Raw genomic sequence first — 258,407 nt, forward strand, 5'->3', positions numbered from 1 at the left:
CAAAAGGAAACAGACCCTTATGAAGGAGACGACGAATGGGCAAGCGAGAGAGGCGTCACTTCGTGGGCAGTCCCTGCAGTCGAACTGTCAGAGCTGTGTTTCCTCTCCGGGACGTTGTACTGTTGCAGTTGTAATTTTGGATGCTGGTGGAGTCTCCATAAGGGATTGTCTCTCCCGTTTGCTCCTTCCCCTCCCTTCTGCTAACACCTAACCTCTTCTTCCCAAATCTGCGGTTCTTGCTCATCTGAACTAGCTGAGTATGCCTAAGAATTCGGCAGTGTTAAACATGAAGCGACCTTGATTCATGTGAGCTGCAAAGCTAGCCTGTCATTTGGAGAGAAAATAATATTAGCTCAGGGAATTGACAACAAAAAGTGCTCAGAGTATTTCTCTTCAAAGCTTGCCCTGAGTATTTATTTCTGTATTACGTGCCTTGCCTGCAAATGGCACTTAAATGTAACATTTGATAAACCTGAGCTGTGTTCGCATGGCACACCGGATCCTACTGTCTCCTCTGTGAGTAAATTTTTTGTCTGCGTGGGTTTCTGACCGTAGATACAGGATCCAGTTCCTGTCCCACTCTGCGCATGTGTGTACCTGTGTATATTGAAATGTATTAATCTGCTTGGATTGCTCTGCGATGTTTTCTTTCGTATTTTACTCTGATTTAAGATAGCATAATCCGGTCTTTGGTGTGGGATTCAGAGATGCAATTTCTTTTAGTCTGTACAGCCAAATTGTCTCCTTACTGCAGAAGACTGTTAAACTCTGAAGTGTGCCAATAAATCACTGTTGTGTAGCATAAGAATAAAAATATGCATTTGGCAAAACAACCCTTCCCCCCTTCTGGAAAGATGCGGAGGTCTGATGCTTTCTGCCTTCTGGTGTGCTTTGGGCACTTGTAAACAGCGGTCGAATGTGGACTGTGATGTTGACAGCTTCACTCTTGCTCTGCTGGCAACAGTTCCCTGTGGCACAGAGCAATGGAGGACTGGTTTTGCTTGTGATTTGGCCATGGCCCGTCACCGCTTGGGACCGCAGCCGTGCACGCACAAGAGCACAGACAAAGAAAGAGAAAGCAGGTTTCGAGCTGGTGCCAATTCAGCTTGGTGTGCAGTGGGCTTAGCAGTGTGTGTAAGAGTACTTATTGGTGTGTTTAAAAGCAGGGCCAGTCCAGTGAGTAACTGCTACTCCCAGAGACGTGGGCATGGCCGTGGCCACCAGCTGACGATGCAGTAGGAAGGCGGCATCGAGCTTTCCCGTTGTGCTTTCAGCAGGATCTGCCAAGGGGAAGGTGAGCTATGGCAAGGTGTTTTGTTCCTAGAGCAACTGGCGCCAACTCTACAGGGCTTTTTGCAGTTGTTATGCTCTGTGTCTTTTTGTTTCACTTTTTGTGAAGGCTGATCACCCTAAGGTCCTTGAGACAGCTGTGATTGGGTATGCACACAAGATCAAAGGAGAAGGTATGTGAAAAGCAGTGTTCTGACATGACACCTACGTACACTTCCCTTAATTTCTGAGCTAGGTTTTGTGTTCGGAGGTGCCTAGGGAACGGGAGGACAGTTATCCTTAGGTTGACTGGTGTTGCAGCCCCAAGAGGCAGACACAGCCGTGAAAATAACTGCATGTTCCTAAGCTGGGGGCAGGTATTCCTCCCTAAGCTGTTTTCGCACATAGTATTTATGTATGTGGTAGAGCTTCCTTAAAAAGGATTGTGCTCAGAGATGCCACAACCTTCAGTGTCACTGAGGGGCAGAGTGGCACTTTCCACTGCCCAGCCATTTTGCATTGACAATTAGCATCAACGCCAGATCCCAGAGCACTGGCTGTTTCTGTTGCGTAACTCTGAGAGCTGTTCAGCCTGACCCTGGGAACACTGATGAACTCCAGGCTCTGTTTCAAGCCTGCTCACCTTTCAGCAGCTCCCTTTGCACAAAGCTGCCCCTTAGCTGCCCCCCAAGGCCCGTCTGCATCCATTCCACTCTCTGCTTGGAGGCAGTGACCAGGCCGCTTCTTTGAGGGGCTCTGCTTTAGTCCCATGCTGGAAAGGTGGACACCAAGACACAGGTTACAGAGTACAACAGGAGCAGGCAAGGGTGGCTCAGTCAACTTGGAAGAGCCCAGGACATCCTCAGTGGATTGGAGCAGCTCCCAGAACTTGCAGGTTTGCAAGGAAGCACCTCTGTTTCCCTGTGTTTGGGGGTCTTTGCTTGCTTGTTTGTTAATGCTTTGGAGTTTTGTAGCCTGCTGGCCTGATCATGTAGCAAAATGTGAGACCTGCTAGCGTCTCTGTTCAGTGCCTGAGAACTCTTTACCAGGCTCAAGTTTATGCTAAAGGCTTTGAATCTGCTACTAAGTCCTTTGCAGGAAGCGTAGCCAAGACATTTCACATTCTTCTGGATATGAAGGCAGGCATGTAGTCTGCCAGCTATAATCAGGCAGAGAGAAACATCAGCAGACAGGAGTTATCCCTTGAGTAGGAGACCCTGTCGCTGGCGTGCAGTATTGTGTGCTTTATATTCCTGCCCTGTAAAGGGGAATATGAATGTCTGTTCCGGTAATGTGTTGAGATCTGTGTCATCATCAGTGCCTGAGTTTTCAAGTGTTACTAGCTTTCTAGTGCAATAGTGAACAGCTTATTCAGGACCTGATTCTCCAAAGAGCTGTGCGTCCTGCAGAACCCAGCCTGGACATACACAGCAATGAGTAAATGGGGAACAAAGTCCACTTAGATAAGAATAAAATTTGTAGCACAGGGAACTGATGCTAGTAACACTCCTTTCCTTGGACATAAACTAATGTGCTCAATGGTCTGGTATTTCCCAGGAGCCTCAAAGGAGCTGTGGCCATGAGATAGTGTGCCAGCTTAGGACAGTTCAGCCAAATTTCCTTGTGTTTTCCAGCAGGACCCGGGTTCTAATATAGGTGCATCTTTCCCTTCTCTGCAGGTGGTGAAACATCTTCCTAAAACCCGATCAGAGATCCTCATGAGAAGGCTGCTGAGGAAGGTAGTCACTGAACAATCAAACAACATGGGAGATGTCACCACACATGATGGTCCAAGTGTTGTCAAGGAGATATTGGATGCTTAGCAGAAATACATGGAGAAGAGTTCCTCTAGCAGATGGCTCTGGAATCTCTCTCCTCTGGAAATGCGGAAGGTCTCAAATAACCAGCCAAACGACATAGTTCTCTCTTGGTGTTTTTTAAAAATCTCTCTGTTCCCTGCTAGGGGAACAAGATTTTCCGCTCCACAGCGTATTTTGAGATGCACAGAGCTAGGAGCAATCTGCAGTTCTGCACAGTCAGTGAGCTCCCTTTCCTTCCTTTTAGGGCTGATGTAGAGCAGCCATTGGTGGTTTCCATTAGCTATGATGCAATTTAATACTAGCTGAAGCAAGATGCAGACGTTAATGTTTCTCATTGTAATGTTACTGTACAGGGAAATGTCTTTATACAATACCTCTGCTGTTTTAAAAGAAGCCCTGGAATACACTTCCCCAATTTTTCCTTCAGCTTGGGTATCCAAGTTCAAGTAGCTGTATTTCACTGCAACTGTGGTGCCTTTTCAGCAATGCTGGGTATTCTAGTAGTTGTTTCACATGTGTTATTAGGGAAATAAGAAGGACATTGCTAGTCTGCTAATTCTTTCTTGTGTTTACCTAGTCGTAAACACTTGTGTTTACCTCCTTCGGGTTTCCTCGTAAGGATTGTGCTGGGACTTGCCAGAGAGGGTGGGCTTGTGTCCCTTCATGTCCACCTAGGCAACCCAGCACTAGCACTTCCGGCCGCAAAACTGAGCTACAAAGCCTACCGCTGGGCTCCCTTCCATGTCCTCAGTGCATTGCCAGTTGCGTACAAGGGGTCTAGTCCCATGTGTTTTTATTCTGCTTTGAGAAACTGAGATCACCAACTGGGTTTGTGAAATAACTGTCCTCTTCCTTATCAGTGATGACAACTGGATCAGCTGTAGGAATGGACTTCACCACTTCCTTGGTCTTCAAGTTTTTTCTCTTTATAAACCACCTGTGCAAACACTGCGCTGCCCAGGAGAGGGTGAGAGAATGTGTGGATGATGCTAACGAGACCTGCAGTGAAATAAATGAGATTCCTCTTTCTTCTTCCAGAGGACTTGCTTGGAACATCTATTTGAAAAGGGAAGGTGTTAGCATTATGTTCAGCCTGAGTCCTTCATGAATGCTGCTGATCTCAAGTGGCTTAGTATTTCTCCTGTGTTCATAAACAAATGCTTCCTGGCTATTCTGCCTTGTTAACTTAGGTGAAGCGCATGTGAGAGAAGGAGGAATGTCTGGAGAATGAAACCAAGATGAATATGTATTTGTCTTCACTCAGAAACATCCAAAATGCTTTCTTGTTAGCCTGCTTGAATATGACACAGTAACAAAAGAACTGAAAGTCTGAATGGTGGGGCTGAGGTTTCCCAATGGTGTCCAGCTCTCTCCTGCAGAAGACTTTGTCCTGGTGCAGGAGACAACCCTGGCTAGTATCAGGAGGTGAGTATGACTTAGCTGAAATTATTGGTACTCTCTGTTTAGAGATTGTGTGAATAAATGAGTTGAATGACAAAAGAAATCCTACACTCTCTTCGTGCCTAGTTAGCAACGGCAAAGAAGGTGGCCTTCCTCAATACTTAATTTTTTTCTTTCACTGTAAACATCTGGACTGCATAATCTTTCCATCATGGGCTCCTTGAGCATAGTGAGTAAGCTGACTTTTTCTGGGGAGAGGAATGCGGCTCTGCTGCATTTCCCTGTACCAAAACAAGGAAAAAAATAAATTCTTTTTATTTTTGAAAGTGAATTCCTTTTGGGACTTTTATTTATTACTTAGACTGCTTGAGTTAAGATGTCCTAATCCTACTATCTGTAACTTTCAGGTATTATGTGTCTAGTCTAATGAAAGGTGGAGCAGATATGTTTGTTGAGAATATGCCTGGTCTTCCAGATAATATCAGGTTAAGCAGCTCTGGAGGACATTGGGTAGCTATGTTAGCTGTCCGGCCCAATCCTGGATTTTCTTTGTTGGACTTCTTGTCTGAACAACCATGGATTAAAAGGATGATATTTAAGGCAAAAAAAAAAAAAAAAACAACCATTTAAAAAATCACCTTTAGTATAGGAATGGAAGTGATAAATACTCGTTTACTTGTTTGTCCAGTTTCTTCCTCTTCACAGGAAGATTTTTAATTTTTTGTAGTGCCGTGGTTAAAACTGTTGTGGTTGTGCCCAGGTAGAACGGTCCTTATATATTCATAGGCAGTAAAACTAACATTTGCTTCTCTGAGTAGCAGGTACACATCTCTTAAGTTGCCTTCCATCCTGATCTCAGGAAAGAAAAAGGGATTGTCTCTGCCCTAGCCGTGCAGCAACACAGAATCTACATTTGGATATGTGAAGATTCCACCTTTGTACCCAAAGTGCCTGAACTACTTATTGCCAGGTGTCTGGAGAGCATTTGGGAAGTCTGACCTGTTCTAATGACTACCCTAGGCATCCTAGGAGGCAGTGTGTATGTTATGTATGCTGCTAGGTGACACTTTGTTCTGACTCAGTATGCCTGTTGTTATGTCACACCCCCCTTTAGGATGAAGATGAGCAAGAATAATGTATTTTGTAAGGGATATCTGATGCTAAAGAAAGGGCATGGTGCTTTTTAAACAATACAGAGACTTGAAAATACTTCCGTTCTCAAAAAAAAAAAAAAAAATCAACAAGCAGTGTTTAGGATGGAAGTGCCATTTCAGCTAAACAAACTCTGTGCTGTCCCTGTAAAACCTGTTGTCTCTCCTGGTGCAGTGCAGGAGCCTTAACAAACTGATGCTATGGGGAGCAGAGCATGATGTCTGCTGCTTGACATCAGCTGCACCAGAACAAGCTGATGTCTCCTGCATGGACATCCTTTCAGCCTAGTGCTGAAGTAGAGTACGCTTCTGCTGGTCTTTTTTTTTTTTTTTTTTTTTAAAGTTGGCTTTTCAGATGTTAATGTGTTAAGCCTGTGTAATAGTGTTTACTCACAATGTGTGCTTATGTTCCTAGCTGCTTCTTCCAAGGAGTGTGGAATGGTCTTTGACTGTCTAAGTGTCTGAGATCTAATTGTGGAGAACAAAATCTTTTATTGTTAATTTTCTTTTTTTTCTTTTCTTTTAGTTGCTGAGTCAGGAAAGTGTGGCAAAGTTTGTGCCCAAATATAGCCTTGTTGTTGAACTTAGTGAGACAGGATCCTACAGAAGAAGCTTTCGTGATCCCAATGGTGTGACGGTAGCTTATGTTAGCGAGGCACATGAGCACAATGGATATCTTTACCTGGGCTCCTTCCGGTCTCCATTTATTTGCAGACTTAGTCTTCAGCATGTTTAACTGTCCATCCATGATAAAGTGCCACTGTCCTCTAATATTCCAGAGGTACGAAGGAAGCACGTGCTTGAGGCAGTGTGTGACCAAGGCCAAAAAGTGAAAGACAGTCTGTTAACGTGCAGTAGTACTGTTCTGTTGCCCTAGGAAAAGGTACAACTTGCTGTACCTGACCTCTTCTTTGGTTTGACTGCTCTTGCTTTGGAGTTGACATGCATAATTATTAATATCTGAGGAGCATGGTGGGGTATTTTCATACGGTTATATGCCCCTTAAAGAAAATCCATTGCTTTTCCACACCCAGCCCTGTTTGGAGTCATCTTCGACATCATCTGTCACCTGTAATGCAACTGTATGTCTGAAGATGAATGTGGCCTGGAAGGGCCCCTGTAAAATCTAGTGACAGTGGCCATGGAAGGCTTTGGTGGAGAATCTTGGAATGCAGTAGTAGCTCATGGATGCTTTCTGGCATCTCCAGAGGAAATGGTTTACTTCATCTGTTAACAGATACTCCGCTTGGTAAATCCAGAGAATGCTTTTCTGTCAACTCCTACAAAGGAAAGACTGTTCTGTTCCATTTTAAATAAGAAGTTTTGCATCTTGAAGAAGGGGTTACTTCAGCTGCTCTGTGATTTGGTGGATTGATTCCTGCTCTGGGATTGAAGACTTTGTTGCTCTCTCTTCTTCTGCCCCTGGGTGATAGTCAAACAGAAACTTACGTTATTGCTCCATTTCCTCCCGTTTGAAAAGGCAATGATCAAGATTTGCTTGATATAGAATGAAAAGCACCAGAGAAGGGGAAGATGATGTTAAAAATGTCATCTGCTTTCACTGGCCTTCTGCGCTTGTCTTTATTAATGGAGGGGTATGCAAATGGCAGTGATTCTTTTCTGTCCGTGCTTCTGTCCCCTTGTTCTGTGTTACTAGCAGGCTGCAGCAGTCCTGTGGTAAGTAGCTGATGGTTGCTGGGTGAGGCTGACTTGTTCCTGTCCAGGCCAGGGGCTGCAAGCCCTTTTGCTTAACCTGGTGGTTCCTGGATTCGGGAGGGAGCTCAGTAAGCGGCAAAAGAAGCCTAGTAGCTGAGTTGCTGCAGGCTCTGACCTGTGGTCCAGCTGAGCTCTACCTTAATAGTTTGTGGACAGAGATGGAGTGATACTGTGGTAAGTTGGAAAGGCTGGAGAGGTGTGACCTGCCTGAGCGGGGACAGACTTGTTGCTGTGTGAGCTCTGAGGAAGGGCTGAGAGGCAGGGGGCGGGATGAGAGGCAGGGGGCGGGACACAGAGGCAGGGGGCGGGATGAGAGGTGGGGGGAGGGACAGAGAGGCAGGGGGCGGGATGAGAGGCGGGGGGAGGGACAGAGAGGCAGGGGGCGGGATGAGAGGCGGGGGGGGGGGGGGGGGGGGGGGGGGGGGGGGGATGAGAGGCGGGGGGGCGGGACAGAGAGGCAGGGGGCGGGATGAGAGGTGGGGGGAGGGACAGAGAGGCAGGGGGCGGGATGAGAGGGGGGGGGGGGGGGGGGGGGGGGGGGGGGGGGGGGGGGGGGGGGGGGGGGGACAGAGAGGCAGGGGGCGGGATGAGAGGCAGGGGGCGGGATGAGAGGTGGGGGGCGGGACAGAGAGGCAGGGGGCGGGACAGAGAGGCAGTGTTGTCCCAAAAATCAGGATTCTTTCACCCGGTGTGCAAAAAAGCCGATTAACACACAGAGTCGAGATATTTGTTTATTTCATGTCTGCGCAGAGATGGGCGCTAGGTGGTAACTCCACAAAGCCAGCACGCCTGGTTAACACGCGGTAAAGCATTTTATACCTTTCGAGCAACAGTTATCAGTATTTTTACAGTTTTGCTTAGTTACTCTCGTTCCTATTGGTTCTCGCAAGTCTCATCTCCACTTAAAGTCGCAGTGTCCTCCTTTTTTACTGCGCATGTTCTGTGAGGAAGGGGCTTCTGTTGGTAGGGGGCTCTCCCTACCCAAGGGTGGGTTTTCTAGTATGTGAATTAGGACAGTTCACTCACAGTTCAAGTAGCTCTTTGATTGCCCCTGTGCTTATCTTGGTATTTCTTTACCCACTGACTTACTTATGGTGTCATCTTGTTTCTCTTCTCAAGGTCACGCCTCGTTAACTAAATAGGATCCTTTGTTTTTGTTTCTCGCATATCTCCAACAATTCCCCCCTTTGAGACTTAGATAAATCGTTCTTATTTAAAATAAGTCTCATTTAGATATTTTCATTCTAAAACTTCAGTCTCTGGGAGATTTCAAAATTTTCCAAAACTGCTCATAGGTTCCTTCCCATTGACATATGTCTCGCTGGAATTTTTCCCTGTCCTTTATAGGGAAGTTTTCAAGTTTGAGGGATTTATCTCCCTCTGTCGTGAGCGTGCATACCCTGGGTGACTGCATTAGAGCAATTTGCTTCATCTTGTGCCAAACCTTAAAATACAGTATGATTATAAGCAGTAAACATAAACATGTTAGTGATAACAAGATCACAACAGGGTGCAGCATGAGATTAAGAATGCCTGTTGTCTTGGGTGACCATCCAAGGAAGGCTTCCCACCACCTATGTTCTCCATCTTTCTTCACCCGGTCCAAAACACGATGTATCTCTTCTGTGTCATGGTGAACGGTGATTAAAGTCCTTTGTCCCTCTTCTCGGGCACGTTCCAGCCACTGGCGTAGATCATCATGTTGTAAAAATTTTTTTCACCAGTGTGAGATCCCTCCCAATGGAAGTAAGCAATAGATCCTTAACTAAAGTATAATTGGATTGTATTAGCTGATAAGTCGTAACCGGAGCTGAGTAGTTGAAATCACATCCTCTAATGTTAGTAAAGTTACAAATGCAAGTATTTGAGTGATTTTTTATCCCGACAGTAATGTTATCTACAACTATAAAATTACATAGAGTTCTTATGCACACACATCCTTTCCCAATATATAAGTACAGTTCCAGGGATTTCTTTTGGATGTATCTCGAAGTGACAAACATTGTGCTCAGTGTCAAGACAAATGTCTTGAGCTTTGATGGTATTACTTTCGCAAATAAATCCCTGTTGTTCCCGTACCGTACATGCATCAACTTCAACAGTCTGCCATTTGTTATTGTCTCGTTGTGCCCATACTCTGTGCTCTAGTGGATAAAGTACAGTCCCGTTGTGATTTAAGCCTAACGCAACGATCGGGTAGGTGGTTTTTACCGATGCATTCTGTATGGTTACAACAAAGGCCGTGGCTTTGTTATCGATAGGATTGTGAGTGAAATTGCCCAGATACCACCATGACTGGAATTCTCTTTCAAATGCAGTTGCCTTTTCCCAGATTATTTTCCGAATTTCGGTAGGTAAGGTGCCATCTTCACCTTCTCTTACAATTGCTGCTATTGTATATTGCACCCACAGTTGAGCTTGGATGCAACTAAGAGCTAGAGAAATATTGTTTTGGGCTATACCAAGTGCATCTATGATTAATTGGTGGTCCTTTTCATTAACCCTTTCCCAGTGAGGCAATATATCAGACAACAGCCATTGATGAGTTCCTAAAGCTGACAGGGAGGATTGCAATGGATGTTCTAGTTTTTTTAGATCATGTGTGGCTGTACTGAGTTTGTCTGCAAATACTTCAGCATCTATGCTGTTTAAGACTCCCAATCCTGTCCCTAGGATACCAGTTACATCTCTTTTTACTCGATTTGGAAGGGTAAGAGACCGCCCATGTAACCACGCTAACCATCCCGTATAGGACGTACTTATGAATGGTGAACAGGCTGGTTTAACTGCAGAGATATTAATCTGCATTGATAGTTCTACCCGTTTGAGGGACCATGATGGATTAAACAAAAGTCGTTGTTGTCCAACCCTTTTAACGACATATGGTCCAACTCTAGCTATCTGGGGGGTTATTTCCTTTAGTAATATCCTAATTACTTCCCTAGCCCCATTGTTGCGACAAGGGAAAGTCTCAGGCCATCCGGAAAACGTATCCACTAGAACAAGTAGATACTTACGTTGTCCACATTTTGGTAATTCAGAGAAATCTATTTGCCAGTATTCCCTAGGGGTTATTCCTCTTTTTACGTCACCTGCTGGCAGCTTTCTTTGTGTTTTGGGATTATTTACACAAGTTTCATCTCTTTGCTATTATATCTGCATTTGTCTGCATTTTTGGCCCTACAGCGTATCTCTCAACACTGCTTATCCTAGCATTGGCTCCCATGTGAGTTTCTTCATGTAGTTTCTTGAGGAGAGCTTCCATCATTTTCTTTTAATTTCATCAAAACTACTCCGACACTCTGGAGTCCATTCTAACAACTCCCCACAAGGCCCTTTGTGGCTGCGTATAAGGGCTTGGATGTAAGTCCGAAATTGGGGACCCGTATCCATATCGACTTCCCACCTCTGATCTGTCTGGACTCGTCAACCAGTGCCTGTGGGAACTGGGGGTGGAAGGATGGGATACGGTTCTGGGAAGTGGGGACAGGGAGGGACATGACCCAGGCCTTGGGAGAGAGGGAGGGATATGGCCCAAGGCTCTGGGGAGAGGGAGGGATTTGGCTGTGGGAACTGGGGGACAGGGAGCCAAGTTGCCTGTGGACCTGGGGAGAGGGAGGGCTACGGCTGTGGGAACTAAAGGGAGAGAGACGGACATTGCGGGTGGAAATTCAGAGTTGCTTGATTTTATGGGTTATCCAAATCTCTTTTCACTTCACAGCCAGCGTCAAAACAACGGCTTTACTTTGCAGAGGTGGTAACCTCTCAACAGACTCCCACAGAGGCTGAAACCGCTTGCCTAAGTGGTCATGTAAGGCAAAACGCCACTAGAAGGCATTCCTGCTGCAGAGGGAAGCACCGGGGAAGGGGATGGCAAAGAGCAGGGCTGCTCGCGCAAGCTTCGCTGGGCTCCCGCGCGGGAGCGCGACTGCGGTCTAAAACCCAGCCTGCACTGTAAGAACCGGCCTGTGCGGTGCAAGGGTTTTTCACAGTAAACTGGGCAAGCTCTCGTGCCTGTTGTCAATTCTATAGTTCAGCTCAAACGTACAAGGAGTTTTGCTTCTCTCCAGTTATGGACTGATCGGTCTGTTAAAAGCCTTGGTGCCGGGGGCTACTATCAGCCTGGGTGGCTACTGTAGCATTTGCTTACATGAGTTAGCAAAAATGGCAAGTTTCTTTGGGAAATGGTATTCCAAATGCTCGTGCTCTCGTCTGTGTTCCGCCTCCCCCTCCTCAACTTGGCAAAATCTTAAAACAAGCATGCATACCATTTTACTGTTTGCTTTTCCCCAGGTTTGCCATCCCAGGAATTCAAAGCGCACCATCATTAGGCCTCCTAACGGTGAAAAGCTGATTGATTGTGGCAAGTTACGGATCTGAGAGGAGTCAAAGAAGCATTTTCCCTGTTGCTGCAGAGCAGGGATAACTATTTTCAGGACAGGAAACCTTGACCACAGGCAGAAAACGGTGCCATGCCGCCAGCCCGTGATCGCCTCCGTCGTGAATAATTACCTGGTACTGCCTGCTTAGGAAAGAAGGCTGTTTATTTTCCTCCCGCTGGGTCCAACACAAAGCAGTTTGCATGCTGTACCACGTCAGCCAGTACATCCTCCTGTCCCACAGCACAAAATGTTGTCGTCATACTGCCCGCTGAAGGTGCCCCGGGGCGATGTCGTGAGCCTGGGACAGCTGTGCTCTTAAGGAAAGCGACTGAGTTGAGCACCAGGGTTACTGTCACTACACGTGGCTACGTACTAAGGGAGATGGGAAAGATCTTTATTTGAGCAGGAGATTGGCAGGCATGAATGTAGACAATTCTGCTAAATGAACCAAGTGATCTGACGAATTACTGGGATGGGAACACCTCTCAGCATGCAATTTTTCAGTGAAAACGTAGGAGCTTCGGGAAGGAGTTGAGCTGGATTTGAGCATCTTTGCTGCTGAAGTGGAGGAGTCTATGCAGTCAGTACGATGAACTCAACTGAGAACAAGTTCCTCGCTGAATCTAGGCGATGCTCTTGCTGTCAAGTGGCAAGAATTAGTGCAGTTCTATTAAGACCTCTGAGAATCTCATCTTGAATACGGTGTACGAGTTTTGGTCACCTGTTTGCAAGAGCTGAAGTCGAATAAGAATAAATGAGGAGAAGAGCTGTACCCCATAAGAGTGTTATGGGGAACAGTGATCCAATTAATGAAGAAAAGGTAGTCTTGCTTGTTGGAATGTTTAGCTTAGTGAAATGAATGTGGGATTGCGGACCGTCGACCACTAGGGATAACTGAGGATGGAAGAGGCGCAGCGAAAGGAACTGGTAAGAGGGCACCCAAGAGTGTGCAGGTGCAAACAAGTGGGAAGACACATCTGTCGGCAAGGTAGAAGGCTCCTACCTAACGGTTGGTTGACTTTGGAACAATTTTTTCCTGTGACGTGGCACAAAACCAGCTGGTTGCAGCGTGGAACTTGGTTTAGAGAAGCAGTTCTGTTGCACGGTTGCCTGGAACAAGGGGACTCGTGATGCAGGAGGCCCTCATAGGACAGCTTCCCTCAGCAGCAGCTCTTAGCTATGAGCTTTATTACAATAGGTTACCGATTGTAGCTGTCTGTTGCCTGGACTACACTTAGTTTTGTCCTGCAAGCAGTAAACTAGAGAATAGTTTAGTGTATCTTCTAGCAAGCATCCCATTGAAGACATAGGAGGACTGTCACCCTCTTGGGGGCAGAGTTCAGAAATCTCTCCAATCCTGCCGAAAAAGCGACTTGGGCAGTTCCACTGTAGTGACTCTCCTTCTTGTAGAAGGAAGAGCTTACCAGGTTGTTCTGTTCCCTTAACTTCTTCCCAGTGTAAGGGAAGCCAAGGAGAGGGGGAGCTTCTCTACCTGCTGCTTTCTCTCTCTCCTTCATCGACTTTCAAGACGGAAGTAAGGACCAGGGAAGAGCGGGCCCTTGCTGAGACACTGGTCTGACATGGGTATTAGACACTTGCCTGCTGTTCTAGCGATCTGGTTTTGTGAGCAAGAGGAACTTGAAGCCCAGCGGAATGCCAGTTCAGGCAGCAGCTTCTCCTCCTCGTCCTGTAGAGCCTGCCAGATCCCTGGGCTGTGTTGATGCACTAAGAAAAAAGGGACTTTGAAGAGACTACGAATGCTGGGGAAACAGGAAAGTTGCAAACGATTTTATTCTTGTCCAGCTTTAACGCCAGCGTAGACTGTGTCGGGGTGGGGGGGGTTGTATGGCCTCAGCGGCCTCCAGTACTAATGACATGGGGCTGGTGCTTACAATGGGGTGTTATTTTCACCTTCCTTTTGCTAAGACTTGGCGCCAACTTTGTCTTCCTCTCTGTTCTAACAGATTTTTGGACATAAGCCATTTTTACACAGTAGTTCAAAAGGGAGGAAGTAGATGACTGAAAAATGGTTGTAACGTCTATCGTTTCAACAAACAAACTGAAGGCCATGAGGTAGAAGGCTGAAGTTGATTTCTTTTTCCCCTCTTTGAGAATCCAATTAAGATGCAACTGCCTGTGAGTAGGTAATTGGGAAAAGAACACAGCTGGAGGGATGACTCAGTGATGTTACTGTAGATCAGGTAAAGTTTATCCCGGTCAGGCGAGTTGATGGGTATTCTGTGGCGATGCAGAGTTGTGCAGTTGCAGCTGCACAGAAGAGCACTGGACTGGGCGTTTTTTGGGCGGATGGCCAGGAGCATGTTTCCTTAGTCTGCCTTGGTTCACCTCTGTTGATTTTTTTTCCCCCGTTTCGTGGGGGGACTGATTAGCGATATGTGGTTTTGAGAGAGATCTCACATCTCACATTTCCAGGGCGCTTTGATCACAGTGCACAACTGCATGAATCAACTGACTTTTAACTAGCAATTGATTTTTCTTCCCTTTGATTTTTAAGACGGTGTGCCTCAGCCGTGCTGAGTGATGTCTGGCACTCCCTCAGTGAAGAAAGCGGGCGCGTGGCTGTAAGTTTCTTGTTGAAGACAAATTCTTGAGATGTTTCTCTGCCACACAGTGTGTCTCTGCTGGATAATATACAGTCTGAGGCACTCCAGTATCTCTTCAGTATATCAGCTTTTTTTTCCTCTCGTAATTGTACGTCCAATCTGCCTTGTTGCTGCAGGGAAAGGAGCACTTAACTTCAGGGTGATGATGACCTACTGAGCAGCCACCTCTGTGATTTGAGGGGTTACCTGGGAAGAGGGTGACGCTAAGAAGAATGTCCCCTTTCTCTCCACATTATATAACGTACTCTTAAACCCATCTGTTGTTTTGGTTGCGCTTGTGTTTCTGTGTTTCAAGCGGAAGGTAAAGACGTATTGAACAAAAAGCATCCTAGACATTCCTTAGCAGTTGTGTTATTGACACGAGAGAGACCTCCAAAGAGAGCAGGAAAAACTCCAAGTTTTTCACTGCATAGCTGAGTCTTTAATGACAGGGTGCAAAACAGCAGCGGTTCAACCATGGAGGCTTTATGTAGCATATTCACCTAAATCCCATTTTCTGCTTTTGTGTGCTTCGAGTGCTGTGTCCAGCGCTGGGCTCTGGGTGGCCCTCCTTCAGCAGGGGCTTGGACCAGATGACCTCCGGAGGTCCCTGCCAACGCCAGCCGCTCTGGTGGGGGTGTGATGCTGGCACACCAACCAACAACAACAGGGACTGCCGGAAAGGGGCCTGAGCAACCGTGGAGGTGTGAAGCACACGCCCCGATGGGCTTTGCATCCCAGGGTCTGTCTCTGAGGCTGGGGGAGCTCCTGGGCGGGTGCCCGGGTACGCCCCCGAGAGCCCTGTGATGTCACCAGAGAGTCACAGTCACCCCATGACGTCACTCGTGGTGGGCAACAATACATGCCAGCGTCACGTACTGCCAGTGGCACACGAGACGACGAGTCCTGTGGGCAGCACCCGAGCCATCGAGTCCTGCCAACAGCACGCCAGACGTTGTGACCTGCCAGCGGCCGAGAGCCACCGAGTCCCGCCAGCGGAACCCAAGCCTTTGAGTCCCGCCAGCGGCACCCATCAAGTCCTGCCAGCAGCAGACGAGACATCAAGTCCCGCCAGCACCTGACAGGACACCGAGTCCCGGCAGCAGCACTGGAGGCGTCCAGGCACGAGCCGGCAGCGCCGGGAGCCGCCAGGAGCTCCCGGCGGGGGGACACCTGCCCCATCTGCTTGGGTCCCCTCGAACACCCCGCTGGCGTGGACCCGTGCTGGCATGCCTTCTGCCATGCCTGCATCCAGCGCTGGGCTGCCACCGCCGTCGCTGCCACCTGCCCGCTCTGCCGGCAGCCCATCAGGGCCATCCGCCGCCTGCGGGTAGAGGAGGACCACGCTGGGGTGGCCCGCCGTCACCAGGGCCACTTCCATCCCTACGTGGGGCCAGGGCCGGGGCCGGGGCTGGGGCTGGGGCGGCAGGGGCAGCGGCAGCAGCAGCGGGGCCCCGGAGGTCCCCGGCGCCGGAGATTCAGACACAACAGCATGAAAAGGAATCAAGCTTTTTAGGATCCCTCAGCAAGACAAAAGATTCTCTTCACTAGAAATTTGACCATCACGTGCTGTAGGCACTCCAAACTGCGTGTTCCCCCGCTACTAACTGCGCGGGGAAAAGACGGGGGCGTGGGGAAAAGACGGGGGCGCGGGGAAAGACGGGGGCGTGGGAAAAGACGGGGCGTGGGAAGCGACGGGGGCGTGGGAAAAGACGGGGCGTGGGAACCGACGGGGCGCGGGAACAGACGGGGGCATGGGAACAGACAGGGGTGCGGGAACAGACGGGGCGCGGGAAAAGACGGGGGCGCGGGAACAGACAGGAGTGCGGGAACCGAGGGGGGCGCAGGAACAGACAGGGGCGCGGGAACCGATGGGGGCGTGGGAACCGATGGGGCACGGGAACCGAGGGGGCGTGGGAACCGAGGGGGCGCGGGAACCGGGGGGGCGTGGGAACCGGAGGGTGGCACGGGAACCGACGGGGGCGTGGGAACCGACGGGGCGCGGGAACAGACTGGAGCGCGGGAAGAGACGGGAGCGCGGGAAGAGACTGGGGCACGGGAAGAGACACTGGCGTGGATACCCCTTTGGTTGGGGTAGAAGTCGTCTCCGGCCTTGTTCAAGGCGAAGCAGTGGCACGAGCTACCGGGGAAAATACGGTAAAAGTGTTAAAGCGATGGTTCAGTTACCTACCCAAACCTAAATCTATCCAATCTGACAATGGCAGCCACTTTACTGCCGGGGTGGTTCAAGAATGGGCAAAGGATGAAGGAGTTCAATGGACATTCCATACCCCTTACTATCCCCAGGCTAACGGGATAGTAGAAAGAACGAATGGGTTATTAAAACATGCTCTCAAGCTGCACAGTGCTGGGTGGCCCGCACGGCTCCCGGACGCTGTGGCAAAGGTTAACAACAGGTGGGGAAAGAACGGATGTCCCAAACTCACTGCTTTCTGTCCGAAACCCCCCTCTTCACTGCCGGGAAAAAGGGAAGATGAAGACCCAGAAAAACCCCTCCATTATCCGGGACAGCCAGTTTTGGCTGATCTGCCAACTATAGGGGAAGTACCCCTCACTCTAAAAACCCCACTGAATCTTTACACATGGGTGGCTACTGACGCCCACGGGAAAGACCATCGCATTCACACCCGATGGATAATCCCGTCTTTCTAATATATGTATTACAGGTTGACAGAAGCCCGTCGTGGGACTTAGGGTTTCAGTTGTTCAGCGGGTCATTCTTTGCATTGTTTGCCTGATCCTGTTAGGCCCGTTGCTGTTCTTTATTAGGGAATAGATGGTGTGGGGAAAGTTTATATTCTTACTTTGTGAATGTATAATCTTGTCTCAATCAACGGGGAATCTGAATAACCAACCCAACCTGGCATGGGAATTGATTACTGGTTTCGTCCGAATCTGGAATCGAACAGACCAAGGGTTTTGCGTGGACCTCCCTACGTCCGCGTCAGAGGGTTTCAAATTTGCCGTTATTTGGTTAAATCTCTCACGAGTGTTAAATTCAAAATTAGAAATGTTAAACCAAAAGTGTATTCAGAATACTCTCTGGAAGGAACAATGTTTGTGGGGAATTGACTACGCACCTTCTCTGGGGTGGGAAGCTGACTACATACCCTCTCCGGTAGCCTATAAGTTTCCAGTTAACATGACCTGGAGGGATATGTGGAAGGCTACATGCTGGAAGCAACAGCTCTGCATAGGAACTATGAGCGCTACCCTTGCAGCCCGAGAGGGTTGGACAGCATGTCCCCAGGAAGTGCAACTCCCTTGCATGTCTGTACTGAATTCGAAGTGGTGTCCCCGGGAGGAGGAGATCCCTTGTAATCTGGTACGTTGGTGGGACCCTCCCCCTCACGGTGAACCCCTACAACATGAATATAATGTTCCGCTATCCCCAGGTTGGTGTATTCAAATTCCTCGCAGATGGGGTGGCTATGCCCACCAGAATCGTTCTCGTTATGAATATGCTTGGTCCCTTAAGCATGCTTTACGTGATAATTGATGCACGGGAAATAGATCCCCTACCCTATAAGAACACCCCCTTAATGACCTGTTCACGGACCATTGATTGTAAATCGTTAACATGGGACCCTATAGAAACATGGTGTGTCTCAGAATTGCGAACTTTCATTCGGGATACGTGTACTTGCTGGGGTTTTCTGGTACCAGGATTTAAACGTAGAGACCCCAGGTGTAAAGGGCCCATTACCAGTCAAAAAACTGCGTTAAAATGTGGAGTCACACTTACCCATGAAACCAAGTGGAACCTTGTGTGGAAAGGAGGAATCGGAATAACTAAATCCTATGACCCATTAACGTGCTCCACTATGAGATATCCATCCCCTCAGGGCACCTTTTGGGCATGTTCGAATGGGAAAATGTACTCACACCTGCATGTACATGAAATGGCAGGTTTACGCTGCACCATCGGCGTTCCAACAATGTGCCCTTCTAAAGTGTTCAATTTCTCAGTGCCCCATCATAACAGAAGGCGCCGGGAAAGTGATGGACCCGAGACGCGACCTGAGTGGGCAGTGCATGGAGTTCAGGTGCCTGATTATTAACCTGGGGCATGACAACATCTCTGATGTTGGAGAATATATTTACCCCATATGTGACCCTTAAAAGGCACCAATTCGTTTTAGAAAATCTGACCTGGCAAGTACACGTCCTAAGCAATTGGACCCGTTATGCTTTCGGGGAAACAAATTTACAGATTCAACAAGTGTCTAAAATGACTTTGCAAAACAGATTAGCTTTAGATATGTTATTGTTAAAGGAGCAAGGTGTATGTGGAATGTTAAATCTCACTGATGGAGAATGCTGTCTCACCATACACAATGCAACTACCACCATAGAAGAAGCGCGAGAGAAGATGAGAGAGGTAACAGAGAAAACCGGAGAACTTTTTCAAGCGATGCAGCCCAAGGATCGGTTTAACGCTGGGATCCGAAAACTTGGCTCACCTCTCTTGTAGGCTCACTGGGACTTACAGGTTGGGGAAAATGGCTTGTAAACATTGGTCTCATGATACTGTGTGGATTTTTATTTTTGATGATGGGCCTTGCAATAGGCAGATGTATGATCTCTCGTTTGCTATCCTCCATTACATCTATTCGTCATGTACGGATCACAACGGTCGAAGAAGACCTTAGGGAAAGTAACTTTTGAATATTGTTGTAATGTTAGGGCTGTGGGTTCCTGTTTCACCTATTCTTGTTACTCTTACTTTGTGTTTCCTCTTTTCTGCTGTCTGTGAAGTCACCACCCTGGATGAGGATTATATGGACAATGTTTGAGCCACGGGGTGGTGTGAAGGACTGAAAGTCTGTCAATGTCTCAAACATTGTAGCAACCAAGGTAAGGTCTGCATAACAAAGAGGGAGGGCCATCAGCAAGAAGTTGGTTGGCATGGACACAGGGGGCATGCCAGAAGGTATGCAGTCCTGTGTTCTGGCAGACCCAGCCTGGTAACCCACCACATATGGCCAGAGGTCACACAAAGTTTATCTGAGGAGGGGGCTTGTAGCTCCTTGGAAAGTCCCTAAGACCACCACCCCAATAAGCCTGTATTGGGTCTAGCTGAGATGGAGTTAATTTTCCCCACAGCAGCCCTCATAGTGCTGTGCTCTGTATTGGTAGCTAGAAAGGTGTTGATAACACACCAGTGTTTTGGCTACTGCTGAGCAGTGCTCCCACAGCATCAAGGCTGTCTCTCCAACATTGCCCCCCCTCACCACTAGGCTGGGGGTGGGCAAGATCTTGGGAGGGGACAGAGCCAGGACAGCTGACCCAAACTGACCAAAGGGATATTCCATACCATATGACGTCTGCTCAGCAATAAAAGCTAGGAGAAGGAGGAGGAAGTGGGGGGCATTTGTTTTACGTTTGTCTTCCGGAGCAACCACTACGCGTACTGAAACCCTGCTTCCTGGGAAGTGGCCGAACATCACCTGCTGATGGGAAGTAGAGAATAAAATCTTTTGTTTTCCTTTGCTTTCGCACGCGACCTTTGCTTCTGCTTTATTAAACTGCCCTTATCTCGACCTACAAGCCTTTTGTTTTATTTTCTCCCCCCCGTCCAGTTGTGGAGGGGGAGTGATAGAGCAGCTTTGGTGGGCACCTGGCATCCGGCCAGGGTCAACCCACTACAAAGCCGCACATGCTCAGTAGATAAAGAACCCTCTGGAACACTACCATATATGCTGAGAACTGTCTAGAATGAACCCATATAAGTCTTCAAGAGGCGTGACTGTGGACAGAGATTTAGACTATAAAAGATACAACTGCAAAGAGCCACGTGGCACGCACGCCCATCACCGGAGGATTGCCGCGCTCGTCGCCGACACCGCGGGATCCAAGGGTGGTGACTGTCTCTTTTCTTTTCCCCCTCTTTCTTTTTTTTTCCCTCTCTTTTCTCTCTTCTTGTGAACGTTTTGCTGCAACCCACGCTGCCCACCCTTACGCCTTCCACAGTTTGGATTGTTCGAATAAAGCGTTCAAAGTGATCGTTTGGTGTCGTTTCACCTTAATTTAGCCCGGGGGGATCCCAGAACCTCTACGACCCTCTGGTCTGTCCGGTCTGGGTCTCTGGGTCATAACAGTAACAAAACCTGGAGGACTGCAGCCTTTTTCCCTTGCAGGTTTTGAAATCAGGGACTAGCAGATCATCCCCGTGATTTGAGCAGCTCAGTGGGGCTCTCAAAGCAGACACGGCGCAGGAGGCTTTAAAGCTTCCTGTTCAAGAGCCCAACTGCTCTCCCAGCACAACCGAAGGTTTGCCCCCAAGAGCCAGGCTAAAGCCTCAAGCAAAAATGCCGGCTACGAAGGAGCAGAGGGCTTTAAAGACACTGCCACATCCAACACTGCCCAGGCTCATCACAGATTTCAGCAAGACCAGAAGCAACAGAGCATTATCACCGATATCCACCTCTTCAAAGACAGGCAGGAGGAAAAAAAACCCACGCCACAACCAAACCCACCCTGAAGGCAAGTTAAGCACAGCAGAACAGGAGTAAGGGAGTGGAAAATCTCCTTGTCCCCAGCAGAAGCTGTGATGCCTCCATGTATACAAGACCCCTGGAGCCAGGCACTGACCAAGGAGGGTTCAAGACCCTCACGCCATGGCTCTCCTGCATGCTGCCTGTGAGCCCAGTGTTCAGGTTGACGATCAGAGGGTTGTTTTTCCAATCAAAGGTTGCCAGCAGGTCAAGGAAGCGCAGGAATCCCACCTGGGGAGAGCTGCAGGTGAGACAAACAGTTCAACACCAGCATTTGCTCCCCTGGCAGCAAGAGGGGCTCAGGGGTGACTTAGCGATGTCCAGCCCACATGCAGCCCAAGAAGGGATGTCCGTGGTGGGAGAGGGAAGTACAGAACAAGCATGAGGCGCTTCCCCTTTTCCAAATCCCCGGGTAGTCTTTCCCCCTTGTTCCTCCCTCCCCAAGTAAAAGAAACCAGCAGAAAGTGAAACATTGCCCCCAGTCACCCCATCTCCCACTGCTCCCCCCCCACTCAGACTCCCGGGGTTGGAACAAGGGGGAAGTTGAGAGAGGGCTGGTCCCATCTCCAGTGCAGCTCTGAACAACGCCGGCTAAGCTCCCACTGTGCCTCTTCCCCTGCGACACAACACGTACACGAAGCCAGACAGCTGGGAAGATGGAGCTCCTGTTAGCAGGGTATTTTAGGAGACATGAAAACATTCCAGGCATCAGGCTGTTACTCCTGCTACTTTGGGGAAGGAAACCAGACCCCAAGTGCAGGGCAGAGTAACCTTTTGGCTCCACACAGAGCAAAAACACTTCATTTCACTCCCTCTGGGCTGCATCCCATCCACCTGCCAGGGGCCAGCAAGCAATTGTTTACCAACACACCGCTCCATTCAGCTTTCAGCGGCCAACCTCTCGCCCTTCCCTCGGGAGTCTTCTCCAGGAGGAAGGGAGGCTGCAGCCACCAGCACCACCGTAACATCCCTCCCGGGGAACCCAGGAGCCCCAGCGCACTAGTAGCCACAACGCAGTCCTCGCCCCTGCTTCTCCCGGCCATCACCCCCAGGACGAGGGGCCCCACCAGTCCTCAAGAAGGCACAGGACACCCTGCGGTTGTGCTGCCAGCACCCAGAGGCCACGAGGATGCTTGCTCCCATCCTTACCTGCTTCCCCCCTCGCTCTGCGGCGCACTGGGCAGGGGAAGCCGCAGCACCAAGCATCTCCATCTCCTCTGGCCAGCTGCTCCCAACAGGGCTTGGGACAGTGTTTTGGCAGCACAGGGGCCTCACGCTCACTGCTATGCACCCTCCCAGCACCTCCTGCCCTAGCAGCATCTCATCCCTCCTCTATCCCAGTGTGTTGGGTTTGTGTAGCAGGGGAGGGGCTACAGGGGTGGCTCCTGTGAGAAGCTGCTAGAAGCTTCCCTGGCTCCAAGTCGGACCTGCCTCTGGCCAAGGCCGAGCCAATCAATCAGTGATGGTGGTACCGCCTCTGTGATAGCATATTTAAGAAGGGGAAAAGACTGCTGAAAAACAAAAAATCTGCAGTGGAGAGAGGAGTGGGATGTGAGAGAAACAATCATGCAGACACTGAGGTCAATGAAGAAGGAAAGGGAGGAGGTGTGCTGGAGCAGAGATTCCCCTGCAGCCTGTGGTGAGATGGCAGGCTGTCCCCCTGCAGCCCATGGAGGGTTAACAGTGGAGCAGAGATTCCCCTGCAGCCAGTGGAGGACCCCACACTGGAGCAGGTGGCTGGGCCCAGAGAAGGCCATGACTGTGGGAAAGCCCACGCTGGAGCAGTTCATGGAGGACTGCAGTGCGTGGGAAGGACTTGCGTTGGAGAAGCTCATGGAGGGCTGACCCCTGTGAGAGGGACCCCACGCTAGAGCAGGGGAAGAGTGTGAGGAGTCCTCCCCCCCGAGGAGGAAGGAGCGGCAGAAACAGCATGTGATGAACTGACCACAACCCCCATTCCCGCCCCCCTGCACTGCTGGCAGGGGGAGGAGGTAGAGGAATCAGGAGCAGATCTGAGCCCAGGAAGAAGGGAGGGGTGGGGGGAAGGTGTGTTTCTAAGATATGGTTCTATTTCTCATTATCCTACTCTGATTTGATTGGTAACAAATTAAATTGATTTCTTTTTCCCCAAGTCGAGTCTGTTTTGCCTGACCATAATTGGTGAGTGATCCCTCCCTGTCCTTGTCTGACTCAGGAGCCTTTTGTTATATTTTCTCCTCCCCATCGCACGGGGGGGGGGGGGGGGGGGGGGGGGGGGGAGGGGGGGGAGGAGGAGGAGGAGGAGGAGGAGGAGGAGGAGTGAGCGAGCGAGCGACCAACCAACCACGTGGTGCTTTGTTGCCGGCTGGGCCTAAATCACCACACCCAGGTAAGGAAAAAGGCACTAAATCCCCATCAGGCCAGCCCGGGCTCCTCATCCTCACCTGGGCAGCATGAAAGGGGCTGAGTGGAGGAAGAGAAACACCACGAGGAGGTCCACACACTCCTCAGAGATGTTGTCGCTCAGGAGCTGGGCGCTGACTCAGCACTTGGCCAGCCGGCAAGTGCTGCCGAAGACAGGGTGCTGCTGCTGGAGCCTGCAAGGAGGGAGACAAGCCACTGCTCAACCAACACATCCCAGGACCCAAAACGCCCTTTTGGCATTCGGCAGGAGAGAGGGGTAAATGTCTGCCAGGAACATGTGTGCAGCATTGTGAGCACAAGGTGTTGAGATTTTGGGGGAACAAAGGGGAAATGCTGCCACATGCTCCTCTCTAACCATGCAACTCTTTGGTACTTGTCTCCCCATACCAGTGACCTCGGATGTGACAACAGGGACAACCAGTGCCGCCCCCACCCACATTTATCCCTCCATCCTCCCGCAGAGCCTCTCACAAGGTGGGCTGAAGGGCCACTTCCCACGGTGAGCTCCTCTGCCCACCATCACCCTCCAACATCTAAGGGCACCTCCACACTGGCTTCCAGCCACGTCCCATGTCCTGGACCCCCAGGCATCCCCCGCCTCACCTACCCATGCAGGGAGCTGGTTAGAAAGGGCAGATGCAACGTCTTCAGCTCCAGCTGATGAGATTCCTCTGTGTCCTGGTACTTCAGCATCCCTTCCAGGGTGACCACTTCCTTCAACATCAGGGGCTCCCAATGGTAGGCTACTTGGAGATGGAAAACGTAGCCGTCCTGAGATGGGAGCAGAAGGTGAAGTCAGGCTTGGTGGTAACATAAGCAGGCTGGTGTGCTATGCTGCACCTCAGGGACGCAACAGCAGCATCCTGGCATCAGCATGGTCTCCCCATGCTCTTTCCTGGGCCCACCATCCAAATCCCAGTTTTGTCCAGTGGGACCACCCCCACAGCCCCCTGCCTGCCTTCTTGGTAACAAGTCAAGTCTAGAGAAGGTCCCTATCACCTCCCTACCTTGTACACATTGGTGTGGGTGACCGCAGGTCTGCAAACCAGCTGGTGCTGCTGCTGGAGGAGTTCAGCTAGCTGGAGGTGGAAAGCTGTCTTGATGCGCTTGATGGCTTCTTTGTCCTGCGGCCACTGGCCGCTGCCTTCCATGTGGCAGATGACTGGGGGGCAAAGGGACAGCAGGAGGCCAGTGAGCTCCACACAGAAATGAGGTGTTGGATGGGGGTGGCTGGGACTAGAGGTTACAGCAGGAGAGCAGGAGGAGCCGGGGCTCTGCTCCCGCCTGCGGCACACCAACGCAGCAGTAATGGAGCCAGCATCACCACCTGCCTCCGCTTCCCCCCACCAAGTCATCTCCCCTCACATCTCTCCCCACTTACTCTTCAAAGGGGCTATGTAGGCCAGGCAGGGCTTCTCTTCCGAGGGAAGCAGCAAGTGCTTGGTCCTGATTTGGGTATGGAAGGAATAAATCGGCTTCATGGGAATGGGAGGGAAGACCTGGGAGAGAGCAGCCACCCGGGGACTGAGAACAGGGAGCAGAAACCCCACGGCACTATGCACCCCCTCACCCCAAACCTCCCACCCCAGCAAAGCCCCCTGGCATGGAGGGCTTAGCCAACTTGTGCACAGCCAGCCCCAAGGACGGGACAGCAAAGAAGAGGCACCACATTGCCCCGAGGGCTCTCAGGAGCCACAAAAGCAGAGAGTGACTAATTCTCTCTGTCCCCCCTCACCCAAGAGCATCCCCTCAGCTCCTTGCAGACCCCCATGCGCGGGCTGTGCCCAGGGACACTCATGTCCGTGTACCGGAGGGCTGGATGGATGCCCTGCATGGCTGTCAGCGGCAGCCCCTTCAGGTTCCAAAGCTTGCGGCTCAGGTCATCATAGGAGCAGACGACGCTGACCATGGCCTCCTCGCCCGTCCCCAACGCCTGTGGACACACAGGGAGCCTCTCCGTTCACCTCTCCCGCTCCTGCACGGGTGCCCACCTCGTCTCCCTCTTGGGCTGGCATCACAGCCAAGCTCCGAGGAGCCAGGACTGCCACCCCAGGGAGCAGCTTCTGGCAAGAGCACTCAGCAAAACAGGGAGGTAAGAGAGAGAAGGAAAACAAGGGCAAGACTGTCTGCGGCTCCCCAGCAGCCACAGGCATCCTAGAGGCTGTGTTTCAAGCGGCAAGTGAAATTATTTCCTGTGCAAGACACTAAGGCAGCACCAAGAGCTGTACTGCCAGCGTTCTCCCTAGGAAGGGAGAAGCTAAGAGCAATTTGGGGGTAAAGAGATCACATACTGGCAAGGTGAGAGCTCTGCTGCTGCCTCCCCACCAGTTACTGCAATGCCAACAGAGACAGCAGTTAACAGAAAACTGCTCTGACTATATCCTTAGCCAAGGCAGAGCTGTGAAGCATGGCAAAAGCAAAGACAGAAAATATCCAGAGCATTGCAGGAGCCCTGGGGAGGGCGGATGAGAAGCACCAAAAGGAGAATTGCTGCTGCCCTTGCTGCTTCCGTCTCCCCAAAGCACAGCAGAGGAGCCTGAACGAGGAGGAGGAGACATCACTGACACCAAACCACCCAGCTCAGATGCAGCTGAATCGAGCCGCACGCATCTGGCCAGCCTGGGCTTTACGGCAGAGCAGCAGCACCCTCTGCGGGGCGCACCACGAACGACAAATCCCCGTCCTGCCTGTCTAGAGCTGGCTGCACCGTCTATCTTCCCTCGTCCCCCATGTCCCTCGATCACCGCAGGCTCCCCGGGCTGCCTGCACACAAGCGGCTGGAGGAGCAGAGACAGACACCCCTACCCACCACCCCATGCACAAGAGCGAGTTTCTCCTTCATTCCTCAAGGACTGGCAACAATTGGACTCCTAAACACCCCTCGGGCTCTGGGAAAGTGCATCCCCTCTCAGCATGGGGTTTATCAGCCTTGCTCTCCCAAGGCTAGCTTGCAGGGACACAGCATGCACAGATTTTGCTGCCTCACCACACAGCAGGCTGTACAAACTAGCATCTCATCCCATATCTGACATGCAGCTCTGCCCAGACTGCAACTGGTCCTGGCACAGAAGACTCTTTCGATCAGATTTGTTCCCCTTTGCTCTTAAAAGGGGGAAAGGAAACAATTTCCTCCTCCATCCAACAACCAGGTAAAAAGCAGCTTTTACCGAAGACCAGCAAAGTGGTGCCAAAGTGCTCAGGGCTCATCTCCAGGCTTTAATTTCACAAGCTAGAGAGCAGAAGTAGGGAGGGGGACATTTCCCAGCCTCCAAGATGCATCTTTTCTGTCTCAAAGTGACGTTTCTTTGTTTCAGCTGCACATTCAGCTGCAGCACTAAGGAAGGCTTGGTAGGCACAATCTAGCACTTTGCACCATGACAGGAAAGATCCTTCTCCTGGGTTTCCCAGCTGGACCTATGGGATGAAGGCACAGGAGCGTCTGGCCCATGTCCTGAAGGACGCAGGACCTGAAAGGTGCAGCCAGAGGAGCACAGTGGGACAGTGATATATCCTCAGACAATGTGGACATAGCGGACACAAGCAGAGAGAGGCCAGTAGGATGTTTGCAGGGGAGAATGAGGTTTAGGGGCTGCGAGAGCAAGAGGACTTCAGCAGCTATGCCTTGGTTGGCACAAAAGGCTCGGCAGATCCAAGGAGAGCACCACGCTGCCCATCCAAGCACCCACAGGCAGGCATTTTCCTTAGCATTGCTACCTTCTCTTGGGAACCACCCAGCTGCCTCAGGGCCACAAAGCTAAAATGACCTCCCTATAGCCCTCCCCACAACGCCCTTCCCTGAGAAACCCACAGCCCCACTGGGGGAGCAGCCGTACCTCTTGCCCAGTCCTGATCACAGACTCCAGCAGGGCTCCCGTGTAGCAGATGGAGGATTCGGGAATGTCTGCATGGCTACATGGAGAAGACAACAGAGCATCAGAGCTACGACATCAACTCATCCATCCTGACGCTGTGAGCTGTGCCCACAGGCAAGGGTCAGTCCAAGGCCAAGGAATCCCTCCATACAGGAAGGTCATGGTGAGGAGAAGACCAAGATCTCTGCGTGTTCCTCCCATGCCCAAGTTATCCACCCAAAGCAGCACAGCAACTCGTGCAGCTTCACAGGATTCAAAGCCAAAGTCGCCAACGCGCAGCCTTTCCTCACAAGACCCCTCCTCAAGACGGGATAAAGAGACCCAGGCAACTCCTTTGTTCTGTGCAAGAGGGTCTCATTTTTGGCAGAAGGTCTAAACTGCTACAGGGAGGCTTTCCAATGCTGTAGGGAGACCCAACTTTGTGAACCACTACAGGGTCTCAGAGGATTTCATGAAACATCCTGCAAGGTCCAGACAGCTTCTCTTCCAGCTCTGCCAACGAGTGTCCCAACATCCCATCTACATGTAAGGGCATGACCACGCTGCCTCCTTGCCCTTAGCATTACCACCAGCAGAAGCTACAGCACCACATGCTTGCCCTCCCCACTTTCTCTCAGGAAGCAGCTCGCAGCATCAGGACCACAACTGAAATGACTTCCAGATTTCACAAAGCCGAAACGACCCACAACATCCCCCAAAGCGAGAAGCTGACAACCGGGTTACCAGGGACATGGCACAAGCCAGGAGAGCAGCAGTGACCCCACGCAGCTGCAGGTCCCCCAGCCCCGGCTGCTGCTCAAGCGCAACTTACAGCTTCAGTAGGTGCCTGACAATCTGCTCAGGAATGAGGCGTTTCTGGCAGATGGTGCTGGCCTCCCACACCACTGCCTCGCAGGTGTAGCTCCAATTTCTCCCCCTAGAAGGTCCAGAAGTCCAGGGCCTGTGAGGGGGCATTGGCCAAGCCAGGCCAGGGACACAGGTCACCACTGGGGCCAGCTGAACTGCTCTCATGACCATCAGCCAGCCCCGCAGCCATCCACAACCACAGCACGGCACCAGCTCTGCTCCATCCCACTCAGCACAAGCAGGGCTCCCCTCACCTCGGGGCGATCGGCCTGCAGTCCCTTCTCCAGTGTGCTGGCAGCAAACTCGGGGACAAACAGGAGCCCAAATGTCAGGGGCCCAACATCCTTGTGTTTCAGGGGCTCAGCGTCAATCGGCCACTGCGGGAAAATAGGGAACATGAAGCGCAAGGAGAGATGAGGTTGCTGGAGCAGTGGCTGCCGGGATATCAGGCTGCTAGATGAACCTCCTGCTATGTGCTCTCGGGTGCCCAGATGAGCACGGACAGGGAAAGCCTCATTTAATAGGTCTCCCCAATGAGAAAACCAGTTGTCTTCACCCTGCCCCATTGCTGGGCCAGGAATTCTGCCCAGACCAAGCCTCCCAGCTGCACCCCACACCCCAGTGCAGGGCCTCAGGTCCTGTATTCCCCACAAAGGGGACAGGCCTGTCTCCTCCCCCAGTGAGCAAAGATCCCCTCCCCGTGCCCAGCAATGCCACGAGGGACACGCAAGACCCCACGTGCTGCGAAGGATGCAGCGTCATTGCCGAGCTGCATTACCTCGGGGATCTGGGGCAAGGAGTGAGCCATGAGCAGCGCTCTCCTGGCCAGCCCACGGGACAGCAGCGAGACGACGAAGGGAAGGGCCGTGGCCACGTAGTTCCCACCCCAATCCATCAGCTCGTTCAGCAGCTGCATCTTCTTGCAGGCACCCTGCAGCTTGGAGACATGCTTCAGGCTACAGGAGGAGGAGAGAAGCTGGTCACCCACCTCTGCCACCAAATCCTTTCTGAGAGAGAGAGATGCTAGAGGATGGATAAAGTGGGGAGCAGAGGGTCCTGGCCCAGGATGGGGGCTACAAGAAGAAGCACTGCACTTTGGCATCTCAGGATGCACCACAGGACATGCTGGTCCTTGAGACAGTCACCATTCCCAAAGGCCAAAGCATTGCCCTCCTCCTCCTGGGAGGCTATCTAGACAGTAAAAGCAGAATGGCCAAATGCAAGAGGCACCAGTGTCTATCTCAGAGCTAGCAGGGCCACCTCCCACCAGGCAGGTCCAAATCCACCCCAGTCCAAAGCCAGAAGCAGCCCACTCCTCTCTGAACAGGCTCTCTCAGCATCACCCCACCAGCACAGCAAGACTCACTGGAAGACATGGTCAAAGGCTCTGAGCATGAGCTTCGCGGTCATGAGCAGCGCCTGAAAGCCATCCACTGTCCGATAATCCAAAATTTCCATGGAGTGCTTGGCTTCGAACTGGACCTGAGCAAGGAGACAAGACAGAGCAAGAGCATGAATGGGAGGGGAGAAGGAAAGCAAATCCCTCTAGCAGTGGTCACCAATGCTCCCCCATCAACCACAGCCACCCCAGCTCCATGGTCACCAGCAGACCCTGATCCCAGACAGCCTCTGTCCTCAGCGTGAAGCCAAGTAACCAACAGCTGTCGCTGCTGGCCAGACAGTCCCTCCTTGATATCCCTGCCATCAAGGTGGTTTTTTTGTGCTCCAAAACAGTTATTTCTGCTAAACAGCTGCTTGGCTTCACCCAAAGGTGCCCACAAAGGAAAACAAATTTCCTCCATCATTCAAGCGAGACAGGTAAGGCAGCACTACATCCAAGTCTTAAAATTCACTTCTAAGCTTCAGAGCTGGAGATGGATGTTAAAAGCTTAAAAAGCAACACTGAACCCCCTCCCCACGTCCAACATCCTCCTCCAAGACATCTAACCACCCTCTGCCTGCCTCAGCTCGCTCCTAAGACAGCATCTCAGGATGCTATCACAACCTGCCCGGTACCTGGTGGTATTTGCTGGCAGTCATATCAGCGCAGAGGTTCACCAGCCCAGAGGGATCCACAAAGATCACTTCAAACACCTGGTGGAAATCGTCCAGGACAGGCTGGAAAAGCAAACACGGTCCTTAGTGCCACGGCGCAGCACAGACACCAGGGCACCACCACCTCGTCACCTTCCCACGTCCCTATAACAGGCACGTCCCTGCCCGGGGAGCGCTGGCAGCACAGCCAGACACAGGCACAAGACCCCCCCCAGAGGGTTGCTTACCAGGGAGACATCTGCATCCTTTGCTAGGCTGATCCCTGTCACACTCAGGTCAGTGGTGGCTGTGGGCAGACAGGAAGGAACAAGTCATGCCGCCATCCACATCTCCCCCACCGGTGAGGGTGGTACAGCTATGTGCCAATACCACCGTGGTCTTGCAACATTAACAGTGCTACAACACAATGCTGGCCTCCACCCTGTGATGGGACCTACCCACCCCTCTGCAAGCTGCTCCATCCAGCCCTGCTCTGCTGCTTCATCCCCTTCTGTCCATCCCACCCACAGGGTCTCAGCATCAGAGAGAGAAAAGCCATAATTCCCCTTTCCCCACCAGTGTTCAGGCTTCATGCAGAGACTCTGCTGACACCAGCCTTTCTCTGCCCAGAGAGGCCCCTGGAAACTCACCCAGGAACTGCAGGGTGCTCCTCAGTACCTGGTACCCACTCATCATCTTGACAATTTTGCCTTTCATCAGCAGGTAGGCAACCAGCATGGAGACCAAGAAGCCGCTGAAGCACCCCAAGCCCTGTGAAAACAGAGGGCTGAGTCAACAAGAGCTCAATGAGGCACCATGAGCCCCAGAGCCCACCCCACATGACTGCTTCTGGCCTCTGTCATCACCAGCAGGGCAGCCCCCAAGCCTCAACCCCGCCAGGAAGACATTGAGGCAAAGCCCTGTACAACGAGCAGAGATATGGATCCCCTTGCAGGAAGGCAACACCTCAAAGTTCTTTGGGAAATGGGATGAATTCTCCCCCCAAAAAAAACCACCCCAAAACCCACTACATCATTCCAGGGATCTCAAAGAAGCACGATTGTCCAGTTCACACAGACTCATTGCAACCCACGGGGTAGGATGGAGCTCCTTGAAACCTAACACAGCTCAAATCAGAGTCACGAGCCCACCACCCCACCCACCAGGACCAAACCACCACCTTTCCACCCCTAGGAAGGGAGAGCAGGCCAAAGACAGGTTAGCCAGGCGAGCAGAGCATGCCCTGTCCCCTGGCACAGGACATACCTTGCTGAGCTGCCGCTGGTTCAGCCAAACTTTGAGAAGGGCCAGGCCATCCTTCATGCCCAGGAAGTCGGTGACTGCGCTAGACAAGACGTGCAGGCAGGACAGCAGCACCGTGTCGCAGAGGATGGAGCTGTTGTAGTGCAGGGTCGGGGGCTCGGTGGCTCCTGTGTGGGGAGACAGCACGTTGGACCCAACCACAAACCTCCTGTTCACAGAAAAGGGCTGCAGCGAACCCACCTCCGGGCACTGGGTGCAGTCTCTGGCTGAACCGAGCAGCCTCGTGTTCCCCCAGGCCCTACCTTCTTTGGAGGTGCTCTGCTCTATGAACCAGGCTGTCCGGACATTGTTCTTGCTGGGATAGAAGCGGCTGGGTTTGAAGAGACCTGGGGCAGGACACACATGGAGTGTGACCATCTTCTCATCCTTGCCTGTAAGCACCAGGGGATAGATGTGCAGGAGGAAGAGATGTCAGAGACCCAGAGACTAACTTGAGAAAACAGGGAGCATCCCCAGCTTGGGGAAAGGAAAAAGCTCCTTCCCAGCAAAGCTCAGCAGCAGCGGACATCATTTCAGAGCAGAGAGTGACCACATCCCAGAGCCAACAATAACCCAGAGGTCGTGCTGCTTGTGTCCAAGCCCCGTCTTCATCCCTGCTGGCCAGTCTGGTACCCCAGCACCCTCCTGTCCACCCTGGCCTTGCTGTGCCATTGCCTGTCCCAGATCCAAACCCACTATCGCCTTGGGTCTGCAGAAATAAGCAGCATCCAGCAGCCTGTGCATCCCACGTCATCTCAGAGAAGAGCCAGACTGTGCACAGCTGCCTGGGGAAGGCAAGAGGATGGCAGGGAGCAGGGGTGGGGAGAACAGGAAGGACAGTGCTAGACGTCGCCATGTTTTTGTAGGGTCTGCTTTACTCCCCAAAGTACCTACAGGGTGGGCCAGCCAGCAAGGCCAAGGCTGGGGAGCCCAGCCAAGCTGCAGAGGCAGATTGGGAGGGGAAGAGACCTTGAGGACTAGGGCCTGTGTGGATGAAGAGGACAACTGGGAGCATTGAAGCTCCAAAATTTATCACCAATTGCAACAACAGCCCCAAACTGACTCCTCTCCTAAGGGCCTGTTACATGGTATGAGACCACCACCATCCGCCGGTACCCACTCATGCACCCCACCAGAGCAAGGCTCAAGTACTACCTTGTGGCCTCAGGAGCAGGATGGGCTTGAGATGGTTGCTGTTCATGTAGGCAAACTTCACGCTGCCAAAGAGCTTCTCCTTGGAGAAGTGCTGGGCGATGTGGGCCAGGTACAGAGCTCTCTTACGGTGGTAGCGCTGGTTCAGGTTGTATTTGTCCTGGAAGATTTCCTGGGAAGAGAGGGATGGGGCAATCCCACCTCACCTGCCTGCAGAGCCCAGTTCAGCCCGAGGCACTACGCCACCCACCGCTCTCCCCGGCCCACAGGCAGCCCTATCTCAGACATGCGGCTACAGCCCCAAGGAGCTCCAAGTTGGTCAGGAGCACTACCTTGCTGCTGGCTCACCAGGCTCTAGGATCACAGGAGACAGAGCAGAGCCATGCAGCCAAACAGGGCATTGCTTCATTTCAAACCCCGTTAGAGTAAGTCTGGGCAGCAAGGGGAGGGAGCTCTAGAGGTGTAACAGCCTGCAAACATCACCCTCCCTGTAACACAGACTTGGGTGTTGAGGCAGAAGTGCAATGGGGTACAAAGCTGGACAGCATCCTGTATCTCTAGCAATGTGGAAGAGGTTCAGCCCAGGCAGAGAGAAGGAAGATCCTCATGAGGAACTAAAATCAAAGCAGCTGAAAGCTCTGATAGAGCGAGTGGTGAGACCACACTCCCCAGCTCCTCGTGGGAGTCAACACACTGCATGTCCAGATGCCGCAACCTCAATCAGGAATGGAGAGGACAGGGCAGGGGCCACAGGGGACATGAGGGGACAGAGCTCAGCCGGGCCCCAGGCCACTTGGGAGCAGGCATGGCCAGATTCACCCATGGCATGGTCACTGCCACGTCCACGTTGATCTCTGGCTTAATGCAGGTGCCCAGCAGGTAGCTGCCCACCACCTTCAGCTCGGCCAGGGACAGAAAGCGGAACCTCCCCTTCATGCTGAACGGCACCTGCAGGAACTGGACCTTCATGCCCTTGGGGAGCCAGGCCTGGTTGGTGAGCTGGGAACAGACGGGACATGCAAAATGCTCTAAGCATCACCAACAGCAGATGTGCAGAGACCAGGACCCCTCTCCCCACACAACTGCAGGTGCCTGCACCCAGGGCTTAAAGATGGAGCATCCCCCTCTCCCCTCCAACATAAAGTAAAGTAATATTTTTTCAGCCCCTAAAGGAGATACTCCATGAGGAACTCTGCTTGCACAGCAACAGCAGAGCCTGCTCCATACAGGGATCTTGCCGCCTCCTCCATCCCTCTGGAACGTACTTCAGTTTCTGGGGTCTCTGGGATGGCATTCAGCAGACTGTTAATTTCATGGAGGAAGGCATCAATCTTCTTCTTCTTCGTCTCCTTCAATGTCACCTCCTTCAGAAGCTCTTTGATCTATAGGGGAAAGGGGACCATGAAAGGCAGCTACAACACTGGAATTGCTCCTGCCCTTTACCTTGTCCTCCAGCACCAACCACGAGCCTGGTGAGGAAGGCAGCAGGTGAGCTGGGGAACACACCTGAGCCTCTCCACAAACCCTGCCTGGAGCTGGGAGTCCGGTCAGCCCATGGGCAGAAGGATAATGAAGCTCCTGCCATCTCCTGTGAAGTGCTGGATGGCAATCAACTCCATCCCACCGGCTTCTGTGTGAGGTCCAGCCACAAAAAAACTGGCGTGATTCACGTAGGCATAGCTCTCAGAAAGGTTTTTTGTATGACAGAGTATCAGCTCCAGGAAACAACCCTGCAGGTTCACACCATGAACCAGGCCCTAGAGATCCTACAACCAACAGCAGCAGGTAGCCAGGAGATCAAAGCCACTCCTCATAAAATCACCAACATTACAACCACAAGGAGCTATCTAGTCACTAGCCTGACCTCCCCTTAACACAGACAGCTTGCTTTTCCAGGACATAAATAAACTCTCCTGTCCCATCCAGAAGCTGGTCAAAGACAGGAGCCGGGTGCACCTGGTGATGTTACTTCCTCACCCCGGTAAGCAATAAATCACGGCAGTGAGGGATGCAATGGTTGCGCTTCCATCATACTGCAGTTATGTGCTGAAGGGGTTCAATTTTAGTGGTGTAAAAGAAGCAAAGAGCCTGGTGTGGGATGGTAATAAGAATTACGGTGGAAATATCAGTAATATACCGGGTGCCTTGTAAAGCCGGTGCCTTCTGTCCCTGCCCCCATGCCCAGGTTTACCGGGTCAGGAGGGCTCAGGGGCCTGCCAGCGGCCCGGGGTCTCTTCCCCAGGCGGTTCCTGGAAAGCTCCGGGTCCGGGATCCCGCTGCTCCCCGGCCTCCCCCCCCACAGCTTAGCCCCCAGAGGGGCAGAGCGCGGCCAACGGCGGCTCCCCGGGCCGGCGGGCCTCCCGGCTGACCTGCAGGCGGAGCAGGCTGGGGTGGAAGAGATCCTCCGTCTCCTTCAGCTGGCTCAGCTCCTCGCTGGTCGGCGGCTTGTAGAGCTCGGCCCGGCTCAGCTTCGCCGGCTGCAGGGCTCCGGCCCCGGCCGGGACGGCCCTCTTCCCGCCCCGCGCCCCCGGCGGGGGAGTCCCGGCCCTGCGCCGCCGCCTCCGGAGAACCCTGCGAGGAGAACACAGCACGGCTCGCCCCAGAGTCCCACGGGCCCTCGGGGCGCCGATCCTCCCACCCCGGAGCACCCGCCCCCTCGCCGCCATGGCCGCCGCCACACACGCGCGCGGGCACTGTCACCGCGGGCACTGTCACCACGTGCAGTGCCACGCACCCTGCTGACCGCGGAGCGCCGCTCCCCATTGGCCGCGCGTACCAGCGCAAGGCTCCTATTGGCCGCGCCGGCTGCGCCCCGCCTTCCCGCCCCGCCCACGGAGCCGCCCACGGAGCCGCCCACGGAGCCGAGCTCGCTTGAGCGGGCGAGGGGGGGTGTTTCCTCGCTTTGCGGCAGGTCGTGCTGGGAGCGGTGTGCTTTGCAGCGGTTGCGGGTGCTTGATGGCAGCATGGCTCCCGCCCCGCACGGCTGTGGGGAGGGGGTCCCGCCGGGGCGGGGGTTGCGGCCCCTTGGGCCCATCACGGGGCATGGCCCTAGGGTCGCCCCGCTGAGGTGTCCCTTCCAGCCCCAAGCCCCGCAGGCTTCCGGCTGCCCCCCCCCCCCCCGACCCCCTCGGGCCTCCCCCTCCCATGGCTGGGATGGAGCCCAGAGCTGCCCCCGCCGGCTTCCCTTGGCCAGACGGGCTGTAACCCAAATTCACGACCTTTAACCTCCAAAACGCAGTTCTCGAGGCAGCCCGGTGTGGTTTTGCGTTCAGGCCGACTGTGTGTGGGTGCCACAAGCCAGCTCACCCCGCAGGATGAACTTGGCCTGGGACTGGCATTACCCCACTGACCAGGGCCTACCTGCGGTGCCTCTTGGAGACCCCGATTTAAGCAGCGCCGCATTTTTCACATCGTGTTCAAAAAGGACCTTAAAATAATTGGGGAGGGGGAGATGAAGTATATCGGGGTGTAATAAACATACTGGACTCCAGTTTTCAGTCTAGTGTGACTTTGTACTCTAGACACAGGGAAAATTTGGGGCTGTTTGGGTGTAGGGGTTAGGTGGGTAACCAGTGCATCAGCTGGACTCAGAGCAGCTGATGCCGAAGTCACGAGCTGCCAGCTGTAAATAAACACATAGTAAAATAAGCTGCAGTTTGCACAATATGCACGATTCTGGGAAACAGCTGAACCGGGTCTGGAAAATCATCCCTCTCTGGTTTTGAGCCTCAGGTGGCTCAGCAATAGAGCTGCGTGTGCCTTTTGGCGTGAGGATTTTTGAACAACCTTGAGTTACTCGAAGCCTTTGAGACACAGTGAAGACAGAGAACCATTTCCTACACCCAGAAAACAGCTTTATTTTCCAAAGCAGCCAAGCTGCAGGCAGCACAGCTGGGTTGATCCTGGGTAGGGTGAGTGCAGAGCTGCCTGTAAGCCTTGGAGCCGGGCTCTGGTACTTCATGATTCATCAGGGTGGACATCCCCTATGTGACCTGCAGAGAGCACAAGGCAAAGTCACGGCAGCCTGACCCAGCTTAGCCAACTCCCACAGGGGCTGGAACAGGCACCGGGAGCGGGGCTGGGGCAGCAGCAACCTACATGCGGATTACTGGAGCGGGAGAAATATCCCCTTTATATATGCCTTTACATATATATGCCTTTACAGAAGCAACTCCGAACCCCAGGTCTGACCAGATTTGGGTTGCCAGGGTATTTAAAAGCCTACCCCATGTGTGTCCCTGAATGGGAGGTCACAGATTTGGGACTCAGATAATTTTAGTTCTGTTTCCAGCTCTTCAACTGGCTTTTGCATAACTGTAGACAGTTTAATTCATTTCTCCGCGCCATGCCATGCACCACTGTGAAGCAGGGATGTTGTGACTCCAGTGAGACTGACCTTCTTCATAAGGATTCTGCTCTGGGATAGCATCCCAGCCTGGAGTGTGTCATCTCCACATCGGGTCCAAATTCTTCTCCCTGAACCCTGGCCACCCTCAGTTCAGGTTTTTTCCTGCGCTGTGGGAACACTATAAGCAGGATCTCTTCAAGAGCAAATGTGTAGGCATGTTAAGACAGAGGGTAGAAGATAACATATCCATCCTGAAAGTAAATGTAGGTGTTCAGAGAACTCCCCAGTGAATTGGGCTGAGCTCTGTCCCCAACACAGGACCCCTAAGCCAAATCAGCCCACTCCGCTCGTGGGCTGTGCTCACGGGAAACACAAGCAGGTTGGGGAAAAATAAGCAGGTTGGGTGTTGGAGGGAAAAAAAACCAAGCTGGGTGTTCAGAAGATGTTTGCAACCAATTTTCTGTCTGCCCTGCAGGTCTTTGCTGCATCTGGCTTGCGACAGAGCAGGGCAGGCTCTCACCCTTACCTCTGCTAGGGAAAGCAGAGTAACGCTGTATCTGCCAGCGCCCACGGCTGCCCAGCTTTCACCCTGCAGAGCTCATTTCCACACACTGCCGCTGCACAGCATCTCTGCCTGGGAAATCCCGGTACTGAGCTCCTGCTTGGGGACAGGCATCATTTCCATTCCCAAAAAAGGCTGGCATCAGCCCATGTGTTGCCTGACCTGCTGCCTAGCTGGGCGCAGTTGCCAGCGTCATTGCCAAGAGCCCCCACAAGCCTCACATCCCCAATATTTAACAACTTCCATGCAAGAAAACCTGCTGAAAGCCAGGTCTGAGCCTTGTGTCAACCAGGGGACCGGGACTCCTGCAGGTGGGCGTTTGGCTCCTGCTTTCAAGGAAAGTCTCCCAAGAGCCGAGTTAACCTGTTGTATTTGGGGACCACCTCCTGCATGCAAACGCTTGCAGCGGGGATGCAGGTGATGGCTGTAGGTATGAGATGAGGCTTCTGGTCCCTGTTACTGCTCATTGCAGCTCCTGCCCAGTCGCTGCATCACGGCCTCTCTCAATCCCAGCCACCAGCAGCAATATCCCCAACCCTCTCCAGAGCATCCCAGGAGAGGATTTTTGCCCATTGTAACCTCTGAATCACTTCTTCCTCCATCTCGGCGGCCTGGGTTGGGTCCCGCAGGCTTACCCCTGCCCCCTGAGCTGGGGAGACGAACCCCCTTCATCCATCTGCGCCTGTGCACATGCTCCCCCGCACTCCCTTGCATCCCGAGGTCGCCTCCAAAATTGACTTCCAGTTAGCGTAGATGTTTAACTCCCATCTGGTTTTGCAAGTAATTCTTGTGCACAGCCCCAGTGACTCCGCTGAGTATGAATTACAGCATCAGCTCCTAACTCGGGAGGAATTTATCCTCTGTGTTCCCAAAAGAAATAGCTCCTTGGCCGGAGGAGCTCCCGTTCCTCCCCCTTCCCTCCCGCCCCTGATGGAGCCAGGACCCCTGTGCTCCAGCTTCGCTCCTCTCCCCCATTCCCGGTTTGTTGCACCCTGTCCCCACTGTGCCACGCTGCTCCCCAAGACGTGATTCACTGCCCGACACCTGCGGGTGCTGTGGGCATACCTGCAGCGTCGGGCTCCCGTCTGATTTAAGGCGAGGGTAATTACAGCCCTGTGCAGGATTGTTAGGAAGGCTGGGAAAACCAGTTTGGTCATCCCTGGCCCCAAGGTCATGTCCCTGCGCTGCTTGAGAGCAACAAGGAAGGAGGGACTTGGTCACTCGGGGAATAAACGGCAGGTCCAGGGTGGGTCACTGGGGTGCCCATTGTGCAAACCCCTCAGCATCCCCCCTTAGCTCCTGCTGTCCCTGGGACGGGGTGTAATGCCCAGCTGGGGTGGCAGAAGGGGCTCAGGGTCTGGCCCCGGGGGGCTGGATAACAGGGCAGTGCCTGGAGTGTCCCTGGCCTCCTGCCACCCCCCAGCACCCTGCATCCCCCCGCTTCCAGGCGAAAGCCCTTGCCCCGTAGCCTCCAGGATGGGGCACGTGCACATACATACACACACACACAGATACATACACATATGCACACATATGCACATGCAAACACTTAACATATATACAAATACAACTGCACAAACCCATGCACGCACACAAACACATATTTATATACACACACCCCCTACTCACACATATACCTCAATGCACATGCACACACATGCACGCATACACATGTGTACACATAAACACACACACAGATACACACATACACATACACATATATATACACATGCACACACATATGCACACACACCTCCTACACACCCCTACACATACATATGCACACATACACATATGCACACATACACACACATATGCATGCATACACATGCACACACATACATATGTACACAAACACACATATGCACACACACATATGCACACATACACACACATTTGCACGCACATATACACACATACATATGCACACACAAATACAAACATACACACACACACATGCACATACACACGAACCTACATACACACACCTACAGACACATGCACTCACACACACAGAGCCACAGCAAGAAGCTGCCAGCTCTGCTGGAGCCAGGGGGGCCTGGGGACCTGGGGGTGCCAGGAGGGGGGAGGGTTAGGGGGGCCGGGGAGACTGGGGCAGGTCAGCTCCTGGACGTGCCACCTTGGGGCAGCCAGGCAGTCCGGCCAGCCCTGCAGCAGGAAACAGGGCCAGTGACACCTTTCCCAGAACAGGTTTATTAAATAAAGTATTTCAGCACCTAGTGAGTCATTAATTACGCCCCATCCTACAATGCTAATACTACTACTAATAATAAAAAAATATTTTACAGCATTCCACACCCCGCGCCCGCCCTCGCAGGCGTCACGCACCTCCCACCATCCCACCTTGCCCAAAGAGCCGCAGCGTGGCCCCACCTACCCACCCACTGCCGGGCTCCCTCTTCCAGACGTGCTTCATCCTCGCCGCCTGGAAACCCCTGGGGAATCAGAGGAATCCTTCCCCTGATTCCGTCCCCAGGAATCTGGTGTTTCCCAGTCCAGGTGAAGCCATTCCCGGGTGATTTCTCACCGAGGGTGAACATCCCCAAGCTCTGTGTGCCAGCATCTTCTCAGCATGGCATCCCAGAGCTCCTGCTTTCCTGAGAGGCACAGATGGACGGCAAGCTGGCATCAACGTACCCCTGGGGAAATCCCGCATCAACACCAGCTATACAGACACCACTGTCAAAATACTACAGTGGCATCTTAAAAATGTCAAAACTCCCCAAAATAACATGCATACTTCCTTTAAAACATCTACATTGCACTACAGAAGCCACGACACAGCCTCTGGCTGCCATCACATAGATGGCCAAGCCACTCAAATACCTGATGCTGTGTCCTACACAGTCAACCCCAAACCCCTGAAGATCTGTGGCCACCAACCCCAGGGCAACAGCCACAACTCATCCCTTCGCTCCACACAAAGGGAAACCACGCGGGGGCACACAGCCTGCCACCCCACACAGGGATGAGCCGGTGTAGAATCAGCCGATGTAGAATCATAGAATGGTTTGGATTGGAAGGGACCTTTAAAGGTCATCTAGTCCAACACCCCTGCAATGAGCAGGGACATCTTCAACTAGATCAGGTTGCTCAGAGCCTCATCCAACTTGACCTTGAATGTTTCCAGGGATGGGGCATCTACAACCTCTCTGGGCAACCTGTTCCAGTGTTTCACCACCCTCATTGTAAAAAATGTCTTCCTTATATCTAGTGTGAATCTACCCTCTTTTACTTTAAAACCATTACCCCTTATCCTATTGCTACAGGCCCTATTAAAAAGTCTGTCCCCATCTTTCTTGTAAGCCCCCTTTAAGTATTGAAGGGCCACAATAAGGTCTCTCTTCTCCAGGCTAAAGAACCCCAACTTTCTCAGCCTTTCCTCATAGGAGAGGTGTTCCAGCCTTCTGATCATTTTTGTGGCCCTCCTCTGGACCCACTCCAACAGGTCCATGTCCTTCTTGTACTGGGGACCCCAGAGCTGGACGCAGTACTCCAGGTGGGGTCTCACCAAAGCGGAGTAGAGGGGCAGAATCACCTCCCTCGACCTGCTGGCCAAGCTTCTTTTGATGCAGCCCAAGATACGGTTGGCTTTCTGGGCTGCAAGCGCACGTTGCCGGCTCATGTGCAGTTTTTCATCCACCAGTATCCCCAAGTCCTTCTCTGCAGGGCTGCTCTCAATCCCTGCATCCCCCAGCCTGTATCGATACCAGAAATACCTCCCATGAGATAACAGCACTGGTGGGACCAACAGGCTGGGGCTGAGTTTTTTCCCTGTCCCCATTGGGTTATTTCTGTTTCCATCTGTTCCTCACTTGGTTCATCCATGCTGGTGGAGCAGGACTGTCCCATGCTGCGGTGGGTTGACCCTGGCTAAATGCCAGGTGCCCACCAAAGCCGCTCTATCACTCCCCCTCCTCAACTGGACAGGGGAGAAAACAAAATAAAACGAAAGGCTCGTGGGTTGAGATAAGGACAGGGAGATCACTCACCAATTACCGTCACAGGCAAAACAGACTCGACTTGGGGAAAAATTAGTTTAATTTTTTACTAGTCAAATCAGAGCAGGATAATGAGAAATAAAACCAAATCTTAAAACACCTTCCCCCCACCCCTCCCTTCTTCCCAGGCTTAACTTTACTCCTTATTTTCTCTACCTCCTCCCCCCCCCGAGCGGTGCAGGGGGACGGGGAAAGGGGGTTTGGGTCAGTTCATCACATGTTGTTTCTGCCGCTCCTTCCTCCTCAGGGGGAGGACTCCTCACATTCTTTCCCTGCTCCAGCGTGGGGTCCCTCCCACGGGAGACAGTCCTTCACGAACTTCTCCAACATGAGTCCTTCCCATGGGCTACAGTTCTTCACGAACTGCTCCAGCATGGGTCCCATCCACGGGGTGCAGTCCTTCAGGAACAGACTGCTCCAGCGTGGGTCCCCCACAGGGTCACAAGTTCTGCCAGCAAACCTGCTCCAGCGTGGGCTCCTCTCTCCACGGGGCCATGGGTCCGCAGGTCCTGCCAGGAGCCTGCTCCAGCATGGGCTTCCCACAGGGTCACAGCGTCCTTCAGGCATCCACCTGCTCCGGCATGGGGTCCTCCATGGGCTGCAGGTGGATATCTGCTCCACTGTGGACCTCCATGGGCTGCAGGGGGACAGCCTGCCTCACCATGGTCTTCACCACGGGCTGCAGGGGAATCTCTGCTCCGGCGCCTGGAGCACCTCCTCCCCCTCCTTCTTCCCTGACCTTGGTGTCTGCAGGGTTGTTTCTCTCACATCTTCTCATTCCGCTCTCTCTGGCTGCAACTGCTACTCCCCTGTAACTTTTTTTTCCCTTTCTTAAATATGTTATCACAGAGGCGCTACCACTGTTGCTGATTGGCTCGGCCTTGGCCAGCGGCGGGTCCGTCTTGGAACCCGCTGGCATTAACTTTATCGGAGATAGGGGAAGCTTCTAGCAGCTTCTCACAGAAGCCACCCCTATAGCCCCCCCGCTATCAAAACCTTGCCACGCAAACCCAATACACATGGGATACAAGGAGAGCCATTGGTGGTATTGAACCACCGGTGGGGATCTCTGGTGTCCCAAAAAGGGGGAGTTGCAGAAGAAAAAGGGGGTTGCTACTCCCCACCATCCCTTTACACTTGGCAAAACAAAAAGCCTGCTGGTGATTTGCAGACATGATTCCCGCATTTTTTTTTCGAGGGGACCCAAGTGCCTTCAGCCTGCCAAAGCCGTTTGCAAACAGGGTGCTAGATCCCAGCCTGGCAACCTCCTGCCCGCAGCCTTTGAACCCGCTGAGCTGGTGGAGGGGCCGTCAGGAGCATGGGGAGGCATATGGCTGCTCAGCACTGCCTTTCCTGGGAGCATCTCTCAAAAATCTGAGCACCTCCAAACCTCAGCCCACCGCGGTGCTGATGCCCTCGACCACGCGGCTCAAACTGCTGTGCACAAGTGCACACCCGTGCACACACCCACATGCACACACATCCTTGCTCCCTCTGCTCCCACCCTGGGAATGCCGCTGGCATCACGCACAGCCGGCGGGAAGGGGCTATGGTTGGATGGGGCTGCTGAGCAGGTTTAGTCATCACGTTGACCCCAGCTCGTGCTGCGTCCGCCCTCCCTCTGCACTGCCTCATCCCACCCCGGGGCCTTTCTGCAAACACTGCTGCTGCAGAAATGCTCCAGTCCCATGGTGGCTGTGGGGAGCTAAACCTCAAGCTAAAACCTCGGCACGTCCCCGAGGTCAGCACCACCCGTGGATGTCTCATGCTTCCCCGCGGGCAAAGCCAGCTCCTGCCTAGCGCTCTCCCCACCAGACCTTTGCATCCATCTCTAACCCCCCTTGGCCACCCCATGGCCACAGCTGGTTTTTTTCCAAGCCCCCCAAAACCTGATCTCAGCAATAGTGTCTAGAGTGAGGCAGAAAGCCACGGTCCAGCCATGCAGAGATGTGGCACTTCTCATTGCCCAGCCAATCCCTCCCAGCAGCTTTACCCAGATTTGATGGGGTTTCTTGCTTCTCCTGGGGAGAGGCGGTTCTGTCCCACCCCAGCAGAATCTGCATTTCATTGTAGGATTAAATAGTTCCTCCCTTTGGTTTCTAAAGTACTTTCAAGTGCTTCAAATTCTCAAGTATTAACGCATGATAGAGTCATTTGTAACTCCCAGACAAAAATAATCTGGCACACAGGGTAATGACACAAGAAAGCACTCCTGTGATGTTTGACTGTCCATCCCAAGTATGGCCATATCACAGAAACATGTAGCTAACGAGCAATCTTCATGATGGCCAAGAAGTGGGGGACTTCATCAGGGCAAAGAAATAGGGTAAAGGAGATGTTTGTAGCCATTGAAGCTTTAAACAAAACCCCAAGGGCTTCACCCCCAGATTCAGGCAGGCACCCAGCACATTCCTGGCAGCCACTGAAATAAAAAATGTCCCAGGAGAGCTGGAGCCCAGCTCCTGGCTTGGACACTGCCAGCTCCTCGCCCATGGGATGGGGTCAGAGGGATGCCAAGGTCCCTCCTGGCGCTTGGGGACCACCCAGGCAATACAGCGCCACGTTGATTAAAACGAGCCTCAATCATCACTCGTTGCTTGGATGGATGATGGTTCGTTAAGTCGCACCTGGTTCATTAAGCCTCAACTGTCTGCATGGGGATGGAGCAGCCACTTTGCATCCCCCCACCAGCAGCAGCAGTGGCTCCAAGGCTTTACGAGGGTAAAGCCAGGGTTCACAGGATGGTACGACAGCTGGAGCCCTCCTCAGTGGGTCATACGCTGGGAGGGTGTGTTATACACTCATCCTTAGGCAAAAAAAAAAGCCTAAAAGGTCAAAAATTCAAAGAGGACTAAACCAATCCATACATATAGGTCAGGGGTGGAGAGGGAGAGACTGATTTTGATTGTCCAAAGTCAGTGGCTCTGGCAGCTTTATCTCAAAACTGTGGTGACTTGAATTACACAAAGAGAACTAATGGGAAGTTGATATGTTTCGTAACATGCTAGCAATATTTTGCCTCCTTTTAAATCGCCAATTTGCTTTTTGCATAGATTGTTTTGTTTACCTTGGTTTTATTTTCTGGTTGCTTTTGTTTGCTTTCTGCGACAGGCTAGAGAGTGAATTTATCTGATTTCTCGGCTGTTGCTGTGGGCTTTACGCATATCAACAAGGAGGAGAAATTCTTTTCTTTTTTTTCTGATAGTAAGAAACAACCTGCAGCCTCCAAAAATCACATTGGAGACACTGAGGGAGGGGAAAAGCTCTGCCCCCTTTCCTCTTGCAGTCGTGCCATGTTTTATCAGCGATGGTTGGTTTGCCTTGTCTGTCCCACCAAAGCAGCCCTTGGCAATCTCCCTGCAGCAGAATAGTGCTGTTTTCCCCCCAAAAAATAAAAATTCAATCTCCAGGGCAGCTCCTGAAACTAGATGGAGTGGAGAGAGCCAGGAACATGCAAATGCAGTGTTTATTTATTCATGGCTTAAACCTCCGAGTGCCAAACCGCCTGGCAGTGTGAGTGCCCTCTGTTTCAGCCAAACCCAACCCACGTGGCACTGGGCAAACGTCAGCAGAGGTGATGATGATGATGATGACTTGATTAATTGAAATCTTCAAGCACACCTGGCTCAGATTTAACAGCTCTGACCCTTTTTTTCTTTGTCCCAGCTCCCCCATCCCAATGACTCTTCAAGACAGGTATGGTCCATCCTCATTTGCCTGATGGGGAAACTGAGGCAGGGCAGCAGCGGGGTTTGCTGGGGTGCAGGAAAGCTGAATCAGAGCTGACATGGGCATTCAGGAAACTCCCTCACAGTTCTCCACTTTGCTCTCGCTTCCCACGGAAACAGAGATTATGCAACTGTGTTGTCTGTCTCTGTCAGATCCCTCCTCGTTCGTGGTTTTGAACCCAGGGGGGCAGCTTCACCCCCAGATGTGGGTGTTTCAGAGATGTTTTGTGGAATTAGGCAGCTCAGCTGGGAGGAGGAGAAAGACCAAAGTCTTCCTCCACTGGGAGGAAGATAGCGAGGTGCGCTGAACCACATTACTAGCCACCCAAGACTCCACACGAGAGGGTGCTACCAGCAACGAGCTTCAAAGCTCTGCCACTCCAGGAACATCTTGCAAAAGTCTTACCCTGTGGGTGTTAAGGCTGTTCTCCTGGGCCTCCTTCTCCGCAGGGATGAGTCCCAAGCATGTGGCCTCACCCACGGGGTGCTTTGGGGCTGGAAGGACAGAGAGGAACACCCTGGCTTTGGGCTGGGATGAACCCCTCTTCCCCGGCCCCTACAACCCCTGCAAGGCTGCTCTGTGAGCCAGAGCTGTCATCTGCTGAGGTTAGAGATGGCTTCCCCATCAGGGAAGACCCCTTTGAGGTCTACATTAGGGTCCTTCCACCAAAACAAAAACTGGGCACCAGTTTTGGGGAATCTGGGCAAATCTGCTTTGCTGCCCTTTAGCCTGGTTTGAGCTCAAAGGGTAGGAGTTACCTGCCCTTACTTACACACCCGGGAGAGACATGCCCTGAGATGAGTCAGGGGAACACGGGGTGAGGCCAGCTGCCTCCTGAAGGCCCTGAAGGCTGCAGAAGGAGCTGAGGGCTTTGTGCTGTCTAACCTCCAGGTGGATCTGAAAATCCCAAATGCCCAGACCCAGGGGTGACAGGCATGCTTGAAACTCCCAGCTGGATGCTCTCGCTTGGATACCCCATCCTGCCCTGCTGTGGGTTACCAAGCCATGAGCAGAAGGCTTCCTTGCCCCCCGAGTGATGAGCCTCTGTCCTGAAACAGGCTGGTTACTGCACCCAAGTTTTATGCTGGAGAGGAATGACTCTGCTGTCATTTGGGGTTTCCTTTGCCTGCCCTGTGCCTGATGTAGGAGGAAACACAAAGAGACAGATCCCCCAGGCAGCAGGTCTTGCAGTCTGGGTGAGGACAGCAGCAGCACCCAGGGGAGAAAATACGGGCATGGGACAATTTGAAGTCACCTGGGAGATGGTGGACATCTTGCTTTGGGGCATTTTCCTTTGATTTGTCTTTTAAATAATCTGGGGGGGTGTACCTAAGACTCATGGTGCTTATTATGAAAGGGATGGAGACAAAAGGGAAACCATCTTCAGGTGATCATAACACCATAAGGTCTCTGTGTCCATAGGAGGAACAGCTGCACAGGCTGGGACTCTTCTGTCCCCAAAAGACATCCATGGGAAAGGTTATGGTAGAGCCTGTAAAATTACAAGGGGCAGAGTGTGGTTGGATAGAAAAGGACCACCCATCGTCTTCTCCACCGTGAGGATGAGGGCATCAAAAAAACGAGCAGGTGGCAGGATCAAAACAAACCAAAGGAAATGATTCTGCACCCAAACAGGTCATTAGATTGGACACCTGTTTGCCACAGGATGTTGCAAACGCTTAAAATTTACCCGGCTTCAAAAATAACTAAACAAATTCACAGGAGAAAAATCTACTGAAGACCATTAAATACAAGGACACCTCTGACTCAGGGAGTCTGAGTCACAAAAAAATGTCGGAGGTCAAGGAAATATTCTGGGGAAGTATCACTTGTCCTTATGCACTTCCAAGGGTGGACTTCCACGAAGAGAGGTGCTGGACTAGACAGGCCATTGGGGGCCATTTCTATATTTAAGAATATAGAAGTGCCCAGCGCTGAAATGCGGCGTCGGTCGTGATAAATTTGTTATCCACCTGCGTGAATCTGCCCCAAGATCTTGCTGCCGTGCTCTGCAAAGCATCTCCTGGAGACATGAGGTCCGGGGGGGGACACGTGGCACCCAGCAGGTGGGGAAAGGAGATAGCGCCCAGCGGGACCCATGCAGGCAGGTCCCTGGAGATAGGGCGACGGCGGGGGAATTGCTCGGTGCAGCGCTTTGATAGAGCACCAGCTGCTGGCTCTCAAGCCGAGAAACCAAGCCTGAAGGCCATGAGATAAGGCGAGGGCAGAAGGAATCCAGCCCGTGACCTGGTGGTGAGAATTTCCAAATCTTTTTCGTTCCTGTGGCGCAGGAAAACAAGATCAAAAAGGAAAATGTTCAGAGTGATTAATACATACCCCGAGCAGGCACAGCCCAGCCTGGCTGCTTCAGACCCAGCTGCAGGGTCGGGCTCTGAAGGGGTGAGCAGGGCACGGCATGTGCAATATCTTCAGGGTCTTCATGACCAAGATGCCCTAAGAGTTGGACGGTGAAAGCACCAGTAGGAGCTGGATTCAGAGTCATCCCAATGGATGGTAGCACCTTTCCATCTTTTGGGCTGCTCTCATGTCTGTGTCTTAGAGACAAGTCCATTGCCCCCCAAAACAGCCTCCAAGTCTTCAAGCCCTCCATTACCCCCATATTAGTGTACAACCACCGAATGGAAAGAATACCATCTTCACACCAAGGGTTTTGCAAAGCGTTACCATCCCTCTCTCTGTGTGCAAAGTATCTCTTGTGAAGCCAGTGTCAGTGCCAGCAGAGAGTCCTCGAAGTCTTGGGTCTCGCTCTGCAGCCACCTCCAATGTCAATAAAATGCTGCCGGCCACATTGCCAACCTGATGCCCAAGAAACACAGTCAGGGACAGGATGCCATTCAGAGGGACCTGGACAAGCTAGAGAAGTGGGCTCATGTGAACCTCATGAGGTTCAACAAGGCCAAGTGCAAGGTCCTGCACCTGGGTCGGGGCAACCCCTGGTATCAATACAGGCTGGGGGATGCAGGGATTGAGAGCAGCCCTGCAGAGAAGGACTTGGGGATACTGGTGGATGAAAAACTGCACATGAGCCGGCAACGTGCGCTTGCAGCCCAGAAAGCCAACCGTATCTTGGGCTGCATCAAAAGAAGCTTGGCCAGCAGGTCGAGGGAGGTGATTCTGCCCCTCTACTCCGCTTTGGTGAGACCCCACCTGGAGTACTGCGTCCAGCTCTGGGGTCCCCAGTACAAGAAGGACATGGACCTGTTGGAGTGGGTCCAGAGGAGGGCCACAAAAATGATCAGAAGGCTGGAACACCTCTCCTATGAGGAAAGGCTGAGAAAGTTGGGGTTCTTTAGCCTGGAGAAGAGAGACCTTATTGTGGCCCTTCAATACTTAAAGGGGGCTTACAAGAAAGATGGGGACAGACTTTTTAATAGGGCCTGTAGCAATAGGATAAGGGGTAATGGTTTTAAAGTAAAAGAGGGTAGATTCACACTAGATATAAGGAAGACATTTTTTACAATGAGGGTGGTGAAACACTGGAACAGGTTGCCCAGTGTCGTGGTTTAACCCCAGCCAGCAGCTAAGCACCACACAGCCGCTCCCTCACTCCCCCTCCCCGCTCCCAGTGGGATGGGGAGGAGAACTGGGAAAGAAGGCAGAACTCGTGGGTTGAGATAAGAATGGTTTAATAACTAAAGTAAAATATAATACTAACAATAATAATAATGAAATATTATAATAATAATAATAATAATAATAATGAAAAGAAATATAACAAAAAAAGAAGGCGGGGGGAAGAAAAAACCCCAGTGATGCACAATGCAATTGCTCACCACCCGCTGACCAATGCCCGAGCAGCGATCCGCCCCTCCCAGCCAACTCCCCCCTGTTTATATACTGGGCATGATGTTCCATGGTATGGAATATCCCTTTGGCTAGTTCAGGTCAACTGTCCTGGCTGTGCTCCCTCCCAGCTTCTTGCACACCTGCTTGCTGGCAGAGCATGGGAAACTGAAAAAAATCCTTAAGATAAGCCCTACTTAGCAACAACTAAAACATCAGCGTGTTATCAACATCATTCTCACACTAAATCCAAAACACAGCACTGTACCAGCTACTAGGAAGAAAATTAACTCTATCCCAGCTGAAACCAGGACACCCAGAGAGGCGGTAGATGCCCCATCCCTGGAAACATTCAAGGTCAAGTTGGATGGGGCTCTGAGCAACCTGATCTAGTTGAAGATGTCCCTGCTCATTGCAGGGGTGTTGGACTAGATGACCTTTAAAGGTCCCTTCCAATCCAAACCATTCTATGATTCTATGATTCAGTAAGTGAGAAGCCTCTTGTTTTCTCCTGCTTTGCCAAGCCTTTGGAAATACCTCCAAGGATGAGAATGGCTGGGAGCCTCACAGGTTATATATATTCCATGTCCTGTTTTCTGAGAGCCCCAGATAAAATATTACTTGAATGTTTTTTATTATTTATTAATCATCAGAATATTAAGAGTAACAGCAGGGTATTTTCATTGTGCTCTTTTTTCAGATCCTTCGACAGCTTTCACGAATTTTTAGACAGCAAGTAGATGTGAAAGAAACATATATGTATATATATTTCATATATATGTGAAAGATGTGATGTTGATGAGTGTAAACAAAAAGGAGAATAGGGCAGCAGAATGAATGGGACAGTATTTTCACATATATGAAAACTAAACCAGAAAAATGCCCTATGAACAAGTCAAGCTGAACTGGAGACAGCTCTGGAAGGAACAGCTTTATACTGTTAGAGGACAAGCTAGGCATGATGTTACTAAACCCTCCCTTCTAACTTCTTTTGCTCATAAGTGATCAGGTAAATGAAAATATGTCTCACTCTAGTGAAAAACTCTGCATTTCTGAATGTCGTGGTTTAACCCCAGCCGGCAGCTAAGCACCACGCAGCCGCTCGCTCACTGCCCCCCCACCCCTGGGATGGGGGAGAGAATCAGGAAAAAAAAAACCTCGTGAGTTGAGATAAAGACAGTTTAATAGGACAGAAAGGAATGAAAAACAATGATAATGATAATAATAATATGACAATAGTAATACTAAAAGAATTAAACTATACAAAGCAAGTGGTGCACAATGCAATTGCTCACCACTCGTTGACCGATGCCCAGTTAGTTCCCGAGCCGCGATCCCCCTCCCAGTTAACTCCCCCCAGTTTATATACTGGGCATGATGTCATATGGTATGGAATAGCTCTTTGGCCAGTTTGGGTCAGCTGTCCTGGCTGTGTCCCCTCCCAGCTTCTTGTGCCCCTCCAGCCTTCTTGCTGGCTGGGCAGGAGAAGCTGAAAAATCCTTGACTTAGTATAAAAACTACTTAGCAACAACTAAAAACATCAGTGTGTTATCAACATTATTTTCCTACAAAATCCAAAACACAGCACTATACCAGCTACTAGGAAGAAAATTAACTCTGTCCTAGCCGAAACCAGGACAGTATCCACCCCTTATTCTATACCATCTGCATCATGTCCAGGTCCCACACTTCCCAATGCATTTTCAATTAATCACCACCACTTTTGCTGCCTTTTAATACATATACACACAGATATCATTCCCTTAATGTATAAGCCTTTAACATGTCCATTTAAAATGTTCGTTGAGTTCATTCAGTCCATGACTTTGGGCTCCATCTATCATAACAGTCTGTCTGGGCAGGAGGGATGGTGTGAAGTCCGCTCAGTCGGCAGAGCAGGATCCAGCTTTGGTGCAGTGCAGCGGGCAGGTGACATTGGGCGCAGCAGGAGGATGGTGTGTGGTGTTGGATTGTTGCATGCTGCAGTCAGTCCTGGTTCCATCACTACTGCACTTCGCTTGGTTTTATCAAAGTTCATTCTTCATTAATCTAGATAATTCTTACTGTAATACTATTGATATAGCATATAACAACTATAGTAATGATGACATACAGTGGCAGGGTTATATAGCAATTAACATCATACAATTTAATTCACTGGCTGTTCTCACCTAAAATCAAATCCCCTTGAGGCACACATCGGACTTCCCCATCCTTCCGCATCACCTACCAAGTGCACCCAGGTCCTTGAGCAAAAGCAATCCCACGAATGGGTTTGCCTTTGCCTGAGGCAGGAGTAACCCAGACTGTCTTCCCTAGCATATTTTTTATGTGCACTACAGGGACCTTATCCCCTTCTACAGTACGTAAAAGTTCTGATTGGGCAGGGCCAGCTCGATTGACAGATCCTCTAGTGTTGACTAACCAGGTGGCCTTTGCTAGATGTGTATCCCAATGTTTGAAGGTCCCACCACCCATTGCTCTCAATGTCGTCTTTAACAATCCATTGTATCGCTCGATTTTCCCAGAGGCTGGTGCATGATAGGGGATGTGATACACCCACTCAATGCCGTGCTCTTTGGCCCAGGTGTCTATGAGATTGTTTCGGAAATGAGTCCCGTTGTCTGACTCAATTCTTTCTGGGGTGCCATGTTGCCATAAGATTTGCTTCTCAAGGCCCAGGATAGTGTTCCGGGCAGTGGCATGGGGCACGGGATATGTTTCCAGCCATCCAGTGGTTGCTTCCACCATTGTAAGCACATGGCGCTTGCCTTGGCGGGTTTGTGGGAGTGTGATATAGTCAATCTGCCAGGCCTCTCCATATTGATATTTCAGCCATCGTCCTCCATACCACAGAGGCTTTAACCGCTTGGCTTGCTTGATTGCAGCGCATGTTTCACATTCATGGATAACCTGTGCGATAGTGTCCATGGTCAAATCCACCCCTCGATCACGAGCCCATCTATATGTTGCATCTCTTCCCTGATGGCCTGAGGTGTCATGGGCCCACCGAGCTAAAAATAATTCACCCTTATGCTGCCAATCCAGATCTACCTGAGCTACTTCAATCCTAGCAGCCTTGTCTACCTGTTGATTGTTTTGATGTTCTTCAGTGGCCCGGCTCTTGGGTACGTGGGCATCTACATGACGTACTTTCACAACCAGGTTCTCTAGCCGGGCAGCAATATCTTGCCACAGTGGGGCAGCCCAGATGGGTTTACCTCTGCGTTGCCAGTTACTCTGCTTCCATTGCTGCAACCACCCCCACAGAGCATTTGCCACCATCCATGAGTCAGTATAGAGATAAAGTATTGGCCATTTTCCTCGTTCAGCAATGTCTAAAGCCAGCTGGATGGCTTTCACCTCTGCAAACTGACTCGATTCACCTTCTCCTTCTGCAGTTTCTGCAACTTGTCGCATAGGACTCCATACAGCCGCCTTCCACCTCCAATGCTTTCCCACAATGCGACAGGACCCATCAGTGAACAGGGCATATTGCCTCTCATTTTCTGGCAGTTTATTATACAGTGGGGCCTCTTCAGCACGCGTTACCTCCTCCTCTGGAGATATTCCAACATCTTTGCCTTCTGGCCAGTCTGTGATCACTTCCAGAATTCCTGGGCGACTGGGGTTTCCTATTCGACTTCATTGTGTGATCAGTGCAACCCACTTACTCCATGTAGCATCAGTTGCATGATGTGTAGAAGGGACCTTCCCTTTGAACATCCAGCCCAGCACCGGCAGTCGGGGTGCTAATAGGAGCTGTGTTTCAGTACCAACCACTTCTGAAGTGGCTTGAACTCCTTCATATGCTGCTAATATCTCCTTTTCAGTTGGAATATAGCAGGCCTCAGATCCTCGATATCCCTGACTCCAAAACCCTAGAGGACGACCTCGGGTCTCCCCTGGTGCTTTCTGCCAGAGACTCCATGTAGGGCCATTCTCCCCGGCTGCGGTGTAGAGCACATTTTGAACATCTGGTCCTGCCCGGACTGGCCCAAGGGCTACTGCATGAACTATCTCCCGTTTAATCTGTTCAAAGGCTTGTTGTTGCTCAGGGCCCCATTTAAAATCGTTCCTCTTCCGGGTCACTTGATAGAGAGGGCTTACAATCAGACTGTAATTTGGAATAGGCATTCTCCAAAAACCTACAACACCTAAGAAAGCTTGTGTTTCCTGTTTACTAGTGAGTGGAGACATAGCTGCTATTTTGTTGATCACATCCATTGGGATGTGACGACGTCCATCTTGCCATTTTATTCCTAAAAACTGAATCTCCTGTGCGGGTCCCTTCACCTTACTCTGTTTTATGGCAAAACCAGCTTCCAGAAGGATTTGGATTATTTTCTCCCCTTTCTCAAAAACTTCTTCTGCTGTGTTGCCCCATACGATGATGTCATCAATGTATTGCAGGTGTTCTGGAGCTCCACCTTTTTCCAGTGCATTCTGGATTGGTCCATGCCAAATGGTGGGGCTGTGTTTCCACCCCTGGGGCAGTCGATTCCAGGTGTACTGGACGCCCCTCCAAGTGAAAGCAAACTGTGGCCGGCACTCTGCTGCCAAAGGGATTGAGAAAAATGCATTAGCGATATCGGTTGTGGCGTACCACTTGGCTGCCTTTGACTCCAGTTCATATTGAAGTTCTAGCATGTCTAGTACGGCTACACTCAGCGGTGGCATGACTTCATTCAGGCCACGATAGTCTACTGTTAGTCTCCATTAGACTTTCGCACTGGCCAAATGGGGCTGTTAAAGGGTGAGCGAGTCCTGCTGATCACTCCTTGGCTCTCCAGTCGACGAATCAGCGTATGGATGGGAATCAGGGAGTCTCGGTTGGTGCGATATTGCTGCCAGTGCACCCTTGTGGTAGCGATTGGCACCTGTTGTTCTTCGACCCTCAGCAACCCCACAACCGAAGGGTCCTCAGAGAGACCAGGTAAGGTGGACAACTGTTCAATTCCCTCTGTCTCCAAGGCAGCTATACCAAAGGCCCACCGGTACCCCTTTGGGTCCTTGAAATACCCTCTCCTGAGATAATCTATGCCAAGGATGCATGGGGCCTCTGGGCCAGTCACAATGGGGTGTTTCTGCCACTCATTCCCAGTTAGGCTTACTTCAGCCTCCAATACAGTTAGCTGTTGGGATCCCCCTGTCACCCCAGAAATACAAATGGGTTCTGCCCCTTTATAGCTTGATGGCATTAGAGTACACTGTGCACCGGTATCCACTAGAGCCTTATACTCCTGTGGGTGTGATGTGCCAGGCCATCGAATCCACACAGTCCAATAAACCCGGTTGTCCCTTTCCTCCACCTGGCTGGAGGCAGGGCCCCTCTAATCCTGGTCAGAGTATTTGTTACTCACTTCTTGTAAAAATGACTTAGAGGTCCCTTCAAGAGGGTCAGAAGCCCTTCTACTTTGTCTGGCAACCGGAGCGGCATCTTTCCTGGAAGAATCCCCTTTTCTGGTTGTTTTTCCTTTCAATTCACGTACCCGTGCATCTAGGGTCGAGGTAGGTTTTCTATCCCACTTCCTCATGTCCTCTCCGTGGTCACGCAGGTAAAACCACAGGGTACCCCGTGGTATATACCTTCTATATTCTCTCTCTTGATCAGAGGAATGCTCACTCCTAATAGCTGAGATATTGGTCTGTACAGGTGGGGAGTAGGACTTTTTGATCAGTTCGATCAGTTTTTCGGACTTTTCGGACAGTTTTTCCACAGCCGAGACACAGGCTCGTAGGGAGGAAGAGAGATTTTCTTCATATTGCCAGAGTTGGCGAGCCATTTCATCCACTGTCGGTGCCTCTTCGTCTTTCCAAGTTAGTACTGCCAATGGGTTGGCATACGATGATGGTGCGCTCCGTACAAACTTCCGCCACATGGGTCGTGTGCATTGAACTTCATCTGGATCTCTGGGTAATTGTGAACTGTCCGGGTCATAATAAATCATCTCCCACACGGCTAATTCCCTCAGGTACTGAATACCTCTTTCCATGGTGGTCCACTTGCCTGGGTGACATACAACATCTTCCTTGAAGGGGTACCTTTCCCTCATGCCCGATAGAAGTCGCCTCCAGAGGCTGAGGGCTTGTGTCCCTTTTCCACTCGCCTTATCAATGCCACCTTCCCTAGCAAGTGATCCCAGCTGCTTGGCTTCCCTACCCTCTAATTCCAGGCTACTAGCCCCATTGTCCCAGCATCGGAGCAGCCAGGTGATAATGTGCTCGCCTGGACGACGGCTGAAATCTTTTCGCATATCCCGCAGCTCACTCAGGGATAGGGACCGGGTGATTACTTCTGGTTCTGCCTCTTCCTCCTGTTCTCGTGATGACCCTGGTTCATCTTCATTCTTCGTTAAACGAACTGATTTTTTTGTATATTTCTTCTTCTGTACAGGGGCGACTGATACTGGCACAGGTTGGTTCTCTGGTTCAGCCGCAGCGCCTGTCGCAGGGGTTGGAGTAGCCGCAGTGCCTGTTGGTCTGTTTTCCCTCCCTTCCCCCTGAGGGTGCTGCACAGTATCGAGCAGTGTTTGGTAGATACTAGCCAGGGCCCAGCACAGTGCGATAAGTTGTGCCTCTTTGGAATCGCCACAGCATTTTCCTTTCAGATAGTCTATCACTTTATCAGGGTCCTGTAGTTGTTCGGGAGTGAAGTTCCAAACCATTGGAGGTGAGAAGTTCTCTAGATACCTGCCCATTTTCTCCCACGTGCCATGCCACCCATGGCTATTAAGCCTCGGGGCAGATTTCCAAAAGGTATTCTTAAATAGTTGTTTAACCTTAAACAAGACCTGGAACACATTCAGGAGACATAGCAATAGGAACATGCTGGTTTGAACATCCCAAGGATATTCAAAATTCTCAAGAGCTACTGTAATTTGCCTGGAGGAGAAGGGGAAGCTGAAGAAATGTGTCTCCCCCGTGGCTTGGCTCTCCGAGGAGAAAAGGTACAAGGTGTAATTATTAATAGTTTCTGATAGACGGCTCCCGAAGTACGGAGGTGACGGCAATGCTGAGTACAAATACCAGATTAGTTTCACGACCAGCAATTCTATCGTATCATAAGCCACTGTTACAAAGTACAACAACATGATAACCCTGGCCCAGTTCCCACGGGTGATAAACAGCACAACAGGGAGCATATACTGCAAGTAAGGTATTACATAACGCACCTTTAAGAACAAGCGCACCAACTTTGAGAGCAAATACATCAACATTGTGACCAGCAACTATTGAACTAATATAATGAATGTTTATAACAAATTTGTTCTAACACATTCCAGTCAGATTTGTTGTTATCTCAACCCGTCGTGCCCCATGTTGGGCGCCAAAAAAGGACTGTCGTGATTTAACCCCAGCCGGCAACTAAGCACCACGCAGCCGCTCGCTCACTCCGCCCCACCCAGTGGGATGGGGGAGAGAATCAGGAAAAAAAAACCTCGTGAGTTGAGATAAAGACAGTTTAATAGGACAGAAAGGAATGAAAAACAATGATAATGATAATAATAATATGACAATAGTAATACTAAAAGAATTAAACTATACAAAGCAAGTGGTGCACAATGCAATTGCTCACCACTCATTGACCGATGCCCAGTTAGTTCCCGAGCCGCGATCCCCCTCCCAGCCAGCTCCCCCCAGTTTATATACTGGGCATGATGTCATATGGTATGGAATAGCTCTTTGGCCAGTTTGGGTCAGCTGTCCTGGCTGTGTCCCCTCCCAGCTTCTTGTGCCCCTCCAGCCTTCTTGCTGGCTGGGCAGGAGAAGCTGAAAAATCCTTGACTTAGTCTAAACACTACTTAGCAACAACTAAAAACATCAGTGTGTTATCAACATTCTTTTCCTACAAAATCCAAAACACAGCACTATACCAGCTACTAGGAAGAAAATTAACTCTATCCCAGCCGAAACCAGGACACTGAAGCTGAGTATGTGTTCTGCTGCCGAGGGAAGGATCTGAGTGCCCTGGCAATGCTCACCAGCGCTGCACTTAAAGAAAAAAAAAGAGAGAAATACATTAAAAATGGATGCTGAGAGAAGAACACGCTTGAGATGGAGGAAAGCTTTTATCCAAGTTGTGTGGCCTTCACGGTATTTTGGCTTCTTCTTTGCAAAGGGAAGGATTTGCTCCCTGTAAGGTGCTTGCTGGTTCCCATTTTGCAGGCCCTACTCCATATGTTTTCCCTGTGGAGGGAGATGCTTTCAGGCCTCCACCCCACGGGGCTTCCCTGCTTTGCCCCACTCACCCCCCTCTCACACCAGGGGGGCAGCAGGAAGAGGGAAATAGCTAAAACTTGCCCTTTTTGGTCCTTCCCACCAGCCAGCAAGTATATTCAGCTTTTTTTTTTCCTTCCCCGGGGCAAGAGCAAGGAAAGGTCCTTTGATTATCTCATGAAATAAGAAGAGTGAAGACCAGACAGGACAGGGCTGCAGCCAGCTCACCAGCTGAACGCCTCCCCTGCAGCACCAGTGAATGCATCGCCCTCTCCCACCCATTTCCCACCCTGTACCAGAGACAAGAACAAGAGCATTTTAATTCAAAGCACTGTGCAAATGAGGGTCCGGATGCAAAGGCTTGAGTTGGCTCTTAAACTCCTTCCCTCCTACTCTTCTAGACCCTTGGGATGTCCATGTGAAGACAAAACAAACCCATTTGAGATAAAATCCACAGCTGATAGTTTGGGCAGCATCAGAGCCTTCTCCACCTTTAAAATTGGGATGCTCCTGCAGAGGGGACTGGCCCTGATGCACACCCAGATGCAAGCGTGCCTGGTGCTGGCTCCCTTTGCGCTCTGCCAGCCCTTGAATCGACAGCCAAGGTTCAGAGAAGAGGAATAACCCATCCTACAGGCCAGGCAGAGGATGCTGAGATATGCTAGATGGCACAAGGACATGGGATGTGCCAAACCCACCATGCATTGAGAGCTTCAAGTTGGTGCGGCCAAGGGGTTTCCTGCAGGATGGAGAAGCATGCGGGTAATTAATGGAAATCTCCCAGCAGGTAAACGAGTCTGGAGGAGACTTACCTGGCCCTGCGGGCAGCTGTAGATGGGGATTGAGATGGTGGCACAGCAAAGCATTGAGGCACAGCACCTACAGGGCACAGCCACCCTCTGTCCACAGCTCCCCCAGGGACCCTCTTGCAGGGCTGAGCCCTCCAGCCACAGCCACAAAAAAAAGGGCAGGGACATAACTGGGATTGCCCCAAGGTCTGCAACAGGGTGCCAATGGAGCAAGGGGGACCAGCAAGGGGTGGCTGGAGGGGACATGGGTGCAGGGGAGCTGGTGGGGCTGAGGGGCAGACGTTCAACCTCCAGCTATTGCCTCCTGAGCCCTCGTCCCTGCAAGCTGGTGTTGAGGCTCCCATCCCTCCATGGGCCTCCCTTCTCCAGGAGGATGCATGAGCACCACTCTCCCACACGGACAATGCTGGAGGGTTTCGGCCTTATGAGACCAGACCATTGGTTTTCTGGTTGTTTTTTCCCAGACCCCTTAGAAGCTCTTTCCAAATTTCCACGGGACGGCAAGCCCCGGGGTGGAGATGACTGCACCGCTCAGCGCATTCGGGCCAGGCAGCGTGGCTTCTCCAGACTTGTTTGCCTGTCTGGGAAATTTGCATTAATTACCCTCCTGGTGATTCAGGCTCCAGCAGGAAAGTTCAGCCTCCTCCTCGCCACACACGGGCACACAGAGCAGTTTGCAGGGCCAGTGCAACGGTCTTCCCCTTCCCAATGCTGCTGAGCAGGGCTTCACACCCACCACAGTGTGATTTCCAGAGCTCATAGCCTACCCATGCATACAGAGGAGTGAGACATTGCATCTGCCACATGAGCCCTGCAAGCATTTTTGCAGAGGAATATCTCATTTTTATAGGAAGCTGGAGGCTCTAAGGGAACATCTCCTGCCCCAACCCCTCTCTGGACCTTCTCGCCCAAAGGAGTCTCTCTACCGTTCAGCCACCCAAGCCTGTTGCCTGTGCCTGGGGCTTGGCGCTTACACTTCAGTTTGGTTTCCTTCCTCTGAATCTGTTCATATTTGTTGTGGGAAGGATCATGAAAAGGCCAAATTCAGCCTCGGCAAAACAAGGTCCAGCTCAACTCACTTGGCCCTCCCTCTGTTTCCTAATGGAAACTCTTCTTTGTGATCAGTTTTCAAGTCCCTGGGCAGGACCTGAGCTGTGCATCTTCAGCTAAGCCTAGCTGGCCATGCATTTTAATGGAGCTACTGGCAGAAGATGACTGCATTGCTGCTGGAGACCAGCCCATGGAGACCACCGGAGGTATGGCAGCGAGTGAGAGCACTCATAAGCTCAGCTGATAGCAGCCGATAATGTGCTGGAAGTGAAAGGTCTCAGCCCAGCACGGATCATGGTGTTGATGTGCACCCAGCCCCTGAACCAGGAGCGATGTGAGACCCAGAAGAGCTTCCTCCTCCCCCTCGCTTGCCTTCTGCAAAATGCTGTCCCTTCGCACCGTGGCTTCTGCCCAAATACAAGGAGCTGGCTGCTTTGAAGGTAAAACCAGGGTCTGACGGACCCACTCAGGAGTCCACCAAGCAGCTGCTCCACGGGCTACGGCTCCTTCACCCTGCTGCCAGCGCCTGCCTAACCCAGATGGCTCATCCCCAGGAATGGGGACAGCCGGGAGTCCCTGCTTGATGGTCACCCACTCTCAAGGGAAGGACCTGCAGAGCTGACACTGCAGCAGAGGTGAAGGTGAAGCACCGGGGATGTTGGCTTAGGCTGGTGCCTCTCCCAGAGCACACCCAGGGTCCTACGCCAGCTCGTGCCAGTGATGCTGATAGCCATGCCGTCTCAGCCACACCGTAATGCTTGAGACAGGGATGTCTTGTGCAGCAAGAATAACCTAAAACGCCAGTCCCCAACACAGAAACTATTGCTGGGACCAAACCATATGGATATCTCAGTTACATCCCCATCAATAAAGCGAGATGTCCCCCAGATTGCTGCTTTGGAGGATGACAATGGTCACTTCAGGCTTCAACAGAAATCAGATCACTGTGTGCAGCTGGAGGACTGTCCCTGTAGCTGGCAGGTTGAACAGGCTCAGATATTTCTGCACACTAAGCCCAGAATGGGAGGTGTAAGATGACCTGAACAGTCGGTTACACAAACTCTTTGGAAATGCAAACCAATGTCTGACAGGCATAAGGTCACAGCCGTCACCATCCCCAGGCCCTGGAATCACAGCTGAAATAGCATTGTAATGCACTTATAATTTATTCATCAGCTGAATGAGAGCAGCAGCAGGCATTTTGATGGCACTCTTTTATCAAACCCCTGTGATGGACTTCATTCATTTTAAAGAAGTAAACTAGAGTAGAAAGGCAAAAAAAAAAAAAAAGACAACTTTATTCCATTCAAATTTAAACAAGCAGGAAAAAGGGCAAATCAAAATAAGGTTTAAAAAAAACCACTAAAGAACTTTTTTTTTCTCTTAATTTTTCTTCTGAATCTTCCAAACTTTGCATTTCTCTGCTGGTGGCTACTTTGATGCAGGAGGCTCCCATTAACCCAGATGCTGCCGACTGATGCTCAAAAGCATCTTTTCATCCCTGTGATGAGTTCTGCCTGAGGATCGACTTGCCCCATTTTTAGGTGAAAGAGAGCCAAAAGGTGAATTTCAGACAGATCTTTATCCTCAAAGATTCTCAGTCGCTTCCCTTGAGTACTCAGATGCTCTGCTCCCCAAATATAGGAACCTATATAGGTGCCAATGTGAAGGTGAGGACTCTTGTACACCCGTTCTCTTTTTCGGGAGATGAGGATCAGCCTGTGCAATAATGCTGCATTGCTCACTTGGGCAGCAGAGCAGAGAATTACACTTTGATTTCCCTTGTTAAATGCTCAGGGAGTTTTTTGGGGGAAATCTTTCCTTGGCAACAGGGCAATAGTGCCTGGGCTGAGATCCATCACCATGGTGCTTGTCTGCCCTCCGGTCTGGGACCGAGGTATCTAGTGTAAATAAAAGAAGCAACCCCAGATTCCTCTGTCACCAATTCCTCTGGGGCTGAGAAACCAGCCTGCAAAGCCCCAAGTGGTGTTTCCCCTCAGCCCACGGGCAGCATGTGCTGCTGCGGTGGGAACGATACACTGCCAACACCGGTATGGCCTTGGCTGGAGATTTGCATCCAGCCTAGGCAACAGCACTCCAGGAAGGAGATAGAGGAAATAATCCTGGCCCCTCTCTCTATCTTCCATATCCCCATAATAGTCTGGACAAGAAGAAACAGGATGAGATTCAGGGTGAGGGGGACCTAACAGCGCTCTAACAGGGAGGTGAGCTGAGCCCAGGGACACGTTGACCTAGGAGCAAGTGAATCTCCACTTTGGGCAGTTTGAAGGACAAATATTAAAGAACTGGTTGGGCAAATATGTCTTGGGCTGCTTAGGACAAGCTGATACTGCCTTGGGGCAGGAGGGTGATGAGGTGGACCTCCAGATGTCCTGCTCTGCTTCAGTACAGCCCAAGGAATAGCTGTTGGTGGTTTGAGTTACAAGGGGCTCTGGGGGGGGCTGTAAGCAGTTCGTAGGGGAGCTGAGCAGAGCTCCTACCCCCTGCCTGATCTTTTCCATCACAGGAGCATCCATCTGACGTGCCAGGGGTGAGACGGTGTTAAAGTCCAGCCCAGGGTCACTGGGATCCCTGCTGATGCCTCAACAGAGCAGAGGAGCAGGGAGGAGGCAGCAGGAGAGGAGATGGTGTCATCTTTTAGCCCAGGCAAGTCTGGTTTCCTAGAGGAAGGAGCAGATGTCTCATCCTTTGAGCCACTCAGGAAAGAAATTGGATAAAGCGCCAAAGAATATCGCATGAGATGATCCTGCCCCAAGAACGGAGTCGCGTAGGCAGGACCTGCCCCATCTTCCCACCTCTTGTCCCCTCTCTCTGCCAGCTCACGGGGCAGTAACCCTCTAATGTGACACTGAGATGGCTTTGCATTTTCAAAGCTTCTGCTGTTGCTAAGCAGAGGAGTTAACTCTCAGTTTGTCATCCTTCATGAACGCGGCTTGCAGGAAGGAGGAAAGAGAAGAGGAAGAGAGATATTAAAAATAGATGAGAACAAAGCAAAAGGACTTGAAGAGAAGTTTTCATCTCAGATTTACATAAGGCGCCGGTGGCATCTTGAGGTCCAGTTTACAGTGACAAGTTCTGCTGCCGGGGGCTGGATTAATGGCACGTGTAGCCTTCTCCTCTCCTGGTGAGACTTCTTCCTGGAACCACGTGTTCCTACACCAGACCCTATTTCTTGTTCTCTGAGCCCAAAGAACAAACCGATTCCTTCAGGTGAAAAAAAAATGGAGATGAAGAGAGAACAACTCTACGGTTTGTGGCAGAGCACACTCCATGGAGAGCTCTGCTTGCAGGTGGGCAGTGACCATCTGCGGGAGAGCAGCTAAAGGAGGAGGAGGAGAAGGCTTCATCCTTTCATTGAGATATATCAGAGCTGATTAGGAGGGGGAAATGCCATATGATAAGTCAAAAAGTTACGTCAGCTGCAGGGCAGCCTGGTCTAGGGGAAGGGGACACCAGGCAGAGCAGCTGAGCCTCCCCAGGAGTGCAGGCAGAAATGCAGGCAGGAGCCTCGGAGGGGGCTGCCCAGGCTTCAAAGTGCTCTGTTGTTTCAACAGTTTCTATTTTCTGTGAGCAGTGGATGTTTTTGTAGGAGAGGGGAAAAAAAAGTTGGGGGGAAAAAGACCAATATTCTCTCTAAAAGCAGGCCTGATGGAAAATTTTCAGCCTGCCCTATTGAATACACCAGGGCTTGCTTTACTTTCTGCCTTGCATGATTACCTCTTTCGTTAACATTCGAGACAGGCAGCAGGTGGAGATAAATCCTGAATAGCTCCAAACTTTGCTTTTCCCATCTCTCCCAGCGTTAGGCTGGTTCAGACAAAGCCTGCGCTGGAGGCTGGCTGCAAGGAAAGGTGTTTCGATTACCATAGAAATAGGGGCAGCGCAATCCCAAAAGGGCTCGGCTCCCACCTGTTGAATCAACCCAACATTTTCCTCCAAGCCTGAGCAAAGCCGTGTTTGACCGGTGAGCTGGGATGCTGCATTAATGGAGCAGGTCCTTGCTGGCTGGCATCAACTGGGGAAGGTCACAGCGTGGCCCTCCGAGTTGGATGCATTATTAGACTCATTAGCAATGGAAACGGGGCATGTGGAGGGGCAGCTGTAAGTGGGTGCTGGGGTTGGGGCATTTGGGAATGATGGTGGCCGTGACGTTAAACTTGGGCATTTGGGAGGTGGTGATGGAGGTGTGAATGGGGCTGATAGGATTTGGGGAGCAGGGAGCAGTAATGAAGCATGGGCAGCTGGGACCAAGCTGTTGAGATTGGGAAGAACAGGAATGAAGCCAAAGACTCATTGCTGACCCCCGTCATGGGGCTGGGTGGGACGTGGCGGGCAGAGGTGAAGTGCTTTTTCTCTCCTGGAGAGAGCACTGCTGAGAGCATTGTGTCTGCAGCCCTCCCAGATGTGGCCCAGATGAGATGGTTGGCCAAACCCAACAGTGATGGAAGTACCTACCACCCAGGAAGCCTGGCACCAAAGCGAGAGCGCAGCTCCCAGCCCACGTGTCCTGCCAGTCAACCTGATCCCGTACTGACAAAACATTATGTCCATCAACCCAAGACAATTTAAGAAGGATGTTAAGGTACTTGAATGTGTCCAGAGGAGAGCAACAAGGCTGGTGAAAGGGCTGGAAGACATGTCCTATGAGGAGCAGCTGAGGACTCTGGGTTTGTCTAGTTTGGAGAAAAGGAGGCTGAGGGGCAACCTCATTGCTCTCTACAGCTTCCTGAGGAGGGGAAGTGGAGAGGGAGGTGCTGATCTCTTCTCCCTGGTACCCAGCAATAGAACGCATGGGAATGGTTCAAAGCTGCATCAGGGGAGGTTCAGACTTGACATTAGGAAGCATTTCTTTACTAAGAGGGTGGTCAAACCCTGGAACAGGCTTCCTAGAGAGGTGGTCGATGCCCCAAGCCTGTCAGTGTTTAAGAGGCATTTGGACAATGCCCTTAATAATATGCTTGAACTTTTGATCAGCCCTGAAGTGGTCAGGCAGTTGGACTAGATGATTGTTGGAGGTCCCTTCCAACTGAACTATTCTATTCTATTCTATTCTATGACATAAATAAGAAGAACATGGGTCTGAGCTCCTACCAGAAAACACCCAGCATGGTACATACCGGCCACCGAGGAGCTCCTCCAACAAACAGCATTTCGACCATGCAAGCATTTGTGATCCAGCCCTCCAGCCCCCAGGCTGAGGATGTGAGAGCAGAATTAAGCAGCTTTCTGTAAATCTGAGCTCACTCCAGGGTGGTAATCTCTAAAGTAAACACTCCTCAATCCCTCTCTATACAGCAGCATCTCAGGGTCTTTTACCATTTCATCCCTGGACTCCATGTAATCCAATGCCACAGATTTATATTAAAGCATTACACGATTTTCACTTTTATTCATCCCCAATTTTTATTTGACTGCAAGTCCACAGACAACAGAGATTTCCTTCAAATAACTCTGACATTTTGGGGGACATTACAATTAATTTAGAACTCATCACAGCCTATTAGTTATTTAAATTATTCCTGCTAGAACCACATTAATTCTTTATCAAGAAATAGGCATCAGCTTTTCTCTGTCAGGGCTGTTACGTCCTTATTACTTCTCCTGTCCTGGCTGAGATAAGATGTCCAGCTTGCAACTATGTCTCCATGCCAGATATTTCTTACGCAGCTGGGTGGTCCTTTGTGCTGACGGGCAGGTGCATGCATTAACATTTCCAGAAGTGAAACCCAGATTTGCACCATCTGGGGTTGTGCTACGCTGTTTGTCCTCCTCCTGGATAATCGCTTTGTTATTTTCATTTATTTATTTTTACAATGAATAATATTTATATTATTCGTTAAAGGCTGGATAAGGAATAGGAGCTCGCAAGCACTGTCTGAGGCGCTTGCTCGCGTTCACAGGTCGATGTACCTTGCCACCTCTGCAAACGTTTTTCTCCCTTAACCGTGTCGGGGAACGGGAGGAAGGATCGAAACTGCATTTTCTGCCTGTAGCACCTCACACATCCGTGGAGCCACGTGAAAATAACACCCGTGGGAGGGGGTAACTGCCTATTCCTCTCCTACTGCTGCTTGGGGGTTGCTGCAGGATTTTTAGGGGATGTTGGGTCATGCAAGGTCGCTCCTCAAAAACTATCCTTTGTACAAAAACTGCTCTTTTTTGACCGTGTCTGTCAGCGCAGCAGCGTGGGCCGGCCGTGCCGTGCCGTGCCCCGCCGTACTCACCCGTGACCCCCGCGCAGCACCGCCCCCTCCGTCCCACTCCCGGCCCAGCACATGGCTTCTCCCCCGCCCCATGGCCCCCGCACCAGGCACCGTGGGGCCGGACCTCGCCGGAGGGGACATGCAGGCCTGGCCCATGAGAGGTGATACAGCGCCAGGAACCATTCGCCCACACACCCCACAGGCGCTGTGGCGGGGAGCGCTGCCCCTTTAAGCGCGCCGGTAGGGGCGGGGCGCGCGGCGGGGCGCGGCTTGGCGTGCGGCGGGGCGGGGCGCGGCGCGGCGCGCTGAGGTCAGCGGCGAGCGGGCGCCGTCACAAAAGGAAGTGGCGGCGGTGGCGGCCGTCAGCGTGGGGAGGGGCGGGGGTCCGCGGGGCAGCGCAGTGGGGTAGTGGGAGCGTGTGGGCGGCGGGGGCCGCGCCGCGCCGCGCCGCGCCATGGCCCAGCAGCAGATGAGCAGCTCGCAGAAGGCGCTGATGCTGGAGCTGAAGTCGCTGCAGGAGGAGCCGGTGGAGGGCTTCCGCATCACCCTGGTCGACGAGTCCGACCTCTACAACTGGGAGGTGGCGATCTTCGGGCCCCCCAACACCCTCTACGAGGGTGGGTACTTCAAGGTACGGCCTTCCTCCCGCCCCGCCGATGGACCGGGCCTCCCGCCGCCGCAGTGGTCCCGGGGAGCCGCCGTCAAGGCCTGCACCACCCCCCTCGCCGCCTGCCGGGCCTCTTTGTCGGACTCGGTGGAGTGGCCGGGGCTCCGGTGGGGCGGCGGGCCTGCGGCCGCTGTCAGCCCCTCCGCTCCCCGCGGGAGGGGGTCGGGGCCTGCGGGTGGAGGGAGGGCAGGGAGGCTCGGCGCCCGTAGGTGGTGCCCTGCGAGCTGCACTTCCCCTCCCGCTGCCGGCGACGGGGAGGCTGGGACGGTCTGCAGGGTAGGCTGGCTGGGGCCTGCGGGACTTCTCCTCCCCTCTCCCTCGGGATGCCCTCTGGGGAGAGGGGGCTGTGTCACAGCTGTTTCTATTCTGTTATTTCCCTATTTTAACCCAAAAGAAAGGCAGGTACCTCATGGCAGGGTGCAAATTCTTCCCTTCCACCCCCAAGTTGCCCTCTTGGCTCTGGTCTGTGTACATTTATTTCAAAGGGACTTTGCTTGTCATGCAGGAGCATCCTGTGTAGGATGACTAATTCAGGATAAAGGCTGTGTCTTCCTCAAAACTTCATGGGCTTCAGGAGTGTTTTTCATGATTATTTTTTCCCCCTGTTTTCCTTTTCTTCCTCCCCAAACTTCTAGAGGGCAGCCTTCAAAGGGCTATGGCAACATGTAATTGGTGAAGGTAGATAAATGCTTTCAATTCCTCTCTCAATCTTCCTGTTAATCCAAAAAAACTTTTGTGGTTGTTATTTCCTCTCTTGTAAATACAGTAAGCAAGAAATCTGATGTTGCTGTCCCAGAAAGGGAGCAGACTTAAATTTTTCAAAACAACTAGAGGAGGAATTGCATGTTTTTCTTAAAAGAAGCAATTAAAAAACCTTGGTGCCTGCAGAAGATATGTTGCATTGGGCATGCCCCTTTGCACTTGATGTCTGCTTGGTCTCTAGCAAAATATTGTCCCCTTCAGCTCGCTTCTCCCAGGAGTTATTGTTTTAGTAGTGGCCCCTGTGTCTCCCATTTTATGCCCTTTGACTTCTGTCAAACTGAAAAAATTTTTGGATGATCTCTTTGCTTGGCTAACATGCATCTTGGCCTCTCTGGGTCAAGGTTTAAGAGCTTTGTTCCACAAAACCAAAATAACCTGTAGCTTGGGGAATAATATGAGTCATGTTCAGTTTGGCCTCCATTGTTTTGAAGGAAGGGAAGACTTTGGTACAAGACTTGCCTTTTGTAATGAGTTGGCTAGCTTACTCATGTAGGTGTGATAGGTATATTCTTAGACTCACCTCCATTATTACTTACTCAGGAAGTTGCTCTAGTCTTGGGTTGGTAACTGGGTCATTTTTACATCTGAATGGTTTGGCAACCTCTTCCTGCACTTACATTACTCATCCATTTTTTTCAAAGAAATCACAATGGGTCAAAATATTTTTGTTTGGTTGGGGAGCTCTCTGGACTGTATGTTTGTAATTGTTCCTGGAAAGAAGCTGAAGCAGCCTGTGAAATAATCTGGGGATGTGCATTAACAAGTGTAGATTTAGGCAAGGTTGCCAGTTGCCTTACCTCATGTCCTGGTTTTGGCTGGGACAGAGTTAACTCTCTTCTCAGTAGCTGGTACAGTGCTGGGTTTTGGATTTAGTGTGGGAATACTGTTGATAACATGCTGATGTTTCAGTTGTTGCTAAGTAGGGCTTATCTTAAGCTAAGGACTTTTCAGTTTCCCATGCTCTGCCAGCAAGCAGGTGTGCAAGAAGCTGGGAGGGAGCAGAGCCAGGGCAGCTGACCCGAACTAGCCAAAGGGGTATTCCATACCATGGAATGTCATGCCCAGTATATAAACAGGGAGGAGTTGGCTGGGAGGGGTGGATTGCTGCTCAGGCATCAGTCAGCGGGTGGTGAGCAATTGCCTTGTGCATCACTGGTTTCTTTTCTCTTTTCTCTTTTTTTTGTTGTATTCTCTTTCATTACAATTATTATTCTTAGTTAGTAGTGTATTTTTATTTTTACTTTAGTTATTAAACTGTTCTTATCTCAACCCATGAGTCTTACCTTTTTTCCCCTGATCCTCCTCCTCACCCCACTGGGAGGGGGAAGGGGGAAGCGGCTGCATGGTGCTTAGTTGCTGTCTGGGGTTAAACCATGACACCTCAATATTATAGATGTGATTATCTTTTTTTTTTTTTTTTGTATTTTATGTCCTTGAACTGTTGTGCCTTTCTTCTAAATTCTTCTGACCGATCCTGTGATGCTTATTTTGAGTGGGAGACTAAGGTCTCATGATGACTTCACCCTTCCACAGCAGAGGGATTCCCTTCAAGCGATGTGGCTGGAGTCTGTCATATGTCATTTCTGTCTCATCTTTCCTATGTGAGGAGCCATGCATGGTGGTTTTTTTTGTTTTGGTAGTGTTTGATCTTTGGTTATGCATCCTAAGTTCTGAGCCACTGAAAAAGTGGTCTTAGACTCTCCTTCTGTCCCTAGGGAGAAGGAGTCCTGTTGTCCTGAGAAGTTATGTTCTTGACTTTCTTTGTATTAGGCCTTCAGGCAAACCTTTAGATGTGTTAGACTTGGCTTACTGAATTGTTTAGAGATAAGATTAATACCCTAAACTTTATTTGGTGGGGTGACTTCTATGATATATTCATAGTATATGCAAGGTGAGCACTAGTTCAGATCACATCTGATTTATTTTTCAGGTTTCTTGGCTTGATGAAATATCTAGCTTCATCTTGTTTTGTCTTTTTAGTTTCCTAAGATTAGGTAAGCAGGATTAGAAATATGCAATTACAGGATGTAACTTTTTAAACTTTTTGGTGATGAGCGTTTGGAAATCTTCTTCCACTTGAGGTGTGGTTTGAGGGTAGGAACTGGAGGGAAAGTACAAAGGCTTCTAGTTAAGCTCAAGTGTAAATATTTTGAGGAAAACCTGTGTTTAATGTGACCTTAATAAAGTGTTAGTGATAGTTGATTGGGAATACAAATGCTTGATTTGTGCTCATGGAGCTCTTGGAGCTGGTAGCATCAGCTTTTGGTACCTTGTTTATTCTTGGAGAAATAGGACCTTTCTCTCTGGGTTGTTGAACTAGCTGAATAAACTGAAATGAGGAAAGTGCTCTCTTTGCACCTCCTTGACAGGAGCTACTGCTGTTAAAAGCTGGTTCAACATTTCAACAGATTCTGGTCTCAGTTGCTAATCCTGTAACTCTAGCATTTGATAAATTGAAGCAGAAAACATGTCCCCCTGAATGTTTGTTTAAATGGTAGGTTATCAATACCTTAGTGCTGGCTATAATAGTCAGGGACTTCTTAAAAATTCAAGCACAGTATCTAAGCATATTTTATCACCTAATATAGCATGCTCAGATCTGTTGCAGTACTTCATAGTTTAGGACCTCACAGCTAGATGGAAAGGGCAGCAGCCTTCAGAAGCAACCACTTTGTGAAGAGCAGCTTGTGTCAGCGAGGGATAGGAGCAGTCCTGAACTGCAAGCCCCCCCTATGCGATCAGCTGAAGGTGCACATCTGCAGTGGAGGTTGTCACAAGTCCAGGTGTTTCTGCATGGCTGTCCTTATCCCTGTCAATCTTTGCCTTATCTAGTGACTTTATGTAGTTATTCAGTATGACTGGGAATAATGTTTTGGGCAACCCTTTGCTTAAGTTCCAGATTACCACCCTCAAGGAAGGAGTTGAGCTATTTCATGCACTGGTTACCTCTCATTCCTTGCTGGCAAGGCAAAAGTAGCTCAGGATCAGTGATGTTAAGTCCTCCAAAGAGGTCCAGCGATAAGAGCAAATGTCTGTCCCTCAGCTGCTGTCAGCAAGAAATTGCCAATTTGACTAAAGTTTCTGGCAGAATCAGTTGTGTTGGGCTACAGGTATTTGATTACAATAGGTGAACTTGATTTTTGGTCCCTGACTCATTCAGAGTTTGCTTAAGGGTGAAAGGTGGGTAGACCTTGTGTGTCCAAGATGTTGATTTGCTCACGGCTGATTCAGTTATTGAGGCTTTTTTTGAGTGACAAAGGGAAGATTTTTCTCAGAATGAAATGCTTCATGTCCAGGTCATAGTGCCAGTTGCTTCTTTCTTAGGTCAGCTGGGAAGGACATAGTGTGATAAGATAGGTCTTTAGATCAGACTCCACTGGGCTATGTGGTAGTTCTGAATTGCTCTGGAAATGATGGGAATGTGTTTTTTCTGGTCTTGCAAGCAATGCCTGAGCAGTAGAGAACCAAATTGTGCTGTAGTCTGCAGAACTATGTGTGAGCAGTTCATTGATGCCACCTTTATGCCATAGGCATCTTCCATTCAGCTGAGAGGGTTCCTTGCTACATGGCAGGAGAACTTCTTCACCTTTTAATTTTGGCAGCTGATACTTAAATGGGGACCACAACAACAAAGGTTATTAAGCTGTAATCTGGTGATGATAGGTGCTAGTTGGGATAGATTTCAATGACTGAGGGTTGTGCATGGTGAAACTTTTACCATCTCAGTTGACCATTGATCGGTCTCTCTGTCCGCCTTGAAATCCAGTGTCTGTCTTTAATGATTGGGCCTTCAGAGCCTGGAGGCTGATAAACCTCTGCCCAATGCTTTGATCAAGCGATGTTTTCAGGATACTTGTAGTACTATTAGAAGGTGCTTCCTGATGGCTTACTCAAAGCTGTGTGTTTGGTGCAATTGCACCTTAGCATCACAGCTTTTGATTGTTTTTAAAAAAAGGAAATTCTTCTCATTTTTATAGTTGAATGGTATTCTTGTGCTGGGAGCCAACCTTTCAGAGAAGGTGCAAGTGAGAAATTGTACAAATAGAAACTTCATTATTAAATGCATAGTGCTGCCCAGAAGCATGGTTTGACCAAGTATGCTGTGTCAAGAAGCATGTTTAATGTAGAGCAAGAGTCAATATTAAAAGCTTCTTTGATTTAGGCTGGATAGATGAAAATGAATATACCTAACATGAAAGGAAGCAAGAAAAATTATCAAATAGCAACTCTAACAATGCAGTTAGTTCTTAAGGCAATTTATTTCATAAGGTATTTTTGCTACTTGAAGGAGCAAGTCTTGACACAAGTTGGAGGGGGGGAAAAACCCAAGCTTTATGCTTAGTTTTCTCAAGTAATTTGGGGGCTAAATACTTGTCAAGGCATTGTTTTCCTTGCTTTCTGTAACTCATTAACTGTGTGCTGTTTAGAGTTCTGTGTTGTTGGATCTCAACTTCTTCCAAGTGATTTGTTTTGATTTCAAAGCAATTTGCAATATGTGGGAATAATTCAGAGCAGTGAATTGATATGCAACTTACAGATAACTGATGGCAAGTATAAGCACCATGTTTAAAATTTTGATATTGTAGGCTACTTCCCAGAAAGCTTAAAACTAAGCAAATAGAAGTTGTAACTGGCTATGTAACTGGTAGAACATTTAACTCCACAAAAATATTCCTTGGTGCCAAGGAGAAAATGTGTGGTACACTCGGCACAAAAGCTGCCTTCTGCAGGCCTCTGCATTGCAAGGTGCTACAGAGCTTCTCTCTGTGTACTTAATCTTCTATTTTTGTTGCCTTAGGTATCACTGATGCTGATAAGCAGAGGTTTGCAGCAAAGGGATATGGAACTGCAGGTGAATAGAGCCTGGAGTTGCTTGTTCCAGGTCTGAAGAGCTCCTGTTCAGAGCAGGCTATCTCCAAAGTGAAAGAGCTGCTAAGCTGTCTGCAGGCAGGGAGGCAGAAACTTCTTCTGATGTTGGTTCACTGATCATAAGCACAGTTATCTCTAACTCTCAGGCCTGGGGAATACCTGATTGACCCTCACTCTGCTGTTGCATATAGTTTTTTGTATGGTTACATCTGTGGGCACCACAGAACCCCCCAGACAACTCACCCAGCCTGTGGCCTGTTTTGGACAGCTGCCTAGCCTCAGGAGGCAATGGGCAAGGTACTGATGGTAGCCAGCTCCCAGTCCTTTCCCTAGGGCTCCTCTGAGCCAAGTAGGGTTATTGTGTATGCTAAGAAGCACAGATAGCAATTTCCAGTTCTAATACTGCCTGAAAACACAAGATCATGTGCAATTAGGTCCTGTTGTATGGCAAGAGAGCTGTAGCACAGCCCACCTCTGCAATTAGAATAAAAATGGAAAGCTTTCCATTTGGAAAGATTGAGCACTGTCAGTTTGCATAATTTTTCCATTGTTTGGTTCTATTTCCATGATTTTGCACAGAATGATTCTTGGATAAGGTAAAATACATGAATTTTTTTCTTGGATGACAATGCAAAGAACTGTGCCTCTTAATTTCTTGCTGGTCTGTTCAAGAGATAGTAACTAAAAGCATGTAGATAGCTTTAGATCTGGTTCATATTATGGGAATTAGCAGAAGTGTTTGACTCTATAGTGTTAGAAGGGTGATGTTCTTAATTTTTTTGTTCACCTGGTAAATCCTTAAGATCTCCAATATTGCAGTGATGTTATGCCAGTGTCTGAGTATGGGACCACATCTGTAACTTCTCAAAAGCTCAAACATGGTTTTGCCTTAATGTTTCTGAAGTCATGCTTATGCTGCCTGCTATTTTACATAGTGATATATTCACACTGAGTATCTTCTTTTTAATAGCACTTTAGGTCTACTGCATGGTGCTCATTTTGCATCTAGAGGGTAGGAAATGCCAGAAAAAAATGCTTGCAGAACCTTAACTCTGATCTTTGACATGCAGTTTGGCTGTGTAGTTTATGGCCATCATCAGGTATTCATAGTAATAAATTGTATAGACTAAATGGTGGAGATTTTATGTTGAACTTAAGTGTAACTGAGTTAAAGTTGGAAATGTAGCAGAATTACAGATGGACTGCGGTGTGGATGGACTAGAGGTTATGTGACTCATAATAAGCAGGCCCTCTTATAATTTGGGCTGCACGTGATCAGATGTGTGCATACACATATGCACGTGCACAAAATTAGCTTGCTATTTCCAGAGTGCTACTTCATTTTTAAAACCTTAGTGTTTTATCCAGCATTTTGAGTTAGAAGAATTGCAGTTAATCTTACTAAGCTTTTGTGGTAGCGACTTACTGAGAATGTTTCATCTCACCAGACCAGTTTAATAGTAATAACTTTGGCATTGTGTACCCTCCCCTGAAGCACTAGTAGCCAAGATGAGCCAAATTGATTGATTGCCTATCTCCACATTTTCTGAAATATTTAAAATGCATAAATATTGGCCCAAAGTGGCCTACAAATAGGAGAAAAATGCTAAAGCTACTGAATTGGGGTGCATGTAGGATATTTTGGAATCTTGCTTGACTTGAAGAAATGTGACCTTAAGACTTCCTGGATGTTTGGTTTTTAATTGAGGCTATCACATGGAGAACAATGGCAATGTAAAGGGGCTGTCTTAAGTAGGTAACACTTTCAGATATCATAGTATTTGTGATTAACAGAGAGAAGGCTGCCTGGCAGGCAGGTTGTGTCTTACTCCTTAAGGTTTTAGTAGTAAAAGCATGACATGTTCCCATTGGTCTGTTTTGTTCTCTTAAATTACTTGTATAATTTTAGAAATTCAGGTAAAGGACTCTTGCTCGGGAGATGAAACTTAAGTTCATAGCAGTAGGGACATGCTTGCAATAGCTATGTCACTCTTCCCCAAGTTAAGATATGTATCCTATTTAAAGTATTTAAAACATATGTTTTAATGTTCATTGTAGCAAAATATTTGGAGGGGTTAAGATGCAAAACCCTTTGTCAGAGTATTGGAACAGTGTAAGGACCAATGTTTAGCCAGTTGTGCCACTTGGGTCAAATCTTGTGCGATAGACACTTGTCCATTGTGCAAAAATCCTTAGACTTCTTTGCAGCTAGAAACCTTTCGCTGTCAGACCTAGGCAAAGGCTGAAATAATATTTTCTTTTGCAGCACCCTCTTTGGCCTTGTCAAAACAAAAGCCATGCGATGGAGTAGCTTTGACTTACAATACATTTTGTGAAGATGCATTTGTTCTTGCATAAAGTCTGCTTGTATAAGCCTCTAATTCATGGATGTTGTTGTGGTTTAACCCCAGCCAGCAACTAAGCACCACACAGCTGCTTCCCCCTCCCAGTGGGGTGGGGAGGAGGAAAGGGGGAAAAAAAAGTAAAACTCATGGGTTGAGATAAGAACAGTTTAACTAAAGTAAAAATAAAAATATACTACTAACTAATAATAATTGTAATGAAAAAATACAACAGAAAAAAAGAAATAAGAAAAGAAACCAGTGATGCACAATGCAATTGCTCACCACCCGCTGACCAATGCCCGAGCAGCGATCCGCCCCTCCCGGCCAACTCCCCCCTGTTTATATACTGGGCATGACATTCTATGGTATGGAATATCCCTTTGGCTAGTTCAGGTCAGCTGTCCTGGCTATGCTCCCTCCCAGCTTCTTGCACACCTGCTTGCTGGCAGAGCATGGGAAACTGAAAAGTCCTTGGCTTAAGATAAGTGCTACTTAGCAACAACTAAAGCATCAGCGTGTTATCAACAGTATTCCCACACTAAATCCAAAACACAGCACTGTACCAGCTACTGAGAAGAGAGTTAACTCTGTCCCAGCTGAAACCAGGACAGATGTAAACTACACTGGTGTGCAAATGTTTGCTTATCTTGGCTAGAATAACTATCTCTAAAAGCACTTGCCTTTATTAAAAGAATGGGCTTCTTATAACATATTGAAGAAAACTGAATTTCATCTCAGTGCTTGTGGTTACTTCTCTTGCAAAATGGTAACTGTACCCACACTTAGTAGCTGAATACCTTTCAGTGATGCATTAAGCAGTATAACTTGAGAGGTTAAAGTCTCTTTAGTACCTTTTAAGTGTCTTGTAGCTATTATTGAAATCCCTTGTAATTTGTCATTCATGTGGTAACAAAATGCCCATACCCAAATGTTTCACATGAAGGTGCGTGACACTTTTCGGTTAAGGTGGAAAGAGGAGGCCTTGTCTGTTCTTGATGATGTTGCCACTTCAGTGAGATCTCTGCCTAACCTCATTTTTTTGTTGTGACCATAAGTTATTCAAAATGCTAAGCAAAAAAGGCATTGAAGCTCAACTCTTGTTGAAAACTTAGTGTTCAAATTCAGTGGATGATGGTAATGTTTCTTCTCTTGTATAATTCTGTAAGTGTCAAGTGGCTGTTTCTTGAGGCAACCACAGTCATGTTTAAACAATTCTCTATAGAGGACCTGTTGTCACTTCTAAAAGAAGTTCACTGGTCTTTCAAAAATGAAACTAGGCATTTTATATTGCTGTATGATCTCCATTGGAGCATATAAAAATGAAAGTTTTGAGACCAACATATGGAATGATTTCCATTTATCAGTGTCTGCCAGAAACCTGAAGGCTTATGTGCTTCAAAATTTGACTAATATGCTTTCTGTGAAATTTAACTTTTTTTTTTTCCCCTGCTGATAGCAGTCTTTCACTTGTGTGGAAGAAGCTTGGCTGCCTTTGGCCTGAAATACAGCAATAGTGGCGCTACTAGGGGAAGTTGGATAGGTGGGATAGACTTCACTGAGGCTGTGAACATTTGGGCTTTTACATTTTGGAATCAGCTGGATTATTTTTGAAAATTTGTTAATACTGAAGTTTTTGACCCTCGGAGGATTATGGGCAGACTCATCAGGAGCTAAAGACCAGCCTCAGCACAGTCATTGTGGCATGTCACTCTGTTGGAGCTCTATTTTAAATGGCAATAATAGCACAGTTCACTGTCTTGAACCCATATCATCTATGGCCGTTTTCCAGTTGGAAAGAGATCGTAGTTGTATTGGCTGCTACTAAGGAGGGATGGGGTAAGAAGGCTGCTGGTCTTGGCCACTTTCTTCTGGATGTTATGGAATAAGTCTGGCTTCTAGTGCTATTAGAGGTGATACTTGGGTTTCACTGATTTGAAGTAGCCCCCTTAATGTTCAACTTGGACAAATCATTGTTAACTTTCATCCAAGTTGTAGACTTATCCTATACTTGCTATGTATTTAGTTGTTCACTTTGGTTCATGTCTCTAGTGTGAGTGATATGCTTATGCTTGGGCTCTTCAACCAGGGACCATATTTTGCCTGCAAGGGGCAATTAAGTAACATGCTGGCAATCAAAAAAAGCTGTGAAAAGCCATGCTGCTTAATGGTAATCTCCATGGAGACCACAGCTAGGCTGGCTGCTGTAGGTATGTGCTGCCTACCTTAGCCAGGGAGTTTCCTGCTGGGAGTTGTAGGCATGTTGCTAAGTGGTGGATCAGGTCAGGTTGAGGTAAGGGTAGTGAGTAACCATCCCAAAGCATGGCATTGCCTGTTCCCAGGCCTCATGGGGGTGCAATGAAATGTCACATAGGGATATATTCAGCAGTCTTTGGCACATGCACAATACTTGATCTTGCCTGCTGTCCAAGTAGGTAATGCCACATGCTGTGGGGTCAGCTCTCTGCAATGGCAGAGGCATGGAGGAAGGCTCTAGTATGCTTGGCCACGAAAGACCTGTCATTGTGATGCTACCAGGCCTCTTCATCTGTCTTGGGGTCTCTGGGAATCCAAGCCCATCTCAGGTGTCTCCCTCTTCCTTCATCTCTTTTCCTATACTGGACTGACCGTACTTTGGGGCATGACTGAGGGCTGACATAAAGTCACCATGTGTGACCTGATTAGAGCTCCTGGTGTCTCAGCCTTGTTCTGTTTCATCTTCCCCTCTGCAGCTATCAGCTTTGAGCATGCGGATGACTTTCACCTATTTCCAAGAGAACAGTGAAGTATTTTTGACCTGCCTACTCCTAACCAACACTTCTAAAATGGCTAGTTTCTGCTATTAAAACAAAAGTAAGCTTGCTGGTGATGCTAGGGAGAGCCTGTGAGTTATACTTCAGCAAATCTAGCAAAGCTCTGGATGGAGGTTAGTGGATAGAAAGAAACTCTTGAGGTGTTGGAAGGCTGCATCAGTTCTGTATCTTTGACTCTTGTATGCACCAACTTATTTATGATCTCCTAGCTGTTTTGTTCAGCATGCATTAGTTCATAGCTGGGGGTATGAGTAAGTTTTGGGGTTTTTCTTCCCTTTTCTTGTTAAGTATAGAGCAGTGACTTCTGTAATCTAGAAAGAAGAATAGATGCAGTATGTTTCCTGGAACAAACTCTGTATGAATAGTGGTTTTTTGCATTGTTGTAATCTAAACTCTATTCTAAATCTTTTTATTAAAAAAATATATTATGAAGGAGGTGTGCTATGGCAGAAGAACATGATGATGACACTAGGAAGGAGAGTTCCTATGCTCAGAAGGGACTTCTGTTTTGTTAGACTACTTTTATGTGATGTGTAACTTCTGCAACTGTAGTAATGCAGGAAAACTGAGGATGACAAAATTTAGGCTGAGCCTAAAGCCTACTATTAACACTTGGCACGTTGAATTTGGATCTTAATTTGTAGATTAATAACTAGATGATGTCAACTTGAAATAAGAGGATTATAGGAAATCAGCTTCTTCCTTCCAAGAAAGGCTTGTGTCTGTTGCTAGATGCTCATATGGTCAACCAAATATTGTCTTCTGCTAGGTAGCAGCCAACAAGCTTTCTTTGGTACATGTTTAGTTGAGCTTTGTTTGGTAAAGCTATTAAATATTGCTGTGTCATATTTACTCTGGATGTGATTTGCTACGATCTGATGTTAGCCTGGGTGAAAGGAATGCACAATCCAGAATTCATCATCTGTTAGGCCCTTCGTGTGGGTGAAGTGTGGCACTTGTTGAGAATAGTCTGCGGATGCTACACAAACAGGATGAGAGAGGCAATGTGTTGTTCTAGATCTGTTGGTGACTAAGAAGTGCTCATCTGAAGGACACAGGGCTCAGATTGGAAGAGTCATGTAGAGGTATGGGGGCTTTGTACAGCTTTTGAATGTAAGGTAGGGCCAAAATGTTCTTTGACAACAGTAAGAGGCAGTATAACTTAGTGAACAGGATAGGGACTAAAAGTCTTCTATCTGTAATGGATTTGTATGCATGACCCTGGATAAACTAACATTTTTATGTGAAATGGGTATATCTTATAATAGTATAGTTGACTAAATCTGTAGGTAGAAAGTGGTTTGTGTGGTGTTTTTTTTTATAAATAGCACATGGGAAAGCTTTCTTCCAAAATGAATTCAACTTGTATGTTTACAAGTACAGTATTTAAATTTGGAATAGCTGAAGAAATTATCAAGTGAATAGTTTTCAGGCTGCTTAAGCACAAAAGCAAAGAGATTTTTGGAATAAGAACTTCTGCTTATTCCTGGTTTTTAAAAATAAAAACCTGAGCAGTTTCCTGAAGTGCCCCAGCACAGATCCTGATATACTGACAAGTCACACTTCTCCGCACAGACTTTGTCCATGAGGCAGCTGCAGCAATTCTCTAAGAGCAAAAAATAAAGCTGGGGTTGTATAACTTAACCTGGGGGAGGAAGGGGACATTCCTGGTGTTGAAGAGAAAGCTGTCAAGGCCTGGGTATGTAGGCTTGCTGGGGGAGACGTATGCTATGCAGGCTTCACAAATAATTCTGAGTATTGGAGAATCTGGGTGAACTTCTTGTTGGAGGAGGCAAAGCTATGCCTTGGCTGCCTAACTGAAATGTCAGAGGGATCTGCACTGATTTCAGAGCTACCCAGCTTTTTTTACCTCCTACCTCTGGGATTTTTCTTGTACAGTCTTAATTGTTCCAGCTCCTGTGCTCTTCTACTACAGCCACCCCAGGTCTTATCTCCTGTGCTTTGAAGATTAGGTTCAAAATGAAGCCTCTCAGTGTAGCAAAACTAGCACGTGGGATTTCATGTCAAGTGTGGAAGTGTGAAATGGCTTGCAGCTTTGTAGCACAGCCAGGGAAACAGCCTGGCATGGCGCTTTGTGGAGCCGGTGCCTTCGCAGAGCAAGATTTAGTTCTAGTAAGTTAAGATGAGGTTTAAAGTATATTATTGATGTGCTTCTGAGTTCTGTTGTGCTTGTCACCTGAAGTGCAATTACCCAGGCTATGCCACAACACTGAGCTTAAAACACATGGGCAGAAAGCCAAATTCTACACTTAGCGAGCACTTTAAATAGAAAACTACAGCACAACTGACCTGCAGGTACCTTTCCCTTTATAAGGAAAGCTGATGTTTCTAACTGCCAGAGGCTTCTTTGCTTTAATTATGAATGCATTGATAAATGTTGTTGTATAATACTTATTTGCTAAAATGTTTGGTCACAGCTTAATGTGATTGCTATGTAGAGTTTGAGTTTCAGACAGAATATAGTCTTTTTCTGCTCTAGTTTTGTTAACCTTGTATTAATAGGTATGGTGAAAAGGCTACTCAGGGCTTTCTCCAATGACACTGTCAACCATGGCAAACCACCAAGGTTCACAGTACTAAACAGCTGAGATCATTTTATAGTGTTTAAGTATGTCTGCATTGCAGCAATGGCACATTCGACCTGTCTCAAGCACAGCAGTGGTCTGGTAGCAACAGCATGATATTTAGTACCAGTTGTGAATTGACCCAGTTTATGAGTTGGTTTTGCAGCCCATGCTTAATCCCATGTTGCCATGGTTAGACCACTACCAGCATCTGTGCTAACAGATGCAAAGCTAGTACAGTTGCAGCTGTAAATCTGTGTGTAAGTTACAGCAGCAAGGGCCATGTAGACATAAACTTGGGAAGCTGCTCTCAAGTGGCTTCAAATGCTGATGGTACAAAGATGCTGGTAGCTTTGGTGGTAGAACTTAACCAAACCTAGCTTAACTGTTTCTGTTGGCTTATCCCATATTTTATAAGGTGTAAATTCTGATCAAAGCTCTTGTTGTGATTGAAGTTGTGATGTCTTCTTTTTTTGGATCTAACATAGATGGACTGGTGGAAGGGAAGTGCTATGCAGGGTCTTATTTCCCTACTTTTACTGTTGTGAAACTCCTAGAAACTGTTTTGTATCTTCTGAGGACTTAATTGCTTGCAGAGCTCAGCTGAGTTGGCCACCAGGTTTCATGGCTGCCACAGCAGGAGAGTCTGACAGCTTAAGCCTCGCTTAGTTAAAACATGCATATAGCTATGGGGATTATCCACTTATTAATTTCTTTGTGGAAGTTCTGTGATCTCTCTTTTAAAAAGACACCTATATGGGCGTGCATTTTTGAGGCCTAGCTGAGTTTAAGTATTATAACAAATAGTCACTCTCTGCTTCTCTTGGTAACAGAAAACAAAACAGGAGACTTCAGTGAGCTATTGAAAGCGACAGCATAGGTGTGCATAAACCTGGTTTGGATGTACATATCTGTGACTGCATCTTCCCCTTCATTGCCTTAGTGCCCTGGAATTTAAACTATCAGACTTCTTCCAGCTTTACAGGAAACCTCACTTCTGAGGGTATAATTAAAACAAATCTGTTCCTATGAAAGGAACTTGAGATTCTTAGGACAGAATATCTCAAAGGCTACTAAAAGTTTAAAAAAAGAAAAAGCCAGATGTCAAAATGACTGTTTCTGGTAGCTGATTTCCTAGAAGTCATGGTGAACTGAAGGGAAGTCCAAGATAGACAAGCTGAGGTGCTGGTGTTAATGAAGCAGTTGTCTTGGCAACTGCATTCACTTAAATATCTCTAGGAAAATAAATAGCAAATGTTAAGATTGAGAAATGGCAATGGGTTGACAGAAGAACCCGGAGCAATGAGCAGCTTGAGGTTTATACAAGGAATTGATTTGACTACAATAGGAAGTTGCTGTTTTCAGTGGTGGGATCCTTGAGTGATGCAACCTTGATGGTTCGCCTCTTGTAATGATAGTGTGTCTGGCTGCCCTCTTCTTGCATGAAGCAAGATCCTTGGGGAGAAATGCTGACCTCCCAGGGTATATTCATTCCCAAAAAGTGGCAGATGAATGTGGTGTGAATTCAGGTACTACTGGAGTGCTTCATTTTGTAGCCCCACTGTTCAATGTAGTCATACAAATATTGCAGCAAAACCCAGTGCAAAATAAACCCCACATGCAAGCAGATATATGTATGAGAATTGTATTCCATGTCAGAGCTAAATTGCAGAAGCTGCAACTGTCAGGGATTGGTTTAGGTCCTTGTAGTGCTTACTGTGGTAAGAAATTGAGACTGTGTTTGCTAGTCATGATTGCATATGCTGTTTTGTGGTTCTGTAGGTAAAACTATAAGTTTAATCTTTTCCTTTCCTTATGGAGCACTTAATTCTTTCACGTTTGCACAAAAAGCAAACCCCAGAGAAAGCCTGACTGAATAAAACAAGCAGAGTTTGAGCCAATTGTTTCCTGCTGCTACAAGGATATTTGTAACTGCCAACTACAACAGGTATTTCTACAGGCACTGAATCTTAAGCAGAACACCAGGTGCTTGGAGAAGTTACAGAAGACTAAGTGTACACTTTTTGCTTCTCATCTAATAACTGGTTTCTGAGCTTCTCTATGTAGCAACTTGTGAAAAGTTGTGGTCAAAAGCTTTGTTCAAATGGAAGTGGAAAACTCATAAGCTGCTACTAGCTGCAAAGGGTGGAAGTGGACAAAACTGGTGATAGGATCAATTTTCTATCACCTTTTTTCTAGGAAAAATCTAGAAATAGGAACAGTACCTATATTTAGATTTTTTTTTTTACCTGCATGTTTAAAAGCTACCTGGCTCTACTGGTCATGTTCAAGATACTAGGCAGGTTTGATGTTCCTGTGGTGCAGATCCAGTTGGTGCTGTGGTTAATTCACTCAAAGCTTCCATCATTTGACCAGCTATTTCTACTTTGCCTGTGCTAAAAAATGTGGCTAAATATCTTCTTTCTCTACTAGCAATGTAAGCCAGTGTTACAATTAATAGTTAATTGGACTTCTGAAGCCTTGCCAAATTAGAGGGAAGTTTTCCTCGACAAGTGACATCAGCTTCTGCAGTATTGAAATGTTAAAGTAAAAAAAGTTGCAGTCCCTGGTGTAATGCAGATACTGATGTGTTGTGATTTAACCCCAGTCAGCACCCAAGCACCACGCAGCTGCTCCCTCACTTCCCCCCTGCCCTGCTCCCAGTGGGATGGGGAGGAGAATCGGGAAAGAAGGTAAAACTTGTGGGTTGAGATAAGAACAGTTTAATAACTAAAGTAAAATATAATACTAACAATAATAATAATAATGAAATATAATAGTAATGAAAAGGAATACTCCATACAGCCCCCTTCCACCTCCAATGCTTTCCCACAATGCGACAGGACCCATCAGTGAACAGGGCGTATTGCCTCTCATTTTCTGGCAGTTTATTATACAGTGGGGCCTCTTCAGCACGCGTTACCTCCTCCTCTGGAGATATTCTAACATCTTTGCCTTCTGGCCAGTCTGTGATCACTTCCAGAATTCCTGGGCGACTGGGGTTTCCTATTCGACTTCATTGTGTGATCAGTGCAACCCACTTACTCCATGTAGCATCAGTTGCATGATGTGTAGAAGGGACCTTCCCTTTGAACATCCAGCCCAGCACATGCAGTCGGGGTGCTAATAGGAGCTGTGTTTCAGTACCAACCACTTCTGAAGCGGCTTAAACTCCTTCATATGCTGCTAATATCTCCTTTTCAGTTGGAGTATAGCGGGCCTCAGATCCCCGATATCCCTGACTCCAAAACCCTAGGGGTCGACCTCGGGTCTCCCCGGGTGCCATCGAATCCACACAGTCCAGTAAACCCGGTTGTCCCTCTCCTCTGCCTGGCTGGAGGCAGGGCCACTCTAGTCCCAGTCATAGGATTCTCCACTCACTTTTTGTAAAGATGGATTAGAATTCCTTTTCATAGGATCAGGAGTAAGATCAGCCCTTCCACTCTGTCGGCCACACTGCTTGCAGTGCTCACCGGAGGCTGAAGCAGCAATTTTCCTGGAAGAACCCTCATGTGTGATTGTTTTTCCTTGCAATTCACGTACCCGTGCATCTAGGACCGAGGTAGGTTTTCCATCCCACTTCCTCATATCCTTTCCGTGCTCACGCAGGTAAAACCACAGGGTACCCCGTGGTGTGTACCTTCTATCCCCTCTCTCTTGAGTAGAGGGATGCTTATTCCTAAGAGCTGAGATATTGGTCCATGTAGGTGGGAGGCAGAACTTATCCTCAAATCGCTGGAACTCTTGGGACAGTTTCTTGGCTAGTATGTCTGGCAGTTTCTCCACAGCCGAGACGAGGGGGGAAGTGAGACTTTCTTCGTATTGCCGAAGTCAGTGAGCCAATTCATCTACTGTTGGTCCCTCCTCGTCTTTCCAGTCCATTACTGCCAATGCATTGGCATATGACGATGGTGCGCTTCGTACAAACTTCTGCCACATGGGTCATGTTCATTGGACTTCATCTGGATCTGTGGGTAACTGCCCATCATCTGGGTCATAATAAACCATCTCCTGCACAGCTAATTAATTCCCTCAGGTACTGGATACCTCTCTCCATGGTGGTCCACTTGCCTGGGTGACATACAACATCTTCCTTGAAGGGATACCTTTCCCTCATGCCTGATAGAAGTCGCCTCCAGAGGCTGAGGGCTTGTGTCTTTTTTCCAATCGCTTTGTCAATGCCCTCTTCCCTAGCAAGTGATCCCAATTGTTTGGTCTCCTTACCCTCTAATTCCAAGCTACTAGCCCCATTATCCCAGCATCGGAGCAGCCAGGTGATAATGTGCTCGCCTGGATGACGGCTGAAGTCTTTTCGCATATCTCGCGGCTCACTCGGGGATAGGGATCGGGTGATTATCTCCAGTTCTGCCTCTTCCTCCTGTTCTCGTGATGACCCTGCTTCACCTTCATCCTTCGCTAAGCGAACTGATTTTTTTTTTGAGTATTTCTTCTGTACAGGGGCAACTGATACCAGCACCATGCAGCTGCTCCCTCACTCCCCATCCCCCTGCCCCCAGTGGGATGGGGAGGAGGATTGGGAAAGAAGGCAGAACTCATGGGTTGAGATAAGAACAGTTTAATAACTAAAGTAAAATATAATACTAACAATAGTAATAATGAAATATAATAATAGTAATGAAAAGGAATATAACAAAAAGAGAAGGGGGGAGGGAAAGAAAAAACAACCCCAGTGATGCACAATGCAATTGCTCACCACCCGCTGACTGATGCCAGAGCCGCGATCCGCCCCTCCCGGCCAACTCCCCCCTGTTTATATACTGGGCATGACGTTCCATGGTATGGAATACCCCTTTGGCTAGTTCAGGTCAGCTGCCCCGGCTCTGCTCCCTCCCAGCTTCTTGCACACCTGCTTGCTGGCAGAGCATGGGAAACTGAAAAGTCCTTGGCTTAAGATAAGCCCTACTTAGCAACAACTAAAACATCAGAGTGTTATCAACAGTATTCTCACACTAAATCCAAAACCCAGCACTGTACCAGCTACTAAGAAGAGAGTTAACTCTGTCCCAGCCAAAACCAGGACACAATGGTAGGGTTTTTTTATTTGTGAGTAGCTTTTGCTGAAGGAGCAATGGCAAAAATACCTATTTAGGTCTGTCTCCCCCCCCCCTTTCTGGTTTATAAGCTTTTAACCTGTCTCACATTTCCCTCTTGACCCTTCAAGGTGTTCTTACATTGAAAATGCTAGTCTCGGATACAGGACTTCAGACTTCTTCTGAAGGCTTCTGAAACTTCATCTGACACTGATCAACAGATTAAGGTTCACAAATCACCTCTGAAAATAGTGGTACATTTTCCCAAATATTTCCTATCATGGGCAAAGAATATTTAATAAGAAAAGTGAGGGATTATGGGATGAAACCTGGATCACCTGATGTGAACTCTTTGAATTCTGTACTAATAGTGGGCTGCTCTGCTGTTTGGATCTGCTATTCTTTCTTTACTGTCTACTTTCACTATTTTAACAGCTAAAAGTTCCAAAAAGGCCTGGTACAATGAAAACCACCCTCTTGTCAAAACAAAGCTTGATATAGAGAGCTTTATAAACTAGGCACATGAGTAGTCTGGGTTTTCTGAAGAGAGCATATGGTAGCTGACACTTCAGCTGGATATAACCTGATAATTATAGTTCCTTTGTCTGAATCCCTCTGCCATTTTATGGGGCTAATGGCAAATTAAGCTGCTCTTTGTGGATGCAAGGAGGGCAGGCAGCTAAAAATATTTGGTTTCTACACATTTTTAATTATTCTATCTAGAGTTGCACTGGGCTGAAAGCTTGGAGTCCAAGGTATGAGGTCAAAGTGGTTAAACTCTTCTAAAATGAGTGAGTAGTCCTACCACTGGTGACAAACCTTCTGAATGGAGAAGGATTTTGATTCTCTGGCTGATCTATTTTAAGACAGGACAAGGCAAACCTGTTGTTAGAGACCTTTGGTTTTCTCTCTAGCTTCAGGTAGTAGCTGCTTACTCAAATCAGCAGAGAATTGCTTACTTAGTGTTTCACTGTGATGGTCTGGGTGTTTTGTGATGATCTGGCTTTGAGGGTGAGTCACACCAACTTCTGTGACTTAAATGTCTCAATTCTAGTTTAATGTGTTGCAAGTGTTCGTGAACAGAAATCAACTAAATTTGGCCTGAGTTGCTTTTATTCCAAGATAAATGTAATACACAGTTGAACAAGCTCATTAGAGAAGCTTGAGTCTGAGCAAGTGAAATCTAGTTTGATTTTTGGTTTTTGTAGGCTGATCCTTAGTGCAATTTAGCTAACAGTTGCTAGAACAATGGGCATGGTTTCTACTGCTCTATGCTAAGCAAAACAATCAGAAAGAACAATTTATCTATGATATAGTGGCTGACTCATGCCACAAGGCTTGGTATTCCTTTAATCCTTTTATAAACTGTTTTATCCTAGCTAATGTAATTGTGAATGTTCTTATTACCTATATAATGCCTAATCCCTTTTGAGTTCTGCTAAACTGTTGGCCTTAATATTGCTTAGTGATAACTAGCAAAATATAGGTGGCTTGTGTATTGTTTAATTCTTGATCAAAACCCTTGAAATTTTGTTTGTGCTGACCTGTTATGCTTTTATGTTGGTAATACTTCCATTGCTGAATGGTGAATGGGAACCTGTTCAGACTGATGCTTGTATCAGCCTGATTGCCAGCCCTGAGCTCAGATCCTTTCTTAAGCTTGTCTTCAAAGCTCTTGTGTTCCCACTTGACATGGCAGGCTTTTAAGAGTACTTGATAGCCTCCTTCCCAAAGTATGGAGTATTTTGTAGGAAGCTTCGCATTCACAAAGAAAACAAAGCATCTGTGTTCCTTTTTATGCAAATTTGTGAGCTGCATTGCTGGATCCCATTCTGTTACTTTCAGTTTAACCATGCTCTTCTTACACATAGCTATGATAAAAAAGGAATGGTTGTTGGTGTTCAGACATTTTGGATGTCTGATCTGGAGGTTGTTTAGCTCTGCTAGGATAATGGAGAGGCCTTCACGTCATGATTTTGATTCCTTGTTCTTCCTTTCTCGGGTGCATTTGTTCTAGGCAAGTTTGGTTGTTAAGGTCAAAGTTTAATTAAAGTTAAGGAATAATACAGGCTTATTAAATAATACCTGCTATGCTTTTGTTGCAATATTTTTATCTCATATGATCTTGTCTTGTAACTCTATAACAGTTTTAGAGCAATCTGTGGTAAGTAGGGTAAAGAACTAAAATTGTGCAGAGGTGCCTGAAGTGTCAACAACTTCAGTACAGAAGAGTGATGTTAAGGGCCACCCCACTTATTTTAAGTGCCCAGCTCTGTAGTGGGACTTGGAGGGGTTCTGCCATCTCTTGTCTGGGGACAACTGTGCCCTCAGGGCTCTGGCTTGTGCAGGAAATTTAATATGTGGTGCTCAGCCAAAAGTACTGGCTAGCCTTGACTTATTGCTTGGAGATGGGTTCAGTTCCCTCTTCATCTTGAAGAGACTAAGCCCATATTTTCTGGCTTTTTTTGGGGTAACATAGTTATCGGGCTGTGAGTTTATACTGGGGAATCCTTCCTTCCACTCGTTGAAACTTTTGCCTCCTGGGTTCTTGGCCGCATAGTGTGGTAGGGCCAAAACCCAGCCAGCAGTGAGGGGAATGTGCCTCTGGTAGCCTAAGGTGCTTAGCTGGAAGGAGGGATCGCTCCTGTTTATCAGCTCACTTTCTAGTGTGAAATATTTATAATCCTGGCAGCTTTTTCCAAGCTCTGAGCAGTCAGACTCCTTTTGTCTTCCGGCTTGGGCTTTTGCATTCCTGTCTAGGCAGCGGCCTGATGGCAAGGGGAAAGCTGAAGAGAGCTGTGCTTAATGCCCTCTAGGATAGGGCATCCACCCAGAAGGTGGAGGATGCAAGTTAAAGTGCCTTTGGGCCAAATGCCCCAGTGCCAGCTGAATAAGGTGTCCCAATTTAGCTTTTTTTTGAGGAAAATAGGACAATCATCTGAACCAAATGTGTGGTAAAGGTGGTCATGTACAGGATTTTGGGCTCCAAGTCAGCCTCTTACAGATACCTGCTTGTAACCTTGAGTTCAGTATTAAATTCAGAGTTCAGTGTTCAGGACATGTTAAGGCACTTCCTTCCTTGTCACTTCTTTTGGGCAGCTCACCAAACATTACTGAGAAGGGATATATGGAGAATTCTGGGTTTAGACCTGGAGTTTCCCGGGGTGGGTCCCTAGGTCAGCACTGGCTCCTGAGATGCACTTCACAAGCACTAGACTTGTAATGTTCACCCATGCAATGCGTATCGTGTCATTCCTGTTCTACCAGTGTCCAGAAAATCAAAGGATGAGCTATTTGTAGATAGCTATTAATTAAGTTTCTTCTGGAGAGCACAGGATCCTTTTTACCTGGTTAAACTTCTGTGCTTATCTTTTTGGAGGACACTTCTATTACATATGGGATAAGGAGGTAGCCTCAACCAGTTCCTGTTCTGTGCTATGTATTTATGGGGGAAATATGGGAGAAAATCTTTCAGTGTAAAAGGATGATGACTTTAAAATCCATCCTTATAAATACTTTGTCATTGGCTGACTTTTTTTTTGCATATTCTTAGGTTTTTCTGGTGAGACTTTCTCATTAGTTTGCTGTAGTCAGTTGTCTTTTGGATGAAGCTGTGATTTTTAAAGACATCATTTCACATTGGAAGCAACTTTAATGTCCTATGATACCATGTACAAGAATGCCAGATTGGTCAGTGTTTAATTTGCGAATTAAGAATCTTGCTGTTGTTGCTTTTTGTGTTAAACTACTGAACTGTAAGGATAATGAACTAGTGATGCAGACTTCCATGATCATTAATCTGATATTGCACTAGCTGTATTTAAAGCTAACTGTTCACAGTAAAAAAAGCAAATGAGCTATGTGTTACCTTAGATATAATTAGATATGCTGCCTTGTATGTTTATTTTGGAGATTAGAGCAGAAGCATTAAAAAAAAACCCCTACGATATAGGCTGCAAAGCCCAGTGCAGAAGTGATTGTACAGTGGATGTGAGCTCTGCAGCACATACAGCTTAGTGCACAGTATGGGTTACCCTACTTTGGATTTGCTGGGGAAAACTTTTTTTTCCTGCTGATAGGAGAATGACAGCATCTTAATCCTGATGGCTGCAGCCAGTAAAATGGCCCTACATGAAATGTGAAATTTGGTGTCCACAGACATACTACCCTGTGAAAGATTGGACAGCGGTTGCAGCAAACACAAAGGAGCTTGTGCTGTGTATGTTATTGCTTGGATATTCTAGAGGCCACTTCCCCAGCATCTGACTCCTTGATTTTTTTCCCCTCTGAGGAAGATCAGGACTGAGCCTGAAATGCTGTCTCACTTGCTGTTAATATGGGCTGTAAACAGCCACTGTGTTCAACCTTTGTATCTCTGCAGACCTTTTATCTTGAAAAGATGACATGACTTTGAGCAACACTAAACAATAATTATGTAGATGTCTTCCAGATATTTGTTTTGAGAAACACTTTGAAGCCATAAAATATACTGGATCTGCAGCAAGGCTGCCAGTGTTGGAGATATGTGAGAAACAAAACCAAAGGATGCTACTTAGTTAACGAGGCGTAACCTTGAGAAGAGAAACAAGATGACACCATAAGTCAGTGGGTAAAGAAATACCAAGATAAGCACAGGGGCAACCAAAGAGCTACTTGAACTTTGAGTGAACTATCCTAATTAACATACTAGAAAACCCGCCCTCAGGCAGGGAGAGCCCCCTACCAACAGAAGCCCCTTCCTCACAGAACATGCGCAGTAAAAAAGCAGGACGCTGCGACTTTAAGTGGAGATGAGACTTGCGAGAACCAATAGGAACGAGGGTAACTAAGCGAAACTGTAAAAATACTGATAACTGTTGCTCGAAAGGTATAAAATGCTTTACCGTGTGTTAACCAGGGGTGCTAGCTTTGTGGAGTTACCACCTAGCACCCATCTCTGTGCAGACATGAAATAAACAAATATCTCGGCTCTGTGTGTTAATCGGCTTTTTTGCACACCGGGTGAAAGAATCCTGATTTTTGGGACAACATTTTGGCGACCCAGATGGGACAGCCATAAGGCCTTGCCCGGATCATCTTGCCGTCCCCGACAGCGGACCAGACTGGACCGAGCTCCAGCATGCACCGACCTATTGATCGGGGACTCCTCCGGATTCCCTCTGAAGTCGGGGAGACAAGCGACTCAAAGGTGCAACGCCGACCAGAGATATTTGTGTCAGGGTGAAAGGGGAATGAATCCTTGGATTGGTGAGTATAAAATTTAATTACAAATTCAATGACTCCCATGGAAGGTTAAAGGGTAAAGTCGCACCTAGATGCTCAGCAAAGGGTGCCGTAATTGACCAGGGGGGTCAGAGCCGAGTGCGCATCAAGTCGCCGGTGGGGCGTATCAAGTCGCACATAGACGTTCAGCAAGGGTTGCCTTAATTGACCAGGGGGGTCAGAACTGAGTGCGCATACTGACCAAGGGGGGTCAGAGTGGTAATTACTGACCAAGGGAGTCAAAGCTGGCAAATAGGTAAATTCGGTTAAAATGGGATCAAGCCAATCCATGATTCCTCCCTGTAGCCCTTTGGGGTGTATTTTGAAAAATTGGAATAAGTTTGGGGGAAATCTGATGACTAAAGATAAAATGAAAAGATACTGTAATCAATGGTGGCTGAATTATAAAATTGGGTGACGATGAGGTCTGGCCAGAAAATGGATCGGTAAACTATAATGCTATATGACAATTGATGTCGTTTTGCCGTTGGATGGGGAAATGGGACGAAGTACCTTATGTTGATGCCTTTATGACTTTGTACAGAAAACCTGATATGCGGGGAAAATGCAAGCTAAAGACTGACCTAGTGATGTATACAGCTTCCGAGGGAAAAAAAAAAAGGAGAGTGCTTGTTGCATAGGCTGTGATGATAGAAAGACTGCAGGGGGAGAAGAGCAGGAGGATGTGCAACTGTTAGTCCCGACAGCCCCACCTCTATACAAAAGTAGTGCTGGACAATCGCCAATCGATCCTAATTTACAATCGGGCAATGAGAATTTTAGCCCCATTTCTAGTCAGACTAGAGGGCACGCTCAACCAGTTGTACAGGCTCCCCTGAGACAGGCGGTGGGAGCGTAAGGACTGCTGGTTTTTGTACATGTTCCGTTCACTACCTCCGACCTGTTAAATTGGAAACAATCTGTTGGATCCTATAAGGGAAACCCTGAGGGAGTACATCAACTATTAGAAGCTATAATGTTAACACATAATCCCAACTGGGGAGATATACAGGCTCTGCTAAATACGTTCTTTATGGCAGAGGAAAACAGAACAGTGATCGAAAGGGCCAGGGAAGAAGGGGGAAGGAGAAACAGGCAAGAAGATTCTGAGGAGTTCCTACCTACTAAAAGGGACCCAGAATGGAATCCTAATAGGGGGGGAAACGAGGGCTCAACTCAAGCAGTATCAGCAGCTGATACTATATGGGGTTCAGCATGGAGTGCCTAAACCAAAGAATGTGTCTAAGCTTTATGAGGTAAGGCAGGGTCCAGAGGAAAATCCATCAGCCTTTTACGAAAGGCTATGTGAGGTAGCTAGAAAATGGACGGACTTGAATCCGGATGATGAGGCAAATCAGAGGATGTTCAATATATGTTGTTTATTGGGTAGTCGACTCAGGATATAAGGAGAGAGTTGCAGAAAGTTGATGGAGCTGGGGGAATGTCAATCTCACAATTGATAGAGATAGCATATAAGGTTTATAACAATCGAGATGAGAGGGAAAGAAAAGAAAAACAGAACAGAATGAAGCTGCAAGCATCTTTGCTGGCAGCGGCAATAAATGGAAATGATGTTGAAGGGAAGGGTAGAGGAAGAGGTAAAGGAAGAGGAGGATGCGGTGGAATAATGCAGGGAAGAGGTCCGCAAAACTGAACCCCTTTAGGGCTAAATCAGTGTGCGATCTGTAAACAGGAGGGACACTGGAAGAATGAATGCCTGAAACGAAAGGGGCCAAAGGAACGGGATCATGCAGAAAATGCTAATCTTATTATGTTAGAAGATTCAGACAATGAATGAAGGGGACCAGGGGAGAACATTAAAATCTCCCCAGCTGATCCCCTGGTTCCAGTTAAGCTGGGGAACAAGACCATAGATTTTTTTTTTTTTTTAATTGACAGTGGGGCTACTCATTCAGTAGTCACCAGTTGTAAAGGACCTCTAAGTAAATTAACTATACCTATTGTTGGGGCAACAGGAAAAAGAACATTAAGGCCATTTTTACAACCAATGGAATGCACAATTGGGGGAGCTAAATCAATTCATGAGTTTCTATACATGCCAGAATGCCCCCTACCTTTGTTGGGATGAGATTTACTATGCAAACTAAATGCACAAGTAACCTTTTCTAAGAATGCTGTACAGCTCCATACAGCTCCATACAGCTTGAAACTGCCTGGAGAGCTCAGATCTGCTTGCTGACAGAGGAAACATCGGAAGAAATTGAAGAGAATATTCCAGATGCTGTATTAAATGTGGTAATTCCCCTGGTATCGGCTTCAAAAAACCCAGGTAAAGCAAAAAAGTGAGTCTGATTAAAGTAGAACTAAAAGAGGGGGCCAAACCAGTAAGGGTGCATCAACATCCTATTAGGCTGGAAGCTCACGAGGGCCTCGAAGCCCTAATAAATACCTCTATTCAATATGGACTGCTCAGAGAATGTCAATCTGAATACAATACACTGATTTTACTGGTGAGAAAGCCTCACTCCCAGGATTACCGATTAGTGCAGGACTTGAGAGCTATAAATCAGATAACCAAAGCCATACATCCTACGGTGTCTAACCCTTATACTTTGTTAGTGTCTGTACCTGAAAACAATGCCTATTTTACAGTGTTGGACCTAAAAGACGCCTTCTTCTGCATTCCAGTGGATGAACAGAGTCAAACACTCTTTGCTTTTGAATGGGAGAATCCGACTACTGGAAGGAAAGGACAACTGTGTTGGACTGTTCTTCCCCAGGGATTTAAAAATAGTCCCACTTTGTTCGGTGAAGTATTGGCCAAAGAATTAGAACAATGGCGAACTAATAATGATAATGTTACTCTCTTACAGTATGTGGATGATATCTTAATTGGAGCAGATACAGAACAGACTTGTACGGAAGCCACAGTAAGCCTGCTAAACTTTCTGGGAATAGCCAGATTCTGCTGGATATGGATCCCCAATTTCAGACTTACAACCAAACCCTTATACGCAGCCACAAAGGGCCTTGTGGGGAGTTGTTAGAATGGACTCCAGAGTGTCGGAGTAGTTTTGATGAAATTAAAAGAAAATGATGGAAGCTCTCCTCAAGAAACTACATGAAGAAACTCACATGGGAGCCGATGCTATGATAAGCAGCGTTAAGAGATACTCTGTAGGGCCAAAAATGCAGACAAATGCAGATATAATAGTAAAGAGATGAAACTTGTGTAAATAATCCCAAAACACAAAGAAAGCCGCCAGCAGGTGATGTAAAAAGAGGAATAACCCCTGGGGAATACTGGCAAATAGATTTCTCTGAATTACCAAAATGCGGACAGTATAAGTATCTACTTGTTCTACTGGATACGTTTTCTGGATGGCCTGAGGCTTTCCCTTGTCGCAACAATGGGGCTAGGGAAGTAATTAGGATATTACTAAAGGAAATAACCCCCCAGATAACTAGAGTTGGGCCATATGTCATTAAAAGGGTTGGACAACAACGACTCTTGTTTAATCCATCATGGTCCCTCAAACGGGTAGAACTTTCAAAGCAGATTAATATCTCTGCAGTTAAACCAGCCTGTTCACCATTCATAAGTACGTCCTATACAGGATGGTTAGCATGGTTACATGGGCAGTCTCTTACCCTTCCAAATCGAGTAAAAAGAAATGTTAACTGGTATCCTAGGGATAGGATTGGGAGTCTTAAACAGCATAGATGCTGAAGTACTTGCAAACAAACTTAGTACAGCCACACATGATCTAAAAATATTAGAACATCCTTTGCGATCCTCCCTGTCAGCTTTAGGAACTCATCAATGGCTGTTATCTGATATATTGCCTCAGCGGGAAAGGGTTAATGAAAAGGACCACCAATTAATCATAGATGCACTTGGTATAGCCCCAAATAATATTTCTCTAGCTCTTAGTTGTATCCAGGCTCAACTGTGGGTGCAATATACAATAGCAGCAATTGTAAGAGAAGGTGAAGATGGCACCTTACCTACTGAAATTCAGGAAATAATCTGGGAAAAGGCAACTGCATTTGAAAGAGAATTCCAATCATGGTGGTATCTGGGCAATTTCACTCACAATCCTATCCATAACAAAGCCACGGCCTTTGTCATAACCATACAGAATGCATCAGTAAAAACCATCTACCCGATCATCGCGTTAGGATTAAATCACAACAGGACTGTACTCTATCCATTAGAGCACAGAGTATGGGCCCAACGAGACAATAACAGATGGCAGACTGCTGAAGTTGATGCATGTGTGGTACGGGGACAACAGGGATTTATTTGCGAAAGTAATACCATCAAACCTCAAGACATTTGTCTTGACACTGGGCAAAATGTTTGTCACTTTGAGATACATCCGAAAGAAATCCCTGGAACTGTGCTTATATATATAATGGGAAAGGATGTGTGTGTATAAGAACTCTATGTAATTTTATAGTTGTAGATAATATTACAGTCGGGATAAATAATCACTCAAATACTTGCATTTGTAACTTTACTAACATTATAGGATGTGATTTCAACTATTCAGCTCCGGTTACGACTTATCAGCTGTTACAATCCAATTATACTTTAGTTAAAGATCTATTGCTTATTCCCATTGGGATGAATCTCACGCTGGTGAAAAAATTTTTACAACATAATGATCTACACCGGTTGCTGGAACGTGCCCGAGAAGAGGGACAAAGGACTTTAATCACCGTTCACCATGACACAGAAGAGATACATCATGTTTTGGACCGGGTGAAGAAAGATGGAGAACATAGGTGGTGGGAAGCCCTCCTCGGATGGTCACCCAAGGCAACAGGCATTCTTAATCTCATGCTACACCCTGTTGTGATCTTGTTATTGCTAACATGTTTATGTTTACTGCTTATAATCATACTATATTTTAAGGTTTGGCTCATGATGAAGCAAATTGCTCTAATGCAATCGCCCAGGGTATGCACGCTCACAACAGAGGGAGATAAATCCCTCAAACTTGAAAACTTCCCTATAAAGGACAGGGAAAAATTCCAATAAGACATATGTCAATGGGAAGGAACCTATGAGCAGTTTTGGAAAATTTTGAAATCTCCCAGAGACTGAAGTTTTAGAATGAAAATATCTAAGTGAGACTTATTTTAAATACAAACTATTTATCTAAGTCTCAAAGGGGGGATTTGTTGGAGATATGCAAGGGGGGGGGGAAAAAAACCAACAAAGGATGCTACTTAGTTAACAAGGCGCGACCTTGAGAAGAGAAACAAGATGACACCATGTCAGCCGCATAAAGAAATACTAAGATAAGCACAGGGGCAACCAAAGAGCTACTTGAACTGTGAGTGAACTATCCTAATTAACATACTAGAAAACCTGCCCTCAGGCAGGGAGAGCCCCCTACCAACAGAAGCCCCTTCCTCACAGAACATGCGCAGTAAAAAAGGAGGACGCTGTGACTTTAAGTGGAGATGAGACTTGCGAGAACCAATAGGAACGAGGGTAACTAAGCAAAACTGTAAAAATACTGATAACTGTTGCTCGAAAGGTATAAAATGCTTTACCGTGTGTTAACCAGGGGTGCTAGCTTTGTGGAGTTACCACCTAGCACCCATCTCTGCGCAGACATGAAATAAACAAATATCTCGGCTCTGTGTGTTAATCGGCTTTTTTGCACACCGGGTGAAAGAATCCTGATTTTTGGGACAACACCAGTATATTTGCTTTTAGCACAAGAGCCATCTTGCCAGCAGGAGAAAGTACTTTTTCCTATAAAGCCCAGATTGACTCAAAGGGTTGGGTTTTTTTTGGGGGGGGGGGGGTTGGGGTGTTTGGTTTTTAAAGCAACTGGAACTGACTTTAACTAGTGCTCCTGTGTTAGTTTTGTAATACGTAAGCTGTCACATGTAAAGTAATCTTATCTTGTATGTATATAGAGGATTACAAAAGGACGACTGATCACTTCAGGATGTTCTGGAGGCCGGTATATCTGGTGCATCTTGAAGGAGAATACAAACAGACAGTAGTTAACCAACATTACTTAGATAACTTTGAAACAGACTCAGCAGTATTGTGGAGTTAAGTTACCCTTTAACGAACTGTCTCATTAGAATACTTAGAATCACACCCACGAACCTAGAAGCCCCTTACTCACAGAAGCCCCTTCCTCTCTGAGCATGCATGGTAGAAAAAGGAAACTCTGTACCTTTAAATGAAACCGAGGACTACCGGGACCAATAAGAATCTTGAAAGATTACATGTAAACAGTATTGTCCTGATAACGAATGGTCAAACAGTATAAAAATGTCCACCGTGTGTTAACCAGGTGTGCTAGCTTTGTGGAATTGCCACCTAGCACCCATCTTTGCGCAAACATGAAATAAATATCTCGGCTCTGTGTGTGAGATTGGATTATTGCACACCGGGTAAAAGAACCCCGATTTTGGGACAACGGTAAGCGTCTGATGACCTAGCCAAAACATTTCTGAGATGGGAGTGCCCTGACTCCCCAGTCATACTATGCTTTTGCATATGCAGTTCATGCTCCAGATTCTATAGAGGAGCTGCAGCTCTGCTTTATAAACACTAGTTAGCAGTTGTAGAAATGCTGGTTATTAGAGCTGGATTGCAGATATTTTTGCCATAGTACACGACTTGAACCAAGCAGCTGCAGCTGGTTTCCTGGGATACCAGAGCAGAAGCCAGAACGATTAGATGTTGTTCCCTTTTTGCTCTTGGACTCGTTGACTAGGTTGTCAGTGTTGTCTAATCCACTTACATTGCAGGTTTGTTTGAAGTGTACAATATTTGGAAAGGATTAGCAAAATCAATATGATGTAACTTACTTTATAGCACATGAAGTTGAAAACTGGTGATGCAGTCAAAGGCAGGCATCTTCATTTGCTCTGGTTTCTATGGTAGATGCAGGACATCTACTTGTGTAACTCCCAAGTATCCTGTTAGGAAGGTTAAGGATTCCTCACAATGCTGTATATTAGTGTAAATGTATGTCTTAAAATGGGACACAGAGGATAACTTGTCAAGCACTCTGTTTTTTGTTTGATACCCAGATGAGTTGTATGCTGTTCTTTAATACTGATGCTGAAATTTAGCAAGCTTTGACCTGAGCACTTCAAATGTTGGGAATATCAAAAGGTCCCTTGAAGAAAAGTGATTATTTTTTAGAGCTTCTCTTCACATAGCGAATACTGAAAAGTAACCTTCAGAACAAAACTTGCATACTTCCTGTAACAGGAATCTGTAGGAAATCTCTTGCCATTTGTGGTGGTAATTGGGGGGGGTGGAGGGGACAAGTTTTCCAAACTTCAAAGCATAGCATGCTAATTTGGAGCTGTATTGTGTCTTGAATTGCAGACTGTTTAAGAAACAGATCCTTACCCTACTGCTAAAACCTATATTGGTTTGAATGTATATATCTAATGTTTGTGATGATGATAATGAACTAAAAGTTAATACACTTTAAAGTCCTTCAGCAGTGGTGTGACCAAGAGATGAGGAGACTGAGCATCAAGAAATCTGTAGGGTACCCTGTTTGGGAGGGGGAAATCCTTGTTGAGCAGTTTTTTTTCACTTCTGATTCTAAATCTGACTAATTCTAATCTGACTAGATTCTAAATCTGAAACAAAAGTATATATAATTGATGTCGTAGATACTATATGTGGATTCTGCTATTTCCTGGGATAGTAATGGCTTTGACTTTTCCCTTCCTAAATTCACATGACAGTGGTAAGTGAGTTGTCTTGCTCTCCAGCAGATTTCAGAAAGCACCAACTTCTGCTGACCTAATTGATGCCAAAGGTGATAATGAAGCTTTCTAAAGCTCTGAAGGCAGTCCTATTAGAGTAGATATTCATGACTCTACTAATGGATGGGTGCAAAGTGGGAGTTAAAAGGGATTCTCTTATCTTTGTGTGATTGCTTAGCTATTGCCATGCAGGGAAGGAGAGCTCCTCTGTTACTGCAAAGCATCTTTGTAGTAAGGAGATGTTAATGTTAAAATATAAGCATTGTGTCTGGGTGTGTTCAAGCGCACTAAAGTGTTTAAAAAAAAAAGTGGAGGATTGCATTTTTATTTTTGTACTTCCAAGAAATTTGTCTATTTATAAAAGCAGTGTGAGAATTTTCTTTAAAATTAACAAGTTCAAGATGGTAGTGCTTGTGTGAACATTAAAATGAATGCTAGTGATGTTACTTGTCTATGGGTTTGGTGCATAGGAAAAGATGTTGCCATTTTGTTGAACCACTTTGTCCTTTAAAGTCTGATAGAGTTGTTGAGTTCGAGGTGTTTGGCATTAAAAAAAGCAAGCTTGTTGGCCTTCAGCTTTGAGTAGCATGGTGTAAACTTCTACTTGGCCTTTAAGTGTCCCACTGGAAGCAGTTTTGGACATCTGCAGGATAATTCTGTATTGCACCAGAACTAACAATGTTGGATATAAATCAGTATAATGATGAGCAGGTATGAGTAATTTTAAGGGTCAGATATGCAGTGGTCTTTAGAGGCAGTTGTGCTGCTTGGTTGAACTGTTCATGTGCTTGAAGCAGAAAATGAGCATGGTGGCATGGCCAAGGTCACTGGCTGTTGATCCTTCTTTGCAATGGGCATGTAAGCGTATCTTGCACTGATCACCCAAAATCCTGCTTTGGTGTACTTTATAGGCATTGATGGGGCTGTTCCTAAGAGATGCATAATCTTTGTTTCACAGGGTCAGTTTAAGGTTGGAGGGATGTGGAGGCAAATTGTACTGATCTGTGAAATGCATAACCCTTTTGGTACAGCAAGGGAGGCTCTTGGATCTGATACTCAACTTCACAGACTGCCTTCGGTGCCAGTGAAGGTTACTGCTGTTGCGGTCTCTGATGGAGACCATTTTGCTTGGCTGAAAACGCTTTTCCTTAGAGGCTATGAAAACTGGGACAAGGTGGAATAGGAGGGACTGAGCAGTGGTTCTAGTGAATAATGCTGAATGTCTAAGAATGGGAACAAAGGGAGTTTTGTGGTTTGGGGTGGTTTTTTTTTTTTTTCTGGGAAAAGTGCTTGGAATCAGTTCCTGCAGTTGTCCCCCATGCCACCACCCTTGTAGTGCAGGTACTTCCTCCACGTGTTACTTGAAACTCTTTGCAATATGACAGGATGCATAACCTGAGATGGTTTTTGTGAGCTGTTATGTTCCATTATTGTCCCTTGTATGGCTAGATACTCATAAAACCGAAAATATATGTATAGCATAAGGCTTTTCTTAGACTAAAACTTCCAGCATGTAGCTGCTCCTGTACAGAAACACAACTGAGAGAAGCGCAGAATAAAGCAGCTAGAGGAAAACAGTTGACTACTGTTGGTCACCTTGCAGCATTCTCCCATTCCAGTCAATAGTGTGCTGATCTCCCCCAAAATCTGCCAAGACATATAGAGCTCTTAAATGCACATTGTTGCGTGTCATTGCATGCTTGCTCCACAATAGCATCTAGATAATTCATTTCCAAAAAAAAAGTTTCATGCAGGAACATAATTGTAACCAGGTAAAACTATAGCTTTGTAGGCTACATAGGGAGGGAAGAAATTGTATTTGACTTCCAGTCAATTTGCGGTGTAGTTTTCATCCAGAGATCTAACACAGCAGCATGGTTTTTATATTTATAATTTAAATAATTAAATAATATATGATGATGCTTAGCTTTTATATATTTATTAGGCAGAGAATGCCTCGAGGGCTATACTTTATATTTTATTATATCCAGGTCTTCTAAAGCAAACCCTGACAAGTGGCAATTACTGTAAATGTACTGATCACGTGTAGATGGCTGTTAAGTTAGTCTGCAAACAGCTGTATAATTTTTGGTAGTATTTGAAAAAAAATTTGACATCAATTGTTAATGATTTGATTTTTGGGAAACTTTACTCTGCATATCAGATGGAGTCATAAGGAAGAGACACCTATAGCTGTCAGACAAATCTTTCAGCTGCTAAAAAACAAACCTCTGAAGTACTTTGACAGTGTCTAGTCTGCAATTGTAGTTGCAAAGTGCTGAAACAGCATTAACTTTTTCACTGTCTGAACCTTTTAACTACCAACAAAAGTTGGCTGTTTTGTTCAGTACCTGATGCCAGATGAGCCTTTAAGTCCTCCAGTTCTTTAAGGGCTCTTACTGGAACCTAAATGGTATGTGAGTGGATGCAAGCAAATCACCAAATGTGTTTTTGGTTTTTTTTTTTTCTTTTTTGTGCTAGACTAAAGAAAGCGTTACATCAGTATTAATGCTTATCAAAAAATGTAATGTTTCAGGGCTTCCTGAAAGAGTGAAACTAGCTTTCTAGCTTTTATGTGCCACATCAGTATGGCTGCTTCATACACAGGTTGCAAGACTGGAGAAACTGCATAGTTAGATACCTGCTCTCAGGCTTGCCAAATGGAGTGCAAACAGAACTGCTTCCAGTTGATACTGTCAAACAAAGTTCATGCTCTGGAAAAGTCCTTTTCCAGCAGCAAAACGTTCTTCAGTCTTGGTACCTATGGAAGACACTGCTCTAATGTCTATGTAAAATTGCTTAAAGGATGTGTTTCTGCAGTGCAAATCTTAAACATCCTTACTTTCTGTGTGCATAGACACAATTTATTTAAAAATAGTGGTCTACCTGTGTCAGTATGTAACTTGGTGCATAAATCAGGTAGAACACTGCTCCCTGTTCTAGGAAGCTTTCAGAACTCTTTATTCGATTTATGTACTAAATGTTATCTACAAGCAGAAGAGGACAAGAAGCAAGCTGATTTGTTCCCTTATTTGAATCAAGGCAAGGTAAAACTTGTAGGTAGAGCACTATTTAAATCATCCCACTTGGTACCAAGCATGTGTGTGGCTTTCAGATGCTGATCGCTGGTAACCTGACTAGGAGTAATGCATCTGTAGGCTAGTGTGAATACCAGCAAGGCTGTTAGCTTATACTTGAGCATCTGTTAATTCATAATCACATCTACTTTATCACCACTAGAGGCTCTTCCAAGTCATGCTTTGGATATGTTTCTGTGTCAGGAAGCAGCTCATGCTTTAAGTAGCATGCAGATGTCTGAATCTGTCAGTGTAACACCTCTTTACAAGCAATGAATTTTTTTAATCAAAATAATCAGTCATCTTCTTGATGGTATGGTTGAACCTGAATCATCAATTTGAAATAGTTACTGATCATTAACTACTGATGAACTTTAAAGTGATGTTGAGTAGAAGCTTGTAGTGTTGCTTGTTAGTAACTGGAAAAAACAAGCATGAAAATATTTGTAATGATGAGTGGGTAAACAATTTTCTTTTAACATCAACATATTTTATCCCAGTATAGATAAGGCTATAATTACCAACACAGATTATTTTAGGGTTCAGACACTTCCATGTATGTCTGGGGTAGGTTTCCCATGACAGGGCTGTACTTACACTTGTATTCTCAAAACACTGTCAACTTTTGCTGCAAACTGATTATTACTGCATTGTAATTTGATAGGGTGTAGGCATCTTACATCAGGTGCAGCGTGTCTGAGATACAGCCTAACAACATTAAGACTAAGTTTTCAAGAATTAATCTTATAAGATGGGAAAGAATATCATCATGGGATCATGGCTAGCATACAAATAAGGATGAATTTTCTGTTCTCTGCCATTCCTGGGTTTTGGTAGCCTCAGCTTATTCCATATACAAGCAAGTCCTGTGCTCAGGTCTTAGGTTTTTGCAGATGTGTGGGTATCACTTTTCTCTGAATGGAGTAAGAGATAATCCAGTTCCCAAACTGACCATGTGGATGCTACAATTTTTGAGCGTGGTGGCATGCTGGAGCACCATACTAGAGCTATTGGAGACACGGCATGCATTTTTGTAGATTAAGCATCAGTGATCTCTGTAGTCAGATACTTACATGTGATGATCCTATTATTTAGAAAGTGGAGGAGCTTTTAGATGAGCCTTTGCAGGAAAGCAACATGACTTGTTTCTGTGGAGGCTTCAAAATAAGAAGGTGCTGTGTGGCTACTGGTGTACACATGAGGACCTATTGGAAGATTATTTTTTATTATCTGTTTCTCTAGCATTCAGTTAGTGTTCTTAAACTTCAAGACCTCAAAAAGGAAGGGCAAAGCTGAAAAATAAGTTATCCAAAATTCACCAGAAGGTAGATACCAGAAGGGTCTAAGTAGAAAGTGATGTCTCAGTAGAAAAATTGCTCTGTCTTGAAGTTCTCTACTTTTTTTTCTTGAGGTATCTTCATCCATGCTCCAGTTCTCACTAAAAGCAGACTGTTGATCTACTGTAGATCTTGTCTTCTCTTTTCTGGTATGCCACTTATGGGTGGTCGCTTATCTGTCACACAAATTTCTTCTAAAGTTAAGTCAGATCTGCCACTTCAAATCAAGAATAATATCTATGACGTGCTTAAATACAGGAAGAAAAATTAAATGAGTTTTAATTTCCTCCAGTTCCTTTCTTGGTACTGGTAGGCAATACTGCATAGTGTTAGAGCTATTTAAGGGTTGCTTTTAGTCGCACAATTGTACAAGTTTCCTCTGACTTTCCTACAAGATCCAGCTTTCTCTGTCCAAATGATCAGATCCCTTGCCTGTATTCTCATCTTACATCTGTCTCATTAAATTTCTGTCTTGACCTTGAAATCCTCTTGACCTGTGGTAGGCTGAAGTGGTTCTTCCTGACTGCTACTCTTACCCTGTAGGCCTTCAAACTTAATGTAAATGGTTACAATTAATTAGATACAAGCTTGAATTTCAAGGATGTTTGTTCATGTACTGAGCTTACCTTGATTGCACTGGTTCTGCTTTTATCAGAAGTATAAAGGGTACCTTAAATATCTGTGCTGCACTGCAGACGAATCAACCTGCTTTGCACCCTTTTGCTGGCTCTTTCAGGAGATATTTCAGCAAACTGAGGATTCTGGCTTTATCTAGATGTCATATTAGTCATCGACATGGCAACTAGTTGGAACATAGGTAGAAATATCAATGCTAGCTTTCACCTCAGTGTTGTGCTTTCTCTTGTATATCCATCTGGCCTGAAAGATGTCTTTTTAAGCATCTGTGTATTAACGATCAAGAACAACCATTTTGTAGATGGTTCTTGTCTAGCTATGTGTAATTAGCTTTTTAAATGGAGCATGGTTGTTATAGCAGGGAGGTGACTTCCTGGTGATCTGCAGGAGATGAGGACTCTATGTGAAGGGACATGTTCTTCAGTAGCTGTTTCCTTAGGTCTATGTTGGGAGCATAAGCTCTATATGGTACCTAACACAAGGCAACCTGAGATGAGGTTCAAACAGTAGTACTTTGGAGCCACTGAAGGCCAAAGCAGTTGAACATCTTGTCCCTGTGACTACAGCAGCAGTGCTGTCTGATCTGCTTTTTTTTAAGCAGACGTTTAGTGTAAGAGTCTTCTGCCTGGTATAATGCAGCTGTTACACATATATTTGCAGGAGCTGGTACTGTGGCAGATTCGGGCTGGTGGGTGTTGCTTTTACCCCCTAGCCCAGGCAAGAGTACTTTGTAGTGTGAGAGGTAGCAGCTTAATGCTCTGTGGGCCTCAGTGATCTACCTCTGTTTTGATTTTTGACTTAAGGTGGGTGTCTGTGTTTTGAAGTCATTAAATGAGTTAAACATATCATTTGAACTGGACTCCCTTTCCTTAGCAGGCCAAAGTTCTAATTGAGACTCTAACAGTTCAATAATATTGTGCAATTTGGGCTTTTGTCTTGTTTTGAAAAAATAAATCTGAGATCTGAGCTAGGATTCATCTTTCTTTAATTCTCATCACTTGCAGTGCAGTTTGCTGGCAACCAAGTCGTTGCTGCTCATGAGTAAAGCTACACTGATTGTAATGCTGTGAGCTCCAAATCATCTAAAGTATAAGGTGGGGTGAAAAGAGGTAGAGAATGACAGAATGCTGAATGCCTCTTGGATTTGGCTCCTCGCTAGCAAAAAAACACCCAAAACCTGTTACTGTAGAAACAATAGCCTGAGGAGCAAGGATGGGTATGTATCAGCTAATGCACTTATTTAAGCTTAAACTTGATCTGTTTGAAGCAGCCTATGATAATGGAGCTGACAGGTGCATCATTATGCAATAATGTGAAAATATGCTTTTGTGTCTCAAATGTAGGCTTCTCACTAGGAAATACCTTCTGACATAGTGCTGGTTCCTGCAGTGAACTAGAGGATGCTGGGCAGGGAGGCAGCTTGCATAGGTGTATCAGACCTCACTGGCTCATACAGGATTATAGACACTTTGCAGATGGGTTGCACACTAGGGCTATGCATAATACAGTTGTATCAGTAAGTATTACCTGTGTCTCCCTAGATTTACTGCCTGTGACCAGCTCCAAACAGGAGGGTTCATGATCAGTAATGCAGTAGCTGAAAAATAAGTAGCATGGCTGCGTAAGTGCTTAGTTGACTTGTGTGGCAGACAACATAGATAAGTTTTCAACTGCAATTCCTAGGTATTGCTTTTCAGTTTCTAGAAACCTATATTCCTTGTTTAAATAAATGCTGGTATGCCAGCTTGAGAAATCTTGTTAGAAGAACTGCTGCCTGCTGTGCTGAGAAAGGCGAAGTTGTGTAACACTGCAGCACAGTGCTATGGTTTACACTTACAATGCTATAAATATTCCTTTCCCCTTGCTGCTTATGAAAGAGGTGACTGCATCAAGACCTGCCCTGTGCTTTTAGCAGAACATGTGACTGGCTGTCCCTTGAGGAGAGCTTTCCTCTTGCATCCAGACTGGCTTGCATATGAAGAGAATCAAGGCAATTAGTCATTCACTGACTCATGAATGGTGCTTGTTTAAAGAATTGTCTAAAAATAGTTAAAACAGGCTGAAGGAAAGGGTGTTTGTATATTGAGCTAGCTTGGATGTCTCATCACTCAGCAGATGCAAACAGTATGGCTGGCTTTACTGAACAATAAAGCAATCTGCTGTGTTTTGGTGAGTATGCAAATGGAGGAATGAATAGGTGAGTTCACTCAGTCAAGCCTGATGCAAAATGCTGTGAAACTGGGATATGCTTTGGTTGTAATTACTTGAATTTGAGCAAACTAAACTAGAGAAATGACCAGGATAAGTCCAAAGTATATCATACTGTCTCATGCTCAACCATTCCATAGACATGTCTGTATATAAATCTGCTTCAAGAAAGTAAATTTCTTACCCAGGTCATGAAAGTTCAAAATATAATCATGCCTGACAAATTTGGTGGCATTCTACAACAGGGTTACAGCATTGGTGGATAAGGGAAGAGCAACTGATGTCATCTACCTGGACTTGTGCAAAGCATTTGGCACTGTCCTGCACGACATCCTTCTCTCTAAAGTGGAGAGACATGGATTTGACGGATGGGCCACTCGGTGGATAAGGAATTGGCTGGATGGTTGCACTCAGAGTTGCAGTCAATGGCTTGATGTCCAAGTGGAGACCAGTGATGAGTGGCGTTCCTCAGGGGTCGGTATTGGGACCGGTGTTTAATATCTTTGTCAGCGACATGGACAGTGGGATTGAGTGCACCCTCAGCAAGTTTGTCGACGACACCAAGCTGTGTGGTGCGGTCGACACACTGGAGGGAAGGGATGCCATCCAGAGGGACCTTGACAGGCTTGAGAGGTGGGCCCGTGCGAACCTCATGAAGTTCAACAAGGCCAAGTGCAAGGTCCTGCACCTGGGTTGGGGCAATCCCAAACATGGATACAGGCTGGGTGATGAGTGGATTCAGAACAGCCCTGAGAAGGACTTGGGGGTGTTGGTTGATGAGAAGCTCAACGTGACCCGGCAATGTGCACTCGCAGCCCAGAAAGCCAACCGTATTCTGGGCTGCATCAAAAGAAGTGTGGCCAGCAGGTCGAGGGAAGTGAGTCTCCCCCTCTGCTCCTCTCTCGGGAGACCCTACCTGGAGTATTGTGTTCAGCTCTGGGGCTCCCAACGTAAGGAGGACATGGACCTGTTGGAGCGAGTCCAGAGGAGGGCCACAAAGATGATCAGAGGGCTGGAACACCTCTCCCATGAAGACAGGCTGAGAGAGTTGGGGTTGTTCAGCCTGGAGAAGAGAAGGCTCTGGGGAGACCTTATTGAGGCCTTTTGATATATAAAGGGGACTTATAAGAAAGATGGAGAGATTTTTTTACCAGGGCCTGTAGTGACAGGACAAGGGGCAATGGTTTTAAACTGAAAGAGGGTAGATTTAGATTAGGTATAAGGAAGAAATTTTTTACGATGAGGGTGGTGAGGCACTGGAACGGGTTGCCCAGACAAGTTGTGGATGCCCCATCATTGGAAGTGTTCAAAGTCAGGTTGGATGGGGCTTTGAGCAACCTGCTCTAGTGGAAGGTGTCCCTGCCCATGGCAGGGGGGTTGGAACTAGATGATCTTTAAAGGTCCCTTCCAACCCAAACCATTCTATGATAAGGTTGAACAGGATGCTGAAGATGATGTAGGTGTCCTGGTTTCAGCTAGGACAGAGTTAATTTTCTTCCTAGTAGCTGGTATAGTGCTGTGTTTTGGATTTAGTAGGAAAATAATGTTGATAGCAACAACTAAACACATCAGTGTGTTAAGCAGTGTTTATACTAAGTCAAGGATTTTTCAGCTTCTCGTGCCCAGCCAGCAAGAAGGCTGGAGGGGCACAAGAAGCTGGGAGGGGACACCATCAGGACAGCTGACCCAAACTGGCCAAAGAGCTATTCCATACCATATGACATCATGCCCAGTATATAAACTGGGGGGAGTTGGCTGGGAGGGGCGGATCGCGGCTCAGAAACTAACTGGGCATCAGTCAACGAGTGGTGAGCAATTGCATTGTGCACCACTTGCTTTGTATAGTTTAATTCTTTTAGTATTACTATTGTCATATTATTATTATCATTATCATTGTTTTTCATTCCTTTCTGTCCTATTAAACTGTCTTTATCTCAACTCACGAGGTTTTTTTTCCTGATTCTCTCCCCCATCCCAGGGGTGGGGGGGGCAGTGAGCGAGCGGCTGCGTGGTGCTTAGCTGCTGGCTGGGGTTAAACCATGACAGTAGGCTAATGCAGTTCTTAATAAAAGAGACAATCTTCTGGACCCTGAAGCCTGGTAAGTGGAGGCAGGTGCACAGGATATCAACCCTGTACACATGTAACTGGAGGACTTTCATATATGCTGCCAGAGATGCCAGTAATGTAGCATGATACTTTGAATAAGCAGCCTCAAATATTCCTGCCACTGCTCCAGCAAAACTCTATTATTTTTGCAAATAGAAAGAGTTAGAAAATTGCTTTTTCTGAAGTGGACACAAACAGTTTCTAGAACAGCTGCACTAGTGTTAGAGCTTTACCGGTTCAGGTACCAGCATCCTCAGCTATACCTGCAGTAGGACTATTTCAAGTGCCAGCTTCTCCTCTAAAGTAGAGACCTAAGAGGAGATGTGTGATTTGGAGTAAACTCTAGGTGCAGTATTGCCAAGTATCTTTGGCTCCTTCATTAAGTATTAGATACTATAGGGAGACTTGTTTCACACATTTGAAGTTATTCTTCCTGTTTTGTCCAAATGGGGAAGTCAGTGTGTTTGTACAGATATAAAAATGGAGTAATCTGTTTCTGCCTGGAAAATAGTCATACAGACTAGCCTCTCTGCATAACACACACCTAGTGAGCCTGATTTCAAGCCATACAACTCATGTACAGTCTGCGGGCAACCAGAAGGCATCAGACCCAAGAGCACAATCTCAACACGAGGCCTTCAGTGATGGCAGAAGTCTCCTCACATCTGGCCTGCCACAATCTCTAATATATTCAATCTTAATTTTTTTTCTCTTAATCAGGCCTGATCCTGGAGTGAAGGTTGAATTGGGGGCAGAATCTAGTAATATTTCAGCATGGGAATTCCCAGGAAAGTACAGAAACATCAGTATGATGTCAGTTTTCTCACGTGGGAATCTGAAATTGCTTTAGTGCTTGGCTCCTGTGGTTGAAGCTCAGCAAAGCTGTTGGGCTGGCAGCTTGCCCTACAGAAGAGGACCAAGTAGTTCTGTTTGGTGTTAGGTCTTATATAGCTGGTGGTAGTTGCCTTTTCTGTGATGAGGTGGCAGAAAAATGCAAAAACTGAGTGAAAATGGACAGGTTATAAAAGAAATACTTGGACAACTCAATATCTCTTGCTGGATGCTACATCTCCTGCAGCTGCTGCAATGATAGTATTTTCTGTAGCATCGTGTGAAGTCAAACTGACAATAAAAGTAATGGAAGTGAACCTGGCAGTTGTTAGCTTAATGTAGATGAGTGCTCCTGTAATCTGTTTGTTTGCCTGAGCTCTGAGAGCACTGACCTGCAGTTTTGGGAAAAAATTGTCAAACACAGCTGTGTCTTAGGGGTTTATACTAAGGAGTTCAGAAGTCTGGCCCTGTCTGGAAATGCTCTTGCTTTGCCATTATCAGCTTGGGACATAGAGCTGAGGCAGGAAAAACCTCTCTGTCAAACCATGGGCACTGCAGTACTGACCTGTGCACAGCTGGAGATGGGCACCTGCTGGCCCTGTGCTGGTGGGGCTGTGCTCGGTTGTGCGACCGGGGAGGGAAACAGCTTCAGGAGTGTGCAGGTGGCCTCTGGCCAAGGGAAACTTCTTATTCAGCTTCTAGCTGTCCTTAACAGCTGCCTTGTCTGAAGCTGGATGCTCCCTAGCTCAAGAGCACTGACAATAAGTGTTTCTAGCCAGAGCCAAAGTGGTTGTTGCATGGTTCAGACTGAACGGCACAATTAACTGGGCAATACCACGGACTGTCCCTGCAGTAAAACCCACTGCAAGAAAGAAATATCTTCTCTAACTGCTGAACTGCTTGAGATCCTAAACACAGTTGACTTGTGCAGGCTAATTCAGTCTCTAGATGAGTAGAAGCTGCCATGAGCAGTTATTGTCATGAAGGCTAGAACCTCCAGACTGAACTTCTAGGTTATCAAAGGGAGAAAATATTTAAAAAAAAAATAAATAAAAAAAAAATCCTTTTGTTTCTTTTGAGTAATGTTAGAAGAAAATGGTTTGGTTTCCAGGCACTACTTGTTCTAATGTCACTGTTCAGAGCAGTTTTATTTACTCAGATCCCTTGAGAGATGGCCCAGGCAACAGGAATGTGAACGTATGAGATTGCAGGAGCTTGGATGCAAACCAGCTTAACAGGGCTGTAGTGAATCTCCCCCTCTTACCATTCAGCTCAACCCTGGTTTCATGTCTATTGTTAGTCCTGATTTCAGATCTAAGGAGCAAAAGACTAATATGTGGGTGAAAGCCCTTTCTTTAAAGGTGTAATTGTAACTTTGACTTTTGTATCACAGGCTTGCTGCTTTGGTCCAGGTTGGGTGACTTAACAACAGTCCCAGCTTTATGAATATAGCTACATGGACAGAGAAATATTTAACAATTTATTGTTCAAAGAAGTTTTGGTAAAAGGAAACCTAGTTTATACCAGAGGAGTCTTCCATTGGAAATGACAGCTTTTAGTAATGCCTTATATCTTGTATACACTTCCTAATTTAGTGTGAAACAAGAATGGCCTCCTTCCTGTCAAACCAGTCTCTGATTTTGTAAGTTAACCTTACTTCTTGACTCATCTTTGCCCTACTGACTTGTGGCTCTATTTTCTTTCTTGTTTAGAAGCTTCATGTCCTTTTTATGAGATCTAGTTCACTCCTCACATTCAGGTATTTGATTTAAATTCCTTATGAAACAGTGCAGGTGTTGTGGTTTAAGCCTAGCTGGCAACTAAGCACCATGTGGCTGCTGGCTCACTCCTCCTCCTCCTCCCCCTCCTCCTCCCCCCGCTGGGATGGGGAGGAGAATTGGAAGAAAAAGGTAAAATCTTGTGGATTGAGATAAGGACAGTTTAATAGGACAACAGAAGGAGAGAAGTAATAACAATAATATTAATAAAAGAATGTATAAAGTGAGTGATGCATAATGCAGTTGCTCACCACCTGGAACCCAATGCTCAGCCTGTTCCTGAGCCACAATCCCTTCCCCTTCCCCTTCCCCTTCCCCTTCCCCTTCCCCTTCCCCTTCCCCTTCCCCTTCCCCTTCCCCTTCCCCTTCCCCTTCCCCTTCCCCTTCCCCTTCCCCTTCCCCTTCCCCTTCCCCTTCCCCTTCCCCTTCCCCTTCCCCTTCGTGTTCTCCCTCTCCCCAACTCCCCCAGTTATATACTGAGCATGACATCATATGGTATTGAATATCCCCTTGGCTAGTTTGGGTCAGCTGTCCTGGCTGTGTCCCCTCCCAGTTTCTTGTAAAAATTAACTCTATCCCAGCTGAGCCCAGGACAGCAGGTAATATAGAATATAAGGGGTTTGCTGCTGTTAGTGTTCATGTGGCCAGTGCAGCAGCAAGGTAGTTTCTGGGACTCACAAGATTTAATTCACCTGGTCACTCATCTTCTAACTTGAATCAGAGATGTGGTCCTAATTCTCTAAAAGCACAACGAATGTCAATAAATACTGTTATGGTGCTGCTGGGAAATGAAGCCAGAACTGGGACTAAATTACCAGGCTAGTGCCCAGCTCTGACACAAGAAATTACTTTGGTCCTAATTCATAATATCTGGAGCTGAAATAGCAATGTTGGTCCTACGTTCATTTTTACCTTATCAAATAGTTGACAATGCAGTGTGGCTAGCGTTAATGTTGCTTTACAGGTTCTGAAGCTGGACGATATCAAGGTGCTTTAAACCACAGTGATGTGCAAAACAGGCTGCTAGTACTTACTGCTGACCTTTACTGAACATGTTTTCTGGCATATAGTATTTAATACTGCATATGCTAATCCAGGCTTAATGTGGAAGAGGAGAATCCATTAGATGAATTGTATAAATACTTGATGCACTAGAAGCAGTAAAGGGCATTTTGTGGGATTAGATATTAACACTTAACCCGGTAATGGTCTGTAGTTCCAGTTCTTGTTGGCTTTCTTGTATGTTAAACGTACGGTGTAGTTAGCAGCATGCTGGCAGGAGCCATTCATTAGGCGTGCAGCTATGGAAAGTGATGATGTGCCAGCGAGGAGCCTGGTTATGCCTGTTACAAAGAAAAATGAGGAGGCCTTGTGCTGTTTGCAAGTGCTGTAACTCTTACTGGGGCAGGGTGGCTGATCTGTAGGAGACCTTGGTACCTGCACACAGAGTCAGTAGGAGGCTTGTCTGTGAGCTGGCTGTAGCAGATAATTACAAAAAAGCACAAAATACTTTAAAAACTCAAATACTTCCTTCGTATCTGAACTTAAATACAGTTTTCAAAGGATGCTCAGTTTCACTGGTGCTGCATTTTCATAGGGCTTGCATTAAGCTTGTGATGTTTTAAAATAAAAATTATCTTTAACTGATACTTCCAGAAACACCAAGCAGCTGCAGTTTCCATTGGCCACTGTAAAAGCTGCTGGTGCTCCTGATTTCCCCAAATCAGGTCAGTTGTGATGCTGGTGGCTTTCCAGGAAATGTGTGCTCTTCCCCCCCATGGCCTTTCTGCAGTGGGCAGGTAGGATGGATTTACCATTCTTACCCTTGCTGCCTAAAAATCGGGGATCTAGATTTTGTCAGCTTGAGAAGAGTAGAAGAAATCAGTGTCAGACTATAGAAGTGTCATATACAGCTAGGCTGGAATAAATACTGAATTTCTAGACAGCTGAAGCTAGGAGGGAGTCCTGTCTGCATTAGTGCTCCCCACTGAGAGGGAGATGATATTAATATGTAAGTGTCAAGTGCATGGCAAGATCTCCAGAAACAAAGTCACTGTAGTAGTTATTCATAGCAACTGAATCAGGACTTAATTCAGCGGTTGGTAGAAACATTAAGTTTGTATTTTCAGTCAAATAACATGGTATCTAGTAAGACTTTATTTTTCTAGCATACATAGATTTCACTATGGCTGTGCACTATCCAAATAGAAGAAAAATAACAAACCTGAAGTGCAGGCACTAATGAGGATGCCAGGGAGCAAGGCAGTAAAATAGGAAACAAAGTGTGCTGGTAGCAATATTCTTAAAATATGTGTCGTGGTGTAACTTGGAGGTTGAAGTTCTTGTGCAGTAGCTGTAAATGCCTATGAAGGGCTGACTCTTCTGCCAGGCTGGTCTATTGAGTGTAACATCAGGGGAGTTTATTCTTTTTTCTAGGGACTATAAGCATGACTAGTTATAAATTGGGGAAGGGGGGAATGGGTTGATGACTGTCGTCTCCACCTTCCTGGCTATTGAGTATGTTCACTGGTGTCAAAGAGCCATGACGAGCAGGCGGCTAAAATCAGGACACTGAAATAGGATTATTTCTGTTCAGTTTAAGCTCAGCTAGAGGAGTCAAACACATGGTGAATGTAGTAATGGTTGGGTACTTGTAGGTGGGGGACTGAGTTGCATCTTTAGTCCTCCTAAACTAGTTTGGCTGTAACTGAGCTAACAACAAACTGCCCTAAAACTCTGCCACTCTCTAGTACCTAGCAGCGCCTGGCTGAACTTACCAGAAATAAGCTCAGATAGCTGATTTGCCTTACATTAGTGAAATTGTAGGGGGGAAACCTTTCTGTGAGCTACTGCTTTATTTAAAAAATAAGTTTATTGCCTAATTTGGTCTTTTTGTCTCAGCATGTTTAGAATTGGGCTTCTAGTGAAAAAACTGACCTGTAATTGTGGCTGTTGCTGCATCTTTTTTGGTCGCCTAGAAACTATACCTGTGTAGAAGACATATAGGTTCTGCCAAGAAATCTTGTAGATAGCTCAACCCTGAGTTTTGTTGTCTCTTGCATTTTTAATCTCAGTCCTTGGGCTGTTTTATGTCTTAGATCTCACGAAACTGCACATAAGCACAGGAATGGGCTTTCTTGGGAAAACCCCGGTGGTCCAGAGGAGTCTGCAGCTATATGATACAAGCGCTTGAGCTGAAGTGAATATGCTCTGCCCTGGGTAAATCCCTGCTCTGCTCCCAGTGCAGGGTGGCATGTTGTAGAGCCAGGCATCTCCTTGCTGCAGCAGCCGCTCTCTTCTGCGGTGGTGTGGTGACAAGGCATTCGCTTGCTGCTCTTGGAGCAATGCCATTCATGTAACTGACTTTAAACTGTGGGCTAGGATTGTTTAAGTGGATCATAAATCTTTTGGTTGTGAGCATGCTGTGGCAAATGACTGTGAGGTGAGGACTCGGTGCTGCTGTAACATCCCCACATACAGTCAGTATTATGAGAGGGCACGTGCAGAACGTAAAGCCATGTGAGCTGCTGAATTTGTTTCATAAAGGTGAACAGAAAACCTTCTTTTCCTGGCTACCTGGTGCTCTGGCCTCATAAAACCTGGGTTACAAGGCAAAAGCATATGCTAATCTAAGTAAAACTGTAGCCAGGTACTCAATGGCTTGGTAATCCAATTTGTTTGTCTGCTTATGTTTCTGGAATAAAACTTCCCATAGCTTGTCCTGTTGAACAAGTCAGCACCCCACATCCAAGTTGCATGGTTAGATGCTCAAGCAGAAGAGGGTGACCCAGGATTCTGCTCTCACCATATGTGACCTGTTTTTTGGGGTCTCTTCTTGCATTCTCAGTTGCACGTTAGCCTGGCTGTGGTGCAGGTGCCAGGAGATGCTTCTCTGGAGATGCCACACTAGACTGGTGGGACTTTCTTGGTGGGTTGAGCAGTGCCAAGGGAAGGGTCTGTGCTCCACAGTGCAGAAAGTGGTGCGCAAGTCCTCCTTTCAGAGGGGAGTGTTTTTGGCACTTAATCAGTCCAGATTCAGCCCTCTTTCCTACTGGCTGGCTTTTCTGATTGCTGTGAATGGCAGGACAGCACCGAGAAGTTAATATCCAGTGCTGGGATCTCTGCAGTCTTCCCACAACTGACTCAGCTCTGAGAGTCTTGCCCCACAGCTGGCTGCTGACCTCGGAGGCACTGGAAGGTAATGTTTGCTGTCATTGCCCATCAATATTTGGTTCATCAAGTTGCATTGATTTATTAAACAGATACAGATGGTATTCAGACTTGGGAAATGCTTGTGGTGGCAAGGAATGTAGTATTAGGACCACAGGTAGATGGACCAGTTTAACTCTCACACAAGAAAGGCAAAAAAAACTTTGGATCTCAATTGAGCAAGTATTTAACAAATTTTTTTCCCTGCACAGAAAGAGTACTTAAAAAAAATCTTTGCACTGGCAAATGTAAAACAGGTCTTTTCACCTTAGCAAATGTTTTTAGCCTGCATCTGAACCTAGCAGGACAGCAATGATATCTTGAGTTCTAGCTTTTCAAATTTATTTTACCCTGTTGAACAACAATTGTTGGATAGTACTGCTTGAATTAGGACTTGGTAAATGCCTTTTGGCTTGTTTTCTGAGCATTACTAGCCCAGGTAAGGCCTGGTGTTTAGATTTTTCTTGTTCAGTTAGTGTTTTGCTCATAAGAAACTGTGTAGTTATACTGTGGGTCCACATGGGCATTGATATATAAAATGAACTATTTAATGGACTTAATGGAAATTGGTTTTTTTTCCAGGTTTTCATTGCAATGGTTGCTTGTTGATCTCTCTTCATTCTGTTTCATAACTAAAATATTTTGCTTTCTTCCAGGCTCACATTAAATTTCCTATCGACTATCCATATTCACCACCTACCTTCAGATTCCTGACCAAAATGTGGCACCCCAACATTTATGAGGTAAGGTGTTTTTTAAACTAATTAATTTTTTTCTCAAGTATGTGAGAAGGTTTTGTGTGTCCTTAAACTTCTGGAAGTATTGAAGGTACTAAATGTCTCTAGCCATAACTAAAGTGGTTAGCTGTTTGTGTTTAAATGTCAGCTTCGTGGTTGCAGAGTTAAATCTAAATGTTGTAGAAATGCTGTTCCTGTAGGCAGGAATGGAGCCTTTCTCATTCCTGCAAGTGCAGCAGGCAGCCCCAGCTGAAGCACTGTGCCATGAGTGTTGGCAATTTTAGGGGATTCTTGGATCAAGGCTGGTGCGTGGGGTCTTGCCCTACTGTGATACTTAAGCAACTAGTTGTTGTTTGTACACCTTTCCAGTACATTTTTAATTTGAGTATATCCTACAAAATTGTGCGATGAGACAAGAAAGTGGGAAACAGTCTTCTGCAGCAGTCAGCCTATGATGAAGGGGTTTGGACTTGGGGTGCTCTGACTGCAGAAAGAACCGGAGCTGGAGTCCAGCTTCAGGAGGAGTCATGCACAGCCTGGTCACCCTGGGACCAGAGTGAACAGATACTTTTGGGCTTAATGTCTGCTAGCCAATTTGAAGTGGCCCTTAGTTCAGTGCATGTATGGGTCACATTCAGAGCGTAACACTGGGCTATCAAGTCCATGATTGGATCATGGTACAACTACATAGCAGGTCCAGAAGGGGAATGATTTTTATATAAATGCTTTTTAGAAAGCAGCACTCCCTAGCTTGAAAGCATTGTCCTCCTGATGCTGAGCGCAGGCTGCTTGGAGAGATTTAAGGTAAAGTCTTCATGGACCAAAGTACTGGGGGAAGTGCTGCAATGAGGATATCTCTGGTGCATCTCAGCATGGCGTGGTGCTCTGCTGATGGACTAGCTCAGGGGCTGATGGTGGCCCAGCTGTGTTAATATGGCAGCGCTCAGGCTAACCTCTGCTGTTGCTGGGGCATAGCATACATTGCCCTGCATCTGGTGTGGATGGACTATGTTGTGTTTCTTGCTGGGCTTTCATCTATCAAGTGAACTTTAAGGTTTATACTGGAGCCTGGTTGAGTTGAGCTGTTGTGTTAGAGCTCATGTGAGCAGCAGCTTGAGACGGAGTTTAATAGTGCTGCTGCAAAGACTGTGAGAAGCTGCATTTCATTTCATACAATTGGTTCAAAATTACCAAATTTCATAGAGCTGTATTTGAAAGTTGAAGGCCTGTTTTGGCTCAAAACTTGACTTAAGCTTTTAGTGGAGGCCAGTCAAATCCCTGCTAAACTTTTGGATATCCTAGCCAAGTGTCAGCCTGCTAGGACTACTGCTTGAATAGTTTGAGGAGCTAAAGGCCTTTCAAAAATGTTCCTGTTGGTGCAGCTCTGTCACCTTATCACAGATCTTCCTATGAGAGGTTCTGCAGGCTTTCTTTGGGTCCACTTCAAAACAGGAGTGTCACTTCTCTTCCTTGCTGCAAACAAATGATGGCTTCAGTTGATGCCTTGGGCTTGGAAGGCCCTTTTCTAACAAGTTGCTGCTGCTAAATGCCCAGCCTGGAATGAGCGTGCTTCAAATGTCATGGTGAAAACAGCACTGATGGCTTAGTAATAAAGGGCCAAAAGCCTCTCCAAACTTCAGTGCAAAACAAGATAGTAATCAGCTTTAATTATTGGATGCTCAGGAGGATTGCCCTAAGCCCAGGGACATCCTGAAATCAGTCATCTGACAGTCTTCTGACTTGAGTTTTGGACTGGGTGCTGAATCTTGCATGTAGCCAAGGATGATGTTTCTCTTTAAGGCTCTATTTCAGTTACATGGGAGTTTGATCTATAAATAAAGACATGTCGTGGTTTAACCCCAGCCGGCAGCTAAGCACCACGCAGCCGCTCACTCACTGCCCCCCACCCCTGGGATGGGGGAGAGAATCAGGAAAAAAACCTCATGAGTTGAGATAAAGACAGTTTAATAGGACAGAAAGGAATGAAAAACAATGATAATGATAATAATAATATGACAATAGTAATACTAAAAGAATTAAACTATACAAAGCAAGTGATGCACAATGCAATTGCTCACCACTCGTTGACTGATGCCCAGTTACTTCCCGAGCCGTGATCCCCTCTCCCAGCCAACTCCCCCCAGTTTATATACTGGGCATGATGTCATATGGTATGGAATATCCCTTTGGCCAGTTTGGGTCAGCTGTCCTGATGGTGTCCCCTCCCAGCTTCTTGTGCCCCTCCAGCCTTCTTGCTGGCTGGGCAGGAGAAGCTGAAAAATCCTTGACTTAGTCTAAACACTACTTAGCAACAACTAAAAACATCAGTGTGTTATCAACATTATTTTCCTACTAAATCCAAAACACAGCACTATACCAGCTACTAGGAAGAAACTTAACTCTGATCTAGCCGAAACCAGGATAGTATCCACCCCTTATTCTATACCATCTACATCATGTCCAGGTCCCACACTTCCCAATGCATTTTCAATTAATCACCACCACTTTTGCTGCCTTTTAATACATATACACACAGATATCATTCCCTTAATGTATAAGCCTTTAACATGTCCATTTAAAATGTTCGTTGAGTTCATTCAGTCCATGACTTTGGGCTCCATCTATCATAACAGTCTGTCTGGGCAGGAGGGATGGTGTGAAGTCCGCTCAGTCGGCAGAGCAGGATCCAGCTTTGGTGCAGTGCAGCGGGCAGGTGACATTGGGCGCAGCAGGAGGATGGTGTGTGGTGTTGGATTGTTGCATGCTGCAGTCAGTCCTGGTTCCATCACTACTGCACTTCACTTGGTTTTATCAAAGTTCATTCTTCATTAATCTAGATAATTCTTACTGTAATATTGTTGATATAGCATATAACAACTATAGTAATGATAACATACAGTGGCAGGATTATATAGCAATTAACATCATACAATTTAATCTATTGGCTGTTCTCACCTAAAATCAAATCCCCTTGAGGCACACATCGGACTTCCCCATCCTTCCACATCACCCACCAAGTGCACCCAGGTCCTTGAGCAAAAGCAATCCCATGAATGGGTTTGCCTTTGCCTGAGGCAGGAGTAACCCAGACTGTCTTCCCTAGCATATTTTTTATGTGCACTACAGGGACCTTATCCCCTTCTACAGTATGTAAAAGTTCTGATTGGGCAGGGCCAGCCCGATTGGCAGATCCTCTAGTGTTGACTAACCAGGTGGCCTTTGCTAAATGTGTATCCCAATGTTTAAAGGTCCCACCACCCATTGCTTTCAATGTAGTCTTTAACAACCCATTGTATCGCTTGATTTTCCCGGAGGCTGGTGCATGATAGGGGATGTGATACACCCACTCAATGCCATGCTCTTTGGCCCAGGTGTCTATGAGATTGTTCCGGAAATGAGTCCCATTGTCTGACTCAATTCTTTCTGGGGTTCCATGTCACCATAAGATTTGCTTCTCAAGGCCCAGGATAGTGTTCCGGGCGGTGGCATGGGGCACGGGATATGTTTCCAGCCAGCCGGTGGTTGCTTCCACCATTGTAAGCACATAGCGCTTGCCTTGACGGGTTTGTGGGAGTGTGATATAGTCAATCTGCCAGGCCTCCCCATATTGATATTTCAGCCATGGTCCCCCATACCAAAGAGGCTTTAACCGCTTGGCTTGCTTGATTGCAGCGCATGTTTCACATTCATGGATAACCTGTGCGATAGTGTCCATGGTCAGGTCCACCCCTCGATCACGAGCCCATCTATATGTTGCATCTCTTCCCTGATGGCCTGAGGTGTCATGGGCCCACCAAGCAATAAATAATTCACCCTTATGCTGCCAATCCAGATCCACCTGAGCTACTTCAATCCTAGCAGCCTTGTCTACCTGTTGATTGTTTTGATGTTCTTCAGTGGCCCGGCTCTTGGGTACGTGGGCATCTACATGACGTACTTTCACAACCAGGTTCTCTAGCCGGGCAGCAATATCTTGCCACAGTGTGGCAGCCCAGATGGGTTTACCTCTGCGTTGCCAGTTACTCTGCTTCCATTGCTGCAACCACCCCCACAGAGCATTTGCCACCATCCATGAGTCAGTATAGAGATAAAGTATTGGCCATTTTCCTCGTTCAGCAATGTCTAAAGCCAGCTGGATGGCTTTCACCTCTGCAAACTGACTCGATTCACCTTCTCCTTCTGCAGTTTCTGCAACTTGTCGCATAGGACTCCATACAGCCGCCTTCCACCTCCGATGCTTTCCTACAATGCGACAGGACCCATCAGTGAACAGGGCATATTGCCTCTCATTTTCTGTGTCCTGGTTTCAGCTAGGACAGAGTTAAGTTTCTTCCTAGTAGCTGGTATAGTGCTGTGTTTTGGATTTTGTAGGAAAATAATGTTGATAACACACTGATGTTTTTAGTTGTTGCTAAGTAGTGTTTAGACTAAGTCAAGGATTTTTCAGCTTCTCCTGCCCAGCCAGCAAGAAGGCTGGAGGGGCACAAGAAGCTGGGAGGGGACACCATCAGGACAGCTGACCCAAACTGGCCAAAGAGCTATTCCATACCATATGACATCATGTCCGGTATATAAACTGGGGGGAGTTGGCTGGGAGGGGCGGATCGCAGCTCGGGAAGTAACTGGGCATCAGTCAACGAGTGGTGAGCAATTGCATTGTGCATCACTTGCTTTGTATAGTTTAATTCTTTTAGTATTACTATTGTCATATTATTATTATCATTATCATTGTTTTTTCATTCCTTTCTGTCCTATTAAACTGTCTTTATCTCAACTCACGAGGTTTTTTTCCTGATTCTCTCCCCCATCCCAGGGGTGGGGGGGCAGTGAGCGAGCGGCTGCGTGGTGCTTAGCTGCCGGCTGGGGTTAAACCATGACATTCTGGCAGTTTATTATACAGTGGGGCCTCTTCAGCACGCGTTACCTCCTCCTCTGGTGATATTCCAACATCTTTGCCTTCTGGCCAGTCCGTGATCACTTCCAAAATACCTGGGCGACTGGGGTTTCCTATTCGACTTCATTGTGTGATCAGTGCAACCCACTTACTCCATGTAGCATCAGTTGCATGATGTGTAGAAGGGACCTTCCCTTTGAACATCCAGCCCAGCACATGCAGTCGGGGTGCTAATAGGAGCTGTGTTTCAGTACCAACCACTTCTGAAGCAGCTTGAACTCCTTCATATGCTGCCAATATCTCTTTTTCAGTTGGAATATAGTGGGCCTCGGATCCCAATATCCCCGACTCCAAAACCCTAGAGGACGACCTCGGGTCTCCCCTGGTGCTTTCTGCCAGAGACTCCAGGTAGGGCCATTCTCCCCGGCTGCGGTGTAGAGCACATTTTTAACATCTGGTCCTGCCCGGACTGGCCCAAGGGCTACTGCATGAACTATCTCCCGTTTAATCTGTTCAAAGGCTTGTTGTTGCTCAGGGCCCCATTTAAAATCGTTCCTCTTCTGGGTCACTTGATAGAGAGGGCTTACAATCAGACTGTAATTTGGAATATGCATTCTCCAAAAACCTACAACACCTAAGAAAGCTTGTGTTTCCTGTTTACTAGTCGGTGGAGACATAGCTGCTATTTTGTTGATCACATCCATTGGGATGTGACGACGTCCATCTTGCCGTTTTATTCCTAAAAACTGAATCTCCTGTGTGGGTCCCTTCACCTTACTCTGTTTTATGGCAAAACCAGCTTTCAGAAGGATTTGGATTATTTTCTCCCCTTTCTCAAAAACTTCTGCTGCTGTCTTGCCCCATACGATGATGTCATCAATGTATTGCAGGTGTTCTGGAGCTCCACCTTTTTCCAGTGCATTCTGGATCAGTCCATGGCAAATGGTGGGGCTGTGTTTCCACCCCTGGGGCAGTCGATTCCAGGTGTACTGGACGCCCCTCCAAGTGAAAGCAAACTGTGGCCGGCACTCTGCTGCCAAAGGGATTGAGAAAAATGCATTAGCGATATCAATTGTGGCGTACCACTTGGCTGCTTTTGACTCCAGTTCATATTGAAGTTCTAGCATGTCTGGCACGGCAGCACTCAGCGGTGGTGTGACTTCATTCAGGCCACGATAGTCTACTGTTAGTCTCCATTCTCCATTAGACTTTTGCACTGGCCAAATGGGGCTGTTAAAGGGTGAGCGAGTCCTGCTGATCACTCCTTGGCTCTCCAGTCGACGAATCAGCGTATGGATGGGAATCAGGGAGTCTCGGTTGGTGCGATATTGCCGCCGGTGCACCCTTGTGGTAGCGATTGGCACCTGTTGTTCTTCAACCCTCAGCAACCCCACAACCGAAGAGTCCTCAGAGAGACCGGGCAAGGTGGACAACTGTTCAATTCCCTCTGTCTCCAAGGCAGCTATACCAAAAGCCCACCGATACCCCTTTGGGTCTTTAAAATACCCCCTCCTGAGATAGTCTATGCCAAGGATGCATGGGGCCTCTGGGCCAGTCACAATGGGGTGGTTTTGCCACTCATTCCCAGTTAGGCTTATTTCAGCCTCCAATACAGTTAGCTGTTGGGATCCCCCTGTCACCCCAGAGATACAAATGGGTTCTGCCCCTTTATAGCTTGATGGCATTAGAGTACACTGTGCACTGGTGTCTACTAGAGCCTTATACTCCTGTGGGTCTGATGTGCCAGGCCATCGAATCCACACAGTCCAATAAACCCGGTTGTCCCTTTCCTCCACCTGGCTGGAGGCAGGGCCCCTCTAATCCTGGTCAGAGTATTTGTTACTCACTTCTTGTAAAAATGACTTAGAGGTCCCTTCAAGAGGGTCAGAAGCCCTTCTACTTTGTCTGGGGAATTGCTTGCTGGAAACCGGAGCGGCATCTTTCCTGGAAGAATCCCCTTTTCTGGTTGTTTTTCCTTTCAATTCACGTACCCGTGCATCTAGGGTCGAGGTAGGTTTTCCATCCCACTTCCTCATGTCCTCTCCGTGGTCACGCAGGTAAAACCACAGGGTACCCCGTGGTGTATACCTTCTATGTTCTCTCTCTTGATCAGAGGAACGCTCACTCCTAATAGCTGAGATATTGGTCTGTACAGGTGGGGAGTAGGACTTTTCGATCAGTTCGATCAGTTTTTCGGACTTTTCGGACAGTTTTTCCACAGCCGAGACACAGGCTCGTAGGGATGAAGAGAGATTTTCTTCATATTGCCAGAGTTGGCGAGCCATTTCATCCACTGTCGGTGCCTCTTCGTCTTTCCAAGTTAGTACTGCCAATGGGTTGGCATACGATGATGGTGCGCTCCGTACAAACTTCCGCCACATGGGTCGTGTGCATTGAACTTCATCTGGATCTTTGGGTAATTGTGAACTGTCCGGGTCATAATAAATCATCTCTAGCACAGCTAATTCCCTCAGGTACTGAATACCTCTTTCCATGGTGGTCCACTTGCCTGGTTGACATATAACATCTTCCTTGAAGGGGTACCTTTCCTTCACACTTGACAGGAGTTGCCTCCAGAGGCTGAGGGCTTGTGTCCCTTTTCCAATTGCCTTATCAATGCCACCTTCCCTAGCAAGTGATCCCAGCTGCTTGGCTTCCCTACCCTCTAATTCCAGGCTACTAGCCCCATTGTCCCAGCATCGGAGCAGCCAGGTGATAATGTGCTCGCCTGGACGACGGCTGAAATCTTTTCGCATATCCCGCAGCTCACTCAGGGATAGGGACCGGGTGATTACTTCTGGTTCTGCCTCTTCCTCCTGTTCTCGTGATGACCCTGGTTCATCTTCATCCTTCGTTAAACGAACTGATTTTTTTGTATATTTCTTCTTCTGTACAGGGGCGACTGATACTGGCACAGGTTGGTTCTCTGGTTCAGCCGCAGCGCCTGTCGCAGGGGTTGGAGTAGCCGCAGTGTCTGTCGTGGGGGTTGGAGTAGCCGCTGCGCCTGTCGCAGGGGTCAGAGTAGCCGCAGTATCTGTCGGTCTGTTTTCCCTCCCTTCCCCCTGAGGGTGCTGCACAGTATCGAGCAGTGTTTGGTAGATACTAGCCAGGGCCCAGCACAGTGCGATAAGTTGTGCCTCTTTGGAATCGCCACAGCATTTTCCTTTCAGATAGTCTATCACTTTATCAGGGTCCTGTAGTTGTTTGGGAGTGAAGTTCCAAAGCATTGGAGGTGAGAAGTTCTCTAGATACCTGCCCATTTTCTCCCACGTGCCATGCCACCCATGACTATTAAGCCTCGGGGCAGATTTCCGAGGGGTATTCTTAAATAGTTGTTTAACCTTAAACAAGGCCTGGAACACATTCAGGAGACATAACAATAGGAACATGCTGGTTTGAACATCCCAAGGATATTCAAAATTCTCAAGAGCTACTGTAATTTGCCTGGAGGAGAAGGGGAAGCTGAAGAAATGTGTCTCCCCCGTGGCTTGGCTCTCCGAGGAGAAAAGGTACAAGGTGTAATTATTAATAGTTTCTGATAGACGGCTCCCAAAGTACAGAGGTGACGGCAATGCTGAGTACAAATACCAGATTAGTTTCACGACCAGCAATTCTATCGTATCATAAGCCAGTGTTACAAAGTACAACAACATGATAACTCTGGCCCAGTTCCCACGGGTGATAAACAGCACAACAGGGAGCATATACTGCAAGTAAGGTATTACATAACGCACCTTTAAGAACAAGCGCACCAACTTTGAGAGCGAATACATCAACATTGTGACCAGCGACTATTGAATTAATATAATGAATGTTTATAACAAATTTGTTCTAACACATTCCAGTCAGATTTGTCGTTATCTCAACCCGTGGTGCCCCACGTTGGGCGCCAAAGGACTGTCGTGGTTTAACCCCAGCTGGCAGCTAAGCACCACGCAGCCGCTCGCTCGCTCCCCCTCCCACCCAGTGGGATGGGGGAGAGAATCAGGAAAAAAACCTCGTGAGTTGAGATAAAGACAGTTTAATAGGACAGAAAGGAATGAAAAACAATGATAATGATAATAATAATATGACAATAGTAATACTAAAAGAATTAAACTATACAAAGCAAGTGGTGCACAATGCAATTGCTCACCACTCGTTGACTGATGCCCAGTTACTTCCCGAGCCGCGATCCGCCCCTCCCAGCCAACTCCCCCCAGTTTATATACTGGGCATGATGTCATATGGTATGGAATAGCTCTTTGGCCAGTTTGGGTCAGCTGTCCTGGCGGTGTCCCCTCCCAGCTTCTTGTGCCCCTCCAGCCTTCTTGCTGGCAGGGCAGGAGAAGCTGAAAAATCCTTGACTTAGTCTAAACACTACTTAGCAACAACTAAAAACATCAGTGTGTTATCAACATTATTTTCCTACAAAATCCAAAACACAGCACTATACCAGCTACTAGGAAGAAACTTAACTCTGTCCTAGCTGAAACCAGGACAAGACAACTTTGAGACCTGCAGATTACTGCAGATCCATACTGTGGATGTTGATTCTGAATCCAGAAATTCTCATGCAGGAGGTGAGTGGGAAACGGTTACCAAAATGGTACGTACAAAACGAGTCTTGGAAAGGACCTCTCCCAGTCCTGGTGGGAAAGATGAAAAATTGGCTCTAGAAATAACTGAAGGTAGGAGGAGAAACTAACCCAAAACTTGATGGGTGTATTTTGGGGTTACTCTTCAAATACTCCAGCTCTCAGCTTTGTACTTTGTGTTCATAGCAGTATTTCTTGGAGCTGAGGGAATCTGAAGCAGCTTGCAGGCTGTTTTGGAAACAACATTTAAGCAATGAAGATGAGGCACTGGGATAACTCGAAATGAAACTGAGAATAAATCAGCAAAGGGTTTGTCGGGGCGGGGGGGGGAGGGGAGATGTTTCAGTGTAAGGAAGATGAAAGAAAGTAGCAGTTTACAGAATCTGCTGGTGGGACCAGATGGAGAGGTTGGGGCTGACGTTCCAGTTCCGAGCAATGAGACTTGAGTAACTTGTGTGTCTTCCCCATCTCCAGTTTACTTGGGTCATCTAGTTGAATTTTGGTAAAACTGCATTCAAGATTTGGTTTTTATTTTTATGACAAGTTCTCAGTCCTAATAGAAGCATAGGCTATTTCCCATTGGCAGATGAATACCCCATCCTCCTTGTTTATATCTTTCAAAAATGTATGTTGGGAAAGGCTCTCCCATTGACTACAGTGATCCCTAAAACCTTGTGCTGATCTCATCAGGCCCCATGACACCTTTACCCTTCCAGACTCTGTAATGCAGTGCTGCCCTGCTTGAATTCCCAAACATGTAACATTGGTTGTTGCAAGAGGGGAACTTGTCACATTCTTGCTTCCCTCTATATCTTCATATTGTCAAATATCTGCTTGTCCACGTGCTGCTTACCTGATCACATAAGGAAATTCCCCTGAGTGCAGCGATGGCTTCTCCTGGCCACCAGCACTGCATTCTCCTAGGAGATGGTTAAAGGAGAAACTGGGTAAACTCATGGAAATTATGAATAAAACCAGAATAGGCTGTGAATATAATCTAACATTAGTAAGGTTAACTTCACCTTAAAATGATATTAAAAGATATCTTCTAGATTGCACAAGCCTGTTGGAGTCCTAAAAAGGAAACTGCCTTGTTTCTAGCAAGCTGTTCCAGCAACATAAGTGGGTGCTTGGGTATTCAGCAGCTCTAGATGCTACGTTGCTGTTTTTCATTGTGTTCTTGACAAAAACTGCTTCAAAATGATGAGGGCTTGCTAAATTAGCATACCTGGCAGGGTTAGTGAGCTGCTGAAATCTGGATACTGATCACAAGCCTCCAATGTTGAAGCAGGATCTTGTTTGGCTATAAACAAATGCCCTTCAGGTGAGCTGTTGCTATCTGTAGCTGTGATCACTGGTTTGGGCTCAAAGGCGCAGATGCTATTGCTGTGAGCAGTGCTACTTTGTGTTTTGGCTGCTGTGTGTTGAGCAGTATTGGAGGGTCCTCAGGACGTAGCTGAGACCAGGTTCATGGGGAACTACCAGCCTGCGGTCTTGAACAGAACTGATCTGCAGCTTCTCTCTTGTTCCTATCATCAACCTGTGCCTTGGATCAGGGTGGCAAGGGGCAGTGTGAGTGCTGCCCATCAGCTGAGGCTGTGCCACCTGAAGGTGTGGGGCTGCCTCTGGGAACTCATAAGTCATCCCAGCAGCCAGCTGTAAGAGGCAGCAAGCCAGTGGGGCCTGGAGAGGCCAACATCTGCTGGATGGCCTTGGGCCCCATCTGCATCTTCACCTCATCCTGCAGTAAGGCATTGGGACCCCACGAGCCCCTGGAGTTAACTTCAGTGGAGAATATCAGCTGTGGTGAATACTGCTACAGTACTCCTGCAAAGTAATCATGTCAGAGTGCTGTTACTGATGGAGAACTGGTTTTACAGGCTTCTTAAAGTGTTTATAAATGGTAGGCATTATGGAGCTTTAAATCTATATTCAGGCTATAACACTGGTGAATAGAACACAGATTGAGGATTATGTGGCTGTATGGTTTCCATATGCTGCCAAAATATTCTTCCTCTTGCGTGCTGGAAGGGATTTTCAGTGAAACCTTCAGAGAGCATCTCCTGCTTTTTCACCTGATATTTCAAACAGCTGTGTCCTAGGGGAGCAGTGTAAGCCTGCCCCGTGCCATCTGTTCGACCTCCTTGTGTCCTGGGAGAAGCATTGTTTTGATACCTGAGCTAGTAGAGTGCTAAACCCTTCAATTCAAAAATTCCTGTAGCTAACTCTGCTACCACTGGGAACAAAACTTTTTTTTAACCCTACTTTGGGTCTCCTGTGACTAAAGCTCGCTTCTATCACTGTGACAGTACTTGCTATCTGGAGACTAATTTAGTTTTATATGACTTTATTTCTATTTTTGCTTGCTTTGCTACGTTCTTTAAACCTCTTGACTTGAGATTGTTTTGTACCAATTTGCAGACTAATCCTGTTTAGCAAGGGAGACTTTCGAACATATAAATACAGTAGACCCAGGAAGAATTGAGAAGTGTTTCCAGTTCTTGCACATATTTTTACTGGTACTTGGGGTGTCCATATCAACAAGGTTAAACTGCTCAGAACATAATGTTGGAGTTGAGTCATCAGATCTCTGCCTCAAGCCAGGCTATTCTCAACTTCCGTTTCTGTCTTGCAGAATGGAGATGTATGTATTTCAATTCTTCACCCACCTGTAGATGACCCACAAAGTGGAGAGCTGCCATCCGAGAGGTGGAACCCTACCCAAAATGTCAGGTAACAGTGTGAATCTGTGATGTACAGTGGTGACCTCAAAGGCCTGTTGTCTCTCTCCAAGACTAAGGCCTGTGTTAGGAAAGGTTTGGAAGGGAATTTAAGACTTTGGGGGCTTTAGGTCTTGAATTGGGTGAGAACCAGACTTATCAAGCTGTCTGAAGTGCTGTGTGTCCTGATGCTGGGCTAACAATGTGGAGACTTCTGTCCTGTTCACAGGATTTCATGCTCTTAAAGCAAATTATCTCAAATGTTCTAGCCTTTCCCAGTCCATGTTATCCTACACGTAGGTTTTTCAAACTCCTCCAAGATACCACTAGTGGAAAAGAACATTTTTGGGTATTCAGGCCCAGTAGGAGTAACTTTGTGCATAATCCTACCTACTGTTTGCCTTCCAGTATTTGTCTCTGTCTCCTGTCCTGCAGCATGGTATCTTGAGCAGTTAGCCAGATAGTTTTCTTCCTGCCAAAAAAATGAAGGATCACTAAGTACCAGAGGCATTCAAGGCTAACCTGTCCATTTTTTTGAAACACCAGCTGAATTTCATTCTCATTACAAGACACTGCCAATAAAGAACTGATAAAATTCATATCAAATAGCAGCTCACTGACCTGTGCAGCTGGAGTAGTAAGTGATGTAGTAGAAAAACCTTGAAGTAAGGTACTTCCTGTTCTAACTTTTTAATCTGATTTATTATCCAAATAAGGCTAAAATAATTGCCTCTAGATTTTTAGTATATCATATGAGAATTATGCTTGCTTTCAGAGTGATTTATTAGATGTTGGTTCCCCAACTTGAAATCTGTTATTTATTGGTAAATCCAGCTAGGGATCTCAGCACACCTGAGGGAGTGCAGTGATTTGAAAAGGGTTGTCTGATAGTTTGACTCAGCTTTCATCTAACTTGGCTTCATGAAATTCATTTGAAAAGAGCCTTTGTCAAAGCAAAGATCTAGCAAGGGGGGGGATTTATTGGATTCTTGACCCTTGGAATATGATTGTAACACACACACTCTGCAAAGTACTGAACTAGAGCTAATGTGGCAGGAGACTAGGAATTGTAGCAGTAAGCAAATTATAACAACTGATGTTCCTCCTGGAGCATGCTACTTCAAGGTTAAAAAGGCTCAAGAGAAATGGTGTGTTAGCTGTGTGAAGTCATGAAGGGTTGGGAATCTGACCTTCAGAGCTTGAGGTAAACATTATCCAATCCATCTGTACCAAGTACAAGTGAGTATGAAGCAACCTCTCAAAGTTCTAGTTCAGATTTTTAAAAAATGAAAAAAAAAGCTTAAATACTATTTTAAGCTATATATTGCTAAGTTATGTTCACCTGTCCCCTCTGCTCACATGGCTATTAAACTGTTTTTTCATACATCCGATATGGTTAGGACTAGGTGACAAGCCTCAACTCATAGTGCCCAAAGCTGTTTCCTAACTAATTACTTATATTGTACATGCATTTTGAGTATTTCATTATATACAACCCTAAAGATTGACATGAAACTTCTCATGGTGCTATTTCTCTGATTTCTGCTCTTCCTTACCATGGTGCAGTTTTTGGTGCTTACTCTCTTGGAACATGTTGGGCTTAAGGGTGACATTTGGGTAGAAAACATTCCTCAGCTGTATCAGCAAGCAGAAATAAAACTTGTCCTTAACTGTTAGCCTGCTGCCAGCATCACCTGTTGGGCTAAGTGCTGATAGAAACGCATCCTGCTGGGGTCCCATCTGGCTTTTCAAGGCTCTGGAGTGTCAGACAGGAGGCAGCAGGGCTGAAGATGTGGGAGGGGAGCATGCTTGTTGTAATGAGTGGCCTGTGTAACCTTGGGCTTCTCTTCAGCTGCTGAATTTTGTAAATCCTGCTGAGTATTGACTGTTTACTACAGATGACTGTGGTTGAAGTGTCTGGAGGGGGGAATGTCATTCTTCAACTTTGAGAGCACCTGTGCTTCCACCTCTAATGGTGTCAAGCATGCTTATTAATTTTTTTTAAACACAGTCAATATGGACTTTCCCATCACTCGGAGCTAGATGAGGCAGGCATAAGTAAATATGGCAAACATCCAGCAAGATGTGAAGGAATGCAGCTGTGATCTGTGTGGCAGAGAATACTGCTTTTCTCATGTCCCATAAAGCTGAGGAAGTGGTGGCAGGGCTTAGGGGTTGAGGCTCTTCAATCATTTTAGCTGCCCTTCTCCATATCTCCCCTGGCCTCACTCTGTCCTTTGAGGTGCTCAGGCCAGAACTGAACACAATATTCAAGATGTTGGTACATCTGTATCTTGTGAAGATAGTTGATGCCCTGTCTTACTATTGCTTTGTTTCCTGAGGATGCCCATTTTTGTTGGCTTTTTTGGCTGCTTTAGTGCATTGAGCTGGTTGCAGAAACTGTCCAGATCTAACATTTACTGTCAGTACAGCCTAAGCCAAAACCTCTTACTTTATACTGGAGAGTAAAAATGTGCTAGGACAAATCTATAAGTACCTCTAAAGGTGGCTCTGAGAAGCTACAGTGTAGATAGTAGCTGGAACAAAAAAAAAAAAAATCCTTTTCAACAAGATATATAACAGGATGTGCTGGTTGGGAGCCCCAGCCACTCTGCGTAATGTCTGTTTTCGTTTAGATTAAATTCATCCATGTCTGAGCCTTCTGTTGATACATGGAAAGAAAAAGGCACTTAACAGGTCTGATTCCTTGATCCTCTACTGGCTTCTCTCCTCTGCTGATAAAGGGATGTAGAGGGACTCACTCTGAAGACAACAGCACTGTAAACACTTAAAGTGGCATGGCAGCTGATGAGCACACTGTTCCCCAGAATGGTGTGGGGGGATGTAAGAAAGCAGAAGGTGGGCTTGAAATCCCCACTCTTCATGCAAACAACTTGCATGAAACAACATGCTAGAACAACCTCACCTGAGAGAGAAACAGATCCATGACAATACTGGAGAGGGTCAGTCTGTATCCAGTCCGGTGCAGTTCGTATCTGATGCTGAGGATGTTTTCAGTCACACATGGTTGAACTTTTTTGTGGTTTTGGTCCTGTCAGATCCCATGTGCTGGGATCCCTTCCTGTTACTGTACCTTGTTCACCTTGCTTACCCACAGCAGCAGGGTTTAAGTTGGAGGAGACTGTCCAGCTCTTAAGGTATCAGCAGTGATGGAGCTGATCTAATGTGCTGGTCGGGAATGAAGAGTGCAGAGAGCCTCACCTCTAATAGACAGTTGCCTTGATGTATTTAAGTAGCTTTGTACAGACTTTGGAGTCTGGGGGCACCACAGTGGAAACCGGCTTCTCCTTACTTTGTTGATGGAAGTGTGGTAGAGCAGATGCTAAATCCAGACATGAATTCCTGTCCTTGGCCTTCCCTAGACTTTACTTGCTCTACAGTAAAGCTGCTGCAATGATGCTGGAGCTGACATGCTGGCTTTACAGCCTGTTTGCTGAGAAACAAAGGCTTTTAAATGAATCCTTGAGATGAAGTAGAAGATGGTCTCTCTTCTGTTCATCATTCCAGTCTGACCAGACAGTTTTTTCCAGAGCTGCTGTTCTTTTTCCTACTGAATTATATCATTTGGAAAGTAAATTGTACACGACACTCCTGATAGCTGTGCTGAACAGTCTGGCCAGACACAAGTGTTTAGTTTCAAAACCTTTCAAGAAACTGCATCCAAATGACCAAGCATTTCCTGGAATTGTATCCCAGATATATGATGTGGTAGATGTGCTCAGCACAGGCTGCTCTGAATGTGCCCCTAAATCAATGCAAGTACAGCTGGGGCTGTGGTCTCCTTTAATCAAGTTCTGCAAAGCAGTTGCTATGTACTGCTGTATTTCAAGACTTATTCCTTGTATCTTGTTCTTCCCTTCCATTTAAACCGAAAGCTGTTGCCAGCAGGACCACCTCAGACATGTGAAGCTATTGCAGTGGTAGCTACAGCCAGGTGGCTGGATGTGTAGAGCTGGCTGATGGGACTTGCTGTTGAGTTTTGTGCTGGTTGTGGCACTGTGAGCAGCGAAGGGCTGAATCTCTGAAGTGCAAAGGCTTGTAGGAAATGCAGGAGAAGGGTCTGGGTGAGGGAGGTGGTGTTTGCCCCTGGTAAATGCCAGCAGGGCAGCTAGCAGCTCTGCACTGCTGCTAGAAATCCAGGAAGGCTGTCTGTCTGCCAGGGGTTACACGACTGGCTCATGCTGGCTTTGAGTACCAGCAGCCAAATCCTGCTGGGCCCTTGGTGGCTTGCCTGGGTATTGAAAAACATCTGCACTGTCTTCCCCTTGCTGTGCTCGAGTGCTGCTACAGCAGCCTTAGCAATGCACGAGCTGAAGAGAGGTGAGACCTGTCCACAGCTTCAACCTCTTAACACCTGGTGGGGCAGGGAAAGCAGTGCAGCCTTATCTGATGGCCTTGGGTCATAGCGGTCCTTCTCCCTACACAGGGCAGGCAAAGAGCCTGGCTTTCTGCTGGGAGGCTGAATGTCACCAGGAACAGGCTCACCAAGCAGGTTTCCAGCCCTGCACCATCCATGGGTGGTGTGGACAAGCTGAATTCTGGTCTGATCTGAGCTTTGCCTGCTGCCCCGTCACAAGCACGTGCACAGACATGATGGTCTGTAGTCAGATGAGATCCTTGAGGTTTGTATTGTGTCACCTTCCCTACGCCAATAGCCAGGGTCTGAAGTTCATAAATATCTGCTCTCACTTCAAGTATTATCCTTGGTTATCCTTAACTTAAGTTTTGACTTTAAACAAGTTTCTGATGCATCACCTAAGAAGTCGTTGGCATCCAGAATCTGTGAATGCGTTAGTTCTGACTCTGCTGTTGTGGTTACCTTTTTCAGGACTATCTTACTGAGTGTAATCTCTTTGCTTAATGAGCCCAACACATTCTCTCCTGCCAACGTGGATGCATCAGTCATGTTCAGGAAATGGAGGGACAGTAAAGGAAAAGACAAGGAGTACGCTGAAATCATAAGGTAAGCTTTGCTATGTGTGATGCTGTGCTACTGGCCTCCTGCTCTGAATCCTATGAAACAGGCTGTTTGCAGAATTTGCTGAAACCAGCTTCTTGCTGTGGTTGCTCCTTTGGAAATGAATTTTACAGTCTTATTCCAAGTCCATGGTTCTGGTCCCTCTAGGATTTTCAGCACACAAGTGGTGCAAACTTCTGGAGCAGGAGGACTGGGTTGATCTGTCTTTGAATTGTTCTTTTTTAGACTAATCTGGCATGATGCTCTGCAAAACCTATTGGCTGCTAGTAAATCCCAGTCAAAGTCCCCACTTGCCTTTGAGCGCTGCTTGCATTGCTTGGGATGTGATTCAAACTGATTGCATCCTACTAATTCTGTGCTTAATGCACTCATGAATCATAATCTTGTCCCTCCAATTCGAAGGAATATCAGCAGGATTTGGCAACCGCTTGCAAAGCTGGGTTTGATTAGCTGGAAGCACTGTTCAGTCTTGACTGTCCTTTGCTGAGAAGTTCATGGTTCATCAGGTGCTGTAGGGAGATGATGTAAACTTGAGCCAGGGTTGCTGTGGAGTGGCAGATGGGCAACCCATACTGCAGTGGGACCACTGTCATGCTTGCCTGGGGCAAGACCACATCTGCATTGACTCCGCTAGCTGGGCGTTCAGGATATACCCCTGGTTGGAGCTACGTAGGGCAGTCAGTTGCTGGCCTGAGCTGTGCAAAGAGCCTTGCTGGGAGGTTATCTTAGTCCCCTCCAGCTCCCTTGGCTTCAGCAGAGCTGGATGTACTCCATAAACAGAGTATGGCAGGCTGATGAGCAGGTGGGTGGAGGTGAAGGGACAGGCTGCCATCTGCTCCTCTCCCTGCTGGGAGGCAGCATAGGCCAGCAACAGTTCACAGCCTGAGTGCTGCTAGGAGGCAGCAGCCAGAGCCTGTCCTGGGGTGATGGGAAACACTTGTCTTCTGCCATCTCCAGGCAGTGCTGGGGTTATGGCTGCATATTGAGGTGCAGCTATGTGCTTTGACTGCTCTTACCCTCCAGTGGGAGCTCAGAGCTGCCAAATGCTTGTGGGAATTGCAGTCTTGAGCATGCTGGGGGTAGTCATCAGTGGTGGAGGGTGGCTGTGGATGGTATCTCTGAACCTACCTCAATAAGTAATCTTAAGAAATCCCTGACCATCCCTTCTGTAACAAATTTAATGAAATTTGCTCTGAGCTCTGGCAGGTCTCTAATGTGGAGTCCTGTAGAATAACTGATTTCATATGTTGCTGAGAGCATGTGTGCTGCAAACACCCTTGGAGTGCTCCCAAGCCTGGGGCTGCAGGAACTAAATCTGTTTCTAGTGCTGCTTGTGGTGCTTCAGCCAAACATCAGCTCTCCTGACTCTGAGCTGCCAGGGGGGCTGGGCTGGGGCTAGCTGGGAGGTGGGGAGTTGAGCCACGCTGCTGCTGGCACAAGGCCCTGCTCACGTTGCTGTGTCCTCCTCCCTGCAGGAAACAGGTTTTGGCTACCAAAGCTGAGGCAGAGAAGGATGGTGTGAAGGTCCCCACTACGCTGGCAGAGTACTGCATCAAAACTAAAGTGCCTTCCAATGACAACAGTTCAGATTTGCTTTATGACGACTTGTATGATGACGACATTGACGACGAAGATGAGGAGGAGGAGGATGCCGACTGTTACGATGATGATGATTCTGGCAACGAGGAGTCGTGACCTGCTCCCTCTATGCCCCTGTACTGCCCTGCCGACTCAGGCCAGAAGGGAGCAGCGGTAACCTAGCAGCAGTCCAGCAAAAAAGTGTGTGTGGGGGGGGGTTGTCAAAAAAACTTTGTCTCCTGCTGTCTCCTGTTGTATGGATCTGTTTGCTCCTTTTTTATGGACCTCTTAGACCCTCCACAGAATGTATGAATTCTTGCATTCTTAACCCTTTCATCACTGTATTATGATTGATTTCTTTTTAAAAAAGAAACTCCCTTTTTCACTTCTCTACAAAATGCTCACAGCAAAACAGGTTTGCTCATGTTTAGATTCTTGAATTAAATACAGTCTTGCATTGAGATGTTTAATGTATTTAAAGCTGGAACAAACCCATTGGAAGCTGGGTTTTCAGGAGCTCAAGTGCTGCATTTACTGGGAAGAAAAAAAAATCCACACAAAGCAAATTGCCAAGGTTTAGCTGCTCCATTTACAAGAATAGCGTGTGTACATTCGTTTAGCCTTGTGGTGGTGGCTTTTCCTTTAGAAGGTATGGGGCGGAGAGTGTAAAGCTACTGTGTGTTGAGCTTGATGGGATGTTACTGAAAGGTACAGTATTCCTTTTCAGCCTGCTCAAGTTAGGAAATAGCTGGCCCCTGGAGCCCCAGAGGGCACAATCAGCTTTGTCTCTGAAAAAGGCTTGTGATATGAACCCTAAAATAAACACTTAACACTTCATGTCTGTACAGCTGAGCCCTGAGTTGCTATTTATTTTTATTTTTTTAGACTAGGTTGGGGTTGAAAAAGTTCAGTTTAGCTGTGCTGCTGAGATCTGCTGCCAGCTGCCCCTCTCCTGAGGGAGGAAAACAGAAGTGCATCCTGCTGCCTAGTGGGCCAGTGTTCATCCCGAACTTGTTTTTTGGCAGTGGGAGAGATGGATAGCCTCCTGCCCCAGTGCTTGCTAGCAGCCCTTGCTTCCTGCAGCCCAAGTCCAGTGCTGGCCTGAGCCTGCTTTCTGTTGCTTATGTAGGTCACATGTTGGTAAATGCAGCCCTGCTGTAGCTCTGCAGGGTTGGCAGAAGTCAAAGCTGCCTTTGGTGCCTACCTAGGGTGGCCACGCTGTCCCTGTGTCTGCAGTGGCTGCTGGGGCATGGGACAGAGGGAATAGATGTGTGCTGGGCTCTCCCCTGCCTGGCTGGCTGGCGCATGGGTGAGTGTGTGCAGCCCCACAGGTGGGGGGGCTGTAGAGCTTTCAGGCTGGAAGAGAAGGCCAGTGGCAGGGTTTGACAGGCTATTTAGCAGCATGCTTCAGCCGGTGCACTGAGCTCGGCCTCCTGCATGTTTTTGGGAGCTCTTGGCAGAGTTTAGGGCCCTCCCTTGCAGGCAGGGGGGATCTTGCATGCTTGTGTCTGCAGAACCCTCTTCCTCAGTCCCTCAGCACCCTCACCCTGTTGCAGCGTGCTGCTCTTGTTCGGCTGTGGTGCAGTGGCCTGAATTCACCTTTTGCATGATCTCTTGATCAGCAGCCAGTCCTGTCCTCCTGAGCTGAGCCCTGGCACCTCCAGGAGCAGATCTGAGGTGCTGGCCCTGCTTGGGCGAGACCCTCCATTCCCACAGGTATAGAGGTAGTTACCCTGATAAGAGCTGCAGGCTTGGGCATTTGTTTATGCCTCCCCTTTGTATATCTCGGGATTTTCAATGGTATGTCACCAGCTGCAGTCCCTTGAGGGGTGCTTTGGTGGGAGTAAACTTTGTTCTGCGATCAACTTGGGGGCTGTGTCCTGGGATGAGGAGCAGGATGAGAGTGAGCAAGCTCAAAGTGTGCTGCCTGGAGGGAGAGGAGGAAGACTGGTGGGGCTCTGTTTGAAGTGAGCAAGGGTGTTCAAGATGTGTTTTCAGAATGTTGTTTGGCTGGGATTTGCTGCAGCAGGGACAGTCCCTGCTCCTCTGCCCCAGGGTGTGCTGGTGGTGCATCCCTCTGCCCCCTGTGGAGTAAAGGCAGCCCAAGTGGTGATACCTTGTCCCCCAGTGCTCCTTGCGATGGTCTGCCCTCCTGCTTGTATGTTACCTGGGGAGGCAGCTGGACCCCTCTGAAGTGAAGCAGCACATGGGCTGCTTCAGCTCGTCCTTCCAGCAAGGACTGACTCAGCCCCTGGTGCTTTTTGGAACTGGCAGTGGGGCTCCTGTGCATCTAGTGATGGTGTGGGGCACCCCCCAGCTTCACTCCAGCCCTGCGAGGGCAGTGCCAGTGTTGGCAAATGGGCCCCTGGCACTCCTGGCTGCAGGACTGGTCTGGGGGCTGCACTGGGACAGTGACACCAGCCTCCAGCTTTTTGGGGAGCTGTTGGGGAGTGAAGGAGCAGAGTATGGCAATGCTGGCTGTGCTGATGACTTGGTTTGAAATGATACTGCATCTTTCAGGATTTCCCTTGTACTTTTGACCATCTTCACTGTGTACTCTCCAGTGACTTGTATTTTCAAGCTTGATGTTGTAAGAAAGATGCATTATCATGACTCTTCTGTTACCCTTTTTTAAAGACAAAAAGCAACCTATTGTGGGAGCTTCTACATTAACCAGACTAATTTCTCTTCCCCACTGTCCTGTGCAGTGTCATTGCTTGTTGACTTGCTGGTTTCCTTTTTTGAGATACAAACTGAAGTATGAGGTTTTTTTGAAACTATTTAAGAAATTGTGGAAAAATGTTTACCTGATCTGTGTATTCTGTTTTTTTTCTTAACCTTTTTCTCCTGTCTCAGCCAATATTAGCGTTTACATTTGCAACTACAAGCCCCTTCAAATGTGGTTTTCAACCATTCTGAAACCAGCAGGGTACACTAGATTTCTTAGTAGTTTTATTAGCTGAAATCCCAGATGTTTTCCTTTTTTTTCTAATATAATTTACCAGAAAGAATTAACTGATGCATTTTTGTTGTCTTCACCTTCAGTAGTTATATTTTGTCTTTTCTGCACATCTGTCTACTAATAAAAATGTGAAATGAAAATATCCCTGCACTGTTACTTCCTGTTAATTGAGCTGGTTTATTTGCATGGGTTATTTAAAGCTTTGAATAACAGCTATTCACAAGTTCAGTGCTGCTCCAGTATCAATGCCTATACATAAATATCTATAAGGTTATTGGAAAATAAAGCTGCTGGTTGACAGCTGCCTGCCTGAACTGATTTAGAGAAGTACTTTGGCAAAAGGCCATGGGCTTTGCTGTTATATTTAGTCTTCCGAAGTCAACAAAGTGGAGACCAGTGGGAAGATGATTCATGGTGTCATATGACTGCAGCAGGGATGTAGGACTTGGGGTAAAGCTGCTGCCACCATGGGGCTGGGGTGCTGCTGGTGGCAGGTTCCCTGGCAGAGCAGGAGCACAGCACTCCTGAAATGGTCAGACAAGGCAGTTGGGGAGCTTGCTTGCTGGGGCAGGGGACTTTGACGTCATGCAGAAAGCTGGCATAGGAATTGAATTGAGGTACTCACTGCCAACCAACCCTTCAGGGTGCTTGCCCTGCCTTGCCCATTCCCTGCAAGCTCAACAGTGGAGAAGTTTTGTTTTTTTGCAGTGCCTTGCTGCTGCAGTCAAGCTAAAATTAGCAGGACAAGTGTATGGGAGTTGCACTTGCTGCACTTAGCATCATTTATAGTGCAATGGCTGAGTCAAATGTGGTTGTGGCCTGAGTGCTTCTGCTTCATGGCTGTGCTGGAGGAATAGTGATGGCATTTCAGAGCTGCATTCCCAGAGGAGTCTCCATATTGGGGAATGGGACTGAGGGATGGTGCTGTCTGGGCCTTCTGACAGGCTCAGGCTTGCTTGCATCTCCTGCCTGGCTCCTACAGCACGGGGCTGCCCGGAGCTGCCAGTAGCTTCTTCATCCAGCAGAAGGTGTGGTACCAAAGCCAGGACAAACTCTCCAGTCTTCCCTGCACTGGGTAAACCTGGCTGCCACTTGTGCAAGGTTTTTTTTTTTTTTTTCTTCCCTTTCCTTGATGGCTGAGTGCAGCTGAGCAACCTTGGCTCTACCATCAGACTGTGGAACAGGGGATTAGAGGAAATTGCTGCAAAAGAGCCCTGCTGGAACTGACAGTATAGGGAAATGGGAAAACATTCTGTTTAGTCTTGCCTGGAAAGGAGGGGAGATTGTGGTTGCTGATTGATTGCACAGTGCTGCCTAGGGGCAGGACCCCAGAGCAGTTGGGAAGGTGCTAGAGTTGCCTTTGCTGCCTTGTGCTGGGGAAGAGGAGGGTGCTGGAAGGCAATATAGCCAGAAGTGCTGCCATTATGTGCCCACAATCACAGCTGAGGATGGAAGTTGTGCAGCTGGGGACAGCAAAGAAGCACTAGCTTGAAGTCCTTGAGAGAGTCTCCCTTGCAGCTGCCCTGCAACACAGCTAAGGCTCAGGGAGCTGCTGTGCACTGGGACCAACTCTCATCTGTTGCCTTTTGCCACTTCCAACTGTTTCTGGACTCTGACACACAAGCAAGGACTGACCTACACCTGTAGGCAGCAGTGGATTTCTATAAACAAGAAACTAAGTGTAGGAAGAGGGCTTTGGGGGAGTTTGTTTTTCAAAGAATAGTTCCTGTGAGGCAGCAGCTCCAGCCACAGGTAAATGAGGTGCAAGGTGCCATTGCTGTAAGCCCTGTGGGCTCAGCTGGTGCAGCCCTTGTACAAGCTGGCAGTAAGTTCCCAGCCTGCGTGGACACATACAGCTTCACATTTACCCACCTCCTCTGCTGCGCAGGGCCAGGATGCTCAGGAGGATGAGGCTGGGGCAGGAGCTGTCCCTCAGGAGCCCTCACCACTGACCTTCCTCCTGGTACAGGCCATGGACCTCATGGGCAAAGCAAGGGAGGGCAGTGCTGCAGCTGTGCAGCCTCCTTACCTATCCCAGCTGCACTGCAGGGACTCAGAGCACAATGCCACAGGACACCAAAGGCAGAGACATGATGCTTATGGCAGCAGTCAGGGTGCTGCCCAGGATCCCATCCCTGCTGCAGGTGCCTGTGAGCTCTCAGCACCAAGGTGCACTCACCTTTGTCATGGTGTTCAGCATCCCCTGCAGACCCATCTGCTGCTCTTACCCTCCCAGCAGGAGCAGGTGGAAAGGGACAGGCTGTAAAGGCAAAACTGCTCCTGGAGCCTTTGAAAATGCAGACAAACACCAGCGATATGCTCAGATCTTTATTAGGTGGAGGAAGGGCTAAAAAGAAATGAAACTCCTAAAACACTCACCACACTGGTGCAGGACAAGAAGGACCAGGAGTTGCCTCCAGGGTCTTGTTTTAAAAAAAAGTAGGGATGGACAGGTAAAGTTTCCATCCAGTAGCTCTGGCTTTCCTGGGCAGGGTGGCTCAGGGCAAAAAGAGGTACAAGACACAGCTTATACTTTTATTTAAGAAACCACTACATAGTTTTTGCCTCTAATGATGCAAAGGAGGTTCCAGGACCCACTGAGCCATCTGAAGTCTCTTGCTAGAGAAACAAACAAAAAAACAAACAAAAAAGAAAAGCCCTTTTTTTTTTTTATTATTATTCAAAAATTGAAAAATAAAAAGGTGAGGCTGCAGCTCAGGGCCACAGTGACCAAACTGCTCACAAGTTTGTCTTCCACAGCAGGAAGGAGGGAGGAGATGAAAGAAAGGGGAAGGCCTACAAAACATTTTTTTTTTCCTTCCTTTCCCTCCCCCTCTTTAAAGTAACAGCTATACTGGGGGCTGGAGGCAGAAATCAAACCAACGGGGGGGGGGGGGGGGGGGGGGGGGCAGGCCTCCTTATTTGCCTGAATTTAGAACTGCATTAAATAAATGGGCTCCAGCTCCAAAAACATGGCAGTTTGACAGAGTTATAAAGCTTAAAAAAAACAAGGAAGGATGCCCTGGTGCAGATGGGAAATGAATAATTAGTTTTCCTACAAAGAAAATAAAACAGGCTGCAAGATGCAGAAAACCACATTTAGGCTCTATTACATTTACAAATACATACATAAATATATTACATACAACAGCAACTCAAAGAGGAAGCGGGCGAGTCACACAGAGGATGGCTGGCTGGCTGCAGTTCTCCCCACACAGATGTTTGGCTGAGCAGTTACTTCTAATAATTCCAGGAATGGGCTTCGGCTTTTTTTCTTTTTCTCTTTTCTTTTGTTTTTTTCTCCTCCTCTCCTTTCATTCTCTCCTCCCTCCCCGGTTTCAGATTTAGTTTGTCCAGTATGGAGAAGTGCCATAGGCGGTTTTGGTAGCCTGAGACTTTTGCTGCATGGTGCTGGGTTGGTTGCGTTGGCCAGATCCACCCTAGAAATCGGAAAGGAAGGAGACATGGGCATCAGCTGCCGTAGCACCAGCACTCCCAGGAAGACAAGTCTGTTTGTATATCAGCAGAAGAGCTGCCACCCCCAGGGCCAGCCCTGACACCCACCAACACAGCGATGCTCCCCCCTGAACGGATCCTTTTCTGCTCTGCAATATCTCCATGTCTCGCAATCCAGGACGAGTGGCCACAGAGACACCAAGCAGGAGCGTGGGGACACACCATCCCACCCCACCCCCACCCAAGACAGGTTCAAGCACAAGGAAGGAGAAGAGCAGGACTGGGGACAGCAAAGGAGCTCTCTCAAGGTGAAGGAAGGCAGTGCTCTAGCCAAGGATGTCACACATTCAGAGAGAGAAATCATTTCCTATTTCTGGACTCTAAGGCAGAACGCTGTTTTCTCAGGGAACATTTATAGTGAGGAAAGGAAACGCATGGGCTGGTGAAACCAAATCAGAGCTGACATGCAACCTGCATGGAGATGCTTGATTTTTCCCTCAGAGTTACAGTACTAAGTGCTCACGTCCTGCTCTCCTGCTGCAGCCAGGGGACAGCAGCGCCTGCCTCGACTTCACACCTCACAGCCCATCTTCTCCACACCCCACATCAGGATGGCCTCTTCACAGAATCACAGGCTGGCTGAGGCTGGCAGGGACCTCTCGAGGTATCTTGTCCAATCCCTCTGCTCAAGCAGGGTCACCTAGAGCCGGTTGCCCAGGACCATGTCCAGACAGCTCCAAGGATGGAAACTCCACAACCTCCCTGGGCAACCTGTGCCAGTGCTTGGTCACTATACCAGTAAAAAAGTGTTTCCTGATGTTCAGACGGAACCTCCTGTGTTTCAGTCTGTGCCCATTGCCTCTGGTCCTGTCACTAGGCACCACTGAAAAGAGCCTGGCTCCGTCCTCTTTACACTCTCCCTTCAGGTATTTATATACATTGATAAGATCCCCCCTGAGCCTTCTCTTCTCCAGGCTGAAGAGTCCCAGGTCTCTCAGCCTTTCCTCATAGGAGAGATGCTCCAGTCCCTTCATCATCCTTGTGGCCCTTCATTGGACTCTCCAATACATCCATGTCTCTCTTGTACTGGGGAGCCCACAACTGGACACAGGACTCCAGGTGTGGCCTCACCAGTGCTGAGCAGAGGGGAAGGATCACCTCCCTCGACCTGCTGGCAGTACTTTGCCTAATGCAGCCCAGGATACCGTTGGCCGCCTTTGCGGCAAGGGCACATTGCTGGCTCATGGTCAACTTGGTGTCCACCAGGATGCCCAGGGCCTTTTCTGCCAAGCTGCTTTGGCCCCCAGCATATACTGGTGCATAGGGCTGTTCCTCCCCAGGTGCAGGACTTTGCACTTCCCCTTGCTGAACTTCATGAGGTTCCCTCCCAAAGCTGGTCAACAGCATTGAGTCTGTCAGTCTGCAATCATTGTCAAGGCCCTTTCCCAATGAGCAAAGCAAAAACCAGAAGGAAGCAAAAACCCCCAAGACCCTGCTGAGATGCAGGTGGGAACAATCTGCCCTCAGGCACGCTGTAGATGTGGAAGGGGCCAACTCACCTGCCCATCTTGCTGAAGATGGTGATGCAGCATCTGGGAATGAGGCTGCTGATGCGCAGGCAGGATATGGAGAAACGGGGCTGGAGCATAACCCGGGGTAGCACCAGGGTTCAGGGGCCCAGTTGATCCAAGAGCAGAGGGCAGGCTGAAAGGAGGCGGTGTGCCAGCATGGAATCCCTGCTTGTCAAACGTCTGCACAGGAGGCAAGGGGGACAGCATCAGAGACTGGTGTGAGCAGCCCCACAGTGATCAGACAAGAAGAGTGGCCCAAACACATATCACCTGAACCTTTCACCAACCCTGTAAGCAAGCCAAGTCACACCTGTGAGCACTTCAACAGATGAGTTTCAGCTCCTGTTCTCACCCATACTTCTGCACTAATGCCTCTGACATTTTATTTTATTTTTATTTCCACAGCTACTGTGCTCCTTTTTTCCCTGACCTCTTTTTACTCAGTGGGACATGGGATGGCAGCAGCTACCTGAAATCAGTCCTTCACACATTGCAGGGGCTCAGGCTGGAATTACTCGACCTACCCAGAGAGGCCCAACAAAAACACAAGAAGAACTTGCAATAACATTTCCCTCCCCCTGGCCAAAGCTTGACCCAGCCTCTCAACTCACCTGCTTTGGGGGCTATTTTGACTAAAAACATTAGTGCCATCACACTTCATTTGCACCCAGGACACAGCACGCATGGGGCAGTGTAGAGCACCTATGCCAGCAGCTGCCTTCAGGAGCTGACATGGCAGAAGCAGTGAGACAGAGGGCGAGAGTCCTCTCCAACAGCAAACAGAGCCAGCATAAGAAATGCCACAGCCTGCTGACCCTGAGACCGACTGGCCTGGGAACAGCCCTAGCCACCAGCACTCCACAGGGGGAGCCATTGGCCTGGCCTCAGGCCATGGGGGAGGAGGGTCCAGTGTTGCTCACCTGAGTCTTGTTATAGACTGAGCCACTGATATCAGGCACACCTGTGTTACTTGAGGTCACAGAAACACCTGGAAAACAAAAAAAAAGCCACCAACAATGAGAAAGTCAACCACCACCCAGCATGAGCCCTATGCTTTGCTCCCAGCACCTCTGGCAGCCTCAGTGGGTGCACCTTTGTCCACGGCCACTGCACCACATGCCCTGCTGCTGCTGCTGGCCAGCCCGGCGGGGTTCTCTGTGCTGTCAGACCCACAGCACCCCACATGGGAACAGAAGAAAGGGCTCGGTTCCTTACTCCTGCTGCAAAGAGGGAAACCAGCCCACTGGGATAAATCACCCACATCCATGACCCAGCAGTTACCGCTTGGATTCAAATGCACTTCACCAGGCAGCAACTGGCTGCACCGAATACTCAATTAAGCTCACGAAAAGCCAGCTTTCCTCTAGGATTAGGGATGCATTTAGCTCTATTGCAGCATTCAAGAGCTTTCCAGTAGTGCACTGAGCAATGAGACTCAGCATCTGCTACACATTTGAGCCCTTGTCCTTTCACATCCTGCAGAAGGGTGAGGTCTGCAATGCTCCTCTGCCCTGAGAGAATTAACATCACTGATCCAGGCTGGCTTCCACCTGGACCAGCTGGTGCCACAACAGGCTCAGAAACACTCACTTACCAGCAAGGTGACTCTCAAACCAGCCACTTATTCAGAGTCTTATAAAGACTGGCTCTAATAATTTCACTTGGATCAGAATAAAACCAGTAGTTCCTTTAGCCAGTGAATCAGAGGACTGGACTCAGAGGGTGTGCACTGCTCTAAGGCTGTACCCTTCCTAGGACATTGCTCTTTTTTGAATTGCTCCTCCACAGAGGAGAGCATGATCAGCTCTTGGCTGAAGACAGTCCAGTTGGTGTTTCAAATGCACAGCAAATGCTTGGTATTTGCTTAAGCCCAAGGATGAACTAGTTAGTGCTAAGCAATTCAGTATACATTTCTCAAATCTAACCAGCACGTGCAGAATAAAGCTTTCATATAAGCTGTATAAATTCTTCAGCCTTTACAGTCACAAAGGAAACATTTCCAGGCATGAAACAATGCGATGAGTTACAGGGTGTACGGACAGCAGCTGAAACAACAGCCCAGAGATGTATGAACTGCCCTGCTCGCCCCTAATACACAGCTATCTCAGGTGCCTACCAAGAAACTCAAAATCTAGTCACCGTTTGGCAGAGGACTGTTTCAGCAGCAGCATCCAACTGCTTAGGCTTCAAAAACACAGCACTGCTGCAGGACCACTATTCTTCAGCAAAGAAAACTTTGGCAGAGGAAACAGCTCACCATTTCTCCCATGTATAATTGTGGACAAAGCTGCGCATCAGCCACACAAATCCTTATGCAAAGTTCAGCCATGAGGTTTAGAAGGAACACTTGGGCCATTAAAAACGCATTTTGTATACGGGAGATGGAGAAACAGCTTGGATCATGACCCTGTTTAGAGCTGGCTGCTGTGCTGACTGCACAGCACTGGGAGTTTGCCCTACTAAATCCCACTCAAGAGAAACCTCAAGTCTCATGTGTTACCTTTCCCAGGTCCAGTGCCAGCAGATTTGCTTTGTGCTTGAGATGACCCACTGTAGCCTCCTTTGCTGTAATCTCCAGCTGCCGTTCCCTGCGTTAAGTCATCATAGCCTGCCGGTGTGTACAAGACAAGGTGTTACAGTGTGCAAGCAGCTCTGCAGACGCTCACGTGAAAAGTGCAGTGGTAAGCATACCTGCTCCATAGCCGTGCTGCCCATAGCCACTCGCTTGCTGGAAAGGAGTCGACGCGGTGTTCAGGTTGACTCCATGCTGTTTAGCAGATGCTGGAGGTACCTGGACAAAGGAAGGGAACAAAAGGCACTGTTAACTGGGGAACAGTTAAAACACAAGCTCCCTCTGCCATCTAGTGGGGAAGGCACCTCCACCTCACATGGGAAGTTTAATCTGGAGTTGGGAGCACTGGGATGGCATGGGACATGGCACTCACGCTTCCAGCAGTAAGTTGCTGTAGTGGCTTTGTGCAAGCCCCAAGTTTTCTGCTAGAGCCACCCCTCTGATTGCAGTGCAACCCTGTCTCAGAACAGGCTGCGTATTTCTTTCATACACTGACTGTAAACAGCAAATTCCCACCCACAAACCCAAGAAGGAGCAACCACAGTGCTTTCCCTCCAGAATCAAATGAAACACCAACTCCTGCCTGAGGCTGTTTCATAAAACACAGTCCTACAGGGCCCTAAAATAGACTCATCTACCCTTCTGTCTGGAGCATCACCTCTTCCCAAATAACATTCTCCCTCCTGAGACTACCAGCCCTGCTCTCTGACTTAATGGGGTCTCCTCCATCCTCGAAAGGATTTCCTAGGCACTCTTGGCTCGCTGACTCAGCTTTGGGTCTCTCTCTGACTCTCCAGAGGCTGCTACGGGCTTTCAGGAACACTAAGTCCATGAGCTGTAGCTGTCTGCTATTTACAGTAGGAGTCCATGAGTTCTGGCCTTTTAAATTTCCTGTTTTCTTGGGGAAGAGACTGCAGCTATTTTCTCATGCTTGCACGTTTTTGGAGATCCCTTGCAGACTGGGGAAGATGACTCTACTCCGCTGTCATGAGACCCCACCTGGAGTACCATATCCAGTTCTGGGGCCCCAAGCACAAGACATGGACCTGTTAGAGCAAGTCCAGAGGAGGGCCACGAAAATGATCAGAGGGATGGAACACCTCTCCTCTGAAGAAAGGCTGAGAGAGTTGGGGTTGTTTAGCCTAGAGAAGAGAAGGCTCCAGGGAGACCTTATTGCAGCCTTTCAATACTTAAAGGGGGCTTATAAGAAAGACAGAGAGACACTTTTTACCAGGGCCTGTAGTGACAGGACAAGGGGTAATGGTTTTAAACTGAAAGAGGGTAGATTTAGATTAGATATTAGGAAGAAATTTTTTTACGATGAGGGTGGTGAGACACTGGAACAGGTTGCCCAGAAAAGCTGTGGGTGCCCCATCATTGGAAGTGTTCAAGGTCAGGCTGCACGGGGCTTTGAGCAGCCTGATCTAGTGAAAGATATCCCTGCCCATGACAGGGGGGTTGGACTAGATGATCTTTAAAGGTCCCTTCCAACCCAAACCATCCTGTGATTCCAAGATGTAGAAGTGTGCTGGTTTTGGCTGGGATAGAGTTAATTTTCTTCACAGTAGCTAGTATGGGGCTATGTTTTGGATTTGTGATTATAACAGTGTTGATAATACAGGGATGTTTTAGTTATTGTTGAGCAGTGCTTACACAGAGTCAAGGCCTTTTCTGCTTCTCACACCACCCCACCAATGAGGAGGCTGGGGGTGCACAAGAAGTTGGGAGGGGACACAGCTGGGACAGCTGACCCCAACTGACCAAAGGGATATTCCATACCATATGATGTCATGCTCAGCATATAAAGTTGGGGGAAGGAGGAGGAAGGGGGGACGTTCAGAGTGATGGCGCTTGTCTTCCCAAGTAACCTTTACGCATGATGGAGCCCTGCTTTCCTGGAGATGGCTGAACACCTGCCTGCCGATGGGAAGTAGTGAATGAATTCCTTATTTTGCTTTACCTATTAAACTGTTTTTATCTCAACCCACGAGCTTTCTCACTTTTACCCTTCCGATTCTCTCCCCCATCGCACCGGGGGGGAGTGAGCGAGCGGCTGTGTGGTGCTTAGTTGCTGGCTGGAGTTAAACCATGACAAGAAGGTTTGGGCTGGAGAGAGCAAAACCAGAGAGGCACGAAGGGAGGGTTACAGTTTAGGCTGTCACACTTACAAACATGGTTGGCCCATACTGGAATGCACTGGGTACGCCGGGCACACCAGCGTAATAAGGTAACCCAGTGTAGCTGTACCCCGGGGGCAGGGTCGGGTTGAGGAAGGGCTGCTGAGCTGTATGGTGAGTCTGCGTCTGGTTCTGCTGTGGCTGGGCAAGCGTGGTAGCAGGAGCAGGGGAGGCAGAATCCCCACGGCCAAATTTTGTTACGTCACCTGCAAAAGAAAGAACTGATCAGAAAAGCTATCAAAGCCACTCCAAAAGTGGAGGATTCAAAGCCTCTGAATACAAGTAGACAACTACAGAAGAGAGCACATCCTACATTTGAAAGCCTGCAGTTGTTCATGGGAAGAACTCTCCCGGTCTCTGCTCCTGATGGCCACAGGGACATTGCCTGTTCATGACACAGAACTCCATGCCATGGCTAATCCATTGATAAAATGGAGATACCAATACTTACCTATCTCACACGGTCTGAGCAGATTCATTACAATAAAACATGCTAAAAGCAGAAGTATGGTAAATAGCCAAAGAGCAAATGGTTGTTGGGTTAAAGTGTGACTCTCCTGGAGGTTAAACTGATTAGCTAAGCTTCATGGGCTGAAAGCAAGTTAGGATTTACAGGCAGTGATGGGCATATTTTTGTCAATGTCTGTTTATTTGTCAAGCATGACTAGTTAGATGTCCGGTTCCTCACACCACCAAAGTTCTGGAGACAGTAGCTGAAGGCCAGGAAAGCAAGGCTTGCATCACGGGTCACCTTATTGAAGAAGTAGGAAGGGAAATTTGGTTATTAACCCAAAAGCAGCCTCCCGAGAGAAGTGATTACACAGCAGAAAACTCCTGAACACTTGCATTTTCTGGCAGCCTACAGAGCAGCATGTTCATGTGTTTTTAGGGAGGTGACATATATCAATCACATCTATCTCATTCCCAACTAGTATTCCTTTATGTTGGTTACCAAAAAGTATGACAACACTTAATACCGGCATTATAGGAATTATAACACCTATGGCTACAGTTTTAAGCTGTAATCAGATGGCAGTGAAAGAAAACCACTGGCTGAAAATCCTGGATGGCATTAATGTCATCTTTGCACACTGATAACTGAAGAGCAAGAGCAGGAATGAGGAAGGGCTTCTTAGACCACATGCTTTTGGGAAAGTCCATTAGATTTGGGGAGGGTGAGGGAGAGCCTGCTAGATGCAGCTCCTGCTGGGAACATACAAGTGCTAAAATAACAGTAACAAAGTATGGGGAGCTGCTGAGGGGGGTCTATTCCAGTGCCAAAAAAGGAAAGCAAGCCAGTTGAATTTTGAGAAGAATGATTAAGCTATGGAATATTTTTCAAGCACCTGTATGTGCTTGGGAAGGGCACTAGATGACACTGCCATTTACATTCATAACAATTTTGCACTTATTCTCAAAGGCTATCCAACTTACTCCCAGAAGTCGTCAAGTATGAATTACTGACCAAAACCGGGGGGGGGGGGGGGGGGGGGGGGGACAAAAAAAAAAAAAATCAGTGTCAGGGTTGAGAGGGAGATGCTCGCTTTTGTTTGACTAGTTTGGACTGATGGGTTTTAACTGCTTACAGAAGGGAAAAACAACTGCTCTTTCAGCAATGGCAGGATGACCAGCACATCTCACTTACCATCCTCGTCTTTAAATAGCACTCACCTGAGTATGGGTTGTTAGCAAGGCTCCCATCTCTGCCTGTCAAGGTTGCAGGAGCAGGGAATGTAATTCCATAGTAATCCTTAGAAAGAGACAACATCATTTATTAATAGCTGAAACCGTAACAGAGCTGGACAGCTCTTATGAATCCTGTGTTATATGCATAAGAAAATTTAAAAAGCAAGAACTAAAGGAAGCTTGGGCAGAAGCTGATCTTATCGCTTACAGCAGAGCTGAAGATTTACCTGGATCAACTTCAAAATAAACCTATTTTATAGACATTTTTAATATCATATACAAATACTTAATCTCTTAATGGTAAGTTAAAGGCAACGAATAAATGCTTTCCCCTCCCAACTGCCTTAGATCATTCTTCTAGGTCCTCTGCAGGAAGGTAAGACAGTCCTCATCCTAGAAAGCTCACACTTCGAGATGACAGGACATGCCAGCAAAACCAAAGCAGCATTTTTTCTTCAGTTTGGGAGAAAAAGAGAAAAGTTTGCCCTTCCCTCTCTGGGTGAACTCCACATGTGGGGCTGGTACTCTACTAAGTGGTTTTCCTCCTAATTCTCATGGCTTACTCTTTACCACCTCCAATCCATCAAGAGTTAATGCTTTAACCACTAACGTATCCATTTCCACACAGTCTTCAACACTGGAAAAGCATCCTCCTTCTTCATACCTGCCTCTGCAAATTCCCCAGCACCTCAAATGCTTTCTCAGAGTTGACAGCACCTTCCACCTTGCTGCATTCCTGTGCATCACCCCCGCCTCCTACACCCAATCCTCCATCACTGAACATGAAATAATCCAGCAAAGATTTAGTATTGCAGGTGCTTTCTGTAACTTGAAACAGTGCCATATTTCATCATCCTTTCCTTCCCAGGTAATTCCACCTCATCAACTCCAGCATGAATCACTTAAAACACAACCAAATTCCTATTAAAAGTCTTTGCAGGTTACTCAAAAGCAGCGCTCCCATCTCCTTCCGAGGAAAATTACACAAAAAGCAGATTTAGAGAAGAGATCTGAACAGGATTCGGTGGATATGAACTGGAACTGACACACTAGCATTTTCCCCTATATAAACCAGACAAAATATAACCAAATCCACATGAGAACAGGGTCTAAGGATTGCAATTATTCCCACTGCCCCTCAGGTGGTGGAAAACCACATCACCACTGCATATCCCTATCCCACACACCTGTGCATACACACATTCAAAGCAAAATTCATTAGAAAATACAAGTGCAAGGCAGTTATCTTTGCACTTCATGCCCACCCATAGGAAAACATTAGAAGAGATACTCTGCTCTTCAAACAACACAGGTATTTCCTGACCTACAGAAGGCATGCAGTAGAAGGTGCTTAAAGTGAAAACTGAAATATCAGGAATAGACTCAAAAGGTGAGACAGAAAAGGACTGAAAAATGATAAGCGATCACAGAATGGTTTGGGTTGGAAGGGACCTTTAAAGATCATCTAGTTCCAACCCCCCTGCTATGGGCAAGGACACCTTCCACTAGACCAGGTTGCTCAGAGCCCTGTCCAACCAGACCTTGAACACTTCCAGGGAGGGGGCATCCACAACCTCTCTGGGCAACCTGTTCCAGTGCCTCACCACCCTCACAGTGAAGAATTTCTTCCTTATACCTAATCTAAATCTACCCTCTTTCAGTTTAAAGCCATTACCCCTCATCCTATCACTACACTCCCTGATAAAGAGTCCCTCCCCATCTTTCCTGTAGGCCCCCTTTAGGTACTGGAAGGCTGCTATAAGGTCTCCCCAGAGCCTTCTCTTCTCCAGGCTGAACAACCCCAACTCTCTCAGCCTTTCTTCAGAGGAGAGGTGCTCCAGCCCTCTGATCATCTTCATGGCCCTCCTCTGGACCCGCTCAAGCATGTCCATGTCTTTCTTATGCTGGGGGCCTCAGAGCTGAACACAGTACTCCAGGTGGGGTCTCCCGAGAGTGGAGTAGAGGGACAGAATCACCTCCCTCGACCTGCTAGCCACACTTCTTTTGATGCAGCCCAGGATGCGATTGGCTTTCTGGGCTGCGAGTGCACATTGCCAGCTCATGTCCAGTTTTTCATCCACCAGTACCCCCAAGTCCTTCTCCTCAGGGCTGCTCTCAATCCACTCATCACCCAGCCTGTATCCATGTTTGGGATTGCCCCAACCCAGGTGCAGGACCTTGCACTTGGCCTTGTTGAACTTCATGAGGTTCGCACAGGCCCACCTCTCAAGCCTGTCCAGGTCCCTCTGGATGGCATCCCTTCCCTCCAGTGTGTCGACCGCACCACACAGCTTGGTGTCGTCGACAAACTTGCTGAGGGTGCACTCAATCCCACTGTCCATGTCGCCGACAAAGATGTTAAACAGCGCTGGTCCCAATACCGACCCCTAAGGAACGCCACTCGTCACTGGTCTCCACCCGGACATTGAGCCATTGACTGCAACTCTGAGTGCAACCATCCAGCCAATTCCTTATCCACCGAGTGATCCATCTGTCAAATCCATGTCTCTCCAATTTAGAGAGAAGGATGTCGTGCAGGACAGTGCCAAATGCTTTGCACAAGTCCAGGTAGATGACGTCAGCCGCTCTTCCCTTATCCACCAACGCTATAACCCCATCGTGGAAGGCCACCAAATTTGTCAGGCATGATTTGCCCTTAGTGAAGCCATGTTGGCTGTCACCAATCACCTCCTTATTTTCCATGTGCCTTAGCATAGTTTCCAGGAGGATCCGCTCCATGATCTTGCTGGGCACAGAGGTGAGACTGACTGGCCTGTAGACTGACTGGCCTGTAGTTCCCCAGGTCTTCCTTTTTTCCCTTTTTAAAAATGGGGGTTATGTTTCCCCTTTTCCAGTCAGTGGGAACTTCACCAGTCTGCCACGACTTCTCAAATATGATGGATAGTGGCTTAGCCACTTCATCCGCCAGTTCCCTCAGGACCCTCGGATGCATCTCATCAGGTCCCATGGACCTGTGCACCTTCAGGTTCCTTAGATGGTCTCAAACCTGATCTTCTCCTACCGTGGGCGGTTCTTCATTCTCCCAGTCCCTGCCTTTGCCTTCTGCGACTTGGGCGGTGTGGCTAGAGCACTTGCCGGTGAAGACTGAGGCAAAAAAGTCATTGAGTACCTCAGCCTTCTCCATATCCCAGGTAACCAGGTCTCCTGTTTCCTTCCGGACAGGGCCCACATTTTCCCTAGTCTTCCTTTTATCACCGATGTACCTATAGAAGCTTTTCTTGTTGCCCTTGACATCCCTGGCCAGATTTAATTCTATCAGGGCTTTGGCTTTCCTAACCTGATCCCTGGCTGCTCGGACAATTTCTCTGTATTCCTCCCAGGCTACCTGTCCTTGCTTCCACCCTCTGTAGGCTTCCTTTTTGTGTTTGAATTTGTCCAGGAGCTCCTTGTTCATCCATGCAGGCCTCCTGGTGTTTTTGCCTGACTTACTTCCTCTTTGTTGGGATGCATTGCTCCTGAGCTTGGAGGAGGTGATCCTTGACTATTAAGCAGCTTTCTTGGGCCCCTCTTCCCTCCAGGGCTGTATCCCATGGTACTCTACCAAGCAGATCCCTGAAGAGGCCAAAGTCTGCTCTCCTGAAGTCCAGGGTAGCAAGCTTGCTGTGTGCCCTCCTCCCTGCCCTCAGGATCTTGAACTCCACCATTTCATGGTCACTGCAGCCAAGGCTGCCCTTGAGCTTCACATTCCCCACCAGCCCCTCCTTGTTGGTGAGAACAAGGTCCAGCATAGCACCTCTCCTCATTGGCCCCTCTATCACTTGGAGAAGGAAGTTGTCATCAACACATTCCAGGAACCTCCTGGATTGCTTATGCCCTGCTGTGTTGTCCCTCCAACAGATATCGGGGTGGTTGAAGTCCCCCATGAGGACGAGGGCTTGTGAACGTGAGGCTGCTCCTATCTGTCTATAGAGGGCCTCGTCCGCTCGGTCTTCCTGGTCGGGTGGCCTGTAGCAGACCCCCACTATAATGTCACCTGTCCCTGCCCTCCCTTTAATCCTGACCCACAAGCTCTCGGTCGGCTCCTCATCCATCCCCAGGCAGAGCTCCATGCACTCCAGCTGGTCATTGACATAGAGGGCGACACCCCCTCCTCATCTCCCCTGCCTGTCCTTCCTAAAGAGCCTGTATCCTTCCATTCCAACACTCCAGTCATAGGAGCCATCCCACCACGTCTCCGTGACGCCAATAAGATCATAGCCCTGCAGGCGCACGCACGTCTCCAACTCCTCTTGTTTATTCCCCATGCTACGTGTGTTTGCATAGAGGCATTTAAGTTGGGCCCCCGATGAAGCTGACTTACTGGCTGGAGTGGCTGGAATTCCTTTGTGCTGCTCTTCAGGTGCTCTCCTGCTGACCTGTGATTCCTCTCCAGGCTCTGGGCACCTATTGCTGGCACTGGCATCAAACTGGTAGGAGTGGGATGGACTGAGGTTCCCCTCCCCCGGCAACTTTAGTTTAAAGCCCTCTTCACCAGCTTGGCAAGCCTATGACCGAAGATGCTCTTCCCCTTCTCTGACAGATGGACCCCATCAGCCTCCAGTAGACCAGGTTTCTCAAAGCGAGTCCCACGGTCTAAGTAGCCGAACCCCTGGCTGTGGCACCAGTCCCATAACCATTTGTTGATTTGCCAGATTCAACTGGCCCTTTCAAACCCCTGCCCTTTGACCGGGAGGATTGATGAAAAAACTACCTGCGCTCCAGAGTCCCTTACCCGCCACTCCCAGGGCTCTGTAATCCTTCTTGATACTCCTCAGGCTGCTCCTGGCTGTATCCCTGGTGCCTAACAGCAGCGGATAATAGCCAGTGGACTGTACGAGGCTTGGTAGTCTCTCGGTGACATCCCTGATACGAGCCCACGGTAAGCAGCACACCCCTCTAGAGAGTGCATCAGGTCGGCAAATGGGTGCCTCTGTACCTCTCAGAAGAGAGTTGCCTACTACTATCACCCGCCGCCTTTTCTTAGTTGTGCTGGTTGTTATACAGGGAGCAGATCGGGCTGCCTTACTCAGCTCCAGCGCCTCTCCTGATGTGATGGGTCTTTCCTCTTCAGTCTGCAGAGCGGTGAAGCGGTTCTGCAAGGGCACCTCAGGCTTCGGGGGAAGTCTCTTCCTCCTGCTGGTCCTTGCCGTTGCAAGCTTCCATTCTTCTACATTATTGGCCCCCCTCCCTTCTGTGTGTGCCAGTGGGGGAGTTTGGCCTGGGCTGTTTGGCCATGGGCTGTGGGTCCACTGCAGACTGCGCTTGGAACCAGCTATCTAACTCCTTCTCAGCCTCCCTGATGTTACACAGCCTTCTCACTGCCTCCTGCAGCTCAGCCACCTGCTGCAGGAGGTCCTCCACCTGGGCACACCTTTTGCAGGCAGGTCTGCTGCCTGTCCCTGCCCCAGGAGAAAGGTCTAGGCACTTCCTGCAGTCTGAGGTCTGCACTGCAGCCTCTCCCTTCAGCAGCTCCGTCTGGGTGGAGGCATCAGCCACCGCTGGGGTAGATGGTGCAGACCCCCCAACCAGGGCTGCAGCCTTTGCTCTCAGACGAGTGCCCACCATTCTGCCTTGAGGGTCAGGTAGGATGAGTGCCCTTGACCTGTGCAGACAGCCACAGAACGATGCCCGGTTGCTGGGTTATGTGTACTTCAAGCCTCTCCACTTGGCCAGTGGAATGCCCCTCCTTCGAAGAGGCGCCCTTCTGCGCAAACTGCCGCACCATGCCCTGTTTGCCCGTCCTGGTCACTAGCGCTCCCTAGGGCTGCCTTTTGTGGGAGTGGGGGGTGGCCGCTGTTACTCCTGGCCCCGCCCACGCCTCGTCATCCACTCTCCCTCGTGAGAGCTGCCGGCTCCTGGCGGGTCTCCGAGCTCCCCTGGGGTTTCCCCGGCTCAGGAAACCCCCTTGCACTTTGCGATCCCCCGCTCTGCTGCGGAACGCGCCTGCACCGGAGCTGATCGTCTCGGCAAGTGATCTGACATAATAGATTTAAGCATCACCAAGCGGCTCGCTAGGTACCACGCACACCAGCTAAGACATTTGTAAGATCTCTACTACACAGGCAGCCTGCAACAGACTAACAGAAAAGATAGCATATCCCAATGTAATACACACAAAAAACAAACAAACAAACAAAAAAACCCCACCCCAAACCCCCCAAAAACACCACCACAGCAAGAATTTACAGCATCAACATACACATTAAGAAATTGAGTTAAATTAAAAAAGAACCCCTCCCAAACCTCAGGGGAAACCTCCGTTCTCGCCCTATCAGCAGCCACTGGTACCTCTTGCTGCTGGAAGCTTCCCAGGAAGCAGTGACAACTTGCACTTGGGACTCTGCCCACTTTCACTTTCTAGATGTGAATGGACCAGCATGTCAAAGACAAATATTCCCACCAGCTCCTGCCTCCCATACACCTAATGTTGCCTAATTTCTGCAACAAATTTAAAACACAATAAAAAACCCCAAAATCTAGAAATCAGAATCATGAATAGTTGATGAAAAATCCTTCGCGACATTTATGCATTCGTTTATAAATATCAACACACTGAGGACAAATAACTTGGGGGTGGCAGGGGGATGACAGACGACCCCAAAAACATTCCGCAAGATATTTGCAGAGAGAGGAAACACTCTTCCACCAGCAAAGCTGCAGATGCTATAGAGAAAGGAGAAGGGGGGGGGGGGGGGGGAAAGACTGACAAACTAAAAATATTTGTCAATAAAAAATAAAGGAAAACATGCATTAACTCATATATACAAATAATATCAGAGCATGAAATAAGAAAAATAGATATTGGTAGGCAGAGAAACTTGAAAATAAAAACCAAGCAAGACCACTCACAAAAGAGATGAAAAGGAAACCCTGAAACGCAGCCCCAGCACAGCTGCCCCAAAAGCCTCTACTGCCACACTTTCATCCCCCGCTGAACCATAACAGCACAGGAACCGGGCTCCCCCCGCACCCCAACAGCAGCCCTGGGAAAGAACCAGCTCCCCTTCCCTATGGCCACCTCCTGCTCACACTTTGACAAGCACAACAAAAGCCCTCAGGAGAAAGTAAACAGAAAGCAAAACTGAAAATGGAAATTCTGTCTAGATGATGATGATGAAAGGAAAGCCACGGCACCACATAAAGCCGGCCACCCAGCAGCACCCCAACCACAGCACCCACCCACACCACCACCAAGCCTGACCAGGCTCCTGCCCAGCACCACCCACAGACCCACCATGGCTGCGCCCGCAACCTCACAGCCCCGCCTGCGACACGGTGCCCCGGCGCTCCTACTCCTGCCGGCTCTCACCGCTGCCCTCACCTGCCACCACCTGCGTCCCTGTGATGCCACCTTCCCTTGGGACAGCCTCCAGCTCCTCCAGGCCATGGCTCCCAGCCCACCACAGCTCTGCCACCACCAGCACACGCCCCTCCCCTTCCCCGACACCCTCCTCCACACCAACCACCCACAGCAAGCCGCTGCCACCGCCCTCCGCATCCTCCAGCACCTCTTTGCCACCCTCAGCAGCCCAAGCACCCCCCACCACTGGGACGCCCAGGCACGGCACCACCTCCTCAAACAGCTCCAGCACCACATCCACCACCTGGAGCAATGCGTGCCAGCCAACAGTGTGCTCTTCAAAGGCCAAGGGCCCCGCAACCTGCTGCTCAGCATCAACAAATACTTCGGGCGCATCCAGGACTTCCTCCGCACCCACCACCGCAGCCCCTGCGCCTGGGAACACGTCCGCCTAGAAGCTCGTGTCTGCTTCCAATGCCTCCACAACCTCACCCGCATCATGTGCGATTAGCCCAACTACCCCGATCAACCTGCACGGCCCCACCCCCATCCCTGACCGATGGCAAGAGCCGCTGCAAGAACAGCCATGGACCCTGAGCCTCCACTGACTACTCGTCTATTTATATAACTTATTCTATTTAATTTGACAATGGTTTTTATCTATTTATTCACCTATTTATTGGACAGAAAATAAAGACCTGTTGCAAAAAGCTTGCTAGTGCCTCTTGTCTCAGCACAGGAATGAGCCTTTGGGGTGGGGGGAAGCGACCTCCACTCAACACCTACTCCAAGCCCTGCTCCAAACAGGGCTCTGCAGATCCCGTGCCCACTCTTCTCTTTGGCACCTCCCCAAGGATGAACTTTCCTCAACTTTCTTTGGAAAACCTCTGCCAGGGTTTAGCCATCATCATCAGAATCATCTCTTTGGTCCTTATCTCCTCGACATTTTCCACCTTCCATCCCGGTTTAGACCGGCTGATGAAGGAGAGGCACGGCAGAGATCACTTTGATTAGGCTGAGTTCGGCTACTCTTGCCACTTCAGGCATTTTTCACAACAACTCTCGTTGTGCTGCTTGAAAACACCTTACAGCATGAACTATTCCAGGGCAACACAGACAAGGTATGAATCCTTACATTTTCTCTTGTTCAGCCTTACTCTTGGACTGAATGGACAGGTTAATAAATTTTTTTCTCCATGTGCTTTACTGTATTTATTTTAGATTAAGTATTACCCATTCATTTTTTCTCTCCATTTGCTGTCACTACATGTAAATAACATCAATAATTCTCAGCTCCTGGCCCCTCAGAACCAAACCTCCCCACCAAGAGGCATGCTCTGCTCCAGCCCCTGCATGGCCCTGTGGTACGGCTACATGGAAAAAGCACTCCTGCCCAGAGAGCAACAAAAAAATTTTAGAAAACATTTTGTCTCCTACCAATGTAACCATGTCTCTCCTGGTCCCATAACTGCAAATATTTTGTCATTTTGCTGCTCTAGAAAATAATCTCATTCATTTCAGTCAACAATTCTTCCAAGGATCATGCCTTCATTAATGCGCTCAACTTTATTTTTTTAATTCAGGATTTGCAGCTGGACAGGGTTTTGTCTGGGACATCCCTGTACTCACCTTTGACTATCTGACTCTGGCTGTCCCCAGACTCCACATGGACTTGGACCTTTAACTATGGCATTCATCCAGCGATACTTCTTTTCCAGGTCACTGCTCATTGCTCCATTTCTGCCTCTACAGATACACTGCATCACTTAATCCTGTAACTTTTCTCAGTTACATACTACCAAACTTTCTCTCCAAGTTCCTTATCCTAGCTTTCTGAAAACAAAATTCTTTACCTTTCCGCAATCTAGGCTGAGGCTCTTTGTGAATCTAACTCTCAACTTCTCTCACATGCCATTTACATTCTGGATCCAGGTAAGGAAGAAAACTTCGTATACTCTCCCTCCCACAGCTCACCTGCATTTGTTGCCATGATGCATACACAAAGATCTCCACCTACGAGTGCCTCCAAAACCTGTCAGATGCACCTACTGGCTGCCAATTTGTGTACTTGCTGTTCAACCCTACCTCTTGGTAAAAGAAAACATTCACGCTCAGATTTCAACTAGATTTGACAAGATGTCATACTGTTGCTACAACAATTAAAAATTTCTCCACTCAAAAGCACAGAGCACACTTGCTTCTATTTACAGAATTTGCAGATGGACGAATGCACGATGCAACAGTTGCTCTATATCAATTTACACCACCTAGAGAAACTGTTTGTGGATATTTAAAAAACCACAATATAGAACGTAAGGATAAGCTCTTAATCATCATCAAATGAACTAATTTGTGTTGCACAAATGATCAACACTGAAGATAACTTGTTTAAAATTAAATAAACCAAGCCATTTACTTACCATTGGCAGCCTGGATTGAAGCATCTGGAGATCATCATAACCATAAATCTGCTTAAAGACAGATAAAAATAAAACATCATTATAACACTTTTCTCTGACGCTGACCAATTTGGGGCTTTAAACAGAGTTTGACCTAGGCCCAGTCTATTTTAAAGGTGTACAGCTATACGTTGCATTGTGCTATCATGGCACACTGTAGCATTTTAAGGCTAGTAGAGCTAAGCTTAAAATGGCTTGTCACTCTGATGTTGTTTCTTGGTGACAGCAGTCCTCTGAGGAGAGTATTACTGTCCCATCTTCAATACTGTTTTCACAGATGCATCATTCATCAACTTGTGAAAAATCTACAGGGCATTCAGATTTGGGAGTAAGAGCAACAGCCTTCTTTGCTTCAATCATTACTTCTGAGAATAGCAGGATTTAAGGTTTAATGACTAGACCACAAAACAACTTATGGTAACCCCTTGCATTCAGTGTGATACAGAAAAATGATTAGAATAAAGTTTCTGATTCAAAAAACAGATAACCAAAAATATGTTGATCCTGGTCAGACATCAAAAAGCTATGTGCAATCTTTCAAAGTATAACAGACAGGACACATAGCACATTTCAACCATTACTATAGTAAATCTATTCCAGTAACACAAACCTGAACGAGTCTAATTTTACTCAAAGGGCCTAAAACCTGATACCACTGAAAACCATAGCAACACACATGTTTAGCTTCAACAGCAGCCAAATCAGGCCTGTACCAACAGTTCTGCAGTTTACTATCAACAGTAAACCCTCACTGAATACATTTCACATATTCTTAAGCATTTGGAACAAGAATTCCAGGTGCAACATGTGCCAACAGAAATGCCTTGGCATAGACAGCAGCAGGTCTGGAGGGCCTGCTTGCACCAAGAGTTAAGCAATCAAGGACAGGAACAATTAAATTGCTTACTGGGTAGGCAGGCAGAAGTCCTCCAGGTCCCACAATATACTGGTTATGCAACAAGGGTGGTACACCTTGGGGCAGGTTTGGGGGAGCTTTGCCTGTAGAATCAAAATACAGACACTTTAACAAGCCTTTAGAAAAGAAAAGGCTTCAGCATTGAGACAAGATAGCTCACAAGCCCTGGCGTCTGCACTGTCATGGCTTGTAAAGAGCAGAACTAGGCAGAAGAATTTTGTGCTGGTTGATGAAAATGCTCAAAATAGCCTGAAGAGTTTAACCATGCCTCAAAGAAGGGAAAGCACAGGCTACTTAAGACTGAAAACAGTCCCATCAGAGAACAGTGTGATTTTGTCATTTACTTTGTCCAAGAGGATTACAAGAATTACAGGAACTTCTCCTTTCCTCAGTCCTGTCCTGAAGGCAAAATTCAGGCATTGTTCTCAATCTAAGAGAGCAAATTCTCTCCTTTCATTTTCTGCTCTGTCAACACATTCCCCCTTATCACCAGAGCAATAGACTGGAAAACACAAAATGTTGCTAGCATACTTTTTGTGGGTGACTTATTGCAGCTGGGAATAGCAAAGAGAAGAAGACTGAAACAGTTTCAGTTGCCTCCATGAAGCAGTGCTAGGAAGCAGAAGAGTAAAAAAATGCACTTTGGCCAGTCATCAGACACTTCATTTGCAAGGTTTTGGAATGAGAAATGAGAAATCCTTCTGTAACTAAGTTTGATCTTAATATTTAAAATCATTCACTTCACTCCAAAGGATTTCCTTTTAGCAGTTCAGGTTGATTAGAGAAGCAAGAGAGAATTTAGCATTGCTTCCACTTCAGTGCAAGAAGCCTCCCCACCTTCTCTGTGGACCCTTTTTCTGAAGTGCTATTTGCTGTGGAATGACCCAGACATCAGACACTTTTTTACTTTCTGTAGATGCGACAGTAGGGATGTGGCATATGATAATGATGACACTGCAGTATATTTTGATACTGCCAAATGAATTCAAGTCATAGAGAAGACTGAAATTAAAGCTAATGTGAACTCACAGCCAAGAGCTGATCACAACCTGGAATACAAACTGGGCGAATCTCCTAGCCCAAAACTTTCAAAGTCAGAACTGCTCTGGTGTCTATTTATAAAGCTCTTTGGGGATGGAATGTGCTATATAAATGCCACATAACACCCTAACAAATATTTCAAATACACAAAACCAGGCAACTTTATTTTATAAGCCAGCAAATAAAGCATGCTGAAAATGCTAGTCAAGAGTGTGGATTTCTTAGCTCAGTTATGGCTGGTGAGATGCTCAACCGACAGCCCTGCTGACTGAAGTCCTCTATCTACGTGATCTGTTAATATTGCAAACCTGAAGACACTAAGGGAGCTGCCCGTGTGGTAGCAGCTGGTATAGACACACTGGTAACGCTCAGGCCAAGGCTGTTTGTAGTGTTCATACTGCTTGCCATGCTGACAACCGAAGAGGTGGTGCTAGCGGCTGAGGTTGAAACAGTTGAAAAGGTTGTTGAGGGCTGGAGCAAAGTTGTGTTCTCAACACTAGTGTGCTAGAAAGGAGACAAAAAGAATGAGGATCACAGAGCAAATAAACCACAGTGGAAGATGCTGGGGAAAAAAAAAAAAAACAAAAACCAAAACCAACAATATTTTAAGTAACAGCAGCATATGCAAAAGAAAAAGATATGCATTATCTATGTACCAAGTAAGCAACTAAGTTGCATGCTTGTGATTTTTAAGTATTCAAAGAAAATTATTACATGAGAGTTAAATTCAAACCGCTATATCATCACAAAATTATACCACAGTAACTCAAATGTCACTCCATTGCATTATTTCTTGCGCTTTGCTTGTATACTCCTTTAAGCTAGTACTTGTTATGTTAAATAAACTCCTATATTCTTCCAAAAGACAGCATTTGTTTTCAAAATACAGGACACTGCTATCGTGATTTCCTCAATGCGCTTGTGGAATTTAAAAGAGTAAAACTGCAGTGCCCCACAACAGAGTCAATGTGGTAAACTGAAACGCAGACCAGATGTATTACAGGAACACGTGAGGATAAAGGAGTTCCTGGTTTGAATCCAGCACAATACAGTGCCTTAGCTGTAAGCTGATCACACTTGCAAAACAGTGTCATCAACACACAGAAGCCAAAACAACTCTGACAACAGAAAAGAAGGACATTTGGATAAGTGTGAATTTTTAAGTTACATATTCAGTAGGGATGGAGCATTACAAACCAAAATACAGGCATAAAGAAAAGCAGTAACCTATCTGCACACCCCAACTGGGATTGTACAGAAGTACCCCATCACAGAACAAGGCAGTGTCTCTCTGACTTTTGTTTGTGCAACCTCATCTAGAGCACTGTGTTCACTACCATTTGCCTTGTTATCTCAAATGCATTAAATACATAGGTGACAACAATACCACATGGTAAACTCTAAAATCATCTGTCACGAGGCATTTGTCATGACATGTATCATTCCATCACCTGCATTTTGCCAGCTAACCTCTCCAGTGGAGACTGCTAACAGTCCACATTTTGGAGCAGTTTCAGACAGCCATTTGAAAAGATTTTTTTTTTTTTTTTAATACATTTGTTACAAGAAGTTCTTTCTTTATTCCATCCCCCTTGCTGGCACGAAAATTTCCTCTACAGTTGTGTGACTGGCAAGTCTCTGCAATAGCTATTCCTGATCTAGTACAAATCACAAGTGGTAAAGACTGTTTTTACCACTAGAGGGCTGGCAGTCCTCCTTCCCTGAGATAAGGCTCTTGTTTCAGTTCTTAGTGTACTGGGACACAATGAACTTTAAGAGAGGGTCTTAATCATCAGATAAACTGACTATATGCCAAACATTTGTTGAAATGCGAATAGGACTTACTGCATGTGATGTGCTTGAAGACAACACTGAGGCAGGGGAGAGGCTGCTCTGATGATTGGAAAGGGAGCTAGAAAGAAATTGCAAAGAATTAATAAAATTAATTTTTCCTACAACACTTTTTAATATATATATGTATGTATATATACACACATATATATACAAACACAGAGTAGGTAGTAGGATATTAGTTAAAGAATAAAAATTGTAGGTATGTGTATACACATACACACACAGTAGGATATTAAAGAAAAAAGTTGTCTGTATGGGGGTGTGTGTATATATATATACACACCCCTACAGACATTTTTTCCTTTAACTAATATCCTACTACCGTTTAATGAAAAAAAATGAAGTACAGAGACAACTATTACTAACAAGAAACATCTAAAACACCATTCACTTGTATTTATCAATTTATTATATTTTTAGAAAAACAATAGCTGCTTCAGGAATTATGTAGCAATGACTCCAAGACATGTAAAGTCCAAAACCAGAAGAAGGTTCACACAACACATGGCTTGTTTCTCATTCTTTCCCTGAGCAACTGCTGCTGCCTGCCACGGGGCACAGGTATTAATTAGGCGAGGCAGTGCTTTGGTTTGACTCACTATGGTATTTCTCACATAACCTGCATAACATTAGTTCAACCAATTAGAACTGCAGGGTATTTGCCCCATAACTCTGCCAAAAGTCCCAACACACTCTCAAAAGACAGGGCTCAAAAAACCCAGCAAATGAAGAGCATCTGTGAAAGCCCAAAAATTAGACATACTACTACAGAATCTGGCAATTTAATCAAGGCTGGTTCATACCACTATACCCCACCAAAAGCCATTTCCTCTTTGAAAAGATGAATCAGAACTATCAGCTCAGTTTTATACATATACTGTAAAATATGAAAATAAAGAATCCCCTGATGAAAAACATCTGCAGATAACTTCATTTTAGGAAGCAACTCTGCTTTAGCACCATCTTTTTTCCCTAGCTGACCAGGTCTGTGAACTTTTGGCAATAACAGCTGCACCGACATTCATCTGTAATCCAAAGATCTTTAAATGTTTCCCTGAAAGGTGACTGAAACTGGTTCTTAAAACATTTACACTGACAAAAGTTATACCTTACATTCGAGGTCAAGAACATAACTTACAGTACAGTATGGAATAAACAAAATGAACGCTGAACAAAGGCAAACAAAACAAAGCCATAAAAAATATGTATGGTTTGGTGCTCGAAAAGCCCCTCCTCATGTGAAATCAGAAGCAAGAGAGATCCTAACCATAACAAATATTTTAGTGTTCTCTATGGAAATAGCCACAAGAAAATACAGCAGTTTTCATAACAAAGCTGCAGGCTAAATTATATGCCCTAATTTAAGGGCAAATACTTCTGGCAGCTCTTTGAGGTGTGGGACCAGAATAAATCTTGGCAGTTTCATAGATTAATTTTACTTCGACTCTTTAAAACTGTTCCCCATCTGCAGGAATTACAATGACACCACTTCAGGCAGCAAGGAAAGAAATGGTTCAGTCCAACATACAGTTTTAAACCACTCCCTCGCCCACTCTCCCTGGCTCTTCTAATAAGCCTTAATTGACCATCTGACCTACGGTAGAGATGCAGACAAGAGTCGCCAGCACAACCAAGTCAGATATGCTTGGAATTCAGGAATCATCTTTTCATGGTGCTTGGTATCTGTCCAACAGCATCAATCCCCCAACTAAAATTTCTACCAATGTACACAGCTTTTCAACAAACAAATGTGGGGAGATGATGCTTCTAATGTGAATGGAGTAATTCTTGTTATTTGACACGTTTACCATTTTATTCAACAGAAAACACTAGTGTATTAAGAGAGAATCAACCATGTCCTAGCTGTGAAACAGAAAAAACCCTGTGATAGTCCATCAAATTAGTTTCTTATATTAACAAATACAGTACAAAGGTGAGTATTAAAATATCACTCAACCAGTATAGCCTCAGATGTCACCTGCCTGAGGACGAAGCTCAAGTAACAGGCACTGAAAAATCAGACAGATAGTGCAAATGAGCTAAGCTGTGCTAAATGCACTTCCAGGAACACCAATCTGATATTTCAAAGTGTCTTAAGGAAATGTCTTAGAAAAAGAAAAAAAACACACTGTCCCTGTGGAATTATTTCCGGTTTTTAATTTTAAGAAATACAAATATAAATGAAACTACAATATTTCAAAATTAGCCAGGAAGTAAACTGTTAAGGAATGATTTCAAACATATGACACTAAACAAACAGCAGGCACTGTGGACAAAGTAGGAAAAACAAAGTGGGGGAATCAATTTAGCTGGCATGATTGAAGCAAGAGCCCCTTGAAACACAAAGTTGTTTATACACCATGAAAACTTGAGGGCAGCAGCTGCTCTATCATTAAGAGGCAGCCCAGAGCTCATACTTTGCAACCAGAAACATCCTGGTCTCTTCTGAATCTCTCTCCTAATTCTAGTTAATGTCAGAAAAGGGGACCCTGGTGTCTGACAGCCCCACACGCAATCACCTCATGTTTGCCCTTTCCCCAAAATTGAACCCCTTTCAGTTTATCACAACTCCTATTGTACCTGCTTAACTGGGAAAGTGAGCTGCTGGCCAAATCACTGGACTGAGGCAAGCTGGGCAACGTTGCTGTGTGCTGTGATGCTGAAGGCAGAAGCGAAGCAGTGGTGGATACCGTGCTAGGCAGAGAACCAGCAGAAGGTAGCGAAGGAGAAGGCTCTGTCTTAGGCGCTGGAACTGATGAAGTAGCTGCAATGAGTTAAAAAGAGGCATTCAAAGACAAATTCCACCATACCTGACATCCCAGCCTGGATCCAGGAACACAACAGTATTCTCCCCTTGGTTTACAAAAACCTGACCATTAAGAACCAATAACAGTATCAAGCAATCTGGCTATTAATGAAAATTCAAACAGCAACAGAACTATCATTTTTTCCCTTTAAGCTCTTCACCTACAACAGATTTATAATTTTCACTGCTACACGTGTAGTAAACTACAGTCTTCTGCACTTCACCTCCCACTATCTGGATTACTAACTTTTGCTCGCAAGTCAATCCTCATTTTAAAATTCCTTGCATTTGGTTCCACAAACAAAAGTCATTTGCACTTTTCAAGGCGCTGTACAAATCTGCTTTTACCTACAGCTCTGCTGCTTCATTCCAACCTACACGGCACCTTAGATGTTTGAAACTTGGATCGCTGGAGTACAAGGGCACATACAATTTACCAGTTTGGAGAACTGAGTCAAATGTGTAATGCAGTAGAATAAAAGAAGCTAAAATAAAAGGCCACAATTGAGCACAGCATTAAGCACTTTTAATGGCTAAAGAGTTGTCAAATATTGTCTTACTTTATTTGACTTAGATAACAAAAAGCATTTAGCATTAATATTACTTTTTAGGCTATACAGAGTAGAACTTGTTTACCACAGATGTGCCTTTCCAAAGGATCACTATACTGTAATAAAACACTGAACAACTCTACTGCCCAACATAATACCCAGCTGTTTCTACACTTATCTCTTGTCCTCCGAAGATAATACACAGAATTAGAGGCACTCACCCACCAATAAAACTCAGAGAGAGAGTTGAGCCCTGCCTTCTGCTGGGCCATGCTTCCATACCACACCAGAGACCACTACCCAGTGGATCATCACTAACTTGCAATGCATGTGAAGACAGTCTTAGAATGGTCACCAAACAAAAGTCAGATATACGCTTGGAAGTTACGTATCACAGTTTGTTCACGTTATTGGCTTGGTTTCCTCGCTAAATGACCCGAGTCAGGTTGCTGGATTGGGCGCTATGCAAACAGAAATCAAGAGGTCTTGGCCTTAGCAATAAGTATGATGGTAACTGACAACAGAGAAGGAAATTCAAGTGACAAACAGAAACATAGTTATGAAGAAGGCAACTATATCATCTGATACCTCCTGGCAAGATACATATAAAAATAAGTAAGTAACATTTACAACTCTCAATACATTTAGAGCAGGGTTCCCTTCTTGAAGTAGATATCCTCAATACAAGGGACAGAATCACCATCTTCATTAAGACCCCTTACAAGATGCCTGAACACGATGTGCAAGACAAAGAAAACCAGGAGACAAGTAGGATGGTCAGAATTATAACACACCAGCCATGCTTTGAACTAAGGGTTTAGGAAGCATGAGATCTGGATATTAAAGGACAGCAGCAAAGATGAGAGATGAACAACTAAGAATATTATCAGCACATACAGAAGGGAAAAGGTCAGTACTTTCAAATGTTAAGAAGAGAGAATTTCAAAATAGTTTGGATGCATGAAATAGATACATGGAAGAAGACTGATTCCAGTTTATGTGCTTGAGATACAGAAAAAACCAAAATTGTTCTCAAAAGAGAACTGGCATAGAAAAAGGGACTAATAAAGCCGTTATAGAATAATTACAAAAATATTAGGAATTCTCAGATCTTTGTTTTCCATAGCAAAAAGACAAGTCCTGTAGTGAATTTCATAAATTGTTTATTAATTCTGTACATGAGAGTAAGAAAGTTTTCCACTTGAAAAGTTGTTTTTATATATAACAATCTTTTAAGTGGTAACTCTTTGGGCATATACACTCCTCCTGCTCATTTAAATTGAACTTGGCACTAACAAAACACTGTTTACAGGTCTGAAAACTCAACTTCTTTCTACTCAGAAGTATAAAAAAAAATGCTGCCCCACTAATGACCTACCTGAAGAGATGTTTAAGAGGATAGACCTAAAATTGAAGCATTGGAATTCCAAAAGATGTTAATTCACACTGCTGCCCTTGAAAACTTCCACAGAGCAGCACATAAAGGTCAGAAGAGTGAATACTATAATTATTTTAACTCCAGGAAGAGAGCTGTAGGGGTGCTACAAGTAAAATATCACATTAGAAACAAACCAAGATGAAGATAACAGTAATGCCTGTATCAGAGCCAGTACTGTGTTATTGTTACTCCACTGCAAGGCAGCAAGCTACCCGGCAGAGGGAGCATGTTAGTCACCCTTATTCCCCACGGGCTTGTAATAGGGCATAAGTAGCACTATACCCAGTGAGAGGTGCATTCAAAGAATGTGACTTTGTTTCATTACAGCTAAATGCTACTCACAGCTTCCCAACTGAGAATTGGAAGAATTGCTAAGAAATTTGATATTAATTTTCAATTTTATATTTTATTTTAATTTTATATTAATTTTTGGCAGATAAATTCAAAAGAAAAAGCAGCAGCAAAGCAGCTTCTCTAATTCTAAGACTGCTTAGGTTTGTAGATTTAATAGGGCTGCTTTCATACTTCAGTTTTAGTCAAGAAGCAAGCAGTATATCCTATGCAAGTACAAAATAAACTCAAATGGGTCAGCCAAAAATTAGCCAGCGAGAACAATATAAAACCTTAAACCAGATGTCACTGTGTGTTGGGTTTGTGTAGTGGGGGAGGGGCTACCGGGGTGGCTCCTGTGAGAAGCTGCTAGAAGCTTCCCTGGCTCCAAGTCGGACCTGCCTCTGGCCAAGGCCGAGCCAATCAGCAACGGGAAGAAGCTACTAGAAGTTTCCCTGGCTCTGGCTCGGCCTTGGCCAGAGGTGGGTCCGAGTCAATCAGCAACGGTGGTAGTGCCTCTGTGATAGCATATTTAAGAAGGGGAAAAGACTGCTGAGAAAAGAGGGTGGAGGAAGAAGATGGGAGAGGAGGAAGAAGAGCTACAGTGAAGAGAGGAGTGGGCTGTGAGAGAAACAATCATGCAGACATCGAGGTCAGTGAAGAAGGAAAGGGAGGAGGTGCGCCAGAGCAGAGATTCCCCTGCAGCCCGTGGTGAGATGGCAGGCTGTCCCCCTGCAGCCCATGGAGGTTTAACAGTTGTCCTGGTTTCGGCTGGGACAGAGTTAACTCTCTTCTTAGTAGCTGGTACAGTGCTGTGGTTTGGATTTAGTGTGAGAATGATGTTGATAACACTCTGATGTGTTAGTTGTTGCTAAGTAGGGCTTATCTTAAGCCAAGGACTTTTCAGTTTCCCATGCTCTGCCAGCAAGCAGGTGTGCAAGAAGCTGGGAGGGAGCATGGCCGGGGCAGCTGACCTGAACTAGCCAAAGGGGTATTCCATACCATGGAACGTCATGCCCAGTGGTTAGCTCAGTTGGTTAGAGCGTGGTGCTAATAACGCAAAAAGGTCGCGGGTTCGATCCCCAAATTTCCAGTATATAAACAGGGGGGAGTTGGCCGGGAGGCGCAGATCACAGCTCTGGCATCGGTCAGCGGGTGGTGAGCAATTGCATTGTGCATCACTGGGGTTTTTTTTTCCTTTCCCCCCCTTTTTTTGTTATATTCCTTTTCATTACTATTAGTAGTAGTAGTATTAGTATTATTATATTTCATTATTATTATTATTGTTAATTTTATATTTTACTTTAGTTATTAAAACTGTTCTTATCTCAACCCACGAGTTCTGCCTTCTTTCCTGATTCTCCTCCCCATCCCACCAGGAGCAGGGGGAGGGGGACGGGGAGCGAGGGAGCGGCTGTGTGGTGCTTGGCTTCTGACTGGGGTTAAACCACGACAACAGTGGAGCAGAGATTCCCCTGCAGCCCATGGAGGACCCCACACTGGAGCAGGTGGCTGGGCCCAAAGAAGGCCATGACTCTGTGGGAAAGCCCACGCTGGAGCAGTTCATGGAGGACTGCAGTGTGTGGAAAGGACTTGCGTTGGAGAAGCTCATGGAGGGCTGACCCCCGTGAGAGGGACCCCACGCTGGAGCAGGGGAAGAGTGTGAGGAGTCCTCCCCCTGAGGAGGAAGGAGCGGCAGAGACAATGTGGGACGAACTGACCGCAACCCCCATTCCCTGTGGGGGAGGAGGTAGAGGAATCGGGAGCAAAGCTGAGCCCAGGAAGAAGGGAGGGATGGGGGGAAGGTGTGTTTCTAAGATATGGTTCCATTTCTCATCGTCCCACTCTGATTTGGTTGTTAACAAATTAAATTGGTTTATTTTTCCCCCAAAATCGAGTCTGTTTTGCCTGTGACCATAAGCAGTGAGTGATCCCTCTCTGTCCTTGTCTCGACCCACGAGTTTTTTTGTTGTATTTTCTCCTCCCCATCCCGCCGGGGGGGAGGAGTGAGCGAGCGAGCAAGCGGCTGCATGGTGCTTTGTTGCCAGCTGGGCTTAAACCACGACACACTGCTACAGTTGTGCGCACAGCAAGTAGTAAGGAAAGATCAGAAAGTCCTGTGCACAACCAAGCTTCGTAAACTTACTGTCAAGAGTTGCCTGTGTTCTAACACCACTGTGCCCATTCTGTAAACAAAGGAGAAATGAATAAATCATCTTAGAGGTATATTAAATTTTCAGACTGAATCACACATAGAGTTTTGCATGAAGCATGTTCAATATTCATTCTAAATTGAAAGACAAAAAAGGCAGAAAATTAACTTTTTACTGCCTTTAACAAAACCACATAATAAAGTTGTCTCAAGTGCAAGGTGTCCTGAACATACAGAATCCCATACACTGCCCATACTACACCCATCAGCAGGAGAACTTCTCATGTACTGTATATAACATAAACTTCAGGTTCACACCAATATGAAAGAATGAATTGTGTTAACATATAGGAAATGGTTGTCCTTTTGATCTAATGCAACTCACAATTTTAACTATCCAAGTTACAGAGATGCCAATTTTTTTCCATTGAAAGAAAAGACTTGAGAGGCACCAGTTGTTTTTTGGATAACGCTGGAGTACAGAAGTGGATAGTCTAAGCTTGATCCTCACCAGTACATACGAGCTAGTGCAGAAGACAAGTGTGACTGAGCCATTACATAACAAAGGCCAGAAGTAAATAAACTTACAAACTCTCACAAGTTCCTTAAACATTTAATAAATTAAGTTCTCTTAAAACAAACCTACATTCTGTATACAAAGAGAGTAGGTGCTTTTGAATATCTCCCAAGAGAGATCCTCTCTGTCCTAGATTAGACCTCTCCCTAGGCTTTTTAAAATAAAACATGAAACTAATTCCCACTGCTGTTTAAATCCAACAGAAGAGTAATGCTGGAGGGGCCACAAAGAGTTTGGAATTCATTTGCTAGGTGCCATATAAATTTAATAAATAATATACCTTTGGATAGAAACTGTCAAGTTATGGCAAAATACCATGATTAATATTTACACACAGAGATAGTTCCTTTTTTAAAAGCTAAACTTCAGGGAAGGAAACTCAACTAGAATGTTAAGTGTTACTAAGAAAAAAAAAATCAAACAGCAATTTAAGATGTCAAAACCCATAAAATCAGAGGCTCTTATATCCCAAATACAAAAATGGCTACACAATAGGAAAAGAAAAAAAAACAACAGAGTGGACTTGGGAATCAAAAATACCAATTGGCTTGGTTAAAATATTAACATAGCAGGGTAATACAAGTCTAACACGGATAAGAATATTTCACCTTTTTCAAGGTCTTATTTCTGAAATTCACTAACCGTAACTGCAACAGGGGTTGATTCAGATGGAGCCATGGAGCTTTGGTACGCTATCCTACTATGCACAGAAGTCTGGTCATAGGAGGAAGTTGTTGTTACTGGGCTAGTGCTCTGGGATGAGCAGGTCAGACTGGAAGAGGTGATGGCAGAGGTTGTGTAGGTGGACTCCTGTACTGTATTGGATATTGGCAAAGAGGTATTCAAAGGATCACTGGAAAAAGTAAAAATTATTTATCATCTTGGTAAACAACATCTCAAACACCTTCAGGAAAATATCAGCTCCTATACAGTTATCTAGAATTACCTTAAACATGCAGTCAAATCTACATTATTTATACTAGAAAATCTAATCATGAAAAAAATATATAATTTTGCTTTGGTTCCCAGTAATCACTGCTTCAAAACCATCAGCTGCACTAAGCACCATTCACCTTCCTCCTGCCAGCCCAACCAAAACATGAGTTTACACACAAGCACTTTTCAGTCATGTTATTTCCACCTTCTCAAAGGATAAATTAATGATCATAATCTCTCTTTTTTAAACAACTAGATCCATAAAGTCTGGTAAATGATGAGAAACACCCAGTCTCTTTTTACAATAGAATTCTAACATTACAGTAGCAGTCTAACAGAATGAACTATGCAAAGAGGAAAAAATACTTTAAAACATGCAGGAGTGTTTTACTCTCTAAACAGCTTAAATCATTTATAGAACTAGAAATGAACGTGAAAGTTCATTTTTACTAGTATTTCTGAATTAACTTCAGGAAGCTTTTTACTGAAGCCAATTTTTGAATAAGGAAAAAAAAATGGGTTACTGGTACTTTGGCATTTATCATTGGCTATTTCAGCATTCCAGTAAGAGCTTCTGCATACTGAAAGCCTGGCTTCTTTTCTCATCCCATAGGAGCATCAGATCTGTAATCTGGTGCCAATCTACTAACACACATATGGTACAAGGGTCATCTCTCCTGGATCAAAAGCAGAAAAATTCGGGTTGTGAGGAACAAACCCTCAAACAAATTTGAAAATCAGGACAATTAAACATGAGAAAGCAATTCTATAAAGGGTAGCTTATTATAAGGTTATTTACATTCATGTCACTTCCAGCTTCACATTGACCCATCCAGGGAGATTTTGATTGTAATTAGAAAATAAATTTCTCCTTTAAGATGCCATCCACAGAAAACACTTAGCCTTACAAGTCATCATATTTCCCCCTCTCATTACATGGTAACTGTGCCTTGATGTTTTTGGCACAAACTTGACCCCCTAAAGAAGACATGTAAGAACGCACAAGGGGAACTCACACATACTTTACAGATTTTGAGTACAAGCTGTTGTTGGTCGCCTGGCTGGTATTCTCACTGCTTGAAGTTGATTCGAACTCTGGGAGTGCAGGCTCTGAACCAAACTCCAGAGCTCCAAACTGAACATTTAACCCTGTCACATCTGCTGATCCAGGCATCTCCACTGCAGAGGCAGGAATCTTAAAGGAGGAAAAAAAAAGCCATAATTCCTTTGCATGCACTATCTGTATTAAAGATATCAGTAACTGACACCCTCTCCTCCCTTAACTACAGGCTTCTTCAGTTACTGCCTCAGCCTTCGCTGCTAACTAGATCTGCGACAACCCCCCACTTTACATCACATAAATTAACTACATTCTTGTAACCTGAAATTAATTCATTGATTCTGTGCCCTGATCTGGAGCTGAAAGAGTAAGCCATACTATTCTACAATGTCATCTGTGTCCATCCCCCTTCAGCCAACATTCATCTTGTGGCTACTAAGTCAATCCAAAATCACTCAGCAACAGTCATTTTCCACACAGAGCAATCAGATATGTGCTTGGAAAAGACAACATCACTGTATTTTGGACCTAAAAACTATCCAGCTTAATTTCCTGCTTTATAAACAAGAAATAGACCATGGTCTTTGCTCTCCTCCTCCCTAGCAACTTATATATAGAATAGAATCATAGAATCATTTAGGTTGGAAAAGACCCTTAAGACCATCGAGTCTAACCGTTAACCTAACACTGCCAAGTCCACCACTAAACCATGTCCCTAAAAGGTGTGTAGATGTGGTGCTTAAATACCTGGTGATGGTGACTCAACCACCTCCCTGGGCAGCCTGTTCCAGCGCTTGACAACTCCTTTTGGTGAAGAAATTTTTCCTAATACCCAATCTAAACCTCCCTTGGCACAACTTGAGGCTGTTTCCTCTCATCCTATCCCTTGCTACTTGGGAAAAGAGACTGACACCCACCTCACTACAACCTCCTTTCAGGTAGCTGGAGATAAGAGCAATAAGGTCTCCCCTCAGACTCCTTTTCTCCAGACTAAACAACCCCAGTTCCCTCAGCCACTCCTCATAGGACTTGTTCTCTAGACCCTTCACCAGCTTCGTTGCTCTTCTTTGGACACGCTCCAGCACCTCAATGTCTTTCTTGTAGTGAGGGGCCCAAAACTGAACACAGTATTCGAGGTGCAGCCTCACCAGTGCCGAGTACAGGGGGACAATCACTTCCCTAGTCCTGCTGGCCACGCTATTTCCGATACAAGCTTTTGTATGTTTATATGTTTACTAAGGACAAGCCACCACTCAATTACCCACCTTGGATGCTGGAGTTATCCTCCGTTTTGGTGGTTTTATCTGTTTCTGCTGAGTTTGATGAGCAGTCACTGCCTGGTTATCCACAGATATAGTAGGGAGCTGTAACACTTTGCTAACAGCTGTAGAGGTGTCTACTGGCGATGGCTCATGGAGTTTTACCTGGGAGGAGAAGGACTCCAGCCCAGGAGGAGGAACAGGGACTGCCTGCGTTTGTTGTTGCTGTCGCTGGGTCAGCTGGCTCAGAACTGGGGATGGTTCAGGCTGGGATTTAAAGTCTGGTCAGCATTGGGAAAAAGAAATATCAAAATTAAAGCATTAAACTCTGCTCTTCATGCTTCTACTCTTTATGAAAGAATCTGGGTGACTTGACACACTCGACAGCTATGATTTTATAGAGTGTGCAAGTCTTTCAGACATCACACTAGTTTCACATTGAACATTACCACTGCAATAATAAGGCCAACATTTGATATTCTCTACTTTAAACAAACAGCTGTGGGCAAGCATTATTTAGCTTTCTTCAAAAATATGAAAATAAACCTATCTATACAGTCACATAATATTATCACATATTAGGCCTCAAAAACTGTTACGGATTATTTTAATCAAACAGTGCAAGCTTCACTGCAATTAACTGTGCCGATAAATTGTGATTACTTCCAAGGGGTCTGGAGTTGCAATTTAGAGGTATTATGAGTAAGGATTTCCTGCCCCTACAAAGGAGAAGATTTTCAACACAAATAGGAAGTCATCTACCATCTCAATCTGGCTGAAAGTCAAGAGACACTGGACACTGACAGTTTTTTTCCCAAGTCTTCCCCTTTCATATTTTTCAGATGCTGAAAGCCAGGCAGTGGATCAGAGCACTGGTCAACAACCATAAGAGATCCACAGCATTTGCAATGTGAAGGTTTTTTATTCAGTTGGTAAAGTGCATTAGAAAGCAACTTAAAATGTACGCAAACATTTTTTCAGAATTGCTGTGTGTAAAAGATTATAACTGCTACCAAATTGGCTGCTTATCTATCTGGAAACATATACACACACACACGAGATAGATATAAGAGCTATCACTCTTCACAGTGAGAATACTGCTAGGAACTACACTGCAAAAAACCAAGTTTATGTCATTTTCACTGTTTCTACTAATTTTACTCAATTAAATGAAAATACATTTGAAATTAAATGAAAATACAATTATGAATAGACAAAATGGGTAACCTACATCATTCTCAGCACACGTAGACTTCACACTAGGGATAGAACACTGAGATGTAATGCACATTATGAAGAAATTATATAGTACTCATTCAAAATTCATGTAATGGTTAGAAGAGAAAAAATTGGGGAAAAAAGACAAAACATGGTACAACCTTATACTCAGCTAGAAGCAGCATAGGCACAATGAAAATAAGTATTTTCCAGGATTTGTTGAGAAACAAAGTCACATCAAAATTCCACTTAAATATTCAAGCACATTAAATCAAAGATGTCATTACATGAAGGCTCAACAACTTCTAAAGATGCAATGACATTTATGGATAGGCTTAAGCCTATCAAAACTTAGTTCGTGATATACTCGTAATGTCTATTACCAGCAAGTAAACGTAACACAATGTTGTAACCAATTATATTATTAGGATTACATTTTTTAGAAAAAGCTTTTCATTTAAGGCCATTTTAAACTGTCATTGACATTAAGAAATCTTACAGGCTAACAAAGAGAGAAAGAGAGTGTCAAAGCACTTACCAAACTGATTAAGGACTGAGGACTGAGTAATGGGTGGTTGTAGATCCCAGGATGATGTGGTAGTTGTGGCAGTGGTGGTAGAGCTACTATTGTTTTGTTGAGAAGTAAACTGACCCAAACTTGGAGATTTCAATTGGTCCAAGATTTGGGATCCAGTAGAGTTTGCCAATTTAGAGGATCCAAGTTCTCCAAAGCCAGAACAAAGAACTGCAGACTACCAAAAGACAAAAAAAGAAGAGGGGAAGGAGTGGAGTTAAGTATTTAATAAATAATTTGAACATAACCACAGGGTCAATGCCTACAGCTGCTATTTGGCAGCAACCAAAACCTCTTCAGTCCTAGATTACTAATAATCCTCTCTGGTTATCACTGATACAACTTCCACCACTGATTGCAACAATACTGATTTACTTGAATCCATGCATCTCAAAATAGCATGTATTTACTAATAGTTGAACTGATTTTCAGAGAATAAATACAAGTGCCCAATTTCAAGCCCTCACAATTGACTCAGAAATAATCAGGTTTCCACAAAAAGCAGTCAGATATATGCTTGGAAATAACACATCATAGTTTTCTGGCATAGAAATCTTCACTATAAACAAGTGATTTCATCCTAAATCAGCATGCAGTAAAAGCATCTGCTCTCTACTAAAAAATGAATACAAGTACTTCATGTAAACCGAGAAACAACTACTTAGCAAAACCAGAAAAAAAAAGTAATCCTGCTTTTTGCGTGTGTGAATGGAAAGAATAGAATTATTAATTCCATTCCTTCAACATTTGCAACCTGAATTTTACAAATACTGAAACATCTCATGAAATGACCAGTACTGGAAAAGTTGTTTAACCTGAAATATTTACTCAAGAAGAATATTTAGAAAGCAGAAGATAATTTTACCAGACTTTGAGGAGAATAAGAGTTTACAGCACTGGAGCTGCCAGTTCCTGATGCCATCTGGGTGCTGTGCTGAGAATTTGTGAAGACTAGGGCTTGGCCAAAGGTCTGCTGCTGGGGAGCCTCAAATGAGTTGCCTTCTGTCTCTTGGGTAGAAGTCACAGGCTTTTGAAGCAGTGTTACCAAATCAATGCTGTAAGAAAAAGCAAAGTTTGGCTGGAATAAACATGATGATTAAGCTGCGTTGAAACTGAAGAAAGCACTAACAGTACTAAAGCTGCCATACTGGCAACAGAATTATTACTGATTAAGTCTTTTCAAATATTGCTTGTTTGCCATACAAAAAGAGGTAGAAGAGAGGTTTTTGCCAGAAAGTAAAATTCTGCTAGCTGAAACCTTCCACTACAGTTAGAATATAAATTATCTTTGCTCTCTTTTCAAACATTATCAAATTTATAACATCATGTATCATATAAATAACCTATATGATTAATATAACCAAGTAACTGGAGACAAGTCATAAAACATACATTATGTTTGAGTGGATCCTGCCTGCAAGCCCATTATATATATTGATAATCCACATTCTCTGTATATCACACTATCCCTTTAAAAAGAGCAAGGGATCAAAGTCCTACCTCTGTATAGGGTGGGTATGAGGACAGTAAAGAATAAAGTTACACATGCAGCAATTGAGTGAATGTGTGATGACATGGAAGTCACAAGAGCAGCAGAAATAAAAGCTAAGTTTCTCAGATAGTAGGCACTTATCCAAAACTACTCTACCACACATACCTGAACAGGATGAGAAACATGAATTTTCTTACATTTAGCATGGCTTACTAACCCCTACCACATGTTTAGCACAGGTTTATCCAAGGAAAAGCAAAGCATTTAGACAATAAAAGAAATCTACTCCAAAAATTCTGACTTAAGTTTATCCTAAATATACCGCAGGCTTGGGCTGAAGAGCTGCTTCCAGCACTTTCATTAGCATAGATTTCTTAATGCCCAAACCTTTCTTATGGCAAGTAAAAAAAAACAAAATAAAAAAACACCAACAAAAAAACCCCACACACCCCACAAAAAACACAACGCACCAGAATTTGAGTTGATGAACTACAATATTTTCTAACATAATTTGAGGGACATCCACTGGAAGAATATTTGTATTAGAACAATGAACATGTGAGCATACCACCTTTAAGAAGGAAAGGAAAGGAATATAAACTGTAGACCAACTGACACCATGTCTCCTCCAGGTCACATCCATGTTATAAGGAAAATTTTGCTGCAGTCTGGAGTACAGCAGTACAGCTGTATCAGGATGTTTGGGACCATTAGGCCATCTAGTTTTCAGATCTCATGCTATCCAACTACCAAAGTCTTCATCACACAACTTTAACCTGCTCTTCTGGGACCTGAGGCTAATGCGGACAACTGATTCCACAACATCATTGGCCAGGCATTTGGTGAAGACAAAGGCAAGCAAAGGAAGGCAGCAACTACCATATTTTTGGTTCTCTATCTGAACTCTATATCATCAGTTAAGGCAAGTAATTGTGATGTTTACCAGGAAATTCACCTTCTTGCCAACACAAGCTTTTCTGTTAACATATTTGTCAAAGCACTACGTTCTGAACACTTTCTGCATCTACAGGCTTTCCATTTTCTGGACAGCAAAGCTAGAGTTTCCTTTTCAACAGCAGCAAACTTTTCTTCCCAGCTACTTTTGTTCCTGCCCGTAAGCTGTCTTTGTGCAGAAGACAGGGTCTTCTCAGTATTATGCTCGTGGATTTGGTAAGTTTGGCTCCACTTCCGTAGTCAATAATAGGTAACACAGGAACCCACAAAACCAACAATTTGCAAGCAAGGCTTTCGCAATTTTGAAATTAGCTTGACCAATCTCTGACCAGGGCTGCCCTGTGTTTTAGTCAACATTTTATATGTGCAAGCTAACATTGCTTCACCAAGCAGAAGGTTTTTAAGGTATAGGGAAACTGTGGAAGAAGAGCTTACCTTTGCCCAGGAGTCACATGATTCTCAGCTGGAACAGAGGAAGCAGTGAAGACTTTTGTTTCAGAAAGCTGAAAAAGAGGGAGAAGGGGGAAGGAAGGTATTTTAATCATACACATGCTCACACTTCAGTGCTGCGACATCTGCAGAAATTCCATCTTTGTACTTTCAGATAAAAGTAAAGTCAAACTACCATTACAACCAGTTATGCTGCAGCTCTGCTTAAAAAGACAAAAACACGTAGGTCAAACTTCAGCAAAGTCTTCTCCACAGAATCAAGTACCAATTTAATTAAAGTTAGGAAATTTGATCTACTGAACACACACAATGGTATACCAATGTAACTACATCAGTTTGGGCAATATTTTAACTGAAAAATATACCAGTAGAAAGTAATTAACATGACAGCTGGTATATCATCAGTGTAAAGATACCTTGTGCAGACATAATTTAGGACTCCATAGAGCAGCTCTGATAAATCTTGTCGCAGAAGTCTAACACATTGCACCATTCCAACTCACTCATTTCGTGTATCCCTGTGTTTTACATTTCAGCTCACATCACCAGTGGAGGCAGGTTTGCACTCAGGTATGTACAGTGAACTAGCATTCGTGGTTCCTTCTTGGCATTTCTGCTAGGGGCAGCAATAACATCTTAAACTAATTGCTCTGCGTGCATGAGTTTGAAAACAATAATAAAGGGAGAACCATGTAATTGCTTATACTAGTATAACCAGTCAGGCCATCCACAGCAGAAAACTGTACTGCTTTTCACCATGCTGTTACAATATAGATAGATACTTGCACAGGTAACTGGGGAGGGTGAGCTGGTTGGTTGGGGTTTTTGGGGGAAAGAGGGTGATTTTGGTTTGTAGGGGGGTGGGTTGTTTGCTGTTTTTGTTTTGTTTCGTTTCATAGCTTTTCTTTTTAAAAAAATAGTAGTTAAACAGCTACAACTTCCTAGGGCTAATTCATTTCTATTGACAGGAATACTTGCAAACCAGAATAGGTCTTAAGCCAGTACAGGTTAGGTTTAACAAGATAGAGATATGCATGTATAATGGTTATATTTTAAATTAAATTTGCACAAAATCACCCTTAACTACTTTGATGTAGCTTTGTATTTAGACTAAAGAATAACTGACCTATTCAAACATTCACAATCCCTTTAGAATGTGACATTTGAATATAGCTCTTCCAGGAAATTATGCATTTTTAATTGCATACATTGCTAGCAGCCCAGTTTAAAGGACATCACGGACATGAGCCAATTTCATCTGCCATCCCATGGGCAGCTCTACTGAAAGCACGTATATCCCTGAATGCGGTCATCTGATTGGGATTCTCCTATGAAACACTGTTGATTTAAGCAGGACGCAGAAGGGCTTGACTGGGAGCAAATCACTTACCACTCAGAAGCAAAGTTCAAATGTTTCATGTGCTCTCCTAGCACCCACTTATGTGCAACACACTGTGTCATGAAAAAATGAATACCACCACAGTTCCTCCCTCCATTTCCTTCCCTTCCCTTGCTGCCAATACAACGTACTTTAATCCCATCTTTCTGGAACACAACTCTGTCCTGTGCATAATGCTGCCAGCCCACAACTCTATGTACTGACCAAAACAAAGAAAGAAGATTCAGCTCAAGCATATTTGCAATTAAAAAGGCTGTTTCTCTATTGTTCAGCCCTTTCCCCACCGTACGTGTTATTTTAGAATGTGTACTATACTTTTTGTAGTGTTATGAGACTCCTGCATTATATGGCACAAGGAGGTCAGCTAATGGCATGAGCAGCAGCCTATGGTCTGCAATCCCTTGATTAAATATTAAATTCTTGTAATGTCAACAGTTTCTTATGCTCACGTAACCCAGGATAAGACTAACCGTGGCCAAAACACTGATGAATCCTGAAAACTAAGCAAATCGAGGAGCCTGAAGATGTTTGTGACAACACAAAAGCATGCTTGACATATGAGAGAGGAAATGTTCTCTTCAAGTGAACCAGCATGCAAAACACAAGTCTCCAGCTACCAGCTCGGCTACATTGAAGTTTACACTACACCCTGTGGCAAACTCACTGCCACAAGCTCCAATCAAGCACCTAATTCAGAAGTCTGCTAGGATGGCAGGGGGGTTGGAACTACATGGTCTTTAAGGTCCCTTCCAACCCAAACCATTCTATGATTAGGGCATTTGTCAAAACACATACTTCGTGCAGCAGCAGCTGAAAAGTTTTATTACACAGATGTATTTAGTATTTCTTAGAAGTAGTATTATCGGCTCCTAACAAAGTTATTTACGCTCATCATACGCTACACTTGCAAATCTTTCACTGAGGCTCTGGCATTTTCCCAGAACTGAACAAATGGTCATGAACCATTTGCAAGCATCGGCCTCACAAGGGTATTTCCTCCACCTGCAGTGAAATGCCTGTGCTTTTCAGCTCCTGTTTCTACGATAAAAATCATTCTCCAATCACCAGACAATATATTTAACAACTGTGCTGGTTTTGGCTGGGGTAGAGTTAATTTTCTTCACAGTAGCTAGTATGGGGCTATGTTTTGGATTTGTGATTATAACAGTGTTGATAATACAGGGATGTTTTAGTTATTGTTGAGCAGTGCTTACACAGAGTCAAGGCCTTTTCTGCTCCTCACACCACCCCACCAATGAGGAGGCTGGGGGTGCACAAGAAGTTGGGAGGGGACACAGCTGGGACAGCTGACCCCAACTGACCAAAGGGATATTCCATACCATGTGACGTCATGCTCAGCATACAAAGCTGGGGGAAGAAGGAAGGGGAGGATGTTCAGTGATGGCGTTTGTCTTCCCAAGTAACCGTTAGGCATGATGGAGCCCTGCTTTCCTGGAGATGGCTGAACACCTGCCTGCCGATGGAAAGTAGTGAATGAATTCCTTGTTTTGCTTTGCTTGTGCGTGCAGCTTTTGCTTTCCCTATTAAACTGTCTTTATCTCAACCCATGAGTTTTCTCACTTTTACCTTTCTGATTCTCTCCCCCATCCCACTGGGTGGGGGGAGTGAGTGAGCGGCTGTGTGGTGCTTAGTTGTCAGCTGGGGTTAAACCATGACACAACTAGCTACCAGCTCCTATGGCCAGTTGATAGGTGAGGAGAACAGGAAAATATACTCCAGCATCCTCATAAAAACTCAACATCAACAAACTGGAAATAACAAAACCTTATTACTGTTTTGATATGATGTACTGAAGTTAAAGAAATTAAAACAAGTTCTCATGCTGCTTCCTGGTAAAGGAAACACTCCCACTAAAATACTTTTTTTTTTTTTTTAAAGTGTTGCTGTTGTTACAAATAAAAACTAAGACTACCAATATTGTACAGAAAATGTTTGCCTTCATCCACTTTCCAGCAATTTGTATGTATTCTATTTCTCCCCTTCTGATAGTTTCTGTAGTTAAACTTTATTTTCTTTGGCCAGGAGAATACGATCACAATTTTAAGAGGAAAACCCAGAGCCATCTACAGTACCTCAACATTTGTCTGGTCCTTCATTGTCCATGCCCTGAATATCCCTTTAACAAAATACAACCTCCTATTTTCACTGCAAGTAATTTCCACTCTATTTAAGAGCATGCTGACAACCTACTATACTTGCTCAATACTCACTACTAAAGATAAATACCAGACAGGACTATTAGATCACAAAAATCTAATCCTTCTCAGGTCAAACAACATTAAATTTCACTCACCTGCTCCTAACTTGTATCTGACTAGAGAACACCACATTTAAACAAAAATATTCTTCAGAAAAACACCTGGTCTTTATCTGCAGACAGCAAATAAATCAGCTTCCTTGGTTGTTTTAATCATTAGTCATGCTGCTAGAATTGTTTATTATACATTTAAATGCATGGCTCCATTTTCCAGCCACAGGTTCATATTATGCCTTTTTCTGCTAGACTAAAATCAGAGTCCATTATATGCTAATAGAGTAACCTTTTCAGATTCAGTAAACTAAAAATCTCACTCTCAAGCACCAATTCTATCAGTAAATAATTTTCAGCTATTTTCCACAACTTTTGTTTTGTAAAAGCAATGAATAATTGGATGCAGTACTTCAGAATCAAGTTCAGGAGAGTCCACATACAGAAATATAAATCAAGAATGATTAAGAGACAGTGAAGAGTGCCTACAGGCAAAAAGACTACAATAGCTTTTTTTTTGCCACAGCATCAGCCCTTTAGGAGATTATGCTGAGCTGTTCTTTTTTCATCATCCACTACAATCCTGAAAATTTTTCAGTTGCTGCTTTCCAGAAAACAGCCCCTTGTTCTGGAGGTGTGCCTTTATTCCTATAAAACAAATGGGCACTTGGCTATATTAAAGCATTTGTCATTTGAACAGGTTAAGTCTAGCAGAGGTCCAGATTTCTCTGCATGACTGGCTTACTTTTAATTGCCATTCCAATAATTTTTGGATTTCCCACACATTTTATTCAGCAGTGATTTTATTTTTACTTCCAAATCATTGATAAAGACACCAGATGGCATCTGGCCTGGGACTGGATTCCTTTATAGCCCTCCTAGAAATGCCCACATTCAGTAAGGGTCCTCCTGCAAAAGATTTATTGGCCGAAATTTGCAAGGCAGATTTTAATCCACTTAATGTGTTTTGTGATAGCATGTAATTATTGTTAGAACAAAAGATGTAGATCAAATCTCTTACAAGGACATATTTTATCTTCACAGTTAACTTGTAATTTACTTAAAGACCAAGATCAGGTTTATTTGAAGTGGACCTATTTTCCATAAAACTACACTGAATGGCACAAGCTGTATTCTTACACTTCTATTTTTTTTAAATCAGATGAATCAATTTTTCCTTTATTTTTTTCCCCAGGGATGTTTTAGGCTAATTTGTCTGCAGCTGGCCATTTCATTCACTCTTTCCAAACATCAGCACATGAACAACTTTCTCCTAGGTTACGGGGGTTTTTCCAGCACTCTAAAATTAATAAAAAAATAACAACAGGCTAGAGATTTCATCTGCTGCTCTTTCAAGATTCATGTGCAAATTACTCAGGTTTAATAATTAATTAAAAAAAAAAAAATTCTATCCCTAGTCAGCATTGCTCAACACCCCTCCCTTACTACAAATGCTGTATTGTACCAGCAAACAGGGGTGAGAACAAGGCCATAAATTTTCACTATCCTTAGCCCTTAGTCCACCTCTAGCATATACTGCAGAAATAGAGGACAGGTTTAAAAAAGATGCCAGCTTTTGATAGCAGTAACTGATACAGAAAACCTAGGAATTTTAGAGTTTCTTTTAATTTTCTCAAAAGACATAGACCTCTCATTAGGTAAGGACAGAGTTTTCATATCTGTTATATGACACATTCACATGTTATTCTAGGGATAACACTGACATGCCACCCTACAGGAGGAGGCAAAAGGGATGACTTCTGAGACAATCTCTTACTCTTCTGAAAATAAACTTGAAATAATGGATGTTCCTATAAAAGATGAAAAACTTCTTAAAAGCTAAGTTTTCCTTTCCATATTTCTTGCTACCTAGTTTGTTTTCTGAACTGCTTAAGCTTTAATATAATAACTGAAAACTTAAAATCACAAATGCGATTTTCACACATGATGATCACAAATGCCAAATATTTTGCAGACATGAAGACACCTCTTGCCTGATAAAGAATGAGAACCAAAATTGTTGTAGTACTTTAGACAACACATCATGATGAAACAGGAATGAAGCAATTAAGTGCTAACTGCAGCATACTACTAACTCCTTTTTTTAATATTATGAACATGAAGTAGACTAAGTGAAACAATTATGCAGTTTTCAAACAAAAAGCATCAAATGAGGAGTCTAAAGTTGATAGTAAGCTTCAGCACTTAATTACATAAAAGTCTTGTGATAATATGGCTTTAAATCCCTACACAATAGTAGAGGAAAGTATGCGGTTAACACCCATCAGCACTGAGCAGTGGAGAACTATAATTCACAAATACTTAATTTAGGATAAATTTTATTATCTATGTATTGTCCACCCAGCAATATAAATTAATATTTCTTGATTCAATTTTATTTAAAAAATAAGCTTATCTAAATATATCTATTTTAAACAGGAACTACAGCAAGAAACACAGTAAGAAATATTGCATGCATACAGCAAAGTATTACTTCAAACATTTAGTTTTTGAAGACAACACAGAAACTCTGAAAAAGGTAAATAATCAGTCTATCCAACAAGGTACACTTACATCTTCATTCCAGTCTTCTGCTGTCCATTCTTCTATTGAGTTTTTCCACGCTCCTATTGTAATTTGGGGAAGGAAAGAAAACAGTTACAAGCTAAAAGCACAATGTCGTATTTCAACCCTTCTGCTTTATAAGCAATCCTGTTTTCATTATTAGTGGAAAACAAAGCAAGGAGATAGTGGTTGGAAACATGGGAAGCTCTAGAAAATTGGTCTGCAGGTTTAAAATTTTGGGAGGGTTTTTTTTTCCCCTTTAATTTCTGATTTCAGGAATTTCTTAGCCACTATGGTACCAGACAATTTGCATGAATGCATGTCTGCAACCAGTGATTAATCCCAAACATTGGAAGAACTTCCTCCTATGTCCCCAATGACAGTAAGAGGTTACTCAACCCTCCCATGGGATCTCCCAGTTTCATGCACAAATTCATACAGAGCCTGAACAAAACACAACCACAATACCTGCTCCGACATCCATAATCCTACTTTCAACATATTCAATTCAAGACCTAAGCTATGCCTCTGGAGACTCCTTTCCAACCCTGTTAACTCTCTCCTCAGGGCAGAACAATCCCAATCCCTTCCCCTAATAGAGCAATTTTATTTTAAAACATATATAATTCATATAACGGCAGCAGAAGAGTCAATAGGCTTCCACTGTAGCTGCAAAACACTTCTTCCCGTAACTTGTGGCAGAGTTTATTTGGTGAACACTGGAGCACAGTGCGCAGTCCACAGCATGTGGCAATGGGAAAACTACAGGAAACGATCCTACGGATGCAAAAACCTGATCCCTTCCATAGGAAACAGCAGGCACAGACATGCAAGAGCAATAAAGGGACTGAAGGCCTTGCCCACCAGTGTAAGCATAGGGAAGGTTATCCCAGCAACAACCAAAGCTTTCATTTAAACTACATAACCACGAGCAAAGAAAATACCAGCAGTAAAGTTCCTGCTACCATCACCTTTGATCAAGTACAAAAGCAAAAGAACTACTACTTTAATCATCTCCTTTTACTTAACCAGGAACCCTCTGAGATACATTCATCCAGAAACAAGCCCCCTGAAGACAGCATCAAATACAGTTTGTACTAATGCCATCACTACATTAGTGCATTCTTTTGTACACCTTTACAAAGCAGCGTCTTGGGCAGAGGAGGGTCGAATGGCACTAATCCAGTGAGGCGAACAGGCCTACCACGAAGATATATACACAGTGGGGAGAAGAGAGGGGGTTTATACCTTGGAATCCAAAATTATTTGGCAGGTCCTAAGCAAGGTAACATCTGCTCTGTGTTGGCTCTGTGGAGCAATATAGAGTCGCCTGAAACATCTCGTGCTCACATTTTACCAAACAGCCCCTAACGAGGGGGTTTCTACATGCTGCAAAATATCGAGGTACTTGAAAAATAACTAATAATCATATCCAAGCACAGCAAAATTACTACAATGCCTCAAATTTCTAGACTAATCCACACATTTCCACAGAAATTTTGGAAAGGAGGAAAAACCCAATGAGCAGCATTTTTTAAAGAAACGGTTGATTTTCTTTCCCTTCTCCTGACCAGCACAGGATCCCTTCCTCTGATATTTCTTCTTTAAAGAAATACATCCTGGTATTTGCCCTGCTTATATTTATCTCCCATCAGTCAGAGCAAGGCCTGCCTCTGTAGAAGACAAACCTCATGTTGGTGTCAGAACTCTAACAACAGAGCTTGGAGTCTGCTAAAACAAACACAAAAAGAGCTCAGACAAATCAAGCCCAACTCTTGAGTATCTCCCACCACCTTTGGGAGACCAAACCTATTTAGAATAATACTTGGGACATTTTCCTGACATTCAATTTAAACTTTTACCTGTTGCTCCTACTTATGACCATGGTTCTGTGAGCTTACTCTTTTTAAATACTGAACACAACCCTTCACCCTTTTATTAGTTTACCCAAGCTAAGTTTATTATTGTTGCTTATTAACACTCTACCTTCCCAACTCAATCCTTCCAGCCTCAGTTATTTCACTGCTCTTCTCTCCATTAAATTCAGTTTGCTAACACCTTCCTCCTATTGATGGGATTCTAAGTCTGATCTTGCCACAAGTGTATCAATTTCCTTTTAGTCCAAAATCCACCTCGGCATTATTGCAACTCCATATATCCTCTTCCCAACCTTTATCCCCAAGTCTTGCAAAGCATCACAATTTAAGAGTTCTCTGTTTTCCATCAAAATTAGGCTTTGTGTTTTCAAGGATCCTTGTCATAGCAACTTCAACCTAGATGGCTATCTGTGACTCTTTCCTGTTTCCCTTTGTAACAAGTTTAGTTTTAGAAAGTTATAAAGCCAATAAAAAGTATACTATATGTTTCTGGTAAGTCTTCAGCTATTTTCCTCCAATTCCTCACTTCCTGTCACACTATTTGATTTTTTTTTTTTCCTTTTTTGAATAATCAGCCATAGATGTTAGCCCCAAAATAATTTTATTTTGGTCTATCCCAAACTTATGTACTAATCCTTTCCTTCTGGATTACATTCACATTCTAGAATGACCTGAAGGTTTCCTTAAAATGTTCCTTCTGACTTTTACAACAGTCCTAAAAAACAACTTCCTTGTAACTTCCAAGCTACACAATTCCCTTCTCCCCCCTTGACAGTTACACTATAATTTTTTTTTCTTTCTTGTCGTTCTTCAGTTTCAGAGTCATTTAAGGCTGCTCATAACTAAGATAATAACGAATGAAGTTTTTCTGTGAAATTTATGAAACTCTATCAAAGTAGAGGTATCAGCAAATTACCGGAATACAATACCATTTTTATAACCTACTCTGAGAAGTGACCACCTCCAACAATTTATTTATAAGAACTGCTGTGATTTGATGTTCAGGATCTCCCACTGACTTGTACATTACAAAAAAGGTAAGAGACTGAACACTCAGCATGCCTGTAAGAAAATATCAATCACGCTGTTCAAGTTTATTCCCTTTTGGATGAGGACTGGTCATTTTGTTTCCTCCCACCTGTCCCTTCTCTTTGCCTTTCAGTTGTATATTACTTCTATAAAAATTAGGATGCAGGAAAACTGATGCTGAATTATTTGGAATACAATTACACTTAAATGTTATGAACCATTAAAGATTCACTCTTTACTCTCTTTTTTATTTCAACCAACAACACTAAACTTTACCTCCACAGAACCAGCTAGTTCTTCTATGGGATTACATGATGGTGCACCTAGAAACACCTTTCATTCAGGCTACTGTGATTCCTCTGGCATCTGCAACAATTCAGGACAAGAGGTTCTAGAGCACTTTCAGAGCACGTATGGGGGCAACTACATTTTGGAAACAAATAGTGTATTTCTTTTTCATTGAAAATGTTGATGTTGATCCTTTCCCAGCACTGGCTTAAAGAGGAAATACTTAGTAAATATTCAGAACTCCACAGAGTTTATATTTGCATGATGTCTTCAGAAAACATTTTGATACGCAAAACTGGTTTTGTTTCTCCAGGTAGTTGTCCAGTTATCTCCTTTTTAATGTAACTGCAGATGAAAGACACTAATTTTCCAAGTAGCTAGTATGAGTTAATTTTGTTTTCTTTTTTTTTAGATGAAAGAAGAAATGGGACTGGGTAATGAGGAATAAAGATAGTGATTTCCATCCTGCCCTTCCTCTGTGTATACTCTTATCTGACATTCTTCACTAGCCCACTGCAGGCTTTATGGATTTCCATGCATATACATCCCCCTCATTCACATCTTTAGTAACTCCACATTGGTAACTTAGTTACAAATCAACAGTCCCAGTAATAAATAACATAACAGCAATGTAAATTAAGGGAAAAAAAAACAACTGAAAACTAATATTTGTGATTAACAAGCCAAATCAACAGCTCAACTTTGTACAACCTGCTTCCAGCCCCACACCTTGTCTGCCACTCCTTCCCCCTACTCCTGCTTCCATCTTCCTTCCCAGAACTCTCTCTTCTGCTTTAAAACTACTACCCCAGCTGCAGCCTCCTCTAATAACCCTCAAGATGCTTTTCATCACAAGGTTGAAAGTGCTTCCCACTTGGACAAAACTAAATAATTTTAAAGCCTACTCTTTTTAGAGATCTCTTCTTTTTGGCTCAGGGACTTATTTATGACATTCCGACAGCTTGTCTAAAGAAGAAACACTGTAAAATAAAACACACTTCGTATAGTCATATATATACATTTTTGTTTTGTCAGTTATGGTGCCTTTTCCATTTGCACTGAAAGTAAATTAAGATGAGCAGCAAAAAGGTACTTAGCACCCAGAAAGAACATTCACACTTAACTAGTTTACTTTAAATTTCCACCAACCAAATGATTTTGCAGAAACTCCCCACACTGACACTCACTCATTCATACCCCTAAGAACCATTAATCTGACGAGGCCAGGGAAAATTCCCAAATGCCTTCTCACACCTTCTTCTCCATACCATGCTCCCCAACTTTCCATACATGCCTTAAGTTGTGTTACTGAAGTTCTCAGTGACACGTGCACAGCCTAACAGCAAAAATGCACTTGGCATCCAAAAAGAAGTTCCACGCATCAACTAGTGCACTTTGAATTTCCACCAATCTGTTTGCTCAGCAGCAAACCCCTCATGTAGACACATTCGTACTCTTACGGGGATCTGTTTAGCCACACCAAGCTACTCTTATTACTAGGCAGAATTCTTCCATTACTGAAGACTGAGGAGATGCCTACAAGAAGGAACAGAGGTTGCCGTAGGGGAGGCACATGAAGGCTACCCAGAGTTAGCAGGGAGGGTCACAAAACATTCAAGCTCACTTGGGAAGTGGAGCACAAGTCAAAGTCCTTTGTAAGCCACAGCCTTATAGTTGCATTCATTAATAACAAGTGAATTTTCTACCTCTGGTCCAGTCTCCTCATGCCTTTCTTGTATGTCTTCTTTCTTTAGTTAGTTAACCTTATTGCTTCTGCAATACTTGTGACAACATACCCTGCCCTCCACTACCATATAGCAAACAGTATCAGTATTCCTAGGGGAATTTTCAAGCCATTAGGTGTCCTTCTAACTCATTATCTGATAAACTTATTTGAAAAACTAACATGAGTGAAAGTAAAAGGTGCATTTCTGTTTGCGCTATAGCACCAAGTCATTTCAAAAGTAATTCCTTGGAAAGATGCCATAATTTGGCAAAAGAGCTCCCTTTCAATAACCATTAATATACTCAGTGCCACTCTCCCACACTGGACTAGAAGGCACTCAGAGTGACAAGACAGCTGCCTAATAAGCCCTCCTAAACTCTGAGCCTGTTATTGTCTTCTCTGGTTAAGCGGAAAATGGCTTGTACGAAGTTTAGAAAGCTGCATCTCAAGTGGCTCACAGCAGAGCTCAACGGAGCGCACCCTGGCCTCCAGTATCAGTCTTTTCCTTCTACCCTTGACACAGGGGTTGATGAAAAATCATCTGAGTAGGCTTCAGCGATGAAGAGATCAGAAAAGTTACCCTTTGCTGGGGTTAAAAAAAAAAAAAAATCTCTCCTATCACTCAATGGTTCCCAAGTGTGGACAATAACGTACATGAATTTCTCCATCCTGACACAGGGTTTCCTTTGTCTTCATCTCCTGTCACAGAATATGGGAAGCAGCAAGGTATCCTCTTTTCCCAATCACAGACAAGCAGGTCACATTCTTCATTTCTGAATCACTATGAGACCACTGTTAAGCGGTTCCTTTCCAAACTATGTCTGTCTCTTGCCTTTAGCCGGGAGCACATACTTCACACTTGAAACTTCATACAGAAACACACAGCTACCTCTATCTTCAGACAGGCAGACTGCTCTTTTGGCTTCTATTCAAGTGCCTACTCACGCTTTAGTTAATTCTTCTCTTCAAAGGTGGCAGATCTTGGAACTCTCCTCCATCCCGGAGACTCACATCCTTACATTCCTGCGTTGTCCTTACGTTCCTACTACAGGTGGGGCTGCCAAAGCCATCCCAGTGTCACTGAGGGGATTCATATTTGTAAACGGTTTTTCTTTTCTTTTTCTTCTTCTACTTAGATATTCACACCCTACTGCCCAATGCCTGTGGACCAATCACTTTTAGTAGGACTTACACTCCTTAACATTAGGTGCTCTTAAGCAGTACTTAAGATATCTAAACAGTTCTTCACATACAAGGTTCTTCCAATAACTCTTCAAATCCCTTTGTCTCTCAAGGGATTGTTAGTACTAAAACAAAAAAATTGCAAATTGCCTTCCCTTCATTCTAACCAGAGAGTCACTCAGGCTACAGCATGTGCTCTGTGCATTAGTAGCAGTTAAGCTATAAAAATGAACTAATATCTGTGTCGTGAGATGTATTCACGTTTTCAGAAGTTAACTGAACATTAACAGAATGGTTATTTTAACTGCAATTTGTTACAGGTCTTCATTCCAATCCTTCCACTTCTTGAAGCATCTTACCAGTTCCATCATCTGCATCATTCTGACCAGTCTCCCAAATCTCTGATTTTGTCCCAAAGCCATCAGTGGCAGAAGACTCCGTATAGTCTGCAGGGTTAAATGTCCTAGAGTTTTAAAAGTTAAGAAATGGAAGAGAACACACGGGTCATTCAATGAACACAAGTGTCATCATTTTTAGCTGAAGTTGCATTAGATTTAACATCTCTATTTCCACATAATTTATCTTGATAGTTTTGGTTTCAAAAGAATTTTTTCCTCTATGAGCAGACACAGATAAAAAAGGGAGAAAAGAGAAAAGAAGAGGAGAAAAAAGTGAGGAGATTGAAAAAAAAAAAAACAACCAACTGTAGAGAAACTGAACCAAAACAACTTCTGAAAAAGCAGTTAACAGCATACGTACTCCTCCCAGTCTTATAAAGCATTAGTTTATATGCACAATGATAAGCCCCTCTCAGCTGATAGTTTCTCAGCAGGTGGATGACTGATGAGAAACCAGTATCATATCCTTTCAGAGCACCAGACCTGTGCAGGACAGGAGTCGGAACATCAGTAAGACTACTTCAGAATGCACTCCTGACATCAATGCCAAAACACACAGATGCAGCTAAAAGGTGAAAAACGATTATTGAAGAAAAACCTCTTTTCAGTTTATCATCTACAAGTATGAACAAGAAGGATTATTAGAGAAGTAGAATGAGCCTTCTGTTCATCACGATATCACTGATATTACATGAAATGTCATTAAAGGCAAATACTGAGTGAAAGTAGTGGAGGCTACACTTCTCTGAAGCAAGTTATTCCAACAAAACTGAGAACAAACTTTAGAGCTGCTGAGTAACTTCTTTTGATTCTGTTTTAGGGTCGATGTATGCCCAAACAGCTAAAGCATGAAACCTCAACAAATCTTTTTTTAAATTGACCTAGGACTATACGCACCACACAGAACTTTCAGCCTCCTAGGCACTATGTGGCTGCTACTGATAGGTACAAACGAGTTCTCCAAGTTTGAGATATTAACATTGAGTGAACTTACATTAGGTTTGTATAGGTGTGTCTACTTAGAAATACTAGTTTAAGACAAAAATAATCCATTAATCATCTAACAGATCTGTGAATTTTTGCATCCATATTGGTTTATCAAACATACAGCAATATTAATACATACAGTGGCAATATTAATATTGTCAATTAATGTTGCCACTGAGTTTGTTCCTTGCCAAAATCTGTGCTCTGCATGTTTCTTACCCCATGCCTTGGGCTGAAAACCTCCCTGCTCCTCTCCCTCTGCCACGTCCAAACCCTAGGAGAGAAAACACCATTTAACAGCAACAGCAGAGGAGCCGCCAATCGCTAGCCTGTCACATTAGAAAATACTATGGTTGAAGAAGAAAACTAGCGTAAAGTTAAATATCATTTACTTCCCAAATTTCCTCACAGGAGAATTTGTTTCCCTAACACACATAAGTAAGCCACAGTTCATCTAAGACTATGTGTTTCAGTAGGACTTGCAATTCTTTGCTATCTTTTCTGTATCTAGTGAAGTGGCTCCAAATGCCAAGAAAAGGACTTACCTAAAGACCCATCCCACATGAGACTGCTATTGCCAAATCATTAGACAGTGTTCAAAATTTTGTCTCTAATTTCTCACTCTTGCCTAAGATGCTCTAGAATCCCAGCCTCCCTGCGCACCCTGATCTCTCAAGAAATTCCCTGTTACTCCTTGTCTGTGAGGAGAAAGTTTAAATACTCTATTTGTTTCCTTCTCTGACTCAGCCCACCTGTCCACCCCTACCCTCCCGTGCTTTTGCCAACCTGCGACCACACATTCCTTCTGCTTCCCCCTTAATCATAGTTACTGACATGAAAATTACCCAATTCAAATTACTCAAACTTCCTTGTTATCACCCACAAGAATATTAATTTCTATTTTAACAACAACAAATATTTGTTGCCTCCAAATTTGGTTACCAGCCTCAGTTTACAAGCTTCTTGATACAGCGAATGGCTTTATTTTTGCATGTTACATGATGCCAACAAGGCATGAAAATTTTTGTATTACTTAACCATCCATAAAGCACACATCTACGTAAACTGTTAGAAACTATTTCTTACATGTGGCATATTTCTACATAGATTTTTTTTTTCCTTTTTTACGACCTCAATATCTGAGGCTTTTCCAGTTTGTTGGTTTTTTTGAGGAAGACTCTGAATATTATTTTGTATTACAAGAACAGGAGGAGGTCAAGAGCTGCAGACTGAGAACAAAGCAATGTTTATTTTAACGACAAAATTATGTGGTAATTATAAGTCACCAAGCAACTACAAGTTTACCAGAGCACAAAAGTTATAATCCTAAATCACCAATACACTGGTTGCCCAAACATCAAAATTACCCGTGATAGGCTGTTCGAATTTGGATCAAAATTACCCCTTATTTTCAGGGGACCACCTAAACTGAATAAGAACAGTAGCTCCAGGACATGGTAAAACCAGTTTAGGAAGTTCCTATTTTAATGACTTTCCTTTCCCTCCCCTCACTACTCGTTCTTCCCCTTGCCCTAGTTCACTGTCCAAGTTTTAAAAGATATTTCTGGACCTCTAAAATGTCTACTACCTACATTTTCAAGGACTACTTAGAAGCATCAAAATAGCAGGATAGCTTTACCCACATTTTGATGAAAGAGTTTACCCATATCTTACACAAGATGACAACTGCTAGCTACAGAGGAACCATAGAAACCTGCAGAGGAAGGATTCCCATCCAGCAACACAGAAGAACAAGAACACAGAAGAACTGAAGTCTGACATCAGGCCAGGCCTGCTATCTCTACATTTTCCCCTCTTTGCTCTCTTTTCACAATTGGTTGGAGAGAGGACAGACAGAGGTTAGGAAAGAGGTAACAACACCTGCAACCCAGCAATCGCCATCCCTCTTCACCAAGCCCACACGTGGAGCTGTGCTCTTTGCTCTGCCATAAACAGTGCCCCAGATCCTGCTGTATCCAACTGATTGTAACTCTGCCTCTGAACCTCCTTGCTCAGCCTACCTATTCTACTGCTCTTCTCTCCTTTGCCCACCTAAAATCCCCAATCTGGGAAGCTGATCCATGGCGTAACAGGGTTGCAGCTCTCAGATGCACAGAAGTCAGTGCACTCTGGATTATCTTTCTGCCCAGTAAATAATTTTTTTTAAGAGTAGAACCAGCTAAACAAGTTTACTTGGTGACACTGTAGGGGCCATCTATGTAATAAATTTACTTCCTACCGCTATCAATACAGCATTAAACACCATTTACTAATGATGCACAGAAGAAAGATCAACAGTTTTTTGACAGGCTCAGCTACAAGACCGATTGGGAGCTGCGAATCACAGAAACAGTCAAGCAGAAATATTTTTGAGGCTGACATTAAGTACAGAGAAATTAGCTGGAATAGCTAGCATGAAAGTACAAATAGATTTTAGAAGAGGAGGTAAGTCTCCCCAGCCTCCCAAGTGCAAAAGCCTGAAAGAATAACCATAGCATATTAAACAGAAGATGAAGTTTTAGCAAGCAAGGCATATGTAAGATGCCGTACTGGCATAGGCACAATAAACTACTGGCTAAAAACAGCAATAAGAACCTCTAACGATTTTAGAAATTGCTAGAAAGAAATCATGTTGTTCCTGAAGTTCCATGCACAGTCTCAGACTACTAGCCAGCAAGGGCTTTTTTATACCAGATCACTTTGAAAGTTAATCCTAAACTTGAATTTCAAGTGGATTCCCTTAACTTCATAAAGCTGTGTCTATGCTTTCTGTCAAAACTGAAATTAAATTAAGTTTAATCAACAAATGCAACAAAAAGCATTCCAATGAAGACAAAAAGGAAGTACTAAACCAGTGGGGCTACAGAAAACACTAAATTCAAAGCTAGAAAAGACACTTACAAAGAACTAATTCAAAATATGGGACAGTGAGTACTCACCACTGAAAGACCACTCTAACTCGGACATGGAATCTCATACATCGTGGTCATTAATGCAAGATGTCAGTGGAAAGGGCTGATATTCTCTTTGACACAACCAGATCACTAATATATTCTTAAATTCTCATGCTAAGAAAGTTACTTCTCTCAGCTGCCAAAATTAAAACATGGCCTTAAAACAATTAGAAGGCACAGTCTTCTAACACAGAGAAGTTAGTCATGAAGCAACTATGAATGCCCATCAGGTATTCACAAACTTTTGATGCTTTTTAACAGTGACTAAAAGGTCAGTGAGCAAATGGGGCTTCACACCCCAATTCAGAGCGGGGACCCAAATTCTGAGCATGCAATCCCACAGTAGCTTAAACCCATTTAAATCAGAACTACTACAACTGAGGTCTTTCTCACCAGTGATCACAAACTCTGCTCTTTCCTGCACTGACAGTTTTGCACGTACCAGTGAGTGAGCACAAAACCACCATCAGAAAACAAAATTATTAGTTCACTGTTGGATCAGCTCTCCGAACCAGTTCCCTACTTGCTAAATGCCAGAAAACCAGTCACCTTTACACCAGGATAAGCCACCAAAAAAACCTGTTGTCCCCAGCTACCATGCTGCCTGCCTCCTTTTTTCTTTTTTGACTTGGTTAGTTTTAAACTTAGATCAATCCTCTGATAAAGTTCAAATGCACCAGGAGACAGACAGGACCAATTCTTCCCAGCAGTAATCCCAGTTTATGCTTGTAACGTAAAAAGTATAGCTTTAACACTACTCTAAAAAGATGTGTATATATGGTTTAGATCGCAACGGTCAATGTTTACAAAAAATTTTTTTTTCCTGTGGTAATTCACAATGAGCAATTCTTCTATCAACATTTTTATCTACCCACAAAAAGAGAACAAGTGACTTGGCAGTAGCTCATTAAATCTTCTAGTGAATCTAAAGGAATAGACTTTCTTACAATCAATCAATCAGCATATTGAGCACAAAAGCAAATGACGGACATCAGGCAAAGAACAAAATTACTGCCCTGCCTCATATAAAACCTCATAACATTTCTTCACATTCCTTTACACTTGGATCTACAAACAGCCACCTAAAGTATCAAGGCAGCGTTGCTTACTCATTTCTGTTCCAGGAAACCAGGACTGGGGAACTATGTTTAAAGTTGATTCTGATCAACATTCCTGCTACTACCCCTTATCCAACATCATTTTAAACGATGAACTATTTAAAACATGTTTTTGTTTCCTTTAACATTGTAACTCTGTTCAGCTGTGTATTGTTGGGGTTTTTTTTCCTGCTCTCCAGCACATCTCCCTCAGTTGACTAGGTTCACATTAGCCATCACTTATTCAATTTACATTTTTCTTTTCTGGAATGAACTCTAGAGAAGTCAACACTTATACCCAGGCAGGTGGTGAGATTTTCTGTTTCCACTAAAACCCATTGGGAGTTCAAAACACTCATAATCACACAATCAAGTCTTCACTCTGGTACTGTCCATGCATGGAAAGAATCGTTCATCTCATTCACAACGTTTCTTCCCCCAAAACAAATGCACACTACGTGGGAGCACGAGAAAAGTGTGTAGTACCACAACTTGGATGGGACTAGCCCATTAACTTAATAGCCTATTCTGTAGAAAATTCAGTTTGCTGAGCTTGCAAACCTAAATCCTTCCACTGCAACACAGGTGCTTTATTTAAAAACTCAGATTTTCACACTGACAGGTTTAAATTAGATGAAGACACTTTAAGGTTAAGAAAGAGGCCTAAGAACAGCTGAAAGGAAAAGGAAATGCAGAGTGGAAGGGCAGGCAACACCCTAGATTTGTGCTTATCTCTGACTACACAGTAACTGAACAGCCCTGGTCTCTGCTCTGGAAATGCAGAGCCAGCCATCCTCCCAGCAGACGCCGAGGTGACGGAGGCTTAAGCCTTATGAAGAGATAAGGAGGCTAAGTATAGAAAGTTTGTATTCTAGGTATTCCATGCTACCAAAACAAACACTGAAATTATATTTAATAATTCAAATCACTTTTGTCTTATTAGTCATCATAAAGCTAGAAGCATTGGATCAGTTTTATATACTGCATGTACTCTAGTAACCATTTTTAGAAGCACGTGCAAAAAAATTTCAACTCTAAAGTTATGTTTAAAAGAAAATAAATAACTTATGTTAAAGCTAAGTTCTGGTTAATCTCAAAAAAAAAAAAAAAAAATTACATGACACACACAGCTTCCTAATCAATGCAGAACCAACTACAGCAAAACTAAATGGACTTCAGATTGTGACCTCCAAAAGGTCTGCTCTACATTCATGTTTTAGAAAAACCAACATCCTTACTAGTTCTGGCAAAGGAAATCCAAAATATATCCTGTGCCAACTGTGCTAAGTTTTTAAAACAAGAAAATGTTTAGACATGCAATTCTGGTTATAGAAGCTTATTTTTTTCAAGGATAGCATACTTATCTAAAAAACGTTTAAAAAAAAAAAGATCAAGAATACAAGCTGGACTATAGTCAGATATTTACAAAAAGGGTAAGCTGCTTTGCTTTCTTATACAGTCAGCAGAAAAACCAAAAGTTTGAAAGGCTCCTTTTCACACTGATTGTCCAAAATTAAAACATGTTTTTCCCTTTCATTTTTATTTCTGTTTTGCTAGAAAAAAATTCCCTGACAGCATCCACATTTATGGCATGCTCACATTGCTCTGGAAAAACAAAGAGGAAGGGAATCACAGAACAGAAGTAAAAGCGACAAATCCATTTTCACTTTGCAAACCAGGAGAATTGCTACACATGAATCTCTAACAATTTCTATGCTGAATCAAGTCCAAAAGTTCATCTACCTGCTATCCCATTATCAGCTATGGTCAATTAGATATCTAGGGAAGAGCACACGAACTGAAACCACAGTGCAATTTCTCTGGACACTCTCCTGGTCTTCAACCATTTGTGGCTCAGACTTCCTCAGCCAAAGATAATTTACATACATCAAAACCCTCAGTGGTTTTTCCTTTTCTTGCTGTGGTTCTTTTTTAGCATGAAATTGTCAAGTCTCTCTGTGTGTAAATTTTCAGCACCCACAACATCTTATTGAAAGGAGTTCCTCAGGTTAACTACATGTATGAAGAACCACCTCCGTAAGTTCATTTTGAACCTGTAACCTACTGATTTCATTTAATATTCCCTCGTTTGCATACTTTCTTGGAGTGATCAATTGATTTCCCCACAGAACCTTCTCCGCAGAAATTTTACAGATCTCTACCATACACCCACTCAGCCCTCTCTTTTGCAGGTGGAGAAGTCCTAGTCTGCTTGTTCCTCACACTCCATAAATGTAGTCTTCCCAGTACCTTCAAAAGCCTTTTCTAGCTCTACCGCATCCTTTTCAACATGGAGTGGAGGACAGTGGGAGAACCAGACCTGCACTTAAAACTGAAGATCTGAGAACAGTACAAAACAGCAGCATAAAAAAAAAAAAATTGTGCCTGTCAAGTTTGTCAATTTGTATATAACACTGCAGCTGATTAAAACACAAATGAGGAAACGTTTCTAGAGCTGACAATCCTAAAGACATAACCATCTTCCTCCATAATTCCTTCACGAGATTCCATTCCAGACAGTTACAAATCCTTGCAATACTGACACATAAATATAATAACTTTGATGCAATTACTATCCATCACCATTATAGTATTTTTTACATCTAAATTAAGCTCGTTCAAGAAATTCAGTTCTGAAAAGACAGACAGATGGGAAGGCCATCTTAAAAAAAAAAAAGAAATTCCTTGACTCCTTTCCAAGCCAAAGTTTACATCCTCAGTTTAGCAAGCAAAGATTAAGGGCAGAGCAATTTCAGCTAGGATGTGTCCTGAAACACATCCTGTGATGCATTTTTGCTTTCTGTTAATCAGTCAATAACACGTATCTACTTCAAATCCCTGATCTCCTGCATACCAGCAACCAGTGGTGTTTGTACACTATATGCCTACTACCCTATAAAGTTGCAAGGAATGTCACACAGTCATTAACGGAAGATCTACTGCACAAGGAAGCTAGTGCCTACAGCACCAAGGCTGAAATACTCAGTATCAGGGGTTTTCCCCCTCAGTAAACAGCACATTATCACCCCAGTGTCAATCCCATTTCTGCTATTTTCAGTGCGTATCATTTCTTAAAATTAGGTTGTTCTACAGTGAAGCAGTAATACAATGGCCCAGCAAATCTTCCCCTAGAAAGCAGCCAGTAAGATAACTCCAGCCTGAGAAGGTAGCTTAAAATAGAGACAGTGCGTTGCTCAGATATTAGCTGACCCCTAATTTTGTATCCAATGCCTAGATTCCTACACACACACACTCTGCATGAAACATTTCTAAAAAAGGGTTCTGTGGTGATTACCAGCAATCTATTTACTTTCAGCTGAAGTACTTTATCCTGCATTTGACTATTCTGTGTAACAGAAAAGAAAGACTACTGAATGAAATGGCAGGAAGCTTTTTTTTATTATTTCTACTAATATCCAAAGAAAGAAGGTCATGCATCCCTGAAGTATTGAGAAGTGAATTACACAGCTTTATACAACTCCCTGCAGATTTCAAGGGCTTGCATTATAAAATTAAATTAGGTATTTCCTGCCACATAATACACACACTTGTAATATAATGATCCTGAAGTCGTTCAACGGGTTTATCATAGACAGTTGAGAACACTTCATTAAGATACTTTGCTCACATGAATGTACAATCTAAAATATTTGGTAGAGAGATACAGTAATACTATGTACACTAAGCCAGTGAACAGAAATTGGTTGAAGTTGTTCCTATTTCTTCAGTCAGATATGTCAGTTTGATCTGATGATTAAGTGCTTTGGCTTGAGACATGACATATTCATCTAGAGAGCTACAGTGTTGACAACAAAAGCAGTGTATTGTTCATCATAAGGTTACAAAGCAAAAAATAGACTGCATTTGAAATTAACCTCTAAGTTTCATCCAACAATTTAAAAAAATCCTACCTTTATATTTATAATTTGAGTATAAAGGATTATTTTATAAAACAAATAACCAAAAGACTTACATTCCATCTATTAACAGTGCTAACATACCAAAAACTGTAGCTGTGAACTATACCACACCCTCCTCAGCAAAGCTACCTCTCTGCACACACCATTTGGTATTTGCTGATCCACAGGCACAACCGAGTCATTCTCACAACCCTCTGGAAGCTACATGTCTTTGCATCTTTCCACTCCTTCAAGATGCAGATCTGGAGACAATGAAGTTGGATGTGCCTGTCTTTGAATGCCTCGTTACTGGATATTCCAAAGAGAAGAGAGTCCTTTGAAGGCAGAATTTTTCCCGAGTCAGACATTACTTATTAAGTACATTAGCTCTGCTGTGCACTTTATCAATTTAACTCACTTAATACCCACCTCCCCACACAATCTGCGCTGTACCTAGGTTACTCATTTTCATTCCTCCTGCTCTAAGAAAAAACAAGCCTCTTTCCACTCCAACCCGTGAAAATCCAAACCAACTACACATCCCTTGATTCCACATCAAATCCATTTTCAACATCTTTCCTATCTCTTCTACAGGATAAGATCGGAGTTGTACCTAAGACTCCGCAATATTCTTTTTCCACAGTTCTCCTCATAAACTCTTCCATGCCAAATTCCTTCTCTTACCAAAAAGCCTCTAAGGTGGCTTGTACTTTCTCTGATTGGGTACCGAAAACAGAAGGCAAGCCTGACAACTGGATTCACCCCAAAGGAACAGCACAAGTACACATCAAATCCCTCCCTGAGAGCCCTACAGATGGAATCTTGTACTCTCCTGCTGCCAGGGTACATCCTGAGCAGCCCAGTGCACTCCCACTCACAGGAGGCTGGCACAAGTCGATCTGGGAAAACAGCTCTCCATAGCCAGAGCACACCAGCCTGCTACACAGGAAATGACCATAAAGGTGATTTGTGTCAATTCTTTTAAGTTGTTCTGAGACCAAGACATGACAAGGGGTAAGGGAGGGGGATGTCCCTAAATTAAAGGTGGCTGAAGTGCTTATGGAATCAAAGGATAACCAACAAATGCTTAAAAAGAAGTGTTTAAAGAAATAAATGGGAGAGTTCCATTTCAGGACATGAAATCAGTGTCAGTCCCACATCAATGCCACCATCTCACCTCTCCCACGGCCACGTTTCCCACGGTCTGAAGGCCTGTCTCCTTGATTGTTGTCCACTCCATTCTCTTCAGCTCTAACTGTGGAGAGAGGACAGCTTAAGAGAAGCTTTAGAGACTCATACATGAGACAACATAGCCATCTGCTTAACCTGAACCCCAAAAGAAAAGGCAAGATTTTAAAGTGGGCTGGTCAACAGATCTCAGTCACCCCTCTTCTTTGGGGGCCTAACTACAAGCAAGTTATGTTTAATTTGCACTGGACAATTAGGAAGCAAAATATCTAATAAGAGGGAAATGTCCCTCAGCAGACACACTTCTGGGGTTTTTTTTGGGGGGGGGGAAATGCAGTGTTTTGCAGCCTACACTATTAAATTAATTATGGCCTCACCTCTTTAACGAGGTAGGAAATAAAGCTGCCTCATACTATGCTTCCTTGATAACGCGCTGGGTGGCAACAGTGAAAGAACAAGGGATAACCAAGAACACCAACTCTTCTCCTGTCTGCCTATACCACATCCCTGTACAACCAGGGAAACTTAAAAGAACTCTCCTCTGTATTTAAATCAGAGGGATGATGACTGGGTGAAGGTGAGGCATTAGAAAAGCACTGCAATTTAACTATTTTGTGGAAAACTCCTGAGGAAGTACTCTGAAAGATGCTGACTCCTTGAAGAAGGGAAAAGGAAAAGAGAAAAAAACCAAACAAACAACAAAAAAAAGACTGGCCACTTAAAACACTGCTGATATTTTGTACTGCACAACTTTTCCTAATGGCAGCAACAAAATCATTAATGCTTGGACTGGGAAGCTGGGAAGAGAATATCAAGATTTGGTAACCACCTGAAAAATCTTTAATTCCAGTTTACAAAGAGAGACAAGCAGCATCTGGCTCTGGCAAAAATTTTGCCCCTCACTTTCATTTTGATGGATCCGATTTCAATTTGTTCTAAGCATAGCTGCAAGTTTTATTAATATTTTTTCCTATCTTGATGTTACTCTATTCTACAAAGATTCACAATGTCTTCACTGGCACAATATTTGAATATATTCCAATAATGAATTAGAAGAGTTGGCTAATATTGTAAATATTTTTCCTGCTTTTAAGTGAAAAGCTAAACATATTTTTTTCATTCCAGTTTCTCTGCTCACCTATCAGTGTTGTGTACGGCCCTTACAGGCAATGTATACAGCTTTGATACTGCTGATAAAACTCAGAGAAAAAAGCAACGTGTATCCAATGGTGATCTAATGTGACGCTACCTAACTTGGAAACATCAGTTTGCTTTTGTTCAATGTATTATTGCACCTGTATAAACTGTAGCAAATTTTTAAATGTTTCAACTCACAAAGAATTTTCTCTGTTGTAGAAACTCACCTTTGGTTGGCTTATGTGAGTAATATATGCTAGAGATTAATAATGATCCCAGTCTTTTCATTCCCCTTATGAGAAGATGAGAACATCTTCAGGTTCTCCCACTCATAAAAAGGAGATAGAGTCAAAGCTGGATAATTTTTTCATTAAAAGAAACAAAAAGTGTATCAGCTGTGCAGCAACATACTCGCTCTCAAGCAGTCTTACAAAGACTCAATTCTAAAACTTACATAAAGAACAGCAATTTGTACAAGATCAATTAATCAAAAAAGGACAGAAATTTAAATTAAACTGAGTGTCTCTGAACAAGCACAGACCATCCCAAAACCAAGTCACATAGACAGATCAAGCATACCTGTCGCACAAACAAGTTATGATCCCTTCAGTGCTGAGCTATAGCTCGGACGGACTTTACTCCATTAAGCATTCGCTCTCAACTCAGCCAGTTTCAGCTGCAAGAAAAGTGTCTGAATCTTTTAAAATGAACCCCTATACGTACACTCTCGGCCACGGCTGCCTCCTCTTCCCCGTCTGTTGGAACTTCCCCGTCCGCGACTCACTTCTCTGTCCCCTCGTTTTTCTCTGTTCTCTTTGTTTTCTGAACTTTCCTTTCCAAGGCTTTTCTTCTTTCCCCCTACAGTCTCCCAAGAAGTCTATTTGGGTAGAATAGAATTAGATACAAAAGTCAAAAAGGAAGAGACAGCTCTTAATGCATACTTCCACCTCACACCTCTCCAGTTCATGGAAAAAAACAGGTATTTGCATAACATCACATATGTAATACCTTGCAAACTACACTGATACAAGTGGAAACACAGGCTGTATTTTTGGGAAGAGATGAGAAAGAAACAAATTTTAGAAGTTGGATTTTCTTATGGAATGTGAGAATCCCAAATAGTTCTGGCTATAATGGACTTTTACTAGTTCAAGGAAGCCTAGATACGACCACAACGCAGAAAATCTGCAAAGCAAGCAACAGTTTCCCTCTCAACTACCTCCATAAATCTAGCAAGGGAGCATGCACAGAGCTATCTTTTTCTCCCAAGGAAATGAAAAAATGCTTATAAGCATCATTGAACAAGAGACTGCTGAGAATAAGTACGTGGCCGGGGGGGGGGGAAGAAAAAAGAAAAAAACATTATCCAGACATACTAGAATTCAAGCACCAAGAGACAGAATGGCAGAACAACAACTTGGGAAACCTGGGGCCATGATAAGCCAGACCATCCACTCTTAACAGCTACAGTTCATCACACACAGCAAAATACAGGAAAAAACTATGTCTAAACAAGACAAGGGACCAAGGTCCAAACATCAGGCTTCAGCTTTAATATTAAACTCCATCTTTAAAATAAATTCAGGGATCATATCGGCTCTATAGGAGTTGAAAATAAAATGACTAAAACACTTGCTAAGAATAGCACAGCAACTCATATATTATGCAATTGCATGGTTAGTCTATTGAGCCATAGTTGCAAAGCAAAGAGGAAGAAAGGTATTATTTGCAAACCATTAAGATGGCAGATAGGTTTATATATATGTCCCCATCTCTAGGAGCTTATAGTCTAGGTAAGGTATTTAAGTGGGAAATTTGCATATGCAAATAAGGTGCCATCAACTGTGAAGCACTACATAAAGCCATGACCTCTGACAGGCACCTGCATCAAACAAAAAAGGTTGGCTATCAGTACTTTTAGGTCCTGTCCTATCTCTTCTCAATTCAGAAGCCCTCACGAGGTAGGCAATGACCAGCTAGTCCAAGCTGCCTAGAATTGAGAAAACTAATGCTCTTGAGAAAGCATGTAACAAAGCAGTTTACAAGTATAAACTCAATGTTTCAGTGTCTCCTTTGAGAGAATAAGTACTAAGAGAATGGTTACTCTCTAATTTTTTAACATGGTATAGGTGAGAAAGAAGGCTGAAATCACTTTTCAATTTCATCTCCAGTATAGAAGACTACACCGCCATAAGCCAACTTAGGTGAAGCGCAGACAGCGCAGATTAGAAGTACAAAACTACGTGTTTGAGCAACACCATGTTATTTGTGCGACAGAAAACTGTTTCCTCCAGTAACTATCACATGGCTTCACCTGCTGTAGCCTATGTAACTGCATTACACACTAAAATACTCCTAGAGCTTTAGAGACACTTCACAGGAGAAAAAAAATAACTGCACTGACAACTGAAGAACCAAGTCTATATAGTTCAGAATGCACTACTATTTCACTGATGGGCATGGTGCCAAAAGATCTTTAACCATTTTAAGAAATACCCAAAACTAGATGATCTTGCAAAGCTTAAGAGGAAGCAGTCTCTCCTTAGTAAGGTTTTACATGACTTGGGAAGGATCAGTAAAAGGATGACTATGAAAGCATCAGATCCATGCTTTCCCACAATATAATTTTGAGGAAAGCCTTGAGAAGTCGGGCATGTCCTTTAAGATAGAGGATGGTGCTACCTCTGGGCATGGGAATCCATCACAGACTATCAAAGCTGCCTGTTTTTGTAAGGGAGCTAACTGATTACAATTTCAGCTGAGGATGCCTGAGGCAACCCAAATGACAGTTGTGGGCCTGACCTTCGAAAATATGTAACAGAAGCCTTCTTGCTGGCCTGATCTTAGATGGAAAGAAGAATAATCTGAAAGGTCCCCTTTGTTCTATCTTCAAAGGTTTAGGAAGTAAAACATGGTCAGGCATAAAATGGATCTTATGCCTGTAGGAAGTTAAATGAATAGAAGTCTTGGGCAAAGAAACATGCCCTTCTCTACTCTCATCCACAAGCCTCTGTCTATCCAAAGCCAGACTGACACAACTGTTGCAAGTGAAAAGTCTTCATAAAGACTAACAGTCACACAGCATAAAGCCTTAAAGATCACAGCATTTAAAAAAATAAAAAAGACAAAACTGGCAGAGTACCAAAGAAATTATAAATAGACGTTCTAGCTATCACTCCTTGCTCTTCTAATTCCTCAAATTGGATAGACACATCTTCTTCCAAATGAGGTTTAAAAAAAAACAACTTCTAGTGCATCAAAGCAGAGTGAAACTAGAAAAAGAGATTTGGGAATCTGCATTCAGAACTAGTACCACCTTTGCTTCCAACTTTACATCAAATCCACAGTTACTGTTCTGGAGTATAACGGTCTTAAAACAAACTGTTCAAGTTGGAGGCCCACAAACTTCCATAAAGAAGAATAAATTTCTTCACGCTCTGATGAGGACCCCTTCTAATTAATACTCTTTCCTCCTTGAGCCCTTTAAGTTCTCTGTATTTGTTTCTGAGTTGCATTTTGTCTACGGAGAGCAGTGGGTTCAGAGGGACTTGTCAAAAGAGCAGAACATATAGATATGTTGCTTCTAATTGATAAATGAGTTCAGAAAGTTTCTTCCATGTCACGATCACTTATAACAATTTGCTAAAGTAAGAAAGCATTTCACATTCTCTATCAACCAGAAAACTATTTTTAACTAGAAAATGGCAAATATGAGAAGTACAAGAGAACACAAAACCAGCACATTACCAAGACAGATTTAATCAAGGTGAGATGCTCTCTTCTACTCCCAACTTACCAGCTCAGTATTATATACTTCTGTGTTTTAGATGACCTCAACTCTTATAAATTAAAAGGGGACAGAAAAGGAAGTCCCCTCAGTCAGAACAGTATGTATCCTAGATTTAGGGTGTGTGGGGGGTGAGTTTCCTCATTAACAATAAGCCAGACTACACATCCTGACAAATCACAGGAAATACTGAATGTTCAGCATTAAGAAAGGAAGTCCAGGTTTCTTTCCCAATTTAGATGAGATGGAATCTAGTTTACTGCCTCGGATAAACTGTAAGAAGTCCCTCCAGCAAAAACTTCAACTGCAGCAAGACACATTTTCCTGATATCTCTTAGGATAAAAAATTGCTCTGTGCAACATTATAAGCAACATTATTTGTTGTTATATACACATTGTTTAGTCTCCTCTTTCTGTTTTTCAATAAAGTCATGCAAATGAGCAACACAGTGAAAGGAGCAGTTACTTGCTGTATCCTCTTCTGCCATTAGTAGCACTGTCAATGCAACTTTCAGATGTGGAAACCTCCTCCAACTTCAATACTGGCAATGCACACCTACAGAAGCTGCACGACTTAAGTATCTGCCTGCCCTTTAGGTTTATAAAGATTGCCCTTTGTGGCAAACACTTAGACTCAGGTCTCAGGGTTGTGGAGGTGCTACAGAGTAACTACAAATATTGCAGCAAAAAACAGGCCTGTGTCTGACAGAGCACTGAGTTCTGCTGCAGAGTTAAAATTGCTGCATGTAAATGAAAGCCGGAGGACTCTGCAAGAGACTAGCTGAACACCCACAACATTTTCAAGGTTCAGCCTACTCTAAGGTATGCATGCAGTAGAGAAGCTGCCCCAGTCTCCATTTTCTTCAAAAGAATTTGAATGGAGACATGGAAATCGAAAGCTTCCGAAATATGACTTTCCCAATCACTTCTAAGAAGTAGAAAGGCACAGCAAACAAAGAGCGGTTTAATATGAAAGTAAAACCTTACCGTGTCTGAACTTCCTTCCAGCAGTATGTTGATTGCTCTGTTCACGTCCCCATTACAATCATGTAGTGCCACTATGCACTCATCCTGGTTTTTCCCCGTCACTTCCATAAGCTGGCAGTAAGAGTCAGACATGTTAAAATATCCAAGTTACCATCATAAGAAAATAAGAGTTAGTACCACCACAGATTCCAAGAAAGTGCATAGCTACTGTGTCAGAGCAAACTAAAATCCTAAATAAATGTATCTGCATTTTACAGATCTGCTTGGGATTCAGACAAGAGACAGGATGAAACACAAATTAAATGGTAATCAAGAAAGCACTCTTTCGCGCTTTTTTTTTCCTTTAACTTTATGCTTGCAGCAAACGCTGTCACCCCAGAGACAGCAGTATATGAGGGTAAAGATGTAAAAGACCAGGATAGTTCCAGTATCGTCCTCTCTCCCTCCCCACCAAACATCCCCCTCTTCATCCCACTGTGTGAGAACAGACATAAGGTAAGCCATGGCAGAGAACAGATCCATCTGGAAAAACATCCAGACTAAGAAAAAGGTTATTTTTCAGCCAGATCAGCTCCCTCAATCCATTTCAGCATAAGGCCACACAAAAGGCATAAGTGATGGCTGCTTAAGGAGACCTAGTACTGAATTATGCTCCATGGACCTGCGGTGCACATCCTGAAGAGTGCAGGATGGAAATAATCAGTCTGTTATGGGACATTCAGCAACTTCACCCAAAGAAAAAAAACTACATGAGCTAGAAATATATATATGCACAATGTAAAATATTGGAGATTTCCTATGCAGAACTTAATTCTTATCCTTCCCACCAGCAGAACTACAGGCACTATTGATGTGCTTCCTTTGGCTTCAGGAAGTACAAGACTTCACTTCTGGCACATCAACAGAAGTTTATAACAAGAACAACAAAAAGCACTTAATGCTTCAGAGAAGGTTTTACAAAGGAAAAGAAATCAAGAAATCTGCTCCTCTGCTGCATTAATGCGTTCACGCTAATTCTTCTCTCCTTCTGGGTGTACTCCTAGGTTCTTTGCGAGTTGTGATGTGTTCACTAGGAAAAAATCACTAATACCCACAGCAGAACAGGGACCCAGATTCTCAGTACTGCTTGAATTAATGGTCTCAGCTATAAGTATTCGATAACGGAAGCTCAAGCATCTACACCTGAAACTCAGCATGGTAGAGGAAATGGTGTGAGATTTCATTTTCACAGTGTAATTCTATCATTTTAATGCATACACAGATCTGGGAGGTCAGATTTTTTTTTTTTTTTAAAATAACACTTCAATTCACCTTTAAGAAGGTGAATTGATTAGATTGATTATGATTAGATTTTTACTTTTTAGATTAGCTATGATTAGATTTTTACTTTTCCTGAAAAACAGCCAAGATATTAGCAAACTCAGTTTACACAGGTGACATTTTTCCCATGTGCGTGTACATGTGGACAAGCTGAATGCACTCTTTATTCTGACGATCATTAAGCATCAGGACCATGCTAGAGAGATACAATCTGGAATAGACATCAGCACAGATGAGTTTTGGCTTAAAGGCTTGTCTACAAAGGAAAATACACCGGTGTAACTATACAGCCAGAGCTATATTACCACACAATTTCTTGTAAACAGACTTTACAGTACAATAAGAACACCTTTTCCTAGTTAGACTTACTACCTTCTAAAAAAGGTTTCATCTAAATCAGAAACAGACACTCTAGCTCCAAAATGTAAGCCAGCTTTGGAGCACCTTATTGCAGGGCATAAAAACTCTGTACAATAAGAAACATACTTGTTTCACTTTATCTTCAAAATCTGCATCATTCTTATCGTAGATCATCTGAGCAAGGCGAATCTGTTCTGCTGTTGCCTGAAAAACACAAACATCCAATAAAGTACACAAAAGGTAACAATATATTTTTTAAAAGTATCTCCTAGCGTCACTATATTTTTTTGTTCTCCAGATTCTCAAAAAGAACATACACAACAAGCACAGAGGTGCTATGGGGAAGGGATTAACATCTCCTCTATACCCATTTTATAGTTAAAAAGTTAGCTGGGACAGAAGCAATTTCAACATGTTCTAACATATCTGAACCACAGTTAAAGGTCACCACATAGACAAGACAACCATATAATAAAACAGAATTTACCACAGAAGCCTACACTTTGATATTATTACTTTAGTATCTACCACTCCAGAGTTAGTTTTATCATAACAAACTGGCAACGGTATTTCTAAATTAACCACATCTCTGATGATTCCTGCTCACATCACCTTCCACAACTCTCCCAACAACCACCTGACTCTGTAGTTTTATGAGCACTTAAAAAGAGACTGAGTCATGCCTCAAGATTTTGCCCGTGAACAGCCGCACTTATTTTCTTTATAAGTGAATACTGGTCTCTGAAAATTGCTATAGGATCTTGCTATTAGTGAAACATTTGGTGCTTCTGTAACATTTCTGGACAACAAATCCATGCTGGCAACTTCTCCAAAAGCTGAAAGACTAAAATGGATGGATGCAGTAAAGTGCCATAAATCCAAATAGGCTATGGCTGCCTGTCCTGGTTTCGGCTGGGACAGAGTTAACTCTCTTCTTAGTAGCTGGTACAGTGCTGGGTTTTAGGTTTAGTGTAAGAATAATGCTGATAACATGCTGATGTTTTAGTTGTTGCTAAGTAGCGCTTATCCTAAGTTAAGGATTTTTCAGTTTCCCATGCTCTGCCAGCAAGCAGGTGCACAAGAAGCTGGGAGGAAGCATGGCCAGGACAGCTGACCTGAACTAGCCAAAGGGATATTCCATACCATAGAACATCATGCCCAGTATATAAACTGGGGAGAGTTGGCCGGGGGGGGGGGGGGGGGGGGGGGGGGGGGGGGGGGGGGCAGATCACTGCTGGGGCATCAGTCAGCGGGTGGTGAGCAATTGCATTGTGCATCACTTATCTTGTCTTGGGTGTTATTTCTCTTTTTTTTTTGTTATACTCCTTTTCATTACAATTATTATTATTAGTGTATTTTATTTTTACTGTAGTTATTAAACTGTTCTTATCTCAACCCATGAGTTTTAACTTTTTTTTGTTTTTCACTCCTCCCCGTCCTACTGGGAGGGGGAAGCAGCTGCGTGGTGCTTAGATGCTGGCTGTGGTTAAACCACAACACTGCCCCAGAGAGAAAGCAAGTCAAGAACACTAATGTCTCATCATACAGGCCGCTCTTCATAGTGCGGCATTTGCAGTCTACTTGAACTGCACTCCCATGAAAATACCAAAGATAACTGTATGCTACATGATCCTGGACCTAATTTGATTTCTGCTCAAACAGAAGAGGCTACCGTCTCATGCTAGATAAGGCTGATACTGAAGAGAGCCAGGACCCGAAATGCGAGTTGATGTGCTGTGGAAGACTTCTTCATTGAGAAGGGGATCACCTCATCCACTGAAATTCTTGATGGAAAGGATTCATCCTGGGCAGCTGGTTGAATTTCACCTTTTGCAGTCTCACTTCACAGGACACCCACATGAAATTCTGCGCCTCACAAGTTCAGACTTAATCAGCCTCAAATTGCTTCACTTTTGCAGTTTACCACAAATACAAGCTTCTAGAGGAGATCGCCAAGTGTAAATCCTGAGAAGACTCTAAAAATTACTCCACCATACACCACCAGCTGCTTATTTGCTGAGAAGTTACCGCAGCTGTCCCAGCTCCTTGAGGGAAGCAACATTTGCTGTGCTCAGAGGTGAAGTTCCAAGACAATTAGCATTTGTAACGGAGTTAAGTACTCTGCACTACTTCACATTTTCAAAGTATCATGCTGACAGCTTCATATGTCAGTTGGTAACACAGAAGAGAGTCTGCTCTGGAATTCCCTGTGCCAGCCCTGGTGCCACCCTCCACGAAAGCCTCCCAGTCAGCGTGGTGCTCTGTGCAAAGGAGCTCGCTCTTGGTGTCTGCTGATACCTCAGCAGAGAGCAAAAACAAAAGGTCTGCTGGTTTCAGGAATTAAGCCCTGTTGATCCATCTTCTTGCTCTGACTTCAGCCTCCTCAGGCCCACTGCAACTTTTAAGTTAGTGAAGAGATTTCCTTTAAAGATATTCAGAGTAAAAACATTCAGACAATGTAATTTCTGTAGAGACATGACTGCATATTTGACCGGTGTCCTGGTTTCTGCTAGGACAGAGGTAATTTTCTTCCTAGTAGCTGGTACAGTGCTGTGTTTTGGATTTTGTGTGAGAATGATGTTGATAACACTCTGATGTTTTCAGTTGTTGCTAAGTAGTGTTTATACTAAGTCAAGGATTTTTCAGCTTCTCCTGCCCAGCCAGCAAGAAGGCTGGAGGGGCACAAGAAGCTGGGAGGGGACACCGCCAGGACAGCTGACCCAAACTGGCCAAAGGGATATTCCATACCATATGACATCATGCCCAGTATATAAACTGGGGGGAGCTGGCTGGGAGGGGTGGATCACTGCTCAGGAACTAACTGGGCATCGGTCAGCAAGTGGTGAGCAATTGCATTGTGCATCACTTGTTTTGTATAGTCTAATTCTTTTAGTAGTATTATTGTCATTTTATTATCATTATTTTTCCTTCCTTTCTGTCATATTAAACTGTCTTTATCTCAACCCACGAGGTTGTGGGTTTTGTTTTTTTTTTTTTTGATTCTCTCCCCCATCTCACTGGGTGGGGGGAGCGAGCGAGCAACTGTGTGGTGCTTAGTTGCTGGCTGGGGTTAAACCACGACAACCAGAAACAGGAAACCATTAAGATTCATTTTTTCCATAAACCAACTTTTTTTCAAGTCCATGTTAGAAGACAAAAATATACCAGTTTTTTTAACAATATCAAATGTGTGACAGTATCTTCAGTTTTCCTGTGTAAGGAGAGAGCTTAGAAACACAAGTAGGTGCAATATCACTAATATTTATGCCAGTGGATTACACCCAGATGGAATTGAAGATTCAGAAGAAAAAAAACCAACAAACACCAAATCATTGTCACAAAAAGTTTTGGTTTTTTCCCCAGCGACTGGTTCTTCTTTAAGGCACCATTGTTACAAGTAACATTGTAGTATCCTATAAAAGAGTATAATTAAGTTTTAATTGCAACTAAGAAAATAGTAGCATCTTAAGACAGCTAAAACTTTACTCAACCTTACAAGATATATTATCTTTGCAGCATAACAGAGTGAAGGAAATTTTTAACTAACAACTTCAAACTACCAGAAAACAGAAGTGTGCAAAACACAAAATTAAGTGACAGTAATAGGCCCAGATCTTATAATAAAATGGTATATAACAAATAAATCCAGAAGCAATGCAAAAGAACTGCGATGTAATTTCTTAAATAACTGAAATGATGATCAATGTGATGATATGACAATGAAATCTCCATTTGGGAAATTAACATTATTCTACATTCAGAAAAATGAATTGGTGGTAATTGAACAGTAAAATCCCACGTTTCTGTTGATCTGTAAAGCCTAAGGAGAAAGGTCCATCTGATATCTAAACAATAAAAAAAAAATATGGTGCACTAAAACATAATTGCTGTATATTAAATAGCCATCTTTTCCACTGAATTGACCAAACCAGCATCTATTATGCAAGAAGTAGAATTAAGCAGACAAAACGCAGAATAAGGTCAGTAAGACCTAATGCTTAAAATCAATGAATCACATAGGTTGGAAAGGTCCTCCAGTGATACTCAGTGCAACCTCCCACTGAGAGCATGTCCCATCAGAGGAGCTGCTTGGGGCCAGACAGAGATCCCATAACCTCTCTAATCCATGACCATGTTTCATGGTAAATAATTTTTTTCCCTTTTAACAGCTGGAATTTCCAGTGTTCCAACTTGTGCCATTGTCTGAGAAGAGCCTGGCTTCACCTTTTCTATACCCTTTCATGAGGTATCTGAATAGAAGATATGACCTTGCCTTGCCTTCTTAGGGCTGAACAAATCCAGTTCCCTCAGCCACCACTCATTCATCCTGTGCTCCAGCCTCTCAACCATCTTTGCAGCTCTTCACTGGACTTGCTCCCATCTGCCAATGTCTGTCTTGTGCTAGGGAACCCAAAACTGGGCAGAGTACTCCACTGCTGTCTTGCAAATGCCAAAAAAGGGGAAACCACCACTTCTGTCAACCTGCTCACTATATTCCTGCAGCCTTACTTGTTATAAAACAAAAACAAATTCAACTTCATCTGTTGAAAGTCACTTTCTAAATCCACACATTAACATGAATCACCACTATGCAAAGTGCTGCAATGCAAGGAGATAAGGGCTTGAGCTCACATAATTAATACTGTACAAAACAGAACAGGAGCCCCTCCATGTTAAAGATCAGTCTAGAAAACAATAAGACACAATTTCCCAGGGGAGCACCTCTAGACTGATGCACTCGGCCAGCAGAGAACTGAGGCAATTCTTGAATTGAGTCCAATTTTGAGAAGTACCTGACAAGAGAATAATGAGTTGCCAGGAGCAGAGACGTTTTGCACTCTCTGTAACATGGACAAGCATAGAACTTAACTGCTCTGCTGCTGAGAATCAAGACAACGGGGTAAGAGCTTAATTTCAATCTTGCAGATGCTCAAAATAATTTCAGTCTGCTGGTGGACGGCCATCTTCATTTCACTTTGTGAAGACACTGCACAAGAAGTTTAGGATTTTGTGACTTGCAGATATGCTGAATCATGCTGTAGAACGCAGCACGCATCTAACGAAGCTTTTCCCACCCACTCAAGTTCCTCTATCGACCAGAAATCTTCTAGCATCATGAGGCTGGCATATGGAAGAGCTGAGATCTGAGGACACTGAGGTCACAGGACAGAAATCCTGACACAGGCATAGGCATAGAATTCCTCACTGATGGGAAATGTTGCTGAAGAACACAAAGCTCCTTTAGAGACAAGAATACAGGAACAACTTAATGCTGCGCTGGATTACTGAGCAATTAAAGCGAGATATCAAACATACTCTTCCAAAATAGACCATGATTTTCCCCCCATCTTTTCACAGTTTTTACTGACTTAGGGAAGAAATGCATATCATTACATGCTCACTTTCAACTCAAAGAAGATTATATAGTAGCACGTACCTGTACTACTTGTTTCTGCGGTTGTGTTGGCTGTGTGGTTGAAATTTGCGTTTTGTCCCGAGTGCCCCGGGTACGTTCACTGCCCACTGAAGTCATCATATACCGTATATACAAAACAATGTATGTACAAAATAGAAAATCTGAAAGAAAAAAAAAAAAGAGCATGAGTTAATGCAGGGTACTAATACCCAGATAATATACAAATGCAGTAGCTTGAACTCTTCCTGCCTTTACCACAAACTCTATACAGAGACTCCCAAGAAAGCAGCTTTAATACACTATTATTGACTTTATCACAGTCTTTACAGTAAAGGGAGAAATGCAGTGGATAAAACACATTTTTGTCAGCTGATTGGGATCTGTCTAGATCTGTACTTTCAGATGACATCTAAATCTCACAGCTTTTCCCAGTTATTTAACATATAGACTTTTCTATCTGCTACTCTGCTGAAATTCCAGCTCCAGCTGTATCACTCCTTAAATTTCTGTAATACCTGCTGTCTTGTTTTGATGCTTGGAATTTAACCACACTCATACCCACTCAGAACGCTAACACAAAAATCACATTCACAAACCAGGCCGTTCCTTTCCTCCCTATCATTAAACTGCTTTCCTGCACATATACGGAGGTCATGGCCAATGCACACTCTACTTCTCACCTCTCATTTATAAGAGAAATGATGATCCTTGCCTTTAAATACAGCCTCTGTAGCCAGTATTTTATTTTATGTTCTCCCTCATACTTAAAGAAATTATTTACAAAACTACCTATTACCCTGCTTTAAACATACCTTTGTTGTATGGCAACAAAGAAACCCAAAAGAAAGCTCAACCCCCCCACACACATCATTGCTATCCTGTTTGTGGTAGTCAGCTTTCATTCTCATTCATCCTCTACCATTAAAATTACTTTGAAACAAGAAATTTATTATTCCCCCTGTGTTTGTACAGCATCTAACACAAGGCTAATTGATGAGTATGGTTTATAGTAGCTATGATAACTGGAAACAGATCTCTCAACTGGTCAGAACAGTCACGGTCAACTGCCTGGTTTCTGTCCCCATGACACTGGGAAGTAAAACCTGCAAATTTAGGGAACTAAGGACAACCTGCAAGTGGTGCACCTGGGCAGAAGGAGATGTGCAAACAAGCAGCAAAGCGCTTTTACTGCAGCCCCAATGCATGAACGTGCCTCCGCACGCAACTTATCAGGGCAGCAGCTTTGGTGCAAGCTGGCTATCACTGAGCTCAATGCACAATAATGCTCAGATGAAAAATGAGCAAACTGCTGTGATTGCATGGACAAGGATGTGTTCAATACCCAACTGCTCACTAGCATTCACAAGTAATGGGTACTCAACAATTAAATTTGCAATGAGATACTTCAGTTTAAACATCAATTCACAATGCTCAGGAGTCTCATCTAGAATTAAAAAGACAATTAACCCCATTATCATCTAAATCTCTTCTTCACTTTAGAAATACATTTTTGTTGGCCAAAATTGAACCCCGACATTGAATTTCTTTATGTGCTAGTTAAAGCATTCAATAAAGTCTGAGGAGAAAGTATATTTCCATGAACTCTTACATATTTAACAAGAAAAGGCCTGCCTTTACCAGGAACTGACTGTAGTATGAGCTGAACTGGAACACTGTGTTTCTCCAGCTTTATGAATACATTCACCAAAGCCAATCTGTCTCCCAGTCTCTTAGTCTAACTTTGTTGTCTTCTAAGCCCCAGAACACACAGGCCTTCAGAGCACTCCACTTGACACCCTAAAAGCCAGATACAGTCAGAACAGAGGTTATTCAAGCTCGTGACATGTTCTATGGAAAGCAAAATATTAACTAGATGTAGAGATGCTCTGAACAGCAAGTTCAACCTTTGGGTTGTTGTTTTTTTGTTGTTGTTTTTTAAAGTATCAGTCAGCTCATCATGATTTGAACCTAGCAATGAAAAAAAACCCTGAACAGAGAACATGACAGAGAGCACTAACCTCTCTGAAAGACAAGCTAATAGTTTCAAATATGATTGTCTGGAATTAGCCCACTGTGATTTAAGATATGCTGAGAAATTATAACTCCACTGGGTCTCAATTTGTTCATCATTTCTGAATTAACATCATGTTTACACAGATTCTGGTACCTAGAAATTCTAACATACATTTCAATGCTATTTTCTCTAATTTCACCAAAGCTACTCAAAATATTGCGATCCATGTTTTGGACACGACAGTGGTACACACATGTTAAAACAAAGAGTTTTCCATTTGTAAAGCACACACTGAACTACAGCCTACACTTTTGATAGCCAGGCAACTTATGGTTCCTGAGGAGGACTGTGTCTTTTCTCCCTCTCCTAACATATATTTTACAGTGCCTCTGTGTCACAGCTGTTTAAGCCATGTTTGTTTTTCAGGATGAAAGGATACTTTAAGGAAAAAGGCATGCACGCAAGCATTTGAAACACTCCTGGGGGATAAAGCAGCACAGCAAAATCAGCCTGCTGGTGGGAACAGAGCCCAAACAACCTGAACAGTATAACAGGATCTTTAAAGAAGATCCTCATCTTGCTGACCATGCAGCCCATGAGCAGCACAATTTGGCAACAGGTCCAAAGCAGAAAACCAGCGAAGGTGAGAGCCTCTTCCTGGCAGCGGTATGGACTTGCACTTGCTTCAGACAAGCGTGGAAACACACCCTCAGTTTGACATTCCCCATCAAGCCAACACAGACACGTTATAATCCATTTCAGACACAATTCAGTCTTCTTAAAAGCACAACTGGCAGCTTGATATAAAGGGAGCTTTAAAAATAAAGCTATTTTATTCCTCCTTAGTTGGCTCCCACTATCTACAAGTAGTGTTCAGACACAGCAACCAGCCCAGCCCCAGCATGCACGAGGAGCATCTGAAGGGCCCTGCTCCACTGCCAACAGCGCACTAACCAGGGAAACATCGTACCTCCCTGGCACAGGCATGTCTTCACTGCACCGGGCTGAGGCTTCACACCCTATCACATCTACTCTTTAGAGTACCGAAGCAGCAGGCAGAAGGGAGGCAGATAGCCACTGCCTTCGAATTACCATAGCGACTACAATTTTGAGCATTAAGTGGGATATTACTAATTAATAAGATGGGGCTGAACAAGAACATTTCCTTGCTCACAAAGCAGCTTCTTATTCTCTCCAATTCCTCATATTAAAGTCTGTTTGGCAGGCTGTTGTCATAGCAATGAGTAGGATATCACAAACTGATGAATTTAATTTTAACTGCAGATCAAATGAGGAAAGAAGATTTGAGACTGGGAGGATGACAACTCTTAATTAAAATCTGTTTAATAAAGATCAAAAAAAATATTCAGACAAGCAGATGTTTCAGGTTCCATGTCAGGGTCTGGCTCAGTGCAAAAGTCCCTCATCAGCAGTTAATATTTGACCTTGTAGACACATTGCAACTCTAGTAAGCAGCCAAAACAGCTGTATTTTGAAGAAAGAGATACACGTTAAACAAAACAGACCCTCAGAGCACTAGCAGAAAAGGAGGAGAAAGCATTAAAGAAAGAGACTGGACTTCCCAAAACTGTTGTGTAAAGAAGTTTCTTTCATGACAATAAAAAAAAAAAAAAAAAAAAAGGCAGCACAAGATTGCTGTAAACCTTTTTTTCACTGATGTAATCTAGTACCTCCAGAGGAAGGTTGTCTTTACTTCTACTTTAAAAACAAAAAAAACCTTGATCAGTAGTTAAGAAAATTGTTCACTTCAAGTATGTTTAGCTTCTCAAGTGCTAAGGAATTCAAATTTCAGCACTTCCTCATAAAGCAAATAAATAGACTTAAAAATGGAAAGCAACAGAGGCATTTAAGAGGAAAATCATCCCAAATCTCAAGGTTTTGTTTGTTTTAGTGTCTCTGTCTGTACAGCAAGTTTAGCCCAAGGATCTACGCTACAACAGCAGATATAGTATTGTATAATAAGCCATCACCAGACTGGTGATGGAATGGCAACAATTATTCTAGTTTCCAAAAGCAGTACCCAAGTATTGGTATCTCAACACCCAACTTTCCTAAAGAGATCAAATCCTACTCCCTCCCAAAGTCTCCATACCATAAGTCTTATTCAACATATTTAGTTGGGTTTTTGCTTCGGATTTTAGAAGGAAAAGAGGAAGGCAAAGAATCAAAGAATAATTGAATGCATATCAAAACAAAAAGCAGGTTTTTAAAGCTATCATAATGCTTTCTTTGATCTTTTGTTCAACTTTCCTTCAGCAAGAAATCTAGTCCTTTTAGACTCAAAGAAGTCAGAAAAGCTAGATACACACAGAATACAAATTGACTTGACAGGGTGGCAAGCCCCGCAAGACACAGTAAATCTATTCCTGAACTTCCAGGGACAGACTGTGTACTGCAATACCACCTGACTTTCAAGATTCCTTCTGAAGTTAAATATTCACCTCCATCAGCTGAACAAAACATTTGCAGTTTCAATTCTTTTCCTGAGGCAGTCTCAAGAAAGTTATTTTCTTGACTCTCTGGACAAGGAGCTGTGATAAAGAACACTGTGCAGAAATCTCTGTGAACACCTTAAAAGTGTGATCGCTTTTTTTATACTCTAATCACAAAGCTACTCAGTCAAGGATTTCTCACAATGACAGGGCTGGGAAAAGGCTGCAGGACACTGCCTCATGATAGCATGACTACTGTACATGTATGAGTCTAGATTTTACTGCTACGGCAGTAGCGTGACATGAGCATGAGGAAAAAGAGTGGAGGAAAAACACATGTCTACAAAGCATTGATGCAATGCATTTCCCTCAAGTGCTGTTGTCTAAAGAATCTCATCACCTTTATTACTGCTTGAAATGGGAAAAGAGTTTGTAAGAGTCAGATGTTCCTCAGGAGCAGTGCTGATTACTCAGTGTCTGTACTGCCCCAAGCCAACAATACCGAACCTGAGCTTATGGACCCTGGGAGGATTCATGTCTCATCTTACGGTCTTCTACAGTTGTCCTGGTTTCGGCTGGGACAGAGTTAACTCTCTTCTTAGTAGCTGGTACAGTGCTGGGTTTTGGATTTAGTGTGAGAATAATGTTGATAACACTCCGATGTTTTAGTTGTTGCTAAGTAGCGCTTATCTTAAGCCAAGGACTTTTCAGTTTCCCATGCTGTGCCAGCAAGCAGGTGTGCAAGAAGCTGGGAGGGAGCATGGCCGGGGCAGCTGACCTGAACTAGCCAAAGGGATATTCCATACCATGGAACGTCATGCCCAGTATATAAACAGGGGGGAGTTGGCCGGGAGGCGCGGATCGCGGCTTGGGAACTAACTGGGCATCGGTCAGCGGGTGGTGAGCAATTGCATTGTGCATCACTGGTTTTTTTTCTTCCCCCCCCTTCCTTTTTTTTGTTGCATTCCTTTTCATTACTATTATTATATTTCATTATCACTATTGTTAGTATTATATTTTACTTTAGTTATTAAACTGTTCTTATCTTAACCCATGAGTTTTACTTTTTTTTTTCCTTTCCTTTCCTCCTCCTCACCCCACTGAGAGGGGAGAGGGGGAAGCAGCTGCGTGGTGCTTAGTTGCTGACTGGGGTTAAACCACGACAACAGTAAATAGGAAAAATATTGATGGCCAGGAGTAGACCTGTATCACTGACAGAACACCACAGGAGAGAGAAATTGTACTATCTGTATGCTCTCATGTTTTACCAAGAAAAGAGGATTACTGGGAGTGGCCAGAGTACCAGCACAAACATATAAACTAACATCTACACTTCCAGTTGTGTTAGCAAAGCATACTGAATAAACAAGTGAATACTCTTACTCACCTTCCTTAAAACCCACTGAGTTGTTAGTTGAAATTATTATTCTGCCAAGTCAATCTACAATTAGCTAAGAACACACCCCAATCTACAGAAATCAATAATTTCTCATTACCAGCAAAAAAAAAAAAGTTCATTTCAAGGATTAGTATTCCTAAGCAAATGTTATACAAAGGAAGACAAAGAAATATACAAATAGGTCTTACAAATAAAAGAAAAGACAGCATTGTTTTGGAAGAGAAAGAAGTGCTCATCTTCAAAAGACTGGAGTTAGGCAAAGGTTGGTCATGTATCCAGAGCCCCTCTCAAAAGCATGATGTGGAAGGGGGACTGAACAGTGCATGTTTTCCACTAGTAGAGCAAGTTTCAATCATGAAAGTTAAGTAATATCATTAACATTATTTAAAAAAAAAAATCTTCTAATCTCACAATATCTATCTTTGCTATTATCCCAGTGTCTCTGCCTAACAGACATGTTTTACATTTTAGTATATACTGGCTTTAATCAAAATCTGCCAACTACACCCAATAAACATCCAGCGGACTTGCCCTCATCATTTCTTTATAAATATTCAAACTTCAGAGGCAACAAGTGCCCTTATTCATACAGAAATTTCTGAAAGAGGAATCAATTTTCCCAAATTCAACTTTCACTGGTATTAAAAAAAAAAAGACAACAATTGCACTAAAATCAGAGAAGCCTAACCAACTTCCACCTAGGGCTTTATCTTTCACACAACCAAGGCAATCTTCAGACTGCTAAAAACCTGGTTAGCAAAACCCACCCAGCTCTGCTGCTGTCAGAAGACAACACTCCTGATTCTGGACAATCAAAAGGCAGTGAATGTCCTAGAAGATTCAGATGACTTGACCTTATGTTTCAGACATCAATACCTACAAAGTCACTATTCTCATCTTTTGCTGCCTTTCTGCAAGAACACCACCACTTTAGATAGCAACCAGTTGGACTTCCACATGCAAAAAGAATAAAGTCCTGCTCCCTGTCCTAACTAATTATAAGCCCCATGTTTGCAAGGGCCTGCAAGATGCACTAGTTACCAGCACTTACCATTGACTGTAATGAAACTTTAAGTAACAGAGACCCAGTTAGACTAACTGCATGTTATTTTCTATCTAAGCACCACTATCGGAACTAGAGGATCTTACTAGACCATAACGCAGACCAGACCACAGTTGTTGCCATGAACTAGAAAAAAAAAAAAAAAAAAAAAAAAAAGAGGCTGCACTGGTCCACATAGAAATAGAAATATAATATATAGAAAATAGGAATTCTCTTTGAGAAGTAGCAATCATGGGGATCCTGTGAGGAAGGGGCAACAGCAAGTTCACTTTTGAAGTATATTTCTCTGCTGAGGAATATTTTAAGAAAAGCTCTGGCCTGGCCTGATATTCTAAGACTTGAAGGAAAAATTAAATACATGTTCCTGTCATCTTTGATGGAAGGACCTAATTTCTTGTCCTCTGTCATAGAAAAGGCTTTTCTTACGCGAACCCTCTCTAAAAGCTACCAAAGTAAGAGATAATGTATTCCCATCACTGACCACACCGTACGCTGTCCTGAACTGTCAACTGACTCAGTATCTCAGGTTAGGAAGCATACGGAGACCACAGCGGCTCAGAGGTGGTTCCTGGTGCTTGCACAGCCATGCACACACTCTACTTCCTCTTGCTACAGGAGGAAAGGAACATCTCCATTTCAGAGTCCTCTGTTCTCTTATTTTCTAGCCTAAGGAGATAAAAGAAAATACTAGCCAAGTCAATACACAGTATACTCGCTGTTTATTCCATCACTGCTACATTCAGTGGTGAAGAACCATCAGTATTGCAAATCTCCTCTTCATACCTGTTTCTCTGGGTTTGTTCCCCCCCAAAAAATGGAACAATCAACGAAGAAAAACAGAAAAGGTAAAGCCATCGGTGTTTTCCCTCCTAAGGTTTCCTGAGTAGTGTTCCAGTGAAAGGGCACTACATTGTCTACAACTTCCAACAAAGCAGCAGCTAGCAGACTAGTCACCCCCTGCAACAAATACTCAGACTGAATTACACACTGCATTAACTAGGAGGCTTGTAAAAAACATTAACTAGTACTTCACAAAAGGAAAGCTTTATTGCAGCTGAGGAAAAAAAATGAACTAGCAGGTTTTTCAGGGTTGAAAATCATTACTCTCTGCAGCCAGAACTAACACAGCCTTCCTGAAGTCACACACAAGTGGAGGACAGCTGAGCAGAGTTTGGGACAAAAAACCGTGACAAGAGTTTTAGTTCCCATTTGGGTCCTGGTTGTATATTCAAAGTTCAATCCGTAGTGCAGGTAGAATCCAAACAGTTTATTCCATTAAAATCAAGTTTCAGCTCATATCTAATTCTGCACAACTGCAAGCTGTCACCAGAAATGGCATTCCTGCTCCCCTACTCAACCACATAATATTGCTACTTCCCTTCAATCAGACTAACAATCCTGCAGCTGCAGAGGGAGTTGGTTCAGTGAGCTGACCCAAGAGCAAACTAAACTCTCTAAAACAAAACAGTGATTCAGTTGAATAAGCTTATCCAGTGGAAAACTATGTGGCTATACAACTGCTGAATCTGACACGAGGGATAGGGATCAAGTTTATGAGGAAAGGGGGAACTTGCATTTCAGCAGCCATGCATCATTATAACATAGGTAAAATGTGAGGTTTCACATTTTGTTTTCCTGGGATCCAGTATAGCAAGACTTGATCCTGGTCAGGCCCTCTGCACGCAACAACAACAAAAAAAAAAAAAAACCCAAACATTAAAAATGCTTTGTAGGCATTTTAAAAAATAAAACACTCCCAGGAAGGGACTCTGCCAGCATAGTGACCTTGAATATATCACTATCTTATGGCATATATATTCTTTTGATCACCAGTGGGAAAATAGAGACTTGTATCACCTTTACTGAGGAACACTCCTTAATGCCCAGCCTCTTGGATACCTGTTAGCATTCAGTAACTTGCAGTGAAGAATAAACTTCTAAAAATTTGGAGGTGCTTCTATCCAAACAAGAGGAGGCTATAATCAACCAACATTAGGACAGCCTGACTAACATAGCTTATGGTAATCTAGAATACAGTCCTTTCCCCCAGCCACAGAAGATCTGTCTACATTCAATTTCGGGCATTGAACTAGAGACTCAAACTACCCTAAAGCAATTTAGCCACCAAAAGCAATCTTTAATGATTTTGTACACACAACTAAATATTCAATGCTTTTGCTGGTCATCTTTGAATTTCACTTTCACAGGAATAATACACTTACACATCCACCCTTTCCCTATCAAAAGCTCCACCTTGAGAAGGCTTGCTCCCTCTGCCAGCTCATTAAAACTCACAGCAGCCCCTCTGAGGGGGAAAGGAGGAAACCCAGACAGACTCGTCCAGGAAGACAGGGCTGGGTGACTTGGAAGTTCTTCAGATGGCTCCCCTCCACCAAAAAAAAAAAAAAAAAAAAAAAAAAAAAAAAAAATCACAAGGCAAAGCCTCTGCAGACTGTAATAATTTGCACAGCTTTCCAGTCTATCCGAGATGAACTCGGGGGTCAGCTAGAAGCCTGGGTGAGCTCAGGGCACACACACATATATGTAGGTGAGGAAACAGCTGCAGAGTACGAACTAAAGTTATAGATGTTCTCTTCAAAGAATACATGGAAGGACATATGATCTCAGGTCACACTCTGGTTAAGCTATCAATACCACAAGGAAAAAAAAAAATATTTAAGTAGCCAAAGCATCTCAGATAAGACTGAAGTACACCACTAAAGCTGCACAGGACATATGACCTTCCTGTATTAACTGTGACCGACTTGTCTCAAAACCACTATTCCCCACACCTCTAGTGACAATGTCAGCAGGATACTTTTGAAACAGTTTAAGCTTGGGCTAAGTCAGTACATACAATATGAGCTACAAGCATAAATCAAGGACACTTCAGGCTTGCGGTTTGTCAATAGTACCAACCGTAAGACACAACAGTTAAACTTTCAATGGATCACCCCCCTATCAATCATTACAATCAACAGCTAGCTATACTCACAAGATGAGTAATTCATGCAACAGCAAAAAAAGGGGAAAAAAGCTGTTAAATAACAAAGAAAACTTTTTTAAAAACTTATTAGGAAAGCTAATCCAGATTAAACCGGTACCAGAACAAAAAAAGATGCTGAATTGTAACAGGAGCAGGGAAAAAGACAAGTACTGGGAACTGTCAGCTTTGGCTATTAAACTGTAGAAATGCATATTTCAGCTATTCGCTCTGATGTAACGCCCCATATCCAAATAGCCCCTAAAATTAATTGCTGTTTACACAGAAAAACAAACACAATAAGAAGATTCAAGTTAAAACCCGGGTACTCCAAATGACAGAAAGAAATAGCTAACACGAGCTCAGAGCCACACAGCCAGGACAACATCCAGAAGGGGAAATTCGCTTTGACTAGGGTTCTTGTAAACAAGGTGGCACACAGGAAGCAGCACTTGACATCGGACATCTCGCTGCCAGATCACGAACACGCTTGGCACTTGTGCTCTCCCTGCTCCCTCCTGCATCGCTGAACCGCGCTCTCCTGGAACAGCTTCAAAGGAATTCTTTGAACAGAAACAGATACAAGCAACAAGACTAAAAATAGCCGAGCAAGAGCAGAGACATTTGTGATGTTCTCAAACTGGCGGAAACACACTCAATTGCATCAAAAAAAAAAGGGGGGGGGGCCACCTAGTTAATTCACACTAGAATTGACGAGGAACAAAGTAGAAAGTGCCACCATAAAAAAAAGTTTTGGAGGGGAGGATTAATTCAGACTTGCGACACTCATCAGATCACATTACAACACTCACAACAAAAAGCAATGGTTAAATTACAAGCCACAAGTGATATAAAAGCAAATGCACTAAGTAATCAATAAGGCTATATCTATAAAATGTGCTAAAAACCTCGTGATATCAGATTTTTGATTCTAGCTTCAGAGTTTTGGTAGCAACACCAAAGAGCTCAGGTATCATTCCTGCACCTGTACAGAGCCCTACTCCTTGAACTAGATACTGAGGTGTCATGGTTTAACCCCAGCCAGCAACTAAGCACCATGCAGCCACTTCCCCCTTCCCCCTCCCAGTGGGATGGGGAGGAGGGGTGGGGGGGGAAGGTAAAACTCATGAGTTAAGATAAGAACAGTTTAATAAGTAAAATAAAATACACTACTAAATAATAATAATAAAATAATAATAATTGTAATGAAAAGGAATATAACTAAAAAAAAGAAATAACACCCAAGAAAAGACAAGTGATGCACAATGCAATTGCTCACCACCCGCTGACCAATGCCAGAGCCGCGATCCGCCCCTCCCGGCCAACTCCCCCCGTTTATATACTGGGCATGACGTTCCATGGTATGGAATACCCCTTTGGCTAGTTCAGGTCAGCTGCCCTGGCCATGCTCCCTCCCAGCTTCTTGCACACCTGCTTGCTGGCACAGCATGGGAAACTGAAAAGTCCTTAACTTAGGATAAGCGCTACTTAGCAACAACTAAAACATCAGAGTGTTATCAACATCATTCTCACACTAAATCCAAAACACAGCACTGTACCAGCTACTAAAAAGAAAGTTAATTCTGTCCCAGCCGAAACCAGGACATGAGGGAAGACCACCAGTACAGATCACTGCTTGTGATATGTTCACATATTCAGAAAACCAAAGAAAACCAGGAGTCTTGCTGAAAAAAACTCTTTTAAAGAAAGCAAGATATTCTAGAATATCTTCCTATAATTTTCCCCCAGATGATGATATTTCTCAAGGTTCATCTTAGGCAAGAGGAGAATCCACCAAAATAAAAACCTAATTTTTTTTGCAGTGATATATATGACTCTGAATATAAAGTTCCAGAAGGAGGAAAAGAAACAATAGTTTCTAAAGCAGTATTAAAGGTTTCCTTACTTCACAGTCTTATGCTTTTACTGTGCGTAAAATCTTGATGAAAACTCACAGCCATTTGGTTCAGTTTAGTCTTCCAAAGTGAAACCTTGCGAGAAGCTGAGTCCTTTTTCAAACTTTTTGTCAGGTGCTTGGAGACAAGCAGCCACAGAAACAGTACCAAGAACTGAAAGCCATAAGAGATCATTTTTATTTCTCTGCCAACTCTGGATTGTTCCTTCTATGGTCACAATCAGTGTTAGCATTTTGTCTAGCTTTAAACAAGGTGGGTTTTATTAGTTTCCTTTGATACTAAACCTCATCTTGACCTGCTTCAGTCAGAAAACTTGATTTTACCCCAGGTTTTCCTACTTTATTTTGAGCATTATTTTTCTCACGATCACAACTTCTCAACTTGGTGTCAGGTGTAAATTCACTTATTCTTGTTCCGTTGATTTTTTTTTTTTAAAGTTTGAAAAATCTGAATTAGCAAATAAGTTTTTCTTCAAAACTTCCTTCCTATTGATAGACCATTAAGAAATTCCTTTTCACAGAAATTTATTCACTCATTTTCTTAAAGCTTACATTTCCTTTTAAATATATTTTTGTATTCTGCAGGGTCATTCATTACTACGCTGTACTAAATTAACAGCTCCTGATTCCACAGACATATGCCGACTTTATATACTGTGCAATGCAATATTAAAATGCCTAAGTAGAAAGCCTGTTTTCTAAAACATCCCAAGAAGATATTAGTCACCTGTCTATTTTACCATCAATCTAAAAGACCAAGCACTCTGCTGCAAGATCAAGTTACTCATTTTGAAAGAAAAGGGACTTGTACTCTTCACATCTTAGTTTCTGAAACAGTTAGCTTATTTATATTAATAGCAGCACCTCACTCTCAGTACACATGTGAATTCTGAGACTGCATCTGGAATACATGTTTTGCTAACTACGGTGTTCAATTCTAGCAACAGCATTAAAATATTACAGGTATCAGCTTTAGAGATCATACTGCACCTATAAAAACTTCACTGAACAAATGCTTTGGCAATGACAATCTTTAAAACCATTTCAGCAGATGTGCTGTAAACATCAATTTTCCCCTAGCAAACCAAAAAGCTGTATCTACACAGAAATGGAGCAAGGGATGAGCAAGGGATAACCAAGATAAAATATTACAAGTTTTAAAAATTGCATTACAAACTTAAGTAACAGCTTTTTAATCACAATAATAATTTTCAGTCATTTACAGAATGTTATGTAAAAATTCTAGCACAACAGGGGACTGTTAAACACACTTGCTGTAAAAGCAGAGATGACACTGTAAATAAAGTGAAAAAGCAACGGTAGGCAAGTTTAAAATGCAGAACAGTATGATGATTTAAATGTGTTCTCAATTTAAACATACAAAGACTGTTTTTCAAGTTCAATGAGTACACTGCCCAAAACATGGCTTTTTGAAAACTAGTAAGGAGAACCTGATTCACTAGAATAAGGTGAAAATAAAAATTGTAAGAGGAAAAATGCAACTTGTCATTCTACATGCTGCCTCTGATAAGAGCAAAAAGTCCAAGACACATACATGGTTAAGACAACAGCATTCACCCAAAGCTCTAATCAGCAGAAAATAAACTGCTAAAAGGCTGCTCACTGTCTCACCTTCAGGACACTGAAACTTGCAGTTCTGCAGGGGTTTAGGGTGTTTTTTTGAAAGCATACAAGCCTCATATAAGTTGGTACTGCCCTTTTGGTCCCTCCATTTTCCCATGTCTAAAACTTGAAAAACAATACTTACCAACTCTGTTGCTGTGCTCTAAAACTCTAAGGCAGAAGGTGTTAGCATGACCTTAGTTTTGATATCCCAAAAGAACCTTGCCATGAAGTCCGAGTTTTTGAGATTTGTTGTCATGGAAGTTACTGTGAGATCACAACTACATCACAGGAATTTCTTTGCAGGATCAAATGCAAGAGACTGATAGAATGGGATGAAACAGCTCTCAATACACTGCATTTAAACATTGCTGAGTATACATGCAACTGCTGAGAACAGCAACTTTAAGGAGTAGAATTTTTACTTCCACTTATTCATGAAAGTCCATTTGAAGAGTTACGAATACATCCAAGAAAAACATTTTGTGCTCTTTTCAGAATTTTTTGCCAGAGGAAGAAGAAAGGGAAGGAAAAAGCATGTTTAAATAGATTATCTCAATCCCAAAGCCAGAGACATAACTTCCCTTAAAACCATTCTAAGTTCTCAAATGTTATATACACAATGAATAAAACCCAGAAAATTCCCAGAACACAAAGCACCAAGAGTAAGGTCTTCCATATCAAAGATGATCAGTTAGACTTTAATGTATATTCTAATATGCAAGCACATTTGAGAACAAAAACCTTTGTTCAACTGAATTATCACAATTCCTATCAAATTAAAAAAGGAATAAAACAAAGAGTCCAAGGAACACAATAACATTAAGTGAGAAGAAAGCTTTTGTGGAGTTTTGGGGTTTTTTTAACTGGTCTGAAGCTTAAAAAAAATAATCTTCATTTTATACAGTTTTTGGAAAAGTAAATTGAGGGCATCTTTCCACTTCTTTTTTTTCTTTTAATTAGAAATTCAGGTCATTTTAAAAATACATACAACTTCTGAAAAAGAGGGGTGGAGGCTAAATACTGTAGGTCAATATTTCAACAAGACTTGATACATCCCAGAAGCTGAACTGCTTGAAAGGTCAATTCACAACAAGTCCTGGAAGAGCTAAGCATACCATTTCTTCCAAGCTGGTCTTTAAGATTTCAAGAAAGCAGAGCTCCACACAGAGCCATAAATATCATACTAGTATAAAACACAATAGAATCATAATATACCCAAACATACATTTGGATAAACCAACCTAGTGTAAAGCTCTATTTTCAGTCTCTTACGTGTTTTCTTCAGCTGAATGCTTTTAGGCTTTAACTATAATAAAATAAGTAGAGTTTAGATATACATTTTAGCAAAGTTTAGCACAGTGTTTGAGCTATGCTTATGTGAGGTCACTTCACCTGGCAGAGAAACTGAGAAGTCTGAAGCTGAGATTTTTCAGGAAATTTAAGAGGTGGTAACGGTCTCATTTTATTCAACAGAAGGACTAAGTGAATCTCTAAACAGAGCTAACTTTCCCTACCATTAGAGTGCCAGAAGAGATAGCTTATCCCCTTCTCCTTCAACATTTCTCCCTTAAAAAAGAACAAAGAGTTTATCTTAAAAAAAAAAAAAAAATTAAAGTATTTCACAGCATGTCTATTCATATATAAGCTTTGGGGAAAAAAGGCAACTCATCAATGCTGCACTACACATACCCATAAACGCAGAACAAAAATGCATTTATAGGAACACCAGGAGAAATAAGATGCAAAACAATCTCGCAACTTTCCAGTTCGCATTACTGAAGCCCCAGCTGCTACACACTAACAGAGCAACACTGGTTCAAAAGACTGAAACACGGTTGCAGTGTCAAATAATTCACCACACAGATTTAATAGCCAAAAGGGATGCGGAGAAGAGAGACCCCTTCCTCCTTCCCAAGTTTTCCACCAGGGATCATCTTTCCCGGCATTATTTCATTACTCACTTTCAGTGCAGTTCATCAAAGCAGGAATTTTGTTTGTTTGTAAAGACACACCTAAGGTTCCCTAGCATTAATGACTTGATTTCTGCTGCTATGAGCCAGACTCTGGATCAAATCAAAGTAGCAACCCATCATATCAGTGATCAATACAGAACTCTTCCCCCCTTTTTCCCCCACCCCAAACCTGTCTTGTAACTACCCCCAAGCCACATCCTCCTCCTGCTCCTCCACAGGCAACTCATTCTGTCCCTCTCCCTCTACATACTGCATTAAGACCTGTCTGTTGAGTCAAGAAGAGAACGTACCATCAAAAGAACATGCTAACAACTGATCCTAACTTTTCTCCAATACCATGGAGCAACTGGAAGGGGAGGAAGAGTTGCATGTCAGCTTTTCAATCAGGGTCTGTCGATAAAGGGGACCTACAACCATAAAACCAGTTCCTGGCCACCCACCACTCCTTAACAAAGTCCTGGTGAGGAAAACAATGTTGACTCCAGTTGCTAAACTCTTTCATTTGTTCTCTCCTACATTCAGCTCCAATCCCAAACAGCTACTTGTTTTTTGCTGGGTAGAAAAGGTTTTAGTTACCACAGTCTGACTCAATGTTCAAAACCTGCTTGTTCTGGCCTGCAAGGTAAGATGCATCACACTGTTTTTGTGCTCAATTTTTGCTTAGATATTAAAATCAACTGAAAAGGGATGGTTCTGTGGTTTCTTGTCCTACGTTTTATCATATTTTATAATAGGTAGGTCATTTCATAACTAGAGAAACGCTTAGGATGTCTTCTGTTGATCAGTTATTTTAATGGATTTGTTTATTAAGAAATATAAAGTTATACATTTTCGCTTACCTCTCTCCCATGACTGAAGTACTCAAAAGCACTCCCTAGCAATCAACAGAATCAGCAAGGGAGATAAGTCATATAAATATCTGAGGTAGGTTTTCTGGCAGAAACTAAATCTCACTGATGTTTCATTTCAGAGGACTGTACTAAAAGAGCCATCCCAGCACTTCTCAGATTCAATATCCCTAACTATGAAGTAATTTTAACCATCTAACTTTATTTTAACCTTTATCTACAGTTGTGGGGGTCCTGGGGATTTGGGGGAAGGGGGCTGGATTTGCAAGAATAGAAAAAATAGGATGATGCAGTTCACTTCTAATTTACCAGGACTTGTGTAATTCTGCAAAGTTTTGGCTTTAGTCTCATTAAAAAGTACTTTTAAAAATAATTTTGATACACATAGCTTCATAAAATGAACTGCTCAATATGCAGAAGTACAATAAGAACTCAGCCTAACCTCTCCTAAATGCTGTACGTACATTAAACCATCATTTACAATCCACACAATTCCTAGACAGAACACACACAGGACTTGGGCAATTTTATCACTATCAAACAATCAAATGTTTAACCTGTTTCTTCCCTCACAGAACTGCTGAATTATAGTCTTCAGTTCAGCTAGAGCCAAGACAGCCAATTACTCCTTATTTGCAAGCACAGAAATTATTTGGATTTGAAATATGCATCTTATTGCATTTTCACAGCACTTTCTCTAAACACATATCCCAAACCCACCCACCTCTCCACCTATCAAGAGTCATGAATTACTGTTACCACCACCCCTACACTAAATTCAGTCCTTAATCCACCTCCTTCTCAAAGGCAAGTAAGAACATATGGCCTTGAGTTTGCCTGAAGGACTACAGATTTGACTATGTCAAGTAGTTTAACATAGAGAAGAAAGCTTTGGGGAGGGTGTCTCATCAATGCATATAAATACCTGAAGGGAAGGTGCAAAGACAGAGCCAGGCTCTTTTCAGCGGTGCCCAGTGACAGGACCAGAGGCAATGAGCACAAACTGAAACACAGGGGACTCTGTCTGAACATCAGGAAATGCTTTTTTACTGTGAGGGTGACTGAGCACTGGCACAGGTAGGCCAGTGAGGTGGTGGAGTCTCCATCCTTGGAGATATTCAAAAGATGTCCAGACGCAGTCCTGGGCAACCTGCTGTAGGTGGCCCTGCTTGAGCAGGGGGAGACAAGATGACCTCCAGAGGTCCCTGCCAACCTCAGCCAGTCTGTGATTAAGTGAAGTAAAAAGGGAAGGAAGTCCTATAACAGAAAAGCTCTTATCAAAAATGCCCCACAAGCTTCATTAGGGACAACTCTTAAGCTCTAGCATTTCTGCTCAGACAGTCACATAAAGAAAACCAAGTGAATGTCTATCTTCAATTAAATCAGGTAGGACAAAAGTCACTGGGACTTTAATTCCAGCAACATACACTACTACATCAACAGATAAAATGGTAAACAATGAAAACCAGAGTACGGGTATAAAGTTGCAAGGAGTTTTATACTTACAGTCATAACAGAGAACTATTCAAGAAAGATAATAAGCATCTTCCTAAGACGCAAAGAAAGGTTCCTGGGCATGGCTGCTATCTGGACATCAAGAAGCAGCAAAGAAATCCAACAGGTTGAGGATGCGTATTAGAAGCCACAAGGTTTTCTCAAACACTGAAAAAACCTTTTGCATACTCATTAACTTGCCTTCACCAAGCTCATAACACTATTTCAATCTTTCTCTAAACTGAATTTCAGACAGCTACCCCTTGGCACTTACCCCATGTTCAAAACACTCAGAAATTCATTCAGTGGCAAATAAAAGAAAGTGAAGCACAAGACCGGGAAGTGCAGTACTGCTCCCCCTCATCACATTTAGTCACCCAAAGTTAACATCAGTAACTTAGGTCCCTCTTATGTCAGTCTCAAAATGGATCACAAGTCAGTGATCTGAAGAACGTGTGACTGAAAGCTGAAATAAAAGCCCAGTAACAGAAACATCTGTCCCTTGGGGTACAACCCATCAAAAGCACAGACCAGAATTTCTCAAATACAATATATTATGTACAGCCTGACAGCAGAGCAGGGTTTGGCACCAGGATTCCTTTTAGATTCATGTTGCTGAAACTGCATCTAAGACAACATGCAAGTTTGAAAATCAAGAAAGAATGTAAATGCAGAAAGAAAAAAAAAAGAAATCAGCAATAGCCTTCAAATACAGGGAAACATGGACAATATGATAATATGAGATATCATCAAGTGTTTACCATAAAATAGCCATGATTCAGTTAACATTTAAAACCAAATAGAAAGAGGAAACAAAAAAGCTTTCAGAAGCCATATGCTTCATACTATATTATATCCATCATCCTCAAAACACTTAACAAAACCAATACAGTAGGAAAAAAAAAATTCATTTTCTTTGCTCAAAAGCAATATCAATATGGTCTCTAAAGCATCATCCTACTTCCAGGAACAGTATTTTAATCATAAGAAATAACTGAAATGTTCTAGCTGAAACCTACACCACACACAGTAAAACTGCAAAAAGACTTCCTCTCTCTACAGCTAACCATTAAAAATATGTAGGAATATGATCATAGCTACTGAATTAAAATTTTACACCTTCAACCACAGGGCTGCCTAACAGACTAAGACAGACTTCCCCCCCCCTCCATTAAACCAGGTTAAAAAAAGTGCAACCTGATGATTCAAATCTGGAGGTTAAGAAAGTATTTGCATTTTCTTCATTTAACTTTGGATTCAAATACTAAATGATTCTGTAACACAAATTCTGTTGAACCTGCATCTTCTGCAGATCTGGAATAAACTGTGTTTCCTGTATGATAAAGCAAAAAAAACCCAAAACCATAAAGTTCACCATAGGAGTACTACTTCAGACAAACCTTAAGTCTCAAGAAAGATCAAAGCGCTCTCAATATGGGAAACATTTCATTGTTTTTAATGCAAAATGCTACACTCAGCCAGGTTAAGGACTCCTCCATCTGTTGGAAGACTGATTTAAGAAGCTGGGGAAGGAGAGGAAAAAAGCTTGACAAGTTTACCTTCAAAAGAAGCCACAGCATCTACAGTATCTTGCAGCTTTCACAAAGACAGCTGGACAAAAAAAAAAAAGATAATTTCAAGAGAACTGAGAGCAGAAACAACTCCATCGAAGGGAACTGCACAAAGTTGTTCACATAACCTATCTTACAAGTTTTAAAATCTAGAGGGAACATAAATAAAACAATATGCTCAGCAAAATAGTTATGATGTAGTAAAAGCAAGCAGAGCAAGCCATGAGATCTCAGGCATCAGACTGTATCACCTCTAATCTATCTGTCTTTAGTCACTGTTGTGGTTTAACCCCAGCCAGCAACTAAGCACCACGCAGCTGCTTCCCCCTCCCCCCTCCCAGTGGGATGGGGAGGAGGAAAAAAAAAAAAAAGTTAAAACTCATGGGTTGAGATAAGAATGGTTTAATAACTAAAGTAAAATAAAACACACTACTAAATAATAATAATAATTGTAATGAAAAGGAATATAACAACAAAAAAAAAGAAATAACACCCAAGAAAAGACAAGTGATGCACAATGCAATTGCTCACCACCCGCTGACCAATGCATGAGCAGTGATCCGCCCCTCCCAGCCAACTCCCCCCTGTTTATATACTGGGCATGACATTCCATGGTATGGAATACCCCTTTGGCTAGTTTGGGTCAGCTGCCCCAGCTATGCTCCCTCCCAGCTTCTTGCACACCTGCTTGCTGGCAGAGCATGGGAAACTGAAAAAAAATCCTTAAGATAAGCGCTACTTAGCAACAAATAAAACATCAGAGTGTTATCAACATTATTCTCACACTAAATCCAAAACACAGCACTGTACCAGCTACTAGGAAGAAAATGAACTCTATCCCAGCCAAAACCGGGATAGTCACTGTTTACTCTTTGCAGTATTGAGAAGTAGTGGGGGGAAAATGGCTGAAGGTACCACACCTGTGAAATAGACTGCAGGAGCCCCAGGTGGACGGGGAGTTCTGACAAACTGCCAGTTTAGATGGCCAAAATTAAAGAGCATGGACTTTCATGTTAGAGCAAAATGGAGAAACCCTTTGTATGATTTTTGTAAAATATGAACCTTAAGTAATTGCAAAGGAGCTACTTTCACAACCTTTCATCCTGGCTCTCACTTTAATGAACATAACCTGTTTAGGGAAGTTATATGAAAAACAGTACAAGTCCAAACTAGGTCTTCTCTGAAAAGCAAAGAGGATGCAATGGGCTACAAATGAGCAGATAGTATCAGAAAAAAACAAAATTCAACAAAAAGCTCCAGCAGAATAACAACACTGAAGTGGATATTACTTGTATTTCCTCTAGCACCTTCCATTCAATAGTTCTGAAGTATACAAATACAACACTGAGTTTCTTTAATCTGTCATCTTATAAAGGGGACAAGTCACTTGGCTTCTGTTTTACTAAGGTCATACGAGGCTGTTGCAAACTCGAGCGCAGAACACAGGTCTTCAGAGTCCTGCTCGTGTGCTTTAACCAAATAGGAGACAAAAATAAAAAGATTAATAAAATATATAAATTTGTATTCCTATTCTTTTGTGAAGAACCTTTTCCAAGTACTGGTACTAAACTTTAATGAAATTGCAAGTAAACATTAGTATTAATAGTAATACTATCAGTACTAATTATTAACAGAGTATTAATAGTCTATGATACATACATTTCTCAAGCACTATTAATCAGCATACTATTCTGCTACGATCAGTATCACTAGGTGGACACCAGCAACAAATATAAAACATACCAAAAAATGGCATTCTATGAGGAAAGCATCACATAAAATAAAAGTCCATGGAAGAAATATAAAACATCAAAAATCTGCTTCTAAGTTCTAAAAGGGTAGCTTAAAAATTGGAAGAACAAAAAAAAAAAAGCAGCTTCTGGTAACAAACAAGATTTTTTGTTGGGTTTTCCCTTAGCTTCCTTAGATTTTAGTGGCAAGTCTGTAAATCCAAAGTCCCCTCGAATGGTCAAATCCTTTTGCAAGTCATGGCACCAGGAGCTTTTTCGAGGACTGGCCAAAACAATGCAAGTGAAACAGTCTAAATTTCTGAATTTCCATGCCTTTGTTTTTATTACTGTAAACACTGTTTTTAATCAATACGCTGATAAAACTGCAGCTAGAACAAAGTAGAATAGAGCTTGCCCAATTCCCACTCCTCCCCCAACCTCCTTTAAGTTACCAAGGTTGTTGAGGTTATAAACACAAAAGCTGGCTCATTTTCCAGACTATGCATCAAAATTGGTTTACATCAGTTACTCCAGTTTCTCCATGTAACCCTCCAGGAGTCCCAAACATCATTAATGCTGCAAAAGTGATTTAGCCTTGCTTGCTTTCAAGTTACCTAGTGTAAGGTTAAAAATAAATTCTTTAAACAAGTTAGGTCAAACCACCACAGAGAGATCAGGCCCAGGTATAAATATTGAGCCAGTCAGGTAGGAATCCAAACCCAGATTCCACTAGAAAACATGATATAACCAAGGGAATTGCTAAAAGGGCCTCAGAAGGCTGAGTCGCTGCCATTTGTTGTGAAGGGCTCCATTTCAATGGCAAGCACTGCTCCTCCAGGCCTGCATATCCTCCCCCTCCCTTCCCTTCACACACATCCAGCTCCAATTTCTCTTCTTGAAAAAAACAGCTGCTCTCATGCCTGGACAGCCCCCCCATTTCACCAGCCACCACCGCCCCAGAGGCTATCACCTTGATCTACTGCTGTATTATAAGCATTCAGCATTTACTCAAATTGAGATGACTAGGGACCAATTACTGCTTGGTAGCTGGAGACAAAGTGAGCTGGCCCTCATGACCTTCCCCTTACATAGCTCCACACCAAACCCGAAGTTTCTGTTCTACAAGACTGCATGTTCCTTTGAACATAACCAAGAGGGCTCTGCACATCCATGCTCCTGATGTTAACACACCTACAAGAGAGAAACTTCAAACCAGGTTCACCCTGAGCGACTCCCAGGTGGCATTCAACAGCACTGCAGACATTTCAGCACATATTTTAAAATCTATTTCACATCACAGAGTTCAGATCCTTGCCATCAGGCTCAAATGTGCACCAGGTCCCTTTCTACATCCAGTTTCTTGCAGAAGGGTTTCTACCAGTTCACTTTCCTACTGTAATTTTCTTCAGCAACAATAGCAAACACAGACAAGCTTCCTTTTTTGGTTTTAAATGCAACATAAGCCAGTCCAATAGCAAAGCCCTACCCCGACTTTCAATTCTCAGCAAGCACATAGTCAGGGGTGAGGAAGGACTAGGTAGAGAAGGTTAACAGAGAGAACCATTCATTTGTCACCATATCCTCAAGTAACCTACTGTTGCTGCTGAGATGTTATTGTCAGTGAATTCTGTAGCTGTGACCGTAACACGGCCACCCTACCCCACCAGCGAGGGTGCACCCGGGAAGGAGATGGGGCAAGACAATGTGGAAGTAAAGCCCTACACAAGGCACAAATCAATATTTACCCACTTGTTCCCTTCCCATGCTGCCAGCCCTCCTTCGGCCTAACTCGAGATTAGGAAGGGGCCCAAAGGCACGCCCCCCTCCACCAACCCCACTTCTCTGAGGGGTCCAGCTGCACCCCCCTTTCTTCACAACCCCAAGCCCACGGAGCCAGGAGAAGCACGAACCCATCAGGAGAGAAACCCCCAGCTGTAACGAGATGAGAAACAAGGGGGATGGGGTGCAGGACTCCCTCCCCAGAACGGAAGAGGGCGGAAAGCTAACCCACCTCTCCCGGCACCCACTGGGGGTCGGGTCGGCTCCCCCTCCCCGCACGAGCCCAGGCTGGAGCAGGGCAGGAGCTGCCCGCAACCGCGGCCTACTCAGCGGCTCCTACCCGCGCCCCTGAGGGGAAGGGGGGGGGAGAAGAAGGGGGGGCCGGCAATCTAGGGCATGGCGAAGCTTCCCCCGGGCGGCCGCCAGGAAAAGTAGGGCAGAGCCGCCTCTCCTCACGCCGCCACCCCCCCGCGGCCGGGAAGGGGCGGCAGGCCCGACGGGGAGGGGTGGCCCTAGCAGACACCCGCCGCCGGACAAAAGCTCCCACTAGAACGGGAAACCAGCCCCAGGCGGCGGGCCCGTCTTGGGACCTCAGGCCGCTGAGGGAGCAACGGCCGCCCCCAGACCGTTGGGCGAGGGAGGGGCGCCAGGCCTCCCCTAGGCGCGCAGGTCCCCCGTCCCCCATCCCCCCCGCCGCCGCGCGCGCGGGGCAGGCGGTGAGGGAGGGGGACGCGCGCGCGCGCGCCCCCCCGGCCCCCCCGCGGGCGGGCGGGCGGGCGCGCGCGCCCCCCCGCCCCCCCCTCCGCGGTACCTGCCCAATGTGCTCACAAAGCAGCAGCGGCGCCCACCACCGTCACGTGACCGCCCCACGCGGGCCGGCCTGCCTCGCTCGCTCCCTCCTCCACGCGCGCGCGAGGCCGCTCCTCCACCACGTGACGTGGCGCGCTCACCTACCGCCCCCCCCCCCGCGCGCCTCATCCCTCACACACTGCAAGCGCGCACCCATCCACCGACCCTTCCGCCTACCCTGAGCACCATGTGAGCAGGGTGGGGGAAGCCAGCCCCTTCCCCCTCACGTGGCCGGGGCTCCGCCCCCCCCAGCGCGCGCGTGGCGGAAGGGGATGGTTGGTCCGGTCCACGGCTGCGCTGGTGGAAGGTGGCGCAGGGAGCGTTTCTGTGAGGGGTTGTGGTGCCTCCCCGCCTCTGGGGGGGTGTTAGTGCTGGTTTGTTGCCGCCGGCTGCTCTGCGAGAGGCCCTGGGGGAAGGCCGCAGCCGCTCCTGGGGTCGCTCCGTGGAGGGTTGACGCGCCGGCGGAGCCCGACCGGGAAGGGCATCTGCGGAGACGGGCTGCCCCGCCTCAGTGCTCTGTCAGGCCGCGGGGAGACAGAGGCCCAGCGTCCGTGGGTGCAGCCTGGGCCCTGGCAGGATGGGTTTAGGAACAGGGTGAATATTCAGAATCATGGCTCAGTTCCTCTCTCGCTGGCTGAAGGAGCGGTTTGAACCAGGAGCTCTGGGTTTTTTTAGGTTTTACTTCTTATTTTAAGGTGGCTTTTATTTTCTGCCCTACAGGGTTTTGGCAGGAGTGGTTTGTCACAGATTAAAGCCTGTTCAGGTTGCCAGGTTACATTCATTACATTTGGTGCCTCAGTCCCAGACAGTGTTCAAGCTGAGCTGACATGGGTTCTGGGCTTTCTAGAGCTCCCTTGTTCCTTCTCTAGTTATTGTTCTGGAGGCTTCATCCCAGACCTCTTTGATATCCCAAACAATCCACATGACTAGAGAATCAAAAGGCTCCTTTGCGTTCTCTCTCCACAGTTGCTGAGACTAATGCCTGAGCCATCAGGAAATTGGAACCAATTCTGCACTTACGTTAATTTCTTTTAAGTGTTACACTCTTTTGCTAGGCTGGACACAGGGAGGCACCCCATTGATGTGGAGGAATCCCAGGACAAAGGATAGCTGCACTACAGGAGGAAAAGGGCAAGGAGAGTATGCTAGGGGCTCATGGAGAATGGCAAGGGGGTGGCACAGCAGAAGTATGTCAGAGCACTTGGTGCAGCTTCTGGCAACCTAAACTGAATGGTGACAGGACAGATGGCAAGAAAGGAAGGTTGCTTGACTCCCCAAGAAGAGTTTCAGGTTGTGAGCCAGGAAAAAAAAAGAACTTTTTCCCTTTAGGCTTTTTCCTGCTGTGCATTTTTCCCATTCTGTACAGCACTTCTGGTTGCCCAAAATGTAGCAGTTGTACCCTTCTGGCATCCCTTCTTTGTAAGGCCTGGCATTTTAAGGCAGGGCTTGCTTAGCCTATGTGGAAATTGGTTCCTGCTTGGCACTCTGCTGAGCAGGCAGGGTTGGTGAAGGTGATGGGGGCACCAGATAGCAGACTGTTTGTTCAGCCCCTGGTGCTTCCAGTGATACGTCCCATGGTTTTTGACCTTTTCTGTGGTCTTATTTCCTTTACTGCTGTTTGCTCATCCTCTGTCCCTTGACCCCATACTCTCCATGTAAGTAGAGAGGGCATCAAATCTCATTTTACCCTAAGCAATATCTGAAAATTAATCAGTGTTGTTCATGCTTCTGCCTTCTCTGAGTAGACAGATTTAAGCAGCCTGTGTCCTGGACTGACCTTGATATTTATTACATAGATGGGCAGGAGCTACAACAGTTCCTACTGCTCAGAAGCAGCAACACCTCCCTATTCCCATCTTTTCCCAATAAGATAGAGGGTCCTTTAGAGCTAAATTGAAATTCAGACCAAATAGTGCACAGGTAGTGTTGATTTTCTTGAGGCAGCTGTTGATATTTTGGTTTATTACTATTGGGGGGAGGGAGTTAATTATAGCTCTAAACAAAGTTTCACAAGCTTTGTGACAAACATGTCTGTGGCTCCATAATCTGTGCAGATTTAATCGGTATTATTAGCATTCTTTCATCATGACTTGGCAATCCTTTGCTAATCAAGATGGATATTTGATGTGCAGCGTGCAACAACAAAGGCTGAGAGCTCTTGGGATGCTGTAGTCAGATGGTGTGGTGCCAGCTGGAATGTGTCTTTGAATATCACACAGAATCCAGCCCAGGAGCATTTGGAAGAATTGCCCAGGAGCATTGGCAGGAGAAAATTAAACAAGGATACCAGGACAAAAGCACTGTAGACTCCTCTCTGCTGTATATGGAGTAAATATAAATGAGAAAATGGCATATTTCACCACCAAAGCTTCCAGAGGAGAGCTAAAGGAATAAACTAATGGAGGCTCAGGGACACAGACCCTCACTCCAAATATTCAGTACATCAGGCTTGGAGAGGAGACCCTGCACTAAACATAGCAAAGGTTTGACCAGGCCTGGCAGGCAAATTCTATCTACTGCCTGTGTCAGGACTTTATCTGCTGTTACAAGGATTTGCAACCTTTTCAGTTTTCCAACTACTAAAGAATAATCCAGTGCAGGTGCAAATCCCACCGGACTGTATGTTTAAGCTTACTTCAGGATTGCTTTTCTCAGTCACCTACTGCAGATTTCTTAAATAGCCTGCAGTCCATGTACCACAGGCTGGAAACCACCATTCTGGTGCTTTGGCATTCTACTTGCCAGTCACATTTGGGAGTGGGGGGAAACCACTTGTGTTAAGAATATCACCCTGTTCCTAGTTCAGAAGTCTGCTCTACTGTGTTACAGACAAGAAATGAAAACCATCTATTCCTCACAGGCTCGGGCTGCAGTATATCTTCCCTCCTCTTGCTAATGCTCTCTTCTACTTTCCACACTACCAACCCTTGCCCCTCAGACTCATTGGACAATTAGTCCAACTGATCTGAAGTTCAGAGCAGTTTTACACTATTTAGTCTGAAGTTTGTATTTTCTTTGTGCCTGTTTTTTCCCCCAGTTACATCACTTGGTCTAATAAAAATACTGCTCTTCTCTGCAAACTGTTCTTACAGCCTTAACCCATGACACCTGCATCAACAGCACTACCTTTCTCCAAAATATACTCCAGTAGCCTCAAAGAGACAACGTATCCGGTCATACTTGGACTCTGTAAGGGAGAGGCTCTGCACAAAGAAACCAAGCTTGACTTTCAGGTTTGAGTTGAGTTTGCAGGGAGTTAGGAATTCTCTCTAGTTATAGTGGAACAATTGAAAATCTTGGATGCAAAGTGGGGTTGTCTCAAGAGATGTTATCCTTGGGCATACCAGGGATTGCTGCTGCATTTAGACTTGGGGTGAAACTTGTAAAGATGCTGTCTAGAAATGGGATCCAATGCATTAGATTGTGTTAATATGCATGCAGAAGCAAGGCTTCAGCAACAATTGTACTTGAAAGGGTTGCCATTTCAGTTGTGGAAGCAAGCCCTTCTGGTATAGATGCCATTCATTGATTCACGGCATTGAAGGCAGAAAGGGTAACGATATCATTGTGTCTAGCCTTCATACAGCCCAGGCCATTAAAATTCCTAACATCCACGAGCTGTATTAGTCTCTCATGTCTCAGCATCATCCTGGGAATTCATGTTGGACTGCTTGATCATGCTTTAGAGTCAGTGCATGCCTGGAGACAGACCCTCTTCTGTAGGTGCCCCCTGCAGCCCTTGGTCCAAGTTTTCTCACCTTGTAATTTGGCTGTATGAAAAAGGTGATGCATTTTCATGTGACCAGAATCTGAAATTGCTCTGTACAACCACCTTAACCCCATTGTTATTTTCCATTCCTCTAACATTTTTCACAAAACATTTTATCTGTGGTGACTTTGTACTTATTTCCAGATTGCTGAGACAGTTCAACACACCTGAGCCTGATATTGATCCTGTAGAACCTCGCTATAAACACCTGTTTCGGGGAGGATGTTGGCAGTTGTTAATGTGTAGTGTGTGCTCTGCTAATGGTAAGTGCTGAGTTTGTTCTGTCATACTCCCTGATTTAATTCTGTGATGTGCCCACTGTTACCTTTATCAGCCAAACAATCTCTAAGAATTAAATAGGCTTTTGTTAAACAGACTTATTTTCCACACAACCCTGTTGCCTGGCATTAACTGTATATCTAGCCTTGAATTCTCTATTAATCAAGTCCCTTATCAGTTTTCCATTATTTTGCCTGTGACATCAAGGAAAGTAGTCTGCAGGTATCTGGTCACCCCTCTGTGCCCTGCTCAAACAGTGGCATGCTTCCAGCCTCTTAAAATTTCTGAAGATTAAAATTATTTCCATGAAGCCAGAAGTTTCCCTGGCCAGCTCTTAAAGAATTTTGGGGAGGGGGGTGTGTGTGAACTAGATGATTGTTAAAGGTCCCTTCTGATCCGAACCATTCTATGCTTCTATGAACTCTTGGGTGTAGACACCTCAGGGCTGGTGATAGAAAATCATTTCTGACTGTCAAATGTTACTTCGCACTAGTCAGTCCATAAGCTAACAACCAGCTATTTCTTCTGTCCCACTGTGACACTACTAGAGCATCCTGCTTCTTAGTGGAACAAAAAGCAGGTATTTTTGGAACACTTCTACTTTTATAATCATCTGTTAGTGCTTTTAAAACTGTCTACAAGTGGGCCAATATGATTGCTAGGAATTGTTCTTTAAGAGGTTGAAAGTTCTTAGAAGCAAAAAAATCCTTTTGCTGGTATAGCTTATACCAGCTTATACCAGAATAAATGTAGAGGAATTTATTTTATCTGTTCCTTTTCTAATTTAAGTTACAGGCAACTCAAAGTTTATCAACCAGAGACACCAGTTGTTTACATGCAGAGCTAGTTCATTCTGGGATGGCTGATTAGCTCAGCTGCAGTGTCCTGTAAATGCAAAGCTAATTCAGTTACTGGGCCGCATCGACATCCTCATGTCCTGCTAGAGACTTTTAAACATCCTTGCACCATGTTGCACAGTGCCTCTTGCAGTGCTTACAGAGCATCTGCCTTTATCAGCTGGATTTTAACGGGCCTAGTGGAATCTCAACCCTCCCTTACTCCAGATAATGTAAATGTTCCTGTAATTGATTGGTAATAAACTAATAGTGTTGTAAAGTGGAAACTTGGATGTTGCACCATTTGCTGTTTTCCCCCAAACTTCATCTTAGGATAAATTACAAGCATTTTTATCCTGTGATATATTTTAGGAGAATGTTTTGAATAGCATGTCCAAGGATATTTGCCAACTCTGGTTAAATGTCAGTCATCTGCTTTAAATTGTAAAAGGGCCATTTGTAGATGCAGCAACAGGCAATGGCAGGAACAAATCAGTGAGCTTGAGAGACCTTGGGGAACTACAGGCTGGTCAGCCTCCCCTCAGTCCCTGCAAAGGTGATTGATAGAGCAAATAGTACTGAAAGCCATTTTCAAACATATTGAGGACAAGAAGGTGATTGGGAGTAGTCAGCATGGATTTACACTGGGGAAGTCATGTCTGACCAACCTGATCACCTTCTACGATGAAATGACTGCCTTGGTAGATGAGGGGAGAGGAGGGGATGTTCTTCACTTTGACTTTAGCAAAGCTTTCAACAGTGTTTCCTATAACAGCCTCATAGACAAATTGATGAAGTACAGATGTGGTGGGTTGACCTTGGCTGGACACTAGGTGCCCACCAAAGCTGCTCTATCACTCCCCCTCCTCAACTGGACAGGGGAGAGAAAATATAACGAAAGGCTCGTGGGTCGAGATAAGGACTGGGAGATCACTCAGCAATTACTGTCACGGGCAAAACAGACTGGACTTGGGGAAAAATTAATTTAATTTATTGCCAATTAATAACAGAGTAGGATAATGAGAAATAAAAACAAATCTTAAAAACACCTTCCCCCAACCCCTCCCTTCTTCCTGGGCTTAACTTCACTCCTGATTTCTCTACCTCCTCCACCCGAGCGGCACAGGGGGACAGGGAATGGGGGTTGTGGTCAGTTCATCACACGTTGTCTCTGCCACTCCTTCCTCCTCACACTCTTCCTCTGCTCTAGCGTGGGGTCCCTCTGTCCTGGTCCCTCTTTCCACGGGAGACAGTCCTCCATGAACTTCTCCAACATGAGTCCTTCCCACAGGCTGCAGTTCTTCACGAACTGCTCCAGCATGGGTCCCATCCACGGGGTGCAGTCCTTCAGGAACAGACTGCTCCAGCGTGGGTCCCCCACAGGGTCACAAGTTCTGCCAGCAAACCTGCTCCAGCATGGGCTCCTCTCTCTCCATGGGGCCACAGGTCCTGCCAGGAGCCTGCTCCAGCGTGGGCTCTCCACGAGGCCACAGCCTCCTTCGGGCGCATCCACCTGCTCTGGCGTGGAGTCCCCCACAGGCTGCAGGTGGATAACTGCTCCACTGTGGACCTCCATGGGTTGCAGGGGGACAACCTGCGTCACCATGGTCTTCTCCATGGGCTGCAGGGGAATCTCTGCTCCAGCGCCTGGAGCACCTCCTCCCCCTCCTTCTTCCCTGACCTTGGTGTCTGCAGAGTTGTTTCTCTCACATATTCTCACTCCTCTCTCTTCTGGCTGCTGTTGTGCAGCAGTTTTTTCCCCTTCTTAAATACGTTATCACAGAGGTGCTACCACCGTTGCTGATTGGCTCAGCTTTGGCCAGCAGCAGGTCCATTTTGGAGCCAGCTGGCATTGGCTTTATCAGACATAGGGGAAGCTTCTAGCAGCTTCTCACAGAAGCCACCCCTGTAACCCACCCACCCCCCGCTACCAAAACTTTGCCACACAAACCCAATACAACAGACTAGGTATATGGACAGTGAGGTGGATTGAAAACTGGCTGAACTGCTGGGTTCAAGGGGTTGTGATCAGTGGCACAAAGTCTAGCTGGAGACCAGTCACTGGTGGTGTACCCTAGGGTTTGGTCCTGCCGCCAGTGCTGTTGAATATGTTCATTAATGACTTGGACAGTGGGGCAGTGCTGCCTCAGAAAGTTCACTGATGACACAAAACCAGGAGGAGTGGCTGATGCACCAGATGGTCATGGTGCCATTCAGAGGGACCTCAACAGGCTGGAGAAATGGGCCAACAGGAATCTCATGAAGTTCAACAAAGGGAAATGTGAAGTTATGCACCTGGGAAGGAATAACCCCATATGCCAGTATGGGCTGGGGCCAACCATCTGGAAAGCAGCTTGGCAGAGAAGGACCTGGAAGTCCTGGTGGACAAGTGGAACACGAGCCAGCCATGTGCCCTTGCAGCAAAGGCCAACAACATCCTGGGCTGCATTAGGAAGAGTACTGCCAGCAGATTGAGGGAGGTGATCCTTCCCCTCCTCTCACCAGTTCAGCACTGGTGAGACGCATCTGGAATGCTGTGTCCACTTCTGGGCTCCACAATACAAGAAAGACATGGGCATACTGGAGGGAGTCCAATGAAGGATCACAGAGATGATTAAGGGACTGAAGCACCTGACATACAGGTACAGGCTGAGAGAGCTGGGATTGTTTAGCCTGGAGAAGAGAAGGCTCAGGGGGATCTTATCAGTCCCTTAACTCATGGAAGTGACTAAAGAAGATGAAGCCAGACTTCTCAGTGGTGCCCAGTGACGACCCACAAATTAAAAACCGGAAAATTCCATTTAAACATAAAACTTTTTTTACTGTGAGGGTAGTCAAACACTGGCACAGGTTGCCCAGAGAGGTTGTGGAGTCTCTATCCTTGGAGATATTCAAAACCTGACTGGACATGGTCCTGGGCAGCTTGCCCTAGTTGACCCTGCTTTGAGCAGGGGTTTGGACTAGGTGATCTCCAAAGGTCCCTTTCAACCTCAGCTATTCTGTCATTTGGAGAGTACAGGAACCCAGCATTTGGGGATACGACTTGACCTCTCTGACTATTTCTTATTCCAAGAGTGTGTTAGTAAGTTGAGAAAGAAAGGTGACAGGGAAATCCATGTCATATGAGCCAGACTTTTCCCTGTAGTCACTTTCTATTGCTCTGTGCAGAACATTGAAGCTCTGGATGTTTCCCTTCCCCTAAGCAAAGTTGAGCAGCCCAGAGCGCAGGACTAAAAGCTTTCCCCAAAACCAAATATGCTCAAAGTACAACAGCAGCAGCCTACTGTATATGCACCAAGATAACAGGGAAAATTTTTTTTTTTGAGTCAAATCCTGTTTATACAGGTAAAAAGCTAAAGTTGGCTTTCTGCGATTAACAGGAAAGAGATGCTCCTATAAATACACATGGCAAGTCATCATTACTCCTAGAATTTCTTTCCTGGAAGAGAAAAAAGTCTCTTATGAAGTGGTTTCATCAGAGCGCAAGATCAGAAGTTGTTATAGCTTAATAGCTCTCTACTGGCATCCTCGCTGGCGCGCTTTCCCAGGTGTTTTTCTTAGTGCTGACCAACCATTCCTCACCCTCTTGGCTCTGAGACCTCTTTTAGGGCTCGTATACATGGAGAAATTAGCCAGCATTGCTCCCTAGGTGAATACTTACCTAGAATACAGCAGCTATATGGGGAGGAGTTTTACAGCAACAGTGCCAGTCTGTGTCTCCCCAAAGGCAACCTTAAATCTAGTCACATCCTTTCCAGTTGTCTAGAATCTCTGAAATTTCTATTGTAGATGAGTCCGTGTGCCTAATGTTAAACACGCACCAGGCACTGCGGTGGGTCTGTGGAGAAAGGAAACCCCTGAAACAGGGAAACTTGACAACATAGGAAAAAAACACAGGCACCAATTACAGGGGCTGCAAATCTTTCTGCTGAGACTTCAGCATCCCTGGAACATGACCCGCACTCTGTTTATGTCTTTGGCACAAACAGTCCAAGCAACTGTCACGCTGACTTTCTGACTGCAGTTCTGCACTTAAGGCCTGTGGCTTCTCTCTTACCTCTCCCAGCTCGTAGTACACCTTAAAGAAGAGGGAAAGGTAAGACCCTCTGTGCAGGGCGATACTTTGGAGCGGCTGATCAGTAGCTCCCAAATGCCATGTTGGCTGCGTGGTCCCTTGAGCCTTGCAGGGGGCTGAAGCCATCCTGACATTTGTTCTTCCAGATGAGGAGGCTTGGGGGGGGGGCTGAGGAAGTTGGGAGACAAAGCACGGAGGTATTTGTTTTCTAATACACTGTGAACTTGCTCACTTTCAATCTCTGACAGAATGGGCTACCCTTGCCCAAAGAACAGTTCGAGCACTATGTTCCTGGCATCTCTTCATTTATTAATCCATTTACTGGACCTTGAAAGCACTTTGCACTGGGAAAGACTATCCTGATCCTCCATTCAGAAGCAGACAGGATGAATACAGCTATGGCTAGGAAGAACTAACAGAACCAGTATGAAACTATTCCCACAGTGCTGTCTTGGTTCTGCAACGGCAGTGCCACCAACTGGCAAGAGCTGAGATCCCAAGTCACAAAGATCAGAAACAAAATACACCCAAGAAGGGAAGTGATGACAGTCATGCAAACCTGCAGCAGCTGGGCTGGGAGTTGGAGGCAGGCAACAGATTGAGTGTTGAAAGGCATAATGTGCACTGCCACCGTGTTTGTAGTGTACAGTAAAAGCACAGTCAATAGCAGTGTAGACCCGCTGCAGGCTCCAGGCCAAGGAGTACAATGGATCTTGTCTTGGTTCCACAGCCAGAAATGACAATGGCCACACACACACATGCCAAGCACAGCCAGTGAGAAAGCGCTGAGGGAAGCTGGACTGTTCAGTGTAAAGAGTGAAGACCGTGGCCATGAAACAGTTAAAAATCCCTTTCAACAAAAAGAGATGAGCTGCCCCACAGAAGGGAACAAACTGCTTCATCTGCACAGTGAATGGGAAAGCAAGGGAACCTGCAAGACAGATGATGGGACAAAATAGGTGAATGCTAGAATTAGGTGCTGGGGGAGGATTTGGACTCTTTATTGCTGAGATTTAAGCTGGACACACATCTAGGAGGAGCTTGATGAGTACTGACTGTATTGGTACTTCCTGAGGTCCTCAGCCATCCCCAATCCTTTTTTGGTCCTGCAAGTCAGCTGACAGGTCCCACACCATCTGAATGCTGTACTCAATGGAGCATCTGATGCAGCTGGGGAGTTAGTAACCCTCATGGCCAGAGCCCTTTCTATAGCTTAAAGTAACCGTCCCTTCACCCTCCTCTCACTTTCTTATGAGGCTTAGGGGTAGAAACAAAAGCATGAGCCTGGCAGGGAACCCGTTCTGTGTTAAGGAGGAGCAGCAGCAAGCGTGACCATCTAGGAACAGAGCACAGCTCAGGAGCAGTTCAGCTCCAGCTTCCACACTGAGGGGTTGGCACAAGCTCATCTAAATCCATGGCTGTGACAGGAGGCAAGCCAGGAGCCACAGGTTGTACTGCTGCCAATGCCTTCTAGCCTCATACCACCACACATCTAACCCATCATCTCCTGCATGTCTCCAGGGCCAGGGATATTTTTTTTTTTTTTTTTTTTTTTTTTGCATCTCTCAGCTCTCAAACAGTTTTGGTATAAGACTCAGTAGGATGACAGTATAGTATTCACATGCCTTTTAGACTCTCCTCTTCCAGCATCCACAAGCATCAGTAATGCCTACTACAGTACTACAGGGAGCAGAGATAGTGCAGCTGGATACGTGGTCTCCCATAGCTTGCATACAAAGCTGCAGTTTGTCCATGACCATGGAAACTAGCACCTCAGGGTGAGGCTAAGTGTGAAGAAGATGGGGATGCAGGAGCTGCTTTTAGGCACATGATTCTAACCTCCAACATAAAGCTTAGATCTCTTAAGGACATTCCTCCTCTCCAAAAAATAACCTTCCCAATTCTAGGCAGGGAAGAAGAGGCAGGGAAATAGGACAGCTGGACAGGGGCCTCACTTTTCTGTGCAATGAAAATATGGTGGAAGTTCTAGTGCTACAGATGCATTTTTGGTACATAAGGTCTTCCTGAAACCCTTAGACCTATACCTAACTGTCTACCTATAGGTATCTGTGCTGTCCAACACTTCTAAGAGGTACTTCCTTCTTAGAAAAATGAAGTGGTTAAAAGGAAACTCTTGCCTCAAGACAAATGAGGTACCAGAAGAAGAGAACAGGAAGGAGATGCTTTGAAGAGTGTAACAGTCCCAACTCTGCCATTAGATACATTTCCTATGGAAGCAAGGAGTGTTATGCAGCTGTACAGAGAACAGGACTGATGTTTAAGCTATGAAAAACAGGAATAAGCTGAGAACCTGCCCTTGGGATATCAATCCACTCACTGGTGAAGGAAAAACAACAGTTCACTATTTCCTTTGAATCAGTCATGTCAACACAGAGGCTGGACTGTTACAGGGAGAAACCCAAGCCCACATGCTCTCAAACTGCCCTGGATTTACTTGCAGTGGGATGATTAGCAAATAAAGGAAACCATCAGCCAAGCCAACACACTATACAAATACATTTTATTTAGAGATACCCATAGTAAGATGCACAAATATTTTTTGTTCACCAATTTTCAGATCACACAACTTCAAGTAGTGGAAAAAACAAACTGCAGTTAATTACAATTATCTATATAACAGGGCAGTAGTAAAAGATCCATTTGTCAGACTACAGCATGGTTAACGATACTCAGGTGAGAATGTACAGATCTATGTATTTAAAAAGTGCATGGGTCATTGCCACATACACTAACATGCTTTTTCAAAGAGCAACATCTTTCTGGCATGTGAACACAGTAACCCGGTTAATGCAAGATGGCAAATTAGGCTCTTAATTTGATCTGCAAATGTATCTATTAACATTTTTCCTCCAAATGGCAAATTAAGAGTTATTTGTGACTGACACATGGAAAGAAATCTGTAAAAATCACTGTTACATTGTCCATGTAGTCAAGCAACACACAGATGACCTAAAATGATCAGTTTCAGCCTACACCTTCACAGCTCTTCTACCACAGTCGTCTTCAGAAGAGTCCAGAGTACTTGACCATACCACCTTCACATCTCATCTGAAGAGGGATGACCAGCAGTTTCACAAGCTCTGAGAGCAACTAATCTGCAGTCGCATAAACATAAGGCATGATGGAGCAAACCCTCAAGGCTTCCATTGCTAACACTCCATTACCAGCTCATCTCTGAGCATAGCCAGCCTTTGGCATTACTGCTGGCCAAAGCTCATTATAATAACTTTTGCCTTTTGAGCACAGTTAGAGTTTAGCTCATAGCCCTACTATAGCACAGTTTTTTCATAATCCAAATATGCAAAAGACAAAAAAGTCTGTGGAGAAAGCCTTTAAATGGGATCAAGTCAGCAGAAAGTCACTGATGCACCATCCTGTTTTTGCCCTCAATGTAATCTTTAGTTATAACATTGAGTAGCAGCCAAAGATGCCAGTTCTCTGGTTGACTAAACCACCACTGATCAGTTTAACAAACACACTGGGTGCAGACGCAGGGCACATCCACTTCCTGATCTGCTGACATCCACCGTACAATATGGATGCGAGAGAATTTCAGCTTCTGTAGACTGCGCAGGAGTGGAGTCTCCACTTGCGAGGCAGCCAGCCAGCCACTGAAGTTTATGGTAAAAGCAGAGAGTGATCTTTCTACAGTGGGCTATAGGTTTTCTTTTTATTATGACTCTCTATTTTTCAGACTAGGCAAGCAGCTTTGAACTGATTGTTAAAGGTGAACTAGGAAGAAATGAGAGAAGAGGAAGGTGCTAAAGATTACAAAAAGTTAAACCAATCCGTTCTACTCTGAAAAGTGACTGTGATAAAAACAGGACCTTACGGAATTTGAAGAAACTCCAAAGTTAGCAAGAACTAAAAAGAGAACTCCAGATTAAGTCTGCACTAGGGTACAGAGAGAACAGATACAGTTAGCACAGGAAATACACATACATTAGAGCTCCTTGACCATGTATTAATGTCAATACACTGATGACTAATCGTGCTGATTCTAAAAACAAAGGTAGCCTCATGGATCAACAGAATGCAGTACTATACTTCAGTTAATTGTGGATATGCATGCCCACTGAAGGCCACAGCAAGTGAAGAAGTGTTCCTGTTTCCATGCTCTTATGAACAAGATGTCCCTTCCCAGCTGTAAGGTTATCTTGTATCAATCACACCATCCTCTGCTATCTGCATAAGAGACAGAAACTCAGCCCAAATTCCAGATGTCAGTTTGAGTTTAAGAACAAAGATATCCTTTGCAAATTCAGAAAACAAAGCCAAACGTGTAATGTCTTTGTATTGGGGGGGGGGGGAAATCGCTTTTCAGAGAGGAGAAACAATTTACAAGGTAACTCTGAACACTGAGCCCCATGTGCAGACAGGCTGGTTTCGCATACTATCTGCAATTTCCCACCATTCCATTTGCAAGCTGCATCAATAATTTTGAACAGTTTTACCTTACAGTTAAAAATGTGTATTGTAACATTTGAAGAGAGCTGTTACTACTTCACTTGACAGCTTCTGTGATAGTTCAAGATCCAGTGCTATTTCTGACACAGCTCACAACAGAAACAGCAAGCTGAGAAAGGCTCTGTTAAATGGGTGGAATTACAAGAGTTGTTAACAAACATCAGACCCTGGATTCAGAACAAAAGTCAGCAAGTATCAGCAAGTCCTGATTATCCCTCCCCCCCCCCCCAGGCTTTGGATCTTATTAAATATATTTGGAAAAAAAACACTTAAAACAGTTCACTGTAAGACATCCTACCCTCAGGCAACAAGTTGTGATCACCACACATTTTAAAACACCTTGTGTAGTTTGTGCATCATATACATCGTAGGCAATGGGGAAGATCCAGCATTTGTGTACACATTAACATACAAGCAAGCACTGATAGATGTCACAGGTAAGATTGATCCCAAGACAAACCAGCGCATGGATTTGTGTCTACGCCACATCCTAAAACAAATGGAACAAGTCACAAGTAACAGTACAAACCTGTTGCAACTTCAACACGTACATCTTAGAAAAAGACAATGCATGTATTCAGCCCTAAGACAGTGACAAGTTTCTGAGATAACTTTACAAAGATCAAGGTACCAGAAGAGGAAGGCACATTAATCTCTGGTTGGTCTGTTTCAGTATTATTTGGATGAGTCATAGTGATTTATACACCCTGAGACTGTGGGAGGCCTTGGAAAGGAAAGGAGACCAGGTGAATGGGCAAATAAAAAGTACAAGTTTAATGAGATTTTAAGATTCAGCACCTGAATTTTCCCTTTTAATAAGGGAATCTAGAAAAGCAGTTCTTAAGAAAACAATGTATTGACTCCTAGATTTTTGTTCTGAGGTCAAAGAATCAACATCTAGGACTACAGAGACATCACACTATGTTGCAAGGGTTTTGGGGTTTTTTTGGGTTTTTTTTTTTGTTGTGCCCACTTGCAGAGGCAAGGGAGAGCATACACAGGAGATCCCTTCAGACAAGATGTGGCTGTATTCTCCTTTCCACTCTCCCTTGTCTGCAACACGGACAAATTCCTGGTGTCTGTGCTTCAGAGACTTTAAAATAAGTTACTGAAGGCACTGCAACACTCAGAAATGCATTTTAAGTTGAGGTCACACCATGGGGTCTGGCAGTGGGGTGGCCAGCAGTGCACACAGGGATTTTCACTTGGCTTTAAGCTAGAGAGCGTGTGCCTGGCTAGCATGGGAGTCCAGGGCTCAGCATGGGCTTGCCGGAGGATCAGCTCCGCCTGCATCACACACAGCTCTGCAACAGTGTTCCTAGGAACGAGCTGTACCCGAGTTCAGCAATTTAGTCATAGTAGCAATTACGACAGAAGCTAATTAAGAACCTCTCAGACACCTTGGAAAAGTGGGTTTATGGAAAATCAGGGTATCAGACCACCACAAACAGATCTCAGAGCTCCCACCTGACTGCTGAAAGATGCATGCTGCTTTGCCAAGACGCAGTAACTGACAGCCCATCTGTTCTTGGTTTCTTGCAAACAAAACAGGTGACCTCCATGAAGGGTCCAGGCAAGCCTGCTTTATTTCACATCTGCACCAGGTGAGGGACATTAGTTCACAAGGTCAGTAAGTACCTCTCAACTGAAGGGCAGAAATTAAGACACCAAACCACCACTCGACATAGCTGGATCATAACTTTAATCTTAACTCTGCAGCTGCAAGCTATATACAAAGCAAGTGCTCAGGTGAAGGAAGAGGATGAAATTCTGGAGAAGAATAACTGATACATAAGTATCTTAAGGATTAAGATACAAAAAGCTGCCAAAGACTTGAAATGGAGGCAGCAAATATATCCCCATAATGAAGTTCAGGAGTCCCCCTCATTAAGGGAGTCACAAGAGTCACCCACAATGTGAATAACACCTTTATGGACAGACTAAGTCCAGTAAGATCACTGGGCACTCTTGCAATGAATCTTAAAAATGGATCTATGTGGAAAATGAACAACTGAGACTAGGAACAAACACCTATTAACTATTCTTTGGTAATTTACTCGCCTTGGACTAACACCAGCAGCACTGATGAGGGAACCAAACAAATGGACTCACTTCTTTACAGCAATCCCAGAAAGCACCTGAGGAGAGCACTAGCAATTCTCCCTGGCTGACTTGACTGTACAAGGGAGAAAGCTGGAGGAATTACCAGGAATAAGGTGTTTGGTGAAGAGGGTGAGCACCACCCTCATTGCTGTGCTCAAGCCAACACTGCAAAGTAGCTTCTGCTTCCTTAGGAATGTCCATCACATAACACCCAATTGTTACTGAGGGGTTGCTACCCAGTACTTACAAGCTGGGTATTATCGAACCCATAATTAAGTCACTAGTTTGATTACATATGATTGGGTATTCATAAAGATACCCAAATTAACATGGTAGTCTACTGAAAAGAGCTGAGCAGTAAAATTAGCTGCTTCCTACACTCACCAGCAGCACAAAAGATCCCACATGACTGAAAAGTCAATAGCAGGAAGAAAAGTCTGAAGGTCTGTTATGATTAAAGTTCTTTTCTCTCCTTCAAGTGCCTGATGTGAGATAAACCAGAGTCTGTTCCCCCCCAGGAATAGACTGTTACTGTGTAATCCTCCCATTAGTGAAACATGTACTAGGGCAACTGCCCAGTTCTACAGTCTGAGCCAGCCTCAAAGGTCTATCCAGTTTAAAATAAAGCAAATTGAAGGTCTCAAGCATGGCTTGACAAAGTGCCTGCAAGCCCATTTTTGCTCGACAGAGGTCACCTCTGCAAGTACAATATTGCTACAGTAAAGACTGAGATGATTTGGGGTGGAGAAGGCAACCCCAAACAGATCATTCAGGAGGGCAGGAAAGAGCAAGGGAGGGAAATCATTAAGAAACATTGGAAAAGATAAGACAGCCTGAAAATGCAAATGCCACTGGGTCTCAGCAGAGCACAGTGAGCCATTCAAGAAGCTACTGAAGCAGTCACCAGACAATTCCATCCATCGCAGGGGTATATCTGCCATTTGAACAACAAGGTGCACCCAACTCACCTCCATGCAGAGCAGAGAGATTCCCTGCTGTACAGCCATTCCTGCACTTCGATGGGAAACCCCTACTATTCTCACCATGATCCTGGATTTCAATTCTGATATCTAAACCAGTAGGGCAACAAAATCAAATCAAGTAAGAAAACCTGGCTTTTTCTCCTATCACTTATATTTGGACAGTTGGCATATCATCACCTTTCTCTGCCTCAATTTCTAACGCTGACTGGACCAAAAGTGACATATGGCTAACCACAAAATATTCTGAAACTTAACATCTGTATCGCTACAAGCATTTAAAACCACTGAAACAGGCTAGAAATTAAGTTCTCTCTGGCCCAATTTGTTTGCATGCTTACAGCACTATCTAGTTTGTTTCCAGTTTTTTGGGGGGCTTTTCATACAGCAACAAGGATGGCTCCCTCCTCATGAGAAGTTATCTTTGCAAGAAAGCACCCTGAAAGCAGAGTACACAGAAGCATGTGAGACTTGAAGAATTTTACATCACTGTCCAGATTCTTCTGAGAATTGTCCAAAGCTTCCTATGCAGAAAAAGAGAGGAAAAGGGCACTCACACTATCAGGCTTTAGGACCACACATTGAGGTACTCGTGGAGATCAGAGTCAGCAGAGGGGGACACTTTCCAGGGATGCCAAGGAGACCTCTTCAGTAACCTAGAGACTCTGCAGAAAGATCAGCCTCCGTGTTTAGAGGCTGAAGCTCAGTCCATACAAATACCCTTTTTGCCCCCTCACCAAGACCTGGAATATGCTTCAATTAATAGATCAACATCAGGGCTAGGATTTCCAGACCAGAAGTTTTCCTTTGGCACTGGTGACACTAATTGCCTAACTAGTAACTGTTGTTTCAGCAGAATTGGAAGACACTCAGACTCAAGTGTCAAGTTTCTTGGGGGGGGGGGGGGGAAGGCACCTCAAACCAAGCCCCCCCCCAAAACCTAACCAGAACATGTTCCCTGTGACAGAGTGATCTTACACAGTAGCTGGAGGAGTAATCCTAGAAATACACATCCTGCCGAAATACACATCCTGCCATACTTCACCAAGATTTGTTTTTCTCTGTATACTTCCACTTTTCAAAACCCCTAAAATAACCAAAGCAGTATGTTGCCATCACAGAACAACACAGGCACCATTACAACATCTTTAAAAAACAATGAACAACTGTAAAATTTGAGAGCTCCTTCACTACCCCATGGTATATAATTTGCCTCTTTTCAGAGAAAAGCCTAAATAGCCACGCACGCAATGCCGTGAACTGATTCAGTTTAAGCAACCAACCCACAAGGGAAGTAGAATTATGAAACACCACAAGAAGATCTGTTTGTGAAGTGCCCATGTCAGTGCTCAGCGTGAGTAAATTATACTTCTGGGACAGGTGCACATCTGGAAGAGCTCTTCTCTTGCCAGAATTTCCACCCAGATGGGAGGGAACTGCATTCCTTGCAGGATTTCTATCCAAGTCTCCACTACCAACTGGAAATTAAGCCTGAGTCTCACTGCTTGGCGTTACTGATGAAGATACTGAGTACAAAGATGAGAGGGACAGCAAGGACACATGCAGACTACCTCTAGGCAGTCTGGCAGGGACTGCATAAGGGACTAGAGCTACTCTACAGTGGTGGCTGTGATCTCCAGCAAAGACAGGAGAACAGAGCATGTCCCAGCCTCGTCTTTCTTCTCAGCTTCAGCCAACTGCCCATTTGGCACCAAAGCAGCAAGGTACAGGCACGCTCTGCTCCACTGGCGACAGGGGCAGGGGAAAGGCATTCATCCTAGCAGAGGACAGAGGCGTCAGTAACAAGCCGAGAGTTTGGTGTCTGCCAAAAGGCTAGGAGGAGCACCCTAGAGTCCTGCATTTTAGCTGAGTATTAGGTAAGACCATCACCCTGGAATGCACACACTTCACAGCTGGACCTGAAGGGCATCGGACCTATTGTCCCCACCCAGTCACATGTGAAGGTCGAGGGAGTTTGAATGCAGAAGGCAGCAGGGGATTTGGGGAAAGACTGAGCCTCTCCTATAGCAAGCAGGATGACAGCAGATGGTAGCACAACGTGAGCTAACAGCAAGTTATCTTGCTACATGGAAAGCTTCTAGCTTGCATTAGACAAGTCCGAGATGCACTCTTTAACCTTGGAGAAAAAAAAAAAAAAAAAAAAAAAAAAAAAAAAACCCAAAAAAAAACCAAACAACCACCCCAGTTTATTTATTCCATTGGCTTATTAGAGGAGATGGCCAACCAGAACAGCTAAAATGGGAAAAGTTTCCACAACCTGGGACAAAAAGGTCCTGGGTTTTAGGCAGTTTATGAAGAACCCATGAGCTACCACAGCAGCATCCTCAGGAACCTTGGCTCATCTGGAAAATGGATAGATTTAGTTCATTTTGAAAGACAAGAACACTCATGTCCCCAGCCCCCATTTCCTCTCAGCACCTTTGCAGGCCCTCAATGTAATGTCACCTGCAATAGCCATGCTGCAGAACAGCCTATGCAAACTCCAGTTGTGCAGGCTGATACCTGGGACAGGCAGAGAAGGAACAGAAGATCAATTTTTGCTCCTGGCACTGCTGAAAACTACAATTCAAGTACAAACGCACTTTTGAGAACTCCTGCACTTCTGCAGTTTGGGCTTGATGGGCAATATCCCTGGGGAATCCGTCCCTGGGCTCTAATGAGTACAGCTTTAAAATTACTGTGTTCCTCTACGTATAAACAGTGTCGTTAGACTTGTACTTTTAAAAAATAAGATCAACCCAGGCCAGGGCCAGGCTCTGCAGATAAAGTAGTAGCTTAGCTCTTATAAATATTTTTAATATTTTTTAATTACAAGTAGTCTCACTCCAGGTAATGTAACTGACACAAGTATCTGCAGACACGCAGCCCCTAGACTTTCACAGAAAGCCCAGGAGCAACACTCTTTAAGAAAGGAATCCTACCTCACAGCAAAGTAGGGGAGGGGGCACATGGCCAAGTTAGCCTAAATGTGGGGGAAGAGTCATTTGGAGTAAATACAATAAAAACGGGATTTCAAAAACCCTTCATATAAAGGATCAAGGAGGTTAAAGCAAAAAACTGGTTCAAAAAGATGTACAAGACTGTTGGAGACCAACAGAAAACTCTGCCAAAAAATAAATTGCATTTAAATCAGAAATCAATGGCACCACACAATTTTGTTGTTAAAAAAAAGGGAAAGAAAAGTGGAAATCTGTGTAAAGATCAGCATTTATAAAGAGTTATCATTAGCTCCAGAGACCAGCGTAATTCCCATGAAGTCCTGATGGAAGGGGGCCTCCTGCCACAAAGAGTTTCGTTCCAGACGAGTCGTAGCAGTGGGTGTAAACAGCATTTGGGAAGAAATTTATGTCAGAAAAATAATTCCTCCAGGTTTCATCATGATTCTGTTAAAGGAAAGTTTAGATTGTTATTGTTGCCAAACAAACCAAAACCTTGTTTCACAAAGCAGAAGGTAGCTTCCAGAGCCTAAAAAGGGATCTTTTCTGTTAATATTCCCTGAAGCTTCAGACAGATCAACTTGAAGATACCAGAGTTGTCCTGAAGCTTTTTCTGAGGACATTTGGGCCAAACATTGGAGGGGGGAAGGTGAAGGGTAGGGAAGATATCAAGTTTCATTAGTTTTTAAAGTTACATCACAATGATACAAAAGATAGAGAGAAGTTAGACAAAGCCATTAACTGCTTTATGATAACATACAGGAAACTGAACTCAAGTGCCTGCCATGGCATTACCTCAGGAAGCCACAGTTTCTAAAATTGCACACAATTAAATTAAATCTCTCTTACTTTGAGTACCACGTTAGAGCAGCACGTTTTTAAAGGAAGACAATGTATTTTGTGTTTGAGGTTCTGAAAACTAGAAGTTAGATTACATTTGAAAATAAAGATACAAAATCTAGTTCATTTATGAATCAGTGCATAAGAAAAGTAGTCAGTATGCCTTACACTCAAGCAACCAACCATTCAATACCCTTTCATAAAGCTTTTGTAGAAAGCAATTCTGCAGCACTTCTTGCTTTCCATGATTACAGTTATCAGTTACATGATCACTGTTTCGCTGGGATGCATTTCATACAATAGCTCCCATTACTACAAAAAGAACCGGTTCTAGAGCCCTACGGCACTCCTGTGTAAAGGGTCTCCTACAGCTACAAGCTACTCACCAGCCAGCCTTTCCCAGTAGTCAACTTCAAAATTTCACTTCCTCCTAATTTCTGCTTCTGTCCATAGCAGGCACGTGGGGGCTTTCATCCAGGAACCTCTGGGCTCTGATATCGTAAAACAATAAGGAACCTTGCCCTGTTCCCACTGTGATGATGTGCTCATAGAAGCTCACTGATCGAATACCTGTCAGAGAAGGTACATACAAACCAGTAAGGAAGATGGATGCTTTGGCTCTGCAGTGCTGCTGCTTGATGTCTAATATTTTCTTTAAGAGGTTCCTCTTGGTTGTATACCTACTAGTATTCTCCACAACATAAGTTTCCCCACTGCTATGGAGCAATGCAGATAAATCCCATTGATACTATTGAAACAGCAGCTTCAATTACATATACTACTACCCTTCTCCTCTGAGGCCATCAGCTACGCTGATGGTGCATAGTAAGAAGCTTCATTCTTAGCAGGCCCCAGCTCTGCCAGATAAGCAAAGATCATAAGCCACTTAGGATCAAGAGCAGCTTTGTTCTGTCTGCCACAAGCCTCTAAGTGAACACACCATGAGCAAGTACATGGCAGCAGACAGAAAGAACGTCACATTGGTTTCCTCCATGAGCTCACACTCTATCTAGCTATCTGCCAAGCTGCGATAAGTGACTATGTGAGAAAAATTACTGTCCCAGCTGCCACCAAGGGCATTTTGCTGATCAACAGGCTAGCTGTAAGCAAGCATAACCATAATAATCACTAGTCACTTTGCTGCTAAGATATATCAGGCTCTTAATAATTTTGAAGCTATCCCTGCTCAAATATTCTCACACAAGCACATCTTATTCTTTGTAGCTGGCACTTTTAGCACTTCACCCAGCAATGAAAACAGACTAAGAATCCTACAACCAAAGCACCACCATGTTACACCAGCACATGGGAAGCTACAAGTTTCCAGTCCAAACAAAACATTCTAGCACAATTCAGTTATGCCATTAGATTGAGTAAAAGGAGTACATTTTGTTTTCACAAAATCTAGATCTGAAGCCTCAGCTAAACAAGGATCCCTTGGAAATAGTCTTGGGGAGATTCTGTATGTAGGAATTTGCAATTTGCAAAATGTCCTGTCATCTCATCTCTATTTATTGTGCAAAAGGTTTGTTCTGTGTAAGCACTCTACCCCAAACAACTCTTCTACGCAGATTAAACCCTGCCACATCTATGCTTTTCCTTCCTGCACAACATGATGCCAGGTTATAAACTCTAGGGCTTTTAAAGCCCTCTTTAAAGTACCACTGAATTACAGCCTAAACAAGCATTCAAACAGGAGGGGAAAAGAGCGAGTTATGCC

General features: G+C 45.0%; 2 protein-coding genes, 1 long non-coding RNA gene, 2 other non-coding genes and 1 pseudogene across 5 annotated transcripts; 2 read left to right on the forward strand and 4 right to left on the reverse strand.

The window, feature by feature from the left end:
* The first annotated feature begins 1,063 nt into the window (after positions 1–1,063).
* LOC127028531 (uncharacterized) lies at positions 1,064–4,821 on the forward strand. Its single transcript, XR_007768013.1, has 3 exons — positions 1,064–1,294; positions 2,949–3,308; positions 3,950–4,821. It is a non-coding gene; the product is annotated as an uncharacterized LOC127028531 (long non-coding RNA).
* Positions 4,822–17,572: 12,751 nt separating this feature from the next.
* Positions 17,573–35,434, reverse strand: LOC127028517 (nucleolar protein 6-like; annotated as a pseudogene).
* A 30,253-nt stretch (positions 35,435–65,687) lies between these two features.
* LOC127028526 (ubiquitin-conjugating enzyme E2 R2) lies at positions 65,688–136,103 on the forward strand. The gene is made up of 5 exons (XM_050914291.1): positions 65,688–65,868; positions 114,159–114,245; positions 126,346–126,443; positions 131,280–131,414; positions 132,905–136,103. The coding sequence occupies exons 1-5, from the start codon at positions 65,692–65,694 to the stop codon at positions 133,122–133,124; spliced, it is 717 nt and encodes a 238-aa protein (XP_050770248.1). The 5' UTR covers positions 65,688–65,691; the 3' UTR covers positions 133,125–136,103.
* Positions 136,104–139,275: 3,172 nt separating this feature from the next.
* On the reverse strand, positions 139,276–232,665 carry LOC127028533 (ubiquitin-associated protein 2-like). Its single transcript, XM_050914295.1, has 29 exons — positions 232,628–232,665; positions 231,991–232,042; positions 212,685–212,824; positions 207,374–207,451; positions 205,568–205,678; positions 201,517–201,670; positions 199,646–199,723; positions 190,738–190,792; positions 189,493–189,596; positions 183,041–183,093; positions 176,784–176,851; positions 174,768–174,957; positions 173,867–174,080; positions 172,117–172,391; positions 170,814–170,986; positions 169,498–169,708; positions 168,273–168,312; positions 163,582–163,765; positions 160,993–161,059; positions 159,456–159,651; positions 158,098–158,189; positions 157,152–157,199; positions 147,417–147,495; positions 145,737–145,951; positions 143,688–143,787; positions 143,497–143,604; positions 141,917–141,984; positions 140,985–141,176; positions 139,276–139,409 (listed from the first exon to the last, which is right to left on the reverse strand). The coding sequence occupies exons 3-29, from the start codon at positions 212,781–212,783 to the stop codon at positions 139,314–139,316; spliced, it is 3,348 nt and encodes a 1,115-aa protein (XP_050770252.1). The 5' UTR covers positions 212,784–212,824; positions 231,991–232,042; positions 232,628–232,665; the 3' UTR covers positions 139,276–139,313.
* Positions 171,295–171,379, reverse strand: LOC127028550 (small nucleolar RNA SNORD121A). The gene has a single exon (XR_007768020.1). It is a non-coding gene; the product is annotated as a small nucleolar RNA SNORD121A (small nucleolar RNA).
* LOC127028551 (small nucleolar RNA SNORD121A) lies at positions 174,366–174,449 on the reverse strand. Its single transcript, XR_007768021.1, has one exon. It is a non-coding gene; the product is annotated as a small nucleolar RNA SNORD121A (small nucleolar RNA).
* Positions 232,666–258,407: the final 25,742 nt, after the last annotated feature.

Source organism: Gymnogyps californianus, unplaced genomic scaffold, assembly GCF_018139145.2.
Source record: "Gymnogyps californianus isolate 813 unplaced genomic scaffold, ASM1813914v2 HiC_scaffold_34, whole genome shotgun sequence".
NCBI lineage: Eukaryota > Metazoa > Chordata > Aves > Accipitriformes > Cathartidae > Gymnogyps > Gymnogyps californianus.

Excerpts from the sequence above, each read along its gene's own strand:
- LOC127028533 (XM_050914295.1), bottom strand. The coding sequence starts at position 212,783 with ATGATGACTTCAGTGGGCAGTGAACGTACCCGGGGCACTCGGGACAAA. Across the intron at positions 190,793-199,645 it reads GAAACGTGGCCGTGGGAGAG|GGTTTGGACGTGGCAGAGGG; the intron begins GTGAGATGGTGG and ends TTTCTCTCCTAG. Across the intron at positions 139,410-140,984 it reads ATCTTCAGCAAGATGGGCAG|GGTGGATCTGGCCAACGCAA; the intron begins GTGAGTTGGCCC and ends TCCGATTTCTAG.
- LOC127028526 (XM_050914291.1), top strand. The coding sequence starts at position 65,692 with ATGGCCCAGCAGCAGATGAGCAGCTCGCAGAAGGCGCTGATGCTGGAG. Across the intron at positions 65,869-114,158 it reads ACGAGGGTGGGTACTTCAAG|GCTCACATTAAATTTCCTAT; the intron begins GTACGGCCTTCC and ends GCTTTCTTCCAG. Across the intron at positions 131,415-132,904 it reads GAGTACGCTGAAATCATAAG|GAAACAGGTTTTGGCTACCA; the intron begins GTAAGCTTTGCT and ends TCCTCCCTGCAG.